This window comes from Notolepis coatsorum (genome assembly GCF_963971535.1).
Source record: "Notolepis coatsorum genome assembly, chromosome: 5".
Lineage (NCBI taxonomy): Eukaryota > Metazoa > Chordata > Actinopteri > Aulopiformes > Paralepididae > Notolepis > Notolepis coatsorum.
Window position 1 is genome coordinate 202,657,761 of NC_140169.1, and position 211,039 is coordinate 202,868,799.

At 44.4% G+C, this 211,039-nt stretch overlaps 2 protein-coding genes across 2 annotated transcripts; both read right to left on the reverse strand.

Moving 5' to 3' along the window:
• Positions 1-880: 880 nt before the first annotated feature.
• gdf3 (growth differentiation factor 3) lies at positions 881-39,222 on the reverse strand (the record flags this gene model as incomplete). Its single annotated transcript, XM_084314416.1, has 2 exons — positions 881-1,755; positions 38,943-39,222. 2 exons carry the CDS (start codon positions 39,220-39,222, stop codon positions 881-883), a joined length of 1,155 nt encoding a protein of 384 aa, XP_084170542.1.
• A 30,577-nt stretch (positions 39,223-69,799) lies between these two features.
• On the reverse strand, positions 69,800-192,289 carry trappc10 (trafficking protein particle complex subunit 10). The gene is made up of 23 exons (XM_084315204.1): positions 192,122-192,289; positions 188,690-188,771; positions 179,444-179,579; positions 172,130-172,329; positions 169,368-169,563; positions 164,394-164,505; positions 162,221-162,468; positions 157,940-158,086; positions 155,019-155,133; positions 152,398-152,474; positions 151,166-151,257; positions 149,007-149,147; positions 147,215-147,327; positions 146,146-146,699; positions 142,955-143,096; positions 131,595-131,753; positions 126,474-126,703; positions 121,269-121,369; positions 109,231-109,354; positions 103,863-104,027; positions 103,266-103,446; positions 78,526-78,720; positions 69,800-70,267 (listed from the first exon to the last, which is right to left on the reverse strand). Exons 1-23 carry the CDS (start codon positions 192,180-192,182, stop codon positions 70,020-70,022), a joined length of 3,819 nt encoding a protein of 1,272 aa, XP_084171330.1. The 5' UTR covers positions 192,183-192,289; the 3' UTR covers positions 69,800-70,019.
• Positions 192,290-211,039: the final 18,750 nt, after the last annotated feature.

Below are 211,039 nucleotides of genomic sequence, written 5' to 3' on the forward strand. Positions count from 1 at the left end.
TTTCCCCCCACTGTACCGAAACTAACCGTGACTTGAAAACCGAGGTACGTACCGAACCATAGTTTGTGTACTGTTACACCCCGCCCTTCTATGCATTTCTTTATCTCTCTGATAAGGCAGGATATATAAAAAGATAATAGCTCAGCATTGCAGATCAGTTCATCCGGCGTCACCAGCAACATCCATTCGTTTAAGGTTAGCAATTTGGGTTTCAAAAATTGGAACATTAATAAAAACATAAAATCCTTTGGTGAAATGCAATTGCCCCATTAATTCCACATGCAGTATCAAGGACATTACTGGTAAACAGGAAAGACGAACACAGGTCTATTTTTGCCACAATAACACATCAAGACTTTGGGTGTACTTTATAATTATTATTATAAATTATTATTATAACTGCTCTAGTCTACACTATAGTATACACTAGTACATGAGCAGGCTTTCCAATCTGGATGAATAAAGCAACTTTCCCCCACTTGCCTTATTCTGACTGTGGAATAGTAATTTGAATTGCACCCGTGAGGTTGTTATATCATTCATATCAATTATATAAAATCCAATTCACCACATTGGCTTTATTACAGATTTATTACAAATAACAGACATACATTCACATCGAACCAAATTCCTACATGTCCTTTCTATACCATGCTTTCAAGTAAAAAGCTCCCCCCCCCCCCCCCCTCCTATAAAAGCTATATATATATTCCAGGTATTAAATTCAAATATAAATCTGATATACTGACAATCTCTTCAACAAACAATTCATGATCTAATAACAATACTAACAATGGCTTCTTAAAAAAAAAAACGTCTGGGAAAATCCAAGCAGCAACAAGTCACGGCGGATCCTCAAGAAACGTACAAAACCGCCTCCTCACCGACAGCCGCACTCGTCCACCACCATGTCCTGGTAGTGGCGGAGCACCACGTTGTCGTTGTTGTCGTAGTAGAGCATGGAGATGGGCGAGAGGCGGATGGGCACGCAGCAGGGCTGCGGCGTGCCGTGTGGGTCCAGCGAGTGCACCAGGGTCTGCAGGATGGCGTGGTTGGTGCCGTTCAGGCTCTCGCTGAGGGGGAACGGACACTCGCCGTGGCAGTAGTTGGCCAGGTAGCCCTGCGGCGCGATGATCCAGTCCTGCCAGCCCACGTCCTTGAAGTCGATGTAGAGGCGCCGCGGCTTGCACACGTTGCTGGGCGTCACCGGCAGGTGGTGGACGGTGGTGGCGCTCCTCCTGCGTCGCGTCCGGCACTGCTGGGGGTTGAGGGACACGGCCACCAGCGACGCCTGGACACCCGGGAGGGCGGCGGAGGCGAGCCCCGGCGGGAGGGAGTGACCCGGGCGGAAGGGGAGCAGCTCCTCTGGGTTGTTGATGCCGTCGTGGGGCTGCAGCACCAGCGCCAGGCCGTAGTTGCGGCCCGGCTTGCGCCAGTTCTCCGCCAGGGAGGTGAGGTCCAGCGCCAGAGAGCCCGGCTCGGCCCGGAGCAGCACCGACTGGGACAGCAGGAGTCGGCGGTTGGCCTCGTGACTGGCTCCCCTCAGCGTCGCTCGGACCACCTTGTACAGGGACAGGCTGAGGGTCCGCGGCGGCTCCAGGAGGAACGCCGGTGAGCTGAACACGTCCAGCTGGAACCGGATCTCCAGCTGCGCCAGAGAGAGCTGCTCCACGGCCTGGAGGACGGACATGTTGAAGAAGAGATGCTTCTCCACGCAGTCCTGGCAGCCGCCGCCCCGGCCAGACATCAGACCGCCTGCAGAAAATAAAGAGATGTGGTTTTGATTGATTGATTGATTGATTTGATTTTGACAATATATAAATAAACATGAGACAGAAGCAGAGTCTGGAATACTGCCAAGGATGGACACAAAAAAGCTCAGAGCTTATTTCCATTGTGGTCCTTGTAGGGGGGTAGGGGGAACGAAGTGTTCAGACATGCATCATACAGACATCGTAAAGACACATGACGTCACAGACATAACATAAAAACATGCAAGTGTGGCGTGATATCATCATGTTAACCTATACCGTTGTACAGGTAAGATGTGACATTATTTTAACCTATACAGTTGTACAGGTAAGATGTGACATTACTTTGGCGTTGTACAAGTAAGATATTACATTTAGTCATTTAGCTGACAATTTTATCCGAAGCGACTTAGAAGTTCTGTACGACAAGTTTGATTGATTGATTGAAAACTTTATTAACAGATTGCAGAATGGGTACAATACAGTACAGCTCAATACACACAATTGTTAAGGGGATGCAGACCAGAGAAAGACTTTCGTCTTCAGGAAGGGCACAACTCTATCAGCTGAGTAACAGTGTTCATCAAAGTGTTGAGTGCTACAGTGTAGGTTAGTTTATTATGACAAGTGCATGACGGTAAGGTTAGATTTCTTTTTTTCAGATAATGGTTGAAGAAGTGAGTCTTTAGTCGACGGCGAAAGATTGGATGGGTTTCGGCGGTCCTAACTGGGGTGGGTAGTTCATTCCACCATTGTGGGGCAAGGACTGAGAAATGGCAGGTTCTCCTTGATGACCCTCGCGGAGCTGCGTCACAAGATGTGACATTACTTTTTTTCCCCCCTTCTTTTTCCGTTTTCTCCCATCCCAATGTTAGTTGTTATGCCAATTCCCAATCCCCTTCCTGGTCGTTGCGCACTCTACCCCCTACCGTCGGTCTGGGAGGGCGGAGACTATCACATGCTTCCTCCGACACATGTGTACCCAGCCCACCGCTTCTTTTCACCTGGCAGCGCAGACTCTCACTGGGAGAGTGTAACGTATGGAAGGTCACACTACCTCCCCCAGGTCCTTTCCTCGCTGTGCAGGCGCCTGACCGAACTGTAGGAGACGCTGTTTACCACGACCAGGACCCACCCTCACCGGCTTCCAAACCCGCTGACACTGCCAATTGTGTCAGTATGGACGGTCGACCAAGCCGGAGGCACCACAGCTGGATTCGATCCCACTGTCTCTGTGGTGGTAGACAGACGCTTAGTCTGCTGCGCTACCCGGCCGCCCAAGATGTGACATTACTTTAACCTATACCGTTGTACAGGTAAGATGTGACATTACTTTAACCTATACTGTAAGGGCAACCTAACAAGAAAAGATGCCAGTGAGGGAATACTGGGTGAAGCTCTTTCCAACGCGTGGTGCTTGTTGATAATAAAATGATGTCTTCTCCTCGAGTACGTTTTGAGAGGTTTTATTCGTACTTGCAGTGTGGACAAATATAAGCATACTGTAAACTCTGTGTTTAAACTGGAATTTAAACACAGGATAATTGCTACAAAATAAACCCAAAAGGTGACTCAATATAACTGAAAACAAAACAAACGAGCACGGTAAAAAGACAGTGTGGCTTCCCTGTGATAATTACCCAATTCCCTCCCGCTGCACACCTGTGAACACATACATATAGACTGCACCTGAGCACATCTGAGCCCCGCCTCCTGTGCCCATTGCCAGCTAATTGGTCAACACTTTCATGGTGACACGGTGCCTTCATACAATAACGTAACGGCAGAAAATCATTAAATTGGCTACAACACGCCGGCCCCCAATTGATACTATATAAACACGTAACAATTCAATGCATGCAAGTGATTGTAGCCAAGTGCGTAGTCCACGTTGATATTTAATTCGTAATGTCCAAAGTTCATGTAGTCCAAAGGAAAATGGATATTAATCTAGTCAGCTTCCAAAAGAAGACAGATCTTTGTGATAGTTCAAAGTTCATGTAGTTCATAATGTTTATGTAATCCAGTAGGGTTGGTAACCCCAGTAATAGAAAATTGGCTTCAGTCTATTCAGCGTCCAATAGAAGATAGGTCTTTGCGATGGTTTGCTCCAGGACGTTGTACTTGATCCGGACATTCAAACTGCACAAGTCCATGTCTGACAGGATCCACGAGGCGCATTAGAGTCCGCTACCATGGAAACATCTCCTATGAAAAGTTCATCTTGTTCTTTGGCCACCGTTGTCTTTGTCTTTTCCTCGCTGGCATCCCTCTTGTCCGACAGCTCCTGTTTCCTTTTCTTTTCCTAATTAGAGTCAATTGACATTGTCTTTACATTCCTTGTGTTCCTTGTGTGTGTGTGTAGCATCCACAGAGTCTCTTGCCTTTGTTGTGTTTCTCCAGGGAGTCTTTCCTCTCTTTAGCCATGTCAAATATGCCCTTTTTCCTCCTTCTCTTTATGGTCTTTCTCTTTTGTTTTTTCTGTTGGGAAGTGGTTCAGTTCATCCTGATCAGGTGTTGAGTCTTTCCTATGGGAGTCAGAGAGGCCTGGAGAATCACTTAACTTAGCTACACAGCGTTTGTGGGATTTGTATTCCTTGTACTCCTTCACAGGACCGTCCCAACTGTCGTCCCCGTAGAGGCAGGAATCAAAGAAGGGGTCTGAGGCCCACCTGTCGTGGTGGTCATCGGAGGCACTGAGCTTGGTATCTTCCATGTTCAGGAAACGGTTGTCGACGTCGTAACCTTCATGTTTCGGCTCCCCCTTTGGTGCCTTTTCATTTTTAGATTTCTCCTTCTCCTCCCTGGTGTTCTTCTCCATGTCCATCTGCAGATGTTTCTCCTCATTCTGTTAACTTTTCCTGTCAGCCTTTGAGGAGGACTTCTCCTTGGACCTTTTCTAGCGCCGACTAAGGTGATGGATGCCTCTGGGTCTTGGCCAAGATTGCAGTGACTGCTCTACATGCACCACTGAGGCCTTGGATCAGTTATTTACCGTCGTCTGTCCGTGGTACCGTCAACTGATTAACAGACTGTTACAGATTAACAGTCAACGCGGTTTCATTGCTGGGTTAAGTACTTCTATTCTATTCACATAATATGCTTACTTCATATATCTACTCCATTCACATATATGCTTACCACTTGTATCTATTGCTATGTCCACCCACTACAATCACATGAGCTGTCTAACGCCTGTCCCGTCTCCCTGTCCCCCTGTGAGTTGCTGTCCTGGAGTGCTGACCGGAGTGTCGGACGTCCCGTGATGAAGGCCGGGAGGTTGCAACCCCCTCTGCGTGCCCCCCTCTCTCCGGAGGTCTCGTAGTGGTGACCGGAGTGCCGGACGTCCCGCGATGATGTCGGGGAGTTTGCGACCCTCTCTGCGCCGCCCCCCATCTCCCCGTCTCCAGCAGTCCCTGAGCAATGACCGGAGTGTTGAATGTCCCGTGACTAAGACGGGGAGGACGTGACCCTCTTTGCGCCGCCCCTGTGCCTCAAATAGAGCCGCTATCAGCTCCATCTTCAATCTTTCAAAATGTTCAGTTGCTATCGCTATTAGCTCTATCTTTAATCTTTCAAAATGTTCAGTTGCTATTGCATGCACTCATCTGTGTTTCACTACACACTTGAGTGCATGCTTACCAACTGCTAGTCTGCAACACTACTATCACCGACATCTAAGAAGGGAGATCCCCCCTTGAATGGCCCTTCTAAGGTTTCTCTCCTCCACACTGCCTGTGGAGCATTTTTCCCTATTGTTAGGTTTTAGTGAGTTTTTCCTTACCTTCGCGTGGGGTATGTCTGGGAGTGCTTGCATTCTTTCATTTATTTGCATTATCTTAAAAATTTTGGACCTTATGGTGTTCTTGTTTTCTTCTTGACTTGTTTAAAGAAGACCTGTACGGCCCATGGGGACATTAACGTGTGTTGTCGGGCCTTATAAATAAATTTGATTTTGATTTAGATTTGATTCTCCTCTTTGTGAGCCTTAGGTTTCTCCTCCTTGAGCTTGTCTCTCTCTTTGAGGGTCCTTTCCTTCTCGGCTGATTCTTTAACTTACTTAATTGTCTCCTTCTTCGCCGTTCTCTGCAGCTCTTTCCCAGAAGACCAGTCCTCGTCCTCAGGTTCCATTTTTGAAAGCCGCTCCTTTGACTTATCTTTCTGAGAAATGGAGATGCGGTTGGCTGTGACTGTGGGGCAGCTAATCCCACTCTCATTGCCTCCTCTCAATGGTCCGTTGACAACCCATCCCAAAAGGGTTCTAACAGCGTAAGGTCCTCTACTCCTGCTCTCTACCTCCCATGGCTCCATTGCTTCTGGAGTGTTCGTTCCAATTAACAGCTCCACATCAGCATTGATAGTAGGAATGTTTACAGTGTTCAAGTACGGCCAAGCCCACAAGTCTTCCCGTCGTGGGATGTTATTGCAAGTTACAGGCATCTTACGTTGTGTGTACACATCAGGCAACTCGATGTAGGCGTCACCATTTAGTGCAGCGACCTCTAGTCCTGAGATGACATGACTGTTGACAAAACTCTTTGTTCATTGTTTTCATTAGGAATCTAATGTTCCTTCCTCTCACATTGAGCTTCCTCATCAGTTGTTCAGAGCAGAAAGTGGATGAACTGCCGGGATCTAGGAATGCATACGTTTTTGTGATTGTGCTGCCTTTCTATGCCTTGATCTTTACAGGCACAATAGACAAAACGCAGTCCTGTGCTCCGGCCCCTATGTGGCCACAAGTCTTGGGAATGGTGACTTGACTCATGTTTTCATCTAGTGTGTCATCTTGTCGTGATCTTAGTTCTTTCCATTCCCTTTCATGAATATGGAGAATGGTAGGATGTCTCAGGTTACATATCTTACAAAATAGCCTACTATGGCACTGTGAACTTATGTGCCCGACATATAGACATCCAAAGCAAGCACCCTTTCTTTTTAGAAAATCAATTTTTTCACCATGCCGCTTCTTCTCCATCTTAGGACATGCTTCCAAACTGTGGCCCTCTTCACACAGCAGGCAGGATCCTCTTGTTGGTTTGTCTCTCTCCTCTTGATTGTCAAACTCAACAGGTGCCACAGACGTAGCAAAACTGCTTCCTCTCTCCTGTATGCGTCCTTGTGATGTTGCATTTCCGATCTTCAATTTTGACATTGAGACAACAGTGTCTAGAATGTCCCCGTACAGTGGATCAGATGCAATAGACACTTGTCTTTCAATGAAGGTGACAACTTCACTGAAACCTGCTCGACGATGGTGTCTCTCCTGGTTCTCAAAAGCAATGTTTCTCCATCTGTCTCGGAGTTTGTAAGGTAGCTTCATGATTATTGCCCGTAGGTTTGATGGCATATTCATCTCAAACATGTAGCTGATGTCCTCCATAGCATTACAGCAGATGCGTAGAAATAGTGAAAATGCTTGTAAGGCCTTGATATCCTCTGATTTTATAGGTGCCCATCCAAACGCTCTCTCCATATATGCAGTGGCTATTTTCTGCTAATTTCCAAAACGTTCATGCAGAAGTGTTCTAGCCTTTTGATACCCCCCGTCAGATGGCATATGTTGACAGCTCTTTACCAGATCTTTAGGTTGCCCTCGAGTGTACTGCTCCAGGTAGTACAAGCAGTCCACACTGTTAGCAGCCTTTCCTTCCACTCCATGTTCAAAGGCTCTAATGAATGTGTTGTACTCAAAAGGGTCTCCATCAAAGATTGGTATATCCCTGGGGGGGGGGGGTAGTGATAGGGAAGATTGCTGTTGCACAAGTAATGCTGTGATGTCATTTTGCTTCTGCATGATCGTGAAAATATTGCCTTGATCCTCACTGCTTTGAATGGGTTGCTGTGGTGGATATACAGCATGAGGTAGGTGTTGAGATCTTTGTGGCATGCTTGCAGTGAGAGTTGGAGCACTTGGTTTTGTTTTGGTTCCTTGAGAAATGATTTCCTTGTGCCGGGTGGCTACAGTACTGAGCTGATTGTATGGGTTTGTGTGATTGAATTGGTCTTGCAGGTTTGCTGCCTCCTGTTGGTAGAAATCTGTATTGCTGTGTTGAATCCATTGGCTGTGCATCAATTGCCATTGCAGGTCCACTCCCTCCTGTTGGTGGATAGTTGACATGACAGTCTGACATTGATGGAATGAATTGTACAGCAGAGGGGTTGAGAGCAGCCTTTTCTTTTGACGCATACGAGTTCATTCCGTCTGTAACTCTGCTTTCAATGTCAGACCCTCTGTTCCTGAGAACAGTCACCTTAGCTGTCTGAGCAGCAATTTGACTTTGTATTTGAAGCAATTGCCCTTTTTTCTTATTTGTGCCTCCTGGGCTTCCATTTGTGCCTTTAATTGTACCTCCTGGGCTTCCAGTTCATGACTTTCTTTTAAAGCTATTTCCATTACCACGAGTGCCGCCACCTCGGCCTGTGCCAAGATGGATGCAGAAATGTTTGATGACATTGAGTGTCTGGTAGAACTACCACGTGACACCCTTGATTTACCCGTATTGGAAACACTGTCATCTGGCCCAATACTATCCACCTCCTCATTTCCATTTGACACAAAGTTGAAATTTGAACAGTCATTATCAAGAACCTCGTTTGTATATGACACAGCATTGTTATTTGAACCGTTGTTATTCAGAACCTCATTTGTACTCGACACAGCATTGTTCTTTGGGTCAACCACAACCTCAGTTGCATTGGGCACACCACTGAATTCATAATCATTGTCATCAACTTGTGTGGGCGTGCACTGCTCCCTGTTAGCAAGCACCCATTTCTCCATTTTGTCAATGATTTGATTAACATTGTGCATGTGACCTTGAAACCATTTTGTTTGTTTAGACATTTCGTCGTCAGGCAATAGAGGTTTTAGTGATTCATGCAACCGTGTAGTTTCACCAAACAATTTCCACAATATGTCGTGCTTAATTTGCATGACGGAAATATTTTCATTTGAGCCCATCATTTGATCCAGCTCTTTAGCCATTTTACACAATTGTTTCAGTCCAAAGTTCCTTTCTTTATGCAATAACATGATTTTTGTTTCCAAAGCTTTAAATGTGGGCTTAGAAAGCCTTTTGCCAAGTTCATTTTCTGTTTCATTTTGATTGACAGCTGCATCCATTTCAACGTTAATTTCCTGATTCCCCACGTTACTCATGGTTACAATGTCAAGCAATAGGCAGAGGTTTTACTTAGAATTCTTGATAGGATTTGCCTATATCCAGTTGTGTGAGGCCACTCCTTCCACAACTTTATTTCATCCATTCATGAATCCGTCTCACCGTAGCTTATTTGATGTGTTGATCCGCGTTGCGCTGCGTGCATGTTGATATCGTGGTTGAATCGGCAGAAACGTCAATGAAAGGGGCGCTGTTCCTTGACTCCTTCCGTGTCTGTCTGTCTTCGAAAACAATCTTGTTCAGAAGCTTGTCTTTTTACTTGTGTAAGGGCAACCTAACAAGAAAAGATGCCAGTGAGAGAATACTGGGTGAAGCTCTTTCCAACGCGTGGTGCTTGTTGATAATAAAATTATGTCTTCTCCTTGAGTACGTTTTGAGAGGTTTTATTCGTACTTGCAGTGTGGACAAATATAAGCATACTGTAAACTCTGTGTTTAAACTGGAATTTAAACACAGGATAATTGCTACAAAATAAACCCAAAAGGTGACTCAATATAACGATAGGTTATGTATATAACCTAGTTATATTAGTATTGGCTGAGCGTCCCGCTCTTAGCCTTATGAGATACCTCTGGTACCTAGTGTACCCCTATACGAAAACAACTTAATGCACCCACACCTGATGGGGCCCCGCCCCTATGGAGGCGTAGCCTATATAACCATAGCTATGGTCACCAAACGCTCTTCCTCGCCAAATCCCGTTCCAGCAAAGATCCCTCAAAAGGGGACTCAGGGCCGCGCAGAGCGGGACACTCAGCCAATACTAATATAACTAGGTTATATACATAACCTATCGTTATATATCGTATATGGCTATCGCGTCCCGCTCTTAGCCTTATGAGATATGGGTTAGAGCGGACGCGAGGCCCGACAGATGTACCCCCTGAGGACCCGTAAGCCCACATCAAGGGGTGCGGGGAGCCCTGTCACCCCATCCTTCCTAATGAAGGGGGGGCGCAGTCAACTCCACCTGAATGCGAACAAGAAGGAACCAGAACCCCTTGAACACACCGCACAGGCGGAACCACGTGTGACTCAACACACTGTGGCCCATACCCACACACTCCTGCTACCCTACCAAAGGACGGGAAGCAGGAAAGGCCACAGACCCCAGAACCGCCCGGGAGACAGAACCCCCGGTCATGTCCATGAGGTAAAACCTTACAAGGGGCCCGGGGAGGACCATGAAGCTGCAGCACAGATGTCCTCCACCGAGGCCCCACCCAGGAGAGCGGCAGAGGCAGCCACCCCACGAGTGGAGTGCGCCCTGATGCCCCCAGGGGGATCCTGCCCAGCCAATGTGTAGCAGAGGGTAATGCCCTCGCACAACCAATGGGACAGGCGCTGCTTCGACAGTGCCTTACCAGCACGAGACCCACCGTAACAGACAAAAAGCTGATCGGTAACCCTGAGGTCCCGAGTACGGCTGATGTAAATCCCCAAAGCACGGACTGGACATGACAGGTGAAGGGCCGCATCCAGGGAGCGAAATTAACTTTTTGACTCACCGGCCAGTGGCGGGTAGATGGGAAGAATCTACCCGCCAAGCATATTTCTTACCTGCCAAATTTTTTTGATTAAAAAAATATATATATATTTTATATAATTTTTTTTTAAATAAAATATATATTATATAATCATACTTGTAGTTGTATTATCTGCGAGACATCGCCACCACGCAATAAGTCAAAATGCTCGCTATCTGCAAACAGCTCCAATGTCTGTGTGTATACTTGAGTAGCCTCCAGCTCCAGCAAGGATTCTCCGGCCCTGCAGCTAGACCCTATATTCAGCTAGACCCTACATTCAGCATGAAAGGATTCTCCGGCGATGCAGCTGGACCCTATTGGTATAACGTTACGGTTCTTTTGTCAAATCACATTCAACATGCCCTCAGCTAGAATACGCATTCAATCAATGTTATAAGACATTGATATCAGGAGCTATCTGTAGCTACTGCTAGCCCGGTAGATAACGTTAAGACAATTTAGTTTACTGGGACAGATAGATCTAACGTGAGCTAGCTACGTGAGCTAGCTAACATGAGCTAGCTAACGAGGGAACGGAGGTATTATGCACTCGAGTCGACTATTGCTGGAGCATTTGTTGATATCAGCAGCTATCAGTAGCTAGCCAGCTAGATACCGTTAGACAATGCCTCGTCATGTATTAAACTAAAAGTGAATAGTTGACTGGGTCATTGTTTAAACAGTAACGGTAGCTCATGGAGGTCCGCTCTTCTAGACTAGAGCAGACTGCCTGTGTTGACACGAGCACTGCGAGCAGAAGCCCTTAGCCAATAGTATCCCGCTGCAGGGCTGGGCGGATATGACTCGTTGCCACGGTTTCTTTCAAAATAAGAGTATCATACGAGCCTAATGTTGCTAACTGCCGGAGCCATCGATATTATGACTGGAGATGCGCTTGGGGCGGAAATGAGACCCGCACAGATTTTCAAAATAAGAGTATCGTTATGAACTTGATTGATTACACGCCACACGGCGGGCAGCCCTCTAAGTGTCAAGCGCCAAAGGTAAAAACTAAGCGCCCCTGGCGGGCGGCGGGCTTTAGTTTCGGTCCCTGGCCGCATCCAATTCACTGTCGTGAGGAGGAGGACGAAACGCCTGACCCACAATATCCCGGGAGCGGAAGGAACTCCAGATATTTTTAGGCACGAAAGCAGGATTAGGTCGCAGAGTGGCACCGCAATCGGCCCGAAAAGACAGGCACTCTGGACGTACCGAGAGAGCACAGAGCTCACCTACGCGTTTAGCGGAAGTGACAGCCAGTAGGAACGCGGTCTTGAAAGACAGCTGTCCCAACGGCGCCTGCTCGAGTGGCTCAAACGGGGCCAAGGACAACCGACCGAGGACCAATTGAAGATCCCAAGTCGGAGCCAAGGAGCGTTGCACCGGCTTAACGCGTCGAGCGCCAAGCAGGAAACGCTTCACAAGAGGGTGGCTGAACAAAACAGTCCCCTCAATACCCTCATGATAGGAGGATAGGAGGAGTCTCAAGGCAAGCACAGAAAGACTCAGAAGAAGCTTCTATCCCCAGGCCATCAGGCTGCTCAACGAACAATGAACACTACACAACAACCATCAAACACACATAGCACACACATCCACACGCACACACTCACTTTAAACAAACACACTGTAGCACCCACTCCCCACACTTTATATTTATTGATAAAGGATTTGCACTACAACTCGTACACCTTACTGTAAATTGTACCTAAATTGTACCTCATCCCATTTCTGCTTTGCACTATATAGTATTGTATATTAGTACACTGCATAGTAGGGGTGGACGGTATGGTCTAAAATTTATATCACGGTATAATTTGAAGCATAGACGGTAACGGTATATATCACGGTATCATCGTTTTTGATAATTTTTTATTTTATTTTATATAATTTTTTTTTTATAAAATATATATATTATATAATTAGACTTGTACTTGTATTATCTGCGAGACATCGCCACCACGCAACAAGCTCCACTGTCTGTGTGTACTCTAGTAGCCTCCAGCTACGGCCAGGATTCTCCGGAGCTGCACCTGGACCTATACTCGAGTAGCCTCGAGCAGAGCTACGGCCAGGATTTCTCCGGCGCTGCACCTGGACCTATTGTATTGGTATAACGTTAGCAAGCCCTCAGCTCGAATATGCATCGAATCAGTGTTATAAGACATTGATATCAGGAGCTATCTGTAGCTAGCTACTGCTAGCCGGGTATATAACGTTAATACAACGCCTCAGTGAATTATTTAGTTCAATGGGACATTTCGTTTTGAACGGTGAACTAACTTGCGTTAACGTGAGCTAACAGGTAGCACACACGTCTACTAGACTTTGTGGAGCGTTTGTTGATGTCAGGAGCTACCGACTAGATACCGTTCGGTTAGACAATGCCTCATCATGTATTAAACTAAAAGTGAATAGTTGACTGGGTCATTTTGTAACGGTAGCTAAGCTAACGTTAGCTCAGGGAGACGCCGCAGTCCTCCCGTGTGTGTCCCGTCCCACTAGACTACTAGACCCGTGTTTACATGCGTGCGGTAGGGGCTGGCACGCCCACTGCGCGAAGCCTCCTAAATAACTTTTTCCAGTTCGCACATATCTATTATCTATGACTAATTCTATCTATTTTTAGGGGCAAATGCGAGTGAAATAGTCGCGCTGTGGTTACATGACGTCATTGCTATTTTAGAGCTGCACTACCGGTTACACGGTATAGTCAAAATCCATACCGTAGAGCAAATTCATACCGTTTATACCGTATACCGTTTATACCGTCCACCCCTACTGCATAGTATTGTATATTATATGGTAACTCAGTTACGTCTATTCTGCATCGAACATTGTACATATGTCTATACTGAACACTGTGACCTCATTTTCTACTTCTAATTTACATGCTATACTATGTTATTTGATACTTATCTTGTCTAGCACAGTCTCTGGAGCGTAACAGTAAGAAGCATTTTGTATAAAAGTATTCTGTACTTCTGTATGACAACTATTAAAGAAACTTGAACTTGATATAGCTGCCGCATATACACTCACCGTCGAAGCCGACAGCCTATCAAGAAGAGACTGGAGATAACTCAGGACAGCATCCAGGGGGCAGGAGACTGGGTCCCAGCCCTCCCCCTTACACCACTCTTGGAACGCACGCCATCTGCCCGCGTAAACCGCGACAGTGGAGGGAGCATGCGCACACCGGATGGTATCAACCACCGAGGGGTCCATCCTCTCCAGACTCACCCTCCCACCAGCCACACCAACAGGCGTTGGCCCAACACCGGAGGCCGGAACAGCAATCCGTTGCGCTGTGAGAGGGCCGTCGCCGACCACGGAATGACCCAAGGAGGAGCGACCAGAAGCTGGATCAAGACCGGGAACCACACCGACGTGCCCCGGTCCGGCGCGACCAGGATCACCGTCCTGCGCTCCCTCCTTACCCGCTCCAACAGCTGACTCAACAGCTGTACAGGAGGAAAGGCGTACAGAAGACCGGGCGGCCATGGAAAGGTCGAGAAGGCATCCACCCCCAAGGGGGGATGATCTGCCCGACTGAGCGAGAACCACAAGGGGCACTTGTGAGAGCGTCGGCACGCAAACAGATCTACCGAGGCCTCCCCGAACCGATCCCAGATCTGTCTGACTATGTCGGGGCGGAGTTCCCACTCGTCGTGACGAGGACCGCCCGGAGACATTATATCCGCCACCACATTCTCTGTACCAGGAATGTGGAGCGCCATCAGACTGCGCAGCCTGCGGGATGCCCATAGCAACAGTTCGACCGCCGCCCGGAGCAGGCGGATGGAACGAGTCCCAACCTGCCTGTTGATATACGCCGCCGCCGTCACACTGTCCGTCCTGACCAAAACGTGTTCGCCTACCACCAGGTGGTCGAACCGTTTGAGGACCAGGAGGACCGCCTTCAACTCCAACACATTGATATGCAGGGTAGCCGGACCAGCATGACCTGTCCAGCTGCCCCCCACTGCATGGGTCCGACACGTCCCTCCCCAACCCGTGAGAGAGGCGTCGGTGAAGACCGTGACGTGTGAGCCCCTGCTGCCCATGGGGACCCCAATGGTGAGGATACCCAACCTCCTCCAGTGGGCGAGATCTCCCCATATCGACAAAGGAAACGTCAATTGTTTCCCTTTGTCCCTCACCGGATCTATTCTCAAAGAGAGAAACCACCTCTGTATCTTCCTCATAAAGAGGAGGCCAAGAGGAACCACCGTGTGAGCAGATGACATAATGCCCAGCAGACGCATCACTTGCCGCGCCGTAACCGTCCCTCCCAGACGGAAACCCCAGAGCGCGCAGTTATAGCTTGCGACTGAGTCAAGATCTCCATAACACCGCAAACATGAACCATGTTTACAATGCCGGCTGGACCCAAAGTCCTACTACCCGACGCCATAGCGGATAGGAAAGTAGTCAGCTGAGCCATAACACTGGCCGCCGCTAAATGCTATCCTGTAGCAGTATACCACTCATCAGTCCATACTGCCACCCTCCGAGCCGATTTGCTATCCAGCATCGGCCGGGCGGAACGTCGTTCATCCCCGCCTGGGCACAGGAAAAAAGCTACCTGGCTGCTTAGCCACGGTACCCCCGGCCTGCACCCTGTTGTTAGCCCCTTTACCTGTAAAAAAGGTAAATAGGACTCAGCGAACCCCCCCCCCATCCACCACCGACTGACCTTCATCCATGAAGCTGGTAAGAGGAGGGAAAAGCGGTATGCCTCTGCGGGGATTATTAGACATTCCAGCGTCAACATCAGCATTAGCAGAAGTAGCAGTAGCAGCATTAGCGTTTAACAGCATGCTCCAGGATAGCCAGGAAACCGTCCACAGCCGTGGAACGACCGCCAAGCCGTCCCGGCCCTGGCGCCGAAACATACTCCACAGCATTACCAACACCGACATTGATGCCTACTGACACAGACCTCACCTTTGTACAAGCCGACTTGCTAGTCAAACCTTGCACGCTGCCCCACGGTCTGCCGCCGTCAGCCGAGGAACCATCAGCACAGGTCTCATGTGTCGCTGAAACAAGCTCCGAAGAAGCCAGGGAAAAGCAATCCTCCGGTAAGCTCTCAACATTATGAATCTTCCCTGACCTTTTCATCCTACTAGTTACATACGGTGCACGCAGCCGTTTATGATGGAACGAATATAGAGGAAGAGCGTTTGGTGACCATAGCTATGGTTATATAGGCTACGCCTCCATAGGGGCGGGGCCCCATCAGGTGTGGGTGCATTAAGTTGTTTTCGTATGGGGTACACTAGGTACCAGAGGTATCTCATAAGGCTAAGAGCGGGACACGATAGCCATATACGATATATAACTGAAAACAAAACAAACGAGCACGGTAAAAAGACAGTGTGGCTTCCCTGTGATAATTACCCAATTCCCTCCCGCTGCACACCTGTGAACACATACATATAGACTGCACCTGAGCACATCTGAGCCCCGCCTCCTGTGCCCACTGCCAGCTAATTGGTCAACACTTTCATGGTGACACGGTGCCTTCATACAATAACGTAACAGCAGAAAATCATTAAATTGGCTACAACATATACCGTTGTACAGGTAAGATGTGTCATCATTACTTTAACCTATACCGTTGTACAGGTAAGATGTGACATTACTTTTACCTATACAGTTGCACAGGTAATATGTGACATTACTTTAACCTATACAGTTGCACAGGTAATATGTGACATTATTTTAACCTATACAGTTGCACAGGTAAGATGTGACATTACTTTAACCTATACAGTTGTACAGGTAAGATGTGAATGAATGAATGAATGAATGAAAACTTTATTTAACAGATTGCAGAATGGGTACAATACAGTACGGCTCAATACATACAATTGTTAAGGGGATGCAGACCTGAGAAAGACGTTTGTCTTGTTTCCATCAGGGTCCCCCATTTTCAATTCATATAGACATTTATGACATACACAACATACATGACATTTATGGCATAGGGACATATAGGTATTTAGTACTAGGGCTGCAACTAATGACTATTTTGGTGGTCGACTAATCTGCCGATTATTTTTTCGATTAGTCGACTAATCGAAAACCAATGTAAACAACAACAAAAAAACTACCTATCTTTGTGAAAGTGGCTTCTCAGCTCTGGTCCAGCTGAAGACAGAGCGGAGGAACAGATTGGACATTGAGCATGACCTCAGAGTTGCTTGTCTACCATCACCCCAGACTTTGAGACTCTTGTCAGGACCAAACAACAACATCATAACATGATGATCCCATAGCAAATTAAAATAATGACTCATGAAACATTTGAATTTGGATCTTGCAACTTTAAATGAAATGTATTTGAAATGTTGAAGTCAAGAATACAGTCAGTCAGTGCATTGAGTCAAGTGCAATCACTCATAACAACTTAAGATAAATAAATTAAATAATACAAAATTGGAAGTGTAGTGCACTGTACTTTAAGTTTAAATAACTAAAATAATAATAAGAAAAAAGAAATAACTAGCAGCAGCATCTGCCCCCAGCACCACGGCTGATGGGGCTGTAACTTGGTCCACGACCAGGAGGGGAGGGTGACGTACACTACTGAGTACTGACGTCGTGGAACAGCTGTAGGGGGAGACGGGGATGAGTCAGATCAGACAGACTTCTAGGTCTTTTGTTTGCTGGGTGTGAGAGGAGTCCGTGTGTGTGTGTAATTGTGTATGTGTGTGTGTCTTACTCTGATCGCTGTGTGAGAGTGAGAGGAGTGTGTGTACTGTACTGTGTAATTTGTGTATGTGTGTGTCTTACTCTGATCGCTGTGTGTGAGTGAGAGGAGTATGTGTGTGTGTCTTACTCTGATCGCTGTGTGTGAGTGAGAGGAGTATGTGTGTGTGTCTTACTCTGATCGCTGTGTGTGAGTGAGAGGAGTACGTGTGTGTGTCTTACTCTGATCGCTGTGTGTGAGTGAGAGGAGTGCGTGTGTAACTGTGTAATGTATTGTGTGTCTGTCTGTCTGATGATCATCATCTCCTGCAGGGGAACACAGTACACCAATTTCTTTAAATTGCAGTGAGTGCGAGCATATCGACATGCTCTGTACTTTAAATAACTACTAAAATAATAATATTAAAAAAAGAAATAACTAGCAGCAGCATCTGCCCCCAGCACCACGGCTGATGGGGCTGTAACTTGGTCCAGGACCAGGAGAGAAGGGTGACGTACTGACGTCGTGGAACAGCTGTAGGGGGAGAGGGGGATGACATGAGTCAGATCAGACAGACTTCTAGGTCTTTTGTTTGCTGTGTGTGAGAGGAGTCTGTGTGTGTGTGTGTATGTGTGTGACAGACAGTGGTGGTATTGGTGGTGTATGTTAGTAGTGGTGGTGGTATTGGTGGAGTTAGTAGTGGTGGTATTGGTGGTGTTAGTAGTGGTGGTGTTAGTAGTGGTGGTGGTGGTGTTAGTAGTGGTGGTGGTGGTGTTAGTAGTGGTGGTGGTGTTAGTAGTGGTGGTGTTAGTAGTGGTGGTATTGGTGGTGTTAGTAGTGGTGGTGTTAGTAGTGGTGGTGGTGTTAGTAGTTGTAACTGAGGGGTACAATTCCCTGACTGTATTGATAAGTATGGTATCATTAAACCACTACCGCTTTATGTACTTTAACTACTGGCCATACAGTACACAATATCTAAATATGATGAACACTTTCCCACCATGAAACCAGGTCCACACAAAGGTAATAATCAAATATTTAATATATAGCAAAAGGTACATATAATATTCACCATTACATTTATGATTTGAATGCTCTTGTAAGGCAAATGAGTACTCGTAGGCAAATCAACACTGAATGTCCAATCTCTGGTTACGCAGGAAGCAAGTATACAACCTGGCTCTTAGGGAATTATATCTATGGTCACTTAATGATTATAGCTGGATATACTGTAGGGGTCCTCCCGGTTGTAAGCCGGTAGGGGGGGTAGGAGAGCCGTCGGCTGTATCCCGTCTGGTCAACGATGTCTAGGGAGACTTCACGTACAGAAGACAGTGCAGTAGAATCTTGATCCACAGATGAATACACCTTGGCTCTCTTGTAGGCTGTAGCTGTAGCTGTAGCTCCACAGTGAAGAAGAAGCGAGGCGACCTCAGTCTGGTCTGAGCGCCGTCTCACCTTGACTCCTTTCGGGGTAGATCCAACACTCACCGGTGTTGGCGATTATCCGCTCCACAAATCAAAGTACCAAAGCAAATATATATTCCATGCCGCATAGGGCTCAGCAGTCGTCGGGTAGGTAATCCAATGTACAGGTCCACTCGGTCCTCGCCTAGAACTCCTCGGATGAAAGCACCACGTGTGGTCTGCCCAACCTGGTTAAGACTCTAGATAACACGAGGAAGCGATGGGGGTGCTGCTCACTTTAGAACTCTAACCGCACGATGCACCATACATAATAGACTATTATTACTTAATAGAAATACGGTGCCAAACTCTGGCAATTCAGCTATTAATTCGCACGAGGTCTCACTGCTATTCTAAGGCCAAACAGGCCATACTACACCGCACGCGGTATCGTGGGGTGAGGCTTCACGTTCTGTTACTTAGTTGGGTAGAAGGGTAAAGGACTAAGAGGAATTCTACATTTCTTGCGCCATATTTATATGCACGGTGGACAAATAGTGCCATTCTGCTTTCGGTAGCCGTATTCCTGCGCGGAGCCGGGGCTAGTAAGGGCATGTCTCGTCGGTACCTTTGAACTTGAACGCCAGGGGCTGGTCCCTGGCGCCTGGTCCTTTTGTCCAATAAGAGAATGAACTATTATGGGCTGTAGTAGAATAAAGGAATATTCCGTGTATATGTACAAGGAATATACAAGGGATATCAAACGATATACAAATACTATTCAATATATATCCATAAATAAATATATATATTCGGTTTAATCTGATCCTTCACAACAGTAGTGGTGGTGGTGGTGGTGTTAGTAGTGGTGGTATTGGTGGTGTTAGTAGTGGTGGTGTTAGTAGTGGTGGTGGTGTTAGTAGTGGTGGTATTGGTGGTGTTAGTAGTGGTGGTGGTGGTGTTAGTAGTGGTGGTGTGGTGTTAGTAGTGGTGGTGGTGTTAGTAGTGGTGGTATTGGTGGTGGTGTTAGTACGTGTCTTACTCTGATCGCTGTGTGTGAGTGAGAGGAGTGTGTATGTGTCCAATGTGTGTGTGTCTTACTCTGATCACTGTGAGTGAGAGGAGTGCGTGTGTGTGTGTAATTATAATGTATTGTGTGTGTCTGTCTGATCATCATCATCTCCTGCAGGGGAACACAGTACACCATTTACAATTTCTGATGCCAGCAGCCAGCAGGACATTGGCGCCATTGTCATGAACAACCGCCACAAGCTTGCTTGGAGGGATCTCAAACCTTTCCACAGCCTGCTCAATCCATGTAGCAATGTTGGTCCCAGTGTGCCGTTCTTCGAGTGGCATGGTTGTGAGGCAGAAGCTATTGAGCTTCCAGTCATCACTTATAAAGTGACGCCAAGATATGCCTCTGTCGCAACACTGGTCCAGGCATCAGTTGTCAGGGCAATCTTGTTCTTGTTTGCTTTAAGAGCAATTTTAACCTTAGCAAAAGTATCTTCATACTTTCTCTCCATGAGCTTTGTAAAATGAGTTCTGGAAGGTAAGGTGTAACCTGAATGGAATGTTATGTGGTGACCATCTGCTTAAAGCCCTCATCTTCAACCATCGATAATGGTCTCATGTCTTTAACAAGCATGGTGAGGATGCTCTCTGTGAAGACTCCAGCCATTTGAGGGGTGCATGAGCCTCTCTTCAGGACAAACTCATCCACACGTGTTTGCTTTGCCCTACAATAGAAAGAGAACAAAAAAAACAGAAAGCTGTATTAATTATCATCAGAATTTGTAGGCTATAGTATCAGACTATCAGTTTATTTTTATTAATTATAGTCAGCCTTATATATACCTAGGCTAGAAGTAATAATATTGAGATGCAATATCTATGTTTTCCCACTAGAGGGAGTTATCGCTTAAGGGATATTATTTTGTGGACTACAGACAGAGTGACTACAGATATATACGTGAGGTATTTCCGTATCCGGTTGGTCGGCATAACAAACGAAACTAAAAGTGAAGCAGCGCCAGCAACGCTGTAACCTCACCTGTACTAACTACTAAGCATGGCGCTGTTTAACGTTACTTACAACATACAGCAGCAGCGCAGCCTCTATAAGCCTCAGCAATAGAGTTCGCATAGCAAGCATTATATCCATATCCATGAGACGTTCTGTTTTCCAACGTAAAAATTACAATACTATGGCTAACTACTCTAGAACTTACCCATGTTCCGACGACGTCACCGTGGCTCCGGGGTGCTTTCGTTTTAGATGTTCGTGCATCGCCGTGGTGCTGCTGTGAAATGCCAATTCCACCTTGCATAATCGGCATTTAACAGTTTTCTTCGGTTTGTCATCTGTAAAGAATTCCCACACCTTTGATGCCCTCGGTCTCGCTTTTTTTAATTCATCTCCTCCGTCTTTCTCTCTCCCTTCCGCCATCTCATCTCCTCTGTCTTTCTCTCTCCCTTCCGCCATCGTTCATTCTTTCTTCTGAAGTGAAGTTCTTACCTGCAGGCTGCGCCGTTAAGTACCAGAATGCACTGCAGTCAGACAATGGAAACTATACTGCCCCCAGCAGTTCCTGTAGTGCATTGCAGTTACAAATGAACATTTGCGCATTGCAGTTACTTATTATTAATTGTTATTGTTATTGTTTTTAATGACTAATCGACGCAACAATATCTCAATATCTCGATAATATCTCGTCGATTATGTCGACTAATCGTTGCAGCCCTATTTAGTACTGATACATTTGTGACATAAACGGTATTCCAATATACAGTACTGTTACCCCTAGATCCTGACAGAGTATATACATATGATGGGGAGGGGACTGTACATTAGGGGGGGGTGGGTGGGTGGGAGAGAAATATACATACGGCGGGGAGGGAATATATACATGCGGTGGGGAGGAGACTGTCTATTAGGAGGTGGTGGGGGTTTTGGGCATTTACGGTGGCCAGTTTCGAATTGCAGCCTCCCGTAGGTGCTCTTTAAGAGCGGTTTTGAATGTGGGCAGGGATTCACATTCCTTTACAGCTTTGGGTAGGGCGTTCCACATTGTTGTGGCATAATTGCTAAACGTGTTTAGTCCCTTGTTTGAGCCGAATCTGGGTTTAACATGATTTGTTGAGCTTCCTCTGGTGTAGTGGTTGTGGTATTCACTGACCTTTGGGAAGTATTTTGACATGTACATGGGCACCCCGGTCGTATAGTGTATCTTGTAGACCAGGCCCATTGCAAGTTGCTGTACTCTGTCGTCTACTCTAAGCCATCCTAGGTTGTCAAAGTGGGCAGGGGTGAGGTGGGTTCTGGGGTTCAGGTCAAGTAGTAGTCTGACCAGTTTGTTTTGTGATGTTTGTAATTTTGTTTTAAGCGCCTTTGAGGTGCTTTGGTACCATGAGGTGCACGCATAGTCATAGTACCCTTGAATGAGTGCTCCTGCCAGAGTCTTCAGGGTATTCTTGTTTACCAGAGAGGAGATCCGGTACAGGAATCTAGTTTGTTGGTTGACTTTTTTTATTACATTGGATGCCATTTTGTCACAGGAAAGATTTGCCTCTAGGATGGAACCCAGGTAGGTAATTTCGTCTTTCCTTGTGACAATATTGTCACCCACTGTAACTGAGAAGCCGTCGGTCTTGTTGAGTTTGTTATTTGAACCGAAGAGAATGGACTCCGTTTTGCCCATGTGTAATGATAGTTTGTTATCAGTGAGCCATATGCAGATTTTGCCTAGTTCCGAGCTGAGGGTTTTTTCAACCTGCAACTTGTTCTTGTCAGAGACCAGCAGAGCTGAGTCGTCCGCAAACAGGAACAAGTTGCAGTCACAGGCTGACGACATGTCATTTGCATAAATTAGGAAGAGTAGCGGTCCTAGTATGCTTCCTTGTGGAACACCACAGCTCACTGAGGGGGGGGGATAGAGTACCGTTTACCTCTACCATCTGTTCTCTCCCCTCCAGGTAGGATTGCATCCAGCTCACTGATAAGCTATCAAAACCAATTGCTTTTAGCTTGTCCATTAGAATGGAGTGATTGACAGTGTCGAAGGCCTTTTGTAGGTCCAGCATGACCATGCCGCAGTATTTGCCCGCGTCCACCTCTTGTTTGATGTGGTCGTTCAAATAGAGGAGGCATGCGTCAGTGGAGTGGGACGTTCTGAAGCCAGATTGGAATTCGTAGATTAGATTTTCTTCCGCCAGGTACTTTTCGACCTGTTCGTAGACTATTTTCTCCATGACTTTCGAGATGGAGGTAAGAATAGAAACAGGGCGGTAGTTGCCTGGGTCTAATTTGCTGCCCTTTTTGTGCAGAGGGGTCACTCTCGCAATTTTGAAGTCCTTGGGGACGTGCCCCTGTTTTATAGAGAGGTTTATTATGTGTGTGATGACTGGGGTGATGGCGGCTGCTGCGTCTCTGAGGAATTTGGAGGGGATGTTGTCATGGCCAGTGGCCTTGTTAGGTTGGAGGGCGCTCAATTTTTTTAGTACCTCATCGGTTGTTACCATTTCAAGTTTGAAGTCGTCTTTGTGGACTCCTAGGTTTTTGTAGTATGCTACTATGTGTTCTACCCCATAATGCCCTGAGTGGGAGGGTAGTTTGTTTACCAGTGTTGTGGCTATGTTTGTGAAGATGATGTTTAAGTAATTGGCTACATCCAGCTTGTCTGTGATGAGCGTGTTGTCCGTCTTTATGTTTATGTTTGAGAATCTGGTTTTAAGTTGTTTACTGCAGCCTAGTTGATTATTGAGTAATTTCCAAAGTTCGCAGGGTTTGTTTTTGTTTTCCTCAGTTTTGTCGTTGATGAAATTTCTTTTTGCGGTTCTGATCATGGTGTTTACGTCATTTCTTAGTCTGTTTCTTTGAATTTTTTGTTCAACCACGTGGGCTTGGAGTTCACTGTTTGAGCTTTTGGAAAGCTTTGTCTGACTTTTATGAAGTTCAGAGCATTTTTTGTCTCTGGTTTTCATAGCGGCCAGTATTTCAGTGTGCATCCATGGCTCAGCGCGATTTTTAACCCTGGTGGTTCTTATGGGTGCCATGTTGTTGAGTATTGCTGTGAATTTGGTTTTGAATCCAAGCCATGTTTCTTCAACCTGTGTACCACTGAGTTCATCTGACCAGTCCAAGCTCCCCAGTTCTAGGTTAAAGGCCTCTCTAGAGTAAGTTTTGAGGTCTCTAGATGTGACTGTTTTGTGACAGCCGGCCTTCTGTTTTAGCTTTTTGCGGGTACAGAAAACCATATAATTATCACTTAACCCGCATGCTATCACCCCTTTATTGGAGATCATTGACTTGTCAGAGGTCAAAATGAGGTCAATGGTGGTTTGTGTCGAATCACATACCCTTGTCGGTTGGGTGATTAGCTGGCTGAAACCGTGCAGATCAGAAAATCTACTGAAGGCCTTGAAGACGGGTGCTGCTTTACGCAGCATATCCGTGTTCCAGTCCCCAATAAGAATTTTTTCTACCCCCTCCACCCCAGCTAAACACCCATCAAGTGTGTCATAAAAGCCACTCTGTTCTGGTGGTCTATAGATTGTGCCTACTAGTACTGGTTTCGCCCTGTCTAATAAGATTTCAATCCAAACAGTTTCAATTTCATCATGGTTAAGGTCAGTACAGTTGATGTATTTTTTTTGATCCACTTTTTCTCCCATTTTCTATCTTTTTCTCCCATTCCAATTTCGTATCATCCAATTCAACCCTCCCCTGTCACGGACGCTGTTTCTTGCCTCCCACAAGCCGGCTGCAATGTGGACTAAGTCATACATAGCACAAGTCCCCTCCGGTACTTGAGGTAACAGCAGTCGCATCTTTTCACCTGCGCAGCTCGATCTCTCAGTGGCGAGGAGTAACGCGTGGGAGGCTCACGCTGCCCCCGACACTTCCTGATTCTACTGCGCAGGCGCACCAACCGACCTGTAGGAGTCGCTGTCCACAACGCCCGATCCCCAACCATCAGTTTCCCACCCCCTAATACGGCCAATGTGTATTAGTACGGACGACCAGCTAAACTGAAAGCAAATGTGGAGCGCTGGGCTTGAACTGACAAGCCCAGCGTCTCCAGCATTTCGTGGCGAGCGCCTTGCCCACTACGCCACGTAGCCGCCCGTCAGTATGGTTGATGTATTTGGTATCCTTGTGTATATACACACAGACGCCACCTCCATACTGGTTCCTATCCCTCCCGACTATTGAGTAGTTTTCAATTTCAATCTCTGGATCCTGTACAGATGAGTCTAATTTTGTTAGCCTTACCGTTTAAAAACAACTGTTTGATTTCAGCCAGTTTAGGTCTCAGGCTATTTGTATTAAGATGGAATATGTGAAGTCCATTTTTGCTGGTAATCAGATTGATGTCATCACACTTGAGGTAACTCTGTTCATTTGTGTCCTGTCCTGTGGTGGGGGGAGGGGGGCGTTGTTGCCATTTGTGCCGTGAGTGGGGAGGGGGGGAGGGGGTGATTATTTGTCCTTTGCTGGAGTAATGTGACATTACTTTAACCTATAGAGTTGCACATGTGACATTACTTTAACCTATACAGTTGTACAGGTAAGGTGTGACATTACTTTAACCTATACCAGGGGTCAGCAACCTTTTTGACATGGAGTGCCTGTTTGAAATATAGTTGTAACTAGTGTGCCTCAACAATATTCCATGCATCGTAATTTTTTTTTCTCATAATCAGGTCTTTTTAATGAACATTTTTACATTATTACATCATTATTGTTATTATTAACAATATTATTATGATGGTTGTATCAACCCTAAATCTGAATTGGGGGGGGGGGGGATGCAATGCAGACAAACAGCTGCATACAGTGCAACCATTTCACTCACATTTGCTTATTCATTACTAATAAGTATACACAACCACATTATTTCAACCTAATAAAACTATGTTTATTGTCATTGTTTTAAGAACACAAGTTGACTTGGTAATACTCACATTTTGAGTAAAAAAAATTGCTCTTAACATGTGCAATGTTCAATGAAATAGAAAAATAAATAATAAAATGTGTTGATTAATCCCACTGGTCACAATGGTGACCGTAATAATGTTTGTTATAAGGCTCTGCAAATGTTACTGAATGATGTAGCAATGTATTTCCAGCTAAATTGAAATAATAAACAAATAAAGGGTCTCAATTAAATATGTGGTAGTAAAAAGAACCTGTGGGAGAATTTCAACAAGATAAATGCGACAACAGTGCAAAATATTTCACTATAATATTTAAAAGCAAAAAAAAAAAAAAAAAAAAAAAATTACAATTTTTATTTTTATTTTTATTTTTTTTATTGCTGCCCCCTGTGCCTATGCAAATGCCCCTGCGTGCCTATGCAGGCACGCGTGCCTAGGGTTGCCTACCCCTGACCTATACAGTTGCGCAGGTAAGATGTGACATTACTTTAACCTACAGAAGCCCTTAGAAGTCCAGCTTTTACTGCTAATCTACCACTACTCCACCACTCCACTTTGTGACTTTTGTTCTGGATTTCACACCTCCACTGCCTGCCACAGGCTGGAAAGATTTTCATCTTACATTTTTATTCGTCCCAAATGTCCCAGCCCCATCCAATTTCTTAGCTTTTTTCACTGTTTATTTATCATGCATTGCAACACTAATATATGGTACAGTAGCCCAAGTCAGACTGCCCATATACAAATTATCTTGGGGGTCTGAGGGCAGTAGCCCCCGACCCCCTCCCTGGGGAAGCACTTAAGTTAACTACCCTCGCTTTGTTTACTGCAGAAAATTAACTTAAGCACTTAACTTAAGTACCCTCGCTTTGTTTACTGCAGAAGATTAACACCTAGTGCTAGTTCTAAACTGACATCGAAGTGACATTGGAGTGGCAGAAGGGACCCGATTCTGAAAAGATTAATCTGTATACAGTTGTACAGGTAAGATGTGTCATTACTTTAACCTATACCGTTGTACAGGTAAGATGTGACATTACTTTTACCTATAGAGTTGCACAGGTAAGATGTGACATTACTTTAACCTATACCGTTGCGCAGGTAAGGTGTGACATTACTTTAACCTATAGAGTTGCACAGGTAAGATGTGACATTACTTTAACCTATACCGTTGTACAGGTAAGGTGTGACATTACTTTAACCTATAGAGTTGCACAGGTAAGATGTGACATTACTTTAACCTATACCGTTGTACAGGTAAGATGTGACATTACTTTAACCTATAGAGTTGTACAGGTAAGGTGTGACATTACTTTAACCTATACAGTTGTACAGGTAAGATGTGACCTTACTTTAACCTATACAGTTGTACAGGTAAGATGTGACCTTACTTTAACCTATACAGTTGTACAGGTAAGGTGTGACATTACTTTAACCCAGTGCTTCTCAAACTTTTTCTGTCAGGCCCCCCTTTGGCAGACCAAAATATTTTGCGCCCCCCCCCCCTCAACAAAATAGTCATGAAATGGGCCATGTTTAAATTGATTGAAATAACACCAATATCGTGACCTTTCAAATTGGCCCTATATTTTGTTTTCAGAGCTGTCATGGATGAAAAGCCAGCTTCACACAGATATGTGGTGCTGAATGGTATCAACACCTTAACTGCTGCATCATGAGATACTTGGTACTCAGCACCACACTCTGAAACTAGCTCTAGGTGGTATCAGATGAGATTTCAAAGAGTTCTTCCAAGAGTTTGGATGGAGATGTGTCAGGAAGCTTTGTCTCAATGTTGTCTGTAAAGGTTTTTTTTATCCAGAGTAACTTGGTGATCCTTTTCTGTGTTTTATTAAATAATGATTTTCAAATTTTGAGAAATGGTATTTTCATGGAGAACAGTGCAGCTGCAACAGATAGCACTTTAGTGCTAATTTTCTGGAACCCAAAAAAAAAAAAAAAAAAAAACGTTTTTTTTTTTTATATAAATCTCAAGGCCCCCCCTGTCATGCCTGTCACGCCCCCCACTTTGAGAAACACTGCTTTAACCTATACAGTTGCACAGGTAAGGTGTGACATTAATTTAACCTATACCACAAAGGCCACTCTGATGATGACCTGTGGAGGGATTTTCCACTTAACTTTGTAAAATAAAATAAAAAAAAATAGTTCTGATGGGTTGAGTTCAATGAAGATGTTCTTTTTTTTTAAACTTAAATTTTTTATTAACAGTTTTTAGACAGACAGCACTTACAAAAAATAAATAATAAAAAATAAAGAAACTAGCATCACAATAAAAACAAAAAGAAAAAACAGTGCACATAAATATTTACATGGGTATCACATGGTTAGTTGTCTGGTTCCCCTACTGTTGTTTTCTAGGTATTTGATACAAAGGCTGATTGTGTATCTCCCTTAAACAGGCATAAACAGGTAATTCCTACTCAAAGATGATAAATGCTGACTAAGGCTTGTATGTGTGATCTGGGTCCAGAGACCCTCCTTGAGCTTCTTTCTTCCCTTATCCTTCGTCCTTTCTTTTTTTTTCTCTTGTTTATTAACTTTCACTTTGCCTTTTGGTTCACCCATACACAAACCACATCATCCCTGAATATTTAATATCACACCGTTAAACAGACATAAATAATAAGGTATAAAAGCATTCAGCAATTGTAATATCCCAAAAACAAAATAGAAAATACTAACTAAAGCACAGGTGTGTGACATGGGTTCATAGACCCTCCTTGAACATCTTTCCTCCTTTACCCTTCGCCCTCTTGTGTTGCATTTGGTTCTTCCTCTGTGATGTCGTTCTCGTTCCTTTTATAATCCTCCCACTTTCCCCATCTTTCCCCAAATTTCTCTTCCTGTAACCTCAGCATGTGTGTTATCCTTTCCATATCCTGTATTTCTTCCACTATTCCTACCCATTTTGCTATCGTCGGTGGGTCTTCCTTGTACCACAGTCTCGTTATTGCTTTTCTGGCCACTATCAACATTATCTTTATTAAATATTTGTCCCCCCCTTGTATTCCCTCGTGTGTCAGGTCTCCTAAGTAAAGCACCAGTCCTGTTTGTGGTAGCCCGTATCCTAATATTCTGATCATTGCTTCCCCTATCTCCTCCCAATACCCCTTCAGCTTCTGACATCCCCAGAATATGTGCGTGTGATTTGCCCCCTCCTTCCCACACATCCTCCAGCATGCTTTTTGTGTTGGTGCATATTTTCCCTTCAGCTCTGGGGTTATAAAGAATCTGATTATGTTTTTCCATCCAAATTCTTTCCATATTCTCGATCCTGTTGTTGAATGTTGTACCTCGCATATGTTCCCCCATTCCTTCCCTGTTATTCCTATCTCTAGTTCTCTCTCCCATTTCTCCCTTATATAATCGGTCGCGTGTCCCTTGCTGGTCATTATAGCCCGGTATATTGCCGATATTACTCTTCCTTGCCCCCCTTCGTATGCCCATACTATCATCTTTATTATTCCATTCTGTTCCTCGTCTTTGGCCCCCCTTATTTCTTTGTTGTAGTAGTCTCTAACCTGTAGATATCTGAAGTGGTCTCTGTTTTCTAGTCCAAATTTCTCCTTTAATTTTTGTAGTGTCTGCATTTCTCCCTTCTCTATCATTTTGCATATCGCTGTTGCCCCCCCCCCCCTCTCCCACCTTCTGAATCCATGGTCTAACCTCCCTGGTTTGAATCTCTTGTCATGTGCTACCCATCTCAGGACCCCTGACTGCTTCTCCAATTTGTGTGTTTTTACTACTCTGTTCCATATGGTCAAGGTGCATTTGGTGATTGGATCTAATAGTCCCTCTTTTTCTTTAAATAGTTCCCTATCTCCCACCAGAGCTTGTACCTTGTATCCCTCCCCTTCTTTTTCAATGTCTTTCCATCTTGCCTCATATCTGTCGTTACACCAGCACGTCACTGCTCTCAGTTGTGCTGCATAGTAATAATCTTGTAGGCTGGGTACTGCCATCCCTCCCTCTTCCTTTGGTAGTTGTAGTGTTTTATATCTGACCCGTGGTCTTCTCCCCGCCCATATGAACCTCGATATCAGTCTGTCCCACTCCCTGAATTGATTCTGTGGTATTTGTATCGGTAGTGACTGGAATAGGTACAGTAACCTTGATAGTATGTTCATTTTAATGACCTCTATTCTTGAATTGAAGTCCAAGGGCATTACTGTCCATCTCTCTAAGTCTCTCACAAACAGTACTGTATTTGCAAATCTGGTATGTCATAAATGTATAGATGTAGCAGTACTGACTATCTGTATGTCATGTATGTCATATATGTCTATATGAATTGAAAATGGGGGACCCAGATGGAAACAAGACAAACGTCTTTCTCAGGTCTGCATCCCCTTAACAATTGTATGTATTGAGCCGTACTGTATTGTACCCATTCTGCAATCTGTTAAATAAAGTTTTCATTCATTCATTCATTCTTGATGTTCTGATTTATCTGTGTATAATTCGCCTCAAACAGTTTCTCCACCCCTCTCGTGATGTTCACCCCTAAGTATTTAATCTTGTCCATGTCCCATCTTATCCCGTACTGTTCTCTAATTTCCGTCGTTGGAGAATAGTTCCATGCTAAGGTCTGTGTCTTTGTCACGTTTAGTTTGTATCCTGAGTAGTGGCCATATTCCTTCAGTAGATCCATCAGTGCCGGGAAGCTCTTTTCTGGTTGCCTCATGTATACTATCACGTCGTCTGCAAATAGGCCTAGTTTATATTCCGTTCCCTTTATCCTTACTCCCTTGATGTCCTCGGTCTGTCTGATCAGTTGTGCCAGTGGTTCTATGAATCAATGAAGATGTTCAAACAAAATGTTTATTTTCCAAGTTTTACTGAAAGGATTGCAATATCAATAATACAAATGGTACAAAATATTCTACAGCTCTCTTCAGACAAAACATCAACTGGTACCAGGGAAACGAAAACAGAATCTCTGTCGATCCTCACCTTAAATACCATATGGACTTTTAAGAATGCTTTTGGTGTGTATTGTCACGCACTCTACTTTGCACATTGTGTGCGTGTCTGGCATATGCAGGTTTAAAGGTCACTCCTAAACTAAACTAAATGTCAACGCCCTAGGAGAGGGAAACCATGTGTGGTGTGTATATTATGATTGTGGACATAATGTGTCTTTGCGTGTCTGCACAGTGTGTAGGTGACTCTCCTTAATCTTCTGGCTTGGTAGAGACAGAAAACATAACTCTCAGGTTACATTCTCACTATTTCTACAAACCATATCCTAATGAATCTTCTTCACGTAACAGAACAGCAGAATGGCCTAGAGGTAAAAAGACAGACCAGTAACCAGAACTCTAGGCCGTTGCCCATAGACCGCTGCACGTCGAGCTCATGGAGGAGAGCGGGGGGTGGGGAGAAAATGAATGAATGTGGATGAGAGCCTCGATGCAGATTGATGAACCTAGAGTCTGTGGGCAATCTGCGCACGCGTAGTTCGGGAGTAGGTGCGAAAAAGCTACTATAGCTCGGGCCGAGAAAGTGCAGATCGACTCCGTGTTCAGGAGACTCTGGCGTATAAAAAAAAAGTCTATTGGATCGTGTCTCCAGCACCCCCACAGCCGTAGCTACAACCACTTAATGTCAAGGCTCTCATCCACATTCATTAATTTTCTCCCCCCGCTTTCTCTCCCACGATTTCATAACTCCGGAAGTGTTGCGGTGGTCTATACCGTATGAACTCTGACCACTATATCCGTGTACTGCCTCCACTGTCTACACCTGTGAAGTAGTTCACCCTTTCTATAGTCGACCCATATATTACTGTTTGCATAACCTGTATGATAGTAATTTACAATAATGATGATGATGATGTTTTTTATTTTCGTGTCTTACATACAGGTGTATGGGCTTACAACACAAGACAAACTAAGTATATAATAATATACTTGACAAATGACAGACCAAGATGGCCACACACACACATATAATACCGTATATATATATATTTATCTGTTGGATATATCTGCATATATTATAAGTATATCTGTATATATTCCATACCTACTCTTACTAGTTATACCACTGGCCCACTACCATAGTATATGTATAGTACCTGTATCACTGTACATAAATCAGTTTAGCATACATTACTCAGTAGCTTGTTATATATCTATATCACATTTAATCACTTGTACGTTGTATATTGTTAATGCACTTTACTGTTACTTTTGCACTCTGGTTAAATGCCAACTTATTTTCATTGTATTGTACTTGTGCTGTGCAATGACGATACATTTGAAGTTAATCTAATCTTTGAATCCAAAAAGGTCACTGGCCCAAGTGCCCTTGAGCAAAGTAGTTAACCCCCCCAAACTGCTCAAGGAGCACTGCACATGTGGGCGACCGCATGCGCTGACTTCTCTGAAGAAATGCATAATGTGTGTGGGACTGTATGGATGTATGCACAAGACACATACAAGTACATGACTTGTGTACTTGACAATAAAGTCATCTTCCATCCAATGCATACAATAGATATGTCTCAATCTTGCCTCCAATTTGCTTATAGTTGGATATATAATTAATTTGTAGGATATATACAATCTGACATTTGACCACTTAGATAGACAGTGTTTAGTACTTCTTATCAGCAACACAGGCATTGAGCAACATGTGCACCATTTAGAAAACAGCATATTCGATTACTTCATTTACAAAAATGTTAAAAAAAGTGAAATGCCTTGCTAAACAATACATAATTTAAATTATCATAAACGAATCTCAAAAACAAGAATTATACGATATTTCCGTTTTCATTCTAGGCCTAGTTTGTTGACTGAGCTTTTGATACAAGGACTAACAACACTAGATGTAAGAGCCAAAGCTATATATATTTAGGTTATTGTATTATAATGTTTAGATAAAGTCATTGAACCGTCGTATTTGTCATAATAGAGCATTCTAGGACATGGAATCTTCTAGAACGTTTGTGGTGCTGTCATAATAGCCCTTGCTGGAACATAGAACCTTCTAGAACGTTTGTGGTGATGTCGTAATAGAACTTTCTAGAACATAAAACATTCTAGAACCACATTATGACGTCATGATATAAAGTTATGGAACCTTCGTGACGTCACTGTATGATGTCATAACCGACCATTCTAGAACATTTGGGTCTCTATATAAGCGGGCGTTTTCTCAGAACGACAGTTTTTGCATCTTCGACCAGACTGAACGGATGGACTCAACAATGGACTGAAGCCAGAAGCCAGCAAGTGGATTTACGGCTTTCACATTACAAAGGAATTTTCATGTGTCGAGTCGGCGGTGATTTTGGAGACTGGGAAAATACAGTTTTCTTACCTTGTAGTAGTACTTGTATCTTGTAGTAATATTTGTAGTAGTGACAGGAATATTTAGGAAAGTAGATTTAGGACCACTTCTGTAAAGAAAGACTTCGCAAATAAACCATTTGGATATTTTTACTTTGCACTGGAGCGGCTGTGGACATTGCTTTTCTTTATCAACGGACGTACTACTCACGAGTAATTTGACCAGTGGAGTGGATCGCCGGCACTCACATTAGTAAGAAAACTTTGTTCCAAGAGGGAAAAGGAACAACACGAACTACTGGAGTGCTGAAAGAAGGAGAACAACAAAATGTCAAAACCTAAGAAGGTTGAGATGACACAAAAGGTCTATGAGGAACAGGTCCGTAATGCCATTAAAAAGAGGAAGGCTAAGTTAAGTCAACTAACTGGTCACATGAATAAGATGAATCAATTAATGGATGAGGACGACGATGGTAACTTGGAAGGTGTACAGACAAGATTGGTAGAATTCAACAAGCTATTCGGAGAGCTTAATACTTCAGTCCAAGTGGCACTAAGCCAAAACATAAGCAAGACCTCAGAAGAGGAGAGGAAGAAAGATAAGGATGAATGGTTCACACCGAGGGCTGACACATTTTCCAACAGAAAAGGCTGACACATGGATGAAAGAGGTGCATCAGCGTACAGCGGAGTCTAGGAAGCACCAAGATGAGGTCAGGCCTGAAGACAGTGCATCCGGCATCGTAGAAGGGAAAGGGTCTAGAGCCCCATCCACTACATTTTCCAGAGCATCATCTGCAAGCCTGCGGCTGAAAGCTGACTTAGAGAGGGCTGAGTTGCTAACCCAGGCGTCCGCTCTAAAACAAAAACGACAACTCGAGGTACACGCTCTAAAACAAAAACGACAACTCGAGGAACAGGAGGCTCTGCTCTTGGAGGAGCACACTAAGGCTCACACTAAGCTAAGAGCAGATAGGGAAGAACAGGAGGCTAAGCTAAGAGCAGAGAGAGAGGAGTTACAGATCCAGGCTGCTTTAGCAGCCTCAGAGGCTAAGCGCAAAGTACTGGCAAAGTACGAGGACCAGCGAGCTTCATCCAGAGTGTCCCGTAGGGATGGAAGGAACTCTCACCTAGAGAAAAAGAGTTCCTTCGTATCACAAGCTCACGAGCAGGCTAGGCCTGCTCCCGAGGCCATAGCGAAAATAGAAGAACCTACTTACAGTAGCAGCTACAGAGCACCTGGCGGTGCTACACAGAAAGAGTCTCTGCAACAAGAGCCCAAACGAGCCATGGGGGATTTACCAGTGAGGCAGCAATGCCATGCTACGCTGCCCCCTCAACAGATTCCTATATTCGGGGGAGAACCTATGGAGTACAGGCTATTCATCAGGGCCTTTGAACACGGAGTGGAGGCCAAGACAGATCGTGACAGTGACCGGCTGTACTTCTTGGAGCAGTACACGGAGGGGCAACCAAGAGAGCTGATAAGAAGTTGTCTTCACATGGAATCAGAACGAGGCTATCCCGAGGCAAGGAGGCTCTTGAAAAGACATTTTGGAAATGGATACAAGATCTCAATGGCGTATATAGACAAGGCACTGAACTGGCCTACTATCCAGTCCGATGACGGAGAGGCGCTCCACTCCTTTGGCCTCTATCTCACTGGATGCCTCAACACTATGGCTGACGTGGAGTACATGCAGGAGCTTGACAGCATATCAAATATGCGTGCCATCACAGCCAAGCTTCCATACAAGCAGAGAGAGCAGTGGAGAAGCAAGGCCTATGCTCTTCTAGAGAAAGATCAGCGCAGCGCCAAGTTCAGCGACCTTGCCGATTTTGTCAACCTACAAGCCCAAGAAGCCCTACACCCGCTCTTCGGCAACATCACAGATGGAAACCAGAGCCAAGCTAAGGCTCACAAAGATGAGAGGACCTCCAGAAATAGCGGCGCTCAGGGAAGCTTCACAACAGCTGCTACTGCAGTCCAGCACCCGGCAGAGGCTCAAGCAGGCCACGAGGGGGATACCCTCTGTGCCTTCTCCAACCCTTGCCTCTTCTGCCAAGGAGGACAGCATGCCCTGGAGCAATACAACAAGCTGAAGAAGTCTCTTCACAAGGAGAAGATAGAATTTTTCCAGAGTAAAGGCCTATGTTTCAGCTGTCTGAAACGGGGTCACATGAGCAAGGACCGCCAAGAGAAGATTAGCTGCCGAGTCTGCCAGCTTCCCCACCCTACAGTTCTACATATTAATAACAAAGCTGCCTATGAGGAAGCAAGGTACCAGAGGGAGACATCGGACATCGGATGCCAGGCATCGGACATCGGATGCCAGTCCTGCGCAATGAGACTTGGATACAGGGGCCGGAATTCCTCACCAAGCCCGAAGAGGAATGGCCTCAGAACCCAGAACCCCATGGGGACCTAACCACGGAGGACCCAGAGGTAAAGAACGCCGTGGTCAGCGCTACTGCAGCTGAAGAGCAGTTCGACAAAGTTCAGCAGTTCCGGGAATGTTACTCCAATTGGAACCGTCTCCAGAAGGCAGCTGGTTGGATGCTGAAGCTTAGAAGCACTCTACTGAGGCTGTGTCGCCAGAGGAGGGAGATGAATGCTTCGCTCACACAGTCTGAGGGAGACACAGATGGAGCTCTTCAAGGCAAGCCTGGAGAAGACGGACCTCACTGTGAAGAATATAAAGGAAGCAGAGCTCGAGATCTTTGTGAAGAAGAAGCTGCATGAGGCGGTGGTAAAGACCGTCCTCCTACGGTGTGCCATGTATTATACAACGGCATGCAAATTTCTCGATTCTGATTGGCCATTTACACGTCTTTATTGGCAACAATCCACGGTCCTGGGCTCAGGACCCGCCCACAACCGAATCACATAATCACTCCGCCGGCTCACTCCGGGAGAATGTTGATAGCGCCAGAATGTTGATAGCGCCATAAGCCCATAACGACTAAATATGAAGCGATTCTGTCAAGGGGAATGTGTTAGTCCTTTAAACAATGTTGGATGATGTAATTGATGGGTCTTGAGTCAATCTAGAACAAGAAAAATCGCGGATTGATTGATAGATTAATTGATTGATTTAAATTTCTACTTCCTTCCCACTGACTGCAGCGTTCACTCTCACACTGTCCGACGCTGGCGTACACACACACACACACACACACACACACACACACACACACACACACACACACACACACACACACACACACACACACACACACACACACACACACACACACACACACACACACACACACACACACACACACACACACACACACACACACACACACACACACACACACACACACACACACACACACACACACACACACTCCTGTCTGCAACAGCGGGGGAGTCAGACTGAGAGAGAAGCAGCGCTGTTTTAAGTGAGCATGGTCTATTGAATTGATTGATTGGTTGATTGATTGCTAATTTTATTACTGTACCCCTGGTTTCCAACTGGTTAAGTTTAGGCTAAAAGAAATAAATAAAAAAATAGGGCGAAGAAAACGTTTTTTTTCCTATAGGGCAAAGAAAACCTTTTAATTTGTTTTACCTACTTTATATAGAAGCATCTAAGAATGAAGTTCTATGGAAAGTAGGTCTGCATTCCCTTAACAATTGTGTGTATTGAGCCGTACTGTATTGTACCCATTCTGCATCTGGTAATAAAATTTTCAATCAATCATTCCAATAATACACAGTTGGATGTGTTAGTTGGTTGGATGCACTTCAAGCTGCTTCCACATGAGGCAACTTCTCTCAATCATTCCAATAATACACAGTTGGATGTGTTAGTTTGGTTGGATGCACTTCAAGCTGCTTCCACATGGAGGCAACTTGTCTTTTTTGTAGTTGTGGGAACTACTTTTTCTGGCGGATGGTTTTTTCAATAAATCTTCGATTAATGTGTGTTTATTGTATAGAAATAAGGTTGGATGAATCTGGCAGTTGTATAAAAGCTTTACACCACTTGCAGTCGTGATTTGTGACCAATAAACCATGCCTAGGGGGGTCTAACGACCCTCGGCTGCGCCTCGGGCCTAACAACCACCCCTAGGCATGGTTTATTGGTCACAAACCACTCCTGCGCGTGATGTAATGCTTAACTAGTGACCTCTGGCACCAGGTATTGGTTATCCCGCAGCGGAGACACTTTTCAGTTGAAATGGTGTTTGGTTTGGATCATTGTGTTTTAGTAGTTAGTAATTGTCTGTGGATTAGAAGGACAATTAGGGGCCGGTGTAAGAGCCAAAGCTATATATATTTAGGTTATTGTATTATATGAATGTTTAATATTGATTGGATTTAGATAAAGTCATTGAACCGTCGTATTTGTCATAATAGAGCATTCTAGAACATAGAACCTTCTAGAACGTTTGTAATCTTCGTGATGTCACCGTATGATGTCATAACCAAACATTCTAGAACATTTGGGTCTCTATATAAGGGGGCGTTTTTGCATCTTTGACCAGACTGAACAGGACAGAGCGGATGGACTCAACAATGGACTGAAGCCAGAAGTGGATTTACGGCTTTCACATTACGAAGGAATTTTCATGTGTCGAGTTGGCGGTGATTTTGGAGACTGGGAAAATACAGTTTTCTTACAGTACCTTGTAGTAGTATTTGTAGTAGTGACAGGAATATTTAGGAAAGTAGATTTAGGACCACTTCTGTAAAGAAAGACTTCACAAATAAACCATTTGGATATTTTTACTTTGCAATGGAGCGGCTGTGGACATTGCTTTTCTTTATCAACGGATGTACTACTCACGAGTAAGTAATTTGACCAGTGGAGTGGATCGCCGGCCCTCACACTATTTCTCAACTGGTGGGTTGCGGGGCCATTTGAGTGGGTCGCGGATGTGTGTATTAAAAAAAAAACATTTTTTGCACTACCTATCTTTGTGAAAGTGGCTTCTCAGCTCTGGTCCAGCTGAAGACAAAGCAGAGGAACAGATTGGACATTGAGCATGACCTCAGAGTTGCTTTGTCTACCATCACCCCAGACTTTTGTCAGGAGCAAACAACATCCCCAGTTATCCCATTAGTTCCCTGGGATGTTAAGCTAAGAAGTCTGCCAAGAAGGATATATTATTTATTATTATTATTATTATTTTATTTCATTGTGTTTTTAGCCCTATAGTTGCACTTTTTTGCAACCCCAGTTATCCCATTAGTTCCCCCAAACTTACTGAAGGTCTGTTATGTTAAGCTAAGAAGTCTGCTAAGAAGCATATTATTTATTATTATTTTATTTCATTGAGTTTTTATCCCTAGTTGCACTTTTGTTGCAACCCCAGTTATCCCATTAGTTCCCCCAAACCAGGTCTGTTATGTTAAGCTAAGAAATCTGCTAAGAAGCATATTATTTATTATTATTTTATTTCATTGGGTTTTTAGCCCTAGTTGCACTTTTGTTGCACTGTGTTTATTTCATGTTGTTAACCGTGCATGAAAGATTGCGTATTACTGCAAAAAAAAAAAAAAAAAAAAATGAAATAAATCATAGTGGTTCAAAAATGTGGGTCGCGACTCGCGACTTAATGACTACATAACATGTTGGGTCCCGAGGCTAGACCAGTTGAGAACCACAACAATTAAATCAGAATTCAATTGCATTTGCCTGCGTTTGTTTACATGTCATTGGTGAGGTTTGCAAACACAAGAGAAAAACAGATCATTCTGATTTACAATGGGTTAGAAATGACCACACAAAACAACTTGTATTCCATGTACAGATCAAGCTACAGATCAAGAATGTATGTAAAATATAACATAAATGTATTTGGCCAAATAATGAGTGAATGAATGAAATTAATGAACGAAAATAAAGTTAACCGATTTCAGAATGGGTACAATACAGTACGGCTCAATACACACAATTGTTAACCCTTTCACTGCCAAACGGTTAACCCTTTCACCGCGACAAAACACAGAAGGTTAACCCTTTCACTGCCACCGCCACGCAATAGCAGGTTAAGAGAGAAAGACGTTTGTCTTTACATCAGGGTCCCCCATTTTAAATTCATATAGTGACAGACAGTGATGATGATAGTGAGTAAAAAGAAACAACCTGTACCTTGGTCCTGCACGTATCGGATGATGTTACCGCGCACTCCATACTCGGAGACCATGCAGGAGTCGCTCTCCCGGGCCTCGGTGTCTCTGCCCCGCTTAAACATCCTCCACAGCAGAGCGGGGACGCGGCGGTGGTGTCCCGCGGGGGCCCCCGGTCTACCGGCGAGACCCAGGGAGTGGAAGAACAAGTTCTCCTGCAGCGTCGTCTCCTCCACGTCCGCCAGAGTGGGCGCGCTTGTTAATAATAATACAACCACTACTAAAAGCACGAATCGTGTCATTATTATAATGAATAATATCCGACTTATTGGTCCTCTTCTCAAACGCACTGTCGTTCGCTTTCTTTGTGGATTATTTTCAAATCCCCGCGTTCACACAGGTGACTGATCATGATGATTATTGATGCTGATTGGCCGATAGGGCGCGCCCCCCCCTGCTGTGATGATGGCACCCTGGTGGCTGGAGACTGGCCAGCCAGGGACAGAGACACGATAAGGACAGGATGTCAGGCTGAGATAATGAGGGAGACAACTGGCATCAATCAATCAAAACACATGGGTTGGCCTCTGGTCGGGTCTATTAAAGGGGAACTCCACTTTTTTGGAAATTAGCTTATTTAACATCTTCCCTGGAGTTAGACAAGAAGATGCATACCTTTTTTTTTGTCTCTGTGCGTGCATTTTAGCTTTGGGAATAGACGCTCCGTTAGCATAGCTTAGCTTCATCTAAGTCATGCATATCAAGTTTGGTCAATGTCAGACCTTGCAATACACTGTAAGGCACTGTAAGGCTACTGTCCTGCCTCACTTCCAGTGATGAAGCTAAGCTATGCTAACGGAGCGTCTATTCCCAAAGCTAAAATGCACGCACAGAGACAAAAAAGGTATGCATCTTCTTGTCTAACTCCAGGGAAGATGTTAAATAAGCTAATTTCCAAAAAAAGTGGAGTTCCCCTTTAAAGGCCTTGAAAAGAACACAACAAAAATTATTTCCACACCTGACTTACATTCACACTTGCCTGTTCACAAAATATACATGTCAACTGACCTCTGTTGTGGCTTCATCTTTATTTCCATTTCAGAGATTAAATAGCTCTCCAGCACACATTCGAATTCCAGACACCTACAGTATAGCTTTCTATCTATAACCTATTTTATAGGTTTATAAGTGTGTGTGTGTGTGCGTGTGCGAGTGTGTGTGTGTGTGTGTGTGTGCGTCGTGTGTGTATGTGTATGTGTGCTGCACATGGGTGTGTAATATGCGTGTGCTAAGGATTTTATGTCTATTCTATTCTACTATTTTATTGCACTGCACTATTGCACTATTTTACTCTGTCTATTTTATCTTACTCTTTTTATTATTGTCTATTTAAAACTGAATCAAACCATAAACAAGGTGGCCTGTTGGGATGTTGGATCCTAATGTGAAAAACTGTGATTTTATGTCTGCACTTTATGTGCCAATTTTATCTTTTTTCTGTTGTGAAGCACTTTGAGCTACAGTTTCTGTATGAAAGGTGCTATACAAATAAAGTTTATTATTATTATTATTATTATTATTATTATTATTATTATTATTATTATTATTATTATTATTATTATTATTATTATTATTATTATTATTATTATTATTATTATTATTATTATTATTATTATTATTACTGTGCTTGCATGTGTGGGTGTGTATGCATGTGCTTGTGGGTGTGTATGCGTGTTCTTGCAGAAACCACATGCAGTCGTGGTTATGATGAGACCTCAGCGGGGATCTTAAACGCTGCTCTACCAAAACATCCAGCCAGGATCCGTGGAGAGCGAAGATGACAATCTGGTGAGCATGCACGTTGCACGTGTGTGTGTGTGTGTGTGTGTGTGTGTGTGTGTGTGTGTGTGTGTGTGTGTGTGTGTGTGTGTGTGTGTGTGTGTGTGTGTGTGTGTGTGTGTGTGTGTGTGTGTGTGTGTGTGTGTGTGTGTGTGTGTGTGTGTGTGTGTGTGTGTGTGTATGCGTGTGCTTGTGTGGGTGTGTATGCATGTGCTTGTGTGGGTGTGTGTGCTTGTGTGTGTGTGTGGGTGTGTGAGAACTCTTATCAGCATGAGCTGGCTCTTAGATATGCAGCAGGCATTCTGGGTTCCGTAACCGTGGCGATTGGGAGCCTGGTACGGCACAGCCTTGTCTTTAAACAAGCAGCAAGAATGTATCCCATGCAATACATCACAGAGTCTGTTCTGCTGTCTGCTGTCTACACTACAGTCTGCTGTCTACACCGTCACACTACAGTCTGCTGTCTACACCGTCACACTACAGTCTGCTGTCTACACTACAGTCTGCTGTCTACACCGTCACACTACAGTCTGCTGTCTACACCGTCACACTACAGTCTGCTGTCTACACCGTCACACTACAGTCTGCGGTCTACACTACAGTCTGCTGGCTGTCTACACCGTCACACTACAGTCTGCTGTCTACACCGTCACACTACAGTCTGCTGTCTACACCGTCACACTACAGTCTGTGGTCTACACTACAGTCTGCTGGCTGTCTACACGTCACACTACAGTCTGCTGTCTACACCGTCACACTACAGTCTGCTGTCTACACCGTCACACTACAGTCTGCTGTCTACACCGTCACACTACAGTCTGCTGTTTACACCATCACACTACAGTCTGCTGTCTACACTACAGTCTGCTGGCTGTCTACACCGTCACACTACAGTATGATATCTACACCATCACACTACAGTCTGCTGTCTACACCATCACACTACAGTCTGCTGTCTACACCATCACACTACAGTCTGCTGTCTACACCGTCACACTACAGTCTGCTGTCTACACCGTCACAATACAGTCTGCTGTCTACACTACAGTCTGCTGTCTACACTACAGTCTGCTGTCTACACCGTCACACTAAAGTATGATGTCTACACCGTCACACTACAGTCTGCTGTCTACACTACAGTCTGCTGTCTACACGTCACACTACAGTCTGCTGTCTACACGTCACACTACAGTATGATGTCTACACTACAGTCTGCTGTCTACACTACAGTCTGCTGTCTACACCGTCACACTAAAGTATGATGTCTACACCGCCACACTACAGTATAATGTCTACACCGCCACACTACAGTATAATGTCTACACCGTCACACTACAGTCTGCGGTCTACACCGTCACACTACAGTCTGCTGTCTACACCGTCACACTACAGTCTGCGGTCTACACCGTCACACTACAGTCTGCTGTCTACACCGTCACACTACAGTCTGCTGTCTACACCGTCACACTACAGTCTGCTGTCTACACCGTCACACTACAGTCTGATGTCTACACGTCACACTACAGTATGATGTCTACACCGTCACACTACAGTCTGCTGTCTACACCGTCACACTACAGTCTGCGGTCTACACCGTCACACTACAGTTTGCTGTCTACACCGCCACACTACAGTATAATGTCTACACCGTCACACTACAGTCTGCTGTCTACACCATCACACTACAGTCTACTGTCTACACGTCACACTACAGTCTGCTGTCTACACCGTCACACTACAGTCTGCTGTCTACACCGTCACACTACAGTCTGCTGTCTACACTACAGTATGCTGGCTGTCTACACCATCACACTACAGTCTGCTGTCTACACCGTCACACTACAGTCTGCTGTCTACACCGTCACACTACAGTCTGCTGTCTACACCGTCACACTACAGTCTGCTGTCTACACCGTCACACTACAGTATGATGTCTACACTACAGTCTGCTGTCTACACGTCACACTACAGTCTGCAGTCTACACCGTCACACTACAGTCTGCTGTCTACACGGTCACACTACAGTCTGCTGTCTACACCGTCACACTACAGTCTGCTGTCTACACGTCACACTACAGTCTGCGGTCTACACCGTCACACTACAGTCTGCTGTCTACACCGTCACACTACAGTATGATGTCTACACGTCACACTACAGTCTGCTACACCGTCACACTACAGTCTGCTGTCTACACGTCACACTACAGTCTGCGGTCTACACCGTCACACTACAGTCTGATGTCTACACCGTCACACTACATTCTGCTGTCTACACCGTCACACTACAGTCTGCTGTCTACACGTCACACTACAGTATGATGTCTACACCGTCACACTACAGTCTGCGGTCTACACCGTCACACTACAGTCTGCTGTCTACACCGTCACACTACAGTCTGCTGTCTACACCGTCACACTACAGTATGATGTCTACACCGTCACACTACAGTCTGATGTCTACACGTCACACTACAGTATGATGTCTACACGTCACACTACAGTCTGCTGTCTACACCGTCACACTACAGTATGATGTCTACACCGTCACACTACAGTCTGCGGTCTACACCGTCACACTACAGTCTGCTGTCTACACCGTCACACTACAGTCTGCTGTCTACACCGCCACACTACAGTATAATGTCTACACCGTCACACTACAGTCTGCAATCAACACCGTCACACTACAGTCTGATGTCTACACCGTCACACTACAGTATGATGTCTACACCGTCACACTACAGTCTGCTGTCTACACGTCACACTACAGTCTGTGGTCTACACCGTCACACTACAGTATGATGTCTACACCGTCACACTACAGTATGATGTCTACACGTCACACTACAGTATGCTACACGTCACACTACAGTATGATGTCTACACCGTCACACTACAGTATGATGTCTACACCGTCACACTACAGTCTGCTGTCTACACCGTCACACTACAGTATGATGTCTACACCGTCACACTACAGTATGATGTCTACACCGTCACACTACAGTCTGCTGTCTACACCGTCACACTACAGTATGATGTCTACACCGTCACACTACAGTCTGCTGTCTACACCGTCACACTACAGTCTGCTGTCTACACCGTCACACTACAGTTTAGTACAGTATGATGTCTACACCGCCACACTACAGTATGATGTCTACACCGTCACACTACAGTCTGCTGTCTACACGTCACACTACAGTCTGCTGTCTACACGTCACACTACAGTATGATGTCTACACGTCACACTACAGTATGATGTCTACACCGTCTCACTACAGTCTGATGTCTACACCGTCTCACTACAGTCTGCTGTCTACACCGTCACACTACAGTCTCACTACAGTCTGCTGTCTACACCATCACACTACAGTCTGATGTCTACACCGTCTCACTACAGTCTGCTGTCTACACCGTCACACTACAGTCTCACTACAGTCTGCTGTCTACACCGTCACACTACAGTCTGATGTCTACACCGTCTCACTACAGTCTGCTGTCTACACCGTCACACTACAGTCTGATGTCTACACCGTCTCACTACAGTCTGCTGTCTACACCGTCTCACTACAGTCTGCTGTCTACACCGTCACACTACAGTCACTTTAAAAGACAACACCAGTGACCAGTCACCTTTGGTAGTTTATATATAAATATAAATATACACATTTATATATTTCGTTTTTTCATTCATTTTTTACCTTATATGAACCACTTTTCATACCACCACTGTTGTCTTCCAGTGTACCTGAAAACGTGTGTTGTGCCATGTGAACGTCACTTGTTTTCTGAAAAACCTTCACACGGTGATACAGAATTCCTCTACTTCCCCTTCAGACACACTTTAGACACATTAGACGCCTTTTCGGTAACGGCAAAGGATTGTGAAAAAATAACAATCACTTAATTCTCCTCTCAAGACGAGCACGACTTGGGACAAACAGAAACACTGGTATATTGTCGTTTTACTGAAACCCATATGGTCTGAATTTCAGTGAGTGGATCTTTGAAATTGTGGGTGTAACATGTAAGATGAAGTGGTGGAGAGATATGGGGGGGGGGGGGGGGGGGGGGGGACTATGATTGAGTAACAAGTCCTTGCTTTTGCTGGCAGCCCCCTCATTCCTTCCAAGTGGTATAAAACCCAGGAGGGGGCCGGCAGCCGTGGTTCTGATGAGACCTCAGCGGGGATCTTAAACGCTGCTCCTCCAAAACATCCAGCCAGGATCCGTGGAGAGCGAAGATGACAATCTGGTGAGCATGCACGTTGCACGTGTGTGTGTGTGTGTGTGTGTTGTGTGTGTGTGTGTGTGTGTGTGTGTGTGTGTGTGTGTGTGTGTGTGTGTGTGTGTGTGTGTGTGTGTGTGTGAAATAGAGAGCGAGAAAAAGAGTATTGTTACAGTTTAGGTCAGTTTTCTGTCACAAAGAGTTTCTGGTTCTGTCATTATTTTTTTAAATGTTCAAAGCAATAACCCAGATTTGTTGTGTTCATGTGTGTAATGTATATATATGTATATGTATATGTGTATGTTATGAATTAATGAATGTAGCTATGTATGTACAGTATGTATGTATGTACTGTATATGTGTATGTAATGAATTAATTAATGTAGATATGTATGTATGTATGTATATGTGTATGTACTGAATTAATGAATGTAGCTATGTATGTATGTGTGTATGTATAGTATGTATGTACAGTATGTATATGTATGTATGTATGTATGTATGTATGTACTGAATTAATGAATGTAGCTATGTATGTATGTGTGTATGTATGTATGTATGTATGTATGTATAGTATGTATGTACAGTATGTATGTATGTATGTATGTATGTATGTATGTATGTATAGTATGTATGTACAGTATGTATGTATGTATGTATGTATGTATGTATGTATGTATGTATGTATGTATGTATGTATGTATGTATGTATGTATGTATGTATGTATGTATGTATGTATGTATGTACAGTATGTATGTATGTATGTATGTATGTATGTATGTATGTATGTATGTATGTATGTATGTATGTATGTATGTATAGTATGTATGTACAGTATGTATGTATGTATGTATGTATGTATGTATGTATGTATGTATGTATGTATGTATGTATGTATGTATGTATGTATGTATGTATGTATGTATGTATGTATGTATGTATGTATGTATGTATGTATGTATGTATGTACAGTATGTATGTATGTATGTATGTATGTATGTATGTATGTATGTATGTATGCATGTGTGTATGTATGTATGTATGTATGTATGTGTGTACAGTATGTATGTATGTATGTATGTGTGTATGTATGTACAGTATGTATGTATGTATGTATGCATGTATATATGTGTGTATGTATGTATGTATGTATGTATGTATGTACAGTATGTATATGTATGTATGTATGTATGTATGTATGTATGTATGTATGTATGTATGTATGTATGTATGTATGTATGTGTGTGTGTATGTATGTATGTATGTATGTATGTATGTACAGTATGTATGTATGTGTGTATGTATGTACAGTATGTATGTATGTGTGTATGTACAGTATGTATGTATGTATGTATGTATGTATGTACAGTATGTGTGTATGTATGTGTGTATGTATGTATGTATGTATGTATGTATGTATGTATGTATGTATGTATGTATGTATGTATGTATGTATGTATGTATGTATGTACAGTATGTATGTATGTATGTATGTATGTATGTATGTATGTATGTATGTATGTATGTATGTATGTATGTATGTATGTATGTATGTATGTACAGTATGTATGTATGTATGTATGTATGTATGTATGTATGTATGTATGTATGTGTGTATGTATGTATGTATGTATGTATGTATGTATGTGTGTACAGTATGTATGTATGTATGTATGTATGTATGTATGTATGTATGTGTGTATGTATGTACAGTATGTATGTATGTATGTATGCATGTATATATGTGTGTATGTATGTATGTATGTATGTATGTATGTATGTATGTATGTACAGTATGTATATGTATGTATGTATGTATGTATGTATGTATGTATGTATGTATGTATGTATGTGTGTGTGTATGTATGTATGTATGTATGTATGTATGTATGTACAGTATGTATGTATGTGTGTATGTATGTACAGTATGTATGTGTGTATGTACAGTATGTATGTATGTATGTATGTATGTATGTACAGTATGTGTGTATGTATGTGTGTATGTATGTATGTATGTATGTATGTATGTATGTATGTATGTATGTATGTATGTATGTATGTATGTATGTATGTATGTATGTATGTATGTATGTATGTACAGTATGTATGTATGTATGTATGTATGTATGTATGTATGTATGTATGTATGTATGTATGTATGTATGTATGTATGTATGTACAGTATGTATGTATGTATGTATGTATGTATGTATGTATGTATGTATGTATGTATGTATGTATCTATGTATTGTGACAGATCTCCTCCCCCCTCCCATGGATATGTGAAGGATGGGAGATACTTCTGCCACGGAAGGAGTAGAGTCAATTAGGTAGCTGATTAGTACAGAACACACCTGCGCATCATTAGTCCACCCACATCTCACGTGCACACACAGAGTCCCACACACTACATAACCACTAGGTTAGAGAGGAGTTAGTTGAGCGGAGGTGAGGTTGGAGTTGTTGCATTGAGAGAGAGAGATTGTGTATTCGGAGTTGTGAAGGTGAGAGGAAGTAATAGGAGAGGTAAAGGCGAGTAGGTGTTCTTTGTGTACTGGACCCTGGACTGGCTGAGATACCCACTTGTGTACTAACCCTGGACTGGACGACTACCCCGAATTGTGAACAATCCCCTTTTCTGTCTGCTAGCCTGTTTTGTGTTTTTTACCTTCGGACTGAATCACGACCATTCTTTTGCTTTTCCCCTCTGGATTCTGCCCTGAATTCAATAAATATATTGTATTGATTGATATTGCTCTTGTGGGGACATTCAAATGTGTTTGTATTTGAACCGTGGCGAGCCTGAACACCACCAGGTTCGTCACAGTATGTACAGTATGTACAGTATGTACTGTATGTATGTATGTATGTATGTATGTATGTATGTGTGTAATGAATGACTTAATGAATCTAGCTCTGCATGTAATATAATTATGTAATGTATCTCCATCCTCTGTCCTCAGTATGAGGTCAACACTGTGGCTGCTCTCTGCTTGGATCTGTGCTGTGTGTGTGGCCTGGAGTGAAGCAGCAGAAGACCAGGTCCTCCTGACCACAGCGTCTGCAGACAGACCGCCCGGCGACAACATGGACCCCACTGGGTCACCACCAGCACCGCACCGCATCTTTGGAAACGTTGCCGGTGTCAACAAGTGAGTTAATAACCCTTCCACTGCCACACTACCAAAGGGTTAACCCTTTCACTGCGACAATACAGAAGGTTAACCCTTTCACAACCACACGACATAAGGTTAACCCTTTCACTACCACACTACAGACGGTGGTCAACCTTCTGTAGTGTGGTAGTGAAAGGGTTAACCTTCTGTAGTGTGGCAGTGAAAGGGTTCATTAAACTCTGCTGCCGAACGCATCCAGCCTCGAGGATGACTGTGGGAAATTAAAGGGCCACTTCGCCAGAAAACAATGCTGATGATTTATTTTGATTTTGCATCCAAAGATCCTTGTGTGAAAACTGTTTTGCACACATTCATTTAGTTTGACAGTTTATTGAGAGTAAATTAGTTTTAATATGGCCACCGGTGGTGATGTCAGCGGGGACATTGAATACTTAATGTGTTAAATTACAGCTCAATGAAATGATATGGTAGACGTTCCTATAAAAGGTATTGTTATTTTCATTTAACATTTCATATATCATTTCATTGAGGTGTACTTAACACAACACAAGGATTCAATGTCCCCGATGACATCACTGGTGGCCATATTCAAACTCATTTACTCTCAACAACTGCCCAAACTGTTTGAATGTGTGTGGGATCATGTGCAAAATAAATCAGCATTGTTCTTTGGACAATGTTTGATTGATTGATTGAAAACTTTTATTAACAGATTGCAGAATGGGTACAATACAGTCTGGCTCAATACAACAACTGCTAAGAGGATGAAGACCAGAAAAATACTTTCGTCTTGTTTACATCAGGGTCCTCCATTTTCAATTCATCAAGACATTTAGAAACATACAAATATACGGTACTATGTAAGAAAGAGAGAACATCATAACAAATTGAAATTAGAAGGGGGAGAAACTGTACATTGGAGGGGGTTGGGTGGGGGGGGGGGGGGGGGGGGGATTTTTACATTTACCTGGGCCAGTTTCTAATTGCAGCCACCCGTAGGTGCTCTTTAAAGAGCGGTTTTGAAGGAGGGTAGGGATTCACATTCCTTTACGGCTGTGGTGGGTAGGGTGTTCCCAAGGCCAGATTAAGACTTCAGAGGCCCCTGGGCCAGATTCTTGTGGAGGCCCCCCCACACACACATACACGTGCACGCACGCACAGTGGCGTTTTTATGTCACTTTAAAAAATATATAGAATATTTAGAAGTGGTGGGCTCTGAGGGCCAAGCTAAAAGGACTTTGATCACCCCTGCCCACTTTGACAACCTAGGATGGCTTAGAGTAGACGACAGAGTACAGCAACTTGCAATGGGCCTGGTCTACAAGATACACTACACGACCAAGGTACCCATGTACATGTCAAAATACTTCCCAAAGGTCAGTGAATACCAGGATCACAACACCAGAGGGAGCTCCACAAATCATGTTAAACCCAGATTCGGCTCAAACAAGGGACTAAACATGTTTCGCAATTATGCCACATCAATGTGGAACGCCCTACCCAAAGCTGTAAAGGAATGTGAATCACTACCCACTTTCAAAAACACTCTCAAAGAACACCTACGGGAGACTGCAATTCGAAACTGGCCCCTGTAAATGTCCTAACACAACCCCCTCCAATGTACAGTAAATTACCAAGTATGGTTTTGTCAATATTCCAATGTACAGTTTTGCTTGTACAGTTGTACAGTGTCCCCCACCCACCCAGCCCTCCCACCCACCGAACCACCTCCAATGTACAGTCCCCCCCACCCCCCCAACCCCACCCCACCTACCCAACCTCCTCCAATGTACAGTTTCTACGTCAAATGTATATACTCTCTTTTCTGGACTCTTTTCGTATCACAAACAGTGTATTTGCAAATCTGGTATGTCATAAATGTATAGATGTAGCAGTACTGTCTATCTGTATGTCATATATGTTATGATGAATTGAAAATGGGGGACCCTGATGTAAACAAGACAAAAGTCTTTCTCTGGTCTGCATCCCCTTAACAATTATTGAGCTGTACTGTACTGTACTGCACTGTACCCATTCTACAATCTGTTAATAAAGTTTTCAATCAATCAATCAAGAAGAGAAAAGAAACACATCATGTTTAGATGGGGGGATGGCGCCATCCTCAGGAAGAAAAAAAACATGCACACACTTTGGAGACAAGAATATAATATTAGAATAGTAAGCTTACTTTTACGTGAATGTCAATTTAAATTATAATTAGGGAAGGGAGGGGGTTGAAATGTGTTTTTGTCCTGTGTTACTGTCTGTGAATGAATGAATTAATGAAAATTGTATTTAACAGATTGCAGAATGGGTACAAATAATACAGTACGGTTCAATACACACAATTGTTAAGGGGATGCAGACCAGAGAAAGACGTTTGTCTTGTTTACATCAGGGTCCCCCATTTTCAATTCATAGTGACATGTATGACATCATGACATTTATGGCATAGGGACATACATGACATACAGGTATATAGTACTGTTACATTTGTGACATATATGATATGCAAATACAGTACTGTTACCCATAGATCCTGACAGAGAGTATATACATATGATGGGGAGGGGACTGTACATTAGGAGGGGTGGGTGGGTGGGAGAGAAATATACATACGGTGGGGAGAGAATATATACATTACATACGGTGGGGAGGGGACTGTCTATTAGGTGGGGGTGGGGCTGTATGTATGTATGTATGTATGTATGTATGTATGTATGTATGTATGTATGTATGTATGTATGTATGTATGTATGTATGTATGTATGTATGTATGTATGTATGTATGTATGTATGTATGTATGTATGTATGTATGTATGTATGTATGTATGTATGTATGTATAAAAGAAAAAAATACAATAGAAATATTGACTGACGTTTCTTAGGTGACTCTTTCGAAGTTGGTTAAGGTTAGAGTATGGAATCAGGGCTGGTGTTCTATCGCCCTGCTCTAGGACAAACTCTAACCTTAACCAACTTCGAAAGAGTGCCTAAGCTTAACCGGTGAAAGAAAGAGGCGTCACACGATTGGCGCTACCAGAAACGTCAGTGGCCAATCAGAGCGCAGAACGCGAACGCGGAACTGGAAATCCGTTGGTAAAAGTATTCAGGCGTCGGGGCTGGGATGTGGAGATGCAAGTTTTGACTTTTTATTGCTGTTTTTACCTCAAACGGAAAACCTCAAACTCTTATGAAGAGGAGAAAAAATACTCAAGATTAGCCACTTGCAGACGGCAGGGTGTGACGTACTGTATATTTTAGTTGATGAAATATTTTTGTTGACTAAATATCTTAGTTGATGAAATATGTTTTCATTTCAGTGTCACAGTATGACATCGATCTCCAAAATAAGAAAAAAATAAAATAAAAAACAAATAAAAAAATATTTGGGGCCTCTAGTGACGAGGAGCAAAAAAAAAAAAAAAAAAGTAAAAAAAAAAATTATAATAATTTGGGGCCTCTAGTGACGAGAGGCCTCCAAAAGGCATCTAGTGACGAGGGGCCTCCAAAAGGCCTCGAGTGACGAGGGGCCTCCAAAAAATTAAAAATAAAAGTTAAAAAAATAATAATACTAATTTGGGGCCTCTTGTGACGAGGGGCCTCCAAGAAAATTAAAACTAAAAATTAAAAAAAAAAATATATATTTTTTTCTTTTTTTTTGGAGGCCCCTCATCACTAGAGGCCCACGGGGCCGCGGCCCGGACGGCCCGGTCGTTAATCCGGCCCTGTCCACATTGTTGTGGCATAGTTGCGAAACGTGTTTAGTCCCTTGTTTGAGCCGAATCTGGGTTGAAAGTGATTAGTGGAATGCCCTCTGGTGTTGTGGTCGTGGACTTCACTGACCTTTAGGAAGTATTTCGACATGTACATGGGTACCTTAGTGGTGTAGTGTATCTTGTAGACCAGGCCCATTGCAAGTTGCTGTACTCTGTTGTCTACTCTAAGCCATCCTAGGTTGTCAAAATGGGCAGGGGTGAGGTGTCCTTTTAATAGGTCAGTGTTATTATTGCCACGTCAGTTGAAACACGTTATCAACTGTATCATGTGCTGAATTGTCTGCTTCCAGAGTTGAGAAGAACCACGGGCTACATGCTCAGACCACAGCAGTGTCAGTGACGCCAGGCTCAGCCACACATCCAGTACCGGCAGTACATGCTGCTTCCTTTACACCTACGTCTGGCGTGATGCCACAGACCCCAGAGAGATCAGCAAACAGCCCTGGTTTATCCCCCTCATCTCCTACGGTGACATTACCCATGGGAACCACACTACCACCACCACCACCAAACATCCCTGGTTTATTCCCCTCATCTCCTACGGTGACATTACCCATGGGAACCACACTACCACCACCACCACCAAACAGCCCTGGTTTATTCCCCTCATCTCCTACGGTGACATTACCCATGGGAACCACACTACCACCACCACCACCACCAAACAGCCCTGGTTTATTCCCCTCATCTCCTACGGTGACATTACCCATGGGGACCACACTACCACCACCACTACCACCACCACCAAACAGCCCTGGTTTATTCCCCTCATCTCCGACGGCGACATTACCCATGGGAACCACACTACCACCACCACCACCACCCTCACCAAGTCCTATGCCAACCCATAGCCCCAACCCCAGAGTAGAACCCACTCAACCCCCTTACCTGCCCCCTGCTTCCCCAGCGGGACGAGCCACTCCGACACCAGGCCACGCTTATCCTTCTTCGGCAGATGAAGTCGAGGACAAAGAGGAAGAGGACGAGAAGGACAAAGAGGACGGGAAGGACAAAGAGAACGAGAAAGCAGCAAAGACAGAGGCGGGAAACACGACCGCGGGGGAGGAGCCCCCGTGTGACTTTGACCCCTGCGAGCATCTGCAAAGACCCTGCCCCGATCTCAGAGAGGTCGCGGGGGGCAGGAGGTGCAGGTGCTCCAGTCTGACCCCCGACCCCTCCATGACCCCCGACCCCGTGGTGGCCCTGAGCTTGGCAAGGGTGCGGCCCAAAGCGGCCGGCGTCCAGTGGTGCGCCCCCTACTCGTCCGTGAGCAACTTCCTGGTCTGGGTGCTGCGCGCGGAGGACGGCAGCGCGGTCAGCAACGGCAGCGTGAGCTCCAGGACGCGGCGCACCGACGTCTTCGGCCTGCAGCCGGGCCGCGCGTACAGCGTGTGCGTGAGCGCGCAGAGCGGCGCGGGGAGGGTGTCGCGCCAGCGCTGCGTGCCCGTCTCCACTCCCGCGGACGGCGAGGCCATCGCGCTGTACGTCCTGACGGGGGCGTGCTCCGTCCTGCTGCTGGTGGCGGCCGCGCTGAGCGTGGCGCTGCACAGGCAGTGCAGGAGGGGGCAGATGGGGTTGCGTGCTACCCCCTCTGTCCTCCTGGGGGCGCCGGCCCCGCCGTCCCCTGTCGTCATGCAGACGCTGCTGGACCCGCGGCTCAGCAGCCTGGTGTCTATCCCCAACCCCGCCTACACGCACAGCGACGAGACGACGCCGCCTCCTCCTCCGCCCGGCAACGCACACTACGCGCACCACGTGGAACAGCGGAAGAAACCCAACGTACGCAAGAAATAGGGGAGGGGAAGGGGAAGGGGGAGGGAGCAGTGTCTTGCTCAAGGACACTTCTTCGACACACTGCCCGAGAGGAGCGGGAATCGAACCGGGAACCTCCGGATTACCAGACGACTGCTCTACCTCCCGAGTCGCTGTCACCACTTACCTATGAAACTTATAGTGCTGGACTAAATGAAGCGTATAGTGCTGGACTAAATGAAACTTATAGTACTGGACTAAATTAAACTTATAGTACTGTACTAAATGAAACTTATAGTACTGGACTAAATGAAACTTATAGTGCTGGACTAAATGAAGCGTATAGTACTGGACTAAATGAAACTTATAGTGCTGGACTAAATGAAGCGTATAGTACTGGACTAAATGAAACTTATAGTGCTGGACTAAATGAAACTTATAGTACTGGACTAAATTAAACTTATAGTACTGTACTAAATGAAACTTATAGTACTGGACTAAATGAAACTTATAGTGCTGGACTAAATGAAGCGTATAGTACTGGACTAAATGAAACTTATAGTGCTGGACTAAATGAAGCGTATAGTACTGGACTAAATGAAACTTATAGTACTGTACTAAATGAAACTTATAGTACTGTACTAAATGAAACTTATAGTACTGGACTAAATGAAGCGTATAGTACCGTACTAAATGAAGTGTATAGTATTGTACTAAATGAAGCGTATAGTATTGTACTAAATTAAACGTATAGCACCGTACTAAATGAAGCGTATAGTATTGTACTAAATGAAGTGTATACTGGACTAAATGAAACTTATAGTACCGTACTATATTAAATGTATAGTACTGTACTAAATGAAGCGTATAGTACTGTACTAAATTAAACGTATAGTACTGGACTAAATGAAGCTTATAGTACTGTACTAAATGAAACGCTGGACTAAATGAAGCGTATAGTACTGGACTAAATGAAGCGTATAGTATTGTACTAAATGAAACGTATAATACTGGACTAAATTAAACGTATAATACTGGTCTAAATGAAATGTATAATACTGGACTAAATGAAACGCTGTACTAAATGAAACTTATAATACTGTACTAAATTAAGCCTATAGTACTGGACTAAATTAAGCGTATAGTACTGGACTAAATTAAACGTATAGAACTGGACTAAATGAAGCGTATTGTTTTATTGTTTATTGTTTAAAAAGGATCCTCATTAGCTGTCACCTAAGTGGTGAGCTAGTCTTCCTGGGGTCCACATAGAAAGACAACACAAAACACAAAACATAACAACATAAGATACATATGACAATCACAATTAACAATGATAATCTAAAAACAGTAAAACATTGTAGACATCTTTATCTAAAAACATTGTAACATTGTCTAAAAACAGTAAAACATTGTAGACATCATTATCAACATCAGAATATTTTGCTCACATATTTAAGTAGTGCATTCTCAGGTGGTATTTGAAAGACACTTTACTATTCAATTTACTTATGTTCAGTGGGCAGTTATTCCAATGATTGATGGCACGATAAACAACAGTCCTCTTTAAAGCATTTGACTTTGGACGTGGTAACATAATCTGTCCATCATCAGCTGACCTAGTAAAATAAGAATGAACCTGACTGCATCTGACAATTTGTTTGTATAAGAAAACAGGTTGAGACGAAAAGACAGTGTTCCTGAAAAATTTAACTGTGTTGAAAACCAGCCTATTCTCTACCGTTAACCATGAGAGTTGCCGGTGCATAGTGATGGTGTTTGTTCTCATGGAACAATGTAAAACTAACCTTGCAGCTCTGTTCTGGGCAGTTTGCAATTTCTTTAGTTGACCTTTGGATGCAGAGGACCATACTGGTGCACAATAATCTAGGTGACATAAAATTAAAGATTTCGCCACCTGTCCCACAATATATGTAGGGACATAAGAAAGACATTTCCTCACCATGGAGATACCACTCCCCATCTTCTTCACTATGGTATCAATGTGTTCTGCCCATGACAGCTGGCTATCAATTATTATGCCCAGTAATTTTACTTTATTTACCTGTTCTATGGGTTCATCAGACACGTTCAAACTCATTTTTGGTATTGATGACAATTTATGACTCGAACCCAAGATAATTGATTTGGTTTTTGAGATGTTTAGTACCAACTTATTCCGTTTTATCCAATCAAACACCATTTAACTCAGCTGATAAAACATTGTCCAGTTCACTGACAGTTTTTGCAGCATAGTACAATGTGGAATCATCAGCATACATTTGTACAGTTGCTTTACACAGAACTGATGGTAAGTCGTTTGTGAAGATGGCCTATAGGAGTGGTCCAAGGCAGCTCCCTTGCGGGACCCCGTAGTCTAAGACCTTAGAGTGAGACCAGCTGCCAGTGTAATAAACCCTTTGTGTCCTACTTGTGAGATAACTCTTCATAAATATGAAGCGTATAGCACTGTACTAAATGAAACGTATAATACTGTACTAAATTAAGCGTATAGTACTGGACTAAATTAAGCGTATAGTACTGTACTAAATTAAACGTATAGTACTGGACTAAATTAAATGTATAGAACGACTAAATGAAGCGTATAGCACTGTACTAAATGAAATGTATAATACTGTACTAAATGAAACGTATAGTACTGTACTAAATTAAACGTATAATACTGTACTAAATGAAGCGTATAGTACTGTACTAAATTAAACGTATAATACTGTACTAAATGAAGCGTATAGCACTGTACTAAATGAAATGTATAATACTGTACTAAATGAAACGTATAATACTGTACTAAATGAAACGTATAGTACTGTACTAAATTAAACGTATAATACTGTACTAAATGAAACGTATAGTACTGTACTAAATTAACGTATAATACTGTACTAAATGAAACGTATAGTACTGGACTAAATTAATGTATAATACTGTACTAAATTAAACGTATAATACTGTACTAAATGAAACGTATAGTACTGTACTAAATTAACGTATAGTACTGTACTAAATTAAACGTATAGTACTGGACTAAATGAAACGTATAGTACTGGACTAAATTAACGTATAATACTGTACTAAATTAAACGTATAATACTGGTCTAAATTAAACGTATAGTACTGGACTAAATGAGCACAATCTGCACAAAGGGTGAATGTTTCCTCTCTAATCCAGTGATTCACAAGCTGTGGTCCGGGGGTCCCCCAGGGGTCTGTGAGGGGGTTCCAGGGGGTCCCCGGCAAAATGGGGAAGAGTTTAATTTCACTGGTATTTTCTTCACTAGGTCGTACAGTGAGAGAATGAATAACAACGACTATTATCCTTTCTCCTCTGTGATCTCTCCACCTACATTAGACAGTTTAAATCATACAGTATGTAACAATTCATATCTTCTCACATAGGGATCAAAAACGCATTATTTTACTCTGCCACTGTGATGTGGAATGCCCTGCCAACACCCCTTGAACTCCCCTCTCGGATTTAAATCCGCCCTAAAATCATGGCTCAGCAGCGACTCAAATTGGTCTTAATTTGGTTTTTATCTCTTTTATCGTGAGTTGCTTTTAAGTGTTTGCGGTTTTTAATTTCTTTTAACATTAGTTGACTGAGTTTTCAGGTTAGGTGTTTTTGTACTTGCATTTAGGGTGTCCTGTCTGTGTACATGTTATTTTGTGTTTTCGTGCCTTTTTATGTTCTATGTAAATGGACCACAATGGAAACAAGCCTATGGCTTTATTGTGTCCTATCCAATTGACCTGTCTCAAAACCCTGCCCCTTTTCTTGATCCTCCAATCACAACTGTCGCTTACCTCGGACAAACCAAGTTTGTCCGAGGTAAGCGAGAGTTGTGATTGGAGGATCAAGAAAAGGGGCAGGGTTTTGAGACAGGTCCATTGACCAGCATTTGACATTGTTGTTTCAAATGTTGTTTTTACTGTTGTGTCAATAAAGTATAAAAAAAAGGGGGGGGGGGGGTGGTCCCTGGGACAGAATAGTATCAAATGGGGGTTGTTGACATGAAGACGTTTGACAACCACTGCTCTAATCCACTGCCAGATTATGTTTCACTCAACATTTTAAATCTTTTACACATGTTAATAAAATAAAATTTTTCCCTAATGTACACAGACTGCCATCACTGTTTGCCATCTTGTTTAGAACAGCCTACTGCAGCATCTCTCTCTCTCTCTCTCTCACCCAGGCTTATGGGTTCACCATGGCCACTGCTGCCTCTGCCAGGGGCGGGGTGGGGAGGGGGGGGGGTGTAGTGGAACTGATTACCCTGTGCCCTGAAGGGGGGGGGGGGGGTGTAGTGGACCTGACCTGTGCCCTGAGTGTGTGTGTGTGTGTGTGTGTGTGTGTGGGGGGGGGGGGGGGTAGTCAAGTGGGTCTTGACTAAAACATTTGAAAGGGTCTTTACTAAAGGGTATGTATGAGCTGTGGCTGGGGAGGAGGGGGGCTTGCTATACCCCTGTCCGCTGCGAATCCTTTGCTTTGATCAAATAAATTGCTGTGAAAATTCATGACCTCTAGAGGAAGAACCCTATTGATTTTGGTGACCCCATGACCTTTCCTCTAGCACCGCCCCCTAAGGCTGTCCCCGAAGCCTGTTTTTGGGATTCGAACTTCGTCAGGGTTTTTCGAACGAACGTTCGAACCTTCGTTTTTAATAAAAGAAAATAATAATAATAATACATTTAATTTTTTTTTAAATAATATATATATCTTTTTATTTATTTTTTAATATCCTCAAACTAAATCCTCAATTTTAATAAAGTGATTAATCTGATTAAATGAGTCTTTAAAAAAAAATTAAATCAACTTTCCAGCCCCAGACCCAGCCCAGGGAGCGTCAGCGTGAAGCCCCAGCCCAACTAAATCAATTAAATCAACTTTCTTTAATGAATATAACTCATCAGTTTCTTTTAATACTTAGCCTAATCTTTATCTGCAACTGTGAATAAAAACCCCATTGGTTTAAACAGAATTAAAAAAATATATATTTATAAAAAATTCGAATGTTGATTTAGAATTCGAATGCCAAGGGCGGCTGGGTGGCGCAGCGGACATTGCGCTCGTCACCAACGCAAGAGACACCGGGTTTGTATCCCGCTGTCGGCGTTGCCTCCGGCTTGGGCCGGCCGTCATACTAACTCAATTGGCAGAGTTGGCGGGTGGAAGTCGATAGGTTGTAATCTGGACGTTGTGGACAGCGACTCCTACAGGTCGGTTGGGGGACGCCTGCACAGCAGAGACAGGAAATAGCGGGGGTAGTGTGAGCCTCCTACACGTTACACCTCGCCAATGAGAGTCCACGCTGGCAGGTGAAAAGATGTGACAGGCTGCCTAGTGTATCGGAGGGGACACGTGATGCAAGGCTTCTATCCTCCCTACAACCGACCAGTGGGGGGCATATGCAAGGGTTTTTGCCAATTTTATAATGTCGTTTTAATTGCTTTTTCCCCCTCATCCTTCTGTTCAACTGATTCTCACGAAACCTACTGTGTGGCATCTAGGGACCAGCATCTTTAAATTAACCATTTAGATAGTACATTTTAAATGTAAGGAGTAAAAAGTATGTATTTTTTCTCTGAAATGTAATCGAGTAAAAGTACAAGTATACAAACCTAATAATACTAGAGTAAAGTACAAATCCCCCAAAACAGTACTTAAGTATTGTAACGAAGTACAATTAGTTACTCAAGTACTTTATACCGCTGCAAATATGTTTGCCTCCTTGCTATATAGAGGGGTTTTGAGTCATTTGGCCTTCTCACAATAACAACCAATAACACGGACTACACCTCAATGGCTTGTCGAATCATGATGGAACGTGCTTTTCCCTTGGTAATGTTCTCCTGACGTTATCAATATGAAAGTGTAGAACTATATTATTTTTGTCCACCGTAATGGATGGGGGGGGGGGGGGGGGGGCAATCCAATCACAGTTTGGTGGTGTTCAAAAGAACCCATGTCACCATCTTTACATTCTCGATGGTCCTGGTGAAGGTCCCTGACCAGAAATGTTGACTGAATAAAGCAGAGAAAAGTGAGTGTGGGAGTCTGCAATTTCTATGTAAAACAATGGCCACCATTTTGATTATTTCCTACTACACCTACATCACTTGATCCTCACTAAATGTCTTGTGGCACAGAAAGACCACCATTTTTAAAAGTTGCATAAAGAAAGTTGGCAGGCCAAACCATTCGACTGAATTGGGGGGGGTGTGGTCACTGGTCAGTAGATGTCAAGGAGGATTAGGGGTGTTTCGTTTAGGGGATGTACCCTACAGCAGCGGTTCTCAATAGGGGTGCCTCAGAGAACTGCCAGGGGTGCCTTGAGATTTCAAATTTTTTTATTTATTTTTTTATATAATTACAGAAGATTATCACTAAAGTGCTATTTGTTGCACCTGCACTGCTTTCCATGAAAATAGCATATTTGGATAAGTTTGACCATTTCTCAAAAACTGAAAATCATTATTTAAAAGAAAACACAGAAAAGGATCACCAAGTTACTCTGGATAAAGAATCCCTTTACAGAGAACATTGAGACAAAGCTTCCTGACACATCTCCATCCAAACTCTTGGAAGAACTCATTGAAATCTCATCTGATACCACCTGGAGAGCTCGTTTCAGTGAAGTGCCCCTGGAAACATTTTGGTCTGGTGTGGTACTGAGTACCAAGTATCTCATGATGCAGCAGTTAAAGGCCAACTTGCAGGTTGTATTTTTGTTCAATAAACAATGTGACTAGGCCAACGCTGACTTTCATGAAGAGGGAATTTTTTTTTATCGAAATTGGCCCAGTTTTAGCGTTTTTATCAAACATTTTGTCGACCAAACCACAACCTCCACGCACAAAAAAACAAATAATGAAATTAGATACCAATGATGTAAACTACCCATAATTGAAGAGTAGGGTTTAACCTGCAAGTTGGCCTTTAAGGTGTTGATACCATTCAGCACCACATATCTGTGTGAAGCTGGCTTTTCATCCATGACAGCTCTGAAAACAAAATATAGGGCAAAGTTGAGCCTTGAGGATGACATGCGTGTTGCCTTGTCAAAGATCTCCCCACGTATTGACCGTATTATTAGCCAGCAGCAGCAGCAGACCTCGCACTGAGCTAGAAATGTCCACTGAGTGAACGAGTGCTTATTTTCTGTATTTATTTATATTTCTTGAGAAATGGTAACTTGGTGATCCTTTTCTGTATTTTTTTTAAATAATGATTTTCTGTTTTTTGAGAAATGGTCAAACTTATCCAAATAGGCTATTTGATTTACTACTACAAGCAGTGTAATGTCAACAGTACTACGCACTTAAATAAACGTTATTTTGAAAGCAAGCACTTTTGTCATCATTGTAGCAAAAAAGACAGGAGGGGAAAAGTCTTTATCGTATGTAGGGGTGCCCTGGAATATTTTATTGGACACAGGGGAGCCTTGGCAGCAGAAAGGTTGAGAACCCCTGATCTACAGACAAACACATCTGGTTTCATTCAGAAATACAAGATGTGTCCTAGAGTTATTAAAAGGGCACTTCACCAATAAACAATGCTTGTTCATTTTGCACATAATCTCACACACTTTCAAAAACTGTTTTGCATGCATTAATTTAGTTTGACAGTTACTGAGAGTAAATTAGTTTGAATATGGCCACCAGTGACATCATTGAATCCTTGTATTATGTGAATTACAGCTCCATGAAATGATTGGGTAGCAGTCCCTATTAGATTCGATTAGATTCAAATGTATTGTCATTATTCAGCACAAGTACAGTACAAAAAAAAAAATGGCATCCAACCAGAGTGCAAATGTAACAGTAAAGTGCAACAGCAATATACAATGTACAGGTGATTACACTGGGTATAAAATATATAAATTAAGGGCGGCCGGGTAGTGCACCACAGAGACAGTGGGATCGAATCCAGCTGTGGTGCTTCCGGGTTGGCCGACCGTCCATACTAACACAATTGGCGGTGTTAGCAGGTGGGAAACCCGGCGAGGGTGGGTCCTGGTCGTTGTAAACAGCGACTCCTACAGTTCGGTCGGGGCGCCTGCACAGCGAGGTCGGATCCTGGGGGAGGTAGTGTCCTCCACACGTTACACTCCCCCAGTGCGAATCCACGCTGCCAGGTGAAAAGAAGTGGGGATTGGCTACACATGTGTCGGAGGAAGCATGTGATAGTCTCCGCCCTCCCAGACCGACGGTAGGGGGTAGAGTGTGCAACGACGAAGGGGATTGGGAATTGGTATAACGACTAACATTGGGAGGGGAGAAAAACGGAAAAAGAAGGGGGGAAAAGATAATAAAAAAATATATATATATATATATATAAATTAGTACTACGGAGTGTAGTGCTAACCAGATGTATGTATAGAGTGTATTATATAAATAGAGACAGTATGACTACTACTGACTAGCAGCGTAACTAGTAAGAGTAGGATATGTACATATACGTATATAGATATAGTAAGGGACTATGTGCAGGTAAGTACAGACAGGTGAGGATAGGTATATGCTGTGAGAATAAATAAATATATATGGTACATGCTATCATACAGAGCTATGGGTTATGTGTAGGTGTATAAGCAAGTATATGAGGGGTTATATGCAGGTATATTCAGACAAATATGGGTATATATATACGGTTGGTATATGCGGTGATATAAATATGAAGTGTAAATTCAGTAAGGTTCATCTACATAATCTCAGGGAGCTGTAAATAACACAATATGAGGATTCAATGTCCCCGATGACATCACTGGTGGCCATATTCAAACTCATTTACTCTCAACAACTGAAATGTGTGCAAAACAAAAAAAAATGTATCCACTTTTTCTCCTCCTTTTTCTATTTTTCCCCCATCCCAATTTAGCCATGCCAATTCTCCCCTGCCCTGTCTTGATCATTGCTTGCATGTGCCCCCCACTGGCCGGTTGTAGGGAGGATAGAAGCCTTGCATCACATGTCCCCTCCGATACATGTGGAGGCAGCCAGTCACATCTTTTCACCTGCCAGCGTGGACTTTCATTGGCGAGGTGTAACGTGTGGGAGGCTCACACTGCCCCCGCCATTTTCCTGTCTTTGCTGTGCAGGGGCCCCAACCGACCTGTAGGAGTCGCTGTTCACAACGACCAGACTACCACCCATCGACTTCCCTCCCGCTAACTCTGCCAATTGAGTCAGTATGACGGCCGGCCAGTGGCGGCTGGTCAATAGGGGGCGATAGAGCGCCGCCCACCCTGGTTGAGAGCAATGATATGGTAGGAGAAGAAGAACTTGTGTTTTTTTATTTTAGATATTTTGAAGGCTTGAAGCCCTAAAAATAAACGAAACATGTTTAAAATGAATAATAATTACTATTAAAATGCACTATAACGTTAATATAGCAAGTATAAATCATTTTGCATGCTATATTATTCTATCTCCTCTCCCCCCGTTTGTGATTGATGTCACGTCCGTCTATTAGAAACTACCTCCGAATCCGGGGCGCTCTCCAAAACGCTTTGACGCATTGATTGATTGGCAAGCGGCCAATCGTAATGACTCTAGTAAATAAATGTTAGCATATCAATGGTCATAAATATGATCTGGGAGGCGAGCTTTGGGGAGCTGGGTGGTCGATGTTCCAGGCGCTCGCCTCCAAGCACTCTGTGCTCACGCCCCCCTCCACACTCTGACTCTGTGTTCACTTAACACTTTAATTGCCAGAAACGCCGAAACTCGTCATTGCCCGCCATGCTCATTCTGCCGAAGACGCCGTAACACGTCTTTGATATCAATATTTAAAAAATCTGTGATCGTAATCATATTTCTCCCCCGGGGACCTGAGATATACTGCTGAGCTCCACTCAACTCTCTAACGGTTCAAGAGCGCCATCTGGTGGCCGATCGGCAGATCGCCCAACAGGAAGTCATGTGGATGAAGTGGTGCTCACCCATATTTCGTCCGGGCACTCGCTATCATTAGCAGGACTCCATCTTGACACAGTGAACACCGATCGGTGCAAATAACTCGACAAACAACATGATTTGGACGTATATACTATTATACAACCTGGAAATGGATCGGGTATTTATACATCCCATAATAGGAATATCTCTGCTCCACGCTCATCGCCCAACGGCGCGAGGAAGATACGGTAAGATCCAGCGTTATTTTCCAACGTGTTCTTTACTAACTGCTCTGATGATCATATCACCCACACTAGATGAATGATATAACGTTGCCCACGGAATTATAAACGACCCCCCGCCCATCCGGTCAACATCAGATCATACGTAGTAACTCCTAGAACCACGTCCAGTTGAAATTTTTTATCTCGCACAGATTCCTACCAAACTGTATTTGATCATCAATATAATGCATTTGGGGCTATAAATCAAGTTCTGGAGAAAGCTGCAGAAAACGATAAAAACATACTTATACTTTAGACCGTATTTTAGTATGAATATGTGAATGAAAAAGTATAACGTTGATACACCCTGAACAATAGATATAGGACTTTGAATGGGCCATGGTAATGTCAATTGAGCAATACAATTAAAAAAGTTATAGCCCTGCAAAGAAGGGGAACTTCTCCATAGACAAATAGAGATGGCAAGGGATGGTAAATTATGAATTTAACCATGGCGATCAAAGTGTTAAGGCTATACTCGGTCAACAACAACAACAACAACAACAACAACAACAACAACAACAACAACAACAAGCTATATGGCTGGACAGTGGACATCAACAGTCTGGACAATGGACATATACTGTACACTTTATCAAGCCCTGCTGGACCGCGTTTCAACTAAACAAGTGAGTCGCGGTCGGATATCTCTCTCTCTCTCTCTCTCTCTCTAATTTCGCTGCGGGTGGAGCATAACCACTCAGACAATGAATGGTAACTTGTTTAACCCTTTAATCGCCAATGACGTGTTAAGACGTCATTCCTCGCCATGCGTAATCTGCCAATGACGTTGTACAGCGTCTTTGAGATCAATATTTCAAAAATCTGTCATGGCAATCATATTTCACCCACGGAGACTTGAGACTTGCTGTAGATCTCCTCTCAACTCTCCAACGGTTCAAGACCGCCATCTGGTGGCCGATCGGCGAGGTGCCAAAACCGGAAGTGAGCGGCCGGAGGTGGTGCTCACTGCTCACCCATATTTCGTCCGGCCACTCGCTATCGCTCGCGGGACTCCATCTTGATACACTGGATATCGATCCATTGCCAATAACTCGATAAACAACATGTTTAGGACGTATATAGTATTATACAACCTGGAACTGGACCAACTAGATCGACATCCCATAATAACTATCTTTTTGCTCCACGCTGATTGCCCAACGCTACGAGGAAGCTGCGGTGAGTTTCAGCGTGTTTGATTATTATTATCCATAAAAACTGCTCTGATCTATATATCGCCCATACTACATAAATGATTTAACGTCGGCCACGGACTTATAACCCCCCCCCCTCCGGTCACCAGCAGATGATGAGGCATGACGTTTAGGACCTTGTACAATTGAAATTTTTAATCTGACGTCAATCGGTATCAAACTACATTTGATGATCTAATATATGTATTTGTGGCTATAACTCACGTTCTATGGAATGCTGCAGAAAACGATAAAAACATATTTATACTTTAGACCGTATTTTAGTATGAATGTGTGAATGAAAAAGTAGAACATTGCTACATCCTAAACGATAGATACTTGACGTTGAATGGGCCATAGTAATGTCAATTTAGCAATACAATTTAAAAAGTTATAGCCCTGCAAAGAAGGGGAACATCTCCATAGACTTACAGTGGTGGCAGAGAGGGGATTAAGTAAGGGATAATGTATAGCTACGAGGTCATTGTCGCAAAATAATTGACCGACACAGAGTTTAAAATACCGAGCCGCCTCGGCGAGGTGTTTTAAACGTCAGTGAAGGTCAATTATTTTGCGACAATGATCGAGTATAGCTATACATTATCCCGCTTATTACATGGCTAACTTACTAACAATATACCTAATTCATTTTACATCGACTCGCAACACTGGTTCTGGCTGCGTTCTGGCTCCGCTCGTCGCTCCGCCCCCTGTCATCGCCGGCAGCAGAACACCGGCAGTGTCTAATTGCACTGAAACAGTGTGTGTCAGTGGGCTTGATTGCGCACAGCTGCGCACAGCGGTCATTATTGTCCCACAGCGGTCATTATTGTCTGATAATGACCGCTGTCGGGGGGCTATTGACCAATCACAAGCAAGCATTTCGGCGAATGTGAAAACGCCATGTAATAAGATCAGAATAATCCCTGGCAGATAAAGGGTTAAAATGACAAGATATACATATGTGTTTATTATTGAATGGATCTGAGAGAGAGAGAGAGAGAGAGAAAGAGAGAGAGAGAGAGAGAGAGAGAGAGAGAGAGAGAGAGAGAGAGAGAGAGAGAGAGAGAGAGAGAGAGAGCTGTGCGTGTTTGTGTTGGGCTATTGGAAACGTGGTTGCATTTGACTGACTGTGATCATATATTGATTGATGGCAATGGTGATAATATTCGCCAATGCGTGCCTTGTACATGTTTGCAAAATGTTTGGTATATCGCCCCTCGTGGCGAAGAATTCACCAGCCGCCACTGCGGCCGGCCCAAGCCGGAGGCAACGCCGACAGCCGGATTCGATACCGGTGTCTCTTGCGTTGGTGACGAGCGCAATGTCAGCTGCGCCACCCAGCCGCCCATGTGCAAAACTATTTAAAGTTTTTGGACATGTGTGAGATCATGATTATGTGCAAAATAAATCAGCATTGCTTTAAGTGGCCCTTTAAATAGCCTCCATCTCTCTCTCTCTACAGGACAGGTTGATGCTGTGTCAGCGTGTGCTCAAACCCCTGGAGGTGTAGACTCTCAAGTGCCCCTTTAACCCTTTCACTACCACACTACCAAAGGGTTAACCCTTTCACCGCGACAATACATAAAGGTTAACCTTTTCACTGCCACACGACAAAGGGTTAACCCTTTCGCAACCACACTACAGAAGGTTAACCCTTTCACTACCAGTGTGTAGTGTGGTAGTGAAAGGGTTAACCTTCTGTAGTGTGGCAGTGAAAGGGTTAAGAGTAGGGATGCCCCGATCACGTTTTTTGCCACCGATCGTCTGGAGCCATATCGGCCGATACCGATCCGATCGTTTTTGGTTTTATATAAAAAAAAAATCCTTAAATATATACTTAATTTTTTTTTAATAAAATATATATTATATAATTATACTTTTTTTTTTTTATCCACTTTTTCTCCCATTTTCTATATTTTCTCCCATCCCAATTTTCGTATCATCGAATTCAACCCTCCCCTGTCACGAACGCTGTTTCTTGCCTCCCACAAGCCGGCTGCAATGTGGACTAAGTCATACATAGCACAAGTCCCCTCTGGTACTTCAGGTAACAGCAGTCGCATCTTTTCACCTGCGCAGCTCGATCTCTCAGTGGCGAGGAGTAACGCGTGGGAGGCTCACGCTGCCCCCGACACTTCCTGATTCTACTGCGCAGGCGCACCAACCGACCTGTAGGAGTCGCTGTCCACAACGCCCGATCCCCACCCATCAGTTTCCCACCCCCTAATACGGCCAATGAACGACCAGCTAAACTGAAAGCAATGTGGAGCGCTGGGCTCGAACAGGCGAGCCCAGCGTCTCCGCATTCGTGGCGAGCGCCTTGCCCACTACGCCACGTAGCCGCCCATATTATATAATTATACTTATAGTTGTATTCTCTGCGAGACATCGCCACCACGCAACAAGTCAAAATGCTCGCTATCTCCACTGTCTGTGTGTATACTCTGCTTGGGTCAAATCACATTCAGCATGCCCTTAGCAGGGTATATCTGCGGCTCTGCAGATATACCCTACTCCCTCAGCTAGCGCCGTTTGTGACTGCGATGCAAGCCGGGGCTCGAATACGCATCGAATCAATGTTATAAGACATTGATATCAGGAGCTATCTGTAGCTACTGCTAGCCGGCTAGATAACGTTAAGACAACGCCTCAGTGAACTATTTAGTTTAATGGGACATTTCGTTTTGAACAGTGAGCTAACGTGAGCTAACGAAGGTATCAACATGCACTACTAGACTATTGCTGGAGCATTTGTTGATATCAGGAGCTATCAGTAGCTAGCCGGCTAGATACCGTTAGACAATGCCTCGTGTATTAAACTAAAAGTGAATAGTTGACTGGGTAATTTTGTTTAAACAGTAACGATAGCTAGGTAGCTAACGTTAGCTCACGGTCCCATGCACTAGACTATAGCAGAGGAGCCTCCTCTGTGTTTACACGGGTGCGGGAGGGGCAGGGGAGGAGCGGCAGTTTGCAGCTCCGTGTGTCTGAGACAGAACTCAGCGAGTGAAATCTCCGCTAAGAATTGGATCATGTTTTTCGATCGGTTTTCACGATCGGTGAAAATAAAGCATTATCGGAATTCACTTATTTATACATTTATACTGAATATCGGCCGATACCGATCGCTGGCCGATCGATCGGGGCATCCCTAGTTAAGAGTATATATAAATGTTTTGTTTTCACATCGGCATGGAGCGTAGGGCTCGATCATACTGTACCTCCCCAACCCCTCAAGTCACAAGTAATTGAAGCATGTCAGTTGTGACTTGATAATAATATCATCTCTAAGGCTGTCCCCACTTAGTCGATCAATCGCTCAGTTTGGACTTAAGTCTTTGACTTTGTCGATTAACCGTCTGTAGTGTGGTAGTGAAAGGTTAACCTTCTGTAGTGTGTGGTAGTGAAAGGTTAACCGTCTGTAGTGTGGTAGTGAAAGGGTTAACGATCCAACTCCACAATTCAGTGCTACATAGTTCACAGTATGTATACAACATGTATAATGTGTTTAGTAACACATCTCTGAATTCCCTTTACACAAGACTTAAACAATAGTTGATGAAATGAAAGACCATTTTGACGTTGATTCAAATCACATTTATTTACAGAACTATATGTACAGTGGACAGGAAAAAGAGCAGTATAATTACAATGTGGGGGGGGGGTTACAAGGTGACGTTTGTTCTTTTCAAACGAACGAAAGAACGAGTCAATCAATTCAATGAGTTTATTTTCATTCATCTCTTCAAGACTTATGGTATATGTGTGCATAGCTCATACACAGACTCTGTGACGCACGCCCCTCACACACGTACACAATACATATATACACACACACTATATATGAACAAACCATTGACAGATAAGACGAGATAAAAATACATTATCCACTGGCTGATCATTACTTCAAAATCTCACTCTGTCAGACACTCGCTTGTGCACACACACACACACACACGCGCACACGCACACACAGATGCATACTGTACACATCCAGTCAATACTTCAGTAGTCAAGCGTGATTCCCACCAGTCTATGCATACACATACAGTACACACTATCCAGGGCTTTGGTGCGTCTAAGAAGAACAGGAGGCGGCTGGGCTGGGCCGCGAGGGAGGGAGGGAGCGAGGGAGGGAGCAAGTGAGGGAGGGAGGGAACTAGGGAGGGAGCAAGTGAGGGAGGGAGGGAGCGAGGGAGGGAGCAAGTGAGGGAGGGAGGGAGGGAGGGAGGGAGGGAGCGAGGGAGGGAGGGAGCGAGGGAGGGAGGGAGCGAGGGAGGGAGGGAGGGAGCGAGGGAGGGAGCAAGTGAGGGAGGGAGGGAGCGAGGGAGGGAGCAAGTGAGGGAGGGAGGGAGCGAGGGAGGGAGCGAGGGAGGGAGGGAGCGAGGGAGGGAGCAAGTGAGGGAGGGAGGGAACTAGGGATTTGGCAACGTGTGGCTGCAAAGCATCATGGGTACAGCAGTCTCTTCTTTTCCATGGGAGTTCATGAAGGGGATGACCAATCTGAATGAGGAGCAGTCAATATATGGAATTATATAGATCTATCCAATGAGCTATGTACAAAGTATGGGGGAGGGATACAAGGGGGCATCATTATCAGCAGGTGCCATTCATTCTCCACTGTCATCTAGCTCATCAGGTCTCCAGTGACGTGGAAGCTTCATGCTTGGGGGGGGGGGGGGGGCTTGGTGTGTGTGTGTGTGTGTATGTGTGTCTGGCGGGGGGGGGGGGGGGGGGGGGCTGGTGGAGGAACCCCCGAAAAAACAGAGAGCCCATAATAGTCACAGCTTGGAAATCGTCCCAAGGACCCGACCCATTCTGGCGCTCGAGCTCCATTAGAGTCCACCCAGGAGGCCCGGGGGCGAGGCGGCCCAGGCGTGGGGGGCGTATGGGTGGGAGGAGGGGGTGGTAGTGATGATGGGAGTAAAAGGAGGGAGCTGGTCACGCCCACCAGGGTCACGTAGCGTTGACCTCCAGGATGTGGTCGTCCGTGGCGGGCAGCACCAGGACCTGCCGCCCGTGGCTGTGGTTGAACACCTGTCCCGGGCTGAAGGGCTCCAGGCGGGGCATGGGGAGGCCCCTCTGCTGCTGCTCCCCGCTGCCCACGGAGTGCACGCTGCCCCGGCTGCGGATGCTGGCCGTGTCCCCCTGGTCGTCCAGGGCCTTGTCCAGCAGGGAGAGGGTGTCGTTCTCCACGCAGCTGTCTGTGGACGGGCAGAGAGCGAGAGAGAGAGGAAGTTAATCTAGTATATATTTAGATTCTAGTGTTTATTGTAACCATGTATAATATAACTGATGAGCAGAGAGAGAGAGAGAGGAAGTTAATCTAGTATATATTTAGATTCTAGTGTTTATTGTAACCATGTATAATATAACTGATGAGCAGAGAGAGAGAGAGAGGAAGTTAATCTAGTATATATTTAGATTCTAGTGTTTATTGTAACCATGTATAATATAACTGATGAGCAGAGAGAGAGAGAGAGAGAGGAAGTTAATCTAGTATATATTTAGATTCTAGTGTTTATTGTAACCATGTATAATATAACTGATGAGCAGAGAGAGAGAGAGAGAGAGGAAGTTAATCTAGTATATATTTAGATTCTAGTGTTTATTGTAACCATGTATAATATAACTGATGAGCAGAGAGAGAGAGAGAGGAAGTTAGTCTAGTATATATTTAGATTCTAGTGTTTATTGAAACCATGTATAATATAACTGATGAGCAGAGAGAGAGAGAGAGAGAGAGAGAGAGAGGAAGTTAGTCTAGTATATATTTAGATTCTAGTGTTTATTGTAACCATGTATAATATAACTGATGAGCAGAGAGAGAGAGAGAGAGAGGAAGTTAATCTAGTATATATTTAGATTCTAGTGTTTATTGTAACCATGTATAATATAACTGATGAGCAGAGAGAGAGAGAGAGAGAGAGGAAGTTAATCTAGTATATATTTAGATTCTAGTGTTTATTGTAACCATGTATAATATAACTGATGAGCAGAGAGAGAGAGAGAGAGGAAGTTAATCTAGTATATATTTAGATTCTAGTGTTTATTGTAACCATGTATAATATAACTGATGAGCAGAGAGAGAGAGAGAGGAAGTTAATCTAGTATATATTTAGATTCTAGTGTTTATTGTAACCATGTATAATATAACTGATGAGCAGAGAGAGAGAGAGAGAGAGGAAGTTAATCTAGTATATATTTAGATTCTAGTGTTTATTGTAACCATGTATAATATAACTGATGAGCAGAGAGAGAGAGAGAGGAAGTTAATCTAGTATATATTTAGATTCTAGTGTTTATTGTAACCATGTATAATATAACTGATGAGCAGAGAGAGAGAGAGAGAGAGAGGAAGTTAATCTAGTATATATTTAGATTCTAGTGTTTATTGTAACCATGTATAATATAACTGATGAGCAGAGAGAGAGAGAGAGGAAGTTAATCTAGTATATATTTAGATTCTAGTGTTTATTGTAACCATGTATAATATAACTGATGAGCAGAGAGAGAGAGAGAGAGAGGAAGTTAATCTAGTATATATTTAGATTCTAGTGTTTATTGTAACCATGTATAATATAACTGATGAGCAGAGAGAGAGAGAGAGGAAGTTAATCTAGTATATATTTAGATTCTAGTGTTTATTGTAACCATGTATAATATAACTGATGAGCAGAGAGAGAGAGAGAGGAAGTTAATCTAGTATATATTTAGATTCTAGTGTTTATTGTAACCATGTATAATATAACTGATGAGCAGAGAGAGAGAGAGAGAGAGAGAGAGAGAGAGAGAGAGAGGAAGTTAGTCTAGTATATATTTAGATTCTAGTGTTTATTGTAACCATGTATAATATAACTGATGAGCAGAGAGAGAGAGAGAGAGAGGAAGTTAATCTAGTATATATTTAGATTCTAGTGTTTATTGAAACCATGTATAATATAACTGATGAGCAGAGAGAGAGAGAGAGAGGAAGTTAGTCTAGTATATATTTAGATTCTAGTGTTTATTGAAACCATGTATAATATAACTGATGAGCAGAGAGAGAGAGAGAGAGAGAGAGAGAGAGAGAGGAAGTTAGTCTAGTATATATTTAGATTCTAGTGTTTATTGAAACCATGTATAATATAACTGATGAGCAGAGAGAGAGGAAGTTAGTCTAGTATATATTTAGATTCTAGTGTTTATTGTAACCATGTATAATATAACTGATGAGCAGAGAGAGAGGAAGTTAGTCTAGTATATATTTAGATTCTAGTGTTTATTGTAACCATGTATAATATAACTGATGAGCAGAGAGAGAGGAAGTTAGTCTAGTATATATTTAGATTCTAGTGTGTGACGTACGTGGGTTGGTCATTATCATTGTTACTGTATTTGGAAGACCATGTGAACATCAGGTTAGTATAATTAGTATGTGTTACGAAGGATCAGATTAAACCGAATATATATATTTATTTATGGATATATATTGAATAGTATTTGTATGTCGTTTGATATCCCTTGTATATTCCTTGTACATATGCACGGAATATCCCTTTAGCCTACTATAGCCCATAATAGTTCATTCTCTTATTGGACAAAGGACCAGGCGCCAGGGGACCAGCCCCTGGAGTCAAGTTCAAAGGTACCGACGAGACATGTCCGTACTAGCCCCGGCTCCGCTCAGGGATACGGCTACCGAAATGAGAGTGGCACTATTTGTTCACCGTGCATATAAATATGGCGCAAGTAAATGTAGAAGTCCCTTACCCTTCTTCCCAACTTAGTAACAGAACGTGAAGCCTCACCCACGATACGACGTGCGGTGAAGTATGGCCTGTTTGGCCTTAGAATAGCATTGAGACCTCGTGCGAATTAATAACTGAATTGTCAGAGTTTGGCACTGTACCGTCGAGTGCGACGTATTTCTATCAAGTAATAATAGTCTATCGAGTATGGTGCATCGTGCGGTTAGAGTTCTGGAGTGACCAGCATCTCCAACGCTTCCTCGTGTTATCTAGTCTTATCCAGGTTGGGCCGACCACATGGCGCTTTCATCCGAGGAGATCTAGGCGAGGACCGAGGGACATGTACACTGGATTACCTACCCGACGACTGCTGAGCCCTATGCGGCTGGAATATATATTTGCTTTGGTACTGTGATTTGTGGAGCGGATAATCGCCGACGCCTGTGAGTGTTGGATTTACCCCCGAGAGGAGTCAAGTTGAGTCGGCGCTCAGAGAGACTGAGGTCGCCTAGCTTCTTCTTCATTGTGGAGCTACAGCCTACAAGAGAACCAAGGTGTATTCATCTGCGGATCAAGAGTCTATTGCACTGTCTTCTGTACTTGAAGTCTCCATAGATATCGTTGACCAGACGGTCTACTACCGACGGCTCTCCTACCCCCCCTGCCGGCTTACGACCGGGAGGACCCCTTCCAGAGTATCCCGCTATATCATTAGGTGTACCATAGATATAATTCCCTAAGAGCCAGGTTGTATACTTGCTTCCTGCGTAACCAGAGATTGGACATTCAGTGTTGATTTGCCTACGAGTACTCATTTGCCTTACAAGTGCATTCAAATGATAAATGTAAGATAAATATTCTATGTACCTTTTGCTCCATTAAATATTTGATTATTACCTTTGACTGGAACCGATTTCATTGTGGAAAGTGTTCATCATATTTAGATATCGTGTACTGTATGGCCAGTAGTTAAAGTACATAAAGCGGTAGTGGTTTAATGATACCATACTTATCAATACAGTCAGGGAATTGTACCCCTCAGTTACAGTATGGGTTGTGTTATTTTTGTTTGTGTGATGTGTCATCTTCTAATTCTGTTTTTCTTTCTCCTTTCCTCAGATACCACTCATCCCCCTGATTGAGCTGATTGCACCTGCTTGGTGCACCTGTGGGCAGTCAGTGGAATGAGTGGTTATAGTCTGGAAGATGACACACACACGGGGCGCCTCATTTGAATCACTGCCACGTTCCAGAGTGGAGTGAGGAGGTTGCCTTCTCGCCTAGCTGTAGCTGTGAAATGATATCGTGTGGCTTTCTCTTTGTGTCCCATGACTGGCACAGTTACATTTATATTATTTACTAAGTGTTTGTTTGTATATATGTATGTCTTGTTTGTCCTCCCCTACCTTTTTCCCCTGTGCATTATGGTGGCGGTTTAAAGCCCTATCACCATAAATATATAATTTACTATTTGGAAAACGTCTTGTGTTGTTTCTTACTTGCTCGGGACGGTGCTTAAAGCATCCGCTGGACGGGCTGGTTTTCATGTACAGCCCGCTCCAGTCATATTCTATATGGTCATTAGACCTTTGTACATGACAGTGTTTATTGAAACCATGTATAATATAACTGATGAGCAGAGAGAGAGGAAGTTAGTCTAGTATATATTTAGATTCTAGTGTTTATTGAAACCATGTATAATATAACTGATGAGCAGAGAGAGAGGAAGTTAGTCTAGTATATATTTAGATTCTAGTGTTTATTGTAACCATGTATAATATAACTGATGAGCAGAGAGAGAGAGGAAGTTAGTCTAGTATATATTTAGATTCTAGTGTTTATTGTAACCATGTTTATTGTATAATATAACTGATTGGGCGTACAGACCCTCATCTGCACCTTTGATCACACTGTCTACTTGCTCAGATGCGTATACTCAAAGAGTTAATTATATTGTTTACACCCATTTGAACTTTTCTACCGTACTATAAATGGTAAATGGTGCATTTATATAACAGCTTTTGTCCAAGCGCTTTACAATTTGTTCTTCACATTCACTCACACATCAAGACTCTGGCAGGAGCACTCATTCAAGGGTACTACAACTATGCTTGCACCTCATGGTACCAAAGCACCTCAAAGGTGCTAAAAACAAAATTACAAACATCTCAAAACAAACTGGTCAGACTACTGCTTGACCTTACTCCTAGAACCCACCTCACCCCTGCCCACTTTGACAACCTAGGATGGCTTAGAGTAGACGACAGAGTACAGCAACTTGCAATGGGCCTGGTCTACAAGATACACGACCAAGGTACCCATGTACATGTCAAAATACTTCCCAAAGGTCAGTGAATACCATGATCACAACACCAGAGGGAGCTCCACAAATCATGTTAAACCCAGATTCGGCTCAAACAAGGGACTAAACACGTTTCGCAATTATGCCACATCAATGTGGAATGCCCTACCCAAAGCTGTAAAGGAATGTGAATCACTACCCACTTTAAAAACCACTCTCAAAGAACACCTACGGGAGACTGCAATTCGAAACTGGCCCCTGTAAATGTCCTAACCCAACCCCCTCCAATGTACAGTAATTTACCTAGTATGGTTGTCAATATTCCAATGTACAGTTTTGCTTGTTTGTACAGTGTTCCCCACCCCCCCAACCCCCTCCAATGTACAGTAAATTACCTAGTATGGTTGTCAATATTCCAATGTACAGTTTTGCTTGTACAGTTGTACAGTGTTTCCCCCCCCAACCCCTCCTACCCACCCAACCCCACCCAACCTCCTCCAATGTACAGTTTTTACGTCAAATGTATATACTCCCTTTTCTGGACTCTTTGTATCACAAACAGTACTGTATTTGCAAATCTGGTATGTCATAAATGTATAGATGTAGCAGTACTGTCTATCTGTATGTCATGTATGTCATATTAGGGCTGGGCGATATAACGATAAATATTGTGATATATTTTAATAATCGATATCTAATATCGAAATTTAAAAAAAAAATCGTTTTTTTTTTTTTTTTTTTTACCTGCAACAGGGCAGTTTTAAAACCAGAGACAGTGGACAGACTTGTCTTTCTTGCCTGCAACTTAAAGTAATGGCTTTGCTTGTCCAAATGACAATACTGACCAAATTCAGATTTCTTTTTCTCTTGTCCATTTATTTTGTTTGCTTTCTAATTTAAAATACATTTTGAAACCGTCTGTACACAGTAGGCTATGTGTGCTAGCAGAACTAAAAAAACTAGCAGAGCCAGAACTGTTCAACTCCTCTGGAGCCACAGCCAGCAGAGAAGCCGGTTGACTTTAGCTTTTAAACCAGCTGCAGCCTGAGAACTGGAGTGTGAGGGGATGTAACACTAAAGATGGCGGCAATGACAAAGAATTGCTGCAAAATAAACATACATCTGTTAAAAAAAAAAAAAAAAAAATATATATATATATATATATATATATATTTATACTTATAACAATTCGATAATTATCGATATCGAGAAATAAAATAAAATTATCATATCGTTATCGCGATATGATTTTTTTCCATATCGCCCAGCCCTATGTCATATGTCCTGATGAATTGAAAATGGGGGACCCTGATGTAAACAAGACGAAAGTCTTTCTCTGGTCTGCATTCCCTTAACAATTGTGTGTATTGAGCTGTACTGTATTGCACCCATTCTGCAATCTGTTAATAAAGTTTTCAATCAATCAATCAATCAATCAGGCGACCATGCAAGGTGCCAATGTCTAAAACAGTCCAAAATATCAGTGAACATGAACAACTCTCCTCAGATACCAGAGTGCTAAAACCATCAAGTATAATGTCTGCAGCCGCTCCATAGACTAATTGCCTAAGTATTTTTTCAAGATTTGTTGTAACGTTAGTTTAGGTTCATTTTAACGTTAGATAATGTACAAAATAAACGTCTTTCCGGTGTTTTAGACGTCGCTCTTTTACTTTGAAACCCCCCGACCGGAAGTATTATTGATGCCATCGCTAGGGGCTTGTGTGTTTTTGAACTAACGCTAAATACAAATGTTGAGATTGTTGGTGAACAACTAACATTAGGTTAGTTTTAACGTTAGCTAGCAGCAGGGATGGATGCCGTTGTGCAAATGCAGGCAGCTACAGGCACTCAAGGAAAAGCTGCTGAAATTAATCGGCAGGAGAGAGAGAGCTCGTCAAAGCCGTATATCCCTGTGGCTGTGGTGTGGTCGTATAGGCCTGCACGAAAGTGCAGCTCGAACTACCTGTTGTATTAAATTAATTGATTGCCGTTTAACTTGTCCGTGTCCAGTCCTTTCGATTAGCCCACTGTTCATTGTAAACAATGATGCATGTAATTATATTAACGTTACTGTGTGTTGATGTAGCTATGTTAATAAATTCTGAATGGCATTAACATCAGTTGGGTATGATAGCATTGAATAGCATCAACGCTAGCTGGCTGGCTACAACAAATTCTTACAAGCTGGCATCGTAAAATATCAACACCTGCCATGGGTATACTGTTTACTAAATTGTGGAGGCTTTTAATCAAGGTAAGAGGATTTGAAGGCGTATGCTATGGAAGTCTTCCCCTGCAGCTCCACTTTGTTGAAATGATAACTAGGGCTATAGGATAACCACCGGTTAATTCGCGATTTTTTATTAGTTTGTCATGACAAACCAATTACATAATCCAACATATTTGTAAGAAACTAACATATTCCAGTTAACGGTATATTTTTTTAATGATTCGTTACGACGAAATCAATACTTCCATTTGTATAAATTACGTTAACTATCGAGGATAGTATTCCTGCCTGCAGGACCAATATTATTATATGACAGCCCCGCCCCCATTCACTAACCAACCAATCAATGCTACGCAACATCAACGCAATGGTTGTTCAGATTAGAATTGGGTGAAAGGTACGCAACATCCTTGCAACACACTCTACAACACCCTCTGCAACATCTGCAACCATGTCACGTTGCAGTCGCGTCGCAGTTGCTGTAGCATGTAGAGCCTTTAGGCAGATGGGGATTTTTTTTTACGTAACAAGCGTTCTGATTGGCTGAGGACATAGGCACTAAGCCAGAGCGATGCAGCAGTGTGAGGAGAGTACAGAGAGGCAGAAATCTCAATTTGGCCAAAAAATTACTTAGGCAATTATCGTATGAGGCTAACGATATTATACGTACAGTTTCAGAACTGAGAACACTATTGTAGAATCAACCCTATTTAGGTATAAAAACTATTACCAAAACAGTTGTCTAGTCAGCTCCAGACTTTATACCCGATGGCTTTGGGAGAGTAGTTTCTCATATTCACAAATATTGATTGAACTTTCCTTGGCCCTAGAGAGAACATATTGGAATTCTACATGTGGGTGGTGCAATGCTTTTTACGTCTGTAGTCAAAGCTGATGGTCAACAGGTTCTCTGTGTGCCCAGTAGAAGAAACAATATGGGGAAATGTTAGTTAATATGCCTCGTGCAAAAGGTATAACTCAAAGAGAGAGAGAGGGTGGGGGAGAGAAAGAGAAAGCAGAGAAAGCAGGGAAAGAGAGAAATAGATAAAGAGAACGAGGAAAAAAAAGAGAAAGAGAAAAAGAAAGAAAGAGAGGAGAGAAAAGAGAGAAAGAGAGAAAAAGAGAAAGAAAGAGAAAAGAAAGAGAAAAGGAGAAAGAGAAAATCAAGAGAGAAAGAGAGAGAGAGAGAGAACTCACCAGGGTCAGGTTGAATAGCGGGTGCTGCGGTGTGAGGCAGGTACTTCAGCACCTTGATCTTGGGGAAGGGCAGATGGCCTGCGAACAGCGGCATCACCTCGATCTGCACCCTGTGGGTGGCGCTGGCAGACAGGGGCATGGACACCATCCCAGAGCTCTTCCCACACACAGCCCAGTTACTGCTGCTGTCAGCCACTGTGGAGGGGATCAGGTGTATGAGAACAGTGTAAGCGCACACAAATGTGACCGAGCCCAGCAGTTCGTGGCACAAAGTCTCCCTCTGTCATTTTATAAGCTTTTAAATGATGTGTCATACATTGAAATCTGAAGATATTTGAAGAAGATATGCTTATTTGAATCTAGTTAAACCTCAAGTCTCAAAACCTCATGTGGTAAAGACATGATCATAATCAGTCAACCCGAGTCTCCCGAACACGTAGAACCAAGCCCTGAGTCGATCAGAGCTTCCTACACTGAGATATGGTCAGTATTTCCGCACCTACCCCTACCGGTGAATGCCTCATGCCTCCGCGGAATCCCCGGAGGTATTATGCGGTAGGTGCGCAAAAGTTCCCATAGCGTAGGAAGCTCTGATCGGGGTTTGTCTCTACGTGTTCGGGAGACTCGGGTGCACAAAAACGTGATTATGATCATGTCTGAGTCTACCACAACAATGGCCCGAGCTGTGAGTGAATTACGCAAAGGGGAGCAAAGTCTTTATTATAGGCCTTATGCGCAATCTTTATGCTACGGAGATGTACAATTTTGACGGAGAGATACAATTTAACACAAACGTTTCTAAAGATATTAATGTTTCTCTGCATATTTTCACACCACCAACAAAGTAGCCTACTGGGTCCATTGTCTCAGAATGGATTTGGTAGCTGTAATTTCTGCGCATCTCTGTCTCCAACACCTGAGACTGAAAGTACTTAGCCCCTCCCCAACAACACAACTGTAGTTCTTTAACACATTAACACTTTAATCGCCGATGACGTGTTTAGACGTCATTTCTAGCCATGCTCATTCTGCCGAAGACGCCGTAACTCGTCTTTGATGTCAATATTTCAAAAATCTGTGATCGAAATCATATTTCTCCTCCGGGGTCCTGAGATATACTGCTGATCTCCACTCAACTCTCTAGCGGTTCAAGAGCGCCATCTGGTGGCCGATCGGCAGATCGCCAACAGGAAGTGACTCATCAAACAGGAAGTGCTCATCCATAAATCGTCCGGGCACTCGCGATCATTAGCAGGACTCTATCTCAACACACTGGATAATCAATCGCTCGCCTAACTCAATAAACAACGTTATTTGGACGTATATAGTATTATACAACCTGGAAATGGTTCATCAGGATCAACATCCCATAATCGAAAACTGTCTACTCCAAGCTGATCGTCCAACGGCGCGAGGAAGATACGGTGAGTTTCAACGTTATTTTCTAACGTCTTCTATACTAACTGATCTGATGATCATATGACCCACACTAGATGAATGGTATAACGTTGCCCACGGAATTATAAACGCCCCCTTGCCCATCCGGTCAATATCAGATGATAGGTAGTAACTTCCAGAAGTACCTCCAGTTGAAATTTTTCATCTGGCACCGATCGCTACCAAACTGTATTTGATCATCAATATAGTGCATTTGGGGCTATAAATCAAGTTCTGGAGAAAGCTGCAGAAAACGATAAAAACATACTTATACTTTAGACCGTATTTTAGTATGAATATGTGAATGAAAAAGTATAACATTGATACACCCTGAACAATACATATAGGACATTGAATGGGCCATAATAATGTCAATTTAGCAATAGAATTTAAAAGGTTATAGCCCTGCAAAGAAGGGGAACTTCTCCATAGACAAATAGAGCTGGCTAGGGATGGTAAATTATGAATTTAACCATGGCGATCAAAATGTTACTTGCCAATACTCGTTATTGGCCGCCATGCGCTGAGTGCCAACAACGAGTAAACTCGTTATGATCGTTATTTCTTTTATTCGCTATTGGCATTCATAATTCATCCAGGAAGCCTCCGGGAGCCAGCTGGACCCTGTCTGATATTGCAACGCCTCAATACCGCCGCCTGGTGGATTTCGGGCGAGTTACACTCCACTCTAACCGGAAGTGTCGCACGGTGCATCAGGGAAAAGGCTACACCAGATATCTTATAACGTGGATCAATATACATACCTTGCGTGGCATTGGATCACTTTCGAGACGCAAGAATCAATATGCTTTCGGCGTTTATTGCGTCATACAAACGGAAAATGGATCTAGCAGATCGACGTCAAATAATTGGAATTTATTTTCTCCAGACGCATCGGCCAGAGGAATCTAACGTTAATTCCAGCTCGATTGTCCATTTATTTCATTGCAATATGTCCGATCAACGTATGGTGTCTTACTAAAGAAAGCCGTTAGTGACAATCAAGGAATCATAAACGACCCACCCACCTTTCCTTCACGCATGATGGAGCATAATGTATAGCGATCATATGCATTCGAAATTTGTAATATAGCGTGTATAGGGACGAAACGCCAATCAATAATGTATAATACACGTTGGGGCCTATAGAGCGCGTTCTAGGAATTACTGCTATACAGTCTAAAAACATACTTATATTCTCGACGGTACTAACACGACAATGTATGAATGGAAAAATATAACGTTCCCACATCCGGAACGATAGATACCCGATGTTGAATGGGCCATAGTAATGTCGATATAGCTATAATATTTAAAAAGTTATAGCCCTGCAAAGAAGGTGAGCCACTCCATAGGCTTACAGCACTGGCAGAGAGTGGTAAAGATGGGTAAACAGCGAGATGTGGCGGATTTAAAGGAAAAAACTGAATAAACAAGTCGAGCAACATAATGAATGCAGATGCTTCCATACAGGTGTACTGCATGCACACAATCTAACACATCTGGTGGTCATCTCCGTCTCCTGTCCTCCTCTACCCCTCCCTGTGAATATTAATGTTAACTGTACATGTTAAAATGTCTTGGAGGTCACATACCAGTCTATGTTATTGTTGCAGCAACGTACGTTGCAACTCGTGTAAATCAAGAGATTGGAAGGCTTTGGGAGAAGAGGGTCCTAAGTTGTACCACATGTGAACGTCGTTCCATATGAGACCGAACAAGTGAAGGTTAGCTCACGTCTCTCTCCTCTCTTCTACCCTTTCCTGTCACTTGGTCGGGTTGTAGTGGGCCTAGCTAATGATAAAATATCTGTTGTGAACTATAGTTATTGCCTCCTGGTTATTAAATATTTTGATATTGTGATTTAGTATTCCTTTTTTTTATATCATTATCGTCCACATTCAAGAAAGGTATCATAACACTGCATGGTACAAGTAAGCAGTTAACATCCCATCATGCTCTGTGTCATGTATTAAAATGCAGAGCAGGCCCAGTTGACCTTGGTTTTGGATCAAGATGGCGAGAGGAAAAGAAAGTGACTTTGAAAGTGGGTTCATTATTGGGGCACGGATGGCAGGAGCATCAGTCACAAAGACTGTGAGAAACATCTCTATCCTGATGGGAGGGGTCTCTTCCAGGATGACAACGCCCCCATCCACAGGACACTAACCCTAACCCATCCACAGGACACTAACCCTAACCCATCCACAGGACACTAACACTAACCCATCCACAGGACACTAACCCTAACCCATCCACAGGACACTAACACTAACCCATCCACAGGACACTAACCCATCCACAGGACACTAACACTAACCCATCCACAGGACACTAACTCTAACCCATCCACAGGACACTAACCCATCCACAGGACACTAACACATCCACAGGACACTAACCCTAACCCATCCACAGGACACTAACCCATCCACAGGACACTAACACATCCACAGGACACTAACCCTAACCCATCCACAGGACACTAACCCATCCACAGGACACTAACCCATCCACAGGACACTAACTCTAACCCATCCACAGGACACTAACCCTAACCCATCCACAGGACACCAACACTAACCCATCCACAGGACACTAACACTAACCCATCCACAGGACACTAACCCATCCACAGGACACTAACACTAACCCATCCACAGGACACTAACCCTAACCCATCCACAGGACACTAACCCATCCACAGGACACTAACACTAACCCATCCACAGGACACTAACACTAACCCATCCACAGGACACTAACCCATCCACAGGACACTAACCCATCCACAGGACACTAACCCTAACCCATCCACAGGACACCAACACTAACCCATCCACAGGACACTAACTCTAACCCATCCACAGGACACTAACCCTAACCCATCCACAGGACACTAACTCTAACCCATCCACAGGACACTAACCCATCCACAGGACACTAACCCTAACCCATCCACAGGACACTAACACTAACCCATCCACAGGACACTAACTCTAACCCATCCACAGGACACTAACCCTAACCCATCCACAGGACACCAACACTAACCCATCCACAGGACACTAACTCTAACCCATCCACAGGACACTAACCCATCCACAGGACACTAACCCATCCACAGGACACTAACTCTAACCCATCCACAGGACACTGACCCTAACCCATCCACAGGACACTAACACTAACCCATCCACAGGACACTAACCCTAACCCATCCACAGAACACTAACCCATCCACAGGACACTAACCCATCCACAGAACACTAACCCTAACCCATCCACAGGACACTAACCCTAACCCATCCACAGGACACTAACCCATCCACAGGACACTAACCTTAACCCATCCACAGGACACTAACCCATCCACAGGACACTAACCCATCCACAGGACACTAACCCTAACCCATCCACAGGACACTAACCCATCCACAGGACACTAACCCTAACCCATCCACAGGACACTAACCCTAACCCATCCACTGGACACTGACCCTAACCCATCCACAGGACACTAACCCTAACCCATCCACAGGACACTAACCCTAACCCATCCACTGGACACTGACCCTAACCCATCCACAGGACACTAACCCTAACCCATCCACTGGACACTAACCCATCCATAGGACACTAACCCATCCACAGGACACTAACCCATCCACAGGACACTAACTCTAACCCATCCACAGGACACTGACCCTAACCCATCCACAGGACACTAACACTAACCCATCCACAGGACACTAACACTAACCCATCCACAGGACACTAACTCTAACCCATCCACAGGACACTAACCCATCCACAGGACACTAACACTAACCTATCCACAGGACACTAACCCTAACCCATCCACAGGACACTAACACTAACCCATCCACAGGACACTAACCCTAACCCATCCACAGGACACTAACACTAACCCATCCACAGGACACTAACCCTAACCCATCCACAGGACACTAACTCTAACCCATCCACAGGACACCAACACTAACCCATCCACAGGACACTAACCCTAACCCATCCACAGGACACTAACTCTAACCCATCCACAGGACACTAACTCTAACCCATCCACAGGACACTAACCCATCCACAGGACACTAAAACTAACCCATCCACAGGACACTAACCCTAACCCATCCACAGGACACTAACCCATCCACAGGACACTGACCCATCCACAGGACACTAACCCTAACCCATCCACAGGACACCAACACTAACCTATCCACAGGACACTAACACTAACCCATCCACAGAACACTAACCCATCCACAGAACACTAACCCTAACCCATCCACAGGACACTAACCCTAACCCATCCACAGGACACTAACCCATCCACAGGACACTAACACTAACCCATCCACAGGACACTAACCCTAACCCATCCACAGGACACTAACACTAACCCATCCACAGGACACTAACCCTAACCCATCCACAGGACACTAACACTAACCCATCCACAGGACACTAACACTAACCCATCCACAGGACACTAACCCTAACCCATCCACAGGACACTAACCCTAACCCATCCACAGGACACTAACACTAACCCATCCACAGGACACTAACCCATCCACAGGACACTAACCCATCCACAGAACACTAACCCTAACCCATCCACAGGACACTAACCCTAACCCATCCACAGGACACTAACCCATCCACAGGACACTAACCCTAACCCATCCACAGGACACTAACACTAACCCATCCACAGGACACTAACCCATCCACAGGACACTAACACTAACCCATCCACAGGACACTAACCCTAACCCATCCCCAGGACACTAACCCTAACCCATCCACAGGACACTAACTCTAACCCATCCACAGGACACTAACACTAACCCATCCACAGGACACTAACACTAACCCATCCATAGGACACTAACCCCAACCCATCCACAGGACACTAACCCTAACCCATCCACAGGACACTAACCCATCCACAGGACACTAACCTTAACCCATCCACAGGACACTAACCCTAACCCATCCACAGGACACTAACCCATCCACAGGACACTAACCCTAACCCATCCACAGGACACTAACCCTAACCCATCCACAGAACACTAACCCATCCACAGGACACTAACCCTAACCCATCCACAGAACACTAACCCATCCACAGGACACTAACCCATCCACAGGACACTAACCCTAACCCATCCACAGAACACTAACCCATCCACAGGACACTAACCCATCCACAGAACACTAACCCTAACCCATCCACAGGACACTAACCCATCCACAGGACACTAACCTTAACCCATCCACAGGACACTAACCCTAACCCATCCACAGGACACTAACCCATCCACAGGACACTAACCCTAACCCATCCACAGGACACTAACCCTAACCCATCCACAGAACACTAACCCATCCACAGGACACTAACCCTAACCCATCCACAGAACACTAACCCATCCACAGGACACTAACCCATCCACAGGACACTAACCCTAACCCATCCACAGAACACTAACCCATCCACAGGACACTAACCCATCCACAGAACACTAACCCTAACCCATCCACAGGACACTAACCCTAACCCATCCACAGGACACTAACCCATCCACAGGACACTAACCCTAACCCATCCACAGGACACTAACCCATCCACAGGACACTAACCCTAACCCATCCACAGGACACTAACCCTAACCCATCCACTGGACACTAACACTAACCCATCCACAGGACACTAACACTAACCTATCCACAGGACACTAACCCTAACCCATCCACAGGACACTAACACTAACCCATCCACAGGACACTAACTCTAACCCATCCACAGGACACTAACCCTAACCCATCCACAGGACACTAACTCTAACCCATCCACAGGACACTAACTCTAACCCATCCACAGGACACTAACACTAACCTATCCACAGGACACTAACCCTAACCCATCCACAGGACACCAACACTAACCCATCCACAGGACACTAACCCATCCACAGGACACTAACACTAACCCATCCACAGGACACTAACCCTAACCCATCCACAGGACACTAACACTAACCCATCCACAGGACACTAACTCTAACCCATCCACAGGACACTAACCCTAACCCATCCACAGGACACTAACACTAACCCATCCACAGGACACTAACCCATCCACAGGACACTAACACTAACCCATCCACAGGACACTAACCCTAACCCATCCACAGGACACTAACCCATCCACAGGACACTAACTCTAACCCATCCACAGGACACTGACCCATCCACAGGACACTAACCCTAACCCATCCACATGACACCAACACTAACCCATCCACAGGACACTAACACTAACCCATCCACAGGACACTAACCCATCCACAGGACACTAACCCATCCACAGGACACTAACCCTAACCCATCCACAGGACACTAACCCTAACCCATCCACAGGACACTAACCCTAACCCATCCACAGGACACTAACACTAACCCATCCACAGGACACTAACCCATCCACAGGACACTAACACTAACCCATCCACAGGACACTAACCCTAACCCATCCCCAGGATACTAACTCTAACCCATCCACAGGACACTAACACTAACCCATCCACAGGACACTAACCCTAACCCACCCACAGGACACTAACCCATCCACAGGACACTAACACTAACCCATCCACAGGACACTAACCCTAACCCATCCACAGGACACCAACACTAACCCATCCACAGGACACTAACACTAACCCATCCACAGGACACTAACCCATCCACAGGACACTAACACTAACCCATCCACAGGACACTAACCCTAACCCATCCACAGGACACTAACCCATCCACAGGACACTAACACTAACCCATCCACAGGACACTAACCCTAACCCATCCACAGGACACCAACACTAACCCATCCACAGGACACTAACACTAACCCATCCACAGGACACTAACCCATCCACAGGACACTAACACTAACCCATCCACAGGACACTAACCCTAACCCATCCACAGGACACTAACCCATCCACAGGACACTAACACTAACCCATCCACAGGACACTAACCCTAACCCATCCACAGGACACTAACCCTAACCCATCCACAGGACACTAACCCTAACCCATCCACAGGACACTAACACTAACCCATCCACAGGACACTAACCCTAACCCATCCACAGGACACTAACACTAACCCATCCACAGGACACTAACCCATCCACAGGACACTAACACTAACCCATCCACAGGACACTAACTGTAACTGAGGGGTACAATTCCCTGACTGTATTAAATAAGTATGGTATCATTAAACCACTACTGTCTTATGTACATTACTACTGGCCATACAGTACACAGGTATATGATGAGAACACCTCCACAATGACACGGTTCCACACAAAACTGGGTTTAAGAGTATTTATTAGCAGCAATGATAGTATATAACAATACTTTACGTAGGGTTGCGCTTATAAGGCAAAAGAATGTGCGTAAGCAAATCAATAACGTATGTCCATTCTCATATTACGCAGGAGATAATTAATACAACCTGAATCTTAGGAATTATATCTATGGTACTCTAGTAAAGGCAGCGGGAGATACTGGTAGGGTTCCCACCGGTTGTAAGCCAGCAGGGGGAGGAAATGTTCGAATGCAAAGTCTGGATCAACGGGGACTCAATAAGCTCCTGCTATGGGAGGCGGTATATTACTCCCTTGATCGGCAGACGAAAGCAGCAGCTGTAATCCCAGTATGCGTGCAGCATAGGTGAAAGCCGGCCAGCCTCTCCAAGAGACGGGCTCGAGTGATGTTCCTCACGGGTAAATCCCACACAGTAGTTAGTGGGTGTAGACGATTCTCCTCCGCTCCAACATCCACAGGACCAAAGCAATAATCCAGCTGGAAAGGGCTCTGCATTCACCGGTGTAGATTCTCCGGTGCGCGGCACTTCACATTAACTAGGTCGAACTTGACGTTATTCCACTAAGCTCTGACACTTTACTATCCTATTCGCACACGGTTATAAGTGCTCTATTTAGATGCACGGTTGCTCACTTCACTTGGTCGTTGACTCGTGATGAAGGCTTTACGTTTGAGGGTAACACGTTTCTAGGTTAACTCGTTCGAGAGTAACTTGACTTTAGGCTAAGTGCTGCTGTATCCACCTGCGACGTATTTATACGTGCGGTGAATAATCTAGTACCAGCCTTATTCCTGTCTCGTATTCTTGCGCCGAACCGGGCATGTTCAGACAAGCCTTGGCGGTGACTTTGAAATAGACCTTGGGGGTATGGCAGTGGCGCCTAAGGGACCGCTGTCCAATAGGAGAATGAAATATTATGGTCTGTACTAGGTAAAAGGGATATTCCGTGTATATGTACAAAGAATACACAAGGGATATCAGACGATATACAAATATTATGCAATATATATCAATCAGTAAATATATATATTCGGTTTAATCTGATCCTTCGTAACAGCCGCCTCCTAATTAGTCCCACCTAATTAGATAAGCAGAGACAGATTAACCGCACTGTCCACTACTCAATGTCCGTTGTGAGGGTAGGGCAGTTCACAAAGTCAGGGGGTCATGGTCGTCATCAATAGTGTCGGGGAGCCTTGGCAACTCTATCAGCCTCGCCATGGGCCGGGTGTATGTCCGCCCTTGGACGAGCACTTCTGCCGCTCTGACCTTTCCATCGGCACCAGTGGTCACTTTGCTTACGCGGCCGGCCGGCCACGCAGCTCGGGGGAGTGACTGGTCTATGATCATGACGACTGGACGGGATGAAGGGGGGTTTAGGAGGAAGCGGGCCTGAGACTGCTTTGATCTGTGCTTGGCTGTGCCTCCTCCTCCTCCGTCTGTTTCTCTTGTTTGCTCTGTACCCCGTCTGAGGAGGGGCCGGTTCTGGCCGCCCCGTCAAGGAGTCGCTTGGGGTGCTAGGTTCGAGGTCAGCTACGTCTGGAGCGCAGCTGAGGGGGATGGAGTTCCGAACTCCCTCTTGTGCCCACGGTTCTCTCACGGGCCTCTCGCTTAATGTCAATAGCCTCTCAACGGGCTGTACGAGGGAGTGGCCGGTGTCGCTCGCCTTTGTGTGTAGGCAGCGTGTAGACGTGGGTTGACTGTCAAGTCCGTAGAGGGGGCCCTGGAGCGTCCATCCCAGTCGGGTCTGAACCGCGACTGGGCATCCTTTGGGTCCGATGTGGGCCGCCTCAATTGGGAGAATGAGGTCCGCGTGGTCGGAGCCGATGAGCAGGGTCGGTGTGGCGCCGTCGATAAGCGGTATAGGTAGTTGACGTAGGTGCACGTACTTGGCCATCAGCTGTGGGATGGGGTAGGTGTACTGAGACAGGCCTATGTCGTGGCTGGTGAAGACGTTGGTTATACTATACTGCTTCTCGGGCTGGTCCACCGCTGCTATCTTGAAGGAGACCTTTTCACCTTTTATGGTCTTCTGGTCCCTTCTGATGGTGCGTATGGTCATGGTACCTTTGGCACCCCGCAGGCCCAACTGGGCTGCTGCGGAAGCGAGGAGGAGAGTCTTCTCAGACCCATCGTCCAGGACGGCGTAAGTGTCCAGGACCTTGTCCTCGTAGCTCAGGAGCACTCTGACCACTTTGATGAGCACTCGGGGGGTCCCGCTATGCTGGTCAATGTGGAGCACTCCTGTTAGTCGGTTGCTTTGGATCTTCTGGAGTGGTGCCGACTCGCGGTCGTCCGAGTAGCACCGTGACTCCCAGTGTCTGCTGTAGCAGTCGGGACAGTAGGGAGCGGTCTGGTGGATCTTTGGTACTGGTGCCACCGCCTCGGCCTGGTACATTACCGTGACGGGCCCACTTTGTTGTCCTGGCGGACGCTTGTTGATGTCATGCAGGACCTCCAAGTGGGTGCCGCCGCACCTGCTACACTTCTTCTTCAAGCGGCACTCAGCTGCCAGGTGGCTGCGCGCGCAGCGGAAGCAGCGGCGGTGGTCCTTGATCCACTGACTCACCTCATCCGTGGTCAGCTTCCCGAAAGTGTCGCATTGATACAGCCGATGTTCTCCTTCACAGTACTGGCATTCAATCTTCCACTCCTCTTTCGTCGAGGGGGTGTTGTGGTTCTTGTGCTGCGGTACTGATTCGGCTTGGTGCATAACGGTCACTGACCGGCGGTTATCATTTGATCCCCGAGGTCCTGGTCTTGGGCTTGGTCCACTCCATACGAACGTGTCCAGTCGTAGGCTGCTGACCTCCCTGGCGAGGAAATCAGACAAGTCTAGGAGGGATGCCTCTGGACCGTTGGGGTCGCGGTTGTCTCTCTGCCGCCGAAAACGCTCTTGTCGGGCGGGAGGGAGCTTCTCTAATATTCTCTCTACATTAGAGTTAGCGTACAGTTCGTATATCCCCTTTTCCTTTTGGGCCCCCAGCATCCCTACCAGGGACTGTACCTTGATATAGAGGTCATCCAATGCTCTGTTGTCTCTGGCTGGGGGGAGACGGTCAATGTCTCTTATCTCCTGTATCACGTAGTCCCATATGCGTCCATAACGTTGGTCGAGGGCTACTAGAGCCGCGGTGTATGGGGTAGTAGAGTTTGAATATGCCAGCGCTATATTGTGCGCTCTGGGCACCTTCAGGTGCTTGAGTAGGATAGCATACTTGTACGTTTCATCCGGTACATCGGACATCATTGTCTCTAAGCACATTCGTAGCTCTGTGTACTGTGCTCTGTTCTCGTGTGTGAAGTCCGGGAACGTCGGTGTGCCAAGGTACGATGCCATGGATGGCTGGCACATCGGTGAGCGTTGGGGGAGAGGCCTCCTGGGCGAGTCTCCCCGTGCGTGTCGTCTTGGGCTGGTACTTGGTGGGTACCGAAGCCCGGGTACCCAGGTGCTGTTCCTCGGGGCTGGCGGTGCGTCAAACTCACCCGTGAGTTGAGTCGGGGGTTTGTAGCGCAGTGCCTCGGGGCTGACGTCTGGGCTGTACTGGACCTCCTGGTCCAGAGTACGTTGCTGCTGGTCGGGGCTGTACTGGGCCTCCTGGTCCAGAGTACGTTGCTGCTGGTCGGGGCTGTACTGGGCCTCCTGGTCCAGAGTACGTTGCTGCTGGTCGGCTTGACATTCCTCCTCTTCCTCCTCCTCTTCCTCTGCTAGGTCCTGGAGTCTTCTGTTCAGTCTCTCGGCGTGGTCCGGTTCTTCCCGGTTGCTGGGTCTCGTATGGACCGGCCGGGGAGGGGGTTTGGAGACGTGGACAGGATCCTCCTGTTGGCGGGGTCCCGGGTCGCTTGGTCGGGTAGGGGAATGTGCCCTAGACCCTTGTCGTGATGATCTCCGGGAGCTCCGTGCGGAGTGAGGGGGTGTCGCCATGGTAATCAATTTGTCCATCAGCTGCGCCTGCAGCCGGTCGCGCTCTGCCTCGCGCTGGGCATGGGCGGCGTCGCGCGTTGCTTCGCGCTGGGCATTGGCGGCATCGCGCTGCGCATTGGCGGCGGCGTGCTGCGCATTGGCGGCGGCATGCTGCGCCTCGGCGCGGCTCCTTTCAATGTTCTCTTCCGTCTGAAGGCGTCTGGTCTCCAGTCTTATGCGGTCGTCTTCACTCCTTTGTTGCGCCTGGAAGCGCTCTCGCTCGGTTGCAGAATGTTCGCGTTCACTGAGGGCTTGCGCTTGGAGTTGCGCGTGAAGGCGCTCTCGTTCGTCTGCAGCTTGTTCGCGCTCGCTCGTCTGTTGCGCTTGGAGTCGATCGCGTTCACCCTGAAGTCGATCGCGTTCGGTGGAGGCTGCCAGGGTGGCGATGAGTGCCTGCGCCAGCATCTTGTCCGCTTCGCTGGGGGAAGACACAGGCGGAGGTGATCGGCTTCTGGCAGTGCTCGTTGGAGATCCGTTCTCCTGTCGCGCTCCGAGGAGATCCATCTCCTGGGTGTGCGTCTCTTCTGGTAGTGGGTCGGGTTCCGTCCCTGGAGCGCTGTCTTTATCCTGGAGCTCTCCGGGGACTGTCCCGTTGGCGTTGTCGGGGGGTAAAGTCATGTCATGTCCCTCCTGGGCCCCCCCGTGAGCTTGGTCAGTTACGTTAGAACCCACTAGGGTCTCTACTGGCGGGGTCGCCTGGTCGGTAGGGTTTGGCATACTTTTACTATCCGCTTTAGTTATTTTATCCGCATTTAACTTCCTTTTAAAGCTAGGTATTGGACTGACAACGTATGCCTCTAGATAGGGAGGTGGCTGCTGTCTGCGCTGCGGGCGATCTAGTTTAGGAGAACCGTTTGTGGAGTGTTCATCATCGGCCATGTTAATATTAATATTATATTAATATTACGCTAATTACCCTCCGGCTCGAAGGACCAATTGTAACTGAGGGGTACAATTCCCTGACTGTATTAAATAAGTATGGTATCATTAAACCACTACTGTCTTATGTACATTACTACTGGCCATACAGTACACATGTATATGATGAGAACACCTCCACAATGACACGGTTCCACACAAAACTGGGTTTAAGAGTATTTATTAGCAGCAATGATAGTATATAACAATACTTTACGTAGGGTTGCGCTTATAAGGCAAAAGAATGTGCGTAAGCAAATCAATAACGTATGTCCATTCTCATATTACGCAGGAGATAATTAATACAACCTGAATCTTAGGAATTATATCTATGGTACTCTAGTAAAGGCAGCGGGAGATACTGGTAGGGTTCCCACCGGTTGTAAGCCAGCAGGGGGAGGAAATGTTCGAATGCAAAGTCTGGATCAACGGGGACTCAATAAGCTCCTGCTATGGGAGGCGGTATATTACTCCCTTGATCGGCAGACGAAAGCAGCAGCTGTAATCCCAGTATGCGTGCAGCATAGGTGAAAGCCGGCCAGCCTCTCCAAGAGACGGGCTCGAGTAATGTTCCTCACGGGTAAATCCCACACAGTAGTTAGTGGGTGTAGACGATTCTCCTCCGCTCCAACATCCACAGGACCAAAGCAATAATCCAGCTGGAAAGGGCTCTGCATTCACCGGTGTAGATTCTCCGGTGCGCGGCACTTCACATTAACTAGGTCGAACTTGACGTTATTCCACTAAGCTCTGACACTTTACTATCCTATTCGCACGCGGTTATAAGTGCTCTATTTAGATGCACGGTTGCTCACTTCACTTGGTCGTTGACTCGTGATGAAGGCTTTACGTTTGAGGGTAACACGTTTCTAGGTTAACTCGTTCGAGAGTAACTTGACTTTAGGCTAAGTGCTGCTGTATCCACCTGCAACGTATTTATACGTGCGGTGAATAATCTAGTACCAGCCTTATTCCTGTCTCGTATTCTTGCGCCGAACCGGGCATGTTCAGACAAGCCTTGGCGGTGACTTTGACTTCGTAACACTAACTCTAACCCATCCACAGGACACTAACACTAACCCATCCACAGGACACTAACACTAACCCATCCACAGGACACTAACACTAACCCATCCACAGGACACTAACCCTAACCCATCCCCAGGACACTAACTCTAACCCATCCACAGGACACTAACCCATCCACAGGACACTAACACTAACCCATCCACAGGACACTAACTCTAACCCATCCACATGACACTAACCCTAACCCATCCACAGGACACTAACTCTAACCCATCCACAGGACACTAACCCATCCACAGGACACTAACACTAACCCATCCACAGGACACTAACACTAACCCATCCACAGGACACTAACTCTAACCCATCCACAGGACACTAACCCATCCACAGGACACTAACCCATCCACAGGACACTAACCCTAACCCATCCACAGGACACTAACCCTAACCCATCCACAGGACACCAACACTAACCCATCCACAGGACACTAACTCTAACCCATCCACAGGACACTAACCCATCCACAGGACACTAACTATAACCCATCCACAGGACACTAACCCATCCACAGGCCACTAACACTAACCCATCCACAGGACACTAACCCATCCACAGGACATTAACCCATCCACAGGACACTGACCCTAACCCATCCACAGGACACTAACCCTAACCCATCCACAGGACACTAACACTAACCCATCCACAGGACACTAACACTAACCCATCCACAGGACACTAACCCTAACCCATCCACAGAACACTAACCCATCCACAGGACACTAACCCATCCACAGGACACTAACCCTAACCCATCCACAGGACACTAACTCTAACCCATCCACAGGACACTAACCCATCCACAGGACACTAACCCTAACCCATCCACAGGACACTAACCCATCCACAGGACACTAACCCATCCACAGGACACTAACTCTAACCCATCCACAGGACACTAACCCATCCACAGGTCACTAACACTAACCCATCCACAGGACACTAACCCATCCACAGGACACTAACCCTAACCCATCCACAGGACACTAACCCTAACCCATCCACAGGACACTAACCCATCCACAGGACACTAACCTTAACCCATCCACAGGACACTAACCCATCCACAGGACACTAACCCTAACCCATCCACAGGACACTAACCCTAACCCATCCACAGGACACTAACCCATCCACAGGACACTAAATTACAATTATATAAATGTTAGTATAGAATATACCCCTAATACCTATTTTCTAAAACCCTACACACATATGCTCCAGCTCGAACCCCCCCCTCCCGGACCCCCTCTTGGATAGTACCTCCATTATCCCTCACTCCTAACCAGACACTACCATTATAAGCTAGCTTTTATTCTCTCCACCACTTCTAACCACATTGACATTTTGGATTCATTGAGACCCAGAATTCTTGCTGTAGATATTTCTTGATATATCACATCGAGATATGTAAGAAACCACACTTTTCGGCACATTTTTTCCGGTTGAAACCAACGTGATGCGATCAATTTTTTAGCTACTGTGATACCCGATAAAACCAATCTCTTTAGTTGTGGATTCACTGCAAACTCAAAAACATCATTCAATAGTAATACCGAGGGGTGTACAGGTATATTCCAAGATACGAGTATTGATAATTGTTGGGACACATCTTTCCAGAATGCCTTAACTGGTGGGCAGTCCCAATACATGTGCATAAATGTTCCTTCGTCCCCATTTGTACATTGGGAGCATTTGGAGTCTTGTTTAAGCCCCATTTTGCACAGCCTTATAGGAGTCAAGTATGTCCTGTGAATATAGTTCAGATTGATTTGTTGATGATCCGGGTTCCTTGATGTAAGTCGGACATTTGCCCAGGCTCCTTGCCAATCAAAGTCATTTTCCAGGTCTGGTATATCCCTCCTCCAGACAGTGTCTAGTTGAAGGGTTTCATACGAGGACGTTAGTAATTGATAATAAAAACCTGATACAAAACCTCCAAATGTTTCTCTTTCATAGAAAAATTTGTGGTATCTGTGGTGTTCAATTGGTATGAGTAATGGAACACCGTGAGACCTCAGACAAAGTCGTAACTGTATGTAAAAAAGCCATGTGGACTCGGTGAGGTTAAACTTTGTGCATATTTCGACATAACTACAGAGGCCCTGGTTATTAAAAATATCCCCTAATGAGTGTATGCCTTGCTCTTCCCATATAGGGAATCTTATAGGGCGTTTTCCCATTAAGAGTACATTGTTATTGAATATGGGAGTGTGATTATGCCATTCTTGAGGGTTAGGATATTTCTTTTGTGTTTCCCGCCATGTTCTGATTGCATGGGTAATTATTGGGCCAAATTCTCGCTCACAATGCTTGATTGAAAGTTTAGTGTGTGCTATGTCTTTCAGTCTCTGTGGGGCTACTATGTTTTCTTCTAATTCTCTCCAAGATACCAAAGCCTGGGGGTCAAACCATATCTTCAATGGTCTTAATGTGAAAGCCTTAAAATATTGTAAGAAATCTGGAACTGCCATGCCACCGTCTGCTTTATTTCTCTGTGCGGTGGATCTTTTTATGCGAGGTGGTTTGTTATTCCAAATAAATTTGTATGTGGAGGTTTGTAATCTTTTCCAGTAGCCCTCTGGAGGAGGTAACGGAAGCATTGAGCTGAAGAAATTGATTCTTGGTAATACATCCATCTTAACTATTGATACCCTTGCCTGTACTGAGTTTTTAAGTTTTGCCCACCTGTCCAGGTCGTCTTTGATTTTGTTCTGTATTTTTGTGTAATTGTGCTTCACCGTTTGTCTTATGGTGGATAATATTTCCACACCCAAGCATCTAAAATGTTTGACCATGGGTATCGCACCTGGGAGGGTTGTGTCTTTTTTTGCACTGATGTTAACTCTTTCAGTGCCCCGCCTGGTTTTCCATTTTACCGCTTGAATGCCACCATCCGCGCCAATGTTAACGTTAATATCGCCTAATCTATGTTTTAAATTATGGCTATGTGTCTAATCTGCCCATCGCATTATCAAAGACTATTTTCCAGACAGTGCTGTGAAGGCAGATTGTTTTTTTATCGCGTCGTTGCCGTTTCAGAGCAGTTAGAAAAGCCCCCGTTTTGATATAAAAAACAGCTCATTCTGGAGCATTCTATGAAAATCGTCTTTTAGTGGAATATTCCACAACGTTGATATTCGTCAGCCTTTTTATGAATCGTTTTCAAATAAACGCTAGATGATCAATATTATACGTGCACGCACGCACATTACGGCCGCGCGCGGATAATCGCCTCGTTGATTTCCTCTCGGAGTTTTACATTGAAACCGAAAGAAGACATTTCACAAAACAGCTTATAACTTCATCAAACTTACTCTGATTATCCTACCACTGATAACATAGAGTTATGACATCAGATGGTATCCAACTGGTATATTCCAATTCCTGATCACCATTCGAAAAAATCGATACGTGTATGGATCCAACGCGACACAGTGGATCTCCATGATCCGCGGGGATCTGAGGCTCCAGAATGAACTCTAGTAACCCCGGCTGGATCAGTGAACTGGAAAATGTGGAGTACCGGATTTTTTTCCCCATTCATTTTCATTGAGTCCATTCCAAAATCACTTATGTCATCTGGGAGACGACAGGGGGCGCTTTTTTCCACAGTGATCACCGGCGCAGCTCGGCAATACTCGGGTAGGCTCGGGTGATGCAATAATTTTTCAGATCGCAAAAAAAAAAAAAAAAAATTATTCCGAGAAATCTCGTGAGTGGCTAGCAACCACCTATAAAAAAACACGAGAAATCTCGTGAGTGGCACTGAAAGAGTTAAGAGGAAGAAAAGCCGACTTCGGCCAATTTATTTTAAATCCCGATAAATCACCAAAGTTCTCTATCAACTTGAGTATATGCGGCAATGTGTTGTTGGGGTTTTGCATGAACAATATTACGTCGTCCGCATATAAACTAATTTTATGTTGTGTGCCCTTGATTACTATTGGTTCTATGTGTTGGGATTGTCTTATAAATTGTGCTAAAGGTTCTAATGATAGATCGAATAGTCCGGGACTAAGAGGGCAACCCTGTCTGGCTGAGCGTGATACCGGAAAGGTATCGGAGATGAATGTGCCTGTTGTAATCCTGGCCGATGGGTCCTTGTATAGTACTTTAATCATATCAATGAATCCTTTTCCTAACCCCATCCTTTCTAATACTGCCCATAGAAACGACCATTCCAACATGTCAAATGCTTTCATAGCATCCAGGGATAGCATCGCCTTAGGTGGTGTCCTCTTTGTCTGCATCTAGTACGTGCAGTATTCGCCTTATGTTATCATTGATCAGGCGACCTTTTATGAAGCCTGTTTGGTCCGGATGAACTAAAGACGTCATATGCTTTTGCAATCTGATGGCTAATATCTTAGAGTACAGTTTGACATCGGTTCCGAGGAGGCTTAAAGGTCGGTAACTACCGCACTCAGTGGGGTCTTTGTCTTTTTTGTGAAGAACTGAAATGAGTGCGATATTTTGGTGTTTATGGAAGCTTCCCTCTTTGACTGAGTATAAGATCATATTTAGTAATAAGGGTCCAAATATGTCCCAGCAAGAAATGTACATTTCTGATGGGATACCGTCAATTCCCGGAGCCTTACCGTTTTTCATTCCGGATATGGCCTTCTTGAGTTCTTCTAATGTGATCGGTGCTTCTAACTGTTTAGCGTCGTCCTCCGAAAGTTTAGGGAGAGTAATTTGATTAAGATATGTGTCTAATTTGTCTTGATCAAAGGTCGTTTCTGAATTATACAAATCGGAGTAGAATTCTTTGAATGTATCGTTTATTATTTTGGGTTCTGTTACTAGAGCTTGTTGTTTCCTAATGGCAGTTATATCTGCAAATTTTGCATTAATTCTTAATCGCATGGCTAATAGGTGACTAGGTTTAGATCCTTGGAAGTACTGCTGTTGTCTTGTGCTGCGTATTTGCAATTCCGATTTTTGTCTGTATATTGCTTTGATCTCTGTCTTTAGAATGTTAACTTGGTTTTCTAGTCTAGTAGAGTTGTTGTATTTTAAAGAATTAAAAAGCGTTGAGTAAAGCGTTTCCATTTCAGACAGTTTTGTGCATTGATTTTTGCGCAATATGGAGGAAAATCTATCCGTGAAATCCTTGATCATACCCTTTACCGACATCCATAATATTCTGGGATCTTGCTCCGCGTTTGCATTATCCCGTAGGAATACTGTGAGAGCTTCTTTAATTTGTGTAATGAATTCCTTGTTGTTAAGCAGCATAGAATTAAAACGCCATCTTGGGGCCCGGGAAGATAGTGTACCAAATGTTGCTTTCAGGATTAAGTAGCAGTGATCTGATAGCGCATTGGGTGTCATTTCCACTTCATATTTATCAAATATTCTCGGGGATGCAAAGACGTAATCAATTCTGGATAGTGTGTTGTGTCTCGCCGAACGACAGGAGTACTTACGGGTCATGGGATTAAGTGAACGCCATAAATCAATTACCCCTGTTGATTTTGACCAATCTTTTAATGCTTTAGATGAATTTTTTTGTTCGCTGGAAAAGGCAAGGTAAGTTTTGTCCATCCTTGGGTTCCAAATGGCATTAAAATCCACACCTATTATATATGAGTACTCGGGATGGTTTAACATTTCTCCGGTTAGTGAAGTGAAGAAACCCACTTCGTACAAATTTGGGGCATATACCGCTGCCAACGCAATTTTCCTGTTATTATGTATAATCCTAGCTATAGTTATGCGCCCCTCAGCATCCGACCATACCCCTTTCAATTCGATATTTAATTTGCGTCTGACGACTATGGCTACCCCTCTAGTTCTCGTAACAAAAGAAGAGTGACTAATATTATGGTATATGTTATCCGCTAACGTATTTATGTCTTCCTCTAAAATGTGCGTTTCGCTTAATAGAGCCACGTCCACATGTTCTTTTTTCATCAGCGTGAGCACGCTTTTGCGTTTGTGTTGTTTGTTTATCCCACCGGTGTTCCATACCATTATATTCAAACTAGCCATAATCTATGCATGTTTTTGTGTAGTTTTTGGTAATGCTTCTGGAGTGCAAAGCTACAATAGATGTACATCCAATTAATGAGGTCCCGTTGAGAGCCGAGCTTAAAAACATATATATATACAAATAAAAATCCCCTATTTTCCCCTCACCCAGAAAGTCGTACAGGCCTGTGTTCCAAAAACACATCCTCCGCGATTGACTTTCTCCCATAGTCCACCGGATTGCCCAAACTGAGCATTGTAATCCTAATCTTCCTATGCTAATTGCCATAGGATCTAACATTTCCATTCTATTGCAATAGAATGTCGCTTTTTATAGATAAGGAATGAGAGATAGAATAATAATCAACGTGGAGAAGCCACTAGAACCGAATTAACAGATTCGATAAAATAGAAAAGCAGAGCCTTTTAGAGCTTCAATGTGCCAGTCACTTCATCAATGGAGTGATTACTTAAATTGTTAGAATAACCTTGTAGTGTTCATACGTTTAGGTGTGGTTAATTTTTAAAGTATTATTAAGGACTGATTGAACTTCATTCAATTGATTATCTGCTATGTGTATACACACCGGATGTTTATTGTTAGAGTTGTAGGCCTTCGTTGTCATGGTGCCTTATATTCTAGAAGGTTGTAGAGTATACTAGTGCAATAGACTATTTTTATGTTCCAGAATGATCTAAGAGACCCAGGGCATTTGAGCGATAAACCCAGAATATTCCAGATAGATCTTTTTGCAATGATATGTATTTGTCTCCCCAGAGACCAGAGTCTGAAATTATAATGTATTACGAATCGTATTATACACAGTACACATTGTTATAGACGGCTTGCATATCGTCTGCTACCTTGATGAACACAATAAAGTCATTCTAACACTGGTATACATTGAGAAAGAGGCTTATCTGTTTTCGGCATTGTCGTCCTGCCTTGGGGTATTTGCTCCATTTCGATTCAGAAAATCCTCAGCTTCTTTAGGTGTGTATACACCAGACCTGTGGCCGTCACTGCCCACGAATGATAACAGCGCCGGGTATGATAGCCTTGGCTTGTGACCAGATTTGAACCGTTTTTGCATCACCTCCTTGTATGGTAGACGTCGAATGATGGCTTCTTTGCTCAAATCTTCGTAGATAAATATTGATTTATCACCATATTTCAGATTCCCACGTTGGATGCGAGCAAATTTGATGATGTCATCCCTTGTTGTAGTCTTCCGCAGAGTAACAATGATGACTCTTGTCCCGATGTTTCTTTGCCCCCGAGGACCGATTCTGTAAACATGGTCCACTTCTGGCACTGTGTTTGGATCGTTGTTACCCAAAATCGCTGATAGCACTGTTGGAAAGTTGGCATATTCGCAATTTACTGCTTCATCAAGCCCTACAATGCAGATGTTATTCCGCCTGTGGTAGCGTTGGGATTCTAGTAGCCTCTCCGTCGCTTCGTTTTTAACCACTTGTATTTCCCTCCGGTATTCTTCTTTCACACTTTCTATCTCTTTTTCCATCTCTGTCATGCCACCTTCGTTCGCTTTGACTGCCCGTGTAATATCTGTCACCGTATTCTCCACTGACGTGATTCGCTTTGACTGTGCATCGATCGCTTTCTTGACTTCTTCTAATTTCTCATCGATGCGATCGAATTTAGCATCGACGTTTGCTTCGAGCGCCTTGATGTGTGTAATCTGTTCTTTCATCAGGTTAGACTGTTCTATCATCAGGTTAGTCAGTGTGTTGAAATCGGGTGGAGTGGTAGAACTGCTTGTTTCAATTGGCGACATAGATGCAGTGACGGTGACGGTGGAATTTTTTGCTATTAGTATTCTCTTATCCAGATTGGCTGCTCTCTCTTTCACGGAGCTTGATTCTGTCTCTTCTGTTATGTTGGCATCTATTAACTCTCTGTCGGGGACCGTAGTCGATGGTCCCGGTGTATTTTCCTCTTCATTCTCCACGTCGGAGCTTGTCTCCGATAGCAGTTTACCCGCGTCGGCTGGTGCGTGTCTTCTTGAGCGAGTATCTTTCTGCGACCCTGGAGTTACCGTATCTTGTTTCTTTCCCTGATTTCCTCTACTCTTAGTCATGTTGTCTTTTGATATAGCCAGTAGAAGGTCTTATCAATACATACGATGTGGTCTAATCTCTTTTGATATTGTCCAAATAATGTTTTTAAACGAAATTACCGTTGGTGGGAGCGGAGCAGTTGCCAAATGCGTCTGCTACATATTACGCTAAACCGGAATTTTTTTTTTATACTTATAACAATTCGATAATTATCGATATCGAGAAATAAAATAAAATTATCATATCGTTATCGCGATATGATTTTTTTCCATATCGCCCAGCCCTACCCTAACCCATCCACAGGACACTAACCCATCCACAGGACACTAACACTAACCCATCCACAGGACACTAACACTAACCCATCCACAGGACACTAACACTAACCCATCCACAGGACACTAATCCTAACCCATCCACAGAACACTAACCCATCCACAGGACACTAACCCTAACCCATCCACAGGACACTAACCCATCCACAGGACACTAACCCATCCACAGGACACTAACCCATCCACAGGACACTAACCCATCCACAGGACACTAACCCTAACCCATCCACAGAACACTAACCCATCCACAGGACACTAACCCATCCACAGAACACTAACCCTAACCCATCCACAGGACACTAACCCATCCACAGGACACTAACCCATCCACAGGACACTAACCCATCCACAGGACACTAACCCATCCACAGGACACTAACCCTAACCCATCCACAGGACACTAACCCTAACCCATCCACAGGACACTAACCCTAACCCATCCACTGGACACTAACCCATCCATAGGACACTAACCCATCCACAGGACACTAACCCATCCACAGGACACTAACCCTAACCCATCCACAGGACACTAACTCATCCACAGGACACTAACCCATCCACAGGACACCAACACTAACCCATCCACAGGACACTAACCCTAACCCATCCACAGGACACTAACCCATCCACAGGACACTAACCGTAACCCATCCACAGGCCACTATCCCTAACCCATCCACAGGCCACTAAATGAAAATGATGTGAATCATATGCTATGGTCTTCACAGTCACCAGATCTCAACCCGGTTGAACACCTATGGGAGATTTAGTGTTAGACAGTGCTGCTCATCATCATCAACACACCAGATGAGGAATGATCTCTTGGAATAATTTTTTTTTAGTAAGAGCTTCACCTCTCCAGCCAACGGTCTGCTCTATCGGATATTACAACGAAAAGGACGACTTCCACGGATAAAGGGACATTTGTACGCATATAAAGGAACACTTTTATGAATGGACAGGAATACTTTTATACGGACGAAAGGGATAAGGAGCAGCGTTGAGCTGAAGACGACGTGGTAAAAGGAGCAACGGAAAAAGGCACGGAAATGGAGGGACCTGATGCTAATTTGCACGGCAAGGATGAGGAAAAACAGATGAACATTTTAATTCGCCAAAAGGTGGCTGACGCTTTTATCCAAAAACGACTTACAAGTTCTGTACGACAAGTCATCAGGAAGGGCACAACTCTATCAGAGTGTTGAGTGCTACATTGTAGGTTAGTACATTAGGATGAGTGCATCACAGTAAGGTTAGTTATGGTTATTCTTTTATTATTTTTTTCCAATGTAATACTATGTAAAACGAGAAATAAAGTGATTTTACAAGCAGTAAGTTTCCAGACACTTTAATATATGGGGATCCGTTAACAGTAATGGTGTTCCATCCGTCCCTCCAGTCCAGTGGCTCCTGAGACTTGTACAGTCTACGGCACGGCACTGAAAGCGTTCTGGTGGCCCACGCTGGTGGGAGACACACGCCCCTTCAGACTCACCTTCATACATGAGCTTGGTGGTGCGGAGTCCCTCCGTCTCCGCCTTGCCCTCCTCCCCAGCCTCGCCCTCGGCGGGCTCCGTCAGCCGTGTGATGGACACCTCCAGCCCGCAGAGGGCGCCAGAGCGACAGTGCTGTTCCCCGGCGGCGGGCAGGATCTCTGCTCGCACGCTGTACAGTGTCTGATTGGAGGACAGAGATGGGTGAAGATGACACGAGGCAACACTAGAAATAAAGACTTCATGGAAGCGCATAAAGACCACTAGCCTGGCTTAAAACTCCAGGAGAGGTGTTTTTTGACCAACAGCTAGGCTAGTTGATTTGTATCCGCTTCCGTTGATTTGTGCTAAGCTAGGATAGCTTGCAGCCGGGTAGCTTTCTCCTGAACACACAGAGAGGAAACTGGTATCTATCTTCTTGTCTGACTCTGGAGAAGACGGTATGCACATTTCCCATAATGTTACGGTGTTCCTTTAAAGATGTCGGTGACATGAATAAGGTTACTGGGCAGAGATGACCAGTTCTGTATATACAGTATATGTATATGTTGGTATACAGGCACCACTAGGGGGAGGTACAGAAGGGTAAAGACACTCACAGTGACTCGCTCCAACTGGAACTCATAGTAGAAGGGTTTGAAGGCGGAAATGTCCTCGTTGACCGGCGAGAAGTTGGCCGAAAACACGCACTGTAGACAGGAGGGCAGGTCTGCCTGCCACCGCACCTCCCAGACGCAGAACACACACTGCTTACTGCACACCACCTGCAGGGGGAGACAAACACACACACAGGATGAGGATTAGGACGATAAATGAAACGGCATACGACAGCAGCAGGGAACTTCATAAGTAGAATATTATATGACTTTATAAACAAACATCCTTGTGAATTCCAACGCAAAACCGCTGAATGTGTTGAAAGTGTAAACATTTCGCCAAAGGGTATCACTGCCGCGTGTATCACTTCCGCAACGGATTTAGTCGGATTTCGGTTTCCGGGTTCGCCTGATTGGCCGCGGCGGCCACGTGGCACGCCCCCGCGGCAGCGTTGCCGAGCTGCTGTTTAATAATATTGTCGCGTTGTGGAAAGCAGGATGAAAGAGCGTAGATTTCAGTGTGTATCATTTAATCATTTAACATTTGAAAGGCATACATTAGAGCAGGGGTGCCCAACCTTTTTTGAACCAAGATCTACTTTTTTATTTACCACCTAGCCCGAGAGCTACCAGCCAAGATTGTATATTGTAAGCAGTCATTTGAGGCTTTATAAAAGCAGCATAATGAACACAAATCTGTCAGTGCCGAGTCCGACCTCATCTTAAATAATTGCTTGTTGTAGTTAACAAGGAGAGGAAGAGTTGATTTAGATTTTTTTTTTTTTTTTTAATAATCGAATTTAATTAATCAAGATCTACTTGAAATCAGCCCGCAATCTACCTGTCGATCGCGATCGACTGGTTGGGCACCACTGCATTAGAGGTACACCTTACTGTAAATTGTACCTCATCCCATTTCTGCTTTGCACTATAGCGTATTGTATATTAGTACATTGCATAGTATATTGTATGGTACAGTAAATGTCTCTGGAGCGCGCCAGTAAGAAGCATTTGCACTGCAACTCGTACACCTTACTGTAAATTGTACCTCATCCCATTTCTGCTTTGCACTATAGCGTATTGTATATTGTATGGTAACAGTCTGCGGAGCGCACCAGTAAGAAGCATTTGCACTGCAACTCGTACAACTTACTGTAAATTGTACCTCATCCCATTGCTGCTTTGCACTATAGCGTATTGTATATTAGTACATTGCATAGTATATTGTATATTGTATGGTAACTCAGTTACTTCTATTTTGCATCGAACATTGTACATATGTCTATACTGAACAGCGTGACCTCTATTTTTACTTCTATTTTACATGCTATACTATTTTATTTCATACTTATCTTGTCTAGCACAGTCTCTAACAGTAACAGTAAGAAGCATTTTGGATAAAAGTATTCTGTACTTCTGTATGACAACAATGTATGCCTTTCAAATGTTAAATGATAAATGATTAAATGATACTGAAATCTACGCTCTCTCATCCTGCTTTCCACAACGCGACAATATTATTAAACAGCAGCTCTGTCATTGAAGTGGGAAAAGTGAGCATTAAACAGCAGCTCTGTCATTGAAGTGGGAAAAGTGAGCATTAAACAGCAGCTCTGTCATTGAAGTGGGAAAAGTGATTAAACAGCAGCGCGTCTGCACTCAGAAGATGGCGCGACAATATTGCTCTGGCGTTGAAGTGGGAAAGCGGCAGTGAAGTCCGCGTCGCGCGCGCGTCAACACACAGGCAGCGGCAGGGGCAGAGAGGGGCGTATAGCGGCGGGGGTCACGTGGCCAATCAGGCCAACCCGGAAACCGAAATCCGACTAAATCCGTTGCGGAAGTGATACACGCATCACTGCCGCCTAGTTGGGCGCCACGGCTCTCTCCCCATAGGAAATCAATGGCTCAGCCGTGCTCATCTGTAGAAGCCTTAACCCTTTCACTACCACACTACCAAAGGGGTAACCCTTTCACTGCGACAATACAGAAGTTAACCCTTTCATTGCCACACGACAAAGGGTTAACCCTTTCACAACCACACTACAGAAGGTTAACCCTTTCACAACCACGCTACAGAAGGTTAAGCGTCTGTAGTGTGGTAGTGAAAGGGTTAACACACTGATCACACTGGAAAACTAACAATACAACCAAAGAAAATCATTGTATATAATTATTCATTCATATATACTCTTATTCCGTTAACAGCAGATATGAATAACCTTGTTGAATATACATTTGACAAAATAAAAAATAAAATAATTTAAATAACAATATATATACACATATAGTGTACATATACCATCCGTTTGAGTGGTTTGTGTACCGGGATTGGCTTGACTCCCTACTGCAGGGAGTGTGATTTCCAATGTTGTGTTTGGCTCTGTTCATTCCAAAAGGTAATTGACAGTCTGCTTTGTATATTTGATCAATCATTCATTTGACACATTTCTTCTGTTAGAAAGTAGCTTTTAGTTGTAATAGTAATAAATCATAATTGTTTATGCATATCCGCTGTCTGTGTTCCTTTTCTCTGAGTAAATAATTAGTGTTAGTCGCCTCATCCCGTTTTAATTTTTTAACAGGGACGTAACAATGTGTCTATCAATAAGCACAAAATATTTTAGAAAAATATTGAACTGACCGATAACCAGGCTTCCCTGCAGGACCACGGCTAAGAGAATAACCAAAGACTCTAGTCACCCAAACAACTGCCTCTTTGAACTGCTGCGGTCAGGCAAGCGCTACCGGAGTCTCATGGCCAGTACAGAGACTCAGAAGGAGCTTCTATCCCCAGGCCATCAGGATGCTCAACGACAATGACACTATGTGACAACCAGAGGTGCGTTCCTCATATGTTCCAACACTGATTGCACGCACGCTAATGGCGCTCATAAATGTTACCTCGCGGCTCGCGCACATGTATAATAATAAACTTTATTTGTATAGCCCTTTCATACAGAAACTGCAGCTCAAAGTGCTTCACAACAGAAAAAAGACAGGCATAAAATGAGCACATAAAGTGCAGACATATAAAATCAGTTTTTTACATTAGGATCTAACATCCCAACAGGCCACCTTGTTTATGGTTTGATTCAGTTTTAAATAGACAATAATAAAAAGCCACTGTGTAGTGTGGTAGACACAGCTCCCTGCCTACCTGCCCCCACCCCTCAGGTTTGGTGTGAACGATGGTCTGATTCAGGCAGAGCAGTCATAGAATATGGCTCTGAGGCAGAGCACCGTTTACACCTGTGAATGTGATTGCCATGAAATGGGTTGCATTCCATCCCTAGAGGCAATTAGTCTCATTGTCTCACAAAACAAACGGACGTAGTTGAAGACAGTAGTAGACACCGGCCTAACGAGCGGCTATTGTTATGATAATGCGAGGTAGCGCCGGCAGGCAGGTAAACACGACGCAGAGTCGAGTGCAGCGCGTTCTTGAGTGCACGCGCATGTGCGCGCACATCCGTGCATGTGCGTGCACGCGCTTCTGCTCAAATCTTTGGGTGCACGGAGTGCAATCCCGTCCCATGAAGAACGCATCCCTGGTGACAACCCATCATCTACACTCACTGCACACACTTCCACATGTACACACACACTTTAAACAAACACTCACCTTACCACTCACTTTAACACTCTATAATTTTTCTAAAGAGATTTGCACCACATTCATACCTCATTTGCACCCTACCCTAAGTTTTGTACCTCTGCATTGTACCTCACTGTTAATCATTTGACTCTGTATTGTATATATTGACTTTACTTACTTTTTACTTACTTCTTAATTTTTAATTTTTTTTTAACTTACATTTTTATTTTCATTTTTTCAACAACATACATAGACAACATTCATAGACAATACACAGTACATAAATTAAAATAAATAGACAAAAAATGAGTAAAGAAAAAGTGTGACATGGGTCCTTCGGTCCATTCTACATTTGCATTATTTATTTACATTTTTATTCATTTCCTTGTATCCTTTTCAAACCTGTGATGTCGTTACTTCCCCTCCTGTATTCTTCCCATTTTCCCCATTTCCATTCAAACTTTTCTTCTTGCAGCCTCAGCAGATGTGTGATTCTCTCCATTTCCTGTATCCCCTCTACCAACTCTATCCATTGATCCTTTGTCGGCACTTCTACCTTGTACCACAGTTTAGTTAAAACTTTCTTGGCTGCCACTATCAATATCTTAATCAAATATTTGTCTTCCCCTTTGATTCCTTCCTGTGACAGATTCCCCAAATACAACACTTGGCCTCCCTGGGGTATTTCGTATCCTATTATTTCATTTATTATCCCTCCTATCTCTTCCCAGTAGTGCCTTATCTTCTGACATCCCCAGAATATGTGTGTATGGTTCGCCCCTTCCTGTCCACACTCCCTCCAACATGTTTTCTTTGCTGGTGTGTAATTGCCCTGTATTTCTGGTGTTATAAAGTATCTAATTATATTTTCCCACCTAAACTCCCTCCATATCCTTGATCCTGTGGTTGTTTGTTGTGTCTTACATGTGTCATACCATTCCTCCTCTGTTATCTCTATTTCCAACTCTCTTTCCCACTTTTCTTTTACATACAATGTTGTATTTCCCTTACTGTCCATTATTGCCTGATATAGTGCTGATATCACCCTCCCCTTCCGTCCTTCGTATGACTTTACCATTATCTTAATTACCCCATTCTGTTCTTTGTCTCTATCTTGCTTTATTTCCTTGTTATAGTAGTCCCTAATCTGTAAATATCTAAAGTGGTCCATATTCTCTAGTCCGTATCTTTCTTTCAATTTTTGTAGAGTCTGCATCTCCCCTCCTTCTGTCATCGTGCATATTGCTGTTATACCCCCCCGTTCCCACCTCTTGAACCCATGGTCTTCTATCCCTGGTCTGAATTTGTTGTCGTGTTCTATCCATCTCAGTATCTTAGATTCTTTTTCTAGCTTGTATTTCTTTACTATTGTGTTCCATATGTTTATAGTGAATCTGGTAATTGGATCTAGTAGTTGTTCCTGTCTTCTGAACAGCTCCCTATCTCCCATCAGTGCCTGCACTTTGAATCCCTCTCTTTTGGTTTCTATATCTTTCCATTTGGCCTCATAGTTCACATTGCACCAGCATGCTACTGTTCTAAGCTGTGCTGCATAGTAATAGCTTTCTAAACTGGGTACTGCCATCCCTCCTTTCTCCTTTGGTAATTTTACTTTCTTTTTACTGTATGTAGCACACTCTCAGGGGCTCATACAGAAACAAGCATTTCATCATAAAGTATTCTGTATTTTGTTGTGACTAATAATAAACTAACTTGAACTTGAGAACGTTCCCTGCTCCCAGGCTGAAAACCTTCCACCGACAGAACCCTCCTCACCTGCTGTGCTTTAGTGTTGAGGGACTGCAGCTCCAGAGAGGCGTGTTGCTTCTCTGCCAGTTTCTGTTCCGCCAGCTGGAAGTTAATTTCCGACACATTCTGCACACACACTTGGATGTACTTCCTGTAGGGGTCAAAAGGTCACATGTCAGAAAACGGGGGATTACGGGAGGGAGAAAGGTAAAGAAACATTACCAGAGATGGTGTAGTGATGGTTATGAAAGTGCCTGTTGATTAAAATGTAGAAATAAATAGTTTTCTCCCAACTACTGGATGATTCCATACCATATGAAGCCAGTGGCAGCCCATCCCCGACCACACAAGCACAAATCATTACTCTATGGACAAACAGGCACAAATAGGCTATGACCCGTCCCCTGCCCCCGCCCCACTCCAGTCCAGTCTTAAGCATGGGCCCTTGCAAACTGTGTGCCCCAGGGCCACAGACCTAGTAGCCCATGTGTTAACCCGGCACTGAGCCATGGGTTGAATCCTGCAATAATAACCCACTCTCCTCTGGGTTACTCTGCATCCTGCTCAGCCCACACAGAACACCATCTGTGACACATTAGAAGATAGGCTAATCCATCTTCAAATACACAATATTTCTGTCCTTAAAAAAAGGACCAGTACAATGACGTTAATTCAGTCAAAAACAATTGTGGAATGTTAATGTCCAATTGGAACGTGAGGTTCTGATATGATTTGATTAATATATCTGCATTATTTTATCCCACTTTATGCTTTGCTCTTGCTGCTTGTTTTACACTGATTTGATGTCTTATTTCTTACTGATGTAAAGCACTTTGAACTGCAATCCCCTGTATGAAAGGTGCTATACAAATAAAGTTATTATTAATGTCATTAAGTGTAATTGTCTTAAAATTCAGATGTATCATTGTCTGAAGTGTTTTAGTGCACCCTCTCTGAGCACAGCTGGTATGTTGAGGGGGCGTGGCTTAGTGCACCCTCTCCGAGCACAGCTGGTATGTTGAGGGGGCGTGGCTTAGTGCACCCTCTCTGAGCACAGCTGGTATGTTGAGGGGGCGTGGCTTAGTTCACCCTCTCTGAGCATAGCCGGTATGTTGAGGGGGGCGTGGCCCTCTGATCATTGAAAGGAGAAGGTCAAGTTAGCATCGTAATACAGGACGCTTTCAAATGTAAACAAAAGGTGATAAATACCTCGTCACTGTTGCTCTGGATGTTTTTGAACCACTAAAATTAGCAAAATTATAGCACACTAGGTTCATTACTTTGTTTGTGGACTAGCTACACAACAACTGATAACTGACAGACTGACTGATGGGCCAATCAGGATAACCCCAGTAGATTATGCAATCTCAGCAGGGAAGGAGATTGGATATCTGAAGTAGTTTGATTGTGTTGATTTCCAGAGGGATAGAGATCAAAGGGCTTTGGTCGTCACTTTCACAACAACAGTTCTAACATGTTAGGGAATGTTACATCGACACACCTTCTGTTAAACAAAGCAACACGATTTAAAAACACAATTGTCCATTGTACTGAATCTTTAAGCCCTACACCCGCATAACAGGGAAAACGTCTGAAATTGTAAATGTAATGTAATTAACCCATATCTTAATGATAATAATAAACGTTATTTGTAGGGATGCCCCGATCGATCGGCCACCGATCGTTATCGGCCGATAATCAGTATAAATATGCGATCTGTGAATTCCGATAATGAGTCATATTCGCAGATCGCGGAAACCGATCAAGCGGAGATCTCACTCGCTGTCTGTCTCAGACACACAGGACCTGCAAACTGCCGCTGCTCCCTTGCCCCGCCCGCACCCGTGTACAGTTTGTAAACACAGAGGACTGAGAGGCGGCTCCTCTGCTCGAGTCTATAGTGCATTCGACCTGAGCTAACGTTAGCTACCTAGCTATCGTTACTGTTTAAACAAAATTACCCAGTCAACTATTCACTTTTAGTAGGCATTGTCTAACGGTATTTAGCCGGCTAGCTACTGATAGCTCCTGATATCAACAAATGCTCCAGCAAGTCTAGTAGTCCATGTTGATACCTCCGTTAGCTTGCGTTAGCTGACGTTAGTTCACTGTTCAAAACGAAATGTCCCATTGAACTAAAAAGTTCTGTCTTAACGTCATCTAGCCGGCTAGCAGTAGCTACAGATAGCTCCTGATATCAATGTCTTATAACATTGATTCAATGCGTATTCGAGCTGAGGGCTTGCTGAATGTGATATGACCAAAGCACAGTAACGTTACCAATAGGGTCCAGCTGCAGCACAGGAGAATCCTTTTTGGAGCTGGAGGCTACTAGAGTACACACAGACAGTGGAGCCGTTTGCAGATAGCGAGCATTTTGACTTGTTGCGTGGTGGCGATGTCTAGCAGATAATACAAGTACAAGTCTAATTATATAATATATATATTTTATAAAAAAAAAAAATTATATAAAATAATTTTTAATTTCTTTTTAATCAAAAACGATCGGTATCGGATCGGTATCGGCCGATATGGCTCACGACGATCGGTGATCGGTGGCAAAAAACGTGATCGGGGCATCCCTAGTTATTTGTATAGCACCTTTCATACAAGAATTGCAGCTCAAAGTGCTTCACAGCAAAAAAAACTGGCATAACATGAGCACAAAATTTACAAAAAAGTGCAGACATAGAGTCAAGGTAAGATAAGATATATCCCCTTGAGGAGTAAGGCATAGAACATTAAAAGAAAATATTCTTATTGTGGATTGGAACACGGATATGCAACAAAAAGATGCACTCGTCTTCAAATCCTTCAGTAGGTTTGTGATCTGCACGGCCTCAGCCAGCTAATCACCCAACCCACACGTGTATGTGAGTCAACTCAGACTACCATTGACCTGATCCTGACCTCTGACAAGTCCAAGATCTCCAACAAAGGGGTTATAGCATGCGGGTTAAGTGATCATTATATGATATTCTGTACCCGCAAAAAGCTAAAACAAAAGGCTGGCTGTCACAAAACAGTCACATCTAGAGACCTCAAAACCTACTCTAGCGAGGCCTTTAACCTTGAACTGGAGAGTCTGGACTGGTCAGATGAGCTCAATGGTACACTGGTTGAAGAAACATGGCTTGGTTTCAAAACCAAATTCTCAACAATACTAAACAACATGGCCCCCCTAAGAACCACCAGGGTAAAAAAACATGCTGAGCCGTGGATGCACACTGAAATACTGACCGCTATGAAAACCAGAGACAAAAAATGCTCTAAGTTCGTAAAAGTCAGTCAAAGCTTACCAAAAGCACGAGCAGTGAACTCCAAGCCCACGTGACTGAACTCAAACTGGAAAGAAACAGACTAAGAAATGACGTAAACTCCATGATCAAAACAGCAAATCTTTTTTTTTATCAATGACAAAACTGAGGAAAACAAAAACAAACCACGTGAACTTTGGAAATTACTCAATAATCAACTAGGCTGCAGTAAAAAACTTAAAACCAGATTCTCAAACATAAACATAAAGACGGACAACACGCTCATCACAGACAAGCTGGATGTAGCCAATTACTTAAAGGGGAACTATCTTATAAATGGCCTTTTTGAGTGTTTAGCATTGTTTCCTAGCTATGTGAACTTATATTAATATGATCTATGTCTCAAAATTCTCATATTGGCGCATTCTTCCAATTCTCCTCTCACAATATTCACCCTCACTGAACTGAGTCATTTGAAAATGTGCGCGATATGTGATGTCAGAGAGACACCGCTGCATGTTAATGTTCAGGCGGCGACGCCGCTGCGCAGTGGTTTAGGAGCCCAGCCTCAAAACGGCTCGAGATCTTGAGGTAGAAAAATGCTGTTTTTGAGGACTTGATTAGAAATACAAAACAATGAATAAAAAAAATATATATATTACAGAGGTGTTCCATAGACTCACAGGAATTGTGTAAAAGTGCCCAAATAGTGAAAGAAATAGTAAAATAGTTCCCCTTTAAACATCTTCTTCACAAACATAGCCACAACACTGGTAAACAAACTACCCTCCCACTCAGGGCATTATGGGGTAGAACACATAGTAGCATACTACAAGAACCTAGGGGTCCAGAAAGACGACTTCAAACTGGAAATGGTAACAACAGATGAGGTACTCAAAAAACTGAGCGCCCTCCAACCGAACAAGGCCACTGGCCATACCAACATCCCCTCCAAATTCCTCAGAGACTCAGCAGCCGCCATCACCCCAGTCATCACACACATAATAAACCTCTCCATAAAATAGGGACACGTCCCCAAGGACTTCAAAATTGCGAGAGTAACACCCCTGCACAAAAAGGGCAGTAAATTAGACCCAGGCAACTATCGCCCTGTTTCTATCCTTACCTCCATCTCGAAAGTCATGTTGTAAAAATTTTATTACGAACAGGTCGAAAAGTACTTTGTGGAAAAAAATCGAATCTACGAATTCCAATCTGGCTTCAGAACATCCCACTCCACTGACACATGCCTTCTCTATTTAAACGACCACATCAAACAAGAGGTGGACGCGGGCAAATACTGCGGCATGGTCATGTTGGACCTACAAAAGGCCTTCAACACTGTCAATCACACCATTCTGATTGACAAGCTAAAAGCAATTGGTTTTGATAGTCTATCAGTGAGCTGGATGCAATCTGAAGGATTTGGGGTGCTTTTTCAATGTATGTGATGTATAGATTGGGGGGAGTGACCACAGCTAAAACGGTGCCGGGTCAGAGAGGTCGAAGTGCATGCGGACGGTGGAAGCAGGAGACCGTGGTTCAGTAGAGCAAGGTGATTGTTGTGAGGCACACTGCCAGCGAGAGAATGTTTGTTGACATTCCTTTTAAGAACATCTGAGATAAGAGGGTGTCTCCCAGAGCAGGAGGGAGAGAGGTTCATCTTAATGAAAGTTTAATGGTGTTAAAGGTTATTTAGCAGTTGTCATGACAGTTGACGTCGCATGACAACCAGAAGGCGGGGCCTTCGTTGCGACGACGAACATCTATGAGTCGAACGGTGTTTCCGGGTGTAAGGCAGACTAGAAACTGACCAAGAGCGAGTAGGACTGAGATCACACAGACACTCTCTCCTCTCATTGAGAGAGAGGGGGGGGGGGGGGGAGAATGCCACATCACCAGTAGCTTCGGCTACCACGAGGATGGTCTTGGCTAACGAACCAGCCTGACCACTATTGGACTGAATAACAAAAGGACGATAGACGAACACACCGAAAGATCATTAGAATAGACTCTTCAAGGATGATACAATTTGATAACATCTGACAACATCCGATTATGAGGTTCTGTTTATAGCAATAAAACAACGCTTTTCCTCATAAGGTATCTCACGGTGTCGAAGTGTCGAATTCTTACGGAGGTGGAGAATTATTATGGTTTATGGATTGCACTAACGGGGGGAGATAGGGATCTTATCTACCAGTATCGGAGACGTCAGGACCATTAAAAGTACACAACGCAGAGGAATTGGATGGAGGGCCAAACAGACGAAGACGTGCTACTGGCCAGTTTCATCAGAATCTTACAGTTGGTGCCGATGACAGCCGGATTTGCAAGAGATTAAAACAACAGGAACAGTTGGTTGTTGATGACAGCCGGATTTGCAAGAGATAAGAACAACGGATAAAGACTTTTTCAATAATGGGGCGACAGTGGACAACAGTCATCAATGTGTGGGAGAATCATGATCGAAGCAAGGCCGGCCAGCCCTGGGAGAGAGCGTCGAGTCGAGCGGTCATGAGGCGGACCAGCGCTGTAGGAGAAACAGCGCTCCGGAGAAAGATGCGAGTTCACTGTGCACACATGGTTGTTTTGATCTTTTAAGCCAAATAAAAACGAACGAAGATAGTGCATCCGTAAATAAGAAGCGACAGAGAAGCCAGCTGTAATAATATGAGCAGAGAGCCATGGTGTTTTGAAAAACCAAGATGGGTTTTATCTACAGGGAATGAAAAACAAACGGGCCGGTGAAGGAAGGCAGTGTTCTAAGGGGTTAATTCCATTTTTGTTGGTCTGTAATATAAGGGTTGTTTTCCTCGCAAGAGGCGGGAACGCGGGACTGTGAGTCGGGAGAATCTACCTACGTTTTTCAGACCTACCGTCATTTGGCATTCAGTCTATTTTTGACCTGTTCAGTACTTGCATGTTAGTAGATCATCTATTGTCATGTGACCTGCAGACATCATTATGACCTGTTTGGCCGACGAGACTCTAAGGAAGTTGTTTTGTTGTTAGGCCTTGAAAAAGGAGGGCAGCGTTTGTTTGTGAGAGAGTAGCCATTATGAGCGAGACAAGATGGCCGCAAAAGGGGCCACGAGGGGGATGATACAAGATGGCCGTGAGCCACGAGGGGATAACAACAGATAAAGAACCAGGAAGTGACACGTCAACTAAAACACCATCGAGGAGGAGTAGGTCGCCACCTAGTGGCGGAGGGGGGGTAGTGCTGAGGAGTTTTCATTACCCATAGGGGAATATTTAGATATAGGCCTGTACTACCATCTAGTGGCGGAGTGGGGGAGTGATTCAATAGTGAATCTAATGAGCACAGAGAGTGGATTATTATTATAATAATAATATTAGATAGAGAGTTTAATTATACAATGGATTAAATAAGAATTGCACAGAAAGATGGTGCAGTTATTTGAATGGGTTAATTATGGAATAAAGAGGGAGTTTGAATTCCAGTGGGGCCTTCTCACACCTAATAGATAGGCAGGGTCTTCAGAAGACACGTCACCAGAAGAACTGGCGCGCGCTGGGGGTCAAACTGGGATGAAGAGTTGCGCGGAGTGGGTATCGGAAACTGCAAGTGTCACGCCGGAAGACAACAAACAGGGAACCGCCCTGTAAGATAGATAATAGGTGTGGAGAAGGTGGTAGACTAACAGCAAAACAAGGGAAGTCGAATGTACAGACGACTGCCGGTGTTGTGTTTCTGCTTTCAAGGGGGGAATGACACCGACAGTGATGGAGATGACCAGGAGACAGACTGGAGGAGGAGGAAGCCGCAGGGGCCAGGCACCGCAGCCTGGTACACAGATGATCCACGACGAGAGGGAGGAGACGGCGGCGGTGGAGGAGCAGATGTGGAGAGGACAGCCAGAGACACTGAGCAGTAGCAGACCAGGGGAGAAATTTTTGCCTAGGGGACCGCGCCCTGGGAGGGGGACCAGCTCAGGAAAGGAGCCGTCACTGAAAGGGGCCCTTGCCCTAGAAGACGGGACCGGCCCAAGATGGGAGGTGTACTGTAAGAGGGAAGGGAGCGCTCTGATTTGGACGTGGGGTACCTAATAGGGGGGCCGAAGGGTTTAGGTGTGTCGTTTGAAAAGTTGCAATCTGTGTTTTTCTCTGTCTCTCTCTCTCTCTCCTCCATGACCGTTGTTTATCCTTTCTGGTTTGGGTGTGATGCGGGTAATGGGAAACAAAAGGAAAAACAGCAGACGGCGGGGCCCTCATTGTTATGAGTCTATTTTTGTGTATAATTAATTGAAAAACCAAGTAGTCTGTTGATTCTGAAGGTTGATTAAGAATCAAAGGGGGGAATGAAGGATTTGGGGTGCTTTTTCAATGTATGTGATGTATAGATTGGGGGGAGTGACCACAGCTAAAACGGTGCCGGGTCAGAGAGGTCGAAGTGCATGCGGACGGTGGAAGCAGGAGACTGTGGTTCAGTAGAGCAGGGTGATTGTTGTGAGGCACACTGCCAGCGAGAGAATGTTTGTTGACATTCCTTTTAAGAACATCTGAGATAAGAGGGTGTCTCCCAGAGCAGGAGGGAGAGAGGTTCATCTTAATGAAAGTTTAATGGTGTTAAAGGTTATTTAGCAGTTGTCATGACAGTTGACGTCGCATGACAACCAGAAGGCGAACATCTATGAGTCGAACGGTGTTTCCGGGTGTAAGGCAGACTAGAAACTGACCAAGAGCGAGTAGGACTGAGATCACACAGACACTCTCTCCTCTCATTGAGAGAGAGAGGGGGGGGGGGAGAATGCCACATCACCAGTAGCTTCGGCTACCACGAGGATGGTCTTGGCTAACGAACCGGCCTGACCACTATTGGACTGAATAACAAAAGGACGATAGACGAACACACCGAAAGATCATTAGAATAGACTCTTCAAGGACGATACAATTTGATAACATCTGACAACATCTGATTATGAGGTTCTGTTTATAGCAATAAAACAACGCTTTTCCTCATAAGGTATCTCACGGTGTCGAAGTGTCGAATTCTTATGGAGGTGGAGAATTATTATGGTTTATGGATTGCACTAACGGGGGGAGATAGGGATCTTATCTACCAGTATCGGAGACGTCAGGACCATTAAAAGTACACAACGCAGAGGAATTGGATGGAGGGCCAAACAGACGAAGACGTGATACTGGCCAGTTTGATCAGAATCTTACAAATCCTACCTGGAGGGGAGAGAACAGATGGTGGAGGTAAACGGTACCCTATCCCCCCCCCTCACAGTGAGCTGTGGTATTCCACAAGGAAGCATACTAGGACCGCTACTGTTCCTAATTTATGCAAATGACATGTCGTCAGCTTCTGACTGCAACTTGTTCCTGTTTGCGGACGACTCAGCCCTGCTGGTCTCTGACAAGAACAAGTTACAGGTTGAAAAAACCCTCAGCTCGAGGCGGCTAGGTGGTGCAGTGGGCAAGGCGCTCACCACCAATGCAGGAGACGCTGGGTTCGAGCCCAGCTCTCCGCATTGCTATCAGCTTGGCTGGTCGTTCATACTAATACAATTGGCAGTATTAGGGGGTGGGAAGCTGATGGGTGGGGATCGGACGTTGTGGACAGCGACTCCTACAGGTCGGTTGGTGCGCCTGCGCAGCAGAATCAGGAAGCGACTGGGGCGGCGTGCCCTCCAAACGCAGACCCCCGACGCTGAGAGATCGCGCTATGCAGGTGAAAAGATGCGACGGCTGCTTCCTCGAGTACCGGAGGGGACACGTGATGTAAGGCTTCGTCCACATTGCAGCCGGCTTGTGGGAGGCATGGCCTAACAGCGTTCGAGACAGGGGAGGGTAGAATTGGACGATACGAAATTGGGATGGGCGAAAAATTGAAAATGGGAGAAAAAGTAGATAAAAAAAAACTCAGCTCGGAACTAGGCAAAATCTGCATATGGCTCGCTGATAACAAACTATCATTACACATGGGCAAAACAGAGTCCATTCTCTTCGGTTCAAATAACAAACTCAGCAAGACCGACGGCTTCTCAGTTACAGTGGGTGACAATATTGTCACAAGGAAAGAAGAAATTACCTACCTGGGTTCCATCCTAGAGGCAAATCTTTCCTGTGACAAAATGCTATCCAATGTAATAAAAAAAGTCAACCAACAAACTCGATTCTTGTACCGGATCTCCTCACTGGTAAACAAGAATACCCTGAAGACTCTGGCAGCCAGGAGCACTCATTCAAGGGTACTACGACTATGCTTGCACCTCATGGTACCAAAGCACCTCAAAGGCGCTAAAAACAAAATTACAAACATCTCAAAACAAACTGGTCAGACTACTGCTTGACCTTACTCCTAGAACCCACCTCACCCCTGCCCACTTTGACAACCTAGGATGGCTTAGAGTAGACGACAGAGTACAGCAACTTGCAATGGGCCTGGTCTACAAGATACACTACATGACCAAGGTACCCATGTACATGTCAAAATACTTCCCAAAGGTCAGTGAATACCACGATCACAACACCAGAGGGAGATCCACAAATCATGTTAAACCCAGATTCGGCTCAAACAAGGGATTAAAACACGTTTCGCAATTATGCCACATCAATGTGGAATGCCCTACCCAAAGCTGTAAAGGAATGTGAATCACTACCCACTTTCAAAACCACTCTCAAAGAACACCTACGGGAGACTGCCATTCGAAACTGGCCCCTGTAAATGGCCTAACCCAACCCCCTCCAATGTACAGTAAATGACCAAGTATGGTTTTGTAAATATCCCAATGTACAGTTTTGCTTGTACAGTTGTACAGTGTACCCCACCCACCCACCCCTCCTACCCACCCACCCCCCCCTCCCCCACCCAACCACCTACAATGTACAGTCCCCCCCCCACCCCACCTACCCAACCTCCTCCAATGTACAGTTTCTACGTCAAATGTATATACTCTCTTTTCTGGACTCTTTTTGTATCACAAACAGTACTGTATTTGCAAATCTGGTATGTCATAAATGTATAGATGTAGCAGTACTGTCTATCTGTATGTCGTGTATGTCATATGTTATGATGAATTGAAAATGGGGGACCCTGATGTAAACAAGACGAAAGTCTTTCTCTGGTCTGCATCCCCTTAACAATTGTATGAGAAATGTCGTTTGATTTTTTTTATTAGCGATCTGAATTCATATTTCATCAACCGAGTCTCCCGTTGGTACAGCAGCCCCTGTAGGAGCTCAGATGGGGGGAAAAAAAACCCTATCGTCTATCCCTGTGTAACTGCAGGTCAGTCGATTAGACTGGGAGATCCCTGTGGGGATCTGTAGAGGTGGAGCCAACTGGCTCCATTGTGCTGGTGTGATCTTGAGGAAATGGATAATAATGGATTTTTCAGCCCGCCTCTATAGCGTGCATAAGTACACATATACTATCGATAATCTAGCGTTTATTTGAAAACGATTCATAAATAGGCAGACAAATGACAACGTGTCTAGTGTGTTCGAGAATATTCCAATAAATGCCGTTTTTGGGGGAATCTTTCCATTTTCCCGGAAATTTTCGAGAGAACGATAGCTTTTCGAAATGCTATAAAAAGGATATGAACAGATTAAAAAACAATCCGCTTCGACAATGTTGACTGCAAACAAGTCATTGATAAGCGACGGGCAGATTAGACACATTTAAAAAATTTAAAACATAGGTTATGCGTTTTTAACGCCAACATTGAAGTGGATGATGGCATTCAACCGGGTAAAAAGGTAAACAAGGTCGGCACTGATCGTGTTAACACTTTGATCGCCAGGGTTAAATTCATAATTTACCATCCCTCGCCAGCCCTATTTAACATGGAGAAGTTCCCCTTCTTTGCAGGGCTATAACTTTTTAAATTGTATTGCTAAATTGACATTACTATGGCCCATTCAACGTCCTATATCTATTGTTCAGGGTGTAGCAACGTTATACTTTTTCATTCACATATTCATACTAAAATACGGTCTAAAGTATAAGTATGTTTTTATCGTTTTCTGCAGCTTTCTCCAGAACTTGATTTATAGCCCCAAATGCATTATATTGATGATGAAATACAGTTTGATAGGAATCTGTGCGAGATAAAAGATTTCAACTGGATGTGCTTCTAGGAGTTACTAAGTATGATCTGATGTTGACCGGATGGGCGGGGGGTCGTTTATAATTCCGTGGCAAACGTTATATCATTCATCTAGTGTGGGTGATATGATCATTAGAGCAGTTAGTATCGAACACATTGAAAAATAACGCTGGATCTTACCGTATCTTCCTCACGCCGTTGGACGATGAGCGTGGAACTGAAATATTCCTATTATGGGATGTAGAAATATCCGATCCATTTCCAGGTTGTATAATAGTATATATATGTCCAAATCATGTTGTTTATCGAGTTATTGGTAACGGATCGCTATCCATTGTGTCAAGATGGAGTCCCGCTAACGATAGCGAGTGCCCGGACGAAATATGGGTGAGCACCACTTCATCCGCATCACTTCCTGTTTGGGCGATCCGCCGATCGGCCACCAGATGGCGCTCTTGAACCGTTGGAGAGTTGAGAGGGGCTCAACAGTACATAGCATGTCTCCGGGGGAGAAATATGATTTCGATCACATATTTTTGAAATATTGATATCAAAGACGCTGCCCAGCATCTTCGGCAGAATGAGCATGGCGGGGAAAGACGCTGCCCAGCGTTTTCGGCGATTAAAGTGTTAACATAGGCCTCTTTGTTTATGGTTTGATTACCACTGATACACTGCCTCCTAAAGAGGAACGTTAATGAGAAAACAAGTCCTTCCTCACCTGTTCCCAGCAGAGAGCAGCGAGTGTTTGGTCTTGAAGGGGATGTAGAAGGTCAGGGCCAGCAGGGTGGAGTAGATGGACCAGGGACAGTCTATAGACATCTGTTTGACAGACAGACGAGACGATCTCAAGAGACGGATCTTTGGAACCCTAGTCTTGACTGTTAAATTCATTAATTGTAAAATTGCCAATATGTCTTGTTTCTTCCTCGTTACTGATAGACTTCAATCATCCAATCCACTAAACAACACCAAACAAGAGTCAATAGCAACAGTAGAATAAGCAGTTTGAATAAAATATGGCAAATCTTTCATGGGTGCAACCCACATACTGAGCTGTGCTGCTCATCACACAAATGCATGTTCCTTACAAATGGGGCACCATTTAAAAAGGTAAATAAACAGGCTTTCCAACGGTATAAAATGTATTGCCAAGAAGCATTGTTACAACAGAGAAATAATCTACCAAACACAAATTTCCAAACTTTTTGTTCTACTCTGGTTGGATGCCAACTTCTTTTCGTTGTACTGTACTTGTGCTGTACGATGACAACAATACATTTGAATCTAATCTAATGTTGAACGGTAGAATCCTCTCTCAGCACAATCCATGCCGTTCCTCATACTAGCTCTGGATCGTTTTTTTTTAATATAAGTGTTACAAAGGATCAGATTAAACCGAATATATATATTTATTGATTGATATATATTGCATAGTATTTGTATATCGTTTGATATCCCTTGTATATTCCTTGTACATATACACGGAATATCCCTTTAGCCTAGTACGGACCATGATGTTTCGTTCTCCTATTGGACAGCGGTCCACAGGCGCCAGGGCCATGCCTCCAGAGTCAGGTTCAAGGCTACCGTCAGGACATGTCTGTACATGCCCGGCCTTGCCCAGGAATACGAGACAGAAATGAGGTTGGCACTAGATTGTTCGCCGTGCATATAAATATGGCGCAGGTGAATACAGAAGTAGAGTTACCCAATAAGTTGAAGCCTCACCCACGATACTCCGTGCGGTGAAGTATGGCCTGTTTTGGCCCCAAATAGAGCATTGAGACCGCGTGCGAATTAATAACTGAATTGTCAGAGTTTGGCGCTATACCGTCGAGTGCGACATATTTCTATTAAGTCAGTAATAGTCTATTTGTGTATAGTGTATCGTGCGGCTAAAGTTCTACAGTGACCAGCATCACCAACGCTTCCTCGTACCAGCTAGAGTGCTTATCCAGGCTGGGCTGCTTTCATGGCGCTTTCACCCGAGGAGACCTAGACGAGAACCGTGTGGACATGTACACTGGATTAATCTACCCGACGACTACATAGCCCTTTGCGGCTGGATTATATTTGTTTTGGTCCTGTGATTTATGGAGCGGAGAATCGCCGACACGTGTGGGATTTACCCTGTGAGGAGCCACGTCGAGTCTGCGCCTCAGAGAGCCTGAGGCCGGCTAGCTTTCTTCACTGTGGAGCTACAGTCTACGGAGAACAGCTGTATTCGTCTGTGGATCAAGAGACTATTGCACCGTCTCCTGTACTTGGAGTCTCCTTAGTCATCGTTGACCAGACTCTCTACTACCGACAGATCCTCTACCCCTGCTGGCTTACAACCGGGGGGACCCTTCCAGTATCTCCCGCTATATATTACTAGTGTACCATAGATATAATTCCCTAAGATTCAGGTTGTATAATTACCTCCTGCGTAACCAGAGAATGGACATTCATTATTGATTTGCCTACGCACATTCCTTTGCCTTATAAGCGCATCCAAAGTAAAATAGAGAAGTATATTATGTACCTTTTGCTGCAATAAATACTTAATTACCACTTGGTGTGGAACCGATTCATTGTGGGAAGTGTTCATCATATTTATATATCATGTACTGTATGGCCAGTAATTAAAGTACATAAAGCGGTAGTGGTTTAATGATACCATACTTATCAATACAGTCAGGGAATTGTACCCCTCAGTTACAATAAGTAAAAGTATATTCTATATTGTAATATACTAAATTATGTTATATCTAGTAAAATTAATGGAAGAACAAATACAAATGTAAGGGGGTAGGGATAAATAAGCTTAGCTTCCCTCTACTCCTTTTTTGGACATGTCTGCTAACCAAACACATTGCTCTTGACCTTTTGTTTACAATTCCTTTTTTATTTTTTTAATGTTTTTTTTTAATGTTTTTTAATTTGTTGTTATTATTGTTTGGTTTGACGGAACAAGATACCGTGATTTGTTTGGAGGAATATGGAGAAGTACATGTTCAAAAATAAACTTTTCATTCATTCATTCACTATGAAGGTCAAGCTCCTGTGTGAACGAGCCAGTTGGAGCTCGCTGACATCGACCTCGTGTCCACTGTGGAGGAGATGCCAGTGAGCCAGTCAGAGTCAGCTTGTACATAGTGGAGCTTGTCGCTAGGGATGGGTACCGAATCCGGTACTTTTAAGGGTAGTAGGGATGCTCGATATTTACCGATACCGATATTGTCCAACTCTTAATTTCCGATACCGATATCAACCGATACCGATATATGCAGGGTTTCCCCCCCCAAAAAAACGGAATAATTTCAGGTAATTAACATTACATATCTCTTGTCGTATAATTAACACAACATTATGCATACTTTGACAATAAATAAAATAATAATTTGTTCTTACTTGCTTGCCTGGGTAAATAAATGTAAAAAATAAATAAATAAAAAATTATAATTTTTTGAAAACAGATACCGATATTTTCCGATATCAAATTTTTATGCCAATATCGGTAGGCCGATAATATCGGACATCCCTAGTATCGACCGAATCACGTCGGTACTACAGAGTACCGATTCACGTGAGATCCTTCGGTGCCACGTTTTGGTAATAAAAAATTTAATAAAAAAAAAAAGTCAGATGACATCAACGTTTTGTTTACCGCAAAACGAAACCTATGAAGTGTGCCGCACGTTCACGCGCACAATACACGCTTACCTAGGATTTGACTTGATTCAACAAAGCAGTCGGGGCAATGGCAAGCCGAAAACGGTCTTTACAAAGCTAGATGCAGACAACGCTCGCTGCAATATTATATATATATATATATTAACAAATTGTTCTAAATAAATAATAATGATAATAAATAATTTTTTACAACCGAGGTAGGTAGATTACATTTTTAGAAACTAAAGTACCGAAAAAGGTAACGTTGGGTACCGGTACCGGTTCAAATGGGAATGGTACCCAAGCCTACTCGTCGCCGTTGGCTCTGCGGCTAACTAGCTTGTATCAGTTACAGCATGGATTTAGTTGAGAATGGACACTTATCAATCGACATCATCACTGGTAAGTAGGATTAAAATAAGAACTATACCGTTGACATTACTTGACTTTCAAATGTTTTTACTGCGCAGCAGTGGAGCTGAAAACGCCAACGAATATGTATTTGTGACCGGGCCCAGCGGTAAGAGACTTGTGTCTGAAAGTCAGATTGTGAGAAAAACTGTTAGAATGTTTAACACTTTGATTGCCACGCCCGAGATTTCTCGGGTTTACCCGAGTGAGCTTGAATGCCCATCACGAGAATATTATTTTTATTTTTATTTATTTTTTTATTAGCGATCTGAAATCATATTGCATCAAGCGTGTCTACCGTTGGAGATCCAGTCACCCCAGGCGCTCAGATGTGAAAAAAGCGCCCCCTATCGTCTCCCAGGTGGTAAATCACCCTTTTGGATTGGACTCAATGAAAATGAAATGAAAAAAAAACCTGCACTCCACATTTTACTTCTCACTCATGTAACCGGGGTCTACCAGAGTTCACTCTGAAGCCTCGGAGAATATGTGTTTTACTGTATACACAGATCAATCAAATGAGCGATTTTTTCGAATGGCGATCAGGAATTGGAATAATCCATTTGGATACCATCTGATCTCAGGTAAGGAATCTATGTTATCAGTATTAGGATAATCAGACCCGATTTCACGGATAAGCTTTTATGTGATTATGGTGATAGGCTGTTTGACTCTGCTCGCGGTCAGGAAATAGGAGAATCGATTTTCAACTGGCGGCACGAGCGTGCATGCGTACACATATACTATCGATCATCTAGCGTTTATTTGAAAACGATTAATAAATAGGCCGAAAAATGACAATGTTCTAGAATATTCCAGTAAAAGGCGATTATCATAGAATGTGTTGTTTTTTCCGTGAAAACAAGTGATTTTCAAAATGCTATCAAACGGAAATGAAGCGATAAAAAAACAATCTGCTACGACAATGTTGACTGGAAAATGAGTCTTTGATAAGCAACGGGCAGATTAGACAAATAATTAGACACATAATTTAAAACATAGATTAGGCGATATTAACGTTAACATTGAAGTGGCCTTGGGCATTCAAGGGACTAATACGGAATTAACCTTGGGCGCTCAAAGTGTTAAGAACATATTTACTGTAACAGTATATAGTATATCTAAATAGTAAAAACCTTTGTTTAAAAAAGACAGTTTGTGAGAACTAGTACCTGACTGCCAAGGTGTTAAAAATGCAGCCAAACTTTAGATTGGATTTTTTTCTCTGCTCTGAGACTTTGAGTTTTAACTAGATTCAAATAAGCATCTCTTCTTCAAAATATTTTCACACATCATTTTGAAAGCTTACATTCTGTACTTTCATAATCCGTAAAAAGAAAATCCGAAAAATGACAGAGGGAGACTTGTGTCACGAACTGCTGGGCTCGGTCACATTTACAGGGTTCCCACAGACATTGCAAAATGAAATTCAAGGACATATAAGTACTTTTCCAAGCACTATTTTTAATTTTCAACGATGTCACTCGAAGGATACAATACATTTTTAAATGCTGTTTTTCTAAGCATCTTCTTGGCCTGCTTGCCAGCTAGAGCAAGCTAGAGCATCACACGCGAAGAAATTAGGAAAAGCAGTTGGAGCACGCGAGACAGAGACTTGTCAGGTTTTATTAATATTAAAACATAACGGAAAAAAATCAATTTCTTGATTCAGAACAATTTGATCATGGTCAATGCGAATGGTCGATTTTAATTTCAGGGACTTTTTAAGCACCTTGTAAAAAAAATTGTCTGTTTTCAAGGAATTCCATGCCTTGACTTTTTATTGTAAAAAATCAAGCACTTCAAGGACCTTGTGCAAACCCTGCATTTATTTCTGCATCTGGCGAACGTCTCTCACCCTCTGGTCGATGGCGGTCATGAGGGTGTCCGGGTGGCTGTAGCTGCGTGGCCGGTGGCGGACCTCCCCGTTGGTCAGCCGCTCGTTGGGGGGACGGTCGGGTCCGGACGGTATGACGCACAGCACCTCCAGGTGGAACTCCAGCGTGTGGTAGGGAGGGGTGGGGGGCAGGCTGATGCTGGTCACCTTCTCAGACGACTGGATGGACAGAACGCTCTCGCCCACGCGCTCTGGGTCCAGGAGAGGAGAAAAGAATAGAATAGAAATACTTTAATCATCCCGAGGGAAAATTTGGCACTACAAATCACTCACAGTAAACATTTAGGTAGACGAAACAAAGTCACGAATAAGAATAATAAAAAAAAAAAAAAAAGCCTAAGAAAAAAGAATAAAATAAGCCTAAGAATAAAATAATAATAAAATACGCTCCGGGATTTACATTTCCTATGTTATGTATATACATTCTAATATAAAATATACAGTAAAAATATACAGAAATCTACAGTAAGTGTACAGTAAGTGTAATATTGAACAATGTTGTTTTAAAAGTAAAAATCCAGGAAGATGGTAACAGTCACCCTGTGCTCAGTGATGCAGTGAGGCACAGTGATGCATTGTAAAGTCTGATGGCTGTCGGAATGAAGGACTTCCTGTGCCGAGGAGAGAAAAATAAAGATATGATTTTGTTTGTCGTTTGTTTAGGGGGGGGGGAAACTATAATTTTTTTGTCATTCGGAGAGACGTCAAACATCACAAAATATAACCCAAAATAAAATAAGGAAAATAAGAGGAGAGAAAAAGACTAATTAAATAGTAACGGTTACGATAGGGAAATGAGGGTAACAATGTTGTTTACATGGTGTATAGTTGTATATTTAACCGACTTCAGTGGGTTTTTAGTATGGGACGAAAGAGAGCATGTTACCAATTAATCAACGACCAACAACGAGCCAACTAAATAAATAACTAACTAATTAACTAGCAGCACAAAATTACATTTCATTTGGGGAAGCTGCAAAGCCTACAGAAGCCTCAACATTTTGATGTTCTCGAATAATCGTCTAAACCAAACCCCTCCTCCATGGTCCTAAAAGTCCAAACCAAACCCCTCCTCCCTCATCCCTCATCCCTGGTGACCTAAACGCCAGGTGGTTGAAGATCTGCCATGAGCCTAGTCTCCCGTCCCGGCCAAAAAGCAGTAAGAATTTATGATGTTATGATCGCCTAGTCTGATACGGCGACCTTCATGGAAGACCAAAATATCCTGTAGTCTGATCCTGGCATAAGTATAACTTTATGTATGAAACATTATCTGTAGTAAGATGTAGGCTTGGGCTGTAATGAAATTCCCCTACTGACGATAGGGGAAACAGAAATTACAATGTGTGGCAGGTTTTATTCTGAAAGATTCTGACCTTATTGTTTAATTGTTGTTGTTGTTGTTGTTGTTGTTGCTATCGGGACACAGGCCTTTGCTACAAAGCTAACATTACAATCTCTGAGAAGAAGATTCAAGCATTTTGAAGATTTCATTCCAGCTTCCAATCACAATTGATAAAGTGAGCGGTGACAGACATATAGCGCTGTAAATTAACACCCAAACACATGTCTGCTGTCAGTGCATAGAACTATCCTACATGTCTGATCAGTGCATAGAACTATCCTACGTGTCTGTGATCAGTGCATAGAACTATCCTACATGTCTGATCAGTGCATAGAACTATCCTACATGTCTGTGATCAGTGCATAGAACCAGGGGAGGAAACTAACTTTTTGGCTTACCAGCCAACTGGCGGGTATCTGATTTTTTTTACCAGCCAAATAGATTTTTTACCAGACAAAAAAAATCGCTAATTGTGATAATTACTTCTTTGTACGTCTTCGTCTAAATTGATTTTCAATCATAGTAAATTAATCACACTGTCTCTACTCTTCAAAATATTACATCATTAAATCACATATTAACATGAAAGAGGGAACTATTCTGGACTGGGTTGGGCTGAACTGGGTAGTGAAAGATGCTGGGTTGGGCTGGTCTAGGTTATACTGAATGATGAATTGAAAATGGGGGACCCTGATGTAAACAAGACGAAAGTCTTTCTCTGGTCTGCATCCCCTTAACAATTGCATGTATTGAGCCGTACTGTACTGTACCCATTCTGCAATCTGTTAAATAAAGTTTTCATTCATCACAGCTCAACTACTAGGAATGTGTGTCTGACTCTTAAGTGCAGGAAATATTAATCAGAAAGGGGGGACATGATGGAGGGAATGGAAAGAGCAGGTTTGACAGGAGCAGGGTTGAAGGGATTGATTGATTGAAAAGTGTATTAACAGATTGCAGAATGGGTACAGTACAGTTCAATACATACAATTGTTAAGGGGATGCAGACCAGAGAAAGACTTTCGTCTTGTTTACATCAGGGTCCCCCATTTTCAATTCATCATAACATATTGGAGTGTGGAGGAAGTGGACAAGGCATTAAGCAAACAGGACTGAAATGGGGGACCCTGATGTAAACAAGACTAAAGTCCTTCTCTGGTCTGCATCCCCTTAACAATTGTGTGTATTGAGCTGTACTGTATTGTACCCATTCTGCAATCTGTTAATAAAGTTTTCAATCAATACTGGGTTGGGCAGTGAAAGAACCAAGCATTTCACTGTAATGTAATAGCTAAATAAAACAACTTGAACTTGACTTGTTACATTTGCACTCTGGTTGTATGCCAAATGTATTCTGGTTGTACTGTACTTGTGCTGTAAGATGACAATACATTGGAACCGAATCGACAACGCTAGGGGTTCAGCGGGTGTATTCTGAATGCCAAATATGACAACATCACCGTTGTGAAGGGCATATGGGCGAGTGGTGATATGCTGGGAAACCCGGTAATAATAAAATGTCACTCGGCTGCATTTAAGCAAAGCCGCTCAGTATAGTCCACTATGTTGAATGCGCGTTATGGTAGCTTGTTACATGCTAGGTAGCTAGCCGGCTAATGTTGTTGACTTGTCATTCTCATCCGACTCGAAGGAGACGCGTCGCGTGCTGTTGTTCGCCCCCATGTCAGACCGCACCGATATCCGAAAGCGACGACTCTACATGCAATTATTTTCATCCACTCATGTGTTTTTGTAAGTTTGTCTACGTTGTCAAGCCGGCTGCCGGTGGCAGGAGTTTGTAGGTCTGCGCGCAGTCAGTGGTCTGTCCACTTCCCCTAGATGGGCGGCATCTTCTAGAAAACGAGTGTTCATTGGAGGAGCTTAGAGCGCATCTGTACAACGATGATGTTCATTGGTTATGGTCTGATTATTATGTGGCGCAAATGGGAGGAATCAAGGGGGGAGTCAGAGTTCGGTTTGTGTCAGTGAGCGAATCAGCAGATTGCAGAATGATTTTTTTGTTTTGTTTTGTAATTACTAGTACTCGCCAGACTGGCGAGTGCTCTTCATGAATTACTCGCCAAACGTAAAAAATACTCGCAATTGGCGAGTAAAGTGGCCTAATTTCCTCCCCTGCATAGAACTATCCTACATGTCTGTGGTCAGTGCATAGAACTATCCTACATGTCTGATCAGTGCATAGAACTATCCTACATGTCTGTGATCAGTGCATAGAACTATCCTACATGTCTGATCAGTGCATAGAACTATCCTACATGTCTGTGATCAGTGCATAGAACTATCCTACATGTCTGTGATCAGTGCATAGAACTATCCTACATGTCTGTGATCAGTGCATAGAACTATCCTACATGTCTGTGATCAGTGCATAGAACTATCCTACATGTCTGTGATCAGTGCATAGAACTATCCTACATGTCTGTGGTCATAGAACTATCCTACATGTCTGTGGTCATAGAACTATCCTACATGTCTGTGGTCATAGAACTATCCTACATGTCTGTGGTCATAGAACTATCCTAGATGTCTGTGGTCATAGAACTATCCTACATGTCTGTGATCAGTGCATAGAACTATCCTACATGTCTGTGGTCATAGAACTATCCTACATGTCTGTGGTCATAGAACTATCCTACATGTCTGTGGTCATAGAACTATCCTACATGTCTGTGGTCATAGAACTATCCTAGATGTCTGTGGTCATAGAACTATCCTACATGTATGTGGTCAGTGCATAAAACTATCCTACATGTCTGTGGTCAGTGTATAGAACTATCCTACATGTCTGTGGTCATAGAACTATTCCAGGCTGCCTTTTTCACATCTGAAATGACGTATGTGCAGCTTGGTAAGTCATATTGCGAATACAATGTATTTACCTTTCAACTGTATGGATAGAAACCATTACTTTGCCAACGTACCAAGCTACTACCCTGGTACACAGCCTTGCATCACGTTAGGCTACTACCCTGGTACACAGCCTTGCATCACGTTAGGCTACTACCCTGGTACACAGCCTTGCATCACGTTAGGCACTTTTGTATTATTTTTGCCAACGAGAGCAGACATCTGTCCAAAGTTTTCTCCACTAAGTTAGGCTACATGGGGTAAAGTTATGTACAGGGTCAGAACGTAGGATCGCATAATGTCACCGTTTTATTGATCAGAGATAGGCTACAACAATACGTTGAAGCATAGAGAAAGCCAGAGAGAAAAGGAACAAGAGAGAATGACTATAACGAAAGGAAAGAAATTCATAACCGGCGTTGCATAATTCAACCCTTGCACTGAAGAACCATATAACTCAAGTTTGACATTTTATTGGACAGTACATGTATTTGCAGTTGTAAAGTGAATCCAAATCACTTGAGTGTGAATGTGATATATCACAAGAAAGTACTTTAACTATGAATGAACACAACACTAACTCACCATATTTAGATAATAAAGTACTCAACCTCTACAGTCTTTAACTATGAATGAACACAACACTAACTCACCATATTTAGATAATACAATTTGAATACATTATTCCTCTAAAAGTTACATGGTTCTCAGTTTGAGGTACTCAATTGAATGCCACTGTTATTGAGGACACATGAGGGTCATTATCATGGCCACGTGCATGATAACATCTTCATATCGCCCAATCTATCCATCTATCGGTATCCATCTATCTATCCAGCCACACGTGTGTGTGTGTGTGTGTGACTGACCGGTTGCAGGGTTGAGTACAGTGGCTGTGCAGGTGGAGGAGGGCAGGATGGGCATGGTGTCAGTGTTGCTGAGCTGCAGCGCATCTCCCTTCTTCACAGTGTAGTGACCGGTCAGCAGCGTGAACTTCACCTTCTGAGGTAGGCCTGCCAGCAGGGCGTCTGAAACACACACAGTGAGCAAGGGGTTAACCTTCTGAGGTAGGCCTGCCAGCAGGGTGTCTGAAACACACACACAGCGAGCAAGGGGTTTAACCTTCTGAGGTAGGCCTGCCAGCAGGGCGTCTGAAACACACACACACACACACACAGTGAGCAAGGGGTTAACCTTCTGAGGTAGGCCTGCCAGCAGGGGGCGTCTGAAACACACACAGTGAGCAAGGTTAACCCATTAAGCCTCTGAGGTAGGCCTGCCAGCAGACTAAGTAGCTAAGACTAAAGACCCTATCAAAACAGCAGTCAATGTGTATATTTTCAGCACTACGTTTGTTTACCAATGATTTTAAGGGTTATTAGCGAAATATGACCTTGTAAAATTCTCTGCGCATTGCATCGGAAACCAGCGGATGTAGACAAGGAGATTACGGCGTCATTCATGTTTGTAGTCCTATGAAAGAGGAGACCCAGGGCTTTCGAATTTCATAAAACTACACTACCCAGCTCACACTGAAATTCATGTTTCTGACTCAAAGTGTGTGTGTGTGTGTGTGTGTGTGTGTGTGTGTGTGTGTGTGTGTGTGTGTGTGTGTGTGTGTGTGTGTGTGTGTGTGTGTGTGTGTGTGAGATAGAGATAGAGAGGGGGGGGGGTGAGAGAGATGAGGAAGGGGCAAGAGAGAAAGAGAGGTGGGAGAGTGTGTGTGTGTGTGAGAGAGAGGGGGGGGTGAGTCCTCAGGCCTTGTGTGTGTGAATGTAACAAGTTCCTAACGTTTTCTTTCCCCTATTATTTCATGCACACTTTATTCATTGTTTTAAATTATTATTTTCTTTTAAGTTATTTTGTGCATCACTCGGTTTTGAATTTGATGCAAATTTGCAATGCATGAGGGTCATCCTTTTGTGTTAAATGGCTGCATAAAGCAAGCATTTGTTGACTCTCATGTTGTATTAAAACTTGGAACTTGAAAAAGATCTGTTTAAGGTAGATGAATATATATATTTTTTTAATCAGATTAAATATTTTAATCGATTGACAGCACACATTTTTTGGCGAGTTTTCTGAAAATAATGGCTAGGGCTTAAGAGTTATAAATAAAAAATAAACATTTATGAAACAAAAATGCACTCAGTCCAAAACAAATTAGTTTAAAAAAAATTCAAAAGGTGTGTCCGGTGACATCACTCCTCCTGGTCTTATCAACGACTGGCTTACGTGTGGTTCACTGGACGGTGAGGTCGGTGACATCAATCCTCCTGGTCTTATCAACGACTGGCTTATGTGTGGTTCACTGGACGGTGAGGTCGGTGACATCACTCCTCCTGGTTTTATCAACGACTGGCTTATGTGTGACACACTGGACGGTGAGGTCGGTGACATCACTCCTCCTGGTCTTATCAACGACTGGCTTATGTGTGGTTCACTGGACGGTGAGGTCGGTGACATCACTCCTCCTGGTCTTATCAACGACTGGCTTATGTGTGGTTCACTGGACGGTGAGGTCGGTGACATCACTCCTCCTGGTCTTATCAACGACTGGCTTACGTGTGGTTCACTGGACGGTGAGGTCGGTGACATCACTCCTCCTGGTCTTATCAACGACTGGCTTATGTGTGACACACTGGACGGTGAGGTCGGTGACATCACTCCTCCTGGTTCACTGGACGGAGTGGCCGGTGACATCTCTCCTCCTGGCCTTACGTGTGGCTCACTGGACGGAGTGGCCGGTGACATCTCTCCTCCTGGCCTTACGTGTGGTTCACTGGACGGAGTGGCCGGTGACATCTCTCCTCCTGGCCTTACGTGTGGCTCACTGGACGGAGTGGCCGGTGACATCACTCCTCCTGGTCTTATCAACGACTGGCTTACGTGTGGTTCACTGGACGGTGAGTCCGGTCACCTAGTCAGATATGCGTGACATGCAGGCTATGCTCCGCTATTGGCCCAGTCTGCCATGTGACTCTGGTGAACCTGGCGTGAACCCCCGTCGTCCTGCCAACGGGTCGGTCGGCACAACATAGCATCAAAGGAAATACAGTCTTGTTTATAGAGTTGTTAAAAACTCTTGGAACCGGAGCCGGCAACATTCCACCTTTGCGTTGGCTATTTGCACACTCAGGGGGGCGAGTTCACAAAGGGATTGTGCGGCTTTTTCTGGCGCTATGTCTGTGCAAATAACCCCCCAAAACAAACCCTGCTATTCACAAAGCACTCGCAAAGGGTGAAATACCGTGCTAACTGCGTTGCCGTCATCATTGCGTCTCTGTGCGTCCGTGCCTATTTGCGGGTATTTAAATTGGGTAATATGGGAAGAAAATGTGCCCCTTTCTATGCAAATGAGCCTCATTGCAAAAACACACAATTCACAAAGATCGGCACTAATTGCCACACGCAGTTAAAGTGAAGTTATTACGTCTTCAGAGAGTTGGTGGTAACTAAGCGCAGTTACAAGGGGTGTCATGGCCAGCGTCTCCGGTGATCCGGTGGGTTAGGTAATAATCACAATAAAGAGAATAGAACCCGCACAGGCATATGCTCCAGAATAAACGTTTAATTTATAACGTTTCATCTGGTCCATGCGGAGTAGGCGCTGGAAACACGGTCAATGAAAAGTTTATTCTGGAGTATTATGAGAATGCGGGTTATATTCTCTTAACTAGTAAACATCAAATACAACTTAATTTCTCTCTAAAAATATTCCTATTCCTTTTGAGAGGACATGACACAATTCATTAGCATTATTTTGCCTAAAACTATTAAGAAACAGTAGATGCTAGGGATGGGCGTGAGTAATCGATTACTCATAGCTAGCTAGCTGTGCTGCCGGACATTGAACCCAAGTTACTTTATTCTTCGAGTGACTTCGTTCAACAAACCGGCTCGGGTCCACACAGCGGCTTTGCGCCTAGGAGACGCGGCAGACGGGCTGGCGTTCTTGTGTGTCACAGAAAGCGCAAGCACCGCTCTGCATTACAGAGTATAATACTCTCAAATGTGCGATCCCTATCTAACAAACTGGATGAGCTGGCCATGTTAACATCATCTCGGAAGGACTACGCAGACTGTTCTGTCATGTGCTTCAGCGAGACGTGGCTTCACTCTGGCATACCCGACTCCGCGCTGCAGCTAGACGGGTTCTCTTTCCACCGGGCGGATCGCACTTCAGAGTCGCTGAAAACACGGGGCGGCGGCCTTGGCTGTTACGTCAATCAAAGGTGGTGTACTGACACGAAAATTATGAACCGGTCATGCTCCCCTGAACTAGAGACACTCGCCATCCGATGCAGACCGTTTTATCTACCGAGGGAATTCGCCTCAGTTATTATAGGGGCGGTATATATTCCCCCGCAAGCTGAGGCCAAGTCGGCGTCCCAGCAACTGGCTGCATGGATTACGGAGATGGAGAATGCACACCCGGACTCTGCCCTCCTCGTAATGGGTGACTTTAACCACGTCAACTTGAGGAAGTCAGCACCCAGGTACAAACAACAAATATTCGCTGCTACCAGAGGCGAAAAAACACTCTACCAATGTTACTGTACAATTTCTCAGGCGTTTCATGCCGTGGTGCGCTCCCCTCTCGGTCAGTCTGACCATAATATGATCTTTTTAATCCCTCAATACCGTCAGCAGTTAAAGACTATTAAAAGGACTGTCCGGCCTGTGAGGCAGTGGTCGACTGAGGCTGCTGATATGCTCAGCGACTGTCTGGAGCTCACTGACTGGTCTGTTTTTAGTGAAGCATGTGATGATTTGGATGAATACACTGACACAATATCCTCATACATCAACTTCTCGGAAGACGGGTGTATTCCATCAAAGATGATGACTGTCTATGGCAATAATAAGCCATGGTTTAATAAAGAGGTTAAAAGTCTCTGGGTTAAGAAGAATCAGGCTTTTAAAAGTGGAGATGCAGATCTCTATAAAATTGCCAGGTATGAATTTGAACGAAGTGTGAAAACAGCTAAGGCTAAGTACAGAGATAGTCTTGAGGACAAATTGAAAGCTGGGGACACAAAAGGGGTTTGGCAGGGTCTACATATGATTACTGGGTTCAAGAATAAACAGTCAGCTCAGAATGCGGACCCCCTACTCCCTGACAAGCTTAATGAATTTTATTGCAGATTTGATGTGCACTCAGGTGATCAACCTAGGGTAGCTGATAGAATGGGTCCTGTAACCCCCCCCTTTGTAGTCGAGGAGCACCAAGTCAGAGCCTTAAGGCCTCTACATGCTACAGCAACTGCAACACCGACAAAGCAACGGTGTTGCAGACACTCTGCCTTTATGCTTCTGCAACATCGATGTGCATGAACATTGTAAAGTTAGTTTAGGTTCGTGTTAACGTTAGATAATGTACAAAATAAACGTATTTCTGGTGCTTTTAGACGTCGCTCTTTTATTTTGAAATCCCCCGACCGGAAGTATTTGATGTATTCTGCTTGTGTAACTTTAGGTTAGTTTTAACGTTCGCTAGCAGCAGGGATGGACGCCTTTGTGCAAATGCAGGCAGCTACAGGCACTCGAGGTCAAGGAAGAGCTGCTGAATTTAAAACGGCAGGAGGAGAGAGAGCTCGTCAAAGCTGGATATATCCCTGTGGCTGTGGTTGTAGGCACGAAAATGCAGCTCGAACTACCGGTTATATTAAATTAATTGATTGCTGTTTAACAACTTGTCCGTGTCCAGTCCTTTCGAACTGCCCCACCATTCATTGTAAACAATGATGCATGTAATTATATTAACGTTACTGTGTGTTGTTGTAGCTATGTTAATAAATTCTGAATGGCATTAATGTTAGTTGGGTATGATAGAGCATTGAATAGCATCATCAACGCTAGCTGGCTGGCTACAACAATGGAGGATGGTATTCCTCGCTGCGGGACCAATATTATTCTATGACAGCCCCGCCCCCATTCACTACCAACCAATCACTGCTACGCAATATCAACGCAACGGTTGTTTAGATTAGATTTTGGGGAGATGTACGCAACATCCTCGCAACACAGTCTACAAGACCCTCTGCAACAACCGCGTTGAAATCGTGCTGATGTTGTGTTGCAGTTGCTTTGAAGTTACTGTAGCATGTAGAGGCCTTTACTCCGCAAACAAAATGTTAGGAAGGCCGCAGGGCCAGACAATGTGTCTACTTTTACCCTGAAAAATGGTGCTGACCAACTTGCTACTGTTTTTACAGATATTTTTAATTGGTCTCTCAGCACACTTAAAGTCCCGGCATGCTATAAATCTGCCATAGTCATACCTGTGCCCAAGAAATCTAGCACTGCTTGTCTGAAAGATTACAGGCCCGTCGCTCTGACCTCTGTCATTATGAAGGTGTTCGAGCGGCTTGTCTGTGATCATTTATCTAGTATTGTTAAATTAGACATGTATCAGTTTGCTTATCAGCCCAACAGGTCTGTAGGGGATGCTGTATCTATGTGTTTACACACCATCCTGCAGCACCTGGAGGCCTCTGCCACTTATGTACCAATTTTGTTTATTGATTTTAGTTCAGCGTTTAACACGATTGTGCCTTTTAAACTATTTGAAAAACTTAAATTGCTAGGAATTGATGAGTCTCTGTGCTATTTTATTCTAGATTTTCTCTCAGACAGAGAACAAGTGGTTAAAATAGGTAATTTGTTCTCTAGATCCAGGACCTTGAACACCGGGGCCCCCCAGGGCTGTGTCCTCTCTCCTCTGCTCTACTGTCTATACACTAATGACTGTGCCTCCCACTCTGATTCTGTCCGATTTTTTAAATACGCGGATGACACAACAGTAGTGGGATTAATTAAGAACGGGGATGAATCGGCCTATAGAGCTGAAGTCGATAGCTTTGCTGTATGGTGCAAGGAGAACGACCTGCTTTTAAACATTATAGTTGACTTCCGGCGCGGGGAGGCAGTCCACCCTCCTCTGTACATAAACGGCCAGCAGGTGGAGAGGGTAGACAGTTTTAAATTCCTCGGCATCACCATATGTGATCATTTAAAATGGGAAGTTAACACCAGCCTCATAATTAGCAAAGCCCACCAGAGGCTCCACTCCCTGCGCCAGCTTAAAAAGTTTGGTGTGTCCAGGGAGGCGATGCTCAGCTTTTACAGAGCCACTGTGGAGAGTGTCCTTGCCTTCTCAATGACTGTGTGGTACGGAAACACCACCGTCCATGATAGGGGACATCTAGAAAGAACTGTACGCACAGCGTCAAAAATCATTGGCTGTGAGCTCCCCTCTGTGGCCTCTATTTATGCCACACAAATCAGGCGGAAAGGGGAGAAGGTGATCGGGGACCCTTCTCACCCTGCTTACGACCTCTTTAACCCCCTTCCCTCTGGCAGAAGACCCCAAAGTCTCAGGTGCAGGACATCCCGTTTTAAAAACAGTACATATCCCGAGGCTGTCCGTCACCTGAACTAAAGTACAAATGTACAGGCACTTTGCACCACAAGGGCTAGCACCAGCCGACATGCACTTTAAGGCAATATGCACTTTAAACTGGAACACAGAGCAATTTATTTGAGGTACTGTAGCATTTTTTCTTTTTAATTGTTTGTGTAAAACCTTTATTGTGGAGATTGTATTGCATGTATTCTTGTGTTTTTATATTGTATGTTTTTATAATTTCTGTACTGTATGTGGCACCAAGACAAATCCCAATCAACCATGTGTTGAAATGGCAATAAAGTTTTCTATTCTATTCTATGAGAAAAATCGAAATTTGTAAGATTTTTTTTATTTTTTACATATCTTTTCACATGTATGTGTAAGATTATAACTGTTTGTTGGTTTCCTTAAACATATATACGTGAATGAACAAAATAGAGTAAAATTTTTTTTTTACCCCATTTCGAGTAATACACGATCAATCGAGTATAGCATGCGATCAATCGATCTGGATTTTTCTTTCAAATGCCCATCCCTAGTAGATGCAACATGTCATAATGAATTGCCATTCTGGGATGAACTGTATGACCGCCATCATACCTGGTACAGTTCTGAACCTGCATGAACTGAAGCCAATGAGAGAGAGAAGTAGCATGTATGGTGCTTTTTTATATATTATTTTACATAATAACATGTATCATAATAACATAAAACATTATCAACAGTGACCTCAAGGCAAAATAGTTTAGTAACTTATTACACTGTAAATGTCTCCAGACCTCTCTTGGCAGAGCCTGAGATATGTACAGCAATAGCAACCCCTACCCTCTCCAGACTCAACCCCTACCCTCTCCAGACTCAACCCCTCCCCTCTCCCAACTCCAACCCCTCCCCTCTCCAGACTCAACCCCTCCCCTCTCCAGACTCAACCCCTCCCCTCTCCAGACTCAACCCCTCCCCTCTCCCAACTCCAACCCCTCCCCTCTCCAGACTCAACCCCTCCCCTCTCCCAGCTCCAACCCCTCCCCTCTCCCAACTCAACCCCTCCCCTCTCCCAACTCCAACCCCTCCCCTCTCCAGACTCAACCCCTACCCTCTCCCAACTCCAACCCCTCCCCTCTCCAGACTCAACCCCTCCCCTCTCCCAACTCCAACCCCTCCCCTCTCCAGACTCAACCCCTCGCCTCCCCTCAATTAACCCCTTCCCTCTCCCGACCCCTCGCCTCTCCCAACTCAACCCCTCCCCTCTCCCCACTCAACCCTCTCCCGACTCAACCCCTCCCCTCTCCCCAACCCTCTCCCGACCCCTCCCCTCTCCCGACTCAACCCCTCCATTCCCCTCCCCTCACTCAACCCCTCCCCCGACCCTATCCCCACTCAACCCCTCCCCTCTCCCGACTCAACTCCAACACATTTTACATGGGGTAGAACACATAGTAGCATACTACAAAAACCTAGGGGTCCGCAAAGACTTCAAACTGGAAATGGTAACAACAGATGAGGTACTCAAAAAACTGAGCGCCCTCCAACCTAACAAGGCCACTGGCCATGACAAGATTCCCTCCAAATTCCTCAGAGACTCAGCAGCCGCCATCACCCCAGTCATCACACACATAAAGACATAATAAACCTCTCCATAGAACAGGGACATGTCCCCAAGGACTTCAAAATTGCGAGAGTGACCCCTCTGCACAAAAAGGGCAGCAAATTAGACCCAGGCAACTACCTCAGCGGCGTGGCTCAGGGGTAGAGCGGGGCGTCCAATGATCGAAGGGTTGGTGGTTCGAATCCCGCTCAAGCCCATGTCCATCCCATTGCCGTTGTGTCCTTGGGCAAGACACTTAACCTACTTGCCTCGTATGAATGTGTATGCATGTGAATGAATGTTGGTGGTGGTCGGAGGGGCCGTAGGCGTTGATTATTCGCCACGCTTCCGTGAGTCTGCCTCAGGGCAGCTCTGGCTGCAATTGTAGCTTACCACCACTGGTATGACTGTGTATGAACGAATAATGGACTCTGTGAAGCGCTCTGAGTCAGAGCAACAGTCAGTCAGAGAAGAGCGCTATATAAATCCAATCCATTATTAATCCATTATTATTACCGCCCTGTTTCTATCCTTACCTCCATCTCGAAAGTCATGGAAAAAATAGTCTACGAACAGGTCGAAAAGTACCTAGCGGAAAAAAATCGAATCTACGATTTCCAATCTGGCTTCAGAACATCCCACTCCACTGACACATGCCTTCTCTATTTGAACAACCACATCAAACAATAGGTGGACGCGGGCAAATACTGCGGCATGGTCATGCTGGACCTACAAAAGGCCTCAGACACTGTCAATCACTCCATTCTGATTGACAAGCTAAAAGCAATTGGTTTTGATAGTTTATCAGTGAGCTGGATGCAATCCTACCTTGAGGGGAGAGAACAGATGGTAGAGGTAAACGGTACTCTATCCCCCCCCCCCCCCCCCCCTCACAGTGAGCTGTGGTGTTCCACAAGGAAGCATACTAGGACCGCTACTGTTCCTAATTTATACAAATGACATGTCGTCAGCTTGTGACTGCAACTTGTTCTCGTTCACGGACGACTCAGCCCTGCTGGTCTCCGACAAGAACAAGTTACAGGTTGAAAAAACCCTCAGCTCAGAACTCGGCAGAATCTGCACCTGGCTCGCTGATAACAAACTATCATTACACCTGGGTAAAACAGTCCATTCTCTTCGGATCAAATAACAAACTCAGCAAGACCGACGGCTTCTCAGTTACAGTGGGTGACAATATTGTCACAAGGAAAGATGAAATTACATACCTAGGTTCCATCCTAGAGGCAAATCTTTCCTGTGACAAAATGGCATCCAAGGTAATACAAAAAGTCAACCAACAAACTAGATTCTTGTACCGGATCTCCTCTCTGGTAAACAAGAATACCCTGAAGACTCCGGCAGGAGCACTCATTCAAGGGTACTACGACTATGCTTGCACCTCATGGTACCAAAGCACCTCAAAGGCGCTAAAAACAAGATTACAAACATCACAAAACAAACTGGTCAGACTACTACTTTACCTTACTCCTAGAACCCACCTCACCCTTGCCCACTTTGACTACCTAGGATGGCTTAGAGTAGACGACAAGAGTACAGCAACTTGCAATGGGCCTGGTCTACAAGATACTATACGAGTGGGCGGCTGGGTGGCGCAGCGGAGATTGCGCTCGTCACCAATGCAAGAGACTCCGGTCTCAAATCCGGGTGTCAGCATTGCCTCCGGCTTGGGCCAGTCGTCATACTATCTCAATTGGCAGAGGTAGCGGGTGGAAGTCGAAGGGTGGTAATCTGGACGTTGTGGACAGCGACTCCTACAGGTCGGTTGGGGGACGCTTGCACAGCAGAGACAGGAAATGGCAAAGGTAGTGTGACCCTCCCACACGTTACACCTCGCCAATGAGAGTCTGCGCTGGCAGGTGAAAAGATGTGACAGGCTGCCTCCTCGTGTACCGGAGGGCCACGTGATGCAAGGCTTCTATCCTCCCTACAGCCGACCAGTGGGAGGCATATGCGAGCAACGTTTCAAGACAGGGGAGGTGAGAATTGGAAACACGAAATTGGGATGGGAGAAAAATAGAAAATAAGGAGAAAAAGTGGATACAAAAATAAAAGATACACTATACGACTAAGGTACCCATGTACATGTCAAAATTAGTGATGCACCGATGTGAAAATTGTGGCCGATACCGATACCTGATATTAATATTGCTGTTCTGGCCGATACCGATATTTACCAATGTCGATATCTCTGTATAGAAAACACTTTTTTATAATAATCAAATAAAGAGCTATTTTCCAAAACGCATAATTATTTTTTACTTTTGTAACTTATTTTCAGAAATTACTGATATTTTGAAACTATTTAAGGCCAAAACATGTAAAAAGAAAAGATTAAAAGATTAAAAAATAATAATAATAATATATATATATTTTTAAATATCTGCCCATATCGGCCCTATCTTGATATCGGACCGATACCGATGTGTAAAAAAACTGCCATATCGGCCGATATTATATATTGTGCAATGTCACTAGTCAAAATACTTCCCAAAGGTCAGTGAATACCACGACCACAACACCAGAGGGAGCTCCACAAATCATGTTAAACCCAGATTCGGCTCAAACAAGGGACTAAACACGATTCGCAATTATGCCACATCAATGTGGAACGCCCTACCTAAAGCTGTAAAGGAATGTGAATCCCTACCCACGGGAGGCTGCAATTCGAAACTGGCCACCGTAAATGTCCAAACCCCCCCACACGCTCCTAATGTACAGTCTCCTCCCCATCATATGTATATACTCTCTGTCAGGATCTATGGGTAACAGTACTGTATATTTGCATATCGTATGTCACAAATGTAACAGTACTATATACCTGTATGTCATGTATGTCCCTATGTCATAAATGTCATGATATGTTGTGTATGTCATAAATGTCACTATGAATTGAAAATGGGGGACCCTGATGTAAACAAGCTGAAAGTCTTTCTCTGGTCTGCATCCCCTTAACAATTGTGTGTATTGAGCCGTACTGTATTGTACCCATTCTGCAATCTGTTAAATTAAGTTTTCATTCATTCATTCACACACATCAGACCAAAACAAGAACATTTTAAATCCAATGTGGGGCATTTAAAACCAAGCGGGGCTCTTGTCACTGTTTGAGGGAATTACAGACTCTACCTTTAAAGGAGTAGTGTAAAACCCTGCGTACTTCACAGAGGTGGTGAACAGGCCATCAGTGTATTAACGGTGTTCATGGTTCTGACCTGAGAGGGGCTCCACGGTGAGCTGGGGCTCCTGGGAGTAGACCTCGTACTGGACCAGAGGGTAGATGTGGGGCAGCAGGAACTGCACCTGCCCCACGGTGGCACACAGCTGACGCAGCGTGTAGGTGCCCGGGTCAGCACTCTGCACACGGGGAGAGAGGGAGGGAAGAGTTTTTTTTGTATCGTCTTTTATTGTTACAAGAGAGCGGGGAGGGAGGGATTTAAAAGGAACACGCCAACTTTTGGGGTAAATTAGCTTATTTGCCGTCTTCCCCAGAGTCAGACAAGAAGATAGACACCCATCTCATCTCTGAACCACTTATGGTTTTCGCCCGTCAACTTTCACCTAGTTCCCTTATTCGCACGCCCCCCACATGGGGTATCGTTGGAAACCTACACTTGTTGGCTACAACGCTGACCAATAATGTTTGCCATCAGCAGATGATTGGCAGTTCTGGAGCGTCGGGAGTCTGGGGTGGTCATCTGAAGCGTGCCGCGTAAAAAGACACTCGCCTGACATATGTCATGTAACTGGAGAACCGAGGCACGGATTTGGTCGAGTGAGGTGGCGTTCGAACGGCAACAAATAGATCTTTCGAACGGTAATTTATGTTTGGCGAAAAATGCAGCCCCGAGCAGGCACTCGCAAAGTGCCGTGACTTGCGTACATGGAGGCCCGATTTCGGGACGGTGCAAGTTAACCCTTTCACTACCACACTATCAAATGGTTAACCCTTTCACTGTGACAATACAGGTTAACCCTTTCACTACCACACAACAGGTTAACCCTTTCACAACCACACTACAGACGGTTAACCCTTTCACTACCACACTACAGAGGTTAAACTGGAAGTCAGATTGCAATCAAATTAATGAAATGTTTTTCCCCCATAGTCTCTTACCGCTGGGCCCCGGTCACATAATGGTAACACTCAACTCAAGCTATATTCCTAACAACTTTTCTGTAGGACAGTGGAAGTAAACAAAGGTCTTTACCGGCGCGGTGAAGTAAACAAGAGGTCTTTACCGGCGCGGTGACATAAACAAGAGGTCTTTACCGGCGCGGTGAAGTAAACAAGAGGTCTTTACCGGCGAGGTGAAGTAAACAAGAGGTCTTTACCGATGCGGTGACATAAACAAGAGGTCTTTACCGGCGCGGTGACATAAACAAGAGGTCTTTACCGGCGCGGTGACATAAACAACATTTACATTTAGTCATTTAGCTGACGCTTTTATCCAAAGCGACTTACAAGTTCTGTACGACAAGCCATCAGGAAGGGCACAACTCTATCAGCTGAGCAACAATGTTCATCAAAGTGTTGAGTGCTACAGTGTAGGTTAGTTTATTAGGACAAGTGCATGACAGTACGGTTAGTTAGGGTTAGATTTTTTTATTTAATTCAGATAATGGTTGAAGAAGTGCGTCTTTAGTCGACGGCGAAAGATTGGACGTGATTCGGCTGTCCTAACTGGGGTGGGTAGTTCATTCCACCATTGTGGGGCAAGGACTGAGAATAGGCGACTTCTCTTTGATGACCCTCCCGGAGCTTGGATAGGAGTAGGTCTGAGGCGGCCAGAAGATGCAGAGCGTAGGGGTCTTGAGGGTGTGTAGTTAGAGACCATTGACCGGAGGTAGGCGGGAGCGGTTCCCTTTGCCGCACGGTACGCTAGGTCGAGGGCCTTGAAGCGGATTCGTGCAGCAATGGGGAGCCAGTGCAGGTCCCTAAGAAGTGGGGTGACATGGGCCGACTTCGGTAGGTTTGAGATCAGGCGGGCCGCTGCGTTCTGAATGAGTTGAAGAGGCTTAGTGGCAGTGGCCGGGAGGCCAGCGAGCAGTGCATTGCAGTAGTCGAGGCGGGAGATGACTGTTGATTGGACGAGGAGTTGGGTGGCTTCTTTTGTCAGGAAGGGGCGTATCCTTCTGACGTTGCTCAGGAGGAATCGGCAGGTTCTGGTCGTCGCTGCGATGTGAGCAGAGAAGTTCAACTGGTCGTCGAGGACAACACCAAGGTTCTTGGCGGTCGGGGACGCAGTCACAGCTGTATTCTCGACTGTGATTGAAAGGTCGGTTAGGGGGGAGGATTTGGCCGGCAGGTGGAGCAATTCTGTTTTGCTTAGGTTCAGTTTGAGGTGGTTGGACGTCATCCAGGCTGAGATGTCGGACAGACAGGCCGAGATCCGCTCAGAGACGTGGATATCTGAGGGAGGGAAGGAGAGGAAGAGTTGAGTATCGTCGGCATAACAATGGTAGGAGAAGCCATGAGACGTGATAATGTTACCCAGTGATTTAGTGTAGAGGGAGAAGAGAAGGGGTCCTAAAACCGAGCCCTGGGGGACACCCGTCCGCAGGGGGCGGGTGGCCGACAGGGTCCCTCTCCATGACACTTGGTAGGAGCGGTCATTGAGGTATGATGACAGCCATGTCAGCGCAGAGCCAGCCACTCCCATTCCTGCGAGGGCCGCAAGGAGGATCTGGTGGTTGACTGTGTCGAAGGCTGCAGATAGATCTAGGAGAATCAGGACAGAGGAGAGGCCTTTCGCTTTTGCTAAGTGAAGTGCCTCTGTGACCGCAATGAGGGCTGTCTCTGTGGAGTGACCAGTCCTGAAGCCTGACTGATTAGGGTCTAGGAGGTCATTCTGTAAGAGATAAGCAGTAAGTTGGTTGGATACAGCACGTTCAAGTGTTTTAGAAAGGAAGGAGAGAAGAGAGACAGGACGGTAGTTGCCTATGACGGTAGGGTTCAGGGTTGGTTTTTTTATGAGCGGCGTGACTCTGGCTTGTTTTAGGGAGGTGGGGACCACCCCCGAGTTGAGTGAGGAGTTGATGGTTGCAGTTAGGAATGGGAGGATGTCTGGTGCTATGGTCTGGAGGAGTGGGGAGGGTAGCTGGTCCAGCTGGCAAGAGGTCTTTACCGGTGCGGTGAAGTAAACAAGAGGTCTTTACCGACGCGGTGAAGTAAACAAGAGGTCTTTACCGACGCGGTGACATAAACAAGAAGTCTTTACCGGCGCGGTGACATAAACAAGAGGTCTTTACCGGCGCGGTGAAGTAAACAAGAGGTCTTTACCGGCGCGGTGACGTAAACAGAGGTCTTTACCGGCGCGGTGACATAAACAAGAGGTCTTTACCGGCGCGGTGACATAAACAAGAGGTCTTTACCGGCGCGGTGACATAAACAAGAGGTCTTTACCGGCGCGGTGAACACCACCGTGTTGCTCCCGGGCTCCAGGGTGAAGTCGTGGACCCTCAGCATCTGCGCGGCGTCGTCCACGGCGAGGGGGGGGCTGACGCAGCCGGGCGTGTCGGGCGACGAGCTGCTGTCGTGGCGCCGCATCACCAGGTGCGTGTTCCTGCACACCATGCCCACGGAGCTCAGGGAGCCGTCCGAGGGACTCCGGTCCTGGATCTCGTCCAGCTCCAGCGAGGGCCCGGAGGAGGAGGGAGGCCCCGCCGCGGCCTGGCTCCCCGCGGGGCGACCCGGGGAGAAGTGCACAGTCCCCGGGTACGTCTGTCTCTGGGGTCCCTTCGTGGCCCTGCCGCCGTGGGTCCCTCCTCCTCCTCCGCGCTCCAGGCTGAAGTGGATGCTGGCGGACAGCTGCTGCAGACGCACGGAGACGGGCATCATGCAGCGCAGGCTCAGCTCCACCTGCAGGGCGGCGCCGGAGTGCACCGAGGCCGTCGCCGGGCGGAACTGCAGCTGCGTGAGCTGGACGAACGCACTCATGCTGATGGTCACCTTCTGGGCTGTAGGGGAGGGAGGAGAGGAGTCAATATATTAACAAAAACATTAAACGTAAAACGTTTCGTCTGGACAATGACTGTGTCCGCCTAACAGGTCACCACAATATGTAATTGTTTTTAAGTGATTTAATCTCGGGGTAATCATTTAAACTGGGGGCGAACTGGGGGAGGTAGAGCAGTCGTTAGGTAATCCAGAGGTTGATTCCTGCTCCTAACGGGGCGTCGGAGTGTCCTTGAGCAAGACACTTAACCCCTAACTGCTCCTGATGAGCAGGTTGGCACCTTGCATGTGTGAGTGAATGGGTAAAATGTGAGGAACAAAATTGTAAATCGCTTTGGCTAAAAGCGCTGTATAAATGCACCATTTACCTCCGTTTTAGTTTTTATTATTTAAAATGTGTTCTTACGTGTTCCGATTGTCACTTGTGAATGTAACATCTCAACGACACTGTAAATTAGTTGAACTACTTAAGTGTATTTATGGAGTATAAATAAAGATTGAATGCATGAATGCTTACGCTCGTCTGTTGTGGATGTGCTGGCGAAGGTCAGGATCTCCTGACAAAAGTGCTTCCTCTCCTCATCGGTCAGATTCACGTCACCTGCCAATAAGGCACTGGTCTGCAGGTAGCTAAGGTGGGTCGTCAAGGAAACCAGAGGCCAGTAAAAGACGGACCACAGGACACCTTATGTGTGGGTAGAGCAAATGCAGTTTGTATACACACAGCATCTTTCAGGCATGAACTACACCTATCTAAAGTTTAAGTTTAAGTTTATTTGGATCCCCATTAGCCACAGCAGTGCTGGGGCTATTCTTCCTGGGGTCCATAACACATAAAATACAGTTACAGACTTATACACTCACAACATTTACATGTCATACAGACAATTAAAACAACAATAAAAACCCTTATACACTCATACCATTTACATGTCATACAGACAATTAAAACAACAATAAAAACCCTTATACACTCATACCATTTACATGTCATACAGACAATTAAAACAATAAAAACCCTAATCAAATTCATAATACAATATACAAATATATACTCCTTATGAATAATCATAATACAATACAATAATACCTACTCATAATTAATTCATAATACAATACAGCATAATATACTATTTAGCTTTTACATACATTATCTATGTTCATATCAGCCAATTATACAATATTTTAATAATATATCCCTATCAGACACATGCCTTTTCATCCATATATACCTATCTCTTTATCAGACACATACATTTTCATTTACGTACACACTATCTATTAGGGAATGTCAATTTCTTTGGTTGAAAATGTTGTTTTACCACGATTTTGAAACGACATTTACTAGGGGTATCGTTTGATAATTGGTGCCAATAACGATACCTGGGATTCGGTACAGATATCAAAAAGATACTTTTTCCCCCTTCCAATACCTTACTTTGCAGAGTTATGTGCAAGATATATAACCACAATCCAAAACCACAATCCAAAATGTGTGCTGTGTGAGCCAATCGGAGGCTACACCTATCAGGTAACCCAGTCCTACACCTATCAGTTAACAAGGAAACAGTGTCACAGGTGAGAAGCAAACTCATCTTACACAAAGTGCAATACTTGTGCGCCTCCACTAGGGGCAGAGCGGCTAACTGCGAGTGAGTGAATGTGTGAGTGAGTTAGTGACATTGCCCGCCATAGAGGTGCTTCCCATCTAAAAAAAACAATACGTTCCATCATTTATTGGGAGTTCAAGTCTGTGGGGTTGAAATCGTATCGTTCTCCCGATTCCTTTTACAACATAAACAGGGGAACGACGATATCATTTCACATGTCTCCCCAACTGGCCAGAACCCAATAATCCCTTCTCGTATAGCTGCTATATATTCCTTTCAACTTCAAATTGAAATTCTCTTTTCCAACAAGAGAAGCCGTTACAAAAAGCTTTTACTGTGAATTGGGTGTACTTCAATTAATGTCATCCCCAAATAAATAATTTTGAGCAGACCTGTCCATGGTGCTGAATCTTTAGACCGAAGTTAGGCACTGTGCCAGTGAGAACGTTGTATTTAATGTTAAGAGTTAGTGAAGATGCCAAATGTGCGCTTGCAGTTCAAAGTGCTTTACATAATAAAACAAGCAACAAGAGCAATGCATAACACAAATAAAAATAATTGCAGCATGATGCAAAATCGAAATCTCGTTACAAAATCAATCAATAAATAGCGCAGACAACATTGGGGAAGCAGACACCGTTAAACAACAACAACAGCTCCATGCTTGGAAGGCGTTCGAGGTCACGGTGTAAAGGATACTCCTCCATCCGGCCCAGCAGCTTCTGGCACGCCGCCAGCTGCTTCCTGGTGTGAGTGACGAGCAAGCTCCACCCCTCGGAGACGTACGACCTCAGAGCGTCCTGCAGGAAGCCCTCCGCCCGCTCGGGGTCCCCCTTCCTCCTGATGGACACACACACACACACACACACACACACACACACACACACACACACACACACACACACACACACACACACACACACACACACACACACACACACACACACACACACACACACACACACACACACACACACACACACACACACACACACACACACACACACACACACACACACACACACACACACACACACACACACACACACACACAAAATCACAATCACAATCACAATCACAATCACAATCACAATGAATTGAAAATGGGGGACCCTGATGTAAACAAGACGAAAGTCTTTCTCTGGTCTGCATCCCCTTAACAATTGTGTGTATATTGAGCCATACTGTATTGTACCCATTCTGCAATCTGTTAAAGTTTTCAATCAATCAAGACACACACCATATTCCAAAGGACTGTTAAAGCTGTTTATTATTACCTGTACCTCCCCTCCCCTATGCTGCTATGATGCCTCAATAAAGGAATATCTTATCCCTTTCACTACCACACTACCAAAAGGGTTAACCCTTTCACTGTGACGATACAGAAGGTTACCCCTTTCACTGCCACATGACAAAGGGTTAACCCTTTCACAATCACACTACAGAAGGTTAACCCTTTCACTGCCACACTACAGACCGTCTGTAGTGTGGCAGTGAAATGGTTAACCTTCTGTAGTGTGGTAGTGAAAGGGTTAAAGCTGTGAAAGATTGTTGCCTATAGAGACTAAGCTAAACAAAAGAAAAGCGATGATGTCACCATATAAACTCTGAACTCTGACTCCATTGCCTACACCCTATATAGGCTCCGTTACCCAGACTGTACGACTCTGAACTCTGTCGCTTCTACTCAATTTATACCTACCAACTGCTTTCACCGTCTACCCATATACTCTGTATGATAGGACGTACAACAGTGCTGAATATACAGCATAATTACATTTACATATTTATATTACCGCGCATATATATATATATCCACCCATATTTGTCTGAATATACCTGCGTATAACCCCTCATATACTTGCTTATACACCTGCACATAACCCATAGCTCTGTATGATAGCATGTACTATAATGCTGTATATACTATATATATATATATATTTATTCACACCGCATATATACCTATCATCTGTCTGTACTTACCTGCACATAGTCCCTTACTATATATATATCTGTACATGTCCTACTCTTACTAGCAGTAGTCATACTGTCTCTATGTATATAATACAACTCTGCACATGCATCCGATTAGCACTACACTCAGTAGTATTAATTTGTATACTTTGTACCCAGTTTAACCACCTGTAGATTGTATATTGCTGTTGCACTCTGGTTGGATGCCAAACTTCTTTCCGTTGTACTGTACTTGTACTGTATGATGACAATATATTTGAATCTCATCTAATAGGGCCTAACAAAAATAATGGTTGGTTTCAGGTTGCCGACCGACCCTGCCGATTTAGGTGCGAACCAATATATTATATGAGTTTAAAAAAAAAATTATATATTAAAAAAAAAAAATCATTTTTTTTTTTTTTTTTTTTAGAATAAAGTTTCATAGAAATCTTAGTCAAACATTTAGTATTATGGATATTAAACATGCTGGCAGAGTACATGCATCCATGTTGTTGTGAACATTTTAACCCTTTCACTGCCACACGACAGCCGGTTAACCCTTTCACTGTGACAATACAGAAGGTTAGCCCTTTACTATCACACAACCGACGGCGATGCTCCATCATTAGCATCATTAGCTCCGCATCCGCGGAGCTAATGATGCTAATGATGGAGCATCGCCGTCGGTTGTGTGATAGTAAAGGGCTAACCTTCTGTCGTGTGGCAGTGAAAGGGTTAATTAAATAAAGAAATTCCCTATCCATAGTCGCCGTGGGAAAGAATAAAAAAAAAAAAAAAAAAAAAAAAAAATCCCTACCTACCCATGGCCAAACTGACAACCAACCTGAAACCAACTATTATTTTTGTTAGGCCTAGTGGGACTAAAAGACAGTCCTCACATGTAGAACTCTGCCAGGCTCTTGCCCACCAGCCGCGCTGACCGCAGCCTGCCAATGGCCCGGTACATCTCCATAGCAGCATGACACAGCTCCTGCGGGGAGAGGGAGGGGAGAGGAGGAGGTGGGGGTGGGGTTGGTAACAGTGTGAATGGAAGTTTCCACTGAGGAACAACATCTGGTCTCTATAGGGAGGTAAGTAAGTAAGTAAGTAAGTAAGTAAGTATTTATAAAGCACCTTTCATACATGTCATGTAGCTCAAAGTGCTGTACACAATTATAGGCATATATAACGATAAAAGCAATAAAGTCATAGTGATCAGTTAAGATCAATGTTAAAAAAAAATAATAATAATAATAATAATAGTAACGTAAAAATGAAAATAACGTAAAAACAGTCATTTGCTTACCAGTTTGGGAGAACAGGTCCGCACAAACATTTCCGCTCAGTGGCAACCGGAAGTGCACTAAACCAATGCACTTGTATGGTAGGTAGCAATGTTTAGGTCTTATAATGCTAGTGTAGTTACGTTTTTATCAGTGGTCATAGTTGGGTCCAAGTCCCATGGATCCATCAGTGGCCGTGTATTGTGTGCGTATGTACCCGTTCGCTCATGTGGTCAGTGGCCAGAGTTGGGTCCACAGGACTTATCCAAGTCCCATGGACCCATCAGTGGCCGCGTCTTGTGGTAGAAAGAAAGAAAAAGAAAAACGTATAAAGAAAACAGTCTAAAGTTTGAAAGTTTGGGAGGTCCGCAAAAGGTGTAGTAGTTACGTCATTGCCGTTTCCGGCCGGTCCACCTCGCAAAATTGCAACGTATTTCCCCCCATGGCCCATTTCTAAATAGTCTCGTTTAAAACAAATAAAGCATGAACATTTGCATGGTGTACCTTTCTGTGTGTATTCATCCACAATCTATAGCTCAACATGAAAATATTCGCAATTAAATCGTAAAATAATGTCAAATTGTATTTCAACCAAAAATGCTTAAACAATAATGTTAGTGATATAGAAGGAAACTCATTTTGTGCAAAAATGGAAAGCTTGCCAATGTTCATGAGGCAGAATTGTTACAATAGCCGATAATCCATTTTCGCAATGATAAATCCCTATACGGGTGGACCTCGCGGGCGGTCCAAAGCGACGTCAGACTACACCTCCCAATTGCCACAGCTCTTTTTTATGAATATAAAAAAAACACAACAGCAAATTGGCACTGAATTGACCTTCTTACCAGATAGTGCCTCTCAAAGGCCTCGGCAGACGATAAGGCCTCTTTCAGCTTCTTGTACGGGCTCTGCAGGCTGTTGACTGAGACGACACAGAGAGAAAGACCAACGATTTAACTTGGGCTAAAATTAAACTGCTTTATTGTAATATACAACATGATAAAACTCACAGGGGGCTCGCAGCTCGATAACCATTTATAGGCAGTTTGTGTTTTAATAAAATCATGGAACATAATTGTTTGTCCATGTTATTCAGCAGTAGGCTATTATGAGCAAACAAAATTAGTTAGATTGGACATTTTGATTAATTATATCAAGCAGAGAACTGATCAATTCGGCACTCCTGATAAATGAAGTTATTTCAGAACACTGCCTATATTGAATAACATGACAAATGAGTGCTTGAGAGGTTATTTACCCAACAAAAAAATGCTTCAAATATTTTCATGAATAGAACAATTAGATTGGACATTTGCACAAGCACAATACAACGAAAATAAGTTTGGCATCTAACCCATTATTATTTATTTATCCCAAATGAACATTCAGACGGCCCGTCTGCAGGCAGTCGGCCCTGTGCACATCGCAATACATTGACAGCCGTCTATTATAATCACATTTAACATTTGAAGGATTTGAGGGCGGCTAAGTGGCAAGGCGCTCGCCACTAACGCAGGATATGCTGGGTTCGAGCCCAGCTCTCTGCGTTGCTACCAGCTTGGCTGGTCGTTCATACTAACACAATTGGCAGTGTTAGGGGTGGGAAAGCCGGTGGGTGGGGATTGGACGTTGTGGACAGCGACTCCTACAGGTCGGTTGGTGCGCCTGTACAGCAGAATCAGGAAGTATCGGGGGCAGCGTGAGCCTCCCACGCGTTACTCCTCGCCGCTGAGAGATTGCGCTGTACAGGTGAAAAGATGCGACAGGCTGCCTCCTCGTGTACCGGAGGGGACACGTGATGCAAGGCTTGGTCCACATTGCAGCCGACCAGTGGGAGGCATGGCCTAGCAACGTTCGAGACAGGGGAGGGGAGAATTGAAGGGAGAATTGGCAAGGCGAAATTTGGATGGGAGAAAAATAAGGAGAAAAAGTGGATAAAAAAAAACATTTTAAGGATTTTATGAGCAAACGAAATTCGTTAGATTGGACATTTGAAAACGGTCTCGAATAGCAAAAACATGTCTGGAGATTATAGCTTGCTAACGTTTCCAATGAAACTTTCCTTTTCACCAGTTAACCTGAAAGGCGTGCTGATCAGCAGTAATGCAACGTCATGATTGTCAATTGATGAGAGTATCGATAAATAGACAAATGTGTTGTTTATGGAGGCTATATCAAGCAGCACATATTAATAACCAACTTAGTTAATTAATAACTAACATAAATAGCATGGTAATAATACATAGGTTATTGATCAATGAATGTATTGATAAATAAATTTATATTACAAATGATACAGCGGTAGAAGACATGTTATTTCCTCATTGTGAACTTGCTGCACGATTGTCGCTCGAAAATCTCCTGCTGTGTGGGTTCTCAACATTCCATCGGTCGCCTTGCAAAAATCGCCCTCCGTGTGCAGTGGATTTAAGGCCTAACAAAAATAATAGTTGGTTTCAGGTTGGTTGTCAGTTTGGCCATGGGTAGGTATGGAATTTTTTTTTATTTTTTTTTAATTTTATTCTTTCCCACGGCGACTATGGATAGGGAATTTCTTTATTTAATTAACCCTTTCACTGCCACACGACAGAAGGTTAGCCCTTTACTATCACACAACCGACGGCGATGCTCCATCATTAGCATCATTAGCTCCGCGGATGCGGAGCTAATGATGCTAATGATGGAGCATCGCCGTCGGTTGTGTGATAGTAAAGGGCTAACCTTCTGTATTGTCACAGTGAAAGGGTTAACCGGCTGTCGTGTGGCAGTGAAAGGGTTAAAATGTTCACAACAACATGGATGCATGTACTCTGCCAGCATGTTTAATATCCATAATACTAAATGTTTGACTAAGATTTCTATGAAACTTTATTCTAAAAAAAAAAAAAAAAAAAAAAAAAAAATGTTTTTTTTTTTTTTTAATATATAATTTTTTTTTAAAACTCATAAAATATATTGGGTCGCACCTAAATCGGCAGGGTCGGTCGGCAACCTGAAACCAACCATTATTTTTGTTAGGCCTAAGAGCTTCCCTCTGCCTCATTTCGGGTTTATTTCCCCCCTTCCTGATATCTGCCAACAGCGCTGCCAGGTGCAAACTGCTCCGCGAGCAAACTGCACTAGAGCAAATCAGGAGCAAATTGCACACCTATGGGCGTGTTTGTGCTAGTGTATCATCCGTGCAATATCTTTAGTGAATAGCTCGCAAAGACGGAGCAGATACCACGCGCTAATCGCACGCAGTTAACCCTCCCACTGCCGCACTACCAAACGGTTAACCCTTTCACTGTGACAATACACAGAAGGTTAACCCTTTCACTGCCACACTACAGAAGGTTAACCCTTTACTATCACACTAACGACAGTAACCACCGGTAGTGTGATAGTAAAGGGTTAACCTTCTGTAGTGTGGCAGAGAAAGGGTTATGGGTGCCATTAGCGCCTCGCAATCCATTCTCTCTCTCACCGGTCTCGGGCCTCTCGTCCCCCAGACCAGCCAGTAGATCCACGGTCCTGTTCAGATCCTCCGAGGTGGGTTCCTTCTCCGACACCAGACCGCAGAGGTCACCGAGGGACTTGAGCTGCGTGAGGAGGGAGGAGCAGAGAGGACATGATGAGGACAGAGCAGTGAGGAGGGAGGAGCACAGAGGACATGATGAGGACAGAGCAGTGAGGAGGGAGGAGCAGAGAGGACATGATGAGGACAGAGCAGTGAGGAGGGAGGAGCACAGAGGACATGATGAGGACAGAGCAGTGAGGAGGGAGGAGCACAGAGGACATGATGAGGACAGAGCAGTGAGGAGGGAGGAGCAGAGAGGACATGATGAGGACAGAGCAGTGAGGAGGGAGGAGCAGAGAGGACATGATGAGGACAGAGCAGTGAGGAGGGAGGAGCACAGAGGACATGATGAGGACAGAGCAGTGAGGAGGGAGGAGCAGAGAGGACATGATGAGGACAGAGCAGTGAGGAGGGAGGAGCACAGAGGACATGATGAGGACAGAGCAGTGAGGAGGGAGGAGCACAGAGGACATGATGAGGACAGAGCAGTGAGGAGGGAGGAGCAGAGAGGACATGATGAGGACAGAGCAGTGAGGAGGGAGGAGCACAGAGGACATGATGAGGACAGAGCAGTGAGGAGGGAGGAGCACAGAGGACATGATGAGGACAGAGCAGTGAGGAGGGAGGAGCACAGAGGACATGATGAGGACAGAGCAGTGAGGAGGGAGGAGCACAGAGGACATGATGAGGACAGAGCAGTGAGGAGGGAGGAGCACAGAGGACATGATGAGGACAGAGCAGTGAGGAGGGAGGAGCACAGAGGACATGATGAGGACAGAGCAGTGAGGAGGGAGGAGCAGAGAGGACATGATGAGGACAGAGCAGTGAGGAGGGAGGAGCACAGAGGACATGATGAGGACAGAGCAGTGAGGAGGGAGGAGCACAGAGGACATGATGAGGACAGAGCAGTGAGGAGGGAGGAGCACAGAGGACATGATGAGGACAGAGCAGTGAGGAGGGAGGAGCACAGAGGACATGATGAGGACAGAGCAGTGAGGAGGGAGGAGCACAGAGGACATGATGAGGACAGAGCAGTGAGGAGGGAGGAGCACAGAGGACATGATGAGGACAGAGCAGTGAGGAGGGAGGAGCACAGAGGACATGATGAGGACAGAGCAGTGAGGAGGGAGGAGCACAGAGGACATGATGAGGACAGAGCAGTGAGGAGGGAGGAGCACAGAGGACATGATGAGGACAGAGCAGTGAGGAGGGAGGAGCACAGAGGACATGATGAGGACAGAGCAGTGAGGAGGGAGGAGCACAGAGGACATGATGAGGACAGAGCAGTGAGGAGGGAGGAGCACAGAGGACATGATGAGGACAGAGCAGTGAGGAGGGAGGAGCACAGAGGACATGATGAGGACAGAGCAGTGAGGAGGGAGGAGCACAGAGGACATGATGAGGACAGAGCAGTGAGGAGGGAGGAGCACAGAGGACATGATGAGGACAGAGCAGTGAGGAGGGAGGAGCACAGAGGACATGATGAGGACAGAGCAGTGAGGAGGGAGGAGCACAGAGGACATGATGAGGACAGAGCAGTGAGGAGGGAGGAGCACAGATGACATGATGAGGACAGAGCAGTGAGGAGGGAGGAGCACAGAGGACATGATGAGGACAGAGCAGTGAGGAGGGAGGAGCACAGAGGACATGATGAGGACAGAGCAGTGAGGAGGGAGGAGCACAGAGGACATGATGAGGACAGAGCAGTGAGGAGGGAGGAGCAGAGAGGACATGATGAGGACAGAGCAGTGAGGAGGGAGGAGCACAGAGGACATGATGAGGACAGAGCAGTGAGGAGGGAGGAGCACAGAGGACATGATGAGGACAGAGCAGTGAGGAGGGAGGAGCACAGAGGACATGATGAGGACAGAGCAGTGAGGAGGGAGGAGCACAGAGGACATGATGAGGACAGAGCAGTGAGGAGGGAGGAGCAGAGAGGACATGATGAGGACAGAGCAGTGAGGAGGGAGGAGCACAGAGGACATGATGAGGACAGAGCAGTGAGGAGGGAGGAGCACAGAGGACATGATGAGGACAGAGCAGTGAGGAGGGAGGAGCACAGAGGACATGATGAGGACAGAGCAGTGAGGAGGGAGGAGCACAGAGGACATGATGAGGACAGAGCAGTGAGGAGGGAGGAGCACAGAGGACATGATGAGGACAGAGCAGTACAATTTCGACTGACTGTGTCTTTTGATACCAACATTTGATAAATCATTTTTCGATACTCGATAGAATTTAAGAAATTCAATCAATACCAATACGAGTATTGAATTTCGATACCAAGCCCTACACCGATCAGGTAACAAGGAAACACAGTGTCACAGATGAGAAGCAAACTACTCGTCAGTAGCATAGGCCCACGGTATGGGAGCTGTTGCTACGGTTACCTCGTCAGTAGCATAGGCCCACGGTATGGGAGCAGTTGCTACGGTTACCTCGTCAGTAGCATAGGCCCACGGTATGGGAGCAGTTGCTACGGTTACCTCGTCAGTAGCATACTAGGCCCACGGTATGGGAGCAGTTGCTACGGTTACCTCGTCAGTAGCATAGGCCCACGGTATGGGAGCAGTTGCTACGGTTACCTCGTCAGTAGCATAGGCCCACGGTATGGGAGCAGTAGCTACGGTTACCTCGTCAGTAGCAGCATAGGCCCACGGTATGGGAGCTGTTGCTACGGTTACCTCGTCAGTAGCATAGGCCCACGGTATGGGAGCTGTTGCTACGGTTACCTCGTCAGTAGCATAGGCCCACGGTATGGGAGCAGTTGCTATGGTTACCTTGTCAGTAGCATAGGCCCACGGTATGGGAGCAGTTGCTATGGTTACCTTGTCAGTAGCATAGGCCCAGAGGCCCACGGTATGGGAGCAGTTGGCAGCCAGCTGGGCCTGGTCACAACAGCCCTCGATCCTGTGAAGAACCTCCAGGCAGCTCAGGAACACCCAGCAGTCTAGCGCCCCCTCCAGGACCGACACCTACACGACGACAACAAGGTCAGACAACAAGGTACTATACCCCCCTTATTTCAACATTATTATACACCTCTCACTCTCATCATGACAAGTGCTATAGCAGAATTTTGTTTCCCTTTACCAGTCATTTTGTCCTTGATACTGCATGTGGGGTTAATGGGAAGGTTGCATTACACCAAAGGATTTTATAAGAAGAATAATACACTTTATTTGTATAGCACCTTTCATACAAGAATTGCAACTCAAAGTGCTCCACAGCAGTACAAAAATACAAAACTGGCATACAATTTATCAAAAAGTGCAGACATAAAATAAGTATAAAATAGATAGCAGCAAAACAGAAAAGGCAAAGCACAGAACATCAAATCACACTTTTTCCACATTAGTATCTAACATCCCAACAGGCCTTTCTGTTCACGGCTTAATCATCACCGATACACATCCTTTTAACTTTAGCTTTAGTGATGTGTGATCACAGGGACTTGAACCCACAATATCGTTTCAACTTTAGCTTTAGTGATGTATGATCACAGGGACTCGAACCCACAATATCGTTTCAACTTTAGCTTTAGTGATGTGTGATCACAGGGACTCGAACCCACAGTATCGTTTCAACTTTAGCTTTAGTGATGTGTGATCACAGGGACTCGAACCCACAGTATCGTTTCAACTTTAGCTTTAGTGATGTGTGATCACAGGGACTCGAACCCACAGTATCGTTTTAACTTTAGCTTTAGTGATGCATGATCACAGGGACTCGAACCCACAGTATCGTTTTAACTTTAGCTTTAGTGATGTATGATCACAGGGACTCGAACCCACAGGTTTTAGCTTCATGTTTTGTTAACGTTCAAATCTTTAAAAGCTAAACCGGGACAGTGAGTGACTTGATCTGCAATGTTACACTTAGGTTTGAACTAAACCCCCCGCCTTATCGGAGGGAGAGATGAATATCAGAAGGCCTTGTTAACAGGAACACAGCTGCATGAACCACAGATGAAGCCAGGAACCATCTATTAATAGGCCGTTTTCTATAGCTGCAGCAAAGACTGGACTCTAGTAGAGTACAAATACACAGTCGAGAGAGGTTCTCAATGACCAGAATGGGAAGACTGCTAACAAATAACTAAAATAATAATAGAAAAAAACAACCACACTGGACAAAAACCTATTTAGGTTCAAACATTGTACGCTATATGTTGCCGTGTCAGGAGAATTGTAAATGTCCTCTTTAACCAACGTTAGTGAGAAAAGTGGACATGCAGTAAGGCTGAGCCCGAACGTTCGTTCGTTACGCTGGCATTCGGATTTTAATTAATGGGTTCGAACGTTCGAGAAAAAAAAAGGAGGCGCGCGGGGTTGAGTCGAGGTGAGGAGGCGCCGTTTAGAATAGAATAGTCTATTGGGTGAGTGCGGCTGGCTTAGTTTCGTGTGACATCACGTCTGGGAGCGGGAGAGTCAACCAGGAAATTCAAATGACTGCAGTGCTAATGGTTGTTGTCGAAAATCTATAATAATCACAGATACATTCAGTCAATACTGGATCTAACTAAATGGATTTATGGATTGGATACACATTTATGGAAATGTCAAGCCCGCCAGACCAGAAAGCTTCGGTTATTCCAATTCATACGGTGATGTTCTACTGGGCCGGGGACAAAAAGTTTGTGCGTTATTATATGATATTAATTATGTTTGACTGCTGTCTTTTCCCTTTATTTTCTTCTGAGTGCTTTGTTTAATGACATGTTTACATGAACAGCCACCACTGTAAACAAAAAAAATTTCACCGATAGACTATGCAACGCCGCCCTCCGTAGGATCTATAATAATACAATTAATTAATTTAAAAAAAACGAACGTTCTAACGTCCGTTCGGAAAAACCCTCGCGAACGTTAGAAACCCTACAAACAGGGTTCGGGGACAGCCTTAACATGCAGTACAGTGGATGCCTTTCTGAAATGCTTTCCTGCTCTCATGGGGAGAAAGACACACTAGAGAAGAAAACAAAGGGAATCAATAACAGCCCAGGATGTATGGAGAGATTAGCCCAGCAGCTAATGTTTGTTAGCATCTCTGTGCAGACGCGTTTTCCGTTGTCTTTTTAAACCTTTCACTACCACACTACAGACGGTTAACCTGTTAACATTCGGTGCGCGCGCACGTTGTGGCCCTTTGCTCTCGTCTGCAGGCTCCGGGCTGCGTTTTTGCCGATCAACCAATACATTGTTGGAAAGTTTAATTTGTCGCCTTTCGGTCGTCACCCTACTCAACCTATTACGTGCTTCCAATCTCGGGTTACAAGGCCAAACAAGCGTCTGTTTTGGACAAGTGACCACATCCGGTTTCGACTGGTCCTGAACGGACCAGTCACCTCTGACGGTGAAAATGAATGATTGACCATTTTTGTAGCCAGTGAAATTTTGGAGCTAATGGTTCCGATTCCTACGGTAAAGGGAGAGAAGAGGACGAAGAAGTTGTTTGGAGAATTTCTCACTCGCCGTCCAAATGAATGAGCGGTGGTCTGCCATATAAACTTTGGACCTGTACTGTAGATAAGACTTCAGACTATGGAACCATTATGTTTTCCAGCTCCTATCTCTCAGCTGGAACTCAAAAACAGGCATCTGGCAAAAGTGAGTCATCTTTATTTCAGTGTGTTCAGACCGCTAACTCTATTACATTAGCACTCCAAGTGATTCTTCTCCTGTTGTGGAAGAAATTGCAGAATGTTTCCTTTCCAAAAGAGACCAGACTCATGCATGTGCTATAAGTGGTTCAAGTAATACATCGCAAATTACTTTGGGTATGCAATAGTCATGCATCGTTTATGCTAAATGTGCCATCAGCATAAGGGGTTAACCGTCTGTAGTGTGGTAGTGAAACCTTCTGTAGTGTGGTAGTGAAAGGTTAACCTTCTGTAGTGTGGTAGTGAAAGGGTTAACCATCTGTAGTGTGGTAGTGAAAGGGTTAACCTTCTGTAGTGTGGTAGTGAAAGGGTTAACCGTATGTAGTGTGGTAGTGAAAGGGTTAACCATCTGTAGTGTGGTAGTGAAAGGGTTAACCTTCTGTAGTGTGGTAGTGAAAGGTTAACCTTCTGTAGTGTGGTAGTGAAAGGTTAACCTTCTGTAGTGTGGTAGTGAAAGGTTAACCTTCTGTAGTGTGGTAGTGAAAGAGTTAACCATCTGTAGTGTGGTAGTGAAAGGGTTAACCGTCTGTAGTGTGGTAGTGAAAGGGTTAACCGTCTGTAGTGTGGTAGTGAAACCTTCTGTAGTGTGGTAGTGAAACCTTCTGTAGTGTGGTAGTGAAAGGTTAACCTTCTGTAGTGTGGTAGTGAAAGGTTAACCTTCTGTAGTGTGGTAGTGAAAGGGTTAACCATCTGTAGTGTGGTAGTGAAAGGGTTAACCTTCTGTAGTGTGGTAGTGAAAGGGTTAACCGTCTGTAGTGTGGTAGTGAAAGGGTTAACCGTCTGTAGTGTGGTAGTGAAAGGGTTAACCTTCTGTGGTGTGGTAGTGAAAGGGTTAACCGTCTGTAGTGTGGTAGTGAAAGGGTTAACCTTCTGTGGTGTGGTAGTGAAAGGTTAACCTTCTGTATTGTGGTAGTGAAAGGTTAACCTTCTGTAGTGTGGTAGTGAAAGGGTTAATCATCTGTAGTGTGGTAGTGAAAGGGTTAACCGTCTGTAGTGTGGTAGTGAAAGGGTTAACCGTCTGTAGTGTGGTAGTGAAAGGGTTAACCTTCTGTGGTGTGGTAGTGAAAGGGTTAACCGTCTGTAGTGTGGTAGTTAAAGGGTTAACCTTCTGTGGTGTGGTAGTGAAAGGGTTAACCTTCTGTATTATGGTAGTGAAAGGTTAACTGTCTGTAGTGTGGTAGTTAAAGGGTTAACCTTCTGTGGTGTGGTAGTGAAAGGGTTAACCTTCTGTATTATGGTAGTGAAAGGTTAACTGTCTGTAGTGTGGTAGTGAAAGGTTATTTTAGTTTTAGTTATTTTAGTATTTAATGGCTATATAACCGAGACCCGTCGTACTGTATTTCGTGCTTCCATGTCCCATGGAAAAATGACAACTATTTAAAAATGTAAAAATTAATTTACTTTTTTGTTCCAACGAGGAAACCAACCAACACAGAGGATGACGTACCTCCAGCAGCTGGAGCTCCTGGACGCAGTTGTGCAGCAGCTCCAGGGCCCTCTGGGTGACCTCCCAGGGCCTCTGGAGGAAGATGAGCAGGGTGCACTGGCGGGAGAACAGGTAGCTCCGGAGGTCCAGCAGGCTGGCCTCGCCCCGCTGGATGCCGTCCCTCTTGTCCATGTCGATGGGCCGACGCAGCAGCAGGCCGCTCCAGCTCCGCACCGGGGCACAGAACGAGCCCAGCCAGTTCGCCCCGTCTACGGGGGAGAGGGGGGACAGAGGGAGGGGTCACCGACTGGGATGTACTCGGCATATGACTAAAATAGCTAGATCGGGTATCGGAGAGTATGTTTTACTTATTTTTTGTTATTTAATTTGAATAATAAATAACAATTCAGTACATTTATATCTATGTGTTAATTTGTTACATTTTGTTTCACTAAGTTAGGAAAGTAATGTTTTAAGTCAAGCCTGATGTTGCCTTGCACAAAATAATGATCCCAGTCTCTTCCACACAGTGAGGCATACAGTTTATTAATTGAACAATGGGTATCAGATCGGTACTCGGTATCGGCCCGATACCCAAAGCTCAGGTATCGGGACTGAAAAAGTCTGATCGGTGCATCCCTACTACAGAGGAAAGGAAAGGATAATAGTGAGAAGAGCCAAGGTTTGAGGCGTCAATGAAAGACGTACTGTGAGCACAGAGTACGGTAGAGAGGTCAGTGAATAATGAGACACTGAGGACAGAGTACGATAGAGGTCAGTGAATAATGAGACACACTGAGGACAGAGTACGATAGAGGTCAGTGAATAATGAGACACACTGTGAGGACAGTACGATAGAGAGGTCAGTGAATAATGAGTCACTGAGGACAGAGTACGATAGAGGTCAGTGAATAATGAGACACTGAGGACAGAATGATAGAGGTCAGTGAATAATGAGACATACTGAGGACAGAGTACGATAGAGAGGTCAGTGAATAATGAGACACTGAGGACAGTACGATAGAGAGGTCAGTGAATAATGAGAGACACTGAGGACAGAATGATAGAGGTCAGTGAATAATGAGACACTGAGGACAGAATGATAGAGAGGTCAGTGAATAATGAGACACTGAGGACAGAATGATAGAGAGGTCAGTGAATAATGACACTGAGGACAGAATGATAGAGGTCAGTGAATAATGAGACACTGAGGACAGAATGATAGAGAGGTCAGTGAATAATGAGATACTGAGGACAAAATGATAGAGAGGTCAGTGAATAATGAGACACTGAGGACAGAATGATAGAGAGGTCAGTGAATAATGACACTGAGGACAGAATGATAGAGGTCAGTGAATAATGAGACACTGAGGACAGAATGATAGAGAGGTCAGTGAATAATGAGATACTGAGGACAAAATGATAGAGAGGTCAGTGAATAATGAGACACTGAGGACAGAATGATAGAGGTCAGTGAATAATGAGACACTGAGCACAGAGAATGATAGAGAGGTCAGTGAATAATGAGACACTGAGGACAGAATGATAGAGAGGTCAGTGAATAATGAGACACTGAGCACAGAGAATGATAGAGAGGTCAGTGAATAATGAGACACTGAGGACAGTACGATAGAGAGGTCAGTGAATAATGAGACACTGAGGACAGAATGATAGAGGTCAGTGAATAATGAGACACTGAGGACAGAATGATAGAGAGGTCAGTGAATAATGACACTGAGGACAGAATGATAGAGGTCAGTGAATAATGAGACACTGAGGACAGAATGATAGAGGTCAGTGAATAATGAGATACTGAGGACAAAATGATAGAGAGGTCAGTGAATAATGAGACACTGAGGACAGAATGATAGAGGTCAGTGAATAATGAGACACTGAGCACAGAGAATGATAGAGAGGTCAGTGAATAATGAGACACTGAGGACAGAATGATAGAGAGGTCAGTGAATAATGAGACACTGAGCACAGAGAATGATAGAGGTCACTAAGATAAACGGAGATCTACAGTAGTACAGTACAGTACTACAGTACAGACTCATTTCACCACGGGGGCCTGTTGGGATATCACTTCTCATTAATCCACAATGGAGACTGTGCTCCACCACGCTAAACACGATGCCACGCAGGTGTTGACGTAGAGCTGAGAGTTAGATGGTCGTGTCGATGGCTACTGTACCTCCAGCTCCGAAGTTCAGGACGTACTGAGTGAAGAGAGCGTCCAGCTCGTCGTACTGCACCAGAGCGTCCTCAAACTGCTGCAGCATCTCAAAGACGAAGGCCAGCTCCTCCTGCACACACACACACACACACACACAGTAAGGCTGAGATGATATGCCATTTGGAAGAATCGATAAATCGGGACAAAATAATAGATAAATATTGATTTTTTTATTATTATTTTGCATGTGTAATTTTTTTTTAACTATTTATACTTTTTTCTTAAAAAAGAAATAAAACGATTATTTAACGTTAATTTGTGTGTGTAACATTAAATAATAGTTTGTAACGTTAAATACGTTTAGTTAAATAAAAAAATTATATTTCTTGATTCAGAAAATTTTTATGATGGATGAACAAAACGTTCAATTTTTTATTTAAGAGCTTTTTAAGCACCTCGTTAAAAAAATTGCCGTTTAAGGAATTCCAGGGCCCTCATTCATCAATGTGTGCGTAGAACATGTTCTATTTCCACACGTAAGCACGGAATGTAGAACCAGTGTACGCACAGGGAAGTCGGGATTCATCACACGTGCGTACGCAGGCTCTACGCACACCTGTCATGATGAATCCCACCTTGGCTCTGCGCCGAGGCTCGTGCACACTTTCACGTATTTGCATACCAGAAACGCCCCGATTAACCATATACGGTAATGGAATACACCCATGAAATGTGGAAAAATGGACTAAGCCGAGGGAAGCGTGTCATGAGACAGGCTGACAGACGTGTACACTTACGGTGATGTCGGATATGATATCTATTAACCATTGCTGCCTGGGCAGCGCAAACACTAATAAATACCGCGCTGGAATATGACTGCCTTTTCCCGTGTTGTTTGATTAATACCCAGGGATTAAAGTTCTCCTCAATTTTATTCCAAATCGCGATGGATCTCCCGTCAATTTTCTACCTGCTGCATATGATTTCTAGAGGCATACTACAATCTATTTTGATGTCAGTATTGGGTATCCTATATATAAACAATAATACGAGAGCATATACAAGAACAATGAATCTCACTGCATGTATGATGTAGCCTGCCTTTCAATACATGAACTTGAATTCCATCATGTTTGTGTGCGGGACTCACAAGGCTGTTGTCACAATGGGTGGTACCGGTATGCAGTAATAATAACAGTCCACACAATATCACGATCCATGCCATAGCCTATGTTCTATTAGGACATGATCTGTGACGACAAATGTTCTAGAATGTTTGATTACGATATCATACTCTGACAGCATGCCTATATATGATCAACAAAAACGCGAACTTGAATCCCATCATATACATAGTCTGTCCACTATCTGGTGTCATTGCAATGCGTTTTCTATTCTTTCTTATACAGTAAAAAGGGGGAAGAACACTATATTCATATGACTTGTATTCTGCTTACAGCTTCGAAATTCCACTTGTTTCGTTTAACGTAAAGCCTTTTAAATATAATCAAAACGTTCCCGTGTTTCTGCGGTCTGCGCAAAATAATAACGAGTTGAGCTTTATGATTTATGATGAATTGAAAATGGGGGACCCTGATGTAAACAAGACGAAAGTCTTTCTCTGGTCTGCATCCCCAATTAACAATTGTATGTACTGAGCTGTACTGTACCCATTCTGCAATCTGTTAATAAACTTTTCAATCAATCAATCAATCAAGCTACGCGGAGCGCAGTCAGTCAGTAGCCTATATTCCGATAACGCTATATAAACCATGCTGCATTCATTCTGAGAGAAAGATCTATTATTCCAAATGCTATTTATAGTGTTTTGACCATAATGACACTAATGTTGCTATTTTACAATGAACTATAATGAACTACGGTTCGTACAGAACATGCCAGTGTTATTATGCACAGAAGCTCATTTCCTTGTTGTAATAATATATTCTACCACTGGGCGCCAGGTACGCATGGTCTGACCTGTGCGTAGACGTAAGCACGGAGTCAAGTTCAAGTTGAAATTGATGAATCCCACTCTTTGCTTAGAAATGATCGTACGCACAGGGTAAGCACAAATCTGTGCGTAGAACACGTTGATGAATGAGGGCCCAGGCCTTGACTTTTTATTTTATTAAATATTTTTATCAATCACTTTAACACTAACACTTTGATCACCATGGTTCAAATTCATAATTTACCATCCCTAGCCAGCTCTATTTGTCTATGGAGAAGTTCCCCTTCTTTGCAGGGCTATAACTTTTTAAATTCTATTGCTAAATTGCCATTATTATGGCCCATTCAATGTCCTATATCCATTGTTCAGGGTGTAGCAACGATATACTTTTTCATTCACATATTCATACTAAAATATGGTCTAAAGTATAAGTATGTTTTTATCGTTTTCTGCAGCTTTCTCCAGAACTTGATTTATAGCTCCAAATGCATTATATTGATGATCAAATAAAAATGTCAACGGGAGGTACTTCTAGAAGTTACTACGTATCATCTGATATTGACCGGATGGGCGAGGGGGCGTTTATAATTCCGTGGGCAACGTTATACCATTCATCTAGTGTGGGTCATATGATCATCAGATCAGTTAGTATAGAATACGTTAGAAAATAACGTTGAAACTCACCATATCTTCCTCGCGCCGTTGGACGATCAGCGTGGAGTAGACAGTTTTCGATTATGGGATGTTGATCCTGATGAACCATTTCCAGGTTGTATAATACTATATACGTCCAAATAACGTTGTTTATTGAGTTAGGGCGAGCGATTGATTATCCAGTGTGTTGAGATGGAGTCCGGCTACCGATCGCGAGTGCCCGGACGGATTATGGATGAGCACTTCCTGTTTGGCGCGCCCCTCCCGCGTGTTGCTTTTTAACAGCGGAGGAGTGCAAGAATGTGACAATTTGACCATGTGACCGCGGCAGCGCGAGAGAGCGGCAATGCGGAAATAGGCTGTCTATTGCCATTCTCTAAGACAAACGCTAACCTTAACCAGCTCCTTAACAGCGCCTAAACTTAACCGTTCTAACCTTAACCAACTCCGAAACAATGCCTAACCTTAACCTTAACCATGCCTAACCTTAACCTTAACCATAGAAAGAATATTGCCATTCTCTAAGACAAACTCTAACCTTAACCAGCTCCTTAACAGCGCCTAAACTTAACCGTTCTAACCTTAACCAACTCCGAAACAATGCCTAACCTTAACCTTAACCTTAACCATGCCTAACCTTAACCGGCGAAAGAATACACGTAAAAAAAAAAAAAAATGATGGGATTCGAACTTGTCAACAACGGACCGCAGGACCGCTGCGCTGCCAGGTGAGCTGAGCTTCGAATGAAAATCATGGCGGATTAGGGCGGTTACATAATGCCGCAAGCTCTGCCGCTCTGCTCTGCGGTTGCCGCGCCTGCCGCGGGGCGTGTCGCAGCCAATCAGGGAAAACGCGGAAGCAACGGCAGCACTGCTCCGCTGTTAATAAGCAATAGGCGCCCCTCCCTCTTGGCCGATCTGCCGATCGGCCACCAGATGGCGCTCTCGAACCGTTAGACAGTTGAGTGGAGCTCACCAGTACATCTCATGTCTCCGGAGGAGAAATATGATTTCGATCACAGATTTTTGAATTATTGATATCAAAGACGAGTTACGGCATCTTCGGCAGAATGAGCATGGCGAGGAATGACGTCTAAACACGTCATCGGCGATTAAAGTGTTAACTGCCACGCTTATATCCATCAATGTAGCCTCACTGCCACCAGTCTAAGCCTATGGACATGTTTACCTTCTTTGCAGGGCTATAACTTTTTAAATTGTATTGCTAAATTGACATTACTATGGCCCATTCAACATCGATTATCTATCGTTCAGGATGTAGGAACGTTTTACTTTTTTATTCATAGATTCATACGAAAATACCGTCTAGAATATAAATATGTTTTTATCGTTTTCTGCAGTAATTCCTAGAACGCTAGTTATAGGCATAAACGCATATATAGATTATCAACTGCTGTTTGTTGGCGATACACGCTATATTAAAAATTTCAACTGTACATGATCCTAAACGTTATGACTGATCATGCGCGGATGAACGGGGGGGGGGGGGGGGGGGCGTTTATAATTCCGTGATCGTCAGTAAATGCTTTATGTAGTATGGGTGATATATTGATCAGAGCAGTTTGCATTATAATAATAAACACTCACGCTGAAAATGACGTCAGCGTCCTCTTACCGCTCGCCGATGAGACTGGAGGAAAAAGATCCCACTTATTTGACGGCGATTGACTCGATCCATTTCCGGTTTGTATAATAATAATAAACGCCCAAATCATCTCGATTATTGAGTTATGGCAGCGATCCATATACACAATGTGTGTCTAGAGTCACGCAACAATATGTGCCTGCTGGACGCATTTCCCCGGTGCACTGAGATCACAAGAGATCCATTTCCGGTTGTAACTCGCCGATCATCCACCAGGCGGCAGTATTGAAGCGTTGCAGAGTTGTGCAGGCTCCCACTGCATCAGACCAGGCTCCGTGAGGGAATTATGAATAACATGGCGAAAAAATGAAATATGATCTCAATAACGTCGTACGCCGTGGAATGGCAGAATTAGCATGAACGTGAATCACGTTGTACAACGTTTTTGGCGCAGGATGTGTTAAGGACCTTGTACCATGCACCTGCACCATGAAGTATTCACACACAGACACACACATGGTTGTCCCAGTCCACACACACACCTGCACCATGAAGTACACACACACAGACACACACACATGGTTGTCCCAGTCCACACACACACCTGCACCATGAAGTACACACACACAGACACACACATGGTTGTCCCAGTCCACACACACACGGTTGTCCCAGTCCACACACACACACACACACACACATGGTTGTCCCAGTCCACACACACACATGGTTGTCCCAGTCCACACACACACGGTTGTCCCAGCCAGTCCACACACACCTGCACCATGAAGTATTCGCAGAAGCTCCAGCCGGGCTGGGTGCGTTTCTCCCGCAGCGTGCGCATGTCATCCTCGAAGCGGCCCAGGTTCTTGGTGAAGGACATGAGGAGCAGCGTGCGCAGCTTCAGCAGGAAGGAGCTCCACGACTCCTGGGACCGGGACGAGTCCTTCAGGGGGTCCGACAGAACCACGCACCTGGGGGGGAGGGGGGGGGGAGGGAGGAGAGACAGAAGGACCAAAAGTTTAAGTTCATGTTCAAGTTTCTTTATTAGTTGTCATACAAAAATACAGAATACTTTTATATGAAATGCTTTTTTCTGTTTTGCTCCTGAGAGTGTGCTAGATAAAAAAATAGATAGTATAAAATAGAAAGTCAAAAGTACGTAAACAAGTGTAAACAAAAGTGTTCAATATACATACAATATACAATACAGAGTAGAAAAATTAGTAACCGAGTTACAATACAATATACAGTACAATGCAGAAATGGGATGAGGTACAACTTAGGGTAAGGTGCAATGAGGTATGAGTTGTAGTGCAAATCTCTTTAAAGTGGGTGCTACAGTGAGTTGTTTATTTAAAGTTAGTGTGTACGTGTGGATGTGTGTGCTGTGAGTAGGGCTGTACCGAATGCTTCGAAGCTTCGATCATAATGTTGACATTCGAATTCTAAATCAACATTTGAATTTTTTATTTTTAATACATTTTTTTTTTTTTTGTCTATTCAATCTGTTTAAACCAATGGGGGTTTTCTTCACAGTTGCAGTTAAAGAGTAGGCTACACTAATATTATAATATTATACTATAAGTCGTCACCATCACTTTCATTAAAGAAAGTTGATTTAATAAAAGAAAAAGACTAATTTAATCAGATGAATCACTTTATTCAAATTGAGGATTTAGTTTATAAAAAAATTTAATAAAAAGAAAAACTTTTGAATGAAGTTTTTTTTAAGTAATTTTTTTTTTATAGACATTCGAAGCTTTGTTCGAATACTTCAATCGAAGCTTCGAATGTTAAAAAATGACATTCGGTACAGCCCTAGCTGTGAGTGTATTTTATAGTTTGTTACATAGTGTTATTGTCATTGAGCAAAAGATGCATCATGCAGTAAATAATGCAGAGGTTTCTCAAGGTCACCTGGGTGAGAGTTTCTGTCCGTTATGTTGCGTTTGTCTGCACACGTTTCAAGTAGTGATGCACGATATATCGGCCGCCGATATAATATCGGCCGATATGGCAGTTTTTTTACACATCGGTATCGGTCCGATATCAAGATAGGGCCGATATTATTTTTTTTTAATTTTCTTTATTTTCTTTTTATCTTTTTTTTTTTCTTTTTAAATGTTTTGGCCTTAAATAGTTTAAAAATATCAGTCATTTCTGAAAATAAGTTACAAAAGTAAAAAATTTATAAAAAAAATAAGCGTTTGGAAAATAGCTCTTTATTTGATTATCATAAAAAAGTGTTTTCTATACAGAGATATCGACATCGGTAAATATCGGTATCGGCCAGAACAGCAATATTAATATCGGTTATCGGTATCGGCCACAATTTTCACATCGGTGCATCACTAGTTTCAAGTTTAGAAATACTAGTTTTTACATGAAGAATAACTGCACGGTTCATGAGAAATCATAAGGACACAGATGTGAAACATCAGGATAGAATTCTCTACATGAAGTAGAGTCGCCACTAGAGTATCTGCCTGTCAGTCAGTGAGTCAGTCAGGGTGAGCTAAAAGGCTAACTACACCTCACATAATCCAATGTTATTTCTATGGTTAAAGGGGCCCTTGTCTCCTGACTGGTGGCTGGTCAGTCCAGGGTCAGACACCTGTGCATTTTTCTTGTTACGTGACTCTCACTCTACACATCCCGAGAACCCTGTCTGAACTGGATCATATGGGAAAAAGCACAGGTGTCTCATATTGGGATTGGTCAGCAAGCAGACGAGTATATCAGACCATGGAGTAGAGGGATGAATGAATGAATGAATGAATGAATGAATGAATGAATGAATGAATGAATGAATGAATGAATGAATGAATGAAAACTTTATTTAACAGATTGCAGAATGGGTACAATACAGTACGGCTCAATACATACAATTGTTAAGGGGATGCCGACCAGAGAAAGACGTTTGTCTTGTTTACATCAGGGTCCCCCATTTTCAATTCATAGTGCAGCTTCTTTTCCACTCTGCATTGCTGTCAAAAAGCCTGTTGTAATCCATGGACCACCTGATGATTAATGTAATTATCATTCCTGATTGTTCAATAAATGCAAGACATATTGTTTGAACTCGTTTTCCCCTGTGTCTAATACTCTATCCTTCTGTCCTGATTCGAGGAGTAAACACAACGACCCACACCATGCATCGTCATTGGAGCAGCTCCAGACTCTATACTAAAGGCTGAGACCACTTATCAATAATTATCGATAACTGCGTGATATCGATAAGTGGTGTCACATAGATATATTTGCATATGTAATTTTTTTTAATAAAAATGATATATATATATTTTTTTTTTATAAATACTATACTAAAATTCTAGGTCTTGTGGCATGTTTTAGTTAAAACATCCCCATTTCATGTAAATTCTGTTGAATTGCAACTCTGCATTCAATATGCAGTGCACTCCTCCATCACATCCAGAGACCACATATACATCTCTTAAATGCTTTTCGGAATGTGCCCGCAAAGTCCCAAGTGAGCCCCGCATCTGAGCGCTCTGTGCCGAGACGTCCCCTTCTCACCTGTCGTTCTGCTTGTTGCAGAAGTCGTTGCGGATCTTGTCCACGATGGAGGAGCGAGGCAGGATGTTGGTCTTGTTCTTCTTCTTGGCGTCGCTGGTCTCCACGACGACAATGACCCAGTCGGCCGAGCCGTGGACGCGCAGGCTGCTCTGCCAGCGGGTCATGTCCTCCTTTACGGAGCCCTTGTACGCCTCCGTGTCCTGGAGGAGTGGGTAGAGGAGGATACTTAGAGACACACATCCTCCAGGGAGAGTTTCTATTTGCTGCTAGAAAACATCTGTTATCACTGATCCTAGGTCTTAATTTTGTTGATACTGTCGATTTGTATTGACTGCTATGACTGCATGTTTGTCCCTGCTGTCCACAATGCAATGTCTCGGTCAGGATTGTATGTAGTGCAACTGCCTATTTGTTTTGTATTTAAATGATTTTTTCATGTGCTGCAGAACAGGAACCTGCTGAAAAACTGAGTCAGGACAGTTTAAATGTACATTGTGAAATGTCTTTTTGTACCCTTTCCTGTATAAATAAAGTAAAATGAACAAATGAGTGGTCACCCATTTCCAGAGGAGGGTTGTGAAAATAAATAAATAAAAAGAATAGTTTGTTTTGTTGTTCTTCAAATCCAAATAAACACTTTTATGATTATGTTCACAAAGTTAAAAAAGGGACATTTCACCAATAATACATCTGAATTCTTATTTTGTCCTAATCTTCAGTGTAGTCGATTCTCCATGATGGATGGTCGTTAGATGAAAAAGGGTTAGACAGAATGGACTTCAGGGCGGTTGGGTAGTGTAGAGGTCTAAGCAGAGACCCGAGGTTCAAATACCAGTATCCGCTGTACCTCCAGCTAGGTCAGTCGTGCCTACAAACACAATGTGGGGGGGGGGGGGCTGTTCTTCTGGTGGATCGCTAGTTTCATGAGGTGTGTGACGGATGCGTCTGTGACCCGCACCTGCACATAGTTAAGTTGTTCCCTCACCCTTATTGTTTGGTTTAGTGTTCCCCCTTAGTTGGTTAGGCTGGTCGATATGGCCAAAAATGGTATCGCGATACCGATAGATAACAATATCATATCACTCGATATTTGATATTATCGATATTGTTATAAGTATAAAAAAAAATAAAAAACAGATGTATGTTTATTTTGCAACAATTCTTTGTCGTTGCCGCCATTTTTAGTGTTACATCCCCTCACACTCCAGTTCTCAGGCTGCAGCTGGTTTAAAAGCTAAAGTAAACCGGCTTCTCTGCTGGCTGTGGCTCCAGGGGAGTTGAACAGTTCTGGCTCTGCTAGTTTCTTTTCTATCTTTTGGCGCTTTTTTGGTGGACAAACCACCGCACATGTGCACCGTGACTCGTGACTGGAAACTAGCTCTGCTAGCACACATAGCCTACTGTGTACAGACGGTTTCAAACTGTATTTTAAATTAGAAAGCAAACAAAATAAATGGACAAGAGAAAAATAAATCTCAATTTAGTCAGTATTGTCATTTGGACAAGCAAAGCCATTACTTTAAGTTGCAGGCAAGAAAGACAAGTCTGTTCACCGTCTCTGGTTTTAAAACTGCCCTGTTGCAGTTGCCGCCGCCGCCCCCCCCCCCCCCCCCCCCCCCCGCTCGATATTGATTATTAAAATATATCGCGATAATTATAGTTATATCGCCCAGCCCACACGATTTCTATTTCACATAATGACACACAACACATAAACTTGCATACTGATATCATATGTATTTGTTAAACCTTTGTTTGGGTAAATAAAACCCCTTATTTTTGCCTGCACCACCACCGTGTCCTCATCTTCTGGCTGCTTGGTCCGTCACAAGGTGCAACAAGGACACGAGGGGGGGGGGGGGGGGGGGGGGGGGGCTGATAAGTGGCGCCACCCAGGCCTACAGTGGGAGGAGAAACACTGGATACTAGGGATGCTCGATATTGGCTTTTTTACCGATACCGATATTCCGATATTGTCCAACTCTTAATTTCGATACCGATACCGATACCGATATCAACCGATACCGATATATGCAGGGTTCCCCCCCAAAAAACTGAATAATTTCAGGTAATTAATAATTTCACTGGATGCATTCAAAAGGCTTTCTAAATGTAAGCATTATCTGTGCAAAATATGATAATTAAAAAAGTAAAAATTAACATTACATATCTCTTGTTGTTGAATTAAACCAACATGCATACTTTTGACAATAAATAAAATAAGAATTGGTTCTTACTTGCTTGCTTGGGTAAATAAAGGTTAAATAAATGTAAAAAAAAAAAAAAAAAAAAATGTTTTTTTTTTGTTTTTACCGATACCGATATTTTCCGATATCACATTTTACTGCCGATATCGGCCGATAATATCGGTCGGCCGATAATATCGGACATCCCTACTGGATACTGTATATGGCACCCAGAGAGGTAACCCTAGACTGATTGTGCAGTGTTTCCCACAGGTAATCCGAGGGCGTCTGAGCAGGCGATAAACTGGGACTGTGTACATGATGCAAACGAGACGTTATTAATGTGTTGCTGTATCAATTTGGGAGATTTATTTGCAGTGTGTGGGCCTGTTTGACATCACCGGGCATGGGCTGCCACAAATCAACCTATGTGCTCGTTGCATGACGACGAGTGTATATACCAATCTGGTTGTACAACAGTCACTCTTCAAGAGGTAAACAAGTGATTTACTAGCTATATGGGGTAAGCTACACAAACACGCATATAGACCTACAGTGAGTCATGCCATACAGATTAAGTTTTATTACTTACATACAAAGAAAGAGACACACAGACAGGCAGACACAGGTTTGGTTACAGTCACGCTCCAATACAGCCTGTATTTCAGTGTAACGGGAGGAGGCTACTCTATGTATTTCAAACAGGGATAGATTAACACACCACTGAAATAACCTGCATCTACTGTTCCCAGTCTGAACCACAGCGTTTCCTCAGGCAGTTACCATTCAGAGCATCAAATAGCAGTTTTTTTTTAAGTGAACCAAACCATTCTTATTTAATACATTTTTATATTTAGAGGCAACCTATTTTTCATAGCCTAATTGATCTAAAAGATGCACATGCTACTGTTTCTGTTTGTTTATTAAAACCGGTTGATAGGCCAATGCAATGCTGTTATTATAGGCTACGATGGTGAATGGTGTCATTTTGATTTATTGTCGGTCAGCTGAGCCGATCAACGTTCTGAAGGATTATCTGAAGTGCCTATTTATGTGCAATACCCTTTGATTTTAATTATCCATTCTATTAAAAAGAATAACTGAATTTAACAGAATTTTCTAATATTCCTATTCGACTAATCGAAAATGATTTTAGTCAGTCATGCACATCCCTAATGCGTATAGCACAACGCTCTACAGCTGGCGCACAGCACTGTCAGGGGCAACAGTGGCTCGGGAGGTAAAGCAGTCGTCTGGTAATCCGGAGGTTCCCGGTTCGATTCCCACTCCTCCCAGGGTGTGTTTTAGACACAAGCATGTCGAAGTGTTCCTTCCAGGGTAGCCTAGTTCCCAAGACTCAACTCACTCACTCAAAATACAACTCCAAAACGTTCCTGTAAACATGTTGTGACCTGTGCATTTACCACGTGGAGAAATAAAAAAAATAAATCGTTTTCTAAGCAGATATATACTCAGAATTTTTTTTTGCCTAACCCCTGCTGTCTGGGCGCAGTGATTTCACGTCACCTGTGTACCTTTCTAACGTCAACAACAAATCCAATGTGACTGACGTATTTGGAGTGAGTGAGTTGAGTCTTGGGAACTAGGCTACCCTGGAACACCTACTTCCAGTGAATGACGCTAAACTAGTGCGGGCGTTCCAGACGCCTAATGCATGCACAGAGATGAAAAAGGTATGAATCTTCTTTTCCAACTCCAGGGTAGAGGGAAAATAAGCAAATTTCCCCCAAAAATGGCCTGTTCCCTTAACCCCTAACTGCTTCCGATGAGCAGGTCGGCACATCGCCGTCGGTGTGTGTGAATGTGTGAGTGAACGGGTAAAATGTGAGGAACAAATTGAAAAGCGCTTTGGATAAAAGCACTATATAAATGCACCCTTCACACATCACTATCCATATTTCCGACTCTGGAATGATTGCCTACAATGTGACAGATCAATCAAAGAATCCAATACGTTCTGTGGATGGCTGGCGGTCTTCACAAAAAGGTTTTTAGTCAAAGGAAACCCTTCTAATGAGCCGTTAGCTATTGGGACAAGATCTCAAGAAACAAAACTCCTGTTTTTTTTTTTAAACAAGCAAAGCCTGCCACTTATGAGTTCTGTGCTGAAACACAGACGTCATCAAAATCGGTCACAAGACGGTCACTTCCTTAAACAAGGGAGCCTCTGCGGTCGCCTTCCTGTTTGCCCAACTTAATTCCACCCGAGTAGTCTTTTCCTTCTCTTGCTGGACAAACAGAACAGAGGCGGGGTCCGTTTACACCGAGGAGAGACGTGAACAAGTTGTACAAAGGGGAACTTCAACATGTGGACAAATTCATTAACGCATCAATAATAAATAGCCGGCTACCGCGCAATGTTTTTCAAGAACATTTATTTGGCGGTCGTAGCGTGGCCTTGGAGGGAGAGAGTGTATGTATATGTAAATATATATGCGTGTGTGTGTACGTGTTACAGCAGATATCCCATCAGCAACAATCGATCAAATCAAGCCACTGACACCAGACTTGACGTGTGATTTTTTTAACTGTGTGAATATTTTGAATCAATTCAAACAAATTTAACGTTTCATTCAATCTCAGATTGATGGAAAAGTGAAAATCAACGTGTGTGTGTGTGTTAGAGCGTGCGTGCATGCGTGTGTGTGAGTGTGCATGTATGCGTGTGACAGCGTGCATGTGTGTGTGTGAGCGTACGTGTGAGTGTGCATGCCTGTGTGTGTGTGAGAGAGCGTGCATGCGCGTGTGTGTGTGAGAGTGTGCATGTATGTGTGTGAGACAGGGTTCCCACGGACCTGGAAAACATGGAAAACATGGGATTCATGGGATTCATTTTCCAGGTATGGAAAGGCATGGAAACTGAGCAAAAGTGACCAATTACATGGAAATAGAAACAGTTGTCCTGGAAATTTTTATTGGATGATGTGTAATAAAATGTAACTATTGAGCACAGAATTAACATGAGTTTATAAAAACCCTTTACACGTGAACAGCTTTTACTGTAGATAGAAATGGATGATCCCATGTTGTAGAGCATGCTCTTGGCATCCTATATGGTATATTGGATGTTGGAATTTGATGCAGGCAGCTTGGTGAGCCAATGGAGCCTTGGCATCTACAGTGAAATTTGAGTGAAACTTCTTATGCAAGTTTATCCTCAAATGTAAGTAGCTGTGTTTTAACTGTGTGGTAAACCTGGGTTTATCAACGTTAGTTAGTAAGCAGTGCAATCTTGCTAACTAGCTAGCCAACGTTAGCTCTCATAACGAGCCAGTTAGCCAGCGCCAGGTACAGTAGCTAGCCAACGTTAGCTCTCATAACGAGCCAGTTAGCCAGCGCCAGGTACAGTAGCTAGCCAATGTTAGCTCTCATAACGAGCCAGTTAGCCAGCGCCAGGTACAGTAGCTAGCCAACGTTAGCTCTCATAACGAGCCAGTTAGCCAGCGCCAGGTACAGTAGCTACCAACGTTAGCTCTCATAACGAGGCAGTTAGCCAGCTCCAGGTACAGTAGCTAGCCAACGTTAGCTCTCATAACGAGCCAGTTAGCCAGCGCCAGGTACAGTAGCTAGCCAACGTTAGCTCTCATAACGAGCCAGTTAGCCAGCACCAGGTACAGTAGCTAGCCAACGTTAGCTCCAGGGGCGGGGCTAGGGGGTAGCTACTTGGGCTCAAGCCCCGAATGTTTTCTGAAAAGCCCCGAATCTATTTTAAAAAAAATATTTTTTTTTTCTTTTTTCTGACAATTCATCATTGTTACATGAAAATATGTTTGCACCAGATTTAGCAGAAGCTAATTTCCATTTGTGGTCTATCCAGCTGCTAACTGTATTTGAGTGAGTTAAGTCTTGGTGTCATGGTAGACTCAGACCTAAGCTTTAAATCACAATCAACAAGTTGACAAAAACTTAATTCTTCCACCTTAGAAACATAGCTAAAGTACGGCCATTTATAAATCAAAAGGACGCTGAAAACCAGATCCATGCCTTTATTTCAAGCCAACTCGACTACTGTAATGCACTCCTTACCGGCCTCCCGAAAAAATACGATGATAACTATTTTATTGCAATGCACTATTGCATTATTTTATTCTATTTTACTAACTATTTTATTGCACTATTTTACTTTGTATCAGTGAATCATAGACGCCTGGCCATAAGAGCATTCGGAGCATCTCTGCTCTCCCACTATTGAACTTGGGGGAGCAAAGGTATGCTCTTGCTCCACCACTTTTTGATCATATGAAAAATATGATATACCCCCCCCCCCCCCAATATATAAATCTAACCATAACTACGTTATGGTTAACTGAGTTTTATAGTGAAAAGAGCAGCTTTATTGGTCAAGATTGAAGGCTCTATATTGCAGGAAATTGCACGTACAGGTTAATTAAATTCAAAAAAAATCTGCCGCTTGCCTGCAAAAAAAAAAAAAAAAAAAAAAAGACGGGCACCTATCTGGGCTAAGCCCCGGATCTCCTATAATCCTAAATCCGCCCCTGGTTAGCTCTCATAACGATAACCAGTTTGATTTACAAAAGCTTTTACAAACGCTTTTACAGAGTAAGAGTAGTAGGGGTGAAACGATGCAACCTCACAACGATTAATTTCGATTATGATTACGAGGAGTTGAGAAGAGTAGGAAAAGAAGACAGGAGCGGACACGAGGGGAGGTGTGGAGAGGAGGACAGGATGAGATAGGAGAGGAGTGGAAGAGAGAACATATATCAATCCCAGTGCTCATGTGTTCCAGTTCAATAAATTGTTGTTCATCTACAGCTTGTTGCATTATTTCATGCATTGATATTATCAATAAGACATAATCTCTAAGCATTTACAATGTAGACTTGACTGGTACATCTTTTAAATCAAGTAAGTAGTCAGGTGTCCTAGGGGGTTGTGTGTGTGAGGGGAGGGGGGGCGCGGATGGGGGCGGAAAACTTCAGGGGCCTATAGATCATCACTTAATATGGTACCTGGAAAATCAGGAGGTAGTATGGAAAAAAAATTCAAGGCAAGCGTGGGAACCCTGTGAGAGCGTGCATGCATTTGTGTGCGTGAGTGTGCATGCCTGTGTGTGTGTGTGTTCTAGAAAACCAAACCCACTCACGCAGCAGTCGGTCCAGTAGATGTGGAGGAAAGGGAAGGTGAGCAGGGCTTTGTTTCCGTCTTTGGGCAGGAGGTCCTCTTTAAACTGGACGAAGTTGGCTTCCAGGTGGATCATCTTGGGAGCGCGACCATACGTCCTGAGCGACAGAAACCACAGGTCTCACACACACAGGAGCAAAGACACAGCGCCGCTAAACAACAACACTTCATGCTCGTCGTCGGTCAGACGGAGACCTTTTAAAACCGTTGCGGAACCATAATGTATCAAGCGTGAGCGAGCATTCAATAGATCTTTGAGGCGCCGTTAAAAAGGTCAACGTGCAAGATCCCTCGAATGGAACTGTGCAGGATCCCTCGAATGGAACTGTGTGGGGTAGATTTACAGTATTTACAGTAGCTTGTTGTCGTGTTGGCTCTTAGAACATTGGATTTGAAACGGATCAAAGACTTATCATGGAGGTTAAAGTGCAGACTTTCAGCTTTAATTTAAGGGTGTTTACATCCACATATCTATATATATTTGTTATTTAGCTATTATTTAACAAGGTCAATCCTTTTTTACAAGGGAGACCTGGCCAAGAATAGCAGCAACACAAGAGTTTAAAAATAAACACATTACAGATAAAAGTAACGTTGCAAAATGATCAGATAAAACATTTGCAAACAGAAAACCTGGTTACAACAGGCTTCGCCATCAGCCTGAAATACATTCAGTTTTAAGATCACACTGATGATGATTGTTCCAAGCAGCAAGTGTGGAAGACCCAAAGGCTTTCTTTTCCCATCTCTGTTGGGACTTTGGGAACAACAAAGTGCAGAAAGTCTCCTAACAGAGATTGTAATTTACATAATTCTAATTTACAGATGATAAATCTCTTGGCTGAACTGTGTAGGAATTGTAGACATCATTATACATCCCCCCCACCAAAAGTAATTGTACAAATGAACCCTTTCACTACCACACTACAGAAGGTTAACCTTTCACTACCACACATACATCAGGAGTGGGGAGAGGGGAGGGGTTGAGTGGGGAGGAGGAGGAGGGGTTGCTAATTATTGCTGGTCACACCTCAGTCTCTGCCAAGAAAGGTCTGGAGACATTTACAGTGTAATAAGTTACTGAACTCCAGTCCAAACATCAGACCAAAGCAAAGAAATGCAAACAAAGTGCAATACCAAGCAGTGCTCTTTTGCCTATAGGTCTAGAGGTTGCCGTTGACTACATTACAGATTCTACCTTTAAATAGTCATATTTCACATTTGGTTGCAAATCCTTTGCGATCAATGACTGCCTTAAGTCTGCAAGCCTTAAGTGGCCAAGTAAATGGCTGCATTTATATAGCAGCTTGTATCCAAAGTTACAATTTGTTCCTCACGTTTTACCCATTCACTCACATTCACACACCGACGGCGGAGGCGACCATGCAAGGTGCCAACCTGCTCATCGAGAGCAATTAGGGGTTAAGTGTAAGTGTTAACCGTAGGGTAAAACTTCTGTAGTGTGGTTGTGAAAGTGTTAACACTTTGTCATGTGGCAGTGAAAGGGTTAACCTTCGGTATTGTCGCAGTGAAAGGGTTAATGAGATACTCTCCACTCAAACACAGTAGGGGATATGTTGTTGACTTCTGAGCGATATGTTTTCCAGTCTCTGAGGGTTCAAAGCAAATAGAAACCATCACCTTCCCATCATCACACTAGTGAAAAGTACAGATGGGTGGGACATCTGTGACCTTTTCTAGTCGGACTTCTTCCATAGTAAAACTGTACATCAAAAAGTCACTTACGTCGCAGTCGCACCTACAGTATCTATACTTTCACTTTAAAAAGGAACACACCAACCTTATGGGAAATGCGCTTATCATCTTCTCCAGAGAGAGACAAGATGATAAGATACTCTCTCTGTGTGTTCAGTTAGAAAGCTATCCGGCTGCAAGCTAGTATAGCTAATCACAAATGAATGGAAGCGGATTATGGATCAGCTACTACCTGTTGGCCATAAAGACCTCTCCTGGCGTTTTAAGATAGCTTGTCTGACTCTGGAGAAGAAGAAGGTAAGTGCATTTCCCATAATGTTGGTGTGTTCCTTTAACGATAGGTTATGTAGATAACCTAGTTATATTAGTATAGGCTAAGCTCCCGCTCTGAGCCTTACGAGATACTCTATATCGCCTGTGATACCTAATGTATCTCCCACGAACAAAAACACATGCACCCCACCTGTATGGGGCCCCGCCCCTTATGGTGGCACCACCCATATAATCATGACTCTGGTCATGACACACCCTTCCTCGCCAAAAACCCGTCCCAGGAAAAGATCCCTCAAGAGGGAACTCAGGGCGCGCAGAGCGGGAGCTTAGCCTATACTAATATAACTAGGTTATCTACATAACCTATCGTTATATTTCGTATGGCATCGCTCCCGCTCTGAGCCTTACGAGATAATGGGGAAGAGCGGGTGCGAGACCCGACAGATGTACCCCCTGAGGACCCGTAAGCCCACATCAAGGGGTGCGGGGAGCCCTGTCACCCCATCCTTCCTAACGAAGGGGGGGCGCAGTCAACTCCACCTGAATGCGAACAAGAGGGAGCCAGAACCCCTTGAACACACCGTACAGGCGGAACCACGTGTGACTCAACACACTGCGGCCCATACCCATACACTCCCGCTACCCGACCAAAGGACGGGAAGCAGGAAAGGCCACAGACCCCAGAACCGCCTGGGAGACAGAACCCCCGGTCATGTCCATGAGGTAAAACCTTACAAAGGAGCCCGGGGAGGACCATGAAGCTGCAGCACAGATGTCCTCCACCGAGGCCCCACCCAGGAGAGCGGCAGAGGCAGCCACCCCACGAGTGGAGTGCGCCCTGACGCCCCCAGGGGGATGCCCAGCCAGCGTGTAGCAGAGGGTAACACCCTCGCACAACCAATGGGACAGGCGCTGTTCCGACAGTGCCTTACCAGCACGAGCCCCACCGTAACAGACAAAAAGCTGGTCGGTAACCCTGAAATCCTGAGTACGGCTGAGGTAAATCCCCAAGCACGGACTGGACATGACAGGTGAAGGCCCGCATCTAACTCACCAGTGTGAGGAGGAGGACGAAACGCCTGAACCACAATATCCCGGGAGCGGAAGGAACTCCGGATATTCTCAGGCACGAAAGCAGGATTAGGTCGCAGAGTGACACCGCAATCGGTCCGAAAAGACAGGCACTCTGGACGTACCGAGAGAGCACAGAGCTCACCTACGCGTTTAGCGGAAGTGACAGCCAGAAGGAACGCGGTCCTGAAGGACAGCTGTCCCAACGGCGCCCGCTCGAGCGGCTCAAACGGGGCCAAGGACAACCGACCGAGGACCAATTGAAGATCCCAAGTCGGAGCCAAGGAGCGTTGCACCGGCTTAACGCCGTAAGCGCGACAGTGGAGGGAGCATGCGCATTCCAGATGGTAACACCATCAGGATCAAGAACCTGCACCCCTCAACGTACCCGTCCCAACAACTGACCTAACAGATGTATGGGGAAGAATCCCTGGCGGCACGGCATCGGTCCCAGACCTGCCTGGCCATGTCCAGACGCAATCCTCACCCGTCAGGATGAGGGCCGCCCCGCGACAGTACACCTGCACCCACATTCTCCCTGCCGGGGATGTGGGGAGCCCTTAGGCCGCGCAGATGGAGGACGCCCATAGCCAGCCGCCCGCCGCCTGGTGCAGACAGGGGGAGCGTACTCCTCCCTGTCTGTCGATACACGACACTGACGTCGTATCGTCCGTCCTGATCAACACCATTTGTGGACCAGAAGGACCGCTTTCAACACCAACACATTGAACGTAGCGCAGATCGGGCAGCATGGTTTGCCAGCTGCCCCCTACTGCGTTGGCCCGACGCATCACCAGCGAGGGAGGCGTCGGTGAAAACGCGACGTGAGACAGCGCCGTAACCGTCCTAGGACGGAACCTCCCGAGCGTGTTGACAACACGCTCCGAGATGGATGCCCATAGCCCTCCAACCGTTGACTGGGAAGAGGAATACTCTACATCCAGTCTACAGCAACCCCAGGCTGGTAGAGACCTGCCTGGTACGAGACCTGACGATCCACCTTGACCGCGAAGGACCAGAACGTCATCAGGGCAGAACACTCCGTAACCCCGGATGACGCAGAGGCCCCAGTGCGGCCTCCACGCACTTGGTGAAGATGCGGGGAGCCAGAGAAAACCGAACGGCAGCCTCTGGTACTCATACGCTAACCCTGCAAAGGAAGCGTAGGTAAGCCCTAGGATGGAAGATCGGGGATGCGCATACGCATCCTACAGGTCTATGGAGGAGAACCAGACCCCCACCTGACAGTGTTCAACAGGTAGGAGACGATCCAAAAAATGCTGAACCTTCCCATGGGACAGGTCCAGCCTGGGTCTTACACCCCTCCCTCCCGACTTCTCGGGCAGAGAACACCGGGAGGAGAACGCCACGACGATGGCTTGCTTCGTCCACAGAGATTGGATCTCGTCGACCAGAGCTGTCCCTGCTGGAGACCCCGACAACAGGGTCTGTACCAAACCTGAAAACGGGTGGGGTTGTGTAAACACAAGTCCCCGCCTCACCATTCTCTCCATCTACCTCGACATATGGTACTGCCGTAGTCATATGTGACGACACTCCCAACGCACCCGCCGTCACGTGGCGCAGGTCCGCCAGGAACTGTAGATAGTTGGCCCGGTCCCCCCCGCTGTGCGAAGACAACCCTGGAATCGTGCGAGGAGCGCGTTCCGTGTCGGAACACCTGACCCTGACACCACCCACGAGGCAATCGCACCCAAGGGGGAACCCCGACAGAAAAGGGCCTGTCTGATACGGGGGGCTTCCGATCAAAAAAGCCCCCCCACTGAACACCCCTCCAGAACATGCTGAAGGAGTTGTTCCGCAGCCGGACATGCAAGGTGTAAGGCCCCCATGGGTTCCTACACACCGTAGCCCTGCAGTGATATCACTACCACCCCAAACCATGTGAGCTGCGACCACTTGCCAATATTCCAGGAGTGGGAGCACCAACATGATACCTGGCCTGGCGAAGGCGAGGCCGGGGAAGCCCGCACTGTGTGCCTCAAAAGGTTTCGAGCCCCCCTGCTGACAACACTTAAGTTGACAGACGTAACACCAGGCTCAACCAACACAGTTCAAGGTGTGGGAGCCGCTTGACAGCACAACATTCTCACGGACAGACCCAGGCTCAGCCATCAACTGGGTGTCAGCCCCTGTCTCCATGAGAAGCGAAGAATGGGGCCGCATACGCTTCAATGAAGGTTCGCGGCCCGCAGCCAAAGGAGAATGCTCAGAGCCCCGCCTCTGGGGATACCAGAGAGAGGATTGAACGGGGAGCGGGCTGCTCGCGGCAAAATGACGACGGAGTGGTTTACCAACACCGAAATCACCCAAAATGGCCGATCCCTCGGCCGCCAAGACTGTCGGCCTCGCGATACCCTGTCGATTCTCCAACCAGGGCACCACTGGCGGGGGAAACATGGCCGCCTGTCGAGGGCCCCGTCATCGCCGCTGACGAGGCCGTGCTCTCTCTTCTTCTGGCTGCGCGGTGTGAGGCGGTGTAGGGCCTAGGACAATACCGCCCGCGCTCCAGCAGAAGACCAAAATCCCCTGCGGAGAGGGGAACCCTGAGCGGTTATAGCTTGCGGCTGGGTCAAAGCTAATAACGTCAACATCCTCGACGGAGTGGTTTACCAACACCGTGCGCGATGTGTCGACGTCGGCCGGCCCTCAAGGCCCCTCCACCAGACACCATCTCGCCAGGCCGACCCATGGTGTCGGCCGGGCGGGGCATTGTTTCAATATATCAAAAACAAAGGACTGACGTTAACATGGAGCACCAGTGGTGATTGCAAACAGCACCCTCCACTGTGGTGTGGACCATGAAAAGGTTAAATGAATAAAAAGAGCTAAACCACAAAAACTGTAGAATGAGCAAACCCATACACACAAAGTTTAAGGGGAGACGGACCAGACCCGTCTTCATTCAAAATATTCACAACAGAACAACAGCCCTAGTTTAGCCCATTTACCAAAAAAGGTAAACAAAGCCCCCCCCCCGCACTACTCCCCCAGTATACCGATTGACCGTCAGTATGAATGGTTTGAGAGGAGAGAAAGCTGTAGCAAGACAGCCTTCTCATAGCAGAGTGACAAAATGAAACAATAGCCCCCTACACAGGGCCGCCCCAGGAGATGGGGGGCCTCGCGTCTAAAAACGCACAGGGCCTCACATTTCTCCCAAGCGGCCCTGCCCTTATACTACTGCAGCCTAACGCCAGGCAATGTGGAACCCAAGACAACAATTGCCTGTGCACAGACACGCAACATGTTTACCATGTCGGCTGGACCCATAGCCCCACTACCCGACGCCAACCCAGATGGGAACACCGTTCAACAAACCCCGCCGGAACACAAGGTAATACCTGGCTAGAACCTAGCCACGACCTACCCCGTTGTCAACCCATTTACCCGAAAAAGGTAAATAGAACTCAAAACCCCACAACAGCTACCGACTGACCTTCATTGATGAACCGGGCAAGAGGCGGGAGAGTGACAACATCTCACGGCGGAGACATTAAAACAGCATAGCAATTAGCAGTAGTGATAGCATGCGGCAGTAGCGATAGCATGTTAGCATAGCTTTAGATGTTTTAGCAGCACGCCCAAGACAGCTTGGAACCCGTTCCCTGCAGAGAACGTTCACCAAACCATCTTGCCCCTGGCGCCAACACACAACAAGGTTGTGTTAACAACACAAACCAGCATTACTAACACTAATACCCATGCCTGAAGACACAGGGCCTACCTGAGTACAAGCTGGCCCGACAGCCAGCCTTGTACAGCTGAACCTCGATGTGCAGTCATCAACCGAGGAACATCACAGGCCCGTCGTGTCGCCGAAAACATGCGTCGAAGATGCCAGGGGCCAGCAACCTCCGGTAAGCTTCCAACATTATTAATCTTCCTTAATCTTTTACATTCCGCTAGCTCGCATGGTGCAAGCATCCAGTGCACTGGGACGAAAATAGAGGAAGGGTGTGTCATGACCAGAGTCATGATTATATGGGTGGTGCCACCATAAGGGGCGGGGCCCCATACAGGTGGGGTGCATGTGTTTTTGTTCGTGGGAGATACATTAGGTATCACAGGCGATATAGAGTATCTCGTAAGGCTCAGAGCGGGAGCGATGCCATACGAAATATAACTACATATCTATCATGTGTTTGAGTATCCTGAGGAGCAGTGGTCTCTGCTTTGTTAGCAGGAAAGACAAGATAACGAATGGCCACTTAATAACGTCATCAACTAGCATTACCAAATTTAATTAATTATTATTACGCAGCACAGGTAAAACCGATTCTAATATGGATGAAAAACGAGATGAGACCCAAATGGAAGTCAATTGAGTTGAATCTAGTGGAATCACTCAGCACATTGATCTTCTCCAGATATAAAAAAGCACAGATCAAAATACACAATTACTCTATATATAACACATTTAAAATCTGGGGGGAAATATGTAAAATAAATAAAATTAAGGAACAAGAAATGATCTGCTTAAGACAAATAGCATGGGACCCAGATTTTTCTCCAAACAGTATTGACGGTTTTTTTAAGACATGGGAAGCTAAGGGCCTCATACGTTTCTATCAAATGTACAATGAAGGAGTGGATTCTTTTGAAAATGTAGCTAATAAATATGCCTGTCCTAGTAATCACTTTCACAGATACCTGCAAGTAAGAAGCTACTTAAGAGAAAAAGTCCAAATTAAAACTCTTGAAGATCTCCACCCCCTACTGAAATACATGATAAAGACTCAACAAAGCCATAACCTCAAAAATACAACTGGACAAATTTACAAAATGCTCCAAGAAAACAAAATTGAAGATTTAAGCTATATTAAAAATAAATGGGAGAAGGAACTGAAAACAAACATACCAGATAAGGAGTGGAATCAAAGCTTTAAAGATATCTTCCATTACATAAAATCACCCTTTTGGCAGGAGTATGCTTGGAAAATAAATATGAGGTACTTTAGAACACCATCGAGTATGTCCAAATACGCACAAAATGATCCCGGCTGCTGGAGGGAGTGTGGGGAGAAGAATGCTGACCATACACATATTTTCTTTACATGTAAAAAAATTCAAATCTACTGGTCAGATATTCTAGACATAATGGAACAGATGTTTAAGGAAGTGGGTATAGAAAAACATGATATACTCTTAGGAACACGCCCCAAAAACCTACAAAAAGAAGAACTATACCTTTTTTTTATTTTGAGAGCTGCAGCACTTAAACAAATTACAAGAGCTTGGAAAAAACTTGAACCCCCGAAAGTAAACAAATGGTTAGAAACTGTAGAGGACATATATAGTATGGAAAAGGTAACCTACAAAATCAATAAGAATGAAAATATGCTGGGAAAAAGATGGGGTCTCTTTAAACTATGGAGGGGTACTAGTTGACAGACAGATTAGTCTTTAAGGAAGATTTTAAGTAACAGGAAACAGTGATGATCTACTGATCAATTGTTGGGGAACACCCCTTAGGCCTACAGCTACTGTATACCTACAATGAAAATTCAAGCCTTTTTACTTATTATTATTATTTTATTTAAATTTTTAGTTTTTTGGTTGGTTTCTTTTTTCTATTAATTTCTTATTTGTTTGCCATTATTGTTGTTGTTGTTTGTTGTTTTTCTTGTGTGTGTGTGGGGACGGGTAGGGATGGATGTTGGATGTGTGCCGGTCCGGGATCTATGCTGGTGCTCGCCCCTTTGTTTGTGTTTTCGTCTCCTGTTTTTTGTATGGGTGATGGCCGATGGGTAAAAAAAAAAAAAAAAAAAAAGTGTCAAGATTTGGAATATGCGTATGTACATTTGTGTGGGTATGTACGTATGTAGGTATGGACAGGTGCAGTTGTGTATGTGTATGTGGGTACACTTACTATACCTAAATGTAAAATGTTTTTGTTTGACACAATAAAGTATAAAAAAAAAAAAAATAACGTCATCAAAATGTGCCAAAACAATAACACAAAAAAAGGTTTCACTATCCTCAGACTTACTGTACTGAAGCTACACCACTATAGGCTAGAAACAAAGCGCACCCTCTCACTGTCCTCGGACTTACTGTACTGTAGCTACAACACTAGACTGTAAACAAAGTGCATCCCATGGTGAACTTGGCAGTGCTCCCTCACCTTCTCCATTCCATCGGCTCTCTGGGTAGCTGCTGGGCCAGCGGGGTATAGAGAGATGTGAACAGGCCCTGGTCCCCCGCGCCTGAGGAAAGGGGAGAGGGGTTAAGACTTAAGAGGGGATAAGATCCCCCGATACCTGATAAGCAGGCCGTCATCACCACAGAGCACGTCAGGCTGAAATAGCCTGCATCACACAGTGCGGTGCCACCTGGCGAGTGTTTTACAACAGCTCTGCTGTGTCCACCCACCTTGTAAAAAGACAAATGGGACAACGATTGCTGTAGTTGTATATATCATAGGAGTGTAAATATTTGACCCCACAACGATTCGATTGCGATTCTTCAGGCAACGATTCAATGCATCATGAAATCTCTTCATTTGACCACGATTCGAAAATGTATACACAAATGTGGCTGGGGGAACTGATTCACTCAGCATGAATAGACTATGCAGTGGTTCTCAAACTGTGGTATGCGTACCACTAGTGGTACTTGGTGGTACTTGAAAACATTTACAAAAAAGCAAAAAAATAAAAAATAAAAAATTGCAGTCAGGCCACTGAACTTAGAAGCAGGCCAGGCCAGTGTTTCTGGTTGCGGTGGCGCGATAGTTAGATAACCTAAGTGGGGAACAACCAGGAGATCACTGTGACAGAGAGTAGTGCAGTCTAAACAGTCATAAATCTTTAATTCAACTTCAGCCCTGATCATAACCATTAATCTTTTTAGATTTTTTTGTAATGTCAGATAAAAAATGAAATACTCCCACTTTTCTGAAAAGAGTTGGTTAAATCTGACATTACAAAAAATGCCTAGCCTGTAATAATCCCCCCAGAAAAATTTACTTTGCATTTGATATATTGAAAATATTTTACTTTTTGTGTTTTTTTTAACAATAATTTGTGTGTGTGTGTGTGTGTGTGTGTGTGTGTGTGTGTGTGTGTGTGTGTGTGTGTGTGTGTGTGTGTGTGTGTGTGTGTGTGAGAATGACGGACAATTGCTTGCTGTGTGTGAGAGATAGAGAGAGAATTAAGTACATTTGCTGAAATACAGTTGTTCTTAATTTTCTCACTTGCTATGTGAGAATGTTAGTTATTATGTTCTCAATGCCCCTTGCATTGTATGAGTTGTGTGGAAGCGTTTGCTAGTTCTAGTGCTATCCCTTTGTACATTGTGGCTGTGTCTGACAAAAGTTAACAATAAATAATGGTATTAGGAAAACATTTCCCTCCTGCGTGAACTGTGCATAGCTGAATAGACTGTATTTTAACGCCGGTCATATGGTGGTACTTGGAGACCCAGCTACGTTCTCAGGTGGTACTTGGTGTAAAAAGTTTGAGAACCACTGGACTATAGGATTAGGTCAATAAATATATAAAATAATATTTTTTTTAGAATTTAAAAAAATAAGAATTCTAATTGATTTTAACACTTTCAAATCGATGCAGTTGAATCGTCACCTTAGGATCGATGCATTGCGATGCATTGTTACACCCCTAATATATCATGTTGCTTAGACAGCCCTACGTTTAGGACACATGTTTAAATTAAAACAAATGGAAGACTGAGGGCACACGAGGTAGGCAAGAAAAAACAAACCTGAAGTGAGAAACGACATGTTCTACTGTGGACCTGTAATACTTGATCGTTTTCCCTTTCACCGCTATTGTGACCAATTATCTACAGCCATTGACACTAACGGTTGCCCAGGGCAAGTAAAAAATATATATATATATATATTGGGGCAAGATCAGTTTCATTTGCTTTCTGGTTGCCCCAACGGACAAGTGGGTTTTTGCAGCCTCTCTCTCTGATATAGTCATTTTGCATAATATAATGTTATAATTGCCCAATAATTCCCCCACAGGTAAAATAGAATATGTGTGCTAATGCATGCTAATGTTAAAAATTAAAAAAAAATATATTTAAATGTTGCCCATTGTTATTTATAACACGGGCAAGTGGCCGTGACCTTTAGGCAAGTAGAATATGACCTGTACTTAACCCCAGATGGGAAAGTGCTTTCGAGGCCTTACGTAATTTATACCCACTGATATAAATGGGTGTCCACTCTCTTAATCGTCTACAATACATTCTCCTCCAATGCCAGTCAATCATCCTCGACCGAGAGAAGCTTGCGAGTCTTCACCCCTCTTCTAGGATTCCTCGTAGTCACATCCAGACACGGCTATAAAAAGCGCAGGTGTTGATATTTCAATGGCACGGCGTCTGTGTTTTCCCTCAAATGTGACTGTGTACGTAGGTGACTTGCCGTGCCAAAATTAAGTGACCTGGCAGGTCACTTCAATTAGGGAAACCCATTATAGGAACCTCTCATTTTTGGCATGGCAGGTCAACTGCAAATGCAGTCCCCACGTCACAGTAGATCACAATTGAGCAAAGCAGAGGTTGGGTATACCAGCGGCAGCTAGGCTGGCTGAATTTGTATGTTCAACAACGCCATAGTCAAACTCTGCATGTTAACTTTGATAGCACAGTAACATAAAGGCTTAAATAAACTTGAGGGTAGAAGTTCAATTTCAATAGCTTGTTCGAACATGAAGGAGTGAATGAGGCTACTTGTTGATGAAGGGAAGTTTCCTTGCTGCAGGCTAAGACAACTATTTCTTTTTTGTGTACTTGGATGTCACATGCTGCTAAACTTGCTTTTCTGAATCTAACTTTAAATAATAGTACACAGCAACTCCATTAGCTGTAACTCAAAGCTGAATAAAGCTAGAGACTTTGCCCCAACTCTGACATATATAGCACATAGGCATATTACTACTACATCCTCTGGGGCTATGGTTAAAAACACAAAACAGAAAGAACAGTTCACTGTGCCTGGGGATAAATATTACACCCAATCTTTCCATTCATATCGTAATCCGATAGCCAGGACCTGTCCTCTCTCTAGTCTAGTCTACACACACATGGTGCAGGAATCCCCTGTTGACCAATTCATCCCAAAAATGGAATAGCCCGCAGTGTGAGGTCCAAGCTGGCCCCACCGGGGTCAAGTCTTAAAATAACCCTTCTAAGAAGCTTGCATGAGACGCCAAGTCGACACACACACACCACACACACACCAGGTAAAGCTGGAGCTGCAGTGCGAGGTGTGACGTCACGTAGCCAGTGACAGTAAAGGGCCTAATGGCCAAATACATTACTCTCATGTATTTATGATAGGTCTCGGGGGGACTGGTCGGCATTAGTATGCCAACACAACAAGGCAGTCTGTTGTTGTAACGAGCTGCTGTTCCAAGTGACCAAATATACCCCCCTCGAGTTCCAAAGTGTCAGAGCTAGCAGGCTTAGCTAAGCAACGGGCTAGCACTCTTAGCTTAGCAACGGGCTAGCAGGCTTATCTTAGCAACGGGCTAGCTGCTGTCAAGGCTGGGGGAATTTTATCCTCGCGGAAAACCAAACTCACATGTCACGATCGGCTTGTTTTCCATGGTATAAATGATCGGCTTTTCTTCTTGAGGCTCCATGTGAGTTAGCGGTGGCCCCCCATGAAAATGACATCCACAATCCCGGTTGTTATTAGTAAGTGCTTATGTGTGCATTTGTGATGAATCGATGGGGCCTGTGTGTGTGTGTCCCCTCTGCCCTAAGCACTTCCTGGAACACCTTCCTGCGAAGCACGTCAGCGCCGCGTCGGTAAAGGGAACGCCCCTATAGACCACCGCGACACTTCCGGTATTCTGAGCTCATGGGGAGGGAGAGAGCTTGTGGATGGGAACTGAATGAATGAATGAATGAATGAATGAATGAATGAATGAATGAATGAATGAATGAATGAATGAATGAATGAATGAAAACTTTATTTAACAGATTGCAGAATGGGTACAATACAGTACGGCTCAATACACACAATTGTTAAGGGGATGCAGACCAGAGAAAGACGTTTGTCTTGTTTACATCAGGGTCCCCCATTTTCAATTCATATCGACATTTATGACATACACAACATACATGACATTTATGGCATAGGGACATACAGGTATTTAGTACTGATACATTTGTGACATAAACGGTATTCAAATATACAGTACTGTTACCCATAGATCCTGACAGAGTATATACATATATGGGATGAATGAATGAATGAAAACTTTATTTAACAGATTGCAGAATGGGTACAATACAGTACGGCTCAATACATACAATTGTTAAGGGGATGCAGACCTGAGAAAGACGTTTGTCTTGTTTCCATCAGGGTCCCCCATTTTCAATTCATATAGACATTTATGACATACACAACATACATGACATTTATGGCATAGGGACATATAGGTATTTAGTACTGATACATTTGTGACATAAGCGGTATTCAAATATACAGTACTGTTACCCCTAGATCCTGACAGAGTATATACATATGATGGGGAGGGGACTGTACATTAGGAGCGGGTGGGTGGGTGGGAGGGAAATATACATACGGCGGGGAGGGAATATATACATGCGGTGGGGAGGAGACTGTCTATTAGGAGGTGGTGGGGGTTTTGGGCATTTACGGTGGCCAGTTTCGAATTGCAGCCTCCCGTAGGTGCTCTTTAAGAGCGGTTTTGAATGTGGGCAGGGATTCACATTCCTTTACAGCTTTGGGTAGGGCGTTCCACATTGTTGTGGCATAATTGCGAAACGTGTTTAGTCCCTTGTTTGAGCCGAATCTGGGTTTAACATGATTTGTTGAGCTTCCTCTGGTGTAGTGGTTGTGGTATTCACTGACCTTTGGGAAGTATTTTGACATGTACATGGGCACCCCGGTCGTATAGTGTATCTTGAAGACCAGGCCCATTGCAAGTTGCTGTACTCTGTCGTCTACTCTAAGCCATCCTAGGTTGTCAAAGTGGGCAGGGGTGAGGTGGGTTCTGGGGTTCAGGTCAAGTAGTAGTCTGACCAGTTTGTTTTGTGATGTTTGTAATTTTGTTTTAAGCGCCTTTGAGGTGCTTTGGTACCATGAGGTGCACGCATAGTCATAGTACCCTTGAATGAGTGCTCCTGCCAGAGTCTTCAGGGTATTCTTGTTTACCAGAGAGGAGATCCGGTACAAGAATCTAGTTCGTTGGTTGACTTTTTTTTATTACATTGGATGCCATTTTGTCACAGGAGAGATTTGCCTCTAGGATGGAACCCAGGTAGGTAATTTCGTCTTTCCTTGTGACAATATTGTCACCCACTGTAACTGAGAAGCCGTCGGTCTTGCTGAGTTTGTTATTTGAACCGAAGAGAATGGACTCTGTTTTGCCCATGTGTAATGATAGTTTGTTATCAGCGAGCCATATGCAGATTTTGCCTAGTTCCGTGCTGAGGGTTTTTTCAACCTGCAATTTGTTCTTGTCAGAGACCAGCAGGGCTGAGTCGTCCGCAAACAGGAACAAGTTGCAGTCACAGGCTGACGACATGTCATTTGCATAAATTAGGAGGAGTAGCGGTCCTAGTATGCTTCCTTGTGGAACACCACAGCTCACTGTGAGGGGGGGGGGATAGAGTACCGTTTACCTCTACCATCTGTTCTCTCCCCTCCAGGTAGGATTGCATCCAGCTCACTGATAAGCTATCAAAACCAATTGCCTTTAGCTTGTCCATTAGAATGGAGTGATTGACAGTGTCGAAGGCCTTTTGTAGGTCCAGCATGACCATGCCGCAGTATTTGCCCGCGTCCACCTCTTGTTTGATGTGGTCGTTCAAATAGAGGAGGCATGTGTCAGTGGAGTGGGACGTTCTGAAGCCAGATTGGAATTCGTAGATTAGATTTTTTTCCGCCAGGTACTTTTCGACCTGTTCGTAGACTATTTTCTCCATGACTTTCGAGATGGAGGTAAGAATAGAAACAGGGCGGTAGTTGCCTGGGTCTAATTTGCTGCCCTTTTTGTGCAGAGGGGTCACTCTCGCAATTTTGAAGTCCTTGGGGACGTGCCCCTGTTTTATAGAGAGGTTTATTATGTGTGTGATGACTGGGGTGATGGCGGCTGCTGCGTCTCTGAGGAATTTGGAGGGGATGTTGTCATGGCCAGTGGCCTTGTTAGGTTGGAGGGCGCTCAATTTTTTGAGTACCTCTGAAGTATATTCTCTTCATTTATACCTATATCTAAGTTCAGTGATCGTATAGTCTTTTACCCTTCTCCTCTGCATTGTCTGGTATTTCAGATGTTCGGTTCAATTAAGGAAAGAAGCTGACGAGGTGGTCCAATCAAACAAACTGCGGTGTTTATTTCTATTTCTTAATAAACCACAGCTTATGAATCAAAACAAGTACAAACTCTTTACTTCAATCTAATCGTCTCTTTGGTGTGGCAGTTCTGTCCATGATCTGATCAGCTAGGGCCGATCAGAGCCTTCTTCTTCGGTGGTGGTATTGTTGTCTCTCGGGTTTCCCATGACAACACGCGGCCTCTCTTTGTGGTGGTCGCCAAGGCAACCTTGCTTTCGGATCCTCAGCGGGTTGGGAGCGCTTGGTTTCGTCTACCCTCGGTGGCAGGATCTCCTGCTGCGAGGCGATCGTCTATCATCGTCTGGGTCCATAGCTCTGTGCGTCTCCGGCTCGGCTCTCGAGGTCTCCAGCTACCCCGTCTGTCTGGTTGCGTCTCAGCTCTCCAGGTCTGTCTCTCAGTCTCCAGGTTCCTTCTGTGTGTGTCTCTCTCTCCAGGATCCTCTCTGTCTCCTCGCCTGCCCTTTTTAATGAGATAGAAAAAGACCTCTCCCCTGCCTATCTAGTGACGTCACTCCCACAATCGGGCTTCCCCATTGGCCAAATTCCTTCTAGTAGGAACTTGTCTGTTAGTGACACATCCTCCTGTTCTGCTGACACAATGTTTGCACAGTCTAATTTGGGGAGACTTACAAATAGTCTGATGTCATCTCTCTGACCTCTGGACCTTGTCTTGAGCAGCTGCCATGTCGTAACCTGAAATTGCTTACTAGTGTCAAATAAGACCTTTGATCTCAACTGTTATTTTCAGTTGGTCTTCCTGTTCTTCAAAGATAATTATCTCCTTCCTCCGTCTGTTATTACCAAATAGGTTCGCCCGGTGGGGGAAATGAGTCATTCTTGAGTAAGCTTTTGTTCCTCTTTTAGCTAGAGTACATACCTCATTCTTGCCCTATCTTAATATAGTCCCGAGGGGTCAGTTTATGACCTTAATGATCTGGCCCTGGTCGGGGGAGTCCCTGTCTCAACCTCTTACAACCAACATGGTGTTTTCCTGTTCCTTCTTGCAAATCAGCATTTTGTCTTATCATTTTGTACACTTTTTGTTGTTTTATTTAGATAAATTCACGACAATCCACCCTTAGTGCGTTTTATAACCCACTATATAGCACCAATGTTCTAAATTAAACATGTTAACCATAATTATCATTTTTGCTAATATTTTCTAAAATTTCAAAAAAATCCAAAATGTACACAAATCGAACTACCAACGCCATTTTCATTTGTACAGTTACAAAATTCATCATTTCACCTACCTCTTCCTCCTTGCACAGCTATACACATTATCAGTTATTAATACGACATCCAGTCTAGGTCCGTTTCTTTATACAAAAAGAACATCGTACCATTCTCAGCTTATTTCAATTATGACTATCCATTATCCGTGTAATTAGCTTCAATGTGTCTGTTTTGTGTAGTTGACTCTGCAAGAAAAGATTAATACATCATACCAATAAAAGATTAACACTCTAAACATTGCGGGAAATTCAAACAAGCAAACATAAATCATTTCTTCTCCTTGAAAAGACCACTGAGGCCTCAATTATTCGTCACTTTCCTCCCTGTCATTTATCCCTATTCCAACCTCCTGAGGTCTTTACTGCTAACTCGTTTTGACTGTTTTCTTCTTGTTGTATTTTGTGCTAACCACCGCCTCTTCTTTGTTGTATGCAGTTTTTGGTACTGCTCCGATTTTCCACAGAAGAAAACGATTTTCCCTCTGTCCTTTTTGCATTTTGGATTGTTATTTACAAACACACAATAGATTGGAAACTTTTATTTTCGCAGATACCTCTCTACTGTTCTGCATTTTGACAATACATTTTTCTCCAAATTAATTATCTATATATTTCACGGCTTCTTAAGTTAGCATTCAATCAAATCACCTTTGTCTCTTTTGTTTTTGTGCTGTACTATTTTACTAGATCAAATATCTCAAGTTCAACACAATACTACCTCCACCCTTGAAAGTGGAATAACCATTATTTCACTATCAATACCTTGTTCCCAGACAGCCTCCTCGGTCCGGACAGTCAGCTCTAGACGAGGCCAATCACCAACAGAACCTATGTGCATGGCAACAAACCACAGTCCCTTTAAACACACATCCCACATACTCCGCCAGCCTTCAACAAGCCGGTGCAGAGTCTCCCATAAGTCAATCATCAAATTCACATGTCTGCACCCTACATGAACACTATTTGGCCAATGGCGACCAAAAACCTACAGAGCTTACCTATAGACAGAGAAACACGCTTCCCCAACACTTACCATATCCCAAAACGTGACACAACCCCTTAATAAAAATTTATTAAATTAATTAATTAATGAGCGGAAAACAAACCATGAACCAGCTCCCGTCCATTCTCAGTTTCCAGCTCATTATCTCAGACTTCCTACCAGTCTCGCTGTGTCACCACCACCTGCTATCCCTGACCGGCGAGAGATCCCTCCCAGCCAGCCAGTACCTAAAAAAAATAGAGCGTCAAACAAAAACAAAGAAAATTGCAAATAAACAAAAAATCGTGAGTGCCTTCATGCTACACACCCATCCAACAGAATCAAACTATCATCTAGAGGCATAAATACCCCCGCAAAAACTAAGACAGCAAAATTAAAAATCCAAAAAGAAATAAAATAAGTAATGAAATAATTTTGTTTTTTTCTTTTTTCTTGACCACCCTTGGATCAAGTATGTAATCACTACTATAAATAGTCCTTTGATCTCAACCCTGTCTAATATTAAATACCCAATATTAACTGTTTAACCTAGACCCAAGTCCACATGACCACAAAAGTCAATGAGGCGACCATTTTTCTCTCTCTCTCCAATCTGTGCAGCCGGGCCAGGCTGCACAGGTGGGAGATACCAAAAATCGTCCACCATACCATTCTCCCTCACGTTTTCCTCACTGCCACAGCAAGAGTTGATCAGACACACTGTAGCAACAAGGAAAACCCATGATTGGTCTATTAATTAACTGTTAGTACGATTGGCTCATGCATCTGTCTAATATTAAATGTTCCAATGTTCATGTTTAAAACCATCATTTTTGTTAGTACGATTAGCCCATGCAATTTCCAGTTACTTCATCCCATCTACAGCCCCAACTTACCCTGGTTAGTCTTCCAAACCGTTTTAGTAACTTGCACACCTAATCAAACCTTCTAACCTTATCTATGTACCTTCGTCACTATTTTTATTCTAATCAGTTGCATTTTCCATTTTAATTTATCAATAACTCCATTTTCTCGAGCACTTTCAGCTTTGTTTTCGTGCATTCCCGCTTCGCTCTTAATCAACCTATGACCTATGCAGACACAACCTATTTACACTCCTTCTGAGAATGACCCAACATTCTGCAAGTCCAGCAGGTCTATTTTCTGATGAACTCATGCTGTCCGTTGGACTCTCGCCGTCTATTGGACCCTTGCTGAGCCCGCCACCCTTTGTCACATGACCGAGCGAGATGGCCGATCTCCCCACAATTCCAGCACACAGTCGCCGCCGGCCATCCAGGCGGTCCCAGTTTACCACGACCCCAGCAGTCTCTCGGCTGGCATCCCACAGCTCTCGCCAGGTCCACCCCTCCCCTGTCCTCTGGTCGCATGTCCTGTTGCCTGGAGGAGAGAGGGGCATACCTGTCCTTTTCTGCTGCCTCTCCTCGGGCCTGTTCTCGTTGGGAGGGGCCTGGAAACTCACCCCTCCTGCGGTTCTGTTCACCCTGTCGAGGCCCAGTTCCCTGTCCGGGCAACGGAGCACAGGGCACTCTTTGATCACGGCGGCCTAGGTCAGACGCCCGAAGCATGACATCACGAACTGTACCACTCAACAGTACATTCTTTTCAGCCAGTTCTTGCTCCAGCCTCTGCATCTCGTGTGCGGCTTGACCAAACGCCCGCTCTGTCTTCCTCAAGTCTCGATGAACCGCCTCATGTCGTTCGAACGCTTCTACAAACGCTCTATGTCTTTCTGGAGAGAGGCACATCATCCTCTCCTCCTCTTCCACCCTTGCCCCCGCTGGCTGGCCCCTCGTCACCGGCCCATGCCTCTCATCCCCGCTTTGGTCTCGAGGGACGACTGGACATGGGAAACGGGTGGGCTGTAGAAACTGTTCGTGTATAGTTCCATACCTGCTGTCGGTCTCAGTCCCAGCCATACGGCCAGAGTGGACTTCGTGGGACTGCTGTAACAACGCCGCTCTTCTCAGTCTCTTTCTCTGTCCCTTGGTTAAACTGCAGTCGCCTGCAATGGACACTCCAGCACGGATCGGTTCTGGTTGGAGTAATACCGTTGTCACTGGTTCTCTCTCCTGTATTGGAACCAAAGTCAACATTTCAAGTCCTTCTATCGTACTGGTCACATGAGAGAAGTCCATCCTATTCCAATCAATCAGATTATCATCACTGGTAAAGTCTATCTGGGAAATGTCTGCAGAGGCTCTCGGCTTTCTCCCACCAATGGCCTGACTACCGTGGGCCATTTCTATATTGTTATCGTGTTTTTTTTTTTTTTTTTAATATTACAGGTTATTGAAACAGACTGATTGTTTACTCTCGTTTTTGTTATTCTATTGTTATTGCATCTAACGCTTCAGTTGTTCCTATCAATGTTCCACTAAGGTGAACTTCCTATGTTACAGTCATTCACTCCACCTTTCAAACACTCCTGCAATAACCGTTTGAAAAAACAAGTTTCTCCGTCTCTAAAACTATTTCTACTTACTTGAGTTAAAACCACTCACACTGTCAAACTTTTACTGTGCAGATAAGGATTGATAACTGGCTTATCATTCATACTTATACCAAGGCTTATTATAGCCGTTTCCCCAGTTGGTTATCGAAATCGTTAGAGCTCCAACTGTTCGGCCGAGCACCTGTGCAGAAAGAAAGCAAAAACATCCAAACTTAACATCAGTGGCATTTCCCTGTTATTTCCACTATCTGTTATGCATTGGAAATGTCGGGCAACACTATTCTATTTTTTAGAGAGATTTGGTGTATATGCTTGAATATAACGATACAGCTTATCTTGTGTTTGCCCGTTCCTCCAACAGGAAAACTGGAGGTTCCAATCTCTCGTGTGTTCTTTTCACCTGATTCTCTGGGAAACATAATCATTAGTCCCCGCTTATCAATTGTCTAATAATCTTTGTAAACTTGGTCCTTCATCCGTTCCAATTTCATTTTGCTTTGATGAATCCGTTCATTCTGATCTTATTTCATACTTTAAATGACCCGCTTAGCGTATTGACTAAATGTAATATTAACCTTTCGCTTCACACGCTTCATACAACATCAATTTCATTCATCTTCACACACACACTCACATTCTTACACACTTCCACTACACCCTCACAACACTAAAAAAAATACCTTAGTGTTGTCACTGCTTCCAACTACCAATCAGGGAAAACAATATATTTTTTGCAATTTAGATCACTAAAACCCTGACCGTCATACAGCCCAGATGACCATGTTATTAAACTCATGGACACCCGCACCATACCACCGCAATATCCCCCCAGTTCCTTGAATACACAAAGAACCTCCAACTCGCAGCCCAAAGCGTTTTCCCTTCAGTTTCGAACCCGAACGGAAACACCCCAAGCTCCTTTTCTCAAAGAATACCACAACTCATCCTACCATCACCTGCACCTAGACAGGCCAGCGCCCATCCGGTACCTACCTCACATACACAATAACAACGCAGCCCAAATAAACATACACCGCTTTGACCCTTTTAACCTCCTTCCAGTTAAGAGTACCCTCCTCCCGTTCGGATGCACTCCTTCCCCTACTTAGATGCACCTCTCCCCGTAAGGTTTAGGCAGTCCGCTACGACGCAACAACCAGCTCCTTTCTTAGGACTGCCTTGTCCGACGTCGGCCCCTCTCCCCCAACAGAGATGCAGGTCTCCACTTCCGGCGGTAAGGTCTCCTCTCATGAACGGAAGCAGTCCCCTTATTTTACCTTCAGGTACAGTTTAAGGCTGGGTCCCCTTCCAATCTTAGGAGAGACAATCCAGATTCCTCTGAATTGACACCCCTCATCCCTCTGCTTCCCAGCATTTTCTTTTCAAAAACACTGATCACAGAAGCACAACTCGCCTACTAACCCTGTATCGGCTAGTAAGGTTACTGTGGCCTGACTGTACATTGAGCCAGGTGCATTTATGGTCTCTGCCATAACGCTCTCCCAACTGGCTGGCGACCCAGTCGATAGCGACCTCATAGTCCGTCATCAAGTCAGGACCCCAAGCGGCTGACTGTCCGTAGTACCTATCAGCCACTCAGTTTAGAAACCGACGGTCTTGTCCCCACCCTGCTTGCTCTGGGCATGGAAATATTGACCGTTTTCGCCAGCCTTGCCTGTTCACGGCAGGAGCTGTGCCCCCTCCGGTGCACCGCCCTGCTCCTAGGTGTGGACTGTCGTCCACGTACCACCCAGTGCCCACACCAACTTACGTGCGACTTTCCTGGGCCGACTAGACGGTACCACAGTGGTATGTTAATTCATACCTCGTTACGCACGAGGGCCTTCAGTAACTCCCCAGCACTATAGTGTGTGTTTAACGTGCGCCCAGACTCTTGCGAGCCCACTGCCGCCTGTTATCAGCTAGAGGTTCGGGGTGCCTAATCCCCTCCCTAACCAATAACACACAACCTGCCGCAAAGCTAAACCTGCTTCCAAGGACCCCAACACGGGTCCAACACTCAACCCAGCAATGGCCTGCAGCATACCCCACAATCCATTCTCAGGCAAGCCATTGAGGGGGGGCACACGTGGAAAAAGGAAGGGATGGAGAATCACAGGGAGAAATACAAGGAGAGACAGAGGGGGGGCGGAGGGAAGAGAAAAGGGAGGGAGGGATACAGGGATACAGGGACTGAGGGGGGAGACAGAGACGGAGGAAGGGGGGGGGCTCTCAATTCAACATCAACTATAACAAAAACCGTCTATACTTAATTAGCATACTTCACCGTATCGCCTGGTCCAGTTAACCCACAGGACTTCAAACACTATCTCCATCATCTGCCGCCAACTTTAACTTAAATCAAACCTTAACTGTAATCAGACTAAAAGAGTCTGCACGGAGTTAACTTATTCATCCTCATGTAATCCTAATTTAGAAAGTAAACACTAAATTAATATAACCAATACTCCAAGCCCCACCATAAAGGCAATCTATCTTGAACAAAACCTCTTTTGCGAACCTGTCATTTCAACAAAGTCAAGCTGGGAGAGAGGGATGGAGAGGAGAGGGGCGGGGAGGGAGGGAGGAAGGCAGGGAGGGAGGGAGGGATGATGGGAGGCAGGGAAGGAGGGAGGGAGGGAGGCAGGGAGGGAGGGTGTGAAAGAGGGAGGAAGAGACAGAGGAGAAAAGGGGGGGGGGGTTCACGCAAGTCCCGCACAGCACACACGTCTCACTCCAACTAGTCTCGTCCAACATCGCCCCCTATAGCCCTCACTGTCCACTGCCTTATCAAAAGCCCATAGTCCATCCCCCTTGCGCCGACTGACCGCGGCGCGCATGCGCAGACTGACACATACTGTCTACATGTCCCAACCCCCAGATACCTCATCAGCCACCTAATATTGGAATAACACCACCAGAAAAGCCACAAAACAAACCCACACATCTAACACATTTCTATCCCACTAGTGCCATTATACTGGGCCCACAACAAATATAGATCGATAACTAAACAAGTATATACATTCGTCATCAACAACTGGAAAAACCAATAAAAAGAATTACAAATTCCCAAAGATGGTCGCTACCTAAAACCTATAATAACCACAAAATGTCCGCTACTGCACCCCGTTCACCTGTGAAGGAGAGGTGTAACTATCAAAGAGGCAACACTGCCCTCCGCTGGAACGTTCGTTCATCACCCCCATTGCACTACAGTATTCACAACGTCCTGCAGGAGGCGCCCACACCCTCCCCCGCAAGTGCGTCACCACGCAGCACACGCTTGACGTCAAATAATAAAACCACAATCCCCAGAACCCCCTACACCGGAAGTCCCTGTCCACGCCTCTCTAAGGTCTCGTGCCAGCCACCAAGAGTAGCAACACGCGATATCCCCCGAGAGTTCAATCATGCCACATTGTTAGCACAGGTAGCTTAGCATTTTAGCTTCGTTAGCTCAGTACTGCTAGCTCCATTAGCTTAGCTTAGCCTCCATCATAACTTCTCCTAAACGGCCCATTATCCTGTTGATCCGAGCGGCACAACACATCGCGACGTTTACACAACCCCTGTTATACCCCGCAACATAACTTTAATCCTATTTAGCCCCAGTTTACAGAACATATATCATTATCTTGATTCTAGTCCGCTCGCCCGTTCGGCCCCGCCTGGCCGAAATACACAGTATTTTAAATCCAACGCTCCCCAAGCCTAGACGCTCCCAGTGACGTCATCAGCTCCAAAAACTCAGTTTATTTTGATCGCTTCTACATTAAATTTAGACCTTAACACCACCGATTTGAAAAATTTAGTTCCATCACTCTTGCCATTCATTCAATTCACTCGATATCGTAACACAGCGTCCACACGTTAGTGCTGTCGTCCTCAGCTAACGCCAGCAGCTAAATAAATGCCCCTTCCCACAGACAGTTTTACGGTTTCTCCGCCGCCGTCTTGGTCACCAGCGTTTTATAATAATACAAAAAATACATTGGCATCCACTCATAGCTTCTAACATACATCCATTCAAACATATATACTTAGCAAAACAATGTCCCATTCATAAGCACACTATCCATTTGGCCACATTCATTCTAAGCGCATTTCCTACCTCGCCCATTTCACACAATTCTTTCCCATGTTCCCATCACAAGCGCAGTTCCTTCCTTCAAAGTGCTTCATATTTTCCAAGAACACATATTTTTACCCCGCTATACCCCACCCCTCTTTCCATCTTCATATCGCCACTCTGTGGAGAGTCTTTGCAGGCCTCTTGACGGCATTAAGTGGTGGTCTGCCTCGCCAATCCTCACCGTTCTGACCACAAACCCCACTTCTCCGATTCTCTCTCCTCCACGAGTCAATACCTTCCTAGATTCAACCAAAAGGTGAATCTGAAGCAGATGATGTCGGATCACGTCTAGACAGATTCGCGTGGAACGTCTTCCAACGTTCGTCTGCCTTGCGCGCCGAGTCTAAAAGAGACGCTTCGCTAAGCGGACTGGCATGAAAATACCCTCCTGGTCGGCGCAATTTGAACCAAATACAGACCTCTACATCCTCTCTTTACTGGTAGTCACAATACTGTTCGATGAAGGGCTTGAAATCCACAATGGTACTCTTGTTCCTCTGAACAGCGCTTAATCTAACCCGTTCAACAACCAAAAAACGTCACTTATCCCCAGACCTTCAATTGTTTCCCTGAACAATTCCTTATTTATAGCTCCATAGTGGCTTATAAACACTTCCCCTCCTTTACCTCACTTCTGTACCGTTCACTCGGATCGCGCCCCTTTTCTTCATTACATTATCATCGATTCTACCCAGACTAATCTTACCACACCTGGCATTGTACCAATCATAGGCATTCCAACCGAACACCCTCTATACCCTAACCTTTCTAAGTGCAGCGCTGGTGCGCGGCTGAGACCAGAGCCAGGTTGTGAACCCTGGACCCCGGTGCTCTTCCGACACCAACATTATCCTGGTCCATTACATCATTCATCCTTACCTATAGCAACACCCCAATTGAGACTGCTCGACTTTCACCAATTTTAAACGCACCATTATTACTTACCTAGTCCCGCTGTTCTCGGCTGAAGCAGTGAAGAGTTATTCGGTCGCAGAGGCGTCGACGAGGGCGAGAATCTCTCTGTCCATTTTCCAGAAGTAGCTTTTCGTCGTCTCCAACCGGCTATGGTCGAATGCAGCACGGGTCTTGGCACCAAATTGAAGTATATTCTCTTCATTTATACCTATATCTAAGTTCAGTGATCGTATAGTCTTTTACCCTTCTCCTCTGCATTGTCTGGTATTTCAGATGTTCGGTTCAATTAAGGAAAGAAGCTGACGAGGTGGTCCAATCAAACAAACTGCGGTGTTTATTTATATTTCTTAATAAACCACAGCTTATGAATCAAAACAAGTACAAACTCTTTACTTCAATCTAATCGTCTCTTTGGTGTGGCAGTTCTGTCCATGATCTGATCAGCTAGGGCCGATCAGAGCCTTCTTCTTCGGTGGTGGTATTGTTGTCTCTCGGGTTTCCCATGACAACACGCGGCCTCTCTTTGTGGTGGTCGCCAAGGCAACCTTGCTTTCGGATCCTCAGCGGGTTGGGAGCGCTTGGTTTCGTCTACCCTCGGTGGCAGGATCTCCTGCTGCGAGGCAATCGTCTATCATCGTCTGGGTCCATAGCTCTGTGCGTCTCCGGCTCGGCTCTCGAGGTCTCCAGCTACCCCGTCTGTTTGGTTGCGTCTCAGCTCTCCAGGTCTGTCTCTCAGTCTCCAGATTCCTTCTGTGTGTGTCTCTCTCTCCAGGATCCTCTCTGTCTCCTCGCCTGCCCTTTTTAATGAGATAGAAAAAGACCTCTCCCCTGCCTGTCTAGTGACGTCACTCCCACAATTGGGCTTCCCCATTGGCCAAATTCCTTCTAGTAGGAACTTGTCTGTTAGTGACACGTCCTCCTGTTCTGCTGACACAATGTTTGCACAGTCTAATTTGGGGAGACTTCCAAATAGTCTGATGTCATCTCTCTGACCTCTGGACCTTGTCTTGAGCAGCTGCCGTGTCGTAACCTGAAATTGCTTACTAGTGTCAAATAAGACCTTTGATCTCAACTGTTATTTTCAGTTGGTCTTCCTGTTCTTCAAAGATAATTATCTCCTTCCTCCGTCTGTTATTACCAAATAGGTTCGCCCGGTGGGGGAAATGAGTCATTCTTGAGTAAGCTTTTGTTCCTCTTTTAGCTAGAGTACATACCTCCTTCCTGCCCTATCTTAATATAGTCCCGAGGGGTCAGTTTATGACCTTAATGATCTGGCCCTGGTCGGGGGAGTCCCTGTCTCAACCTCTTACAACCAACATGGTGTTTTCCTGTTCCTTCTTGCAAATCAGCATTTTGTCTTATCATTTTGTACATTTTTTGTTGTTTTATTTAGATAAATTCACGACACCTCATCGGTTGTTACCATTTCAAGTTTGAAGTCGTCTTTGTGGACCCCTAGGTTTTTGTAGTATGCTACTATGTGTTCTACCCCATAATGCCCTGAGTGGGAGGGTAGTTTGTTTACCAGTGTTGTGGCTATGTTTGTGAAGAAGATGTTTAAGTAATTGGCTACATCCAGCTTGTCTGTGATGAGCGTGTTGTCCGTCTTTATGTTTATGTTTGAGAATCTGGTTTTAAGTTTTTTACTGCAGCCTAGTTGATTATTGAGTCATTTCCAAAGTTCGCGGGGTTTGTTTTTGTTTTCCTCAGTTTTGTCGTTGATGAAATTTCTTTTTGCGGTTCTGATCATGGTGTTTACGTCATTTCTTAGTCTGTTTCTTTGGATTTTTTGTTCAACCACGTGGGCTTGGAGTTCACTGTTTGAGCTATTGGAAAGCTTGATTGATTGATTGATTGAAAACTTTATCAACAGATTTCAGAATGGGTACAATACAGTACAGCTCAATACACACAATTGTTAAGGGGATGCAGACCAGAGAAAGACTTTCGTCTTGTCTACATCAGGGTCCCCCATTTTCAATTCATCAGGACATATATGACATACATGACATACAGATAGACAGTACTGCTACATCTATACATTTATGACAGTGAATGTGGGTAGTGATTCACATTCCTTTACAGCTTTGTGGGTAGGGCGTTCCACATTGATGTGGCATAATTGCGAAATAAATAATAATGCAGGACCTGTTCAGAGGTCTTTAATTGGCATGCAATTATCCTCAATGTTAGCGGTTAGCACACACGGTTAGCACACACACACACCGGAACACACACACATGCATTGTTTTTTGTAGGATCGCCGATGCGATTCGTCTCTGCGCTTGACCCATCCCGTCGTCCTTCCCCCCAAGGGCAGCCGGGAGCAGACAGGCGTCGGCGAGGGCCGCGCCCGGGGACCAATCCAAGTGCTCCTGCCCGTCTTCGTCAAGGACGCCACAGCGTTAGCGATCAGTTGTTGTGCATGTTTTTCCATTGGGTTTATCTTATCGGGGGGAAACCCTTGCGAGCACAGGGAGAACATGCAAACTCCACACAGAAAGGCCCGGGAGATACCTCACCTGGGTACCTGGCATCATGGAAACCTGGTCCCCAAGCGGGAATCGAACCCTGGACCTTCTTGCTGTGAGGCGACAGTGTTAACCACTACACCACCGTGTGTTTAGTCCCTTGTTTGAGCCGAATCTGGGTTTAACATGATTTGTGGAGCTCCCTCTGGTGTTGTGATCGTGGTATTCACTGACCTTTGGGAAGTATTTTGACATGTACATAGGTAAATAGGGAAACAATGTCCAGGCACGCACTCCAGGTTTTTCCAAATTTATTGGCAGCCTGTAATCATGACGTTTCGGTGTGAACACACCTTCTTCAGAATGGCTTGCAAGCCATTTTGAAGAAGGTGTGTTCACACCGAAACGTCATGATTACAGGCTGCCAATAAATTTGGAAAAACCTGGAGTGCGTGCCTGGACATTGTTTCCCTATTTTTTATGTATGATATCAGAGGTTACAGCACCCAGTGTCAAGTCTAGTGAGGTGAGCGCGTTCTACTACTTTTTTCACTTGACATGTACATAGGTACCTTGGTCGTGTAGTGTATTGTGGTATATTCTAATCACAATATCTAAGGTCATTTGCAGTGCATACAGGTTGCTAACTAGAGGGAAAAAGGACAGAGTGATAGAATGGTCTCCTCACCTGACTTAGTCAGATGAGAAATAAACGTGCAGTCCAGACCACAGAGTTCGAATTCAAACTCATGTATTTATTTGCCGAGAGGCCAAAAGTGGATAATGCATCAGTTACATACAGGAATTATTCATCATTTTTCATAAGACATGATTGTACAAAAGGATTGATGAGATTTACATAATCATATAGCCCATTCACGGTGGCTTCTTCACATCAAGACAGTTTTGCACATAAATAGTAGTCATGTTATGTCAATGAAATAGACTATAGTACTCTTTGCCACCACATGGTTAAACCTGGTCTAAGATAGGCATTTTACTCTAGTTATCACAAACAGTGATTATTCCATATACAGTTTTACTCACGTAGCGGCAAAGTAGCAGTCTGTGGAGGGGTGGAGGCTCAGAATCAGACCCCCTGGGGATTCAAACCGTTTTAGCATGCGGGGGCTTTTATGACCTGCCCCCTGTCTCTGCAACTGTTCTTCTCTAATACAGTTGAGTAAACAGTCTTAATCATGAGAGGGGGTTGCCTGAAAGCTCCCCAGAATGTCACACAACACTGACCATATTTGCATCTTCATTGTTTTGTTACCCTGAGAGTCCATGTAATGCTACAGTTCAATATTAAAGCATTATTTTGAATGAACTATTATAACAGATATTTTCAGTTTCAGGGTTGATCTAACAGTCTGCTCAAGTCAATATACCATAGTATCTTGTAGACCAGGCCCATTGCAAGTTGCTGTACTCTGTCGTCTACTCTAAGCCATCCTAGTTTGTCAAAGTGGGCAGGGGTGAGGTGGGTTAGGAGGAGTAAGGTCAAGCAGTAGTCTGACCAGTTTGTTTTGAGATGTTTGTACATTAGGGGGACTGTACATTAGGAGGGGGTGGGTGGGTGGGAGAGAAATATACATACGGTGGGGTGGAGACTACATTTGGAGGGGGTGGGTGGGTGGGAGAGAAATATACGGCGGGGAGAGAATATAATAATACATGCGGTGGGGAGGAGACTGTCTATTAGGAGGTGGTGGGGGGTTTGGGCATTTACGGTGGCCAGTTTCGAATTGCAGCCTCCCGTAGGTGCTCTTTAAGAGCTCCATGTAACGCGGAAGTGCAGTGGTCTATCCCCCTGTTTAAAACGTTTATTTTAAACCGCGGGCAGCAACACAGACCGCTATACCAAGAGGTGAATTCACTTCTAAGTACTGGGTCTATGCGTCTTTTGAGAATGTGAGAGTGAGTTTAACCCATAGCACCGCTACTCACCCCAGCCCTTCTTGACTGCGCTTCACGATACCATGTAAATAAAGTAGATTCGTGAACAATTCGGGAAGAATGAAGTGTGGCTCTTGGTTATGGCTGAGTATGAGAGAAAGTGATCAAATAATTAATTCACTTTTGTTGCCACAAGGTGGCGCAGGTCTCCTAGAAAATGAGTAGGTTATTGATTGATTGATTGATTGATTGAGTGATTGATTGATTGATTGAAAACTTTATTAACAGAATGCAGAATGGGTAAAATACAGTACAGCTCAATACTAACAACTGCTAAGAGGATGAAGACCAGAAAAATACTTTCGTCTTGTTTACATAAGTGTCCTCCATTTTCAATTCATCCAGACATTTATGACATACAAGACATACAAATATACAGTACTATACAGTTAGAGGTTTAGGTCTGAGATAAAAAGCACTTCCCCCAAACAACTCTCATCCATCTGTTTTTAAAGCTCCAATCCATGATGCAAACATAAACAGGTCTAATATGTATAGCCTTCTATTCCTTCTCTAGTTCAGGGGTTCCCAAAGTGGGGGTCGCCAGATGATTTCCAAAAAAATCTAAAAAAAATATCTATCTATTTTTATTTAATTTTTGTATGCAGTCAGTCCACTGAACTTAGAAGCCGGCCAGGCCAGTGTTTCTAGTTGCAGTGGCGTAATAGTTAGATAACCTAGGTGGGGAACAACCAGGAGATCACTGCAACTCACACAAGTTGGAGAACTCTCTCTCTCTCTCTCTCTCTCTCTCTCTCTCTCTCTCTCTCTCTCTCTCTCTCTCTCTCTCTCTCTCTCTCTCTCTAGCTCACACACACACACACATGTTACAGGTACCAGGATATGGCACCTGATAGCAGAGATATATTTAACCTATGAAACAGGTTGTAGTTAGTCATTTGACAAAGGGAGGCGCAGACATGGTGTTACTGGTTCTGAGTCCTCTCCGGTTGTGTATTTCAACAACGTTTATTTATTCAACAGAATAATCAATCAATCATCATTGTATCATCATTCAGTTCAATTAGTTACATTACTTTAATATATTCAATTGTAATTCCATTCTTGTTATTAATTCAAAAGCATATTCATCATTGCAACACACATTCTACCCGTTTAGGATACCCTGGTTCACTCTAATAGCATTTTCCTCTCAAATGTAGTTATCCAGTATTATATACTGTACATTGTAATTACTTATGTCTTTATACATATTTGACGTCTTAAGTATAAGCATGTGAGAAGGGAAACATTCTCCTGTTAACCTCTGTCTAGGCATGTCTAGGCATGTTGGAAGAGACCATTGTATGTGTTACGAAGGATCAGATTAAACCGAATATATATATTTATTGATTGATATATATTGCATAATATTTGTATATCGTCTGATATCCCTTGTGTATTCTTTGTACATATACACGGAATATCCCTTTAACCTAGTACAGACCATAATATTTCGTTCTCCTATTGGACAGCGGTCCCTTAGGCGCCACTGCCATACCCCCAGGGTCTGGTTCAAAGTCACCGCCAAAGACATGCCTGCACACGAACGGCTCTGCGCAAGAATACGAGACAGGAATAAGGCTGGTACTAGTTTGTTCGCCTAACGTATAAATATGGCGCAGGTGAATACAGAAGTAGTTCGAGTTACCCAAGTGAAGCCTCACCCACGATACAATGTGCGGTGAAGTAGGGCCCGTTTGGCCCCAAATAGAGCATTGAGACCGCGTGCGAATTGATAGCTGAAGTATCAGAGTTTAACGCTGTACCGTCGAGTTCGACCTATTCTATTAATTCAGTAATAGTCTATTTATGTATAGTGTATCGTGCGGCTACCGTTCTACAGTGACCAGCATCACCAACGTTTCCTCGCACCAGCTAGTGTGCTTATCCAGGCTGGGCTGCTTACCCTGGCGCTTTCACCCGAGGAGCCCTAGACGAGGACCGTGTGGACATGT

What these genes read in the sequence shown, in the direction of transcription:
- trappc10 (XM_084315204.1), bottom strand. Translation starts at nt 192,182, where the DNA reads ATGGAGCCTCAAGAAGAAAAGCCGATCATTTATACCATGGAAAACAAG. An exon ending in GGACGAGAGGCCCGAGACCG is followed by an intron (nt 152,475 to 155,018) that starts GTGAGAGAGAGA and finishes GTGTCGTCTCAG; the next exon opens with TCAACAGCCTGCAGAGCCCG. An exon ending in TGTACTCAACCCTGCAACCG is followed by an intron (nt 126,704 to 131,594) that starts GTCAGTCACACA and finishes TCCTGGACCCAG; the next exon opens with AGCGCGTGGGCGAGAGCGTT.